This window comes from Caenorhabditis briggsae (genome assembly GCF_000004555.2).
Source record: "Caenorhabditis briggsae complete genome, chrX, whole genome shotgun sequence".
Classification (NCBI taxonomy): Eukaryota; Metazoa; Nematoda; class Chromadorea; order Rhabditida; family Rhabditidae; genus Caenorhabditis; species Caenorhabditis briggsae.
This window is the reverse complement of record NC_013491.2, coordinates 3,072,521-3,358,587: the sequence shown is the minus strand read 5'-3', so window position 1 is coordinate 3,358,587 and position 286,067 is coordinate 3,072,521. Positions and strand designations below refer to the sequence as shown.

The 286,067-nt window shown below is 37.7% G+C and overlaps 40 protein-coding genes across 40 annotated transcripts in view; 24 read left to right on the top strand and 16 right to left on the bottom strand.

The window, feature by feature from the left end:
• The window catches only part of Cbr-scav-5, a gene marked incomplete at both ends in the record, with an annotated part of 3,622 nt that extends 2,697 nt beyond the window's left edge, over positions 1–925 (bottom strand). The window contains 5 exons of the mRNA XM_045238974.1: positions 38–124; positions 205–237; positions 278–533; positions 586–761; positions 809–925. Coding sequence (XP_045091971.1) covers positions 38–124; positions 205–237; positions 278–533; positions 586–761; positions 809–925 — 669 coding nt within the window. The remainder of the gene's footprint in view (positions 1–37; positions 125–204; positions 238–277; positions 534–585; positions 762–808) is intronic.
• A 542-nt stretch (positions 926–1,467) lies between these two features.
• On the bottom strand, positions 1,468–2,324 carry CBG01906 (the record flags this gene model as incomplete). Its single annotated transcript, XM_002643670.1, has 3 exons — positions 1,468–1,555; positions 1,639–1,770; positions 2,182–2,324. 3 exons carry the CDS (start codon positions 2,322–2,324, stop codon positions 1,468–1,470), a joined length of 363 nt encoding a protein of 120 aa, XP_002643716.1.
• Positions 2,325–6,897: 4,573 nt separating this feature from the next.
• Cbr-lec-7 lies at positions 6,898–8,058 on the bottom strand (the record flags this gene model as incomplete). The annotated part of the gene is made up of 4 exons (XM_002643669.1): positions 6,898–7,134; positions 7,178–7,361; positions 7,406–7,482; positions 8,038–8,058. 4 exons carry the CDS (start codon positions 8,056–8,058, stop codon positions 6,898–6,900), a joined length of 519 nt encoding a protein of 172 aa, XP_002643715.1.
• Positions 8,059–9,396: 1,338 nt separating this feature from the next.
• Positions 9,397–10,051, bottom strand: Cbr-lec-8 (the record flags this gene model as incomplete). Its single annotated transcript, XM_002643668.1, has 3 exons — positions 9,397–9,636; positions 9,685–9,966; positions 10,031–10,051. The coding sequence occupies 3 exons, from the start codon at positions 10,049–10,051 to the stop codon at positions 9,397–9,399; spliced, it is 543 nt and encodes a 180-aa protein (XP_002643714.1).
• Positions 10,052–12,055: 2,004 nt separating this feature from the next.
• Positions 12,056–13,881, bottom strand: Cbr-vab-15 (the record flags this gene model as incomplete). Its single annotated transcript, XM_002643667.1, has 4 exons — positions 12,056–12,184; positions 13,154–13,365; positions 13,416–13,531; positions 13,658–13,881. The coding sequence occupies 4 exons, from the start codon at positions 13,879–13,881 to the stop codon at positions 12,056–12,058; spliced, it is 681 nt and encodes a 226-aa protein (XP_002643713.1).
• A 10,328-nt stretch (positions 13,882–24,209) lies between these two features.
• On the top strand, positions 24,210–30,634 carry CBG01902 (the record flags this gene model as incomplete). Its single annotated transcript, XM_045238972.1, has 10 exons — positions 24,210–24,279; positions 24,336–24,432; positions 24,483–24,718; positions 25,666–25,861; positions 25,905–26,498; positions 26,555–26,744; positions 28,142–28,663; positions 28,710–28,801; positions 28,845–29,904; positions 30,473–30,634. 10 exons carry the CDS (start codon positions 24,210–24,212, stop codon positions 30,632–30,634), a joined length of 3,219 nt encoding a protein of 1,072 aa, XP_045091970.1.
• Positions 30,635–34,215: 3,581 nt separating this feature from the next.
• On the top strand, positions 34,216–42,329 carry Cbr-rrc-1 (the record flags this gene model as incomplete). Its single annotated transcript, XM_045238971.1, has 15 exons — positions 34,216–34,289; positions 35,820–35,969; positions 36,176–36,305; positions 36,378–36,461; positions 37,185–37,307; positions 37,388–37,516; positions 38,280–38,572; positions 38,991–39,207; positions 39,241–39,326; positions 40,350–40,471; positions 40,563–40,770; positions 40,821–41,070; positions 41,739–41,916; positions 41,980–42,105; positions 42,241–42,329. 15 exons carry the CDS (start codon positions 34,216–34,218, stop codon positions 42,327–42,329), a joined length of 2,259 nt encoding a protein of 752 aa, XP_045091969.1.
• A 4,078-nt stretch (positions 42,330–46,407) lies between these two features.
• On the top strand, positions 46,408–60,172 carry Cbr-dpy-22 (the record flags this gene model as incomplete). The annotated part of the gene is made up of 17 exons (XM_002643664.2): positions 46,408–46,491; positions 46,774–46,881; positions 46,933–47,156; positions 47,209–47,455; positions 47,912–48,009; positions 48,059–48,241; positions 48,291–50,685; positions 50,739–50,838; positions 50,990–52,842; positions 52,893–54,400; positions 54,452–55,383; positions 55,431–55,739; positions 55,823–56,098; positions 56,146–57,537; positions 57,597–58,607; positions 58,659–59,532; positions 60,058–60,172. The coding sequence occupies 17 exons, from the start codon at positions 46,408–46,410 to the stop codon at positions 60,170–60,172; spliced, it is 11,709 nt and encodes a 3,902-aa protein (XP_002643710.2).
• Positions 60,173–61,102: 930 nt separating this feature from the next.
• CBG01899 lies at positions 61,103–63,066 on the top strand (the record flags this gene model as incomplete). Its single annotated transcript, XM_045238970.1, has 4 exons — positions 61,103–61,133; positions 61,890–62,027; positions 62,315–62,415; positions 63,010–63,066. 4 exons carry the CDS (start codon positions 61,103–61,105, stop codon positions 63,064–63,066), a joined length of 327 nt encoding a protein of 108 aa, XP_045091968.1.
• Positions 63,067–64,509: 1,443 nt separating this feature from the next.
• Cbr-lgc-47 lies at positions 64,510–70,227 on the bottom strand (the record flags this gene model as incomplete). Its single annotated transcript, XM_002643662.1, is given in 14 exon segments — positions 64,510–64,607; positions 64,630–64,739; positions 64,788–65,003; positions 65,022–65,115; positions 67,150–67,315; positions 67,773–67,877; positions 67,972–68,090; positions 68,519–68,648; positions 68,694–68,758; positions 68,820–68,977; positions 69,403–69,510; positions 70,082–70,089; positions 70,091–70,114; positions 70,117–70,227. Coding segments are annotated over 14 exon segments (1,512 nt in total), but the record flags the coding sequence as incomplete, so codon positions are not given.
• Positions 69,839–69,994, top strand: CBG27475 (the record flags this gene model as incomplete). Its single annotated transcript, XM_045238969.1, has 1 exon — positions 69,839–69,994. The coding sequence occupies one exon, from the start codon at positions 69,839–69,841 to the stop codon at positions 69,992–69,994; it is 156 nt and encodes a 51-aa protein (XP_045098044.1).
• Positions 70,228–73,003: 2,776 nt separating the features above from the next.
• CBG01897 lies at positions 73,004–76,716 on the top strand (the record flags this gene model as incomplete). The annotated part of the gene is made up of 6 exons (XM_045238968.1): positions 73,004–73,175; positions 73,614–73,730; positions 74,468–74,635; positions 74,685–74,803; positions 76,188–76,383; positions 76,430–76,716. 6 exons carry the CDS (start codon positions 73,004–73,006, stop codon positions 76,714–76,716), a joined length of 1,059 nt encoding a protein of 352 aa, XP_045091967.1.
• Positions 76,717–80,624: 3,908 nt separating this feature from the next.
• On the top strand, positions 80,625–89,804 carry CBG01895 (the record flags this gene model as incomplete). The annotated part of the gene is made up of 11 exons (XM_045238967.1): positions 80,625–80,657; positions 80,798–80,863; positions 81,337–83,135; positions 83,551–83,695; positions 88,043–88,159; positions 88,208–88,294; positions 88,427–88,611; positions 89,057–89,276; positions 89,321–89,453; positions 89,513–89,630; positions 89,687–89,804. The coding sequence occupies 11 exons, from the start codon at positions 80,625–80,627 to the stop codon at positions 89,802–89,804; spliced, it is 3,021 nt and encodes a 1,006-aa protein (XP_045091966.1).
• A 421-nt stretch (positions 89,805–90,225) lies between these two features.
• Positions 90,226–93,042, bottom strand: CBG01894 (the record flags this gene model as incomplete). The annotated part of the gene is made up of 7 exons (XM_002643659.2): positions 90,226–90,368; positions 90,419–90,531; positions 90,716–90,795; positions 91,744–91,879; positions 91,924–92,184; positions 92,242–92,444; positions 92,869–93,042. 7 exons carry the CDS (start codon positions 93,040–93,042, stop codon positions 90,226–90,228), a joined length of 1,110 nt encoding a protein of 369 aa, XP_002643705.2.
• Positions 93,043–93,352: 310 nt separating this feature from the next.
• Positions 93,353–93,499, top strand: CBG27474 (the record flags this gene model as incomplete). Its single annotated transcript, XM_045238966.1, has 1 exon — positions 93,353–93,499. One exon carries the CDS (start codon positions 93,353–93,355, stop codon positions 93,497–93,499), a length of 147 nt encoding a protein of 48 aa, XP_045098043.1.
• Positions 93,500–94,971: 1,472 nt separating this feature from the next.
• On the top strand, positions 94,972–97,049 carry CBG01893 (the record flags this gene model as incomplete). The annotated part of the gene is made up of 4 exons (XM_002643658.2): positions 94,972–95,073; positions 95,199–96,378; positions 96,429–96,690; positions 96,872–97,049. The coding sequence occupies 4 exons, from the start codon at positions 94,972–94,974 to the stop codon at positions 97,047–97,049; spliced, it is 1,722 nt and encodes a 573-aa protein (XP_002643704.2).
• A 6,188-nt stretch (positions 97,050–103,237) lies between these two features.
• CBG01892 lies at positions 103,238–104,122 on the top strand (the record flags this gene model as incomplete). The annotated part of the gene is made up of 3 exons (XM_002643657.2): positions 103,238–103,755; positions 103,808–103,971; positions 104,019–104,122. 3 exons carry the CDS (start codon positions 103,238–103,240, stop codon positions 104,120–104,122), a joined length of 786 nt encoding a protein of 261 aa, XP_002643703.2.
• A 2,572-nt stretch (positions 104,123–106,694) lies between these two features.
• On the bottom strand, positions 106,695–107,808 carry CBG01891 (the record flags this gene model as incomplete). The annotated part of the gene is made up of 2 exons (XM_002643656.1): positions 106,695–106,937; positions 107,773–107,808. 2 exons carry the CDS (start codon positions 107,806–107,808, stop codon positions 106,695–106,697), a joined length of 279 nt encoding a protein of 92 aa, XP_002643702.1.
• Positions 107,809–108,356: 548 nt separating this feature from the next.
• CBG01890 lies at positions 108,357–110,864 on the top strand (the record flags this gene model as incomplete). The annotated part of the gene is made up of 7 exons (XM_045238965.1): positions 108,357–108,420; positions 108,470–108,530; positions 108,575–108,908; positions 109,007–109,563; positions 109,615–109,796; positions 110,501–110,570; positions 110,621–110,864. The coding sequence occupies 7 exons, from the start codon at positions 108,357–108,359 to the stop codon at positions 110,862–110,864; spliced, it is 1,512 nt and encodes a 503-aa protein (XP_045091965.1).
• Positions 110,865–114,519: 3,655 nt separating this feature from the next.
• Positions 114,520–114,836, top strand: CBG01889 (the record flags this gene model as incomplete). Its single annotated transcript, XM_002643654.1, has 2 exons — positions 114,520–114,614; positions 114,722–114,836. 2 exons carry the CDS (start codon positions 114,520–114,522, stop codon positions 114,834–114,836), a joined length of 210 nt encoding a protein of 69 aa, XP_002643700.1.
• Positions 114,837–115,416: 580 nt separating this feature from the next.
• Positions 115,417–125,119, bottom strand: CBG01887 (the record flags this gene model as incomplete). Its single annotated transcript, XM_045238964.1, has 16 exons — positions 115,417–115,528; positions 116,018–116,131; positions 117,162–117,298; positions 117,396–117,452; positions 117,599–117,664; positions 118,893–118,919; positions 119,651–119,719; positions 119,822–120,107; positions 120,810–121,031; positions 121,077–121,538; positions 121,850–122,110; positions 122,245–122,548; positions 122,595–123,084; positions 123,136–123,327; positions 123,993–124,082; positions 124,868–125,119. 16 exons carry the CDS (start codon positions 125,117–125,119, stop codon positions 115,417–115,419), a joined length of 3,141 nt encoding a protein of 1,046 aa, XP_045091964.1.
• Positions 125,120–129,915: 4,796 nt separating this feature from the next.
• On the bottom strand, positions 129,916–130,758 carry Cbr-nlp-6 (the record flags this gene model as incomplete). The annotated part of the gene is made up of 3 exons (XM_045238963.1): positions 129,916–129,932; positions 130,062–130,204; positions 130,661–130,758. The coding sequence occupies 3 exons, from the start codon at positions 130,756–130,758 to the stop codon at positions 129,916–129,918; spliced, it is 258 nt and encodes an 85-aa protein (XP_045091963.1).
• A 6,546-nt stretch (positions 130,759–137,304) lies between these two features.
• On the bottom strand, positions 137,305–138,632 carry CBG01884 (the record flags this gene model as incomplete). The annotated part of the gene is made up of 2 exons (XM_002643650.1): positions 137,305–137,605; positions 138,532–138,632. 2 exons carry the CDS (start codon positions 138,630–138,632, stop codon positions 137,305–137,307), a joined length of 402 nt encoding a protein of 133 aa, XP_002643696.1.
• A 14,140-nt stretch (positions 138,633–152,772) lies between these two features.
• Positions 152,773–156,369, top strand: CBG01882 (the record flags this gene model as incomplete). The annotated part of the gene is made up of 7 exons (XM_045238962.1): positions 152,773–152,837; positions 153,044–153,200; positions 153,768–153,873; positions 154,492–154,832; positions 154,878–155,099; positions 156,064–156,212; positions 156,267–156,369. 7 exons carry the CDS (start codon positions 152,773–152,775, stop codon positions 156,367–156,369), a joined length of 1,143 nt encoding a protein of 380 aa, XP_045091962.1.
• A 1,048-nt stretch (positions 156,370–157,417) lies between these two features.
• Positions 157,418–159,884, bottom strand: CBG01881 (the record flags this gene model as incomplete). The annotated part of the gene is made up of 6 exons (XM_002643648.1): positions 157,418–157,546; positions 158,346–158,430; positions 158,490–158,617; positions 158,662–158,802; positions 159,573–159,697; positions 159,767–159,884. The coding sequence occupies 6 exons, from the start codon at positions 159,882–159,884 to the stop codon at positions 157,418–157,420; spliced, it is 726 nt and encodes a 241-aa protein (XP_002643694.1).
• Positions 159,885–165,079: 5,195 nt separating this feature from the next.
• CBG01880 lies at positions 165,080–169,481 on the top strand (the record flags this gene model as incomplete). Its single annotated transcript, XM_002643647.1, has 4 exons — positions 165,080–165,155; positions 165,252–165,523; positions 166,252–168,435; positions 169,413–169,481. The coding sequence occupies 4 exons, from the start codon at positions 165,080–165,082 to the stop codon at positions 169,479–169,481; spliced, it is 2,601 nt and encodes an 866-aa protein (XP_002643693.1).
• A 391-nt stretch (positions 169,482–169,872) lies between these two features.
• Cbr-lec-9 lies at positions 169,873–170,452 on the bottom strand (the record flags this gene model as incomplete). The annotated part of the gene is made up of 4 exons (XM_002643646.1): positions 169,873–170,070; positions 170,124–170,241; positions 170,298–170,383; positions 170,429–170,452. The coding sequence occupies 4 exons, from the start codon at positions 170,450–170,452 to the stop codon at positions 169,873–169,875; spliced, it is 426 nt and encodes a 141-aa protein (XP_002643692.1).
• A 20,416-nt stretch (positions 170,453–190,868) lies between these two features.
• On the top strand, positions 190,869–194,164 carry Cbr-frpr-7 (the record flags this gene model as incomplete). The annotated part of the gene is made up of 10 exons (XM_002643645.2): positions 190,869–190,998; positions 191,061–191,140; positions 191,682–191,920; positions 192,010–192,154; positions 193,017–193,119; positions 193,177–193,279; positions 193,331–193,424; positions 193,478–193,684; positions 193,736–193,848; positions 194,122–194,164. 10 exons carry the CDS (start codon positions 190,869–190,871, stop codon positions 194,162–194,164), a joined length of 1,257 nt encoding a protein of 418 aa, XP_002643691.2.
• A 4,969-nt stretch (positions 194,165–199,133) lies between these two features.
• CBG01874 lies at positions 199,134–203,139 on the top strand (the record flags this gene model as incomplete). The annotated part of the gene is made up of 10 exons (XM_045238960.1): positions 199,134–199,276; positions 199,599–199,752; positions 199,842–200,063; positions 200,114–200,440; positions 200,999–201,171; positions 201,286–201,388; positions 201,435–201,750; positions 201,810–201,936; positions 202,047–202,302; positions 202,915–203,139. 10 exons carry the CDS (start codon positions 199,134–199,136, stop codon positions 203,137–203,139), a joined length of 2,046 nt encoding a protein of 681 aa, XP_045091961.1.
• Positions 203,140–207,097: 3,958 nt separating this feature from the next.
• On the top strand, positions 207,098–208,706 carry CBG27473 (the record flags this gene model as incomplete). Its single annotated transcript, XM_045238959.1, has 5 exons — positions 207,098–207,295; positions 207,344–207,507; positions 207,555–207,679; positions 207,725–207,884; positions 207,932–208,706. 5 exons carry the CDS (start codon positions 207,098–207,100, stop codon positions 208,704–208,706), a joined length of 1,422 nt encoding a protein of 473 aa, XP_045098042.1.
• A 1,995-nt stretch (positions 208,707–210,701) lies between these two features.
• On the top strand, positions 210,702–212,415 carry CBG27472 (the record flags this gene model as incomplete). Its single annotated transcript, XM_045238958.1, has 6 exons — positions 210,702–210,866; positions 210,916–211,118; positions 211,166–211,299; positions 211,347–211,512; positions 211,560–211,879; positions 211,928–212,415. 6 exons carry the CDS (start codon positions 210,702–210,704, stop codon positions 212,413–212,415), a joined length of 1,476 nt encoding a protein of 491 aa, XP_045098041.1.
• A 1,280-nt stretch (positions 212,416–213,695) lies between these two features.
• Positions 213,696–214,610, top strand: CBG01872 (the record flags this gene model as incomplete). The annotated part of the gene is made up of 6 exons (XM_045238957.1): positions 213,696–213,751; positions 213,797–213,887; positions 213,931–214,057; positions 214,115–214,229; positions 214,276–214,414; positions 214,464–214,610. The coding sequence occupies 6 exons, from the start codon at positions 213,696–213,698 to the stop codon at positions 214,608–214,610; spliced, it is 675 nt and encodes a 224-aa protein (XP_045091960.1).
• A 6,202-nt stretch (positions 214,611–220,812) lies between these two features.
• Positions 220,813–222,082, top strand: CBG01871 (the record flags this gene model as incomplete). The annotated part of the gene is made up of 4 exons (XM_045238956.1): positions 220,813–220,875; positions 220,921–221,070; positions 221,124–221,207; positions 221,843–222,082. The coding sequence occupies 4 exons, from the start codon at positions 220,813–220,815 to the stop codon at positions 222,080–222,082; spliced, it is 537 nt and encodes a 178-aa protein (XP_045091959.1).
• Positions 222,083–223,319: 1,237 nt separating this feature from the next.
• Positions 223,320–225,761, bottom strand: Cbr-sup-10 (the record flags this gene model as incomplete). Its single annotated transcript, XM_002643641.2, has 7 exons — positions 223,320–223,396; positions 223,594–223,837; positions 223,885–224,059; positions 224,321–224,490; positions 225,083–225,271; positions 225,465–225,571; positions 225,656–225,761. The coding sequence occupies 7 exons, from the start codon at positions 225,759–225,761 to the stop codon at positions 223,320–223,322; spliced, it is 1,068 nt and encodes a 355-aa protein (XP_002643687.2).
• Positions 225,762–226,910: 1,149 nt separating this feature from the next.
• On the bottom strand, positions 226,911–230,406 carry CBG01867 (the record flags this gene model as incomplete). Its single annotated transcript, XM_002643639.2, has 8 exons — positions 226,911–227,017; positions 227,067–227,201; positions 227,308–227,463; positions 227,649–227,955; positions 228,004–228,128; positions 229,115–229,263; positions 229,326–229,629; positions 230,373–230,406. 8 exons carry the CDS (start codon positions 230,404–230,406, stop codon positions 226,911–226,913), a joined length of 1,317 nt encoding a protein of 438 aa, XP_002643685.2.
• A 1,965-nt stretch (positions 230,407–232,371) lies between these two features.
• Cbr-nhr-1 lies at positions 232,372–237,420 on the bottom strand (the record flags this gene model as incomplete). The annotated part of the gene is made up of 11 exons (XM_045238954.1): positions 232,372–232,473; positions 232,528–232,682; positions 232,734–232,860; positions 232,910–233,038; positions 234,173–234,307; positions 234,366–234,503; positions 234,872–234,975; positions 235,473–235,538; positions 235,681–235,760; positions 237,029–237,116; positions 237,225–237,420. 11 exons carry the CDS (start codon positions 237,418–237,420, stop codon positions 232,372–232,374), a joined length of 1,320 nt encoding a protein of 439 aa, XP_045091958.1.
• A 15,477-nt stretch (positions 237,421–252,897) lies between these two features.
• CBG27471 lies at positions 252,898–257,530 on the top strand (the record flags this gene model as incomplete). Its single annotated transcript, XM_045238953.1, has 16 exons — positions 252,898–252,989; positions 253,643–253,808; positions 253,855–254,094; positions 254,146–254,277; positions 254,342–254,507; positions 254,554–254,678; positions 254,861–254,933; positions 254,982–255,091; positions 255,146–255,202; positions 255,694–255,856; positions 256,394–256,505; positions 256,563–256,752; positions 256,802–256,948; positions 256,997–257,099; positions 257,147–257,346; positions 257,393–257,530. 16 exons carry the CDS (start codon positions 252,898–252,900, stop codon positions 257,528–257,530), a joined length of 2,214 nt encoding a protein of 737 aa, XP_045098040.1.
• Positions 257,531–267,565: 10,035 nt separating this feature from the next.
• CBG01863 lies at positions 267,566–270,343 on the top strand (the record flags this gene model as incomplete). The annotated part of the gene is made up of 8 exons (XM_045238952.1): positions 267,566–267,610; positions 268,204–268,295; positions 268,430–268,782; positions 269,190–269,316; positions 269,362–269,509; positions 269,563–269,660; positions 270,049–270,160; positions 270,209–270,343. 8 exons carry the CDS (start codon positions 267,566–267,568, stop codon positions 270,341–270,343), a joined length of 1,110 nt encoding a protein of 369 aa, XP_045091957.1.
• Positions 270,344–277,565: 7,222 nt separating this feature from the next.
• On the top strand, positions 277,566–284,759 carry Cbr-tps-1 (the record flags this gene model as incomplete). The annotated part of the gene is made up of 19 exons (XM_045238951.1): positions 277,566–277,709; positions 277,760–277,834; positions 278,790–279,137; positions 279,220–279,312; positions 279,398–279,619; positions 279,670–279,819; positions 279,869–280,048; positions 280,107–280,231; positions 280,279–280,357; positions 281,016–281,117; positions 281,161–281,586; positions 281,637–281,747; positions 281,794–282,474; positions 282,521–282,688; positions 282,833–283,134; positions 283,182–283,470; positions 283,533–283,766; positions 283,816–284,019; positions 284,568–284,759. The coding sequence occupies 19 exons, from the start codon at positions 277,566–277,568 to the stop codon at positions 284,757–284,759; spliced, it is 4,125 nt and encodes a 1,374-aa protein (XP_045091956.1).
• A 682-nt stretch (positions 284,760–285,441) lies between these two features.
• CBG01860 overlaps positions 285,442–286,067 on the top strand; it is a gene marked incomplete at both ends in the record, with an annotated part of 4,012 nt that continues 3,386 nt past the window's right edge. Inside the window, one exon of the mRNA XM_002643635.1 lies at positions 285,442–285,502. Within this exon, the coding sequence (XP_002643681.1) occupies positions 285,442–285,502 (61 nt within the window). The remainder of the gene's footprint in view (positions 285,503–286,067) is intronic.

Genomic DNA, 286,067 nt, shown 5'->3' with positions numbered 1-286,067 from the left:
ATTGGTAAAATGAAATAAAATGGGAATTGTCACAAACCCCAGAAAGATAAGCAAACGTTCTCATATCGGGAATGTAATTCAACTGTTCTCCATATCCCATAATTGTAACGATTGATCGAAAAAGCTGAAAATTTTGAATGCACAGGAAGTTTACGGTTTTGACCCACTGTAGAATGGGCAACGCTCAGAAGTGGGTCTTCATACCCGTCGAATAACACGTCTTTGACTTTTTTGGATCTTAAAATGATTCAATTTTTCATTCTTGATGCTCTACTACAGACATAAAAGGGTATTCTCCAACCATAACTAGACCAATAGACGCAATTAGTTGTGCAGTTTCACTGAATTCTGATTGTGGGCCAAATATTGTGGCTACCGCTCCTTCTCCTATAGAATTTGCGAACAAAACATTGTCATCGTAGCTGAACCCCTCATCCAAATCCTCTGGGCTATAATGGTATTGTTTGTAGTTCTGATAGAACATTTGTGTCTTATCACTACTGAAATCGTAGTACTTCTTTTGTTCGGATTCCCTGAAATCAGAAAAAAAACAGATTTATGGCCTCATAGGAAATGAAAGCTTACAAAAATCCATATCCACCAACTTCGATGAGTTCTGGCATGGCTCCAAAATATTTGACTTCGTCTGGATTTGTGACATTAAACAAATTGAACTTCATAACGTTTTTCATGGGTGGATTTGCATATAGAAAGGCTGCATATTTAAGAGATCCGTCTGCATTTGCTTGTAGTTTGTAGTTCTAGACACAAATAGTTGAAACTTAACAAATTCGATTGGGCAACTTACCGCTCGAAGCTCTGAATTGAAAATTGGCCAGAACGCAATCCACATTCCTAATCCCACAACGAAAAAAAGGGCGGCAACCAGAAAGGCGAAGATTTCATATTTCTTGATGGTCATCATGTTTCTTCGGAGTGTCAATATTGAAGAAAATGTTAACTATATGATTGTTCCCTTATCAAACACCTATTTGCAAAGCTGGCATAATTATATGTAATAGACATGTACCACATAACGAGTAGCTTATCAGTGGGCAAAGAAATCGAACCACACTTTTTAACACCTTTAACAGCAATGAATCGCCGATTCGGTTGGTTGGAAATTTGAGGGGAAGCACAAATCATGGCTAGGTGGAGTTGCACAATTTTCTAGAAAATAGTAAATAGCCATTTAGCAGAAGTATACGACGGAATTTTCATTTTTAGTTCCGTCCATAATTCTTTCGAAGTTATCAGAAACATGTCTACCGATGTGCCTTTATATTAGAGAGCCTCATCCACGGTTTTCTAGTGTTCTTGGCATTTTTTTTCTGAATAAAAATTCTCTATTTTTCGGTTTTTGATTATTCATTCTGGTGAATGCACACTTGTTGTGTTCAATAACATGCGCAATGATTAGTATAGGGACCAAAACATAAAGAAAGGAATATATAAATAATGTACACATTAATAAATGGTGGTTTGTTTTTGCTGCGGCACCGCTCCTCGCTCCAGTATTCGTGGCTGGTTTGGTGGCAAGTGACGTCTCGGGGCTCTGAAAGAGAAATTTTTAATTTCATTTTAGAGGAGATTATTTTGACGTTCAGTTCTTTCATATTTATCGGAATGGTCACTCACTTTACATTGGCCATATGGCGAACGGCTTCGTTGTAGGTTGGCGGGTGTTTGAAATCGACAAAGTGCTGATTTTCGTAAATCATTTGATAGCTGTTCACACCGCGGGCGTCGTAGACTGGCATTCGGATTCGTCTGAAAAAAATTTTTTGGAAAATAATGGCTGGTTGGTTACTGTAGAAAATATGGGCTTTGGAAATTTGTTGGAAAAAAACAGTTTAAAATTGGCTTTGTTCCATTCACCATATATTCTTCAATAGAAGCCCATCCATACCGTTAACTTTGAACTCAATTATCTCATTTTCTGTGAATGCATGAATGAATGCAGAAAATGTGAATGCTATCTGCTAACTGGGAAAACGTTTATCATAATATCACCAACATTTTATCAGTGGACAACTTTTTGACATATCTCATAAGAACCGAGATAATTGAGCTTAAAGGTAATGGTTTGGGTGAGCTTCTATTAGAAGAAATACGGTAGCTTATTTCAAACTAGTGATCTACCGTAATCTTTTCAAAGTAAGTCTATATTTTTCAACTTACACTTGATTTTCGTCGTTTGAATAGATTGATTGGTAATCCTTGTCATCGTATCTGGTATTCGAAGTTTTTTTGAGACAAGCAAACAGTCCAAGAATAAGAATCAGAATTGCTGGAGCAAGAAATCCAACAAAAAGATAATACATCGTGCGCGCTCTCCTTCGTTCAAATTCTTTTCAGATTGAGATCATGCTGAAAAACAATTACTGAGAAATTAGAGAAGGGGTCGGTTTGGAAAATAAGGAGAGAAGTTTTTTCAGAGGGACCACACCAAAAACGAACTGCTCCCTTTCGGCCGTCCTCTTTTAAACGCATAAAACTGGGGTGGAGAAGACTAAAAGATAGGGAGAAGAACAAGAAATAGCTGCTGGAAGCAAAAACAGAAGAGAAACTTGTTTTCGGATGCACATACATTACATCTGGAACGCTCTTTTTTCCAAAGAATAATTGAAGTAGAAACAATGCCAACGGGATATGAATAATAGCTTGACACGAGTGACACGACTTCTTTTCAAACTTTTTTCTCGATTCAAAGTTCAAAAGACTCCCGCTAGACTCAATTGCTCATTCAAAATGAGTAAAAAAACCACGACAACACAAAAAGATGGGGTTGGGGGGGAGCCTATGGGACATGAGTTGTGGTTGGTAAGTTGAAATAAACAAATGAGCCGAGAAGAAAATGGTTGGAGGAGAGTCTTCTGTTTTTTTTTCTGGCTCTGTCGCCGACCCAAATCCAACAAATCCCTCTAGCGAAAGGCTCCCAGGTTAGGAAATTGGAGAGTTGTGTGTATAAAGAAATCCTATATTCTGAATTTTGTTTCGTTTGAAGGAAGCGAAACAAATTATAAACAGAGCATTAGATGATGAAGAAGCCTTTGATGTCTGGTTCAAATATTTTGCATTGAGGACCTTCTTGGAGAAAACACTATGATATGCGTAGGGTGAAAATTGAAAAAAAGGGTCATCCGAGGAGCCTTTGCTTGCATTGGATTTCAATTGACACTTGAGAGGATGTCGAAGGAGACTCCTGACTATATTTGAAGGAAAAAAAACGAAAAAAATGATGCTTAAGGGAGCAGGGCCTGATCATTCGGAGTATAGTAGCAGCATAGCTTTATATAAACACATATTTGCCAGTATGGTTTCTGATCTCGAGTCGCAGACTAGTTGGTGTCTAAGTTTGCACAATCTTTTCACTTGAGACGCGGTTGACCTATCGTTTGCGGATCAACCCACCCCCCAAAATAGTTTTTTTTGCTGGTTTGTTGAGGTTAATTCGCAAGGTCAATTGGAGAACAAGAAAAAAGATTAGTTTACATAATATGTGTCATTGTGTAAAGGGAGGGGTACTGTAGATGCCTCTGGGAAAGAAACTAAATATTTACAACCAGTAACAGAAGGGCTCTAACATTGTCAAGTTGGAGGTCAATTATCTCACTTCCCATGCAAGATATAGAAAGTTTATAGAAAAATTGTTAAAATGTTTGTGGTAATATGATAAACAATTTGTCAGTTGACAACTTTTTGACGTCTGTTACAGTATCTGTGATAAATTTGCTTAAAGTTAGAAGTTAAGAAGCCCTAAAACAGTTTGTACGGTAGTTACGCGTGAGTCGGTCTACATAAGTTATGCAACGTCTTCGTGAATCAGAAAATCAATTTTTCTGTTTTCTAGAGGCAAATTGGTTCCAAGACTTCTAGAAAAATGCTGTTTTTTGGTCGAAATTTTTTTTGTATTTAGTGAACTTCAATTTCTGAAAGAATTCTAAAAAATTGGATTCAAACCTTCTTTACAAATTGGTTTTGAATCTACAAAAAATTGCCAAAAAAAATTCGAATTAAAAAATATCGAATCCCGAAACGATTGGCAACAGTCTAAAAATTAGCTATACACTCAATCATGAAACTTGAAAATCAAAACTTTCTGAAAAAAAGCTTTCTGAGTTTCGCTATCAAAGATTTATACGTGACCTTGAAGACAATTCAAATATTTGAAAAGCTATGGTAACCAATTTTTCTGTTTATACCCTAGAAAAGCCGAAAAACGTTTTCAGAAAAAGAAAATTAGTCTTTCTTGCTTTTTTTTAGATATAACCATTCTTTTGAATTCAAAAATTCAGTGTTCTTAAACCAATAACAAGAAAAAAAGACTACCACCTCAAAACAGAATAACCCAATCTCACCACTAAATCTTTATTACTCACTCAATCCCGTTTTAAGAAAATCGCATGAAAAATGTTTTCAAATCCATCAAACTACTTTTTGGCTTTTTTCGAATCCTACACACACCTCCTTGAAAAAATAGATTCTCATTAAATCATCCTACCATAAAACTTTGGAAGAACAAATGAAAAAAAAAACTTTCGTTCAAATAGGTCACATGGATGAAACGTATGGGCATTTATGGTCATTCTCCGCAAGCAAGACAAAACAAATAGAAAAAAAAAGTTGGTAGCAAACTCAGCAGAATAAGTTTTTGCCGGGGCTTCTGAAACCTAATTTTCCTTCTCCTCCCCGCCCTATGGGTGCAATTGAATGAACTATGCATGCGCATCTTCCTGTGACGAAGAGATTAAAAAGAGTATTAAGGTTTTTTTGTGCACTAGTAGATGAGTTCTTTTACAAAAGATTATGCATTTCTCATCTCATAGGAACACGGGTATTAAGGAATATTGAGGTTATAGGGAAAATGAGAAGAAGAAAAAGGAGAAGCAGAAGAATATGAAAATGAGAACATGCAAGAATATTGAACAAGAATAAGAAGAAAAAAAAAGAGAATAATATTCTCGAGGTCGGGATATGTATATTTCGGGAGGGCCAAAAAGAAAAGAGATCCATTTTGAGACATGATGATTTATGTGGTCGGAAATGAATTCATTCAAATCTTTTCTTCTCGTGGCACGCACTTGTTGAGTGATGTGGTCCCCGGCATTAAATGGCCCGCGCTCTCTTTTTTTTTTTGTCTTATTTTTTTGGTATCGAATGTTGCATGGATAGAGAATGAAGAACTGCACGCCATCAATTCTTCCGTTTCAGATAGAATACGCGAGAAGAAAGGGATGAAGTTTTTGGGTACTCGAAAACATGTAGTAAAGTTTGTAGTACATACACTAATGAATTTTCAACAGAATACTCTCTTTTTCTGGTAGTGGAGGTCTGAAGGATTGCACTTTTATGGTGTTGTGGGTAGTTTGAAAAGAATGGGTGGTTCAAAACAAGTACTAGAATGAAGGAACGTTGGAGGAAAGTATATAACGAGATAAATTGCGATAGAAAAGACCATCCTTGCTAAATCTCGGACCGGCCCGGGTCAGCCCTGGCCCGGACCGGGCTGGAGAAAAATTATCCCGGCCCGGGTTCCGAAAATTTCAAATTTTTCCTGTTAATTTTAAATACATTTTTGTCAAAATATTAATTTTAAAGCACGAAATTTATCCCATGACCCTTCTAAACCTGAAAAAAAAAGAAATTTTGATAAAATGTTCCCAAAAATCCAATTTTCTCTCAAAAAATGACTCCTAGAAATTTTTGCCTCAAACACAGTGAAAATTCCTCCACCGGCCCGGCCCGGCCCGCGACATGTTTGGAAAAGACGGAAAATCAGAATTTTGCCCTGTGTGACCTCCGTACCGGTCGATAAGACACACAAAGACGGATTTTTCAAGTACAAAAACGGATTTTTCAGTTTCATCATTTCGACCATTTCCAATAGTCTGAAATTTCTAAATCAAGTTTTCGATCATTTTGAAAATTTTGGAAGGTGCGAATATATTAAAAACTTTGCTTTTTTTTTGAAAATTCCTAGTTTATCAGATATTTGCCGAATCCCGAAAAACACCTATTGTTACACATTTTCTGCACAAACCCCGGCCAAAAAGGCGTTCTCTCAGAAATTAGTGAATATCTGAACAACTAGGAATTTTCAAAAAATGCAATGAAATCAAAGTTTCCATTCTATGTCGTTTTTAAATTATTCAAAAAATTTCAAAGTGATTGGAAACTGAAGAGTTGAGCAAAATGCCCAAAATCAAATGAAAAAATTTGTTTTTGTATATTTTCAAATACTGAAGCCTCTTAAAAATCGCTTGAAAATAACAATAGCTATCTGTTCGCATATGTTTCTGGGAACTTCTGATCGATTCCGTTTCAATTGGAAAGGTCTAATTTGTAATACCTCGCTAACTATGAATGGCAAAGAACTCTGCCAGATCGAAAAAAAAGCTTTAAAAATGATTGAAATTCTATTTTCTTCTTTCACTGTCCCCCTCCTTATATAGCGCTTCAGTGACGCTTGAAACATCCACCACAACCTATAATTTTGTGGGCACATGACGCTCCTACCTTTCATATCATTTTTTTACCAGCGAAATTTTTGTTCCTGGTACACACGACATGTTTTGAAAGGTCCACACAAAACACAGAACACACACCTTCAATTTTGAAGTCTTAGATATACAGTGACTGTTAAAATTTATTTTACAATTTACAAAGTAAATGCTCAAAAACTTATACGACACTACAATGAGAAAGCAAAATCAGCTGGTAACGAATCGAGAAAAAATAATAATAATAATGTCTGATTCACTATGACAACTGAATACATTAATTTCCGTTTTATTAGGCCGAAAAAACACATACACACAAAAATAAATCAACGAGATTTATTAGGAAAATTTTAAATTTTCAGATGATTAGACGAAACTGAAAAAGAAAAACAAGTTAGTAATACTGTGTTCCTTCGATCAGAGACAGCGACGGAGCATGGGGAACGGAATCATAAGCATTTGTGACGGCGCCGTTGATCAGCTGATGGCGTTTTTTCCATTCGGTTTTGAACTCGAATCCTTTGAAAATGATGGATTGGACATTTACGGCTCCTTTGATTCCGATCGCTTGCACAGCCATCACTGGGAAACGATGCTCGTACTCCACCAGCAGATCATTGTTTACAGTAATCTATAACCATTTTTTAAAGTTGTGATTTGAGACGTTGACCTACGTTATAGTATCCTTCATGAATAAAAATTCGCACATGAAATTGATCATGAGATGTTAAAGGATGATTATGGCGAATTCCGGGTCCCCAGTGGTCGTTGAGAAAACTGTTGAGGACCAATTCTTGATTACGGAAGTTCATATGAAGGACGATATTAGCCCCGCTGAGAAGTTCGATGGTGAATTCACTGAAAAACAAAAAATAGTATGATATTTTGACTATTGAGCTCACTCATGAGCAGTTCCATGGATTTCAATTTCAGTTCCGGCTTTTAACGGCTCCACAATCTCGAGAGCAGTTGGGATTGTCTGGAATTTTGAAAAGCATTAAAGTAGATATTTTAGATGCTCTAATCGAAGTAAAGATTATTTCAATTTCTGGGAAAATTCTAAAAAATCGGTTTTGCATAAATCAAACCGTTTGAAAACTAGCTATCGTCATATGAACCCGCTCTTTACGTGCACTTTGAAATCAATTATCTCGGTTCCTATGAAAGATGTCGATAAAATTTCAACTAATAAATTATTCACCATGATATCACCAACATTATATCAGTCGATTACTTTTTGATATATCTCATAAGAACCGAGATAATTGAGCTTGAATTTGATGATTTGAATGACATTCTTTGCGGTACTTCAATCACTCCAATGTAATCACCACTAACTGTTAACTTTGAGGCAATTTATCTCGGTTCCTGTGAAAGATATTGATAAAATCGTAACTATAAATTATTTATCATAATATCACCAATATTTTATTAATTGACAGATTTTTCATATCTAGCATAGAAAACAAAATAATTCGGCTCAAAGTTTACATAATTAGTAGTCATAGAGCATTTACGGTATTTTCCAACTCACCGGATTTTTGATGATGTACATGTTGATAACTTTACAAACCTTGGAAAATATTTAGTTCTTAACAATGCAGTTTTTTTTTCTTTTCGCCAAGTTTTTATACTTTTCATCTTGTTTTTGTGCTCCCGTTTTCGAGAACCATATTTACTTTATGTTGAGACACGACAAAGTGTCAATACGTGGAAATGTTTGATCTCCTTTTTTTCCTTAGTCATCATCATCATTCTCAAAGAGGAGGACTATTTCTGAAAAAGTGAACTTTGTTGAGAGGAGGGGAAAAAACTGATTTTTGGACATTTTTGAGATGTTTGCCAGGAGAGAGTCATAAGAGAATCGTATTTTGAGCTTTTGGACTGTATGATAAGAAGGGTTGGAAAACGGAAAAAGGAATGACAATCAGAGTGTGAGCAGGAGGGAAAAAAAACACGTAAAAACGCTTGCGAAATCACGCTTCCATTGAGAAACTTACTGTAGGTGTGAGTTAAAATTTGTATTCAGAAAAATTCAATTTCACCATTGAAATCTGTGTTTTTGGCTTCATGAAAAAAAAATAAATTTTAAGCCAAATTATTTTATTCAAAAAGTTCAGATTCACAAAAAGTAATTTGCCTTGCGGCTTTTCCATTTTTGAGGTTTCTCAAACTTGGCGTCTCGGCTCACAGGCCGATCTATACGCCGCCTACCCTGGCTATCCGCGACAGCCAGCCGGCCCATAAACGGGGGAAAACGACGACGATGATATAGGGTCCCCCTAGCGAGCGGCCGACATTTTCCGGGTTACGCCGCCCGCTATGTTTATAACGTGAGACGAGAGACAAGGCGACATTGGTCGAAAAAAAAGAAATCAGTTATTTGCCAGTTTAAAAAAAAGTGATACATTTAGATTTTTGAAAGTTTGAATACTGTAATATCAGTTAATGAAATATGCAACATCGCACTTTTCTTTTGATTTTGGCATTTTCAGGAGCCTGGAGCTTGGCTCTCAAGTTTCCGGTAACATTGATAATGTTGGAGGTCTATAACAGACATAGATTGAAAACGTTGCATTCACAAAATTTTTTGCCCTTAATTTTTAGCTAAAGTCCTTGGTTTTCAGCTTTTTGGTTTCTGAAAGGCTCCCCTTTTGGTCAGTTTTGTACTAAAAACGTGAAAAAAGGCGTTTTTCAGATATCGGCAACTGGCTGGAAAACTAGGAAATTTTTGAAATTTCTACGAATGCAGTTATCAATCAGGGCCTGTTTTACATCCTCCGAAATTTTTTTTTAAAAATTCCACAAAAAGAATTCAATTGAACAATTGCAAATTTTTATTCACAGTTAGCAGTTTACCAATCAAAAAAAATCAAAAAATCATTTCAAAAAATTAAAAGTAGGCGTTGTAGGAGTGAGTCTCTTGGAAGACTGGAGCCACATAAGTCTCAGTTCCATAGGCACCGTATCCGGTATGTCCGAAGTCGTGGCTGGAGTTCCAGTCGACTCCAAAATCAAATCCGGTGAAGGAGATCTGGTCAACGTGGACGGCCCCCTTGAGTCCGACGGCTTGAACCGATTGGTATGGAAGACGGTGTGGGAAATCAGCGAGGTGCTCTCCGTTAACCGAGATCTAGAACTTTCTAGATTCATAACTTGAAGATCAGAAGATCAGACTCACATGGTAGTATCCCTCATGAACATGGATCTTAAGATCAAAGTGGTCATGATGCTTCAATGGGTTATGGTGATCGATCTCGGATCCCCATTGTCCATTAACAGAGGTGTTCATGGCAACTCTGTGACCATGCTCGAAGCGGAAATTGACGTGAAGGACGATATGTGGTCCGGAGAGGAGCTCAACGGAGAAGTCCTTGTGGTGATGGTGAGTGACGTGTCCGGCAACATGGATCTCGGTTCCAGCGCGGAGCTGTTCGCGGATAGCGTGGGCGCTTGGGACGTCCTAGAAGAACCGATATCATATTTGAAAACCAAAAAAAAAAAACAGGGAAAACCCTAGAACTTACTGGGCTGGTGATCACGTGCATGCTTCGAAGTAGAGACTCGCTGTACTGCGTTCTTCTCCTGCCATCTCGCCTTCCTTATATGCGATTCCTTTTATTTGAACACACTACGTTGCATTAATCATCCGATAAGAGCGATGTTTGACAGATAGATTATGGGCGTTTGTGGAATCGGAGAGGTGACAGAGAGAGAGAAAATGCCATTTTTAGCGTTGATAAGAGTCTCGGAGAAAAAATGCCCATCATCAAAATGTTATTGCTAATCAGTTACTTGTTTATTTCAACAAAATGGTATTCATTCTTGGAAAAAGAGAAGGATGGTCTTTGGTTTTGTGTCGTAACAACTCTTTCACAAATATTCGTTCTTTCCCAATACGGATGGATGGCATCAGATGAGTCATGAGGGGCAATGGTGCGTCTCGATCCATTTTTATCTTTGCAGGCAGAATGATTCATTTTTCAAATAGTATTATAGAAAAGTTTAGGAAAAGGTTTCGAGATGATTCATGACATCTGGAAGATTCTAAGCGCAAATAGGTTAGAGTCAGTGCAGTTGTAATAGAAGTGTCTGTCTATTTGAGCCACATTTTCTCGTTTCTTGCGAAAGATATCGAAAAGTGTTCAACTGATAGAAAATTCATTATAATTCAAAAATTATTTTGTCAGTTGCAAAATTTTAAATACCTTTTACGGCAGCCAAAATAAGTGGGCCGAAGTTAGTATAGTGAAAGGCCCCCAATGGCATCTGGATCTTCTGGAACAAAGAAAAGTTTTGGAACACTTGTTTCACCGCAATTTTGATTTCAAAAAGTAAAAGAACGGTCAATGAAATGTACAAAAACATAATTTGCAGCTGATTTTCGGTCATTTTTCTATTTTCAGAACTCTGGAGCTTGGCTATCGAGTGTCCGATCACTATGGAAATGTTGGCGGGTGTAAGACAGACCTACAATGAAAACTTTTGCATTTACAGAATTTCTGAAAATTCCCAGTTTTTTAACTATTCACCGAATTCTAAAAGATCAAAAAAAATTCTGAAAGATATAAAAATTTCGGTGAGCAATATTTAAAAGCGATTTATTTTTGTAATTACTGTCAAGCCTACTTTTTTCAAATTGTCGTGGAATTTGGTCGATTTCGAACACATTTTCAACAGAAAACCGACAAGTTGCAAGAAACTGAATGAAAACAATAGAAATTGATAAAATACCGCTAAATTTTATTGAAAAATAGAAAAAAATAGATTAGAAAATAGCTACGAAATTACATGCGTCTTTAAAGATGGCGAAACCAGGCGTAAGACCATTTGCTCATCGTAAGATTTTAAGGAAACAACGCGGATTGAAATCAGACTAGACTAATAGCTGAAAAACTAGGCATTTTATAAAAATTTCTGTAGAAAGTTTTCAATCTGGGTCTGTTTAACACTTTCCAAAGTTTTCAAAGTGATCCGACACATGACAGCCGAGCTCCGGACTGCTGAAAATGGTCTGGTCGCCTCTCTGAACCTCTGAAATCCTTTGAAATTCTCTCAAACTCTAAACTTCATTAAAAGCAATCATTACAGTAGCAATGATTTATTACTTCTTCACAAAACTATGATCAAGCAAGCAAAAATGTCGCGGGCAAGCGATGAAAACAGGAGGGAGAATTCGGAAACAACTATCACTGTCAGTGGAGATCCATATAAATTTTGTAACTTTAGACAAAACGAAACAGCTCAATGCACAAAATTTAGGATAATAAGGAAAGAAAAAAGCGAATGCGTGGGATGGTCTACAGTAGTGGGAAGACCATGAAAGCCAGGGGAAAGCAAGTGAGGAATGTGAGTCGAAGATTTTTGTGAATTTTTGATTTTCGTAAGAAACCGGACTATCAATGGGGGGAAAATGAGCATAGGACTATTTTTGAGGGGGGGAAGTAAGTTTAGAGTACTTGGAAGTACGGGGGCTCAATTGGAAAACATGACTTATTAGGATGGACTAGTTTCAGGGGGAAAAAAGGAATTTATTAGGAAGAATTATTATTTCACCATTGTCCTGGATAGAAGGCCATGAGACTTGGATCATTCACGGCTGCTGCGTAAGCACTGACTTGAGCAAATTTCACTTTTTCAACTTCCGCTTCCTGTAGTCGTTTTGATTTTGCCCTTCGATTCTGTAAGTTTGTTTCATTTTTTTGTTCCATTTCCATTTTTCAATATCATCTTTCGTCAACCAGATGGACTCCAGCTGTGATATCGGAAATATTTTCATTGCCAAATTCCGCAATCTTCTAGATCATTTATCATATCATTAAGACCTCAATGAATGAGGGAAAGCAGAGTGTTTGACAGTTTTGACACCAACGCCGACCTTCAGATGTTTTTGGTATGTGAATGTATGTATAAGATATTGTAGCTAAGCGCGAAATAAATGACAGGTATGAATCTCTCTCAAAATAGTAAATCAAGGTTGTGCAGATGGTGATGCTGCCCCTAACGCAATTCCGTCCTAATTTTATGGCCCATCACACAAACGGGGTGACTGATTGGGGGAAGAAAAGAAAAGCCTGTATGAGCAGCTGAATATGTGACAATTAGCTTGCGTCATTAACACCATTGTGTGTGTTCCGCGGTCCGAAGAATTTTTGAAAGATTGGATTTCATCGAAAACCATCGGGCTATCATCCTTGGGCAATATTTACCAATTACGTGATGATGGGGAAGGTCAATTAACCGCGCGCGCGCCATCATCTGGACCCCTTTAAAATGTATCAAGTATGGAGTACTGTATTGCCTCCTCACGAGATAAAAGACAGCTGGCACAACAGTCGGTTGATGAGTGGAAAGTGTCAGTTATTGTTAGTCACTTTTAAGGTATCTATAGATCTCGCAAAAAAATGGATGAGCAAAAAAGTCGGCTCTTTCCTTTCATAGATACCATCTTATTAGGAACACCAGGTGCACAAAATCACGCCTTGGGATCTATAACGTTACAGAAAGGCGTGAAGGTCGTAATATGGCTGTTATCTATGCATCAAGGAACGGCAAACACTATAATTATATGAAATACGCGTGCCGATTGATTTGATTATGATCTATTTTATGATCTACGTTTGTGTGGGGATACTGTCAGATTGACTAACCTGGAACCATATCTTGACTTGCGTCTCCGTTAATTGCAACGACGCGCTGAACTCGGCACGCTCGGCAATCGACAAATACTGTTTGGATTGAAATTTTCGCTCCAGGGAAATAAGTTGCTGCGTGGAAAACGGGGTACGAGGCTTTCGATTGTTTTTATGCTTCCGCAACATGCACTTGGTGAGACCGATTTGGATTTTCGCATCGTCGCTGGCTGTAAATTAGAGTTTCTAGAATTTCCAATTAAGAATTGTTGGGGCGTACTCGGTGAATCCTCTCGTTGGGATGATAGCCATGGAAGGGTGTGATGTTGCATGGACAGTGGCGATGAGGCAGAGGATTCCGGTGAGCTGTCAGAACTCATGACAGGCAGACGGTTACTGAAAGGGGGCTTAGGATTAGATGGGAAAGACGGATGTTACTATACTAATCTTCTAATTGGGAACATGTATTTAACCTAGGTAAGCCTTGAAAAGACACATTAGAGGACAAGGAAAAGGACTAACCCAGTCTGTGAAAAATAAATCATAACCGGGTCAAGTTGCGCTCCAAAGTATGGAGCCATATGATGCAGTCCTGGTAGCATAAGTGGAGTTTTTGGCGTTATTGGAGCAGGAGGTTTCAACAGATTCTCATCTTTGACAGAACTTTTTTGTGGAGTCGTCGTCTCCAGAAGACTTTCCACACTGAACATTCCGGATTGCTTAGGTTTCTCTGCTTTAGACACCATTGTCTATCCTGCTAGAAGAGATAGATTTATAAAATACTAATCAAAAAAGAGATGAGGCAACAAGATTCATTACGCGGAGGATTAAAAGAAAATTGATCATAAAAAAATAATCTGCATTAGAGAAAGAGAACGTAGGAAAGCAACGAATCTAATGCGTAACAACATATGTTACCGTAATAATAATTGAGGCGAGGGGAGGATTTAGTAGGAAAAATAGGATACTCTTATGTAATTAATAGGCTCTTCGAGCTTCAAAAAGAAGCACACCACGACGACAGGAAGTATAAAAAGGGCGGGAAGTGGATGCGCATCGCTTAAGGATGGGATAAATTGCAAAGCAAACAGAAATCAGGCGGGTTTACGGTAGGCTGGAATATCTTCAAGGAGGAGGAGCTCAAGGCAGATGTGTTGACCAATGCGTTTTATTGCGGATTCCTTAATGACATTAGCACCTTGCCCATGTGACATCGATTCCATTTATAGGCGCCAATATCGTCGTCATTAGCTGATTCAGCTGATGGGGAGGTGAATGAAGAAATTCAGAAGGCAAAGACAAAAAGCAACAACAAAGAGAAAAGCAACGATGCCTGGAAAGGAAATTGGAACTAAATGAAGTTGGTATTGTTGAAATTTCCAGCCTTCGCCACTTCTAGACACACAAAACATAATTGTTTTGGGGGTATAAAGGGGTTGTTGCTCACTTTCTCTCTAACTTTCAAACCCTAAGAAAGTAATTATGTCATTATGTGATGAGAGCCAAAACGGGAAGTTTTACGACTTCGCCAATTATCGTCGGGGAATATTATTCTTGAAATGACATTTTTATTGGTGTGGTGCTCTCCGGAGGAAAGCTGCTTATTACTGCTTATTACTATTGGCCTGAGTTAAGATACAAAATTGACAGAATATTACTAAACTATACTCAAAAGTTTGAAAAAGTAGGAAATATTTAAAAATTATAGATCAGAAACCACATCAATTAGGACACGGAAATCAAAAAGTGTAGAGTCGAAGGGTCCTCAGTCTCCCTCTCACTTTTTACTGACTCCGCCTACCAGATTGTTGGCCCCCCGCTCGTCCGAAAACAATTAACTACCGTATGCCACCCTAGACCGCCCACTGGGGTGGTCGTAGAATAGAAGACAGAGGAGGGCGGTCCCTCAATTGTTGTCTTTTCATGCCATCTGATCAACACAACTGATTGCATGTCTATCAAAATTGATCACCATCAATCTCAATGAAGTCCAAGTGCAGTTGTTTCAAGCGGGCTTTGGCTTCTGGAGCATTGAGAGGGAAATGACTAAAAGGGCGTGTTTTAGAAATAATACTATTGTTGACATCATCTCTCGGAAACCCTAATTAAAACACTTTCACGTAACAATGATTTCAAATGATTCGTAAAAATGAAATGATTCGCGAAAAAATCTAAATTGGATGTTTTTATCCGCCGCCCTATCGTCTTTAATTAAAGCTCACTTTTGGAGGCAGAAAAACAAGGATTTTTGAAAACTATCAATCCTACGATTTGATGGAAGAGGGTCTTTTGAAGGTGTCACACGTGTCAGATGACAGAGACACAATGTTGATTTAGATGGCGCCAGTCCTGGGGTGGGTGCAAACGATTAGTTAGAACAACACAGTGCGGACCTCCAACTGTTGCGACAAATTAAAATTGTGGGGCGAAAATTGGGACACACAAGAGGTGTCGATATGTGACAAAGGAAGAAGGAACTCCTGTCTGGAGAAGAGTGTGAGTTTGGGGGAAAGTATAGAGCTTCCGGTTACTGTAGTTTGGCATTGAAAAAAAAACTAAAAATTAATATTTTTGACCCGTTGAAAGTAAAAAAAACAGGGAAAGCTGCTTAGCTACAGTACCGATCAATAAAATATACAAAAATGTATTTTTCAGTCAATTTCCGGCCATTTTGATCATTTTCAGGAGCCTGGAGCTTGGTTGTCAAACTTCCGATCACTTTGAAAATTTTGGAAAGTGCCAAACAGACCTAGATTGAAATTTTTGCGTTCACAGAAATTTCAGAAAATTCAATATTTCGAATCTAGGGTTGTTTTACACTATTTTGAATTTTCAAAATGATAAGACACTCGACTGCAGAGCTCCAAACTTAAGAAAATGGTCAAAATGACCGAAAATCAGCTGAAAATTTTGTTTTTGTAAATCTTATTGACCGGTACTGTACACGTCAAAATTAGGTCCAAAAAATGACAAAATACCAAAATGACTAAAAACGCAAAAATATTTACATCGATAAAATCAAAATCCACTTTTTTCTCATTCATAGCATTGACAAAATCTCAAAAATCCGGTAAGAACATTACCCCGTGTAACTATACTTATGTAATTAGAAACTTTTGATTACTGTAGTGCCATTTCAAAGCTTACCGTTTCATTGAAATGAGCAATCACGATACTCTTGTTGAATTTCAATTTCCTACTCAACCAAAAACATCCTGACTTACAGATTTTTCTGGGACCACAATTGATGACAATTATCCGGTCTCTCTCTTCTGATTAATTTGAAGAAACTAGACTTCCAATTTCCTAGAACTCGAGAGCACATCAACCCTTTTTCCTGCCGAAATCAACCAATCGGAAATTGCCACTTTCTCTTCATCACCTCCTTTTTCGATCTTATTTCGCACACTGCTTAATTTCACTTTTTCCCTCACCATCTTGACCGAAACCCCGTTTCCCCCATTTTTCTCATTTTTCACCATAATTAATGATCTATCGGCATAGAAGAAATGGCGTATAAACGGTCGGAGGGGTACTGATTTTGCATATTCATTGGTGAAGAGGGTGAGCATCCGACAAAAAACCGACGACAACCATTTTTCGCGCGATTAACGCAATCCCGGACGCCGCCTTTGAATTGTGTCGGTGGGCATTTGCATATTGTGCAATTGACAAACAGATTGACATACAGCCATAACTTATTGTTTCGGGAGGGGGGAGCTGTGGTGTAAAAAGTGGGACCGATAGGAGATGAATTGTAAGAAAAATGAGGTCAAAAAGTGAGATCATAAAAAAGAAGAAGGAGTGATGGTGACTCGTGGAAAGTAACAGTTGTTTACCGACAAAGAATGAGTTATGCAGTTTTTAGGGTAGCAAATTGTAATAGAGGGAGAAAGATATAGCTACTGGTATTGATAATCAAATGGTTGGAATTTTCTATTTTGTCTCAAATGGAGATTTTCAGAAATTTTCAGATCGCGAAAACACCATTTCTATGACAGCGTCTACTCTTTCAGACAATTACAGTACCGGTCAATAGTATGTACAAAAACTTATTTTTTTGGTTGATTTTCATTTAATTTTTGACCATTTTCAAGTCTGGAGCTCAGCTGTCAAGTTTTCGAACACTTTAAAACTTTGCAACGTGCCAAACAGACATATATTAAAAAGTTTGAGTTCACAGAACTTTCTGAATGTTCCTAGGTTTTCAGTTATTTACAGATTTCTGAAAGGCATTTGTTTTTCATGTTATTAGTAAAAAGGTAATAAAGAGGCGGTTTTAGTGAATCGGCAATTAGCTGAAAAAAATCCGTAAATGCAGAGTTTCCAATCTAGGTCTGTTTCGCAGTCAACAAAATTTTCAAACTGATAGGATACTTGACAGTCAAGCTTCAGACTATTGAAAATGGTCAGAATCGACTTAAAAGCACGTTTTTCTATACCATGACACCTGTAATAGAAGGACCACGTACCACTCAACTTTGAGCCGATTTATCTCGGTATGTCTTACAGATATGAAAAAGTTGTAAACTGATGAATTGTTTATCGTAATATTTAACACATTTCATCAGTTGAGGAATTGACGGTGTGAGGGCCCTTCAATTGCATAGTACACGATATTTTATTGATCGGTACTGTATATGATTCATCTTTTACAAGCAATTAAGCTAAATCTAAAAGTAGTTAAAGCAGTTCTTGAAAATACCTTATGATAAAAAGGTCAGAATCATATAAAATGTCGAACTACTTTTCAAGCGGAAATAATAAAAAATGTGATTTTTAAAAAATACTGAAAACAATATACGAGTACAACTTTGATTCTGACTTTGCATACGTATGAAGATGTTCCAGATACTCCAAGCGTAAAAGTTAGAGTTTGTGTTTTTTGAAAAAAAAAATGAAAAAATATGACAGGATCTCGGAATCTCTCATAAGAAAAAAGAGGTAGAGGGACCACAAGTACCTGCAAAACCAATTGTTTTGATAAGAAGACACACACCGCTAAGTGGCTGTGGGTATATGTTCTGACAAGAAAGCAATTGATCAAAACGTCAGTTTAAAGTTTGTTTAACGTGGAGAAGACACCATTTCTCTTCTCTTCCAACTACCTACCCGCTTCTTCGTGCCACACACATTGTCTTCGCCGTCCCACTCCGACACGGTGATTTAGTGATTTACAAGTCACCGTGGCTGAGCCTAACCTCGCCAAGTTTAATGGTCGTCTAATGGCTTTTGAATGAGCCCTCCGGAGATGGACCAAGTTTTATGCGCCGTTTCACACTGATTCAGAATGTTCGGGGTCGTGAGGATGGTGATGGTGATGATGATGATGATGATGGCATCTGGATGAGCGGATTTTCAAATTGTGAAGTCGCGAAGAGGACGGCGTATAAACTTAACGATACGTGCTGATGAATTTATGACTTAACTCGTAGCATATGTTGAATTTGATGTTCGATTGAGAAATTGGAAAACGCTTTAGTTGATTAATCAAGGAGAATGAGGATTTTTTGGGAATCTAGCAAAAAATACAGGGTTTGGAGAATAGTAAATCGAAAATTCTATAATACCGTAATCATTTCGATAGAGTTTCTAAAATACTTTTAAAAATTTAATTTATTGAAATTGTTAACTTCCGGTACGTTCATATGTATTATACTGTAAACACCATGATATAATGACCCCCTTGACCAACTTTCATCTTTCAGACAATTCATCTCGGTTCCTGGGAAAGATATCAAAAAGTGGTTAACTGACTGAATTTCAATTATTTAATAACAAATATTATGTCAGTTAACCATTTTTTGATATCTCTTACATAAAATGAGATATAGGGGCTCAAAGGTAAAAGACATCCACAGCGGTGCATTGTAACAGTGATTACAGTAATACAATTATGCACGGACAGGAATTTGGAGGATTTTTTGAATGAATCTTTTCAGATATTTTTTCCAAAAACCAGGATAAATAGGGCTAAATGTAATATTGTACGTGTTTTTTATTACAAACTATGACGTATAATGTATTTTATCTACGAGAATCTTAAAATAATGTCGGTATCACTTATAGAAATCAAAATAATTGAGCTCAAAATTAAAGGTTTGGGCGAACTCATATTAGAGGAACTACGGTATTTTAGACATTTCACTTTTTTCTCAAATTTTTGTTCCAAATCTAACAAGTCAATTTTCATAGAAACAAAAGTTTTGTGAATCTCCTTGACTTATTAATACATGATCCATCGTAATTTTTACATGATCTTGTACTCATCTCCCCCTTCTCTAATTTTCTACCCTACAGTACCCCACGCATCCTTCTTCATTTTCTTGTCACCCCTGCACCACATCCGTCGTTCCACCTATCTAGATTTCCCAGAGATACAGTCTCACAGAAATGATCCATGGTGTGTCACCAATTATATGCACCCCATGCTAATCATGTCCTCCTATTTTGAGTTTCCAACCCAATCCAACAACACGAGATGGTTATCCGAGTTCATGTGGTGACAGATTAGTTCTCAAAGCAAGCGACAGGTGCCTCAGCCTCCTCCTCTATCGCTAGCCTCTAATTGACACCCGCAGTCGAGAGTCACTAAAAGTTTATTCAAGTTGATCACACCGAATAGCACACCTGACTTCTTGGAGTTTTCTTTGCGCCGGCGGGCCAAAAGTGCCGCCGCCGATTAGAAGGTCATTTTGTACAACGTTTGACAAGGGAGAGAGAGAGAGAAGGAAGAGCCGGTGAGCCAATTAGCGGCTGGACGAGCCGCCAATGACAACTGACACTCTCGGGAGTGAAGAAGATCCGGTGAAAAGTGGTGGTGATAAGAGGAGGGAAAGCGACTCACTTGTTAAGAAAACAATCATGTTAATGCTTGTCACCTACACACACCCCGGTGCTAGTCATTTATCATCTGTGAAATGGGTTTTTAAATGTTCGGGATCTTAAAAGCATTCCAGGCTGTACTAAAGGATTGTCGAAAAGATTTGGGGGGGGACGTATTTATGGTTGCGGACTCTGAAAAATAGTATACATTGTCATTTCCTGTATTAGTCAAAAAAGAGAAGACAGGAATTTTTTTTCGAGTTACAGTAAGGAATCGGTCGGCAGCGCAACTTCCGCTACCGTAGCTCAGACGGTAACGTCGCGGAATTATAATTGCTGAACGCCACAAGTTCAGTTCATCGATAGGCTAGTGTCAAAGAAATTTCGAGAAAATATTTTTCTCATGTCACTCCCCTTCAAATAATTATTTTGATGCGATTTTTCAGAAGTCAAAATGAAGGTAAATCATTTCCCAGAGAAAGAACTTCTGAAATGAGTGATGACCATTTTCAAAGCTACTTCCAAAAAATCTAGGATTGCGTTTTTGATTTCTCGAAATTTCTTCCAGTTTCCAAGTCTATAATACTGATCATATGTTGAAAATTCAGGTACATGATGATTTTGTGATTCTTAATTTCTCAACTTCCTCTTATCGTCAGCAATAATCAGCAAAAAATCCATTTAGCACGAGACAACTGTGACTTTTCGCCTCGGAATTTCCATCGTCCTCCCTCCTCTTCTTTCCTGGATATTTGATTTATTTTCTATTTCATCTAATCGTTACACAGCCAATCAATCACGTTAAAACAACAATACAACAAATTTGCCAGTGACGCGTCAGGAGAGCAATCGACATATCTCTCATCAAAGCTCACTGATTGAAGAGGAGGAAGAGAGAGGGAATATTTGGCTGGAAATGATGGGACTTGAAATTAGAAAGGGAGAGAAAACTGGAGAATGACCCCACATATTTCTATTTTTGAAAATTGGGGTCTCGGAATATTCTAAATTTTCCTCAAATAGAGTTTTGGAGTATACTGGAGTTTTGAGACAAGCGTTGTCAAATCCTTTTCTCAAATCAATCATTTTGAATTGAAACATAATTTAGGCACCAGAGATTGTCGTATGCAGGTGAATATAATGAAAATGAGTGACCTGAAACTTTAAACAATTATCAATTCATATACAATACCGGTCAATAAGATATATGTTGGTGTCAATGAGTCCGCTTTTTTTCAAACTGATGACTTCCCTATTATGCGATAACGGTCAATAAAATATTGTTAAAAAACGTATTTTTCAGTAGATAACAATGTGTGCTATCGGTACGGTTTCGGTGAATTTACCGGTAATTTTACCGGTATCTTACCGGTAATTTACCGGTAAAATACCGGTAAATGTTTACCGGTAAAATCACCGGTAATTTACCGGTAAATTTACCAAAAACTACCGGTAATTTCTAGGAAATTTTTCTGTTTTTTTTTTCAAAATTTGGAACCGCGACGTTTCAGAACCGCGACATTTTAGAACTACGACATTTTAGAACTACGGCATTTTGGAACTGCGACATTTTAGAACTACGACGTTTTAGAACTGCGACATTTTAGAACTACGACGTTTTAGAACTGCGACGTTTTAGAACCGCGACATTTTAGAACTGCGGCATTTTTAAACCGCCACGTTTCAAAACCGCCACGTTTTAGAACTGACCATTTCAAAACTGTTGCAAACTGTCAAAAAACTAGTGAAACAGATAACTTACCGGTAATTTACCGGTAAAATACCGGTAAATTTTCGGTAGTTCTCAAATTTACCGGTAGGTTACCGGTAAATTTCGGTAAATGTTTACCGGTAAATTACCGGTAAAATTACCAAGAAAGCCGTTACCGGTAAGTGACAATCGGTAGTCACACACTGGTAGATAATCACCATTTTCAGGAGTCTGGAGCTCAAGTGTCGGACCACTTTGAAAATAGATTGTATTAGAACGGTATTTATGTTGGATGGGGACAGTAGCAATTCTCCTGCTCCGGCGACCGTAGTTTTGCTCATAATGTTTTTGTCCACTTGGCGAGAAGCTTGACGGACCTTGTGAACGTCTGAAACTGAAACTTACGTAGACCAAACGGCAGTCACCAGCAAAAAATACCTGAAAAAGAGAAAAAAGAGTTATCATTATAATTTTTATTGAAATGAGAAAAAAACACGAATTTTGGGAACATCACATCTAACATCAGTCAAACAGTGAAATCTGTAATAGAAAACGTTTTAACCTTCAGAGCAGGAACTTTCAAGTTTGAGCCAATTTATTTCGGTTCTTGTCAAAGATATGAAAAGGCTGTCAACTAATAAATTGGTAACAAAGTATCACAAAACTTTTGCATATTTTATATCTCTCGCAGGAATGGTTATAAATTGGCTAAACGTTGAAAGTTAGAGTGTCATTATATCAGCGTGTTTACCGTAACATAATTATCCAGCTTCTCTCAATGCGGTAAGATCTTTTTCCAATTCACAAACAATATAAAATTTTCTGTCAGTCCATTTTTATGGGAACTCCAGTTTTATGAATTTACTTAAGACATGAAAAACGTTGTGGTCTTAGTTGTCACACTTTTGATATCTTTAGAGCAAAGAAAAATTAGTTAAAACTTGACAGCGTAGACTTCTGTTACAGGTTTTCTATTTTCGACTTCATCTCTGCTCCAGACTGCAAATACTTGGAAATTCTCAAAGTGATTCACAAAATGTCTGATTCTATTTATCCAGTTTTCAAACTGATTTGATTTTACATCATCTCTAATTCATCGTTTGTCTGCAGTCTTTTCTTTTTCTATGAAAAGCTCAAGAAATGTATTTTTCATGGCATGTGCAACTTCTCGCATGTTCAACCCTCCAAATTCAAGTGTTCCTCATTTAGAACCTTAACTGTGAAAAATGAAGGAGAAAAGTTATGGCTTTATTCTCAATTTGTCCTTTTTTATGACCCAATTTTTCTCTGGACTTTATCCTCCATTTTATAACCTACCGTATGCGTTTTGACGCACTCAATTTTCCTTAAAAGCTATCATAAAGAAGAAGAACTCGTAACTTCATAAAAGTACCCCATAAACATAGTTCTCGAGAAAACCAATTCGTCATCTAACTCCTCCTATTTTTCTATATGACCTGTTCAGTGGATACCTGGAAAGAAATTCACGTGGAACTGATCGGGGTGGCTGTTTTGTGTTTTTTTTTCTCTTGTTATTATCAATGACCACATTTTGATCACTCTAAACTTGACCAATTTTTGTTGTCTCTTGCCATTTCATTCAGTTTTACATTCACTTGTTTTGAAGACCCCTATCCCTTAATTGGAGAATTCGTAGTCCTCCAGAAAAGCAATCCTCTGAAAAAACGAGCAACCGGAAGGCTTAATTGTCCTTGTTTTCTCTTTTTTTCCAATTCTTCCTCATGAAACATTTTCCAATTCGATGTTGTGTAATTGGGAAATTTCGAAAATCTAAGGAACAAAGTGTGATGCCCCATTTCAAACTATGCACTATGACTCAAAAAGGGAATATGATCACCTGACTGGCGGGGTTAAGTATTTGCGTATGCCCTTGAGTGGAGTGTACTCTACCAACCCCATACGAAATTTACACTTTTCGAAAGAAGAAACATGCATCTTTTTTACTAACAAGATTTTATCGATGAAGCATCAAAAGTATTTCGTAATATTCCTCGTTTCAATGTTACGTCGACTTTCACTCCCCATCTCTTTTCAAGTTTCTCGCTCATTCTTTCATTCCTAATGTTCCCTTTAGTCTCTATTTTTGGCTCTTTCCACAAAAAAGAATTTCAAACAGAAGGGAAAAATCGGATTTCAAGCTTTAAATTTATTCGTTTCCTCTTCCTTTTTCACAGCACTCCTCTCGTCTTTTCTTCCCCCCGCCACCGCCTGACCGGAGACCCCACGAGGGGAAACAGAGCAAACGCGCCCCACTGAGAACGAGTGTCCTTTCGTCGTTTTGTGTGTGGCTGCCACCCCATCAGATGGATGCCAGCGCATGTTAATCTAATCTCATCCCGTCTTATTCCAGACGTTTCTTTCTGTTTTTTTTTTGCTTTTTCAACATTTTTTCAACGCTGAGAAAGTTTTTTTTTTGGTCTTTCGCAATAAGCCAAAGCATTTTTTGAATTTTTTTCTACCGTTTCCCATCTAAGCGGCGATTGAAAACGTCTCTAACAATTTTTTTTTCAGGCAACCATGGGCTCTTCTAACAAGGACGGCCCCTCGTGTCTTCCAGAAGTACATAAAGAGCCGAATTTAGCCATTTGTGAGTCAAAAATTTTTTTTTTTGAAACTTTTTCCAAGTAAAAATCGATTTTTCAGCTGAATCTACACACTCGTCCGATTGGTATTCTGCAACATCATCTGAAGATTGTTGGCAAGGAGCTTCACAGTCATTTTCCGGCGGCAAATCCAACGGGTAGGCGAAAAATCAACAATTTGGGTCGAAAATAATATTTCTTTGTTTAGAAAACCAATCACACAGAAGGAAAACTCGGCGGCGGGAGAGAAGATGAGTTGTGAGATGAGCGACCCGAAATCTTGTTCATTTGTGCCGGAGAATAACGAAAAAGATAGCATTCATGTAGGAAATTTTGAGCTGAAAAAAGGAAGATCGTATTCTAACCCGGATTTGTTGGTATCAATGAGTCCGCTGGCATACAGAGGCGAACAAGGAAAGCAGGAGATGATCGCAAGCAGACAAGGTAAGATTTAGACAGATGATCATGCAATTTGTTAGCTAGAATAATATCTAAAACCAATTTTTTCGACAAGCTGACTTCACAAATTTATAGTACCGGTCAATAAGATACCGTAAAACCTGTATTAGAAGGGCCTTTCAAGAGGGAATTGAAAAATTGAAAGATCTCTTTCAAAATGTGTGAATTGAAAATGAAAACTTACGTACGTTTTCAGTAAAAAACATTCCGGAAATTCTAAAAATTTCTGTGAAAAAAATATGTTAAAACACTCTTTTTTTGGTCGAAAACAAGCTAAATTTGGGCAAAATTGATAGATTTTTATGGAAATGACTGGATTTTTCGATGACAATGTTTTAAAAATTATTGGAAAAATTAGAAGAGGGGCCCTTGAAATAGAAAGGGTATCCCAAGGTACCTCAGAACAATAGGAGGGCCGGCCCTTCTAATACAGGTTTCGCGAAATGCAACAGCATGATTTTCAGTTGATTTAATCTATTTTCAGGAGTCTGGAGCGAGTTTATCGAGTGTCCGATTACTTTGAAAACCTTATAGGTTGTAAAACTGACCTAGACTGAAAAATGCATTAATAAAACTTTTTAAAATAGCAGTTTTTTAGCTATTTGTCGATTTCTTAAAATCCCCGTTTTGACCCGTTTTTATTCTGTAAACGCGAAAAAATTTCGATGTCTTTCAGAAATCAGCAATTAGGTGAAAAGCTAGGAATCACTGAAAAATTCTGTGAATACGAATTTTTCAATCTGGGTCTGTTTTATACCTTACAACATTTTAAACGTGATTAGAAACGTGACAGCCGAGCTCCAGGTTCCAGATAATGGTCAGAATCAACTGAAAAATACGTTTTTTTACGTCTTATCAACCGAAACTGTAGCTGACTTCTTTATGCGCAAAATGAGCAATTTTCACCTTCAAAAATGCAATTTTCCTTGCAGATCTCAAAGAAGAGACTACAGAAATAGTGGCGGTTGTAGAGACTGTTCAAACTGATGACACTACCACTACAACAGCTGTGATCACAAGCACCACCATGTCCGGAACTGCATCGCAAGACGATTTCATTCTGGTAGAAGCGGAACAGGACGAGCACATTGGCCTGTGCGATGATACCATGCCACTGGTTGATAAGAAGTGAGTCTAGTCATTTTGATTTCTAAATGCTAGCAATATTCAGAGACCTTTCAACAACAAGTGCGACCAGCTCACCAGCTCGTCAAATCACACCACGTGTCGAAAGTGGATTGAGCTTTGAGAGAGTTGTCTCGCTGGTGAGCGTCTTCCCAGCGATGATCAACAAGTTGCTCAATAAACCGTGGTATCCATCGAGATGTGACGAAGTGATTCAGTTTCCAAAGGAAGAGCTTCATAACTATGAAATCGTTCCAACTGAGGTGGACGATGAGCATTTTGTAATCGTCACCGGGATCAGAAGCGCCGAGGGACGACTTCCAGATAGCATTTACCATTTGGTGTTTGCTTATGACGGATTCTTCGAGACGGATTCAACTCGCCCATTCAGCTTATTCCGGGCCACAGACAAGAAGGATCTTATGGATCTTCTCCACTTGTGTGATGAGAAATCTTTTCTATTCACTTCTCTAGACACCACCCGTACCGATATCCGGTCCAAGATTGAAGAGCTGGTGATTCAAATCCGACTGAAACCCCACTACCATATGATCCACGTGGCTATTGCAACCGATCGTTTGGATTTCTTCTCGGATGATATGATCGCTGCGATGAATGCTTCAATGGAGCCGTTTGCAAGGTACTAGCTTCTACTTTTGCTTCTTTTTTTCGAATCCCATACAATTAATGTTTCAGTCAACTGCGATGCTTGTGCCACACTGAAAATTGCTACCCTGTGCATTTGGCGCTGGCAATGGACCGGCAGAAAATTGTGGAGAGACTTCTGGAACTAGATCCAACTTTGTTCTGTGAGACGGACAAGGCTGGAAACAACGTGTGGCATCACGCGTCTAGCAGCTTTTGTGCTCAGGTGAGCTTTTTTAGAGTTTCTAAGAAGTTAAAGAATTAACAAGTTGAACTTTAACAAGGGAATGTCGTTAAGAAAGCTCTTCAGAATTTTCTCTAAATTTGCTCATTTATAGAATCGAGTATGGGCTTTTACGTAATAATAGTCTCTACCTGCAAAACTCGCTGAAACTCGATAAAAATCGATCTGAAATTATAGCGTTTCCACCAGTCTCGTCGCCTCCTTTCTCCTTCCCTTTCCTCACTGCGTTGCGTGCAAGAGTAAAACATGCCTCGGTAGCTTACTGGCTAGCAGGGAGGACCACAAAAGCACACATGCAGGTTCGGGTCCTCCTTCTTTTATTTTTATTTTTCTTATTTTTTCAATCTGAAAAAGTCGTTTTCGAGGGGTTTGGCAAATAAGAAACACTTTTTCGAAAATTTTCTATGATCTGCAATGATTTTCGAATAATAATAAAAAAACAAAATTTTTTTGAAAAAAATCACCATGCATCACTACACACTTTTTTTCATGAATTTTGAAAATTTTTTCAGAAGTGCAAAATTTGGTGNTATCTGTTCAGAAGGGTTTAAAACATGATTCTTACAAAATTTGGTAGCCTGATTTGGTCTGTGAGCCCTGATAATATGATTATTTCTCAAATTTTTAAAAGTCGTAAATATTGATTAAAATCGACTGAAAAATACAAAAAAAAATGAAAATTTCATCTGTGCGGGATTTAAATAAATTTCCACTTCAAAAAGAGCAAAACGGACCAATTTCTGGAGCCAAAAGTCTCTGTTTGTGTGCTATATGATACCAAATTTTATGAGAACGATGTTTTTATCCCTTCTGAACGGTTGAAAAACTTTTTTGCACTTCTGAAAAAATTTTCAAAATTCATGAAAAAAAGTGTGTAGGACTGCATGGTGATTTTTTTCAAAAAAAATTTTGTTTTTTTTCAATTATTCGAAAATCATTGCAGATCATAAAAAATTTTCGAAAAAGTGGTTCTTATTTGCCAAACCCCTCGAAAACGACTTTTTCAGATTGAAAAAATAAGAAAAATAAAAATAAAAGAAGGATGGCCCGAACCTGCATGTGTGCTTTTGTGGTCCTCCCTGCTAGCCACTAGGCTACCGAGGCATGTTTTACTCTTGCACGCAATGCAGAAAAGAAAGGGGAGGAGAAAGGAGGCGACGAGACTGGTGGAAACGCTATAATTTCAGATCGATTTTTATCGAGTTTCAGCGAGTTTTGCAGGTAGAGACTATTATTACGTAAAAGCCCATACTCGATTCTATGAATGAGCAAATTTGCAGAAAATTCTGAAGAGCTTTCTGAACGACATTCCCTTGTAAGATCAATTTAGATTTTTAGGATTAAAATCTTGATTCTTGCACCTTCAAACACTCAAAGCACACTCTTCGTTTCAGATCATTTGGGATAAATGCCCGGAATCAAAACACTTCATCGACGAGCGCAATATGGACGGCCAGAGCCCATTAAACGAGGCTGTAAGCGCCGCCAAACCTCTGGTCGCCACTTTTCTCATCTCGAAAGGCGCCAAATTCACCCGCGGAGATCGGAATGAATTGTTCGTCGCGATGACGTCAAAGAATGCGCAAAGTGTGGTGGAGGTGGTGTTGATGGACAAACCAGAACTTGCGCACGAGCGTGACGCACTCGGAAACAGTGCGATTCATGTTGCATTGTACAAGGAGTCGTTAAATGCGTTGCTCAATAAGAAAGTGGAGTTGGGATTGGATATTGATGTGACCAACAATGCTGGAGAGACGGCCTTGTTGTTGTTTATCACTACTAGGAAGCCCGATCTACTCCCACTTCTGGTCACACTCTATGCTCACGGAGCCAACATGAATGCCACGGATCGTCATGGAAACACTGCTCTTCACAAGTCAGCTGCTCTAGTAGACGCTAGAAGAATCAGTCTTGAGGTTAACGACCAAAACTTGCGAGTTGAACTTATTAGAATGTTTTCAGTGCGTCAAATTCCTCATCTCCGCCGGTGCGGACTCGAACAAAGTGAATCTCCGTGGAGAGTCTCCTAGACATTTGGCAGCGTCACTTCAGAAGTGAGCATATCAATATCAGCTAAACACCAATTATCATTTTCAGCCAAGAAATGCTGACGATCTTGAAAGCTGCTGGTGCTAAACGCTGTCCAAAAGGATACAAAGGCTGTAGAAGCAACTGCAGATTCAACGCAGCATCTTTTGATGAGGAGTACGAAGAGACGATTCAGAACATTCACATCGGAATTGAAACTGATTATGAGAAGACTGAGCTATCGGCTGCCGAGAGATTGAATATTGAGCAGAATCTGGAGAACTCTGGAAAGTGCAAAAAAAACAAAGTCAACTTGATCTCTATGGATGGAGGCGGTATCCGTGGATTGGTCATTATCCAAACTCTTATTGCTATCGAAGAACGTCTGGGAGATGATATCTTTAAGTATTTCGATTGGTCGGCTGGAACGTCAACTGGATCTCTGATTATGGCAGGATTGGCGACTGGAAAGAGTCTCCGGGAAATGCAGCAAACTTATTTGCTTCTCAAAGACAAGGTCTTCGATGGAATCATGCCACCCTATGATACAGTTCAGCTCGAGAAGTTCATTCAAGATCAATTCGGAACTGGAACTGTCTGGGACATCCCGTTCCCACGACTAATGATCAGTGCGGTTAACTCAGAAAAACTTCCAGTGCGATTGGAGATGGCTAGAAACTACAAACCAGCTGTGGACCTTGCTCCGGAGACACCAAGAGAGATGCCACTATGGATGGCGCTTCGTCGGTCAACAGCCGCACCAGTTTTGTTCAAACCTTCCGAGGATAGATACATCGATGGTGGTATAATTTCAAACAACCCAGCGCTGGATCTCATGAGTGAAGTTCACGCCTACAATCGCCAACTCCAGTTAAGCGGACGCAAACAGGAAGCGGTGCAGATGAATGTGGTGGTCTCGTTTGGAACCGGACAGATACCCAGCACAATTATTGAGACGCTGTCGATTGATAGTAACTCACCACTTCAATCCATCAAGACTATCAAAAACTTGGCAGCGATGTTCATTGACCAGGCGACGGCTTCTGAAGGAGCGCCAGTGGCAAGATCGAGACAGTGGGCAGATTCGTTGGAAGTTCCGTTTTTCAGATTTTCGGCTCCATTGTCTAAGGTGAGCTGGAAAATGTGTAGAATAGGAGTTTTACTGGCCCTTGCCGGGCCTTCGCTGGCCTGGCCATTGTTTCTTTTAGAATGAATATGTTTGGACAATCCGAGTTATAATAGATAGAAATGAACCTGAGAAGTACAACAAAATTAAATTGTTTCAAAAATTGTATCTCGTATACGAACTAAATTATAAGGCATAGAGTGGCCTTGCCGTGTTTGTTTTTACTTCCGGTTTGTATCGGCTGTAACTTTTTTCATAAACAAGATACAGGTTTTTAAAATGTATCATTTTAAAGCTTTCGTTAGGCTCTATTATGTCTTGTTTGATCTAAAAATATTAGTTCTCAAAGAAACTATAGCAAGGCCCGCGAAAGCCCGGTAAAGGTCTTACAAGTATTCTGACTGAAGGTTTCCACTGAAAAGAGAATCAATCGCGAATGCGGCGCGTCTCCTAGTATGTACACCTTCAATTTGCGTGTTACCTAGGTAACCAGCGCTCAGTAAAGAAGCGTGAAAATCGAAAATCGCTCGCCCGATAACTCATTTTTAAAAAATAAGAATATCAATTCCAGAACATATTCCTTTCCTCCACTAGCGACTTGGACGTCTGTACCATGATGTGGGACTCCTTCATCTATTGTCGTCAACACCGTGGATACATTGATGAGCTCGTGAGACTTCTCAAATTCGACGACGCCCATCCATACCAAAAATCTCCATTTGCAGAACTTTAATCTGGGAATCCCGGATGCTTTGTAAAAATTGTAATACTTAATTGTGCGATTTTTGTAAATAGTGCTTTTCGGTAGAAATGTATTTTATATTGATGATGATAATCTCGTTCACTTCCTTCCTGGCTGAAGAATCTTGTCCCCCGATGCATTCTCATTATCCATTTTATTTTGAATTTTTTAGCGTTTTCCCTCCTTTCGCTTTAAAATGCCCTCACACTGACCTGAAATCAAAAATCTCTTTTTTTCGAACAACTTCTGACAAAAATTGTATTGAATTTCACTTTGCTTCAAGAAACACTATTGCATTTATGTGTAGAAATTGAATAAAGGACGTTTTTGCGAAAAATCAGATGATGTTCGTTGTTCTCGAAAGAGAGAGAAAGTGTCGAATTTTTCGTTTTCGAAAAAAGACATGTAATACGATAACATCGAGAAATTGAAAGGTGTCTGTGTGTGTGTGGATGTTTCGAGAATAATCGCCTCCCGTGATGTTGAAATGAGGCCATTTGAATGGATCTCCAATTTAATCTGGAGAAATTGAATTTTTTTCCTTTCTTTGAATATTTTTAACACAATTTCTATTTCAAATCTCAGTTCCAATCGTTTATTAAATTTGAGAATTTTTAAATTTAGTGGTCTTCCTAATTTCATAGAGCTTTTTTTTTAAACAGAAAGACCCCAGTAACACAGTAGCAATGGAATATCGCCGTTGGACCTATAGAATCATTTTCTGTCGATTTTTGTGAATTATATGATTTTTGGTGAATTATACGTTTTTCTATTTAATGTGGTGTTGTGTCATTCCAACCAGAGCTATAGTACTGCTCAATAAAATGGCCCTAGAAGCAGAAGAACTAGGAATGTTCTAAATAGTCTATCAATGCAAAATTTGCAATCTATGTCTGTTTAGGCCTTCGAAATTTTCAAAAAGATCGGAAAATTGGCGGCCGAAGTCCAGACTCCTGATAATTGTCAAAATGACTGAAAATCAACTAAGAATACGTTTTTGCATATATTAGTGTACTGAACGCGGTTATAATTTCTACCTTTGATTTCCGGTTTTCATTAGCTTGATGCATAGCTGCAAAAGGTCGAGCCGGTAGACGAATTTTCACGGCCCGGCCCGGCCCGCCTAAAACTGTTAAAAAATTTCCAATGAAAACCTGGAGTTTTTTTTTTGAACTAAAAAAAAAATATTACATTTTGCAACAAAATTAAAAAAGTAAAATGTAGTCAAAAATAGGTAGTTTTGTCTAAATTTTTGAAAAAAAATACAAAAAAAATCAGCGTCTGTACGAACCCCGGGCCAGCCCGTGATTTTGCAACTATGGCTTGATGTGATTCGGGCTCCGACCCTCCCAATATTATATCTCAAATTGTTTGATGGTTCATCTCCTTTAATTTTAGGATTCATATTTTTTCGTGAATCGCGAATCCCCATTTTTTCTCCGAACAATTTTCTCAAGCGGCAAATGATTCGGAGGGTACAACATTCGGTGGTACCGCGCAATACAAAGAAATTTAAGGGTTGAAAACCCGCAATTCATGGGACCAAAACTCAATTTTTCAACTATTTTGAACTCCTGAATTGGGTATTTTGCAGTCCAAAATTTTTTTGGATCCCTCCAAACAATTTACCTCTTCAAATTTGTTTCAACCTTTTTATTTTCTCTGACTCCCAATTTTTCCTCCCATCCCACATGTTGCACTCGATTAATAACAAAAACCAAGAGAGCTCAAGAGCAAATGGCGGTCATTCCCGCGCTGCAAGGACCTTTGAGCGATCGTCCTCACCCAATGCGGGTGATAGGAGTATGTGGTGTCAGGTGGTAGATATGAATTGAGACGAGAAGAAGAAGAAGCTCCACGAAGGGGCAGCTAAGGAGCAGTTTGTGTGCCGGGTGAATTGTGATACGGGGCAACGAGACGGAGATTGGTTGATGAGTAGAGTGAGATGGAGAGAGAGAGAAGGACTTCTATATCTTCTTTATCTTTTTGACGGGAAAGATAGAAGAATCCGGAAACGTAACACACCAACCGTTTCGAAATGTGAAGAAGAAGCGTCTTATCATTTTCCCATGTCTCATTTGTATATATTCCGGTAGTCTTCTTTTTCTCTCATTACTTTCCATGAGAAACACCTGTTCCTTTTTTAATTTTTCCTGGTACCCATCTGTACTTTCACTCCTCCTTAACAATAGCAGCAGCTGTTCAATGCGTTAGAAAACCGGAAACTCTGTCGTTGTGGCCCACAAACCGCCTGGTTGTCCCGTCGACCCCTTCGAGCTTATCTACTGCAAGGTGTCACAAGTTTTGATGAAATTATTTTTGGAACCAACCTTTTTGTTTTTATTATTAATCACGTTGTCTCTAATTTCTTTAATGAGATGTACAGTGCCGGCCATAAACGCGTTTTTCAGTTGATTTTGGCCATTTTTAGGAGTCTAGACCTCGGTTGTCAAACTTCCGATCACTTTGAAAATTTCTGAGGTTATAAGAAAACAGACCTGAATTGAGAACATCACAAAAAATTGTTGAATTGCCCTAGTTTTTCAGGTATTCGCTAATTTCCAACTGACACCTGTTTTTCTCACGGTTCAGTAAAAAAGGAGCTTAAATAGGGTGTCCTTCAGAAATCAACTAATAGCTGAAAAACTAGGAACTTTCGAAAAATTCTGTAAAGGCAAATTTTTCAATCTAGATCTGTTTCACAACCTTCGAAATTTTTCCGAGTGATAGGAAATTTGACAGCCGAGCTCTGGAATCCTAAAGTGGTCAAAATCGACTGAAAAATGAATTGTTCATATTTATATGACCGGCACTGTATTATTCAAATAGCGAATACTGTTTTTGGAACTTAAACCTTTGAATTTTGGAAACTTTGTTTCGACGAAAACCTCAAGTAGGTTTTCTTCCTCATTTCATTTTTCGAAAAAAAAGGGAACCAAACCATCAGCAATACGCCCTCGTTGTTTTCATTTTGTTGTTTTGAGCCACTACATATTCTTCCAATATTTATGACACACTAACCATTTAAATAACCAAATTATCTCGTCACCCCTAAAACACTCAAACAAGATGTTTCTGACCAACCACATGATTTTTCAACACATGTCCTTCCTCTGCTAAAGATTCTTGGTTCTTGGTTCTAAACGGCACACACTCACTCATACACACACAACCGGCCCCTTTTTCTTTTCCCATTTTTTTCACCGCTCCTCAATTTTCAACAAGTTCCGAACACAGACTTCCCCCATATTTACTCATTGTGGTCCGTGAATTTTTCTACTGTCTTCGTCTTCTTTGCCCGCTGAGAATCTTCTTCCGAAACTAAAAGCCAACGGGGACGTCACTTCTGATTTGCGCCAACACAAATTGACATGTTGTTTGTATGTACATAATCGAACCGATTCTATAAGCAGAGCGTATGTTTATAACGTGTATTTTGGCGCCTTCAGCCTTCTGCCCCTGATATTTTCACCTTTTTCAAGACTGTTATTTTTTTCAGGAAAAGACATATAACTGGTAAAAAGGAGGGATAGAAATTTTGCTACATCTGTAGAATCAGAAAGTGATGTAAAATGATTGACGGCGTCGAGGAATCCGATGCACCATTATCTCCAAAAAGCCCGTTTGCCAGGAGGAACGGCAGGAGGTGAGCAATCTTATGATTAAAAAATTGGATTGCTAGAAAATTTTGGAAAATAATAATATCCGTTTTCGGAATTCCGAGTATCAGGTTACACTGAATAATTTAGCTTAATGTTAGCACAAACATTCGTCATTATTACGGGACAATCGATATATAAATTTGAACTACTGTAGGGACAAAAATGAGATTACTGTACTTAATGACATACGAAGAAATCTGTGCATGAATACGCCCCTCCGGTTTAAACGAAGATTCTTCAAGAAATATACAAAATCCATTCGAGAAAAAAAGGAATTTGATTGAAATATTTCCTAAAAAAGAGTTTTGGGTCAAAATTAAAGACTTATGCTGAAATGTCATGTTTTACTTCCAATGGAAGATTCCAAAAAATAGGGCCACATTCAAAATTTGATTCTCCTTTTTTTTTTCAAAAAGCCTTTTTCATTTTATATGGATTTTTTCTTTCCCATAGGACCTTTATTTGAACCGAACGACTTTTTTAGCAACGAACTTATTTTGACATAAGGATCTTTATTTTGAGAATCCCATTTTTCAAACCTTTCTTCGCAATTTATCTCTGCAAGTTTTTTTTTTCAAAAAATCAATCCACTTGCTGCAATCAGATCTTGCTCGTAAATCCCATAAATCTAATCTGCGGGACCCTGATCATTTCTCTCCTCCATTTTTTTTGCATCTATCCTTCTGCAATCAATCGTAATCTCTCTTTATCTTTATCAAATCAAATGTTTCATCACTTATCGCCTCTTGTCTATGGTCCCGGCGGTGGTGAAGGAGTGCAGATAGCGTAGGATGTCGTGAGCGTGGTATTACACACCATTCGCCGACCAAAAGAACTTGAGGCAACCGAGAGGTCTTTCCCCGTATCTATTCTACCTCAATATTTCATGTAATTGATTGAATGACTTTATTTTGGATGACGGGAGTCCCTGACTGACTTTGAGTTGGGACACTGGATGGGATGGATACCAAGCGGCAAGGGTGCGAAAAATTAATTATTTTTGATCTTGAGAGTTGATTTGAAAAATTCAGAATGCGTAGGCAAATTGCTTTGGTAAAAATTGAACTTTTAAGAAATCTTTTACACGCCTAACGCTTTTCATTCTTCTGTTAGCTATGGTTATAAAGCTTGATTACTGTAGATGCGCCTTATCATCAAAACTTTTAGAAAAAAGTAACTGATGCTATTTTTGGCTTTTAGCTATGGATATTAGAAAAATTCCATATCACAATTTGACAACTACCGTGTTTCCTTTGATAGAATCTCACCCTAACCATCAACTTTGAGCTCATTTATCTTGATTGCTGGGAAAGATATCAAAAGCGTGTCCTCTGATCAATTGTTTATCAAAATATCACCAATTTTTTAAAATGTGACAAATTTTTGATATCTTTTACAGTTTTCGAGATAATTGAGCCTAACGTTTTTTTACTGTTTGGGTGGGCTTTTATCGAAGGAACTAACTATATTAATTCCTCCAAAAAATTTTGAAAACTTCTAAAAATTATTTTCAGCCTTCGCATCCAACGTCTTGTTGATTGTCAGCACTTCCACTACACAACAGTCGAGCTGGGACCTGTCAAAGTTGTCATAATAGCAATAAACACCGATGAGAATGCAACGGAGCGGATAAAAATGCGTGTTGAGAGTGAATCAAATTCATGGTGAGTCTTTTGGTCGTCTTTCTGTTTTCAATTTGTTCATCCCCTGCTTTTTCTCATGTCTTTTCTCATGCCTTTTTTTCAAAAACAACCACGCGCTAAAAAACTACACAGAAGTTCTCCAGGGATTTGAAATGAAGTCAGGGCAGAGCTGAGCAAAAAAGAAACAAGACAGAACTTGAAAGGTTTTTCATCATTGATTCATTCAGGCTTGTCGAACGTTCTCGAGAGGATTGGGCGGTCTTCGACAGACAGCTGCATCGTTGTGTATTCGAACGAAGGCACTCGCGTCTTGACGAGCTGTTTCCTCTTATCCATCTGGAATCGGCGAAATTCGAGGTATGCAGCAGAAGGAGGGGCCTAAAATCATACGGCTTTTTTGAGTCTGATGACATTTGATGTATTTTTCAGGAAGTGCTTGTCAAGTATACGGAACGATTATCCGAGCTCACTGGCAGTATTATAACGTGCTACCCGGTTCTGAAATTTTTGGAGGTGAGATTTTTCATAGTTTATAAGCTAGAAGTATTTGGGCTGTTTTCAAGACACTCGTATCGTAAAACCTGTAATAGAAGAGCTCTAACATACCGTAAGCACTCTAATATAAGGCCACCATTCACTTGCCTTTTGAAATCAATTATCCTGGTTCCTATGAAAGATATCAAAAATGTGTCAACAGGTAAAATGGTGACAATAAGTTTGACAGAATTTATCAGTTGACAGATTTTTGTTATCTTTCAAAAAAGCTGAGAAAATTGAGTTCAATATGCAGGTATGTGATGGCCTTCTATTAGAGTGATTACGGTAATTAAATCATTTTTTCTTGACACCCTTGCAAGATATCAAAAATAAATCAACTGATAAAATGTTTATGATATTATGATAAACAGTTTATTAGTTGACAATTTATTTATATTTTTGACAGGAACCGAGATAAAATGTCCCAAAGTTGGTGGCTCTTCTGGGTTTTGTTTTCTGATTTAAAACCAACCTTTGGAACTTTCCTTTGTATTTCTTCCGCCACCCTTACATAACTGACTATTTTGAAATATTCTAAATACTGGAATATTCCATATTTCTTCCTGGATTCCCCAGAAACTTCCTCGTGTAACATTTGCGCTTGGCAGCTGCGCCAAATCTGTTCAATTTGTGCGCATCTGTTCCATTCAACACCATTTAAAAACAATTTTCCAAAAAACCGTTTTTTTCTTCGTCCAGATTGACAGTCGAGGCGGCCATTTCGAGCCAGCTGAGGAGACTTCCATCAACGTTCCAGCAATTGCGGCAGCTGTTGTGACCAAGGATTTCGAACCGACGGACAACTCACAGCTGCGATTGAGGGTATGCTGTTCTCTCCCTAAAATGGGAAGGGGATCATCTCAAGACAGACGACGGGGTAAACAAAAATAGGCGATTTGTAGGTCGGTGATATCGTTTCTATTACGGAAATGTCAACAGCGAGTCCAAACGAGCAAACATTTTGGAAAGCGAAACTGACGATATCCAACCAGAAGATTGTCGATCCACAGAATGGACATCTAGGATTTGAGGTGAGATTTTTGCTTTTTTTTAAATAAGAACCTAAAAACTTGATATTTGTATGGATAAGCTTCAGTTCCCAGTTTTCCAGTTATTTGCCGATTTCCAAAAGACACCTGATTTTTTCTCCTTCTCAGTACAAAAAGAGTCAAAGAAGGGTGTCTTAGAAATCTTTATATATGTAGCTGAAAAACTAGGAAGTTTCGAATAGTTCTGTAAATGCGAAGTTATTCATTTAAGTCTGTTTTACAACCTTTAGAATTTTCAAAATGGTCGGAAACGTAGATAGCCTAGTTCCAGAATCCTGAAAATGTTCAAAATAGCGGAAACTCAAGAAAAAATACGTTATTGGATAGTTTTTTGAACAGTGCTATCTCAGAAGGCTTGCTCTAAACTTTTTTGGTCGTATTTACCCCAAAATGTTTTTGTAGAATATTATTTTTCAAGTATTGAGAAAAATAAAATTTTAAAAAAATCTGACAACGACTTTTCGCTCAAACTTCCTTCGAAAACATCACATCTAGATGAGAACCCTATTTTTTGAACGTTGGTCTTTTATTTAAAAAATACTACCCATACCCCCAACAACTTTTTATCACAATTTCAATCTTTGTCATATTCGCTAAAAACTTTGGTCTTCAAATCTCTCATTTTTCTTAGTTTTTGTGATGCTTTCAAAAAGTTAGCCAAAATGTTGTCCAATTTCCCCTTTTTCTGAAAAAAAAAACCAATTACAAAGCAGTTCCGGTGTTGAGCAGCCCATCTTTTTTTCAGATTGGTTATTTCCCACGCGACTGCGTGATGCTAATCGATGACAAACGTTTGCCAAACCCTTTGAACACGGAACCAAAGCCAGCACCTCGAAATGCCAGAAGATACATGACGACAATGTTCCGAAATCGAAGACGGGAGCCGATTTTTGGGTTGGAGCTCACTGAGCTATTCATGAGGACAGGAAAAAGGGTTCCGGTGATTGTGGAACGGTGCTGTGCCGCTATTGAGGATCAAGGAATCGTTACGGGTATTTATAGACAATGCGGAATTCAGTCAAATATTCAGAGACTCAGGTAAGTCAATAAGATCTTCAAATACGTATTTTAGTGGTTTTTTGACCATTTTGTTCGTTTTCAGGAATCTGGGGCTCAAATGTCAAGTTTCCGATCACTTTGAAAACTTTTGAGAATGTGTAACAGAGCCAAATTGAAATTTTCGCGTTTATAATTTTTTAAAGAATCCCTAGTTATAAATTATTTGCCGATTTTTGAAAGATGCTGTTTTCACTACAAAAAAAACGGGCCAAAAAGGGTGTTTTTCAGAAATCGGAATAAAAATCTGTAAATGTAAAATTTTCAATCTAGGTCTTTTTTACCGTTTCTGGAATTTTCAAACTGATCCGAAACCTGACAGTCGAGCTCTGGACTCCTGAAAATTGTTAAAATCAACGGAACTGTATGTAGGCGGTTACACTGTAAATTTTTATTCCAGGGCAAAATTCGACAGTGGCGCCGAGCCAGATCTCCACGAGTTCGGACAACGAGATATCTATTCAGTGTCATCGCTATTAAAGCAATACTTCCGTCAACTTCCAAACCCATTGTTCACTTATCAAGCATATCCAGCACTAATCGAGACATTTGAAAAGGAGGAGAGTGTTGAGGAAAAGGTTGAATCCTTGAGATTCCTGTTGGAAGCAATGCCAGAAGCTCACTATAAAACTGCAAAATTCCTGATGGAGCATTTGTCGAGACTATGCAAATCGAAGTCTTTGACTGACATGACTTCGAAAAATTTGGCAATTGTATGGTCTCCTAATTTGTTTAGGTAAGTTTAACATACAACAAACAGTATTCTGAATATCAGGACTACTATCGTACATTCGAAAAATTAGGATTACTGTAGCATTCGTAATATCAAGATTACTGTAAAATCGAAATGCTAGGATTTTACTGTATTACTCTGGATATTAGGACTACTGTAGTATTCTTATAATAAGATTTATGTAGTATTCAAAATATTAGCATTAGTGTAGTATTCGAAATATTAGGATTACTGTAGTACTCTGGATATTAGGACTACTGTAGTATTCTTATAATTAGATTTATGTAGTATTCAGAATATTAGGATTACTGCAATATTCTGAGTATTATGATTACTGTAGTAGTTTAAATATGAGGGTAACTGTAGTATTTGAAATATTAGGATCACTGTAGTATTTTAAATTTTAGAATTACTGTAATATTCGAAATTTTAAGATTACTGTGGTATTCAAAACATTCAGATTACGGTAGTATTTGAAATATTAGGATTACTTTAGTATTTTAGATATCAGGATTACTTACTATTTGAAATATTAGGATTACTGTAGTATTCTGGATATTAGGACTATTGTAGTATTCTTATAATAAGATTTATGTAGTATTCAAAATATCAGGATTACTGCAATATTCTGAGTATTATGATTACTGCAGTAGTTTAAATATGAGGGTAACTGTAGTAATTGAAATATTAGGATCACTGTAGTATTTTAAGTTTTAGGATTACTGCAATATTCGAAATTTCAGGATTACTGTAATATTCGAAATGTTAGGATCACTATAGTATTTTAGATATCAGCATCACTGTAATGTTTTAGATTTCAGGAGTACTGTAGTATCTGAAATAACAGAATTACTGTGGTATTCAAAATATTTTGATTACTGTAGTAACCGAAATATTAGGATTACTGTAATATTTTAGATATCAGTATTACTTACTATTCGAAATTTTAGTATTGCTGTAACATTATGAATATTAGGATGACTCTGGCATTTGAATTATTAGGGTTACTGTAGCATGTCTTTTCAGACCGCCACCAACCCTCAATGGGGCTGATGCTCATCTTCTTAGTGGTCTCAATGTGCACACTGCGATTTGTGATTTCTGTATTGAGAACTCGGATTCTCTATTCATTTGTGATATTGATGAGGGTAAGCTATTCATACTATATACATTTTCATATGTATTGACCTAATCAACATGCATTATTCATCTATTCACACAAAAATCCTATTGTTGTAGAACAAAGCAAGTGCACTTCTATCGAAAATAGCTTCACCACAATCTCCAAATCAGCGACAATGTCTGACATGAGATCAGAGTCCGATTCGAGATGGCCACGATTCTTCAGAGGGAAATCTGTGGAAGGTTTCTGGAAATTCAACAGAAAGCAACAAACTTCTACTGGTGAGCTGTGCGGATCGCCACCTTCGGAGGTCAAGTGGAGGAGGTAGAGAAATGATGGCTGATCGGAAAATTTTTAAATTATGCATTTTTCAGCAGGAGCACAAGATCCCATTCGACAGATGCCACATTCCAATCGTCTCGGGCAGATTCGTTCATGCAGTTGATGCATACTGGCATGGATCAGATTCGCGAGGGAATGCGGATTTTTAGAGCTCGTGCCAGGAGCATGCGACCGACGTCACGGCCGCCACCATCGCCTAGAACTCGTAGAGCCAGATTTTCCAATGGAGGTGGAGCGAATAATGTGCAGAGAGTCAATGAGAGGGAGAGGGATATCCAAATTGTGCGTAATTATTTTCCGGGATTTGAAAAATCAGGATTACTCTAGTATTACAAATATTAGGATTAATGTATTATTTCAATTAGGATTACTGTTGTATTCTTGAACTAGGATCATTGTAGTAATAGAAATATCAGGGTTACTGTAGTATTCTGAATAATAGTTTTACTGTAACATTAGAAATACTATGATTACTGTAATGTTGTAAATAAGAAGATTGCAGTATGGTAAACATCTGGATTACTGTAGTTTTTTGAATATTAGGATTACTGTAGTATTCAATGTATTACAATTACTGTAGTATTCGAAATATTCGGTTTATATATTAGGAGTGTTAGGATCACGTATAACGAGTATTAGGGGTACTGTAGCAATCTGAATATCATGATTGCTGTAGTGTTCGAAGTATTAGGGTTACTATATTCATCTGAATTCTTAGATGATTTAGTTTTAAAGTTAGCTCCAATCCCGTTGTTTCTGATTTTCTTTAAATTAAAAGATAAATAGTGATTCCAAGAAGTTGAAAATGGCAATAACTAGCTTAAAATGCACTCCAGCATCCTTACTTTAGAATTTTTCTCAGAGAATCGTCTAGGTTGTTTACCGACTACTTGACCTGAACCGGTCATTACCTCTTCACACCCCATCTCGCTCTAACTCAAATTATTCAGGAACTTCCATTGGCCACTGCCGAATCTTCAATCACACCGGAACCACGTAGCACAATGGACTCGAACAACATCATGACCCGCACAGTCAGCGTGAACGATTCTGACGACGCGAGTTTTGAGGAGAACGGTCTCAAAGAGATTCGAGAGCGGAAAGTGATGTTTAAGGCGGCGACGCAAGGTTAATGGGTGGTCCAGAGAGCTTGTGATCTGAAAATTGTTTTTTTTTAATTTGTATTTCCAGAACACGTTGCCCCAATCCATGAAAGATCAAGCCCTGTCGAAGAGTGGTCTAGTGATTCCCGAGAGAGTCTTCACCTTGAGATGTCCCGTTATGATAATGTGTCCCCAAGCGGTACTATCACTAGAAGTGAGTTTAGATTTGAATTCTCAACTGACATTTATTCAAATTGTGAACTATTGAGTATTTCAATAACTCTCTTACCAACTCTTTGCTCTCTCCACCCCCACCTCGTCCATTAATCAAACAGAGCCAATTTTACAGGTCAACGCGAGCCCATTAGCAATCTATCGCCAGCCGCACAATTGCTCTTTTTCGAATCGTCTCGAGCCAGTCAACTCTTTTCTGCCTAACTAAATCAATTGTTGCCAGGATCTAAATTCAAATTAGGTCTCATTTTATGCCGTTTTTGACCCCTTCTCTGTCCAGTCCATCCATCCATTCACTCTTTACGATTGTCTCCCCATAATTTTCGACGACTTCCTTCCCTCGTCTCTGTCGTCGTCATCCCTTTCTTTCGTTTTCTTAGAAACCCGTGTTGCCCTCTCCCATCGGCTGTCTTCTTCTTCTTTCATCTCCCATATATTTGTCCTCGTTTTCTTATTTCTCTTCGTTTTTCTCCACAATTCCTTACAAAACTCATTCTATTTTGCTTCTTGGTCCTCCTTTTCTTTCTTTTTCTGTCTATCTATAAATTATTAATAAACTAAAATTCGAGTTTCGAAAAGACAGGAAACTTTCAAAATTCTTCAAATCATCTGAGGGTCAAACATTCCGCTCTAAACGCATTACCGTTGTTATTTAACTTGATTTACACGCTGAAACAGGTGTAATATTCCAGTAGAGGAGCTGTAAAGTTTAATCATGTGGTTCCTCTGTGCAGAAAACATTCATTGAGCTGAGAAAAAGTGTGCCAGTGACGCGTTTTTTCGTTTTTTTTTCTCTCTCTTTGCTCAAGATGAGGGAGCCAGAGCAAGTGTTTTCGATTTTTTTTCTTGAAGACTTGTGAGGATGAAAACTTTGGCGGCAAATTCATCTTGATAGATATATATCATCTTTGTGCTCGCGAGAAGGTTAAGCTGACTGAAATGTTATGCTTCGCTTTTCTCACATAGTTGGATAACAACATTTTCGTGCTACAAATCCGTTTAAGCAAAAACAAAAAGGCTTCTGATTCACTACCTAATTAGCTTAACTTTCAGAATTTTTGTTCTAGACTGAAAACTATTTCCCAAGTTTTTCCATTATCGATTTTGTTGAATTCCTTGTACCATATGTCACATTAATATGTGCAATGTAGGAATTGAATGGAAGCCCGGTGACTGCTAAAACTTTGTCTATTTTCGAGCACTTCCTTGTTTGAAGAAGCATGAACAACATTTCTTAGAAACCAGCTAACTTTAAGACGGGTTGACTTTATACGAATTTATCAAAAACGGATCAGAATATGATAATTATTTTCTTTTTGAATAACAAACACAACAGCTCTCTCTCTAACACAAATTGATATCAGGTGACCATATAAATGCCATATACGTTGATATTTCGTGAACAAAGCTTTAGGTTTGAGTTTTGAATAATAATAATAATACGATTTCAAAGTCAAGAAATCAAAATTCAGCCAGCCAATCGACTTTGATTCAGGCTGAAAACACTAGTTAGATTTCTACTATTCCCAAAATCATCCCTAAACTTTCTCGAAAAACTGAGAAGATTTGAAAATTCTAAAACTGTTCTCTGCAATCACTCAAACTAGAATTCAGGTTATCCTGTACTAGTTTTGTGTCAGGTGTTGTCATCTTTTTGTGCGAGGTACTACACCTACCTTCGCCTCGAGGACAAAAATGGTCGACGGATTTCTCAACGACCCAACAATTGTGACTACGATTGCCAAACAACGGTTTTTGTCCCCGATTTTGTTTATTTTAATCTACCGAATTTAGTTAGAAAATTCAAAACGGTTATTCTTGAAGAGTTCAAAAATATTTTCATTGTTTTTTTTTGTCTCAGAAGCTCAAATAAGCCGCAGAAAAATTTTCTAAGAATCTATACTACACTCTGATACTCTCAAAATTAAAAAAAAACGATATTGTCCTAAGTTGCCTTGAACTCGAACAATCAATTTTAAAATCCGGTTTTTCGTTTTACTTACTTTTTAAAACTTTGTATTTCTGGTTGTGATTATTTGAAAATTAGTCATTTTTCAATTTTTCGCCATAGTTCACAAGATAGCCTACATCTCTCGTGTCAGCGCCTTCACATTTTTGATTTCACGAATCTTTGAAAAACATGTCCTTTTGACCACTTAACCAGTGACATGTCTGCCGAATGCCTGTCAAAAACGATCGATTCCACTTTCCGGTTTTTCCTTCTCATTTTCGGTTTTTTTTTTTCAAACTTGAAATTGATTTTTGAGACTTTTCCTATCTCAAATCATTCTGTCAAAAACTGTAGTTCTAAGGTTAATAAAATTGAGATTTTTTTAACATAAAAATCAAAAGAGTTGAAATTCATGAAATGAAATTCATGAAATTAGGGTCATTAGAAATTTCTAGAAACTTAGAAGACCATAAACCTAATTTTCTTTAGAGAGACTTCGAATATTTTCTTTCAAATTTTCAAAATCGTTAAAAACTTTCTGACCGGTCCGGTCAATTAAAAAAAATTATTTTTGGGTCCCGGTTCAATAACTCTTCTATCTCCGGTGTTTTTTCCCACGACCTAGTATCGTGGTACATAAAATATAGGAACTTTTTCCATTTTTTCCCCCGTTCGCTCTCCAAAAAATTATCAAAATCCGTCTTTTCGGGTCCAGTTCATTTTCTCAACTTTTCTCAAAAAAGTGCCCAAATTCAGTTCCGGATTTTTTAATTCTTCCGATTTTTTTTTCTGTTCCAAAATTTCTATCTTTTCGCACTTCCCAATTCCCAACAATTCCATGTCCTTCCATCTTCTCTCCGTCGCTGTCAATCTCATTAATCTTAGGCCTCGGAGGCCCAGTTGAAAGGGGACATACGCTGTCCAGATGTTTCGTTTTCATTCTTAACCAAAGGGTCAACAATATTCGGGCATCGATGTTGTTTGGAGTGGAGTGGGGCCACGGAATAACTAAATATTTACCGATTTGGTGCGAAATTGCATTTCAGAGTCTCTTTCCCTTAAAAACCACTTTCTTTTCTTTCTTTTTCTATTATTTTCCAGCGAAAATCCCCAAATTTCTTGCCTGCTAAGACAAAGACAGTACTCTCCGGCAAGTGATGAGAAAGAGGGGACCTAGAAAAACATTACGCGCAATGACCCGACCTCCAATGTGCGCGCAGAAAAGAGGGGAAGAGGGAATGGTCCCGCATATTGTGTGTTCCCGATCAATAACTATCGGGACTCCCCCCCTTCACTCGAGACTACACAGTGATGACCTACCAATTACCCGCCACAGATATTATTGTTTTTCTTGTGTTCTCTATTCCTCTTGTTCTCTCGCAATCTATGTCATTCGGAGGGCGAGTTTTGTGTTCAGTACGGGGTTGATCCTCGTCTCTTCCTTCTACTTTTTTCTCTCTGTCGGAGTGTGTATGTGCTTCGGTTCGCTTTTTTTTCTGTCCCTCCATTTTCAATTTCTGTTTCTTTAAGCTTCTCTTTCTCTCTCTCTCTATCTCTACTTCTCTCTTTTCCCTCTCTCTTTGGCCAGCGCCCATATATGTCATCACAAAAAAAAGAGTAGGAGCGAGCGCCAGCCAAAAAAAAAAGTGTACGAGTTGGATTTTTTTGATTCTGTAGAACAATTTTTTCCAATTTTTCGAGGTAAAATTTGCCAAAAACGGGGAATTTTTTAAATGCCAAAATTTGGTACTAATCGAGCAAGGTCAAATATTACTGTTGAAAAATGTCTGAAAACTGTCATAGTCCTGCCGTTTTTAGCCTTATAATGAGTCGAATTGCAGCCACTATCTCAAAATTCTCTTCTCTCAGAATCAAATTATAGTGTTCAGAGAAAAAAGGCAAGTGCACAAAAATAACGAGTTCTCACATTTCATATCGTGTTATATTTCATAGGGGCTTCTCAGTTTCCTGTTCCCATGAAAATAAATTTCCAGAAAAAAAAAAGGAAAAAACTCACATTTCGAATCAAATCGATTTCCCATCCTTCACTTTTTCAATACACTTCCCATTCCGACTATTTGCTTTAACCTTATCTATAAAACGGCGGGCCGTTTCTCTCTCATTTTTACTCTTTTCCTTTATTCACTTGCCGTTTATGTTTTGAATTCAAAACTTCAAAACTAATTAAAAAAACGGATTTTAGGAATTACAGCAATGTCATTCCCAACGAGTTCAGCAGCAGAAGAAGAAGATGGTTTTCCGGAGCCCGGCGTCGCTTCATGGTACGACGCGCAGCCCGGTAAACGATTGCTCAGAAAGCCAAACTATCGGATGGGCACTGCTGATGTTTATGAACAACACAAGAATCAAGAAGAGGACATGTTGACAACAGAGCGACTGAAGAAAGGATATCAGGTGAGTAGCAATAGCAGGAGAGACCACAAAGGCGAGAAACTAGGAGAGAAATGTTGAATATGCAGAGTGCAGAGTAACTATGGAGGTTGGGGGTGGTGATTAGAGACCTCTCTGTGTGTTGGAGCACGCGGATATATATATATATATATATATATATATTCATTGGGGTGGGGGAGAAAAGAAAAGCACAAGAAGAAAAAAAAGAAGAAGAAGAAGAAGAAGAAGAAGAGAGTATACGAAATCACGTGTGAGATAAACAACCTGAGTTTCTGTTTCTTGCAGGTGCCCGTTACTCACTACGAACTCCAGTCGCTCATTTTCAACGCTTCTGAAAACAAACTTCTCCGCCTCGACCGGGCGCCACGGCGGACGTATTGTATGATTTCATCGGTAAGCTTTTGACTATTTCCAGTAGATATCAACGAAGACCTTTTTCTTCAGATTGTTCATAGAAGAGGGGAATACCATATGAACTTCGACAGTAATCGCAAGGTGGCCAAAGGGGAGATGCCGCGGTTCGCCAAAATACGCTTCAAGCGAATTCTGGAGGATCGTGTCAAATTCTTCTCAGCATTGTTTCGTGGGACACCTTTGCAATATCTGCAGAAGAAGGTGCCATACTATCGGCGGAAGGAGCTGCTGCTACTGGAGTTTTATGATTATCAGTGAGTTTTACACAAAAAATGCGGGCGCTTATCCTAGATTTCGATTTTTTAGAATCCGCTACGATCGTGCGATCTGGTGTGTCAAGCTGGTCAGCATCCTTGGCTTTAATTGCTCCGCCAAAGCACAGAAAAAGGCCCTTCTCGACTTGGCAACACTCGAATGGAGTCAAGCGTGCGGAAAAGTCACTTACTACCTGTTGCTAGCTCTAAGGAAAACCTACAAAAAAAGTCGGGCGGCGTTCAGAGAATCCGTGAAAATGTGGTACTATATGACTCGGTTCATGATGTACATGTTCCAGGTAAGTGATTGTTTTGTGGTCATAATATATGCTAAAGCGTATTTGTAGTTGATTTTTGGTCATTTTCAAGAATCTAGAGTTTGGCTGTCAAGTCACTCTCAAATCGTCAAAAAAGGTAAAACGGAGCTAAATTGATAACTTTGCAATAAGACAATTTTTGAAAATTCCTAGTTTTCGAACTATATGGCGATTCCAGAAAGACCCCCCCCCCTCTTTCGGCCCGTCTTTTCACTAAAAAAGAGGTTTCTTTCAGATCTCGGCCAATAGCAGGAAAAACTAGAAAATTTCTAAAAATTGTGTGAATGCAAAATTTTCAATCTAGATCTGTTTTACACCTTTCAAAATTTCCAAAGTGATTGGGAACTGTTCAGCTGAGCTCCAGAGTCCGGAACATTGTCGAAATAGCCAAAATCTACAGCTAAATAGGTTATTGACCGCTAAATACAATTCTTTCAGGATGGAGTCGTCGATAAACACGAGTTCTTAAACGACTTGACCGAAATGTTCAATGTATTTTTTATTCGAGGATCTCTTGCGAATGCGAAAATTTTGGAGTGAGAAATTTCCGAACCACATTTAATTTCAATCATGTAAACCTTGCAGACTATTCATGGAGTACTACATATTCTTCCTAGACGATCTCAGTTCCAGCTTGATATTGGCTCGCAGAGCATCAAGTTTGTTATGTAAGGCGCTTGGATTGCTCAGTGAAATCAACGAGGCTTACACGAAGACTCAAGTCTACAAAAACGAGAACAAACATGAGTTTATGGGACATCAGGATGTGTAAGTCATACTTGGAAACTTACACAGAACGTATTTCATTTAACTTCAGATGGACAATAGACGCTCAACCAAAGTTCGACTTTGAAGATTATAATAGGGACCATAAGGAGTTCATTGATCCTGATGATTTTTTCCGATTCGTTGACGAACTACCCGATGCTGCCTACTTTGAAGATTACGAAGATAAGACTGCTGAGCAGGTTGCTGAAGAAGAGCTACAAACAATGGAAGCACCGCGACGAGCTCGAAACTATATCTACAGTGCACTGAAAAGCGTTAAAACTCCAGTAAACGATCAGATACCTGTCGACTTGGGCGATGAACTTTACATTCCATCAGATGTGGAATCTCTAACGAGTCCGGAACCAGAAGAGGATCCAGAAGAGGGACCGGAAGAAGACCCACGATCACAATCGGTACCATCACCAACATTCCCTGCAGGTCCAGTATCTATGGAAGAGGCAATTCCAGCTTATTGGCGAGCACGTGGGCCAGTACTCCAGACAGTACCCCAACCAGCACCCCAACCAGTACCCAAGCCAGTACAACAAACAGTACCCAAGCCAGTACCACGACCACCTCCGAGGAACCTCAATATAAAGTCCGAGCAAGTCGATCCAGAGTACGAGAAGAATTTTGGAAATCCGGTCAAATCTAAGAACTTTAATATTAACATCAAAGCGGAACCAATGGACTATGATGAGTATTCCACGGAACCACCTCAACCACTCCAACCACCACAAACGTTCCAACAACGACCCAAATCACCAGAGAAGGAAAAAGCACCGGAACCAGCTGCTGAACCACCTCGATGGACGCTGGAAGAGCTCCCGAAAAATTTCCTCTCGAAAAATTTGGAAGTTCCTGCTCCGTGGACTCGACCGCGGGAGAACCCCATTGAGCGGAAGAGAGCCTACAATCTGTTGTGTGCCAAACGATTCCCAGTTAAGGAGGATGTCTTCGAACCATTTAAAGATCCAGACTCTCCAGATGGATCCAGGCCGGCGTCACCAATTGAGCCGATTCCCGTCAAGAAGCTTCATAAGACACCGCCCAAAAAGGTGATGACTGACGATGATGAGTTTGGTCATATACCGGCTCAAAAACGGAAGATCAATCCAAAACTGGCAAATGGAAAATATTCGGAAACACTGTTTGTGTACTACTTGATAAATGGTGGAGTTGCTTTTGATCCAAAACACGACGGCGATGAGATGGACTTCTCGAATCCAACGCCTCCAGAAGCACCACCACCACCGCCGCCAGTGGAGTTTGAGACCTCGCCAAGTGCATCACCAGCTCCAGACACTGACAAAGAGGATGAAGATGGTAAATCCAAGGAAGGAGGCGACAAAGCTGCTGAGAAATCGACTGATAAGCCTGCTGAAGAAAAGGAAGCTTCAGAAAAAGAGAAAACTGGCGAGAAGAAGGATGGTGATAAGCCAACAGAGGAGAAAAGTAAGAAGGGCGAGAAGGCGGATGGTAAAAAAGCTGTTGACGAGCATCTCAATGATCTAATCATACCGATGGATGTGGAGGCAGAGGCTGCAACAAAAAGAAATAGTGCAACTAATTCCAAAGATGATGAAGCTGAGGACGCCAATAAAGTCGCTGGTGATGCACCAGTAGTGGAAGCAACACATGCTGCTGGAACATCAGAAAAGAAACCAGAAGCTGAAGTCACTCCAATTGAAACCAACGACGTCGAAATGGAATCAGTTGATCCTGCAACCAACAAAGAATCGACGAGTGATTCAACAGCAGAAAAATCATCAGATAGTCAGGAACCAATGGAAGTGGACGATCCACAGAAAAAATTGCCAAGTCCTGCGGCTGATAAAGCCGGAGATGACGCTTCCAAGAAGACTAAAGAAGGCAAAAAGCCAGATACTCCAGCAATTGAATTGGTTGATTTGGAAGCCCTTGATGATATTCCACTCCCAACGGATGACTTAATGTTACCCGAAGAGGATGAAATTCAAGTAATCGAGAAGCCCAAACATCCAGACGCTGACTTCTGTGAAGTGGTTGAAGTTGTGGAGAAGGACAAAGACAAGACACCGGAGAAAGCAACAGAAGGAGAGAAGGAAGCGGAGAAAGATGCTGAGAAGTTGCCAGAACCTGCTCCAGTTGTCGAATCAGTTCCAGAGCCAGTGAAAACTCCCGAAAAGCCAAAGACTCCAGAACCGCCACGTCTCTACACAGCAGAAGAGATTGAACAATTGAAGAAAGATAAGCGGAGACAGAGAATGCTTGATCGATTGACCGACGCCTTCAAAATCCAAATGGAATCTGACAAAAAATACGAGGAAAACAACATACATCCATCGTTCAAAGTTTACGATCAAAGTCGAAGCTTCCGCAGGCCGCTGCACTTGTTATCGTCGATGGTTCAATATTTGGCATTCAGGACTCCAGAGAGTTTTGTCTGGAATAATCTTGAGGTTAGTTTGAAAAATTCTAAGCAAAAAAAAATCGATAAAAATTTCATTTTTAGGTCCCACGTCCCGACAAGTGCCACAAAATTCTCCCACAGCTTTGCGGTTCTCCACTTGACCACTTACCTTGTGAACTTCACGAACTGCCAGTTATGGAAGGTGAGTATTACATTCGAAAAATAAGGAAAATCAGATTAAGAAGGTAATTGAAAGCCATAACTCAAAGACAATGTTGCGTGCAAAGACGCAGACAAGAAAAAACATCATTCACGCTCTAATGCTAATATGCTAATTTCATAATTTTTTCCAGGCAATGACGGGCATGTCGAACATCTACGGCTTCGCCACCATGAAATCGTACGCAGAAGTCAAGCAGCTGACGAAAATTGGCTACCAGGTGGAGCGGATGTCTTACAATACGGAAGAATCATTGACGCTTGTGTTGATGTTATTGGACTGATGGACTGTATCAATGTCGAGAGGCCAAATTCCATTTTCAAGGTGTCCGAAAGGCTGTTCAATTTCCGTGAAAAGTTTGCCAAGGAGGAAGCTCTTTTGAGGATCAAGCTAATGTTTAAGTGGTGTATCAGTGAGGAGCGAGAAGGATCCTTCCGTCCGGTCTATTGTGCAAGAATGTTGGAATATGGATTGAACAGGAGTGATGATGGTTTGATTGGAGGATGGCAGATAATGGATCTCTTCTTCAATTTCATGGCAACCGAAGGACCGAAACCTGGAATGGCGAATTATCAAGCTAAATTCGATGCTTGTGCTGGAATTATGATTGAGATGATTCGCCATAAACTTTTCACTGTTGCCGACATCCTTAGGGAGCTCGAGAAAGATCTGGATATTGATTACACGCTACCATTGATGGCAAGACAGAGGAAACAAAAGATGCCGAAGATTTCGAAAAAAGAGAAGACTCCTGAAGAGCCAGACAACACCAAGCTCATCCACTTCACCACGGAACACACTCCAAAACGATTGTTCATGGGAAGAAAGATGGATTTGCTGGAGAGAATGATCATCATGTTGCCACAGTTTGGTAATAACAAGGATAGCGATGAATACAAGATCAGAAACCAACTACTGTTTGGATTGCGACCATCTGAGAATATCTACTTCAGAAGAGCAAAAACCATCTGTCAAGGCATTTGCAAGGAGTTTGATTCCAAGTCATACATTGAATTTAACGACTATGTGACGGCTCACAAAAAGCTCAATCAATCTCGGTTGGATGATATTCTCCGTCAGTTCCGTGCCCAAACCTACCACGATCAGCATGTGATTCTTGAGAAAATTGTGATTCATTTGACTGAAAACATTGGAAGCTTCTTGGAGAAGAAGAATGGACACTTGCCAGCTCCAGAAGTTGTCAACATCATCTGCGAAATGTACGAGTACAGTATGGACATCACATCTATCTTTGACTTCTTTGAAGTTTTGCATCCATACCTAAAGGCTGTTGACGAAAAGGTTGCCTCATTCGAAATGGATCTTGTCCCGGATATGTACCACACTGAGATTGCCTACATCTTTGTCTCGTTCTTCATGAAGCACTACCAACGTTTCTTGTTACACAAACGAAACAATCATATTGTAAATCAGCTGTACTATAGTGTCAGGAAGATGATGATGGACAAAACTCGTTTCATCACTTGCTGGGGTCGCGTAATTGCAATTTTCGTCAACCACATCCGTCCGGTTCTCATTGACGGATGTTTCCGGATTATTCATATAGAAGGAAACGAGCGGGAATTCGCAAGGGCTCACCCCAACAAGAGGCCATTCAACTTGGAGTGTAGCTATTTCAATGAGGAGTTTGCCGGTTCCAAATTGTCGCTGAGAGGTGCAACAATGAGATACGACTCGTTCGCCGATATGAAATGGATCGTGGACAATCTGAAGGTTACAGTGAAGAGGAAGAATTCGAAACCACGGACACCAAATCGATACTCATTTGTCATCAGAGCTTTCATGGAAGCACGAAAGCATGGCCAAAACTTTGATCGTATCAATGAGTTGGCCAATTACTGTGCAAATGTGACGGCTAACGATCCGCCTCTCTCTGAATACTGGATAGGAGCCATCAAAGGGCTCTGTTGCCTATGTATTGATGATTCGTCGCAACTATTCAAGGAAATGGCAAAGAAGATTGATGTAAGTTTCATTTCCATTATTTCATTTAAAACATCTGTTGTTCTTTTCAGATTTCCGACTGCTCTACTCACTACTCACTATCCACATTCATCACGTGTCTGGCTGGGAAAGCGGCATTCTACATTCCACGACTCCTTCACAAGCTCACCGAGGAAGTTTTCTCACAGATGCTCCATAACGATGGTCGTCTGACATCCCACAAGACTAAAGATGTGAAGCGAAAATCTGCTAACAAGACCACAGAAACCCGAACATTGAGTGAAGCTGAGCCGGGAGTCTGCCTCTCTCTTCTGATCATTGCTGGATTATGTTGTCCTGGAGATGAACCATTCGGACTTTCCGTTCACTATCGAGGAATTGAAAAAAAGAAGAAACGATTCCGTCAAACTGCTGATGAGCGGATAATGCACATGTTCCACTGGTTGGAAATGGATAAGTCGATGTTCCGAACTTTGGCGTCGATTTCTAAACTGCTGGAAGCTCTACAGTCCCGTTGTCGAGATGCAAATTTGGTTCTTCCACAATCCTTTCAATTGAAGCATCCAATTGTGGATCCAAATCATCCTCCACCCCACGAAAAGGCACCATATCGCCCTCAATTCTTGTTCAATATTGCTAAAGCTGTGTTCTTCACAATTTGCGAGCAAGACTGGGTTACTATTCGGATGTATCAATTTGTTCGAATCAATAAGATGGAGCCGTTCAATCAGGAGAAGTTGAAAACAAATTGCTTGGGACAACAGTTGCTCCGAATCTCATTGCGCCGCAAAACCGAACGATCCAATGTGCACAGCCTTTTTGAAGCTCACAAAATCTCCAAAAAAGCCACTGTAGACAAGGTTCTATCGTTCATGAATCTCTGGAACTTCCGTGCAACTTTATTCGACCTCATGCTCATGATCAAGGAGATTAGTCCAGATGGAAACACCAGGCACGCACAACAAGGTGCCATTGCTGCAGACGCATTGATGTCGGAAATTGGAAAATGCTGTCGTGATATGTTCCTGGCTGCTTACAAAGCTGACGCCAAAATGCCAAATGTGAAGAAGCTGATGGACTTCCGATTCGGAGATATTAGCAAGTACTGGCTCTTGGCTCCACTTGTCAGAATGTGTCCAAAACCAATCAACATCCCACCACAGTATGCTAACACTCAAGTTCAAACTGTTGCTGCCAAGTTCTTGAGAGAGGCTTCTGCTCTGATGGATACGCCACCAACAACGACTCCAAAGGAACGTCTTTTGCAATGCTCCTGGGCCATGTCCAAGCTTCCATTCATCAACATGATACTGACATGTCTGGCTTGTGAGAAGACTCAAAGTGGAAAAGACACTTTTCTCAACTCGGTCTACCAACAACTCCAACGAGAAGTATTCCGTGACCACAACAAGCGTTCCAACTGGACTAACCGTCCAGAACATCGGGATTGCACCGTCCTTCGTGTCAATTTGATCGCCTACATGTACAAGGAGATTTTGAAGCCAACGCATGTAGAGGTTTGGGGACTTCTTCTCTACCAGCTCATGTTCCACGGAATCATTAATCCATCCAGAGAACGGTAAGCTTTAAATTTCTCACTGCAAAATTTTATAACATTTTTTTTTCACAGATATGTCTTTGAAAATTGCTACGACATGCTTCAACATATGGTTTTATGGACGCTGGTCAACGGCGACAACATGAACAGTCACGATCGCTATGGATCCATCCGAGTTCGTTGGCCAAACTACGCAGGTTTGATGAAGAAGATTCGGAAAGAAATTCAAGATCGCCACGTACATCCATCTCGCACATGCCTCCTTCGATTCTTGCCGATTGGAAAGCTTCAAACTAGTACAATCTCTTACAAGAAGTACCATAAGAGAACTATCAGACCATCAGCAACAAAGTCTAAGAAGTTCATGTCTAATGAAGGAATCAGATCTGGAAAGTACGTTTATCTTCCGGAAGAAAAGGTCAAAACCAACGCCTACGATCATATGAAGAATATTCCTGATGGTATTCAGAAGGGAGGATGGAAGTTCCGAATGTTCCAGACAACTCGTCTTGACAAGGTTGCAAAAAGTGCTCTACACCAACTTCGAGCCAAGATTCCTCATACACATATTGGTGAATTCAAGAGGCCTTGTAACATTATGCTGGACAACATGTCGGAGGACTTTTATTTGAGACCACCAGAGGTTGAAATTACAAAGACTGTCGAACCAGTTGCAGACGACGAGGAGACAGCCGCTGTAAAGAAGCCAGAAGAAGAAACTGCCGAGAAGAAGAAGGACGAGGCGAAAAAGGCTGATGAAAAGACAACCAAAGCAGATGACGAGAAGAAAAAGGATGAAACGGCGGATGCCAAAAAAGATAATGAGAAGCAGAAGGAGGAAAAGGACAAGCCCGAAGATAGCGCCAAGGCAAAAACTGATGATGTCACAGCTAAGGACACCGAAAAGGACACTGCGGCACCAACCGATGCAGCTAAAGCGGCGGCTGCGCCAGTCGCTGCTGCTCCAGACGCCAATAAAGAAATGGATACATCTACTCCGAAGCGTAAGTGATTATTAATATTGAGAAAAAAATATTTTCAAATTTTTCAGCTGCTCCAGTAACCCGCGAAACATCAACGACACGTGGAAGAGGTGGTGGAAGGAAACGAAACTCTGGTGGACGTGCTGCAGGAGGTTCCCGAGCCAAACGCACCAACTCTCGTGCCAACGCCAACGCTGAAACTGCCGCTGCTGCCGAGACATCTTCAACAACCAAGGCTGGTCCATCTGGTGGTGGTTCAAGTAACTATCATGCTGCAATGCGTGCCAATCAGCCCCCAATGAGTAATGGATCCAGTGATGAGACCAAAGCCAACATTCGCAATTTGTTGAATCGCAAACAGGAGAAACGGAATAGTCGTGAGTTTATACTAAAATTGTTTAAGGCAAAAAACCAAAAAAAAAAGGGGAAAATGATATCTATAAACAAACCATTTTTTCAGTCGCCGACGCCAACGCAGCTGCCGCAGTAGCTGCTGCAGCCGCTGCCGCTGCCGCCGCCGCTGGGAATATTGCTCCGGCTCTTGCTCCAATTGTACAACCTGGAATTCCTTCCGCTGGTGCGTCATCAACGATGCCTGGGGTACCACCACAACAACAGCCACATCCTGGTATGCAGCACCAATCTGGCATGCAGCATCAAGGAATGGGTGCTGGAATGGGTGGAATGAATCCAACAATGCATGCTCCACCACCATACAGCTCGTCTTCAATGAATCGTGAGTTTTCTTTTCCAAAGGAACATTTTTAAAAATTGAATTTACAGCTTTTGCCAACCAGCCACACTTTGCTGCTCCAAACCAAGTGCCAATCACCAACATGGCTCATCGATCGACTGCCGCTGTCACTCCTGAAGAGCGTAAACGTATCATGGAAGAGCAAATGCATCAAAAGCTTGCTCAGCAACAGCTACTCATTGAAAACCAGAACCGCCAACGCGAGGCTCGTGAGCGTGAAGCTAGAGAGCACCAGGAACGTCTTCACAAGATTCGTGAGGAGCAGATGCAAAAAGAGGCTAAGATTCGTGAGGAGCAGATGCAACTTGAACGTCAACGTGCTATCGAGGAAAATAATAGGATAATGGAGGAACAACGAATTCTTCGAGAGAAGGAGGAGGCTCGTCGTCGAATGGAGGAAGAGCAAAGGCGGCGAGAAGAAGAAGCTCGTTTGGCTTACCATGTTGAGCAGGAACGAATTCGTAAGGAGCAGGAACGCCAAGCTATACTCGAAGCCGAACGTTTGAAACGGGAAGAGGAGCGTGAACGCGAACGTCAACGTCTGGAACAAGAACGACTCCAGCGTGAGATGGAGGAGAAAGCTCGTCGGGAAAAGGAGGAACAGGCTCGCATAGAACGAGAACGGCTTGAGCGTGAGCGTGTAGCTCGTGAAGCCCTCGCTGCTCAACAAGCTCAACAAGCTCAACAAGCTCAACAAGCTCAACAAGCTCAACAACAACGTCATCGTGCGATGCTGGAGCAGCAGCAAAGGCAGCAAATGATAAACCAGCAGCAACAGCAGCAAGCTCCATATGGCCAACAACCACCACAAGGACAGCCACCGAGCTATCAGCAGAGCTCCTATCAAAACCCATCTGGTTATCAACAAGGACAACAATCCGGTCAGAACCAACCACCCAACTACCAACAGACGAGCCATACGAATCCAGCTATCCAGCAAACCCAACAACCACCAGCGTACCAGCAAGATAATGCTCAGATGCACATGCAGAATCGACAACAGCAGCCTGGCCAACAGTATGGAAACCAACCTCAACAGCAACAGTCGCAACAAGCTCAACAGGGTCAATATCCTCAGCAATATCCTCAGCAGTTGAGTCAGAACCAGCAGATGAATCAGCAAAATCAGCAGAGGAATCCATTCGGTGCTCAACCTGAGATGCAAATCGGTGGACCCAAGGTGCTCATGCAAGCCAAGCCAGACGAGGCCCACGCTCAGCAGTATCAGCATACTCAAGCTCAGTTGGCATTGTCTCAGATGGAGAAAGAGAAGCAGTACTTAAAAGCGAAGAACCTTCAAGCTGGTCAAGCCGCCGGTCAACAACAACCACGTTTTGGTGAGAACCCTCAACAAAATGCACCTGGTTTCAATGGGAACCTACCATATCCCCAACAACAGCAGCAGCAGCCCCAGCAACCCGGTAAGTTGATTATTTTTGTCAGAATAGAGGCTTGCAACGCTTGATAGTAAAAATTCTAGGAACATCTCAAATTCCAAACACGACGCCAACAAGACCAGCTAATCCCATGCAAGGCCAACAGCAGCAGGCTGGTATGCAAAACTATCAAAACCAGCCAGTACTTGGACAACCTGGACCAATGCAACCTGGCGGACAAGCTGGGCAACAGCAACAGAATCAGTTCCAACGCCAGGGAATGCACACAACTCCTACCAAGAATGATATGGCAATGCGGCAAGGGCAAATGGGAGGCCAAATGGGTCAACAACAAGGACAAATGGGACAACAGATGCAAAATCGACCTGCTCAAGGATTGAACCAACAGAGCCAAGGCTTCCAACAGCAAGGTGGTCAGCAATCTGCTCAAGCATCCTTTAACCAGCCACAGAACCAATTTTCTGGTGGTCAACAACAACAACAAATGGGTCAGAACCAAGGTCAAAACCTTCAACAAGGACAGAATCAGTTTGGACGTCAAGCTGCGCCAAATCAAGAGAACTTCCAACAACAACCAGGATTCAATCAGAACGCTGCAGGACAAAACTATCAGCGTCCTGAGCAACAGCAGCAGAGCCAGAATCAGTGGAATCAACTGAACCAACAGATGCGTCCTCAACAACCTCAGCAGCCTTCTCAACAGCAGCAGAACCTTCCATTCGGACGTACTGAGCAAAGTCAACAGTTCCAGCAGCAGCAGCAGCAGCCACAACATCAGCAGCAAAATAAGCCAGCCATGGGACAACAGGGATTCAATTACCAAGGACAGCAGCAGGGACAAGGATTTGATCAATCCTCTCAGCAAACTCAACAGCATCCGAATCCCCACCAGCAACAAGGTCATATGCAGCAGACTCATCAGCAAAATGCTTCACAGCAGCAGCAGCAGTACAACCAAGCTCAGCAGCAATCTCAACAGCAGGGCAACCAGTTCCCTGGATTCTCTGGTAGTTCCAATCAAGCCCGAGCATCTAACATTTTGAATCAATCAATGGAAGATGCTGGTTTGAATCAAGGATTCTCATCTGGCAATAGTTAGTTTTTAAATTTCAGAATTATTATTAAAAATTGTAAATAATTTTTAGCTTCGAATCAACAAGCTAGCTCCACAAACCAACAAGGCAACTACGGTATGCAGCAGGGCCAACAAAACCCAATGCATGGCCAGATGCACCATCAGCAAGGCCAGCAAAACCAGAACCAGCAACAAAGGCCAGGAATGGGTCAGCAAGGTATGGGCCAGCAAGGTATGGGCCAGCAAGGAGGCATGGGACAGTCTGGAAGGGGACAACCTGGAATGGGTGGCCAATCCGCTATGGGTCAGCACCAACACGGCATGGGACGGCCGACAATGGGACAGCCAGGAATGCAGCAGTCTGGAATGCAACAGCAACACGGAATGCAGCAACAACAACCTGGAGCTCAACAATCCGGACTACAACAGGCTGGTATGCAACAGCAGCATGGTGGTATAGGAATGGGTGGCATGCAACAACAAGGTCGGAATAACTATGGCTCCATGGGTCAGCAGGGTCAGCAATCCGGGCAACAACAAGCTCAACAACATCAGCAGATGTCTCAGCAAGCCCAGCCACGACAAATGCCTGGAGGAGGAGTCCAACTTCCACCGTATTCCATGGGACAGCAACAGCAAACCCAACAGCAGCAGCCCAACCAACAGCAAATGGACCATCTCCGCCGACAGCAGCAGATGCAGCAAATGGCTCGGCAACAAGCTATGCAACAACAACAGCAAGGTGGAGTTCAGCAAGGTCAACCACAGATGCAGGGTTACGGTAACCAGGGCCAACAGCAGCAACAGCAGTTCCCACAAATGCAACAACATCGTGGACAAGGGCAACAGGGTCATGGAATGGGAGGAGCTGGCCAGCAACACCAACAAGTTCCGCAACAACAGCAAAACCAATACTTTCAACCTCAACAGCAGCAGGATCAGAGGTAGGATTTTTGTGAGATTACTGTAAGATTACTGTAGGAATGTAGCCAAAGTAAGACGATCCAAAATGTTGCTACAGGTCAATAAGATATACAAAACTGTGTTTTTGAAAACATTTTCAAGAGTCTGGAGCACCGCTGTCAAGCATCCGATCAGCTTGAAAATTTTGAAAAGTGTAAAACAGGTCTAGATCGAAAACATTGCGTTTACAGAATTTTTCGAAAGTACCTATCGTTTCAGTTATTTGCTGACTTCTGAAAAAGGCCGGCTTTTCATTTGGTCTTGTACTGAAAACGTCACAAAACAGGTTTATTTCAGAAATTGGCAAATGTCTGAAAAACTGAGAATTTCCGAAAAATTCTGTGAATGCAAAGTTTTCAATCTAGGTCTCTTTTAGATCCTTCAAAGTTTTCACAGTGATCGGAAACTTGAAAACGGAGCTCTAGATCTTTTCAGGTTCTGTACTTGCAATATTAGTCACCTTTTATATCATTAGAACCGATTTTCAACGCTCTCAAAGTTTCCAGAATGCAACAACAGCCTGGTGGTCAGCAGCAGCAGCAGCAGGGTCAATCTGGCCAACAACAAAATAACCAACACTACAACAACATGGGACAGTTCCCGAATCAGCAACAGTACTAACACACCCTGCAATATTACTTCATTTTGTCATTAACTAAAAATTCCCGATTGTAAATTTTCCCCTTATATTTTACAAATTGTCATATAACTTCGAACCTGTCAAATTTCTATCTTCTGTCACTTGAGCCCTCTTTTAACTTGATATTTCCCAAAACGGATATTGTTTAGTTTATTTTAACATTATTTTTGGCGTACAACTTGATTTGCAAAATGAAGTATATTTTTTGCAAAATTTCTCTTTTTTTTGTTATTTTCCAGGTACCAGAGATGAGCATCTTGTGGACCAGATACTGGTCACCTATTTTGTAAAAAAAACACAACAAGAACAGAAAAATTGGGATGTCTGTTTCGAAATCTTGTTTTTGATCACTAGAAAGAAGGGTGAGCAATATTCTGATTAGCATATAAATGGGGGAATGTGTTTTCTTGGTAGACACGTTTTTAATTTTTGGAGCAATTGCTCAGATTTTATTGTAGCTTTGGATAATGGCGGGGCTTGTAGAATTTGAATTCGCTAGAGACCGCGAATAACGAGCGTCTGTCTCTTTCTGTCCATTATTCTTCTCTTGTTGTGTCACCAAATTTTGGGACACGATTTTTTCGTGGGGAGACATTTTTTCTCGTTTTCCTATGCTTTGAAACATCATCTCAGCGTCCCCGCGCCGGAACTCATTCGCTCACGCTGCTCGCACTCGCTTCCATCACATGCCAAATATCCTTTTTTCTTCTCTCCTTTCTTTCCGTTTAAGAAAAAAACGCGGCGTAGCTCAGAAAAGAGCTCCGCCCACTCCTAGAGAGCTCCCAAAATTTTTATCTCTGGTGCTCACTGTCGCGCATCTACTCTGAAAAGGAGAAAGAGGAGAAGAGCCAGGGGCATTCATTCATTCGCATCTCATCAGGACGTTTTCATCCATCACTCGGGGCGCTCCAATGTCATTTCCAAATCCGCCGGCTTATGATCGTAAGTGAAAAATTTAATTAAAAAAGGAAGTTTTGGTGCAAAATTCAACAAGTACAACAATTCGGGAGCACTAGGAGGTACAAAGTGATTTAGCGGCACAAAATCCATTATTTGATGGTTGAAAATTAAAATTTTTCACGCATTTTGTACCCCCTTTTTTGATTAGGGATTTTGTACACCACTAACCCCAAAAATTGATATACCCTCAGAATTATTTTCCGGAAGTTTTGCATGTCGTATTTTAGGATCTCAAATGCTAACACACATCATAAGGGATTACCAAGAAAGTTATGAGATCTGGATGAGTCATAATAACATTTTTTTTAATTTCCAAATATCCAGCAGTTAGATTACTGTACCATTTCCTGAATGAACAAAACTGACGCTAAATGTAAGTTCTTGGGACTTAGACGTTGTAAATCGAATTCTGTGCCCGAATCAAAAAAAAAATGGAATAACAATGATTGGGTTTTCAAAATAACAACGTGGCAATTTTTAGAGGCTCTTGGGAAAGGAAGCATTAATAGACTCTAACATATTAGACAATAACATATTAGTGGACTATGATACAGTAATCTTTTAGTGGACTAGAGTACAGCATTCTCTTAATGATTTATGCATTGAGGAAATTAAACTTTTAGAGTTTGAGATTTCGAAATTACAAATCTAGAGTTCCAGGGAAAATTGAATTCTCTTGAAAAAAAACGAATTCAATTTCTTTTCTTTCCAAAAAAAAACAGAGAAATAAAATTGCAGAAGTGGTCCCACCGGCCTACAATCCGGATTACGCGCCCACCCAACCAGTCTACCACACCAACAACCATACAACCGCTCCACCTTACAACTTTCATGATAACGGAGGATTCGAGAACGTCGCAGATGTTCACTCTCCAGGTACTCTATAAAACCTGTAATAGAAGGGCTCCCTAACTTAGTTTTGAGCCATTTTATCTCAATTCTTGTCAAAGACATTAGAACGTTGTCAATAAACTAATTTATCATAATACCAGAAACATTTCATTAGTTGACACATTTTTGATATCTTGCACATCAGCCAAGAAAAATGAGCTCAAAGTTAACAGTATGAGGTTCTATTACAGGTTTTTATTTATTTATTTATTTCAACGAAGTTTTACTGTAACTTCTTTCAAACTTTCGTCGGTCCAAAAATTGTTTTTCAGTCTACACAACCATCGCATCTGGACCAATGCCATGCTCAACAATCATTATCCGGCTTGAGCCCCATGCAACCAAACTGCAGTGTCCATATTGTCGAACGGACGTGAGTTGTGAATATTCAACATATGAAATTAGGTTGCCCGAGGGTCCGCAGACATTTTTTCCTCTCATTATCTGGTTGAAAAATGAAAGATAGAGGAACAGAGTAAACAGAAAAACTCATCAAAAATTGGTCCGAGTTTTTATAATGAGCTTTCTGAAGAACGCATTCCGATGATGTTTGTTTTGGGTTCATAAGGATGATTCTAGAGAATTGAGTTTGGTGTTTTTCCTTTTGAGAATTGAGTTCAGTCTAAGCTTGGCTTCGGGGAACCTGACTAAAAAAATGTTTAATTTTTTTCTGTGAAGAGTACGTAATCAGAATTTCTCGAATTGTTTGATGGCTGGGATGATGTGTAATTGAGAAATATAGGAACTGAAATTCCAATTTATCTGAAATGTCGTATTTCCTTTAATAGAAGCCTACCTTTTTTAATTATAGAACACAACCCAAATCTTCAATTTTGAGCTCAATTATCTCGGTTGTTATGAAAGATATCAAAAATATATCAACATAGGAAATATTGGTGATATTAAGATAAATAATTTATCAGTTGACCAAATTTTGGTATTTGTTATAGGAACTCAGATAATTGAGCACGAAGTCAATGCTTGTTCAAAAAGAGGGAAAGTATCGTGTTCGTCTGTCAACTGATAAAATGTTCATCATAATATCATCAACATTTTAATAGTTGTCAAACTTTTGATATTTTTGATAGGAACAGAGATAACTGAGCTCAAAGTGCACGTACAAAGTAAATATTAACGCATTTACGGAATTTTCCAACTCAGAAAAAAGGCTCCGCGACGTTTCGAAAGACGGCGTTTCGAAAGTGTGACGTTTCGCAAGTGTGACGTTTCGCAAGTGTGACGTTTCGAAAGTGACAGCTTTGCACTTTTATGCATGGAAGAAAAAGCAAAAACTTGTATTTGAGTATTTAAATGGTTTTTGGAATATAGTTTTGTATATTTGAAGCTTTCAAAGCATTAATTGCCGTACTTTCGAAACGTCGTACTTTCGAAACGTCATACTTGCGAAACGTCACACTTTCGAAACGTCGTCTTTCGAATCGTCGCGGAGCCAAAAAAGGGAGTTGGAGAACAGACACTTTGTAACTCTTTGAAGAGCTTCTTGGCCAAATTAGGCAATTTTTTAGGGAACAACTGTCTACGGTCTTAAAAATTAAATTATGTTCAAAGGACTACATTTTTCTAAACCACGTATATCTGAAAATATAATTATTTTTAAATATGTTCCTTTATTGCTCATGCTTCTTCTAGGTTGTCACTCGCACAAAGTCAGTCTATGGTTTGTTGACCTGGATATTCTTCGCGGCTCTTTTCCTTTTTGGGTGAGTAACACTTTCGTTTTGAACACTAATTCTCCTCCACACGTCCAATTAAAAAAGTCTAGCCCCATTCATGTCTGTCCCATGTTTTTCGTGCTCAGCGAGCTGTGCAACTCCTGTCCGGCGGTTAACTACTTTTTCTCTATTTTTTTCTTTTTTTCAGATGTTGGTGCTGTTGTTTTGTGCCATTCTGTCTCCGCTCGTGCAAAGACATCATTCACACGTGTCCCAACTGCCGAGCCATGATTGGCATCCATCGACGGATCTAATTTGAAATGTTTTTGAATGAAAAAAAGTTCTCTTTTCTTGAAAAATGGTTCATTTATCATACACGTGACTTAATTGAATATGAACGAGTTGTTATTCAAGTCAGGAAGATAGGGAAGTTGACGAAAAATGAGAAAAAATAGAGAGATGTGAGATGGACGCGGGGATAGAAGACGTGAAAAATACGTGGGAAGAAGAGAAAAGAGATGTGAAGATATGATTGTCAATGAGCGGATGCATAATAGCTGCCTGCAAAAGTTGAGCATAAAAAGTTTTTCTTTTGACGAATGATGCGTGAGTCGCTCAACCGCATAAAAAACATTTACTTGCAAAACTAGGGCTCTAGATGCACCCGATCAGAGGGATATTCACGAAATCAACTTTTTTTTAGAATATTTAGAATATGGGAGAAGATATTGCAATTTGTTTTGATAAACGTTGTGTAGAGAATTGGTCGCTATTGAGTGGGTGTGTTTGGTTGATTATGGAGCTTGATCCCATGCTTGTTTCATGTATACGAACCAATAAATAAAATTGTAGAATGTGAAGACTACTGTAATTTTGAAAATAAGAGAATTTTCTAAAAACCTGGAGGGTCCTACCTGGAAACATCAGCCTAGATGTGTTATCCAGTCGTTCACAGTAGAGGATGTTTTTGGACTTTCGCTGGTTATCATTCTTGCAGATGCTGGGTTGTTGCCAACGTGCAGAGCTGAAATTTTAGAATAAAAATCTTTAAACCAAAAAATCAAGAACTTACTTTTTAGTTATCCTTGTTGTAGACTTGGTCGCCGGTTTTCCTTCATTTCGCATCAGGAAGCCTATAGTGGCAAGTTCAAAGAGAGAAGCGAAAACGAAGCATATGCCGCTGAAAGGAAAGCTGTGAAAATTTGGGGGGGGGGGGGGGGTGGAGGTTATGAATAATTGTAGAGGTGTGGAAAATGAGGTAGAAGAATAGAGGGGCGGGGAGAAAAAGGAAACAAACTAACCTCACATCCAGACGTCGATGGCTTTGATATACGACACTCTTGGTAAATTTCGGATTATGTTACCAAACTGGAAGGTAAGGGCCAGTAGGGCATTGACACCTGAAAATAACAGAAAAGGAGAATATATATATATATATATATATGTGAATATTTGAGAAAAAGAAGGTTAGGAGTAAAGGTCATAGTAAACACAGAATAAGAAGTGAGGTTTCGTGGATACTATATGCTTGCCACGGAGCTTAAAAATGTGATCTACTTGCAGAGCTCAATACATCGAAAAAAAGATCTTGAGTTTTCAAATATTAGGTTAGCAGTATGCACCGTTCTGATCCACGACATGTTGGCAATGTTCTGATAACTTGTGGATACAATACCTTCAAAAGCCAGCCAGCCGCGAATCAAAGTATTCATTTTTCCCTGTTTTTCACATAAATGGTGCAAATTTTCGTATTCTCTAGATGAGGTTGTATCTCTCCGAATATTTAATAATCTCATAGAGCTCAGTCGGGACTATAAGTAGGTGAGGGAGAACGGTCCCACTGAAGCTGCTCAGGTCTGACTTGACTGCAGGTAAAAAATGAAAAAAACCTCATGTTCACGGAAAGTCACGCCGTATCTGAGCCGCTTTGGCTGGACGGTTCTCCTTTACCCCCGTTAAAGCCCTGATTCAGCTCTATCAGATCATTGGTTATTCAAAAATATACGACGTTATCTGGAGCTTAAGGACTTTAACACACTTGATGCCTGAAAAAATGGAATGGAGGGAATTTTTTGACTTGCCACTAGCTGGCTTTTGGAGGGATGGTACCCTCAAGTTACCTGAACATTGCCAACATGTTGTGGATCACGACGGTGCATATTACTAATTCTGGATTATTCTTGTGTTTGTGTTATTTACTAATAGAAAAATGGACAGTTACTTTCCTGCCAACCTAATATTTCGAAAATAATTTCAAAAAATTTATTTTTGTATGTCAGGAACTGCTTGAAATTGTATGAAAACTTCACTCATGGATGAAAAAAGATATTTGGCGGTCAAACAGTTATAAGGATGTTTTTTATAAACAGTTTTTCAAATTTTAGAAACCCGGAGAGAAAACTGGCAGGTCTAGAATAGCATGATAAGTCTGAAAGTAAGCATATTGCATGTTATATGAACCTACAAACCTCTTAAAATCAGCAGACAACATTATATAATACATTATATAACATTGTATATTATATACATCATATGTAACTGCCCTGTACATTTACTTTGCGCTCAATTATCTTGGTTCCTCCAAATGCTATCAAAAATTTGCCAATTGATAAAATTTTTATCACAATATCACCAACATTTATTCAATTGACAAATTTTTGATATCTCTCATAGGAACCAAGATACCGTAAACATTCTAATAGAACGCCACCCGGACCGTCTTTTTTGAGCCTATTCATCACATTTCTTTTGAAAGATGTCAAAAAGTTGTCAATTGACAAAATGTTCATCATGATATCAGCAACATTTTATCAGTTAACTACTTTTTGATCTCTCTAACAGAAAATGAGAAACATAGGCTCAAATCTGACGAATCAGATGACGTTCTATTGAAGTCTTTACTTTTTGTAATTGAGCTCGAAGTTCACTTATAGACTTGGCTTTTATCAGAGCCCTTACGATACTTTAAAATTGTCCAATAAATTTCTGCGATCTTCGTCTAAAAATTCGCAACTGAAAAATTCTGATCCAACAAAAAGTAGTATATCTTTTTCGCTGGCTTATGCGGTCTTAACTGGGATTAATTTTAGAAACATCTGCTCGACTCCTTTTGCGTTCTTTTCCCTTTTTTGTTATAAACATTTCTTAGGAAAAATGAGAAACAGGAAACGGAAAAAAATCCAGAAAAAAAAAACAAATGGTAAGATTACTGGAGATTAGTGAAACGGCTCCTTTTCTTTCCCCCGCAAACCATTACTTTTACTATAACCGAATTCTAATTTTCCCTTCACTCCAAGTTTTTCAGTATCAAAGGATGCGGAGGGAGGAGGGGGATTGATGGTGACGCACAAAATCTGATCAGGCGTCTTTGAAATTGAATTACGGGATGGGAAGATTTGCAACGCGGGTTGGAAAACGTAGGATGCTACACTGACCTATCATTGTGCGAGCTGGTATTGCCTTGGGACCCAAATAAAACGGAATCCAGGAAATGAAGACTGTCATATACGTTGGAATGTATCCCTGGAGCAGGTACCATCCAGATCGCCGGCGGAACAAAAAGTTGACATTTAGCTCACTCCAATAACCAGCAGCGTAGAGCTGAAAAAGCTAGCTTTGATGTGTAAAAGATGAAGAACCGGTTCATAAGACATACAAAGTCGAGGTTTTTATTAAATTTTGTCATTTTTCAGGGGTCTAGAGCTCCGCTGTGTCCGATAACTATGAAAATTTTGGAGGTTATAAAACACATCAAGACTGGAATCTTTGCATATGAATTGTTTTTGGAAAAAACCTAGTTTTTCAGCTATTCGCCGATTCTTGAAGGACATCCTTCTGTAGATGTTAATGCACTAAAAACGGCGAGTCCTTCAGAAATCGGCGAATAGCTGAAAAACTGAATACTTGAAAAAATTCTGTAAATGCAACGTCTTGAATATAGGTCTGTTTTATAACCTTCAAAATTTTCAGATTGATCTAGCTCTAGACTCCTGAAAATTGTCTAAATCAACGGAAAAACACGTGTTTTCAAATATTTATGGCCAGCTCTGTACCATACCTGAAACTTATTGGAAGTGCTGAAATTGGTCATTGTGAAATCCGGCAACTCGATGGGTTTGAAGATGGTTAATGGTGGATCGCCCCATCGCATGAAAACTTCGTCCTGTAAAGATGGCAGATTCAAAATAAATACTTCGCTATGAGAATTAAAAAAACTAGTCACAAAAAAAGAAAAGTGGTTATAATTGGATGGCAACCTTGTTGTAGTTGAATGATTCGAAAGTCAAAGAACACTCGATACTGTCCATGGGGAATTTGGTGAGATCCATGACACACGGTCCGGTACTTTTGATGCGCCAATTCGACCAGACGGATCCTGGAAAAAGGTGAGTACACACATACACTCTACTACACAATTATTCACGCTCATTGTTTCTGTTCTCCCTGGTGATCAATTATTCATTGTGCTACCTTTTGTCTTGATCTTTTCGCTAGCTTGTAACAAAAACCCTACAGGAAGAAGCTAGAACGGAAACACTGTATCCTATATCATTCCCCATTTCCTTCCGACACAATTTTTTTCTTTTTTTTTGTTGGCTTTCCGATTCTCATCAAGTTTCAGGAAGCTTTGTGACGACTACAACGGCCAACTACCCAATCCTACAAATTCCAAAATTTCCAAGACTTTCAAATTTAATTTGTAGTCCTCCCCTCCCCCTCCTTCCCTCGCTTCACCCAAAAATTTTGCATAAGCGAATCAGCATAAGTCACTACACACTTAACGAGCAACGCTTCAAAACGTACCATTCGGGAAAACCATCAAGAAGACGTTGGTGAATGGAGAGCTGTGAAGCTGTGCCTTTTTGGAATTGATGAAGCATGTATTGGGCGTCCAGATGTTTTGCATGACAGCCCAATCAAAGGATAAATTGCCCTATACACGGAAACTGAGGAGGAGATCATTTGAGTGACAAATTACCTGACACGGATTGAGAATGTCGTATGCTAGGCCGGGGTCCGTCCAGTATTCGTTCATGTACAAGTCTGGAAAAAAAGCGTGAAGGTGTTGTTTGTTGCCAAAAGAAGACAAAAATTGTAAACACACCTATTTCGAAATCCTGTGTTAGCTCAGAAACCGATGATACTTCTTGAACCCACATCTCGATTCGAACGTCTACTTGAGGAGATGGTAGTTTGTGTTTGTTGTAGTATAGGGCACTTTCGAAAAGGAGATGGTCGATGATTTCAGTGTCATTTGCGCAGCTGGAAATATAATGTACAGAACCGAGCAAGGAGATATACAAAAAAAAAGTGTTGTTGAGTTGATTTTCGGGGCATTCTAATTACATTCAGAAGTCGGCTGTAACGTATCCAATCTTTTGAAAACTTTGGAGGGTGTAAAAGAGACCTAAGTTGAAGAACACCCCTTTTTTCCTGATTTTGGACTGAAAACAATAAAAAAGGGATGTCTGTCAGATATTGGCGAATAGCTGAAAAACTAGGAACTTTTTTAAACTTTTGTAAATGCAAAGTTTTTAATTTGGGTCTGTTTTACAACTTCCAAGATTTTCAAGATTATCGAAAACTTGACGGCGGACTCTAGTCTTTCAAAAATTGTCGTAATGCCAAATAGCAACTAAAAACACATTTCTGTGAATTTATTGATCGTTACTGTAGATGCAACTCACCCTTTATCCAACAAGTACGATACCGTAGGACTGATCTCCGCCGTGAGCGCATGTACCGTTTCCCGCGTAGCATACAGTAACAAAAACAGCGTGGAGAGCATGGCAATACTGAAAATTGTCCCCGGTCATACAAAAATCACGGAACATAATTCGAAGGGTACAAAGTGATTTATGGGTTAAAAATCCACAATTCCAGGGTACAAATCTCAGATTTTCAGGTTGTTGTACCTTTGAATTGGGGATTTTTAACCCTTAAATTGCTTGTAGCCAAATGACTCCAAAACTTTCGTACCCTTCGAATATTTTGCCATAAATCACCAAGAATCTGTTTAGTTTTCAATCAGAACGCCGTTTGTCATCCCGACTCCCCTTCTATCTTTGCAGGATCCGGACCACTATGTGCTCATTTCCCATGGGACCTTGGGTAAGATAAATGATGAGAAGAAGCGACAAGGAGACTGAATTTTCTACTGCGCGAGAGAAGAAGTCGTTTGGAAAAATTTCCTTTTTATGGACTTCAGCGAAAAAAAAATGGAAATTGAATGGGAAAAGAAAAGGAAAACGGCCGTTGCAAAGGAAGAAAAAGGAGTAGAAGCAAATTGAAAACGACAACGCTCTTTTTTCTAAGCCAGGAAAAGAATTGAAATTGACTTTAAAAAACACGAATAGGTTAACTCACGTGCGGGGTCGCCGTCGCTGTCAAGTCGTCACCTATGGATCCTGGCGATCTTGGTATTGTGTGCGACGAGTGATGGTGGCATCAATATTCGACGTAGACGACGTCGCCGCTGTCGTGCATGCCCTGAGGCGACCGACTCGAAGACGCCGAACTGAAGCACCGCCCCATTGTTGTTGGAAGGGGGTGTGTGCTTCTTGCGACTCCTCCGTCACCGCCGTCGCCGGCAACGAAGAAGACTCGCACCCCTCCCTATTGCCTCTACTTCTGAAGCATGAAAAAGGATGAAAAACTCAATTCTTATCTCTCTTTTTTTTTGAACTGAACATCTGACAAAGGAGTGAGGGTCCCTCTCTAGTAGCACATAAAAAGAAAAAACGGATTTGAACGAAGAAGAAAAAAATGTTGAAAAAAAATATGATGAAAAACGAAGGGAGTCCTCGGCTGATTGCTTTGTGTCCACGCGCTGTCTTCTATGGATTTTAGAATACTAGAGAAAAAATATGGGAAACAAACGAATAGAATCTGCTTACATTTAGTTGTCAAGGGACCAAGCCAACCAACCAAAACAGGAATACGGAGAAACAATTGGCAAGAAGGGAACTAGGAGCAACTGAAAGAGAAAAGACTGGGCCTGTGCCATTGCATAGCAATAAGGAGACTAAGTGAGAGCCAGTTTCGGCCATGGAGAACCAGAGAGTGAATTGGTGCAGGAGGCGAACCACACGAAGCGTACGCTCCATACACACGCATAGAAGACTGACAGAGGAGGAAAAAGAAGGAAAATGAAAGAAAAAGTTGCGAAAGTCTAAACAGAGAAAATTGGCAAATTGCCTCTAACTGAATGGACTTCTTGGCTAGATCCACGTGATGTCCAATTCTGGAGGAATTAAAAAATGTGACTAAAGAGAGAATTCCAAGAAAATGGGAAGTTTTGGACTCATGGGGGATAATTGAACCTATTCATCGAGATTGGCTAAAATTAAGAAAAAGAGCAGGAGGAAATGAGTCAACAGAATTATGAGCAATGCACCAGTCATAAGCCATAATTAGATGTGAAGTTGGGTCTGTGAAAAACGAGAAATTGAGAATACAACAATAATCTGCAATTTGAATTTTGAACCTTGGCGGAAAAAGATACCTTCAATAGAAGCCCACTCTATACAAACTCAATTATCTCGATTCCTGTGAGCGGAATCAAAATTTTGCAAACTGATAAAATATTGGTGATATTATGACAAACAATTTAAAAGTTGACAAGTTTTTGATACCTTTCACAGGAAACGAGATAATTGAGCTCGAAGTTGGAAGTTTTGGTGGGCTTCTTGGAAAGCTCAAATATCTCAATTCATATGATAGATATGAAAAATCTGTCAACTAATAAAATGTTGGTATTATTATGATAAACATTTTATCAGTTAACAAATTTTTGTAATCTTTCACAAGAATCGAGATATTGAAGTCAAAAGTAACAATTTGAGTGAACGTTTAAATTTTTAAATGAAATTAAAAAAAATAATAATTTTTCACATGAAAATTCAAAAAATTGGTGTTCCTAGTAAATTCTAAAGCAAAAAGTTCAAATTTTCAAAACAAAATTAAGATGCAAACAATATTTAGGTATATATGATTCCAAAAAAGACTGAACCATTCGATTCCAACAAAACACACTTTTTTAGAAATTTTATTGGTTTCTGAAAACATTTAATACAAAAAAGTAGCGCTTTCTGGCTTAAAAACTAGATCTGAGAAAAATTTCTCAGTGTGATTACTTCAAGAAAAATTATGTGTATTTCTTTGTGGAAAGTTCTGGAATTCCTAACGTTTTAGGTCCTTTGAGAAATTCCCATTTTCACAAAAGCATTAGCAAATCTGGAATTGCCTTATGATCATTTTTTCGATATTTTTCCTACCCTAGTCGTACAAATATGTCTAAACTGAACAGAGCAATTATGCAATAGGGCCTAATAAATCAGGTGACGATTATATACATTTGATTTTGTGGATTATATACATTTGATTTTTGAACAGTGTTCTGTAGACTGAAGACAAAAAGTGCATTGAAAATGCATTATTTTTTTTCTTGTCTCATTTTTTGTTCTTTTTCAATTTATGTTTTTTCAAATTTGGAAACAAAAAAGTGAGTAATTTGATCTATCTGGTTTGAAACAGATACCCATTGTTCTAGAGAAGTTGCACTTTATTCTTTTTTTTTCTTTTTTTTTTCAAATTCCTACTCATTAGTGCGGTCAATTTCTTAAACTTCATGTACTATGATGTATCATTTCCACGCGCTCTCAGTCTTCTTCTTATCAGATGTCTCTCTCCCTGCCTTTTCCCCGTTTATCAGTCTCATTTGTTCCTTCTCTCCCTTTTTGTCCCAGCCTAATACTCCATAGTTTTGCTCTCACATTCAGTTTTCCCTTTTTCCAGGAAAACGGCACCGTCGTTCCAACTAGTAATTTTAAAAGACATTTGACAAAAAAAGTGTGTGGTTGGTTGAGCAAAAAAAACGACTAGATGTGTTGTTGGCAGCACTTTTCGTTTTTTTTCCTCGTCTTTTTTCTGCCGAATAGCGCTTTGCACTTTTCACTGCGTCTCTCCAGTTATATTGCCCACTTTTTCTGATTAATCTTTTCGTTTTTTGTTCTGTCGTTTCGAGAGGAAGAAGACAGATGGTTTTGCCAAAGTTTTCAGAGATAGGAAAGGCCAAAAAATGTGTTTCTGGAGAAGATTGAACGATTTGTGCTTTGGGAGAAAAGCAGAAAAGAAGCCAAAAAGCTTTTTTGTCGTTTTTGTTTAAATGTCTGAGTGCTCAAAAAGTTATTTTGTCCCTTTTAGTGGTTCTTTGAGCAGTTCGAAACTTCAATTTCACCTTGTGACTCTAATATGTTTGTTGCTTGAAAAAAATTTCCAGAAAACCAAATGAGTTCCGTGGAATACGACATTCTTGAAAATCCAGAGCCCAGCAGCCATCTTTGGAAACAATGGAAGCATTTGGTGGATACGGAGGGCTGGACCTCAGATGATAACTCGGTAACAGCACTGACCCCATCATTGGATTCGACTCGTAGTGTTTGGGCGGTTTCCAAAACTCGTAAGTCTTCATAATTTCATAATTTTGCTAATTTTTATTTCATAATTTTGCAAACGTACAGATCAAAATAGCGTATGTGCTTTGATAGAAGCTTACCCAAACAGTCGGCTTTGAGCTTAACTATCTCGCTTTCTGTGAAAGATATTCGAAATTCGTCAACTGATAAAATATTAATGATGTTATGATAAATATTTTATCAGTTGACAAATTTTTCATATCTTGAACAGAAATCGAGATAATTGAACTCAAAGTTGACGCTTTGAGTATGCTTTTAGAGCAAATACGGTAATCCGTTGAATGCTTTAACTGTTCACTTGAAGCTCACAAGGGAAGGTTTTTCAGACAACGGTTGAGAATTTGCTCAAAACTTGTATACTTATAGTTTAAGACATGCTCTATACGATGACGAAAAAATTTTTAGCCCGTTCTCACTCGCAGGCCGAAAAACTTTGTCTGAAAATTTTGCCCGATTTCTCCACGCAGCCGATTTCGGCTTCTCCCTCCCTCCTCTACCAAATCCGCGTGAGAAGAAAATGTCGGTTGGGTGGTGTTGTGGTAAGAGATGGCTCATTAGGAGTAACTATGGTGGTTCGAACCCCACTGTGGTAAAACTTTTTTCTTTGTTTTTTTAGTCGGGCTGTCAAATTTTGTCAGAAGTTGGGCTGTCAAATTTTGTCAGAGTGATATTTTTATCGTTTCTGAGTAATTGGGACATTTTTTCGAACTTTTCAAAAAATTTTCAAAAAATAATTTTCAAAGTATGGGGGAGATTTTTTTCCCCATGGAGATTTTTTTCAAAAATTTTTTTAAAAAATGTTTTTTCTTGAAAATGTTCAAAAACTGTCCCAGAAGATAGGAAAATGTTTAAAAATTAGTTTCGCACTTAAAAAAACCCTATAAAACTAATTTTTAGCCTCGAAATATGCATGTTTTTGGTTAAAATTTAGTACTGAAAACACTTTCAGAGGCCATATTTTGACTCTTTCTGAGAACGGGCTAAAAATTCTTTTGAGTTCAAATTCAGCACGTTCGAAAGTACCTTTGTACAAATTTTGAGCAAATTCTCAACCGTTGTCTGAAAAGCCTTCCCTTGTCAATTAGCTCGATTCTTGTAAAAGATATCAAAATTTTGTCAACTGATAAATTATTTATCATAACATCACCAACAATTTATTTGTTGACAAATTTTCTATATCTTTCACGGGAAACGAGATAATTGAAATCAATGTTGACAGATTGGATGGGGCTTCTGTTAGCGGAATACGGTAGTTTCAGCTTCATAAACGTTTCAGCAGAGAAAGATTTTGTTGGATGCGTGATTTGGAATCAGTATGACAAAATTTGCTTCCTCGGATTTTTCCTATTGGCTCCGGAGCATCGTGGAAAAGGCGTGGGATCAGTGATTTGGGATCTTGCTATGGCTCTCATGCCAAGTGATCATGTTTTGGGGCTCAGAGGAGGTAATCATGCAAAATGTAAAAATTTTTTAGCCTATTCCGTTAATTTCAGTTCCAAGCATGGTGGATAAATACAGAAAGAAAGCGACGCCAGTCGTTGGAGCCACACTGGAGAACTACAAAATGAAAGTGGCAGAGTATCACGCTTCCATGGAGAAACTGACTGGAGATGTGAGTTGAAATTTGAAGGCAGCGTCAATCAGAAAAAATGTATATTCCCATTAGAATCTCCGTATTGATTTATCATAAAATTTAAAACCACAAAAAGTAATTTGCCTTGCGGCTTTTCCTTTGTTGGCATTTCTCAAACTTGGCGTCTCAGCTCACAGGCCGATCTATACGCCGCCTACCCTGGCTATCCGCGACAGCCAGCCGGCCCAAAAACGGTGGAAAACGACGACGATGATATAGGGTCCCCCTAGCGAGCGGCCGACATTTCCCGGGTTACACCGCCCGCTATTTTTATAACGTGAGACAAGAGAGAAGGCGATATAGGAGGAGACGCAGCGTAAAAGGGGACATTATAGCTGAAAAACGACGATAACGACCGTTTAAGACAAAGAAAAATTGTTCTCAAGGGTAAATTAGAGTGAACAACATGATATGATAATTATTTTAAAAAATCGAAGGATTTTCAAGAATAAGAGCAAAGAACATGTTAACTGTTGAAGAAGCAGCGTAAAGGAAAGATGAATAGCTAGAGAATGGCTGTCTGGATGGTTTGGGAAGCACGAAAACTGTTGTCGAAGGGTAATCGTAGCTGAAAAACGCGGTTTTATATTTGCTTTCACCTGGAAATGACCAGGAAATTGAGAAAAAGTAAAATTTTTTTGAGAATATTTTCAAAATTGTTGTTAAAAATGTGATAATCGATTAATTATTATGACAGTTTGAGAAAGAATAATATATTTCAATTTTTGAAAGTTCGAATACTATGCAGTACCGACCAATGAGTTATACACAAAATGTTTTCCAGTGGATTTCGGCCATTAAACAAAATATCCGATTTTTGTAAGACACCACTTTTTCATGTTTTCAGTACGATACAAGCCAAAAAAAGGTGTCTATCAGAATTCGGAAAATCGCTGAAAAGCTGGAAAATTTCGAAAAAATTCTGTGAATGCAAGATCTAGATGTAGATCCATTTAGATGTATTTTACACCCTCCAAAGGTTTCAAAGTGATCGGAAACTTGACCGCCGAGATTCAGACTTCTGAAAATGGTAAAAATCAACTAAAAATACGTATCTGCATATTTTATTGACCGTTACTGTTAAAGGAGCCCAAACATAAAGAAAAAACGTTTTCCTGATATTTAGCCTAGAGAACCACCATGAGGGGTTGAACTCGAAACAGGCAGCTCAGGGGTACAGCGCCGCTACCGGCTGAGCTACGAGGGCGCGAAGGCGGCTGCCGACATATGCGCGGCGCGATTTTGTCCTCCAAATGGTTCCCCAAAACTTATTCTGTCTCGCCTCCTTAAACAAAAATTTTTAGCTTTGCGGCACTTTACGCTCTGTCACAACCTTCGATTACTCATATCACCCTCCTTTTAGAATTTCAAACTCGTAAACCATTTGACACCTTCCGAATGGGAACAATTGGTTAAATACGATGTTGATGTGAACGGAAGACAACGTCGCGAATTTTTGGAGCTCTACTACAAACTCGACTGCGTTTTCGGAATCGTTTTGTTTGATGGCCATCATAAAATCATTGCTCACATTTCAGCAGTCAAGACATCTCATAAAGGTTCGCCTCTCAATGTCAATCACAAAAACTTCCGTTCGCTTTTCAGAAGAGAACGTCTTCAAAGTGGCGCCTCTGTACGCTGACTCACCCAGCATTGCCATGTCAGCGCTTCGAGTTTTCTCGGGAGTGATGTACGAATTGCATCCGGATGCGGACGTCATCTTCCATCTGCTTGACATTGGAAGCGGGCCGTTCCTTCAGTCCTTTTTCCAAAGCCTCGAAATCATACCGGCAGTGAGTGGAGTCACTCTGTTCAGCGGTGACTATCCGCATAAGGGTGATTTGTCAAAGGTGTTCATTGCTCATAACAACTCATGCCATTATGACTATTAATTAATTTTTGAAATTCCATTTTTTGGTAAGGCAATTTAAAACTTTTGCCTATGATTTTATTTCCGTGTTAGTGCAGCTAGACCAAAAAAGAATTAATCTAAACCACAGAGTTGTCTCATTTTTTCATTCTCAATAAATCATAAGAACAAACATTTCTCTGTCTTCTCCGCCAAATGCAATCATATGGTTTTGTTGAAGAAGCTTTTTTCATACAGTTATTTTCATGGGAAATGGGGGAATGAATAGAAAAAAGACTATTATAAATAATATGTGTTGTTAGTTCTGGGCGTTTTCTACAGTGACTACTGTCAAAAAATACATTAAACATGAATATATTTGATTTCTCATTTTTTATCTTTAAAAAAACCTCAAAAAGTGGCCAAAGCAAACAGAGAGCTACTTCAATTGTGCTATTTTTGTTTTCAAATCAAAATTGTTTGCATTAAAATTGAAAAGTTACTATTATTTATTTATAAGCAGTAGCTTTTGCAGCAAATTCTGTGTTTTTGTACCTACATTTTTTTTAATTCGTGGTGTTATAAGTTTGCAGTTTTTATGATCAAGACTTTAGAAAAAAAATTCTCTCCTGACCAATTTTTGGGGGATGTAGATATAATTTATGTTTTGTCTATAGATACCGGATACTGGTTAGGAAATCAAACAACTCGATATTTTAGCCGCCTAGAAGATAAAATGATATCATTTGTGATCAGCTAAATCTCTTGAATAATTTTTTCTCTATTTTTTTAGAACAATATTTCTTATAATTCTCTCAAGACAATATTCGTTAAGAAGTTAGGAGACTATTCCTAAAATCCAGCATTCTAGTTTCTAGACGTCATGACCTAGAAATACAATTTTGACGTTTTCCTCGGTTACACATTATCTACAGTACCGGTCAATAAAATACACAAAACTAAATTTATAAGTGGATTTTGGCTATTTTGACTATTTTCAAAGGTTTGGAGCTCAGGGGTCAAATTTCCGATCTCTTTGAAAACTTTGGAGGCTGTGAAAGAAATCTAGATGGAGAATTTTTTTCACCTATTTTTTTGAAAATTCCTATTCTTTTTCACATTTTTGACAAAAAACGGAAAAAAGGGGTTTTTTTTCAGAAATTGAGACATATCTGAAAAACTAGGAATTCTGGAAGAATTTTGTGAATGCGAAGTTTCTCATCTAGGTCTGTTTTACATCCTCCAAACCTTTGAAAGTGATCGAAAACTTGACAGCTGAGTCAGACTCCTGAAAATAGTCAGAATGATGGAAAATCAATTCAAAAATTTTCTTTTTGTAAAATGTATCGAAGTTTTGACTGGAAATCGGACCACGTGGAATGGCCTAAAAATCCAATTAGCAAGTCAAAACTTCGATATTTTGTAATATTTCAAAAAGGAACATAATCAGTATTTCACTAAAAACCGCACTGCTTCAAAAGCTAAATTAGCAAGCCTGTTCAAAAAAAGAATACCGCATTCGTTTCTATCATTCAAGGTTATTACTAACTTTCTTCCCTCTTCTCATTTCTCGATTTGTTTGATTTGCAATCATTCATGCATTTAAATTGGGATGTCACGGACGCATCAGTCGACGAAATAGAAGAAAACGAGTAGACTTAGTTACTGCTGCTGCCTTATCACTAATTCCTTTTTTGTACTACCTATTAGTTCCCGGAACCTTTTCATCTGAAGAAAAAATGTTTTCTTACCCCCCCCCCCCCTAATCATAACATTTCGCCTTTTTTTCCTATTCGCCAATCCAGTTCTCTCTCTCTCCCGCGCTCCCTCTCCGCCAACACCTCTGCTTTTTCTTTTTCACGTTTTCTCTTCAACCTCCCCTCGCTTATTCATGTGTCCGACTGTAAAACTAACGTTGTTTTATTCTTATTTTAATGTAACACCCACAATCAACCCATCACCGAAAAAAAAGAAGAGACCCTTCAATCATCATTGATAAGAATGAAGGACAGAAGAGTCCATCATCCTATCATGTACATATCCTTTTTCTTGTCCTCCTTCTCTACTCCACCCATCAAGACCCGTATATGTCCTGTAAGCCGTCATAATCATATCTCTCTTTTGTGCGGGATGGCGGCAAAAAGGCGTCCGATTCGTTTTGTGTTGTCAATCCACCACCATCCTTTCAATCACTGTTTTACGATTATTCTATCATTCATCTCGCTCGCCTCCCGCGAAAACACATATGATCCAAAAATTTCTTTTCTCTATAGATATCGCCGTTTTTAGTTTAGTTCTTGTTGTTAGTTCGTCAGCGAACATTTGTTGAAAATTACGTTTATAGGCTGAATTTGGATTTTTGATAGTTCAGATTTTTTTCATTTTCTACTCAAAATTGATATTCCTCATGCTGAATAACGCATTTAGCGCATTCAGCGTATTTTCCGTATTTTCTGTATCACGTGAATAATTTGAAGCTTTATGGTTTTTCAAAAATTCTTCCCCCGAATTTCAAAACACAGTAACGGTCAACGAGAGACGCAGAAACTTATTTTCAGTTGGTTTTTGGTTGTTTCACCATTTTTAGGAGTCTGGAGTTTGCATAATAAGTGTCCAAACGCTTTGAAAATTTTGGAGAATGTACAACATACTTAGACTAAAATTTTGCATTTGCAGATTTTTTTTTTAAATTTCTAGTTTTTCAGCTATTTGCGGATTTCTGAAACAACAGTTTTTTCACGTTTTTAGTATTTTTAGTTGATTTTCTCTTATTTCGACCATTTTGGTCCCGTCTTTTTTACTGAACACGTAAAAAACAGATGTCTTTCAGAAATCGGCAAATAGCTGAAAAACTAAGAATATTCAAAAATTTTGTGACTGCAAAATTTTCAATCTAGGTCTGTTTTACCTTTTCCAGAGTTTTGAACAATCGGAAACTTGACTGCCGAGCAGAAGACTTCAGAAAAAGGTTAAAATTTGATGAGAAACAAGTTTTTTGTATACCGTACAGTATTTTAGTTTAAAGGGTAAACTTAAATTTTTGATGATTACGATTTTTTGTATCTAGCAAAGTATGAAATTCAATCTACATTTTGACCAAAAATGACGAGATCAACATTAATTCGAAGCCCTCTGATTTCTCAGAATCATGATATTACTCATAAAATTTTCAATATTTTCTATCCGACCCATTGACTTTTATTTCAAAAATCCTAGAGGAAAATTTCTGAATCAACAATAATCCATTCTCCAATCGCCGCCCTTTGTTGTCTACATGCTCAGTTCCATGCCGTTTGTCCACAAAAAGCCTGTTTTTACTTGTAGTATACAATTCGATTGTTGGCGTTTTTGAGAAGGAGAAGGAGAAGACGAAATACAGATATATTATATTACTCATACGCGAAAGAAAACAACTATACAAATCATTTTTTTTTGGATAGGCGGTGGCCCATTTTCGGTTATTTTTTTGGTTAGCATAGTTCTATGGCGCCCCACTTTACACAAACAAAACTTGTGAACAAATTGGTTGGAGCTCTCTTAGAAGGCAAACACCGATTTTCTGTGTTCTGGTAGTTTATTTTTGCCTCCATCCATTATTTTTTTTTCCTTTTTTTAAGTCATAATTTCTAAATAAATTCGATTCGACAAGCCAAAGGTATACACATCCCCTACCTATTATACTATTCTCTTCGTCTCCCTTCCAAACCTTTTTTCCAGAGACAATCTGTACGAGTAGCTGGATTGGGACACTCCCGTTTCATTCTTCTTTCATATTCCTCCCCTTCCACCAAGGGCAACAACAGATTTCCCCCATAAACTTCGTATGCAATCACTCATTCTCTTTCTTCCTACGTTTTTCTTTGAAACATTAAGAAGACACCCATTCCCTTCCTTGTGTTTTTAGCAATGAAAAAAATTTTAAGACAAACATTTTGTCCTTATCTCTAAAAAATGTCTTGGTCGTTTTTCTTCAAGTCTCTTAAGGTAAACTTTGTGATAAATACATTTCTTGTCCCTCCTCTTAACGTCTTATCGTCTTTTAGTTCTTCTCGACACTCCATTTTTTGTGTTTAGAATTTTTTCTAGAACGTTTCAGGTACTTTTTCAGCAAACTTGGTAGAAAGAATATGGATTCTGAAACCGATACTGATACGATATCATTTTCGGAAGTTTCCAGGGAAAATTATAAGGTAATTTTTTTTATTAAGTCGAAGTACCTAGAAATATCTACAGTAAGATTTACAAAAACGTGTTTGTCAGTTGGTTTTGACTTTTTTCTAGTGTGTGGAGCTCGGCTGTCAAGTTTCGGATCCTTTTGAAAACTTTTGAGGATCTAAAACAGATCTAAAGTAAAACATTTGCATTCATAAAATGTTTTGAAATATCCTAGTTTTTCAGCTATCCGCCGATTTCTGAAACACACCCATTTTTCGCGCTGAAAACGTAAAAAAAGATCTCTCAGGAATCGGCGAATAGTTCAAAAACTAGGAACTTTCGATTAATTCTGTAAATCCAATGTTTGCAATCTAGATCTGCTTTATACCCTTAAAAGTTATCAAAGTGATCCGACACTTGATAGCCAAGCTTCAAGCTTTTGAAAATAACCAAAATCGACTGACTGGTACTGTATGTTCAAAAATTTAAACAACTAGCTGATTTCCAGAGCCCTGAAAGTTCGGATTGTGAAGGATATGCTACACCATTGGCTTCCAGTCTAACCGATATCCCGCAGAGCCTCACAATCGACGTGCCAGAAGATACAATGGATTCTGGAGAGCGAACACCTGTGAGCACCCAGGCGATTTCCCCACCGGTAGTCAAACAGATCATCTATCTGCAGAAACCCAAAATTCTTGTCATGACGCAACGGGAAATTGTGGACGAGAGCAGCGAGGAGGAGTTCTATGATGTTGATGATGTTCAGATTCGTGACGTGGCACAGCAGTTGTTGAATGGAGTGGATGACGTCATTGATGAACGACCAGATACACCAATTGTGGAAGAGGAGTCTGAAACACACATGGAAACTGAAGACATGCTTACTGAGGAGGAAGAGGAGAGACTGACACCAATTTTGGTCAAGGTGATTTCTGATTCTGAAGCTCTGAATGATACAGACCAAGGTCCAGAAAATCAAGCAGACGTACTCCAAGATTCAGAAAATCAAGAAGCAGATCAAGAAGAGCATGAAAAACCCCAAGGAAATCAGCAGAAAACACTAGAAGATCCGGAATTCCTTGATGAATTGGAAATTGAAATTGAGATGGAATCTGAAGAGGAACAAAATCAATTTTTGGAAGTGTTAACATCAGATGTCGATCAGGGAAACGTTATGGATGTTTTGGAGCCTATTGAAGCTTCAGCTATAGTTTTGGAAATGGAACCTGAGCTTCTTTCTGCTACTGAAGTCGAAGCCGATATTTCCGAAATTGTTGAAGCTGCAGCTGATCCAGCTTCAACTAAAGTTGACTCAGTGAGAAGCGCTTCAGAAGTCGAAGCTGTGCTACTACCCCCTGTAAAAATTGCAGCCGATATTCCTGAAAAAGTGAATCTTTCTTCTGATGTTCCGGAGCTTGTGACCGATCAGAAAGAATCCCCTGAGCTTCCTATCCATACCAAACTTCCCGAACACCACGAAGCGGAAATTCTCAAGACCGATAATGCACCAATTGTTCACACATCATTTGAGACTTGTGACAACAGCAATTCCGAAACTGCAAACAATGTTATCACCACCAGCGCCGAGTGTGTTCATAATAGCCAAACAGTGCCTGAGAAACAAGTTGGAGTTTTGGTGGAAAAGTTCGAGGAGCTAGCGAAAGGCGTCAGAGATTCACTGGGACAAGCTGAAAATGTTAAGAAGTGCTTCCAAGCTCTGGTTTTAACAGATTTGAAGTTGGAAGATAACTTGGAAGTCCAGCAGACTTTCCAAACTCCAGAAGTTGAAGACGTCGAGAATGTTGTCCAGGAAATTCAGGAGCCAAGCTCTCCAGTTTCATTAGTCCCTGATAGACCGGAACTTTGCCTTGAAGAAATGCCAGATTCGTTCTCTGAAATTGTAGTTGCTCAAACACCAACAGCCTCCGAACAGCCGCCTACTATCAACCAGGAAATAGAAGCAGTCGTTATTCTGAACGAGGTGAAAACGTCGTCTCCATCTGATGATGACGTTCTCTCAACACATAAACCAGTGAAAGTCGATTTTGATGGTTACTCATCTGGAAGAGAAGAAAGCCTGTCCTCATCGACGTCATCAGAAAGTTTCGAGTTTGCCGAGCCGGTTTTTACAGTTCTCGACGAACACAAGCAAGCATTACGGAACTCCATTATCGAGAGGTATCCATCTAACGAGACTGATGAAGATGATTCGGATAGCGTCGATGAATACGACGACGGACTGCTTGCAGTTCAACAGATATCTGCAGAAGTTGAACAGTTGGTCGCCGCTTGCAATTCGTTTGGGTGAGTGTAATGGAGAACAGGACCTTATTTTTTTTGACCATCAAGTTGTGTCTCTTATGAGATGGGATATATGGGTGTGGTTGATGACAACTGTGACTGATAGGGGATTTTTTCTGGCCAAAAACGGGGAAGGACAGGGGAATCTCATGAACGAAATGGCAAATATTGATAATGGGATAGGTTGATAGAATGATAAGGTCATACATTTTTCTCTGAAGGAGTACTGTATCAACCACTCCCTTGTTGGTATTTTCCCCCACGTTCAACTAAATGTACAGTAAACCCAACAAATTTTTAATTAAACTGTTCTTAATTCACTCCCGTTAAGAGGGACACAGAGGCCAGATAAATATAAAACGGGCAACGCCTTCCTTCTGAGTCATGGTCAGTCCTCAAAATAGTACTATTTCTTCAGACGAGACGAAGAACAACAGATGAGTGCCTATCTCGTTGGTAAAAAGATGGCCGCCGAGAAAAAGAGGAAAAGTGCGATGGACATGGCGGCGGTGACCTCCACCAACACTTGGTCGTCGTCGTGTCATCATGACCAAACCGTTCAGGTATGGTTATGATTTTTTTCGTTTACTTTTTGTTTTTGAACGTTTAGGTCTTGTCAGAATGACTGCCGCAGGTTTTTTCTTTAAAGAATCAATGTATTCGAAAAGCATCAATTACTGTGAACATTCTTATAAAATGCGCTTGAGACTGTCAATTTTGAGGTTAATTATCTCGATTCCTGGGAGAGATATGAAAACTTTGTCAACTGATAAATTGTTTTTTTTTTTCGAAATCGGCAACATTTTATCAGTTGACAAATGTTTCGTATCTTTCACAGGAATCGAGATAAATTGGCTTAAATTAGAAAATGAGGGGAGGCATTTAATTACAGTGTTTATGGTATAAGTTGATTCTTAATTGGAAGATTAGCCAATCAAAGAGTCGAAGCTCACATTTTGCTTACGATGTTGTTATTTCTACATAAATTCTGAGGGAAAGTAGATATTGTAATCATACCAGACGGATTTTAGGCAAAGATTACTTGAGAGAGTTGAGATAATAAAATTATGAAGTCACAATATTAAACTTCTGGATAGAATATCGTTGTTGCTCTAATAGTCCACCATGAAGTGCACTTTGAGCTTAATTACTTAGATCTAGCTTAATTGTTTAGATCCATTTTTTGACGTCATCTGTATTAATTGAGATAATTGAGCTTGAACGTACCAGTATGGCGAACCTTTTGATTACAGGTTTTACGGATTTCCAAACTTGAAAAATATTGATTGAACTCTAATTTGACGCAAACAAAAAACAAGGCAAAATAAAGCAAAATAGTGCTTGTCGAAAAAATTTAACAAAGTTTTTATAACAATAAATATTTGCATATTGCACTTGAAAGCAAAATTCAGAGAAAAACAAACATCAAGGGAATTTCTTCTTCTCTGATTTTTTTTTCTTCTCTGCCCATGATAGTGATACGGTCCCGCTTTCCCTGATAAATCACTTCCACTTAATTAAACCAACTTGCCTTCGCATCTTCCTTCTCATCAGTTTAGTAAACTTCTTAGTTTTGGTGGTTACGCCCTGATACTTCTTTTTCATTTGGATTTATTTTGATTTGCCTCTGTTTTTCATTTTTCAAGAAATTCAATATCTCGGCATTTTCAAGTGTTTCGCTTTTGAAATTAAAAAATCGCAAGCTGAGATTGTATATGCCACTGTTTCTTGTTTATTGCCATCCTCCCCCGCAAGGTTTATGATTGTCATAAACCGATAAAATACTGTTTCAAAAATCGTTTCGTTTGGTATGTGAAAAGCTATTCCTCCTTTGACACAGTAAGCAAGTTTTCTCTTCAGAACCATATGATTCTTTTTACAAATCAAACAAATAAGAAGAAGCAGTTCTGCTAATCCATGTCAATAATTATAGAAAAGAGAACAAAACTGTTCCCCTCGCGGAGTTTAGTTTTCTTTTAATCATTCAACATTATGTGTACATTTCTCGGGTAACCCTTTCCCATTTCCACCTAGTTTTTTCACTTTTTCTTGTCCTTTTCTTTTCAAAATTTTGCCTCTTTTCAACTTCAATTAGTTCTGAACTACTGAATTGAGAGAAGTGGTTTCGAAATGAGAAAAAAATCATTTTGATTTTTGAGACCTTACAGAAGAAAATGAAAGGTTTTATTTTCATTTTATTTTATTTTACGATCACCGGCCGGACGCGGCGACTTAATTTCGTTTCGAATTTCTCAATCCCCGGTGGTGACAACCCTAAATAGTCATGCTTCGGAATTCATCTCGTCGTCGCCCCAGGACACAACACCTTCGAAATTTTCCTCCACTAATAAACAGCGAAGGCCACTTGTTCACGAATATTTTGTTTTTCGCGCGCTTTTTTTTCTCACTATTTGAACTATTTTCTGCTGCATTTTCGTGTGTGACTCGAACTGAGCAAGTGGGTATACATATATGTAGGCTTATGAGTTTCTGAGCGCGTCTGTGTTCCCATAGCACATTTTCGATTGCGATTTTTTTTTCTTTCGGCGAAATTTGTTTTCCACTAGTCTTGGTAGTTTATTTGTCTGTTAGTGTTCGACAGTTTTATATAGTACGGTGACATTTGTGACTACTGTATTTTCAGATCTTTTAAGTTTCATACACATATTCCTATAATAGAAGACCACCCTATACGATAACTTTGAGCTCAATTATCTCTGTTGCTATGAGAGATATCAAAAAGCCGTCAATTGATAAAATATTGGTGATAATATGATAAATAATTGATCTGTCGAAATCGTTTTCTATCTTTCATAAGAACCGAGATAATTAAGCTCAAAGTGCAGAGGGGTTTATATTAAAGTGAATACGTTAGCATTTTTTAAATGTTTTGCATTCCGTAAGATTTTATTTTTTGTGAAGTTTGAAATTCAAGGCTAAAATTGAGAAGTTTGTTTCCTCCTACTGAAAAATTCGTCGAATTAAAGCTACAAAAACAACAATTTTTGATCTACCATTCAACCTGGTACAGTAAACCTGCAAGCATTTTAAACTTTAACATATTTATCTTGGTTCCTAACAGAGATATCAAGTAATTATCAATTAACAAAATATTTATCAAAATATCAATGACATTTTATTGTTAATTGAATTTCTAGACAGGAAGCGAGATAATTTGAGAATAGGTGCCCTTTCAATATTCACCGAAAACACCCTGATACATTCAACTCCAAACCTCCAGCTTTGAACTTTTATATCTCAGTTCCTATTGAAAATATCAAAAAGTCTTCAACTGATAAAAGATTTATCATAATTTAACCAGTATCTTATCAGTTTACCACTTTTTTGATAACTCTCACAGAAACCTAGATAAATCGGCTCAAAGTTAACAGTTAGTGATGTCGATCTATTATAGTGTCTACCTTTGTTTTACGGTATCTACTTTCTGATATTATATCTATTTTCAAGAACAAAACGATTTTGTTTGAAGTGACAGCTTAGAAACTAACAAGAACTTTCTGTACTGATTTGTATGTAGGAGTATTTTTTTCCTTTACAAAAAAGTTTTTATTCACATTTTTTCCTAGTTGCCTCACACAAAACGTTTTATTCCTTCAGTTGTGTCCAGTAGTTTGTAACAAACTGTACAGTCACATTCTTCAAGCCTCTACGCTTCATACTTCTCGCTTCTTGTAATAACTAGCCATCGGAATCACTATACACTTCTTCTCCGAACAGTAGTATGATCAGAAAAACAGTTTTCCGGACGCATTTCTCACTTTTCACCCCTTTTTCTTTCTGCCAACCAGCCGGTGTGTCATTATCCGCCACCCACGGGTTTCGTTCACCTTTAAATGAAACTAATTCCTATTATCTACACACATTTCTTTCTTTTTTCTTTTTCCAATCAATGTTCCGCGACAAGCGAGTAGTTTCTGTCTTCCTTTTCCCCCTTGAACACCCAACACAACGATTATGCAAATTTTTGAGTCTTTGGTTTTCAAACCTCCCGCCATTCTCTCCAACATCTAAAAAAGTTCTTGTTTTTGTCACATCTATCCTCTCTTTTTTTTTGACTTTTTTCCTAAAGTGAAAAGAATAAAAAAATCGCATAAAAACGTCAAGTTGAATAAGTTTGATGAATGGGTTTTCTTTCCTTTCTGACATAGCGGAAAACTGTAACAAGCCAAAAAAAACCTGGGGAGAAGGAAGCAGAAGCTATTGTTTGATTTTCTCATCATGACTTTTTTTTGCCTGCTACCTCATGTTGAGACCCCGCCACCGCGCAACAGTAGCAATGTACATTTTTGTAGGTTATAATATTCGAATTAGTTGTTTGGTGTAGATACCCCGCCCTATTGCCAGTGTCGTTATGTAACCATGTTGATATCTGTATGGTGTCAGTGGTAGTTCAAAAACTTTTGACCTTCTATTCTCAGTGAACTATCTTTTTTACCCTCTGGTCTCCCCCAAATGATCCGTGACGCATATTTTTTTTTCTAAGACGGATCATGGTGTGTTCTCCGTTCTCCTTATCCTTATTCGCATTTTCTTGTTTTTCCTCCACTCATCATTATCATGTCATCCTCCAGGTCTAATTGACAGTTTTCTGAAGCATTCCTTTTTTCGTGGTCGGCTAACGCTGGTGAAATTATTTCAAGGAATTTTCCAGCTGATAAGAAACTCACCCACTGTTGACTGATAAATTTTTTATTAGTTTATTAGTTTCGCCACCTCCTCCGACACTTTTTTTTTCAAAATTTCAAAGCGTTATTGAACATATGTTTCTTTCCGTTTGACCTGTTTTTGAGCACCTGCCCTTGTCAATCGGGGGGCGGGGCGCCAGATGGTTTATGTTAAATTTGAAAATTGACATCGGGTAAATATTAAAATTTTGAATTCTTTTCTAGACGGACAACGATTCGCTCATTCTGGTCGACCGACACCTTCCGGAAGTGATGGAGAGTCTTCAAGTGGAAATTGATAAACTTCAGGCCGACCTGGATAAGGTTAAGAATGGCGAGAAGGTGAGTAATAGGATGATTCATTGATTTAATAAATTTTTTAATTTTCAGGAACTCCTGAAAATCAATGCCAAGCTGAAGGAGGACCTTGAAGAGTCTCAACAAACTATTGATGGAATCGAAGTTGAAGCTGAGCAGGTAGACTTTAATTTTTTATAATTTTTTGAAAATCTTTAATGATAAGGAAATGGTAGCCAGGCGCCAGCGCCGGAAGCTGTTCTAAAACTTATGGTCTAAAACCAATTATTTACCTAATGATATCACTTTCAGCAATACACTGAACTCACTGGTGAAATTGATGAGCTTTGCGAAATTGTGCAAAAGAAAGATCAGGAGCTGGCAATGCTCAAGGAGAGGATTGCCAATTTGTCAATGAACGAGGCTAATTTGAGGGATGATGTGGACACTCAAAGAATGATTGGACAACGGCAAAAGGAGATTATTGAGAGCTTGAGGTACAGTAGCTGTCATTTTTTGACCATTTTCAAGGGTCTGGAGCTCGGGTGTCAAATTTCCAATCACTTTGAAAATTTCGGAGGGTGTGGAATAGACCTGGATTGAAAACTTTGCGTTTACATAATTTTTTAAAAATTCCTAGTTTTTCTGCTATCTGCCGATTTCCAAAAGATACCTGTTTTTTTGACGATTTTAGCACAAAAACAGGCCGAAAAAGCGTCTGCCAAAAATCGGCAAATAACTGAAAAACTAGAAACTTTAAAAAATTCCGTTTATGCAATTCCTCAAATCTAGGTCTGTTTTAAACCCTCTAATGTTTTTAAGAAGGTCCGACACTTGACAGCCGAGCTTCAGCCTCCTGAAAATGATCGAAATCAAATGAAAAATACGCTTTTGTATATCTTAGCTCTTCTCTTGCTCATAGGTTATATCGTTTTTTCTCAGAGAGGAGTTGGATACCATCACTAAGAAACTGAGTGATGTGACTAAACTCCGAGATAAGGCGATTGAAGAAGTCACAGTGCTCAAGATGAAAAACATGGAACGTGACCGATTCCTATCCAGAGAGGCTCAGATGTCCATGGAGATTGAGGATTTGCAGCGCGAGTTGAACAAACAAAAACTGATCTTGAATCAGACGAGTATGGCAAAACTGGCAGATACCGTAAGACATGAAAAGTCCTATACAAACTAAAAAAAGACTTTCAGTTCGATAGAAAAGTTCTCCACCTTGAGAACGAGCTGCGGGAGAGAGATATGCTTATTTGTAAGCAAAATCAGATCATCAACAGTCATCGAAAGTCGCCGACCGGATCCGTTATGACCAGTCGCAAAATGCAACGTAAGCGGATTTGTATTTATACGTATTTTTATTACCCATAACGACCTTTTTTTTTCCAGCACGTGCCTCGGTTCTTGCCGCTTCAGGGAATTCTCCAAGCGCCGGAAGTAGTTCAGAATCCTTCCAACAGGGATTGGACGCTGAATCCAAAGAAGCTCTATTCAACTTTATCATGAGGTAAGAGTGTTTTGTTTAGAATTTCGAAACCAAAAATGAACCTTAAGAGGTTTCAGCAATGATCGTCACAACCAGTTGGCCAATATCTATAATATCGGAAGGATTTTGGATTTGACACCACAGGAGGAGCGTACGCTAGAGAGGCATCTGACAAAGGATCGATATGTTGTCTGATTTTTTTTCTAATTTATAAGAATCCCCGAATTGTATATATTTTCTTTTCTTTTTCGAAATCTCCCAAACCTCAATAACGCCATATTGGTGTTATTCCCCACTCGATATTTTCTGTAGATTAGAGCTTTAGGTCTTGAGAAAAGTCCTACCAATCTTTTCTGTCTTTTTTTGTACCCGGTATAATTAAGTTCTATTTTTCACTCCCAAATTATACCCCAAAGTTACCGAACCTTTCCTAAAAGAAACTTCACATTCCTTTTCCCCTTAAAAGCATACACTTGAACTACTTTAGTTTATTATTTGTTGTCTCAATGAAAAAAATGCTACGGAAAAGCACTATAAGAAAAAGGACGGACTGGCTAAGAAACAATGAATAAAAAGAAAAGAATAGAGAAAGACAATTTTACAGCGTTTGACGGTTTTACAACGGATCATTCGACCACTCGGCAGCGTCTTCCTCCTCTATCACTACCTTTGGTGACAATGAGGACAGCTTTTTTTTGAATTCGCTAGATAGTGTATCATTTGGTGTCAGTTCGGTACGCGGACTTTGGAGAGGGAATGCTGAAAAAATTGTTTTTCGGGTCATAAAGTTTTGTTTTAACGACACTTACTAGCTGATGTGCTCGCTGTTGGCACTTGAGGTGGCACCAAAGAGTATTCAGGGAGCGCTGATAACATACAGGGAAAGGTCCGGGTTGCGGCGTCCCGCATGGGTAGAACGTACCTGGAATCAAAAGTTAGAGTACGGTATTTTGTGGCAGGTCACAAGCTTGTTATCTTTTTCATTGTTCGGCTTGATAGTAATAAAAAAAAAGTATCAAGAAGAGTATGATTGGATTAAATGTCTACTATACGATTTTGAGAAAAAATAGTACTTATTTTTTTCAACTTATAACAATAATACTCACCAGACTAGGTATAGTGGATGGGCGAAAGATATCATCAATGGTAAAATCACGAAGGCAAGTTCCAGAATGAGCACAGCGCACTGAAAAACTTTTTTGAACTTTTTGGAGATTAATTAGTTGGATTTGGAATCAAAAATATTACAGTGGGGCATTTGAAGTTTGAAAATCTGCCGATATGCTTTAAAATAATAACTTGAAGATATCTACAAAAAATTGTATTTTTCAGTTAACTTTTGGCGATTTTTACCGTTTTCAGAAGTCCGGCGGGCGGCAATCAAGCTTCTGATTAATTTGAAAATTATGGAGGGCGTTAACCAGACCTAGATAAAAAATTCTCATTTACAGGATTTTTCGAAAATTCCTTGTTTTTTATCTAATTGCCAATTTCTGAAAGACATTGTTTTTTTTCATTTTTTAAGTAGAAAACAAGCCAAAAAGATGTCCTTTCAAAATCGGCAACTAGCTGAAAAATTAGGAATTTTCAAAAAATTCTGTAAATCCATAGTTTTGAATCTAGGTTTGTTTGAAAGCCTCCTAAATTGTCGAAGTGGTCGGAAATTTGATAGCCGAGCTCCAGACTTCTGATAGCGGTCAAATGGGCAAAAATTAACTGAAAAAATATGTTGTTGTATACTACTCTTGTCCGAAACCGCATCACGTGGAAAGGATATCTCCTTGAATTTTTTCAAAAAGCGCGAGAGCGAATGCTACCGTACTTTGATTCTATTTTGACTAGCATTCCCTTATTTTCCAAGTTTTTCAATGACTTAAACAATGAAAATTGTCAAAAAAAACTTCGAAATTTGTCAACCATTTTCAAAAATAGGAAAACAAAATGAACTTTAAAAACGGTGGTTTGCTCTTGCGGGTTTAAATGCTCCAATAATGGGACCCTCGCTTTCAGCAATTATTTATTGCTGATAAAAGTATATTTTTGTGATTACTATACAGATATAAAAAAATAAAAATTTTGAAACTTTTTCACTCAAAATTTTTCTAGCAGTTCACCATCTTTAATTTCCACTCACCTCATCACAAGTTTCTCTCAAAACGTGTCTATACAAAACAACACATCCCGACACGAACAATGAAGTTTGCCAAACCAACGTCTCGTACTGTATGATCTCTTTTAGAGAGAAAATTGTGAACGCTATCCAGCTTTTTCTGAAATCTCAATTTTCAATGCTTGAGGTTTTCTTTCATCTCACTTGTTTCTCTGCAACAGCGATGCAAGGACGATGAACACTAAGCCAAAAGCATGGAGAAGAATGAGGATGGTCAGTAGAGTGAAAGTTAAGAATGACTGAGAAACGGCAAGCAGAATAGAGCATTTGTTCATGGGCTCATTTTCAAGATCCTGGTCAAAAGCGGTGAAGAGCAAGGACAAGGCTACGCTGGCTGCGGCGATCAATGTTTGCCACACTGAACAAGTCAGATACCATTTCATCGGTGACTTGTCTACTGGTTTTCTGGAATTTCTTCTTATTTTTTAGTAATAATGAATCTAGAAAATATGAAAAACTTACAACTTCAAAAAATTGGATTGAATGCCAAGTAAGAAATATGTGGCAGCACAGTGAATGTAGCAGAATATTAATGGAAACTCCTGGAGCTTGCATGACACTGTGGTCACTTGGCTAAGACATGGTTGTTGCATCACTAGGAAAAGGAAGAAATTCCGAGCAAGTTGAAATCCGGATAGGATGGCAAAGTTGATAGATATGGAAGCCTAGAAGGGGTATTCGCCTTAGGCTTAATTTGATTAGATATGCAAAATCGTATATTTCTGTTGATTTCCGGCCATTTCGGTCATTTTTCCGGATACTAAAACCCGACTGTCAAGTTTCTGGTAACTTTCAAAAATTTGGAGCGTGTAAAACAAACTCAGATCAAAAACTTTGAATTTGCAGAATTCTACGGAAATCCCCAGTTCTTCGGCTTTTTTCCGATTTCAGACAGTCACCCCTTTTTGGCCTATTGTTTTACTGAAAATGTGAAAAAAACACGTGTTTTTTTCGAAATTGAAAATTATGTCGGTTTTATAACCTCCGAAATTCCCAAAGCTATCGGAAGCTAGACAGCCATGCTCTAGACTCCTGGAAATGGCCAAAAATCGACTAAAATTGACCGGTACTGTAAGTTGAAATACTCACCAACAGCCTTCTTTGGGGATGAGGCATTGGGGACGCTTTATGACATATTACAGTAATAACTGTGTTCATTACTAAGCCGCCAACTGATAAAATAATCTCCACGAGTGTGAAAAACCATTGTGATGGTTCTATAAACGGTTCGACACATGTATCCGGATTTTGTGTTGTTATCATTAGACCTGAATTAGTAAAAATCTAAAGTGAAAACAACGCAATGAAAATTTTCTGGGACAAGAATCTGCTGCAAAAACGAAAAGCTAAAATAAGGCATTGTTGTGTCTGGAGGACGAGAAGGAGGAGCAGTATGTCGTATCTTTGTTTCCGGAGAATCTATTAAGAAATGCAGACACGCTATCTCTGTTTCTTTCCCGAAGAAAATCCGGAGAACTCTTCCTTTTCCTCTTCGTGCACACATAAGCCACAACAACAACAGAACAGAAAAATAAATTGGTGAAAACTTCAATATATGAAGACTAGTGGGAAAATGTTTTTTTTTTTGAAAAAAAAACACACACACTATCTGGAAAAAACTAGTAAGAGATGCATATTTTGGAGAAAATTGGATTGTCGGTTTTTGGAAAAAAAAAACTCTCAGCTCCTCGAAAAAGATGTTGTTGTATGTGAGAGTTAAAAAGGAGGGAAGAGGATATTCAGTAACAATTGAAAGAAAATTCGATTCATTCTTTGAATTTGTGGAATAATATAACGGTTTCATGAACTAAATAAACTTTGAATCAACAATGAGAAGACAGTGAACAACTAGAAATTGGTTTTTCAGGTGATATTGATCGTGAGGTTCAATTTTTTAAAATTTCAGTTTGAATATTAAACAACTTTTAGCAAAGAAAAATACGATTGAAATGACTTACAAGGGAACCTCACTATTTTGTAATCCCAAAATTTGATGAAAATAATTGCATGTTCTGAAACGCCCTATATGTTGAGAAATTATTTTAAAATTGCTGTTTTGGGCTGAAAATGCGATTTCCGGTACTGAAACCGAGCGGCTTCTTTTTATAAGTGTCTATATATGCTATTCTCAACCTATCCTTAAAAACCTTATAAAAATCTGGATATACGCGGTGCCGAAATTCTCTTGTTACGTACATAAACTTGAAAACATTATCACTAAAAAGTTTATGTCAAAAATCTCTTATTACATCTCATTTGAAGTTACATTCTTCAATTTTTCTTCATTTTACTGTTTTCAATGCATTTTGAATTGACTTATTTGTCACCAAAATGCTTATAATGACTCAGTGGATCTATTTTCCGTCTTATTTTCGGCGTCGTATCTTTTTCTGGAGTTTGCATAAAAAAGTGTTTTCAGACTCGCGTTTTATTTTTGCCCCACCTCTCGCGCGCACAATCGTCATTCTCTGCGTCTCACACTCTCTCGTTCTCCACCGTCCCTCTCCTCCCCGTTCATTAGTACCCCTCACAGTGGCCCGCTTGGTTTGCATGGTCCGTTTGCTCTGCTCTCACTGTTCATTCTCCTCCTTTCGCACGCTCTCTCATCTCATCCCTCTTTTAGTAACGGTCCGCTTGCCAGTTTTCATTTTTAATGCGATTTCTGTTGGATTTTCGATATTTTTCCAAGAACGCAATCGATTTCGACTATTTTCGTTCGCTCCTTGCTTTATAGAAATTTTTTACCAGGCCTCACATTTTTAAAACCAGCTGATTTGGAGTAAAAATGGCCTGTCGTTTTCTGAAGAATCATTTTATTGGAGCTGTTGTGAAAAAGCTATTTTTAAGTGTCTCAATTTTTTAATAGCTAGAAAAACTTTTACAAGCAGAAAAGCTATCTCGAGTTTTCGCAAAATTCAAAAAGATCTCCTTTCTTATTTTTTGTCCAAACATTGCGATCCGCCGAGAACATTTTTTCCAGGAAAATAGTTGATTTCATTTTTTCTCGACTTTTCTTTCTTTCAGCTATCTCAACCTCTCTTTTCACTTTTGGTCTGTTCAAAAATTTCTCGCTTATTAAGATCCAATGTTTCCTTTTTTCAGAAAATGAAGACTTTCTAAACCTAATTTTTTAGGTAATTCGAATATAATAAGCGCAGCAGCTAAAACAACTACATAAGCGGAGATCTCAAAATGACTAAGGCAATAGAGAATCCGAGTGATACGGAATCAATCGATGAGAGCGATCAGTTGTCACAAGATGGGAGTGAACGTCAAAAAGAAGCTAATCAGCAGGTATTTATTTTTGCTTTAAAATGATGCGAAGCTCATCCAGAGAGTTGAGGTAAGGAAAGTGTTGGAAAATAGTTTTCACAATTTTTGAAATCTATATTTTGATGATCATACTTGTTCTTTTTCAGAAAACTCAAGTCCCGGAACAAGTGAGCGAAGAGGAATACTGGAATCGTTGGATCAATTGGGGACGCGAGGAAAATGAAACTACGACTCCAGAGAAACAACAAGTTCCAAATGATCTGACCCCAGAGCTTCATTCCTCAACATCCTCTGTCGTCCAGGCTCCTTCGGCACACCAGCAACCAGTTCAAATCCCTTGTCAGATCTCAAAACCTGGATCTAATCTCTCAGGAAAATCAACCTCCAATCTCCTGAACATACCGGAGAAAACTTTGGTGGATGAGTCGATAAAAAATTCGATTCAAGGACAGATGAGTGGTGGGAACGCGCCTCTTGCAATTTCATTAACAACACAAAAGGGAGCAGAGATGCAGTTGAGTCAGCCAGCCTTTCATCCACAGAAAGTACAGCAACCAGTAGTGTCGCAGCAGCCGGTTGTTCAGAAGCCAATCCAGCAGCAACATGAAAAGCCGCGACCAGTGTCAATTGAATTACAAAAGGTAGACTTTCCGCCTCCAAGTACGACTACTGCTCTTGGAACGGCGACAACTACTTCTGAAGTCACACGTCCACGAGCATCTCCGGCTCCTGAGAATCTGAAAGTTTCTGCGCCAGCTCCAATCGCTCCAACAACCACCACTGCTAATACCTCAGCTTCATCAGTTGTGACAAGACGATCCACCGAGACCATCACCATGTCTGAAGAAAATCGTCGATCTAGAATAATGCAAGACGTTGCATCAACACTTCCATCTCCCGGTGCTTCACTTTGTGGATCGAATTCTACTTCGGCTTCGCCAACCACTACAGCACAAACTTATGTGAAAGATCTATCAGTGGTCGCTCGTGTGAAGCTGTCTCAGGCTCAGCCGACAATGCCTCCAAAGAATACGTCGGAGCCGATCCTCTCACCGGAAGTTCTTCAGCCAACCCCATTGCCAAGTGCTGCATCTGCACCGAAGCCAGTGTCGCAGCCAATTCCAGCTCACAGACCACTGGAAAATCCATCTCCACCAGTTTTTCAAACCCGGCTGGCCGAGAAGAAACAAGCTAACCCACTTGTTCAGAGCTTCAAAGTCCCTCCCTTAAACATCACCAAGTCAGGCATGTACACATATCTGAACAGCTATCCAAATTACGGGAATGGTTACCAACCGTATGGTTATGGAATGAATTTTAATCCATGTAAATTCGCATTTAATTTTTTTGAAAATTCTAAAGCAATTTGTTTTCAGGTCACTCAGGAATACAAGGATACAATACATACGCCAGTGGGATGGGACCACTGGCTCTGACGAACCAAACAGTCAATTCATCGCCAGAAATAGTTCTTTCGGAGAATCGCTTCTCAGGGTCAGCTCAACCACAGGACGAGTCCGCTATCAACCAATTTCTTGAATCACAACATTGCCAAGCAGCGTTTTGCATGAATCCAGCACAAACTGCTTCAGTGCTCTTTCCATATGCTCCCTCCTCTGCCTACAATAATCTGTCTGGGTGAGTTTTTTTTGTTTATTGCAACAACCTCGATATCTTTGAAAGGCCTCAAAGAAGTAAAAAAAAAGTGTCAAAAATTATTTGGGTTTCTGGTTATAATTTTGACAGGTGACAACTGTTTGATGCCAATTGAGGTTTTTCAAAAAAATTTCGATGAAAAATAAATTGAAATCTGTTTCAGATCTGAAAAATGCGACGCCCTGATTGCTGAATGCAAGAAGAACACAAAACTGGCGAACAAGATCATTGATCTTGTGAAAACGTATTTTCTGTTACTGGACGTGAAAGGCGATTACCAACAAGAGATCCAAAGCCGTCAAAAAGATCTGGAATCTATCATCCAATTTTTAAGACAATGATTTGAATTCGTAAACGGTCTTCTATACTGGTATATATTTTGATTACTTTCCCCAATTTTGTTCTCAACACAGTAATAAAATTAATCTCGTAGTTTACACCTTTTAAACAGCCCTGTGAAAATGAGTGCAAAAACTTTTCAGGTGAAAGTTTGTAGTTTGAGGCTTTCAATTTGCCTCTATTCCTGTGGGGCTTTTGCTCCACATTCAGAAAGTGAAATGTTCTCCTGGCCAGCTCTCCCTTCTAGATTTTCCACTTTATCGATATGTGTATTTAGAAAAATTTAATTATTTAGTCATCCGCTTCCACACAGCCTCCCATTTCTCTCAGAAGACTTTTGTTCCAGTGACATTCTTCTTGTTACTGGTTTTTTGTCATTTACTTTCCCGCCTCCCGTCACTTCACATTGAGCTCAAATTGTGAATATGCTAAAGACCATCCCAGTCCTCCTTCTTGTTCAAAAAATTTCCCACCGACCTTCCAGTGAGGCATGATACGTTTTATAATGATACTGTTTTTTATTTTTAATTAATACAATAATATGAATGAAATGTTGAGAATGAAAACGTGGCAGTTTGTTATTAACACCAGAGGTTTGCCAACTATGCTATGTTGGAGATTCTTTCTGCTAGAATCGATGATTTGGAGCATTGGTACGTTGGAACACTGGTGCTTTTGCATTTCGCAGACATTTTAGATCATTCTGCTGTTTGTTTAGTCGTATTTTTACGCAGTACTGGATTTGCCATAGAAGCAAGACTTGTTATTTGGGTTGACTTGAAAATATTATTCAAGAAAATCGTCTCTCAATTGGCTCGACTCTTTTTCGCTGAAGCGTTGCTTCAAAGTAAGGAAATGTTACAGTGGAAATTTCTTGAGGAGAGAATCTATTGGAATCTGTGGGAATTTCAGTATTACTTTTGGCTTTCTCGTTTTTTGAAATCTAATTAAATTTATTTTCCCTAACCTGTTCATAGACACTTGCAATTCGAATTTACATTGTTGAATAAGACCAATTTTGCGAATGTTATCGATACTCAGAAAGCAACGTCGCAGCTTGTATGATGTAGCTTTTTCTCGTCGTTTTAAAATTTTATTTTGGTCTATACAATACAAAATATTCTGCATTGTATAGAAAAAGCTCCGACGCCACAAACTACAGTCACCGTGCCATTTCCGAAACTGCTCACCAGTTTTTCAATCCGCGGAATCTCGTTGAAGGGAAATTTAAATTTGGTTGGAAGATCGTTAATACAGGAGTTTTAAAGATTTTGCAGGTATAGGAGAATTGACTTTGATACAGTTTGTTCCACATCTAACATTAATCATAAAAAATCTAACTTAATAGCGGTTCAGCGGCAGAAATCGACAGCAACTTACCGTAACCACTCTTATATAATGCCACCCGGACTGTCCACTTTGAACCTATACAGTGCGTTCAATAAGGATAGGACCCCCCCCCCTCGATTCCGAGGGTTCCAGCAAAAGTAGATGATATCAAAAATCTGTGAAAAATTTTCATGTCTCTAGCACTTTTGGTACTAGAGTTATACCAAATGTCATTTTTGCAACCGTTCAATAAGGATAGGACCACCCCGGAAAATGAAAAATCTCCAGTTTTTCATTGCACTTAGTAAATTGTACGACAAAGTGGTTTTGACTTATAAAACCAAGTTGTTTTTACGAAAACCAGATACTCCGAACTTCGAGTCCAGTTTTGAAAATTTCAGGTTTGTCTAAATTACAAACAATCGCTCAAAACGTTATTACAACAAAACGTAGATAATTCAGATTACTACAAGAGTATTTCCTGAAAATTTGAGCTCAAAATGTTACCCAGAACTAGAGTTATTCACGATTGTTCTCAAAAACCCTAAAAATGTCAAAAATTTCTGAATATAAAATTTTCTAAAACTTGAAGAGAGGAAGCAATTTTTGAGTAAACTGCCGAAACATTCTGTGTTGAGACCATTTTAACAGTTTCCAACGGGACAAAGTTCAATTTTGTACCCTAAAAAACTGGAGATTTTCCATTTTCCGGGGTGGTCCTATCCTTATTGAACGGTTGCAAAAGTGACATTTCGGTATAACTCAAGTACCAAAAGCGCTAGAGACATGAAAATTTGTAGGTTATTTTGTATTCTGCATCTAATGACAGTCACAGATTTTTGATATCATTTCTACTTTTCCTGGAACCCTCGGAATCGAGGGGGGTCCTATCCTTATTGAAATGTATATCTCACTTCTTTTGAAAGATATCAAACAATTGTCAACTCATAAAATATTAATCATGATATCAGCAACAGTTTTTTTAGTGAACCACTTTTTGATATCTTTCACAGAAGATGAGGTACATGGGCTCAAATTTGACGTTTCGGGAGGCGCTCTATTAGAGTGGTTAGGTAGGTTTGGACGGCATAAGTGGGCGTTTCAAATTTGGTTTGAAGACTGTGAAGCTGGTGTAGAACGTTTTTCTTTCTTTCACACATTGGCAGTGAGGAGCAACAACCTAAAAACCAATTTTTAGCGTATAATCTCTGGACCGTCCCGGACCCCTTCCCCCTTCCCCTTACCCGCGTCTCGTACTCTCTCGTCCTTCGCGTTTGTTCTACCTGTGCGCGCTCAAAATGGTCCGTTTTCTGCTTGGGTTCTCTGCGTCTCATGCTCTCTCATGCCCCCCCCCCCTCTCTCTTATCCTCATTGTCCTCAATTGGCCCAGTTCAGTCTGACGACCGCTCCTTTTTTTCTCTTTCTTCTCTTTTTTAGTAGACCATTTTGTTCATCTGTTTAGAAATTCAACACTTTGAATACCTTCCCTAGATTAATAATAATAATTCGAAATTAGATCTGAGAGGTAAAATGTGAGTGATCTGATAAAGTTTCAACTAATGTGATCTATGTAAAGTACGTTAAGTTTTTTGCTTCTAAAGAGATTCTTGTTGTTTGTGCAATATCGAGAGGATGAAGTGAAATCGATGCGAATATCGAAAAGATTCAAGCTACACACTAATACGACAAACACATCTCGCAGCGAGGTATGAACATTTCAGATTTGTGTCTTATAGCTATATTAGAGAATTTCAGGTACCTCGCCATGGACCGTCGTCTCACGTCTGTCTCCATTTCATTATTATGCCCCGACCAGACCGATTACAAACTTCTGAATTAAGCTCAATTATGAAAAGAGATGATACAACTTGATTTATCCACAATCTGCATGGTTTTTTTGGGATTAAGATCGATAGAGAAATTGCTAATCAGAATTTAAGTCCGTTGTGAGGTGAGTGATTTTGCAATTTGAAGGTTCAATTTTATGGAATTTCAGTTTCCCAGAACAAACAGGAACTGAAAACCGTTGCATTCAAGATCCGAGAAACATTAAAACTAATAGGAGACGTTTCAAGCCAACTACCAAATGCACTTCAAAACCAATACTTTCATCTATAGATTGCTCGGCAATAGCGATTTTTTTTCTCTTTGAAACTGATGGTGAATTTGAGATTTCAGACTCGCACAGTCAGGATAAAAACGATTCGCATCGGAAACATCTAGATTTCCACCAAAAATGAAAAGTTAGAAAAATCGATTTGAAAGTAAATAAGAATGAGTTCCTGAAAAGTCGCTAAGGAAAAGTTGCGGAGAGTCCGGATTTTCCTGCAGAAGAAACTGCGGAAAAGCTGATGGCTGCCATGCGGACCAATCAATCGGATTTGGACTCAAAACAGTCATTGACACCTCAAATGTTTTGACCAAAGCGATTTCTGCTATTGGTGGTTCTACCACCTATAGAAAGTGAGTTTTAGTACTTTTTCCAAAGATTTATCAACGATCTGTTGGTTTTCAGTCAAGCCGCCGCTCCAATCGTATTTTGTCCGCCACCTAAATCTAGATAAACCATCACTTGCTGATGCTTTTCCTTGCCTGAAAAATTGACCATGGGAGTGCTCTGGAGCAGGAGTAAAGATTATCATAAACGCAACTGGAAAACGGATATCCCAAGCAAGGAAAATTGCAACTTCAGCAGATTTTCCTTGACACCGCTGACATCAACGGACTCGTCGATCGCGATAACAACTTTTTAGACAATAAGAGTTCCTTAGGAGCAACCACGGATAATCGAACACTCCCGCTAGACGCCCTTCTTGCTTTTCGTGTTTAGAGCACACCAGAGTTGTGAGTTCTTGTGACCTTAGAATTATGGAGAATTTTACTGATTTCCAGCTATTTCATCGCCGGTGATTGCTCGGAACAGTGTGGTTACGCTCTATGTCATCACTAGATCAATTTATGACGAACGACAAGTTGGAGTTTTTGAAGATTAGAAACAAGATGATACGTCCGCCACTGATCTGTTTCACTGGTATTATCAAGAATAAAGAAATGGCCGTCAGAGAATCAATTGAAATTGTGGGAAGTCCTCGAAAAGTCTCTTAAGGCCAACATTGTGAAAATTTGCGGACGATCATAAATTTGAAATGCTCCAAAAAATCTTTGAGCTAACATCCTGACTTGAGATATTTAACGGATTATTTATTATGTGACTGACACGATTCCTTTGTCGGGGAACCATCGAAAGTTGCGTGGAGTACACCTACAAAATGCTGGATTTAATGTTTCCTTTTCCTAAAAGGTGAGTTGTTTTCTCTAAAGATACCGACACCTGCCGGAATCTAGCACTGGAAATTATGCAGAAAAATAAACAACTACTTGTTTAACGGTTCTATCTAGCAGTATTTCAGCACGTCAACGTGAACTGTCTATATATTTACTGAACACAGCGCGACGAAATTCAAAAAGTTCAAGAAAATAACGTTTTCCAAATTTTGGAATATGAAGCCAAGATGTTCGGAAATATCAGAAATCAGAAAACCTTGAGAATTTGATCAGCTTCGGATCGTTTGCGGCCATTCTGATTATAGTTATCAAGAATATTTTGAAGAATCAGACTAGATGAAAAGAATTAGAAGAAGCCCTCGACGAAGACCTTCAAAGATATCGAGCTCGTTTGTGATTTGGGACACGCGAAGGATGTACTGAAAAGAAGAATTGATCGAAAAAACAATCATGGAAATCCTCTGGAGAAGAAACAGGAATTCACCTTTTGCATACTTAAAAAGTAAAAGATAGGAGAAGCCCAAACAGCAACAGACTCTCTAGGCAGCTGATATCAACGTATTAGTTAATATTGATACGAACAGGATGACTGCTATCGCTATTTCTATCACAACAAAATTGTTAGTGCTTGCGATTCCCGGATTTTTTTTAAATCAATCGCTAATTTTCAGGCAGTCCGTCGTCGTTGCTACAGCTGTCGTTCATCGTTTATTAGTCACACAAGAGTCTATTTACAATTCGGAAAAAAACCTTTGGCACCAATAGATAAACATGAACACCCGAAAATTCAAATTCCCATTTCTCGTCCGTTAGAGGAACCTTCTAAAGTTTTCAGTAGATAATTGAGTAAGGTCCGTGGGTTCCTTGAAGTTGTGATTTACTTCCACATATTCACACGTGCATGACTTATACGACACATCTATAGTTCTTCTTGCTGTTTTTTTTCAATCTCTATCCAACTCTTTCACATAACGATTTTCTTGTTTTCTGTGGCTCCAGAAACGCTGCTCAGCCATTTAAAGCTATTTTGCTATTGTAAGCTCTAGCACTTTCAAATTTAAAACTGGGGCTTACTGTAAGTTAGGTTGTTGCGAATCACTTCCGATTTTTGATATTTCCGAACTTCTTATATTAGCCTCAGATTCCAAAATTTGGAAAACATTATTTTCTATGTGTCCGCAACACTTCTAACAATGCTAGTTTTCAACAGTCAGACTGAGTAGGTTTTTTTGATAAATCAATCGAACACTTTTGAAACGTCTTACTTTACTCCGCATTCTGTGTCTTACAATTTCATGACAAGATCTCGTTAGTAACCCGTAGAGTATTCTGTCTTTCTGTAAAATTTCCATTCGTTGCCTTCTTGTTACTTGGTTGGTCCTCACTGGTTCACATATTAATCTTCATCTCTCTAGTAATATGCTATTCATGAATCCGCTGCAATTATTTTTCATATTTTTAACGCAATAATTATCTTTTTTCGTTACTATTTTCAGAATTTTCGAGAGAGTCGTTTCTCTCTTTTATCTAGTTTTTCAATTTTTGTTTTTTTCAGAAACTATCGTCGTCGTGTGCAATGGGATCGATGCCTACAAATTCGAACAACCCACCAGTGCGTACTGTGACGCTGAATGCGACCGTAGCCAGAATGCTCGGTAATAATGTGATTTACTCGAGATATCCAGAGTTTTATCAATTCCTTGCCACTGATCAGCCGACTTGGTTTGTCCCACAACCATTGAAAGGAACCGTATTCCATGTGAATGATTCCAACATTACCAAGATTCCGGAATTTCACGCCGTAGATAGAATGATGAGAGAAAATCAGGCGAGAATCAAAGAACTCCAATCGTACTGTATTCGTGTAAAGAAGAGCTACAAAGAACAGTTGAGGCGTATTCGTTCCGAGAAAGTGGATCATGAGAGTGTTATTGAGAAAGCGCAAGAGTTGCTTATCAATAGGCTGATTAATCGCGTCTCTCAGATGACCGAAGCAAAACGATATTTCAAGGAAAGCATTGAGTGCATTTACAACAACGAATTTCATGACACGAACTTGAAAGAAGCTCTTCGTGCTGTCTTCTCACCAAACACGTAAGTTTTTAAAAATTTCGAGTTTTAATCGAAATCAATACATTGTTTGCAGTGATCCAACCGATACATCGACGCAACTTGACTCTCCAAATCCGATGGTCAGACCAGATCGCTCTGCTCTTCAATCTTCTAACCGAACGCCACACGCACAGTCTTCTGAAATCACCTTGCCGACTTTCAGCCAGCCAAACCGGCAAGAAAGCAGCCATCATTCCTGTAATATACAAATAATAATGCGATTTTCTAGATTTTATGTTTTACAGCTCACCGCAACTCCCTTCAATCTCCCGCTGATTTGGAAGGCCGCATTTATGTGCGGGTTCGTTCCGCCCGATCCGGTGAATTGGCTGAGTCCAACGAGAACTGATTTATTAAATGCTGAATAGGACGTTTCTTCATATTTTGTTCCCCGATTTCACCCCTTTCCAATCATTCAAATATTTCAAAGTTCTGCCAATTGTTAATGTTTCAAATTTCTACGGTTTTGATACCCTCGTTTTTAAGAAAAAAAAGGAATCTCCTGAATTTTCCATCAATCATCCCCCAGTATTAGGCGCATTTGTTAAATGTGAATCTAACACTTCCACAAGTTTTACCCACAAGTTTTATCGTCGAAAAAATGAGTATTGTGACAAGTATTATTCGAATAGATCCAGTAATATCTTTTATTCAATGAATTTTTCTCGGCTTTGATTATCAAAAATTTTTTCCTCAATACTCTGGAAGTTTACAGAACAAACACCGACAACAAGAACTAATTCCAGGGTTGCAACCGGCCGGGCCGGGCCGAGATTATTTTTTCTCCGGCCCGGCCCGGCCCGGCCGGTTCGGCCGGTTCGGCCCGTTCGAATTTAAGAAAAAACAGAAATTATTGAAGAATTATTTGAATTTATTTCTTAAAGGTGGGGGGACATGAAAAAAATAATGTTCTCGAAATTCCGTTCAAAGATGCCCCTCGAGGAGTTGAACTTGTGAGGGCGATGATTGAGGGTGCGGCGCCGCTACCGACTGAGCCACGCGGGCAAAGAGAAAGCGCACACCCGTTTGCATACATAAAGGCGAGGACGATAGCTGTACGCAGAGGGACATTAAGCGTTGTACACCGTGACGGTAGAATGCATACTCTAGCTACAAAAAATCTACGAAAAATCTCCTGTCCCCCCACCTTTAACAGGTAGCATAACAATGTAAAAACCGTATAAATGAACAAGGGGAGCCTCTCATCGATAATTTACTCGCATTCTGAACTGCTTGCAGACAGCTATCGATGTCCCATAAACATTTGATATTTGTCATCCATCTAGTCTCACACGAGAGGGTGATACCTCGTCATATCGGAGCATCGTTGCAAATAAAAATGGCGCGCGTTCAAATATTAATTAATTGCCGGCCGGCCGGGCCGGGCCGGGCCCTGGTTTTTTTCCCTCGGGCCGGCCCGCCGGCCAGCCCGTCAGATTGCAACCCTGACTAATTCCCTCCGCTCTCGTGTACATTATCTCAACCTTAAACCCACTTTTCCATCTCCCGGCCTCACTTCCAATCTTTTATTTAGCTGAACATTTGTTGCTCTTATCCCTCCTATTCAAACCTCACAATCCTATTCATTCATTCGCCCAATAAATTTATTTTTTCTCATCTCTCTTCCTTCTCCATTCGTTTGAAAAAAAAAAGGATGAAGACGACTACGTCATGTGTTTGGCGCTGGCACTGAAACGCAGAAGACGCGAAAAAACGTTCGCAAGAGAAAGAAACCCTCCTCTCTCGGACGAACCTTTTTTGTTCCCGCCAGACGCATGGGAAACTTTTTTTGCAGAAAGAAAGTGCTGCTCTGTGAGAAACCGAAGCTCTTTTTTAGAATTTTCTCCGCAGTTACCAAATCATTTCTCTTCTATTTTTTATCATTTTTATTATCTAATGTGCTAGATTTCGTTTGATAAGATAACAAAAAAACCAAAAAAAGGATAGTGACATTCTCAGTTTTTGTTATGTTTCTTGAGATGAACGGTCATTGAAATTCAAGTGATACTCTTCAAATTCCTCTAAGTATTAAAATTGCCTGAGATTTCCTCACAAATAAGGTCAATTTTGTCTGAGCTAGAGCACTTTTTTGCTCAAAATAGTATGAGTCCTTGACTGCGTCTATAAACTCTTATAATTCCCAAAAAAGGCAGAACATCTGCTATTTCCATATCCCTTCCCTTCTTCCTGTGCTCCATGCTCAACCATATAATCTGCCCTTTCCTACCATTGATTCTTCTTTTTCTTCTCCATTCTCTTTTTTTTTCGCAAATGTCAATTGTTGTATCTCTCGCGTGCAGAAAACCCCGTGAAGCGTTCAATTTCCATGGCGTTTCTGATGAGGGGCGGCCGGACGGACGCCATCTCGCCGAGCCCGTCAATGGGCTCCAATTCTGGTAAAAATGGATGTCCTTTTTCTCGTCTTCTTTTTTGTCTCGTCTCTGGTGGCGAGTGACACATTTCCGTTGTGCCATTCGTCTTCTTTTCTTTTTTGTGCCCTTGGGACGGACCCACCTCACACTGTTCGTTTTTTTCAGCTGACTCTGCTTTTGCAAATTGGGAGCGAGATGATCAACAACAATGTGCGGACTGCAAACCACGCCGTAAGTTTTTTTTCAAGGGTCGGCTTAATTATTGTATCAACAAATTTACTTGAAAAATCAATTTGAATAGCTGAAATTCCAATTTTCGCTCCATTCTTTAAAATGATTCGGAAACTCAAAGGTTCTAAGATTCCGAATTTTTGAAAATCCAAAACTCGCAGAATTTGAAATCTTGATTATTACCTTTTTTCTGAATAATCGGATATTCACAAATTTTTAAAATATGAATGTTGAGATTTTGAGGATCATAAACTCTGAAAATTCGAAACTCTAAGGTTCTGAATCTACAAGAATACGCGATTCTCAGGTTTTGAAGTATCAATTTTCTCCTTCTTTTAGGATAATGCGATATTTGAAGATTCTGAGATTCTGAGATTCTGAGATTCTGAGATTCTGAGATTCTGAGATTCTGAGATTCTGAGATTCTGAGATTCTGAGATTCTGAGATTCTGAGATTCTGAGATTCTGAGATTCTGAGATTCTGAGATTCTGAGATTCTGAGATTCTGAGATTCTGAGATTCTGAGATTCTGAGATTACAAGATTCCGAGGTTCTAAGTTTCTGAAATTTTGAGATTATGAGATTCTGAAATTCTGAGTTTCTGAGAAATTGAGAATCTGACATTCTGAGATTCTGACTATTTCTTTTAAAAGAGTGATTTTTTGTTTCTAAAAACTTGCTGATTCTGAAACAGCTACTTTCTGACAAATTGCGCCATTTCTATATTTTTCAAAAAATTGCATTTTAGCTGTCTTTTTTTTTTCGAAACAGCCACTTTTTCTCTTGGTAAGAAATTCATTCAAAAATTCAAATATCTGTGACTCTAATTTTATCGTATTTGGAGATTCTAAAATATACTGAAACTGGCTTATTACGAGGGTAAGAAGAAAGTCAGAAATGCGGAGATTCTGAGATTCTGGGATTTTGAGGTTCTGAAACCCAAAAAGTTTTTGGAATTACGAGATTCTGAAATTTCACAATTCTGTCATGCGATAATCTTGAAATTTCTAGATGCACATGTTTGAAAATCTGAGATGCCTTTGTTTCTAGAAAATCTCTCATTTTTGAAAAAAGTTTTCTTTTGAAAAACTGTCTATTTTTAATTTTTAGACACTGCCCTTCTGGTTTTTTCTAAAAATTCCCAGTTATGATTTCAGATTTTCAAACTATGGCAGTTTCCTCCTAATGACATCATAATAACCAGTTGATCACTTCTAAAACAAGCCTATACAAACACCTTAAGCCACTTTTGATTACTCATCAGTCATTCAACCCAGCCGTCTCCTCTCCGCATCACAATAGAACACTCTGTCCGCATTCGAGTGAGTGCAGTGTTTTTTTTCTTGTGTGTTTGTGTGTGTGTGTGTGTGTGCATACTCATCACACATACACTCACAATACACCGCACAAACAACGTGGCCAATCTCATCATCTCATTGCCCTCATTTGCGTTTTTTTGTGCCCTTCATCTATTTTTTTTCATCAGAAGAAACGTCTTTTTGCGAAAACTCTTTTTCCAGCGAAATGAGATTTTTTTCTCTTTTTTTTGCTACAAAAATTCTTAAAAGAAAATGTTTTGAAACGATTTTCTGATAAGCGAAATTGTTTCGTTGATGTTCACCATTTTTTGTTGCTTTTCACCGAATTCTCTTCTATCTTTCAGTTCTTTTCAATTGATTCTAACGTTTCTCTTTTTCCAATTTTTCATTTTGATCTCATGAAACAAAAAAATCCACCCAACAGCCGCGAGAAAAGAACAGCACCCCCCCCCCCTTCCTCCCCTCCCTCTTATTGTGTCCCACAACGAAAACAGCAAACGCGCCCCACCGCATACACCGATCACCCCCCCCCCCTCTTTCCGTTTTGAACGCAAACACATGCCAATGAACGGCCGTCCCGACGGCAATTTCCACTCATTTTCCCCCGTTTCTTCTTATTTTTCCCACCAATTTCTTAAATTTTCAGTATAAATATCGCATTATGGATCACTCAAGACGCTCAACTGGGAAAAATGAGGCGTTGCACATCGATCCGGCGAGCAGAGGTGATTTTGTGCGATGAATCGCGAAAAATCGATAATTTTTGGTTTTTAGGTGAATCATCGTTCTCCGTTCATCGCAGCCATTCCAGCGGACATGAACCGTTTGCGCCAAGGTGAGGAAATGAAAAACAATAAAACATGAACAGAAAATTTGCAGCCCGGGCTCTTCAATCGGCGCGAGTGTTTCGATGTTCTCGTCGCGCAACTCGGAGGCTGAGATTGTGGATCCAGAGGACTTTGAAGGTCCACGTACGATCATGATCAACATCGGGATTGGTGACATGCTGGCGGATCGGGATATCCACTCGCGCTACCCGGAGTTCTACCAATTCCTGCTCAACGAGCAGCCTTCATGGTTCGAGCCGGCTCCATACAATGGCACAGTCTATCGTGTGCACCAAACGACTCCACCGCCTGAGAACCATCGGAAGCTGCGCAAGGACCTGACCTACGAGATGCTAGATCTCATGTTCCGATTTTATCGGCAAAAGGTGAGTTTTTGTTTAATCTAGGGATAACAATACTATCCTTGGTGGGAAGGAAGCAGCAGAATACCCAGTCTACAATCTAAACAATTCATACATTTCAGCACGTCAACGCTCAGCGCAAGCGCGAGAACAAGGAGCTCCTCGAAGCCAATAAGCAACTCCGCATTGCCGCGGTCCAGATGTTCACCAAGGCCGAACAAGAAGAGGAATACATATCCAACTCTCTTCTCAAGAAAATCCAGCAGCTTAACCAGGACAAGGACTATCTTGTTAAGAAGTATCAGAAAGATGAGGAGTCGCTGACCAAATCTCTGATGGCCAACGTCGCCAAGATTCCAGACGTTCATGCTGATGAGGCAGCGGAGAAGCTCATGGCTGATAAGCAAGCGGAAATCGAACGTCTCCGGACATACTGCAGCCGTGCTGAGAAGAGCTACCAAGAAGAGCTGATGCGCCTCCGCGCCGAGAAAGTAGACCACGAGAGTGCCCTGGAGCAGGAACAGGAGTTGCTCATCAACACGCTTGGAAAGCGCATGTCGCAGATGAACGAGGAGAAGCGCAAGCTCCAACAGACTCTTGAGACCGCCTACATCAATGGATTTGTCGACTATGATGACAACGTCGAGACTGCTCTCCGTGTGTCCACCACTCAGAAGCCGTGAGTTTTCGTTCTTCCTCTGAATTCCATCAGAAATTCATTGATTTTCAGACAAGCGCCAGCCGTCGTCGCTCATCAACCAGTCGCAAGAGTCGTTGAGCAGCAACCATCCAGCTCTCGCCAGCCGGTGATCAATGAAGCCACGCACTTGCAAATCGAGAATAAGAAGCTCGTAGGGCTGTGCAATCAGGAGAAGCGTCGTGCATTGGCCACGGAGGCTGAAGTCAAGAAATGTGCGTTTATATTATATGTATAAACATTCCAACTGTATAGATTTGGTGGTCCTCTTGCAATGCTAAAATGTGGCTTCAAATTGCTCTGTTGTCATAAGTGAATCAGATTTTGAGGACTTTGGCTGAAACAAGATATTAGACGAGTCTAAGGAGCATTGGGAGATTGATTAGGGCTGATCCTCGTGCACTTTTAGTCCAAGATTGACGTCAAAGTATAATACTGATCGTCTTTAAGAGCAGATATAAAAATTAGCTCAAATCATCTTTATCGGATTTTCTTTGAAGAGCACCATACCTATTCATGAGTGCCTGGGCTGAATCCCGCCAGATAATTTTCAGGGTACGAAAATTTTGAAGCCATTGGAGTACGAAGCAGTTTAGTTGTACAAAAGCCTCCATTCGGGGGTGCAAAATACTTGGAAAATTCGACTTTCGTAATTCCGAAATGTGGACTTTGTACCTATTAATCAGTTCGTACCCCCTTGTCCCCCAGAATTGTTGTACCCTTTGCGCCTTGTGCTTTGAATACCCTGCAATCCCAATAACCCGAACATGACCTTCAACGTGTCTACTCGAAGAAACCCCGGCTTAGATTTAGTGTAGTTATCAGGATGTTAACATCATCAGGAGATATCAGAATGAGAAGAAAATTCGGGACCTCACAAACATAGGTCTCACTTTTCACTAACTTGTTCTTCTTTCAGTGAACCAGCGAATGTCCAAAATGGAGGCCATGTTTGAGGCCATCCGTGTTGAGGCTGTCCGCACTGACGGGTAAGCACCTTCTTCTTCCAAACATAACATATCTCAAATACCTATTCCAGATCACTTGCCTTGCGTCTCGCTGCATTGAGCCATGACAACGAAGAACATCCAACGCGTGCTCCAGCCGACCGTCGTGCTCACGGAGGATCCCCACCAACGGTTGTCGTTCAGCCAACCACCAGCCGCGCCGGAACCAGCAACTCTACCAACAACGATCATCCACACGTGCCAGTCGCTCCGATCCTTGCCACTGTTCATCCAACCCAGAGAACTGCTCCTGGAAGAAACGATAATCACCACTAGATATGACATCATTCTTCGTGTTTTTCTTTTGTCACAATCATTGCCTTCAAGTATTCCCATTTTGCCCCATTGCTCACTGTTTTATAAGTAATCCCGATGCTTAACTGGACACTGACCCCATTTCATTTTATTTTCACAGGTACCTTAGCCTGTTTTTCTTCTCTGAAATTAAGAAAAGTCCCATTGCTTCTCCTTATTTTTGCTGCTTTAAGCATAATGCAATTCTTCCCCCCCCCCCCTACGATTATTTGGCTTGAAGTTAAAATTTTTGTCTTCTTACTTACCCCGATTCCCATATTTGTGTGTCTTATGAAAAAGTTTGAAAAATTTTTCTCATTATTATTTTTAATAAGGGAAGTGGCACAGGTGTCACTTATAAGTTTGATCTTAATCATTGACTGGATTTCAGAAAGTTGTAAATTGGCACGCTTACCCTTCCCCGACTGATGTCAGAGATCCATTCATGGGAATCATCAACTGTAGTTCAAAAAGAAGAATCAAAAATAGAATATCTCATGGTTGCATCTCTTTGCAAAATACAACAAATTGATTGGCCACGGCGCGGGGATAACTGGTACTAATGGAACCGTGTCAAGATGGATTGACGAGATCTTGTGATGGCGTCGAGGTCAGAAAACTTGTACTCTGTAGGAAGGTACGGATTGCACTTTTCGGATTAGGAGTGCATTTGGATTGAGGTTAAATGGGGTGTTAGAGAAGTAGCGTGCCAGCAATGGGAAGTCGAAAGAGTAGAAGAATCAGAATGTGAAATTTCGGATTGTAATAAAACTTTTATGATAAAAGTCAGTTTTGCTTTAATTTGTCCTTTCAACTAGTTTAAAACAATTTTCCAAATTGAAAAAAAAAACAGAATTTCAATAATTTCATGATAACTTGTACAAATTCGATACTGAGTTTAAACTAAATTTGACATTTATGTTTTTTTGGAATTTTTTAACTTGAAATTATATTTTTGATGGCTAACATATTTTTAGATAAACTATCATCGCAAACCTCCTTTTTCCATTTATAGAAGCTTACCCATGCCGCCGACTTTGAGCCCATATATCTCATTTGCTGTTATAATTATAACAAAGTAACTAACTAACAAAATATTCATCCTAATTTCAGAAATATTTTATCAGTCAACCTCTTTTTCACATCCTTCAAAGAAATCAAGATAATTAAGCTCAAAGTTGACAGTTTGGTTTAGCTTCTATCAAAGGAAATATGATAATTAGAATTTAGGCACGTCATGATCTCATAATTTTATTTTCAGAATTTTTCAAAAACTGAGAGCCACAACTTTTGAAAATTTTTTTGAAATATACAAAAAATATAAATAATATAAACATGGTTGGTTTTATCGAAAATTGATTTTAAGAATTATTTGGAACCTTAAAATTTCAAAATCTCATAATTTAGCAAATTGTCGAATCTTAAAATCTTCAAAATTATTTAAATTTCATTCCCCCTAATTCTTTATTTCGCCACCTCAAACCATCGGATATCAATTCCTTAGCACACGTTGCATAGGCATTGATAAATGACGCGATCGAAACCTGAAATAAATCTTATCAAATTCAGGGAAAGTGTTTTTTTCCCATATCTCTCGTTGTTTGTTCAATGACTGATCATCGAATTCTGACATCACCTATTTTCCTCATTTTCCAGAACTTTTCTTTTGCTTCTAGCTCATTCTGAATGCATGGGATAACCCAATGAATTCTCTATTAGCCGCTAAAGTTTGATCTTCCAGACTAGCAAATAAGAAACCCCTTGATGAACAAACATATAAACAAAACTGTTGACCCAGCGAATGAATCTATCCTTTTTTTTTTGTTTTCACTATGACCGCTATATTCCGAAAGTTATATCCCGAAAAGATCGGGGAAAAAGGAAGACTGATTGCTTATCTTGGTAGTTGTGTCCTTTTTTTTTCATCCGAATTTTCACTTGCTTTCTCCCTTTCTTCTCTCTTATCTTCCCGCGATTTCTCTCTCCAAATACCTGGGGCTAGTAAAAGTGATATTGTCTGTTATCGTTTGGGCGAAAACTGAGTCAAGGTCGGTCCCGTATCCCTCACAAATCGCCCCAGTAACACAGTTTTTGTAGCCGGCAGTTTTCTCCTGGACGCAGTTTTCCACCGAAAACCCATTTAGTTTTAAATTCTTGACGACCGTTTCGTTTTTCTTTTTTTTTTCCTATTTTTTCTAATTTCAAAATTTTACTTTCCTCCCGAAACAAAACCAAAGGTTATCATCGCGTCTTAGTCTTAATGTGCCGACACTTTTTCTCTCAAATTGATGACTTGGTGGTAAGAATCGAAAGTCACATTTTTCTCCTTCTTATCTAACGGAACAATTGTTCGCCATATATCGAACATCGTCATTGTTTTTGAGTTCCAAGACTTTGACCCTTCTCAGAATTCTGTATAGTCAAACATCACCGATCCTCAAGGCACATGATCGTGGTATCTCAATTCGATACGTCTCAAAAATGGATAATCTTCAATCTTGCAAGAAAAGGATACATACACCACCTGGTACAGTGCCCAGATACATCCCAAACAGTATGTCAAGGACGCACACGCCCCAAAACAGCTGATCGGTATAAGGATCGGTTTCGCAACATCATATGATCCCTCCAAAAATGAAAAAGAAAACTGGTTTTGAAATAAGACGCCGCTCTAGTTTGAGGATAGATATCTTTGCTTTGGATCGGATGAGTATAAAAGAGGTGACCGGTAGAGTCAGATGGTACCTAGATGCCATCTGACCTTCTTTCTTTGTGACTAATCGTCCCCAGTAATCGCCTTGACAACACAAAAAAGTAAGCCTATCAAAAACTGAAACTTCCCTAATACTTCTATTTCTTTGTTATGGTCATCAGAGATTTTTTTTTTTGGAAAGTTTGTTACAACTGTCGCGCAGAAGAAGTCAATCGTCTCCAAGTGAACTTTTCTTTTTTCGACTTTTCCACCTCCCCCTTTCCCGTCCATCCGTAGTTTATTTGTTCCCTTTGTCGGGTTGTCGTTCTTGTCATTTTCTCTCTCTCTTCCCCTTTCACTTCTGAAAGTTTTTTGGCGCCTCCCAATAGACAGATCCATCTTCAATCTTTGCCTGGTCACATCCTTTGTTTTTGAATTTCAGTCTTTATACTTTCTACAGTTCCGTTCAATAAGATATATAAAAATATACTTTTCAGTCGAATTTCGGCCATATTCAGAAGTCTAGAGCTCGGCTGTCAAGCTTTCTATCACAGATTGAAACTTTGCATTCTCAAAACTTTCTGAAAACCCCTAGTTTTTCAGCTATTTGCCGATTTCTGAATGACACCTTTTTAGCCCGTTTCTGTACTGAAAACATGAACATCTGTTTTTCACGTTTTCATTACAAAAATGGACCGAGAATAGGATTGTTACAAAATAGCTGGAAAACTAAGAATTTTCCATTCTGTGAATGATTAGTTTTCAAGCCAGGTCTGTAGCAGGCTCTCCCCAAAAATGAAAAGTGATAAAAAACTTGACAGCGGAGCCCTAATTTCTGAGAAAAGGTCAAAATAGCCAAAATATTTCTTTTTGTATATTTTATAAATTTCCGTGTTTTTTCTCTTAATCTCAAACTATTTTTCTCCTTACCTAGAATTTTTCTAGATGAGCCAATCAAATGTGAGCCTTCAATTGGAAAGAGTCTACAATGAGCAACGTAAAGCCGCCACCCTTGCCTCCACAGCCACTGGATTCATAATGTGAGTGAGAATCCGGTTTTTCTCAGAAAAAAATTAACTTTCGAAAGTTTTCGTTCCTCCTAATTTGATAAGAAAAGTTCAAGACCAAATCTATGTTTTCGTTCCAGGTCAATTTGCTTCTTTGGCCTTCCCCTCATGTGGTCTGGATTCTTCAAAGTGATGCAAGTCCCAGCCGCCATTGTTTGCTCAAATGATCCATGGAGCGGAATTACTGATCTTTGAAATCTCTTATCTCTCCTTATCATGACTGCTTTCCTACGGTGCCTATCATCTGGTTATTCACCTTCCCATTCAGTTTCTTATGTTGTATAGCGGGTTTCAACTTTTTTACAAGTCATTTTACTTCTTTATTCATTACAAAAATTGAAAAATTAATCATGAATCATGATAAAATCTACAAAAGAATTTAATTTTTTTGTTGGTGTGGGCTGAAAAGGTTATGAAAAAGATAGGAATCAGGAAGTTGGTAGGTAAGGAAAAAATACAAAAAGGTGTTGATTTGTTTTGTTTTACAAAAAAAAGAAAAAAAAAAGAAAAGGCAGTTTGATTTGTTGGAAAGAAATATTTTGAAAAAAAAAGAGGTTAATTATATTTCTAAAATTTAAGGCAATCGTAGAAAAAAAGTATATAGGTTCAGACAGAAAACATCTACATATCTAATTGTAATTTTCGTTTCGTTTTTGTTAAATGGAAGGATAATTTTCAATGACTTGGCATCACGGACTCAAAGAAAAAACGTCTTTAGGAGGAACAGGTGAAATTTAAGAATGGAGAGGAGATACAGATAAAATGGGGTGGCTGTTTAGGATCTTCTTCTTTTAGCACAGGAACTATAATATTGAACGGCTTTTTCAAGCTCTGGATCGATTTTCTTGCGATACAAACCACCATATACAACATTTCCCAGGCGCCATCTGAAAATTCGGAATTTCGTGATACGTTTTTAGACATACAGTGTTGGCTGTAGCTCTATGACTGAAAATGTTTTTCAGTTGATTTTAAGCATCTTCAGGAGTCCTGAGCTCTGCTGACAGGTGTCGGATCACTTTGAAAATGTTGGAGGTTCTAGAACAGACCTAGATTGAATACAATCTCTCGAAAGTGCTTAGTTTTTCAGATATTTGTCGCTTTCTGGAGGACACCCCTTTTTTCTAATTTTGTACTGAAAACGTGAAAAACGCAGGTGTCTTATAGAAATCGGCCAGTAACTGAAAAACTAGGAATTTTTCGAAAATTCTGTTTATGCAAAGTTTTCAATCTAGGGTTTTTTACACCCTCCAACAATTTGAAAGCAATCCTACACTTGACAACCGAGCTCCAGACTCCTGAAAATGGTCACAGTTCACTGTAAAACACGTTTTTTTATTTATTTAGGGCCAGCACTGCCGGATTACTGTACTCACCGCTCAGTTGTAGGTAGCCCAGTCGCGCGCAAATCCAGAGTATAAGCTATGGAGCGCCGAATGTCCGACCGATTTGTCAGTCGATGATCTTCCATACTGGGAGGTGTATACGGGCTGAAAAGTGGAATCGGTTAGAAATCGAAAAAAAAAGTTTATTACACACACTAGGTAGTGTCGTTAATGCTACACTAAGAAGTGTTATAAACTTACAGCACCTGTAAGATGTACAAAAACCTATTTTTAGTTGGGTTTTGGCCATTTTGTCCATTTTCAGAAGTCTAAAGATCGGCTGTCAAAGTTTCGATCCCTTGGAAACTCTTGGAGAATTTGAAACAAATCTGGATGGACAAGTTTGCATTCACAGAGTTTTTCGAAAGTTCCTAGTTATTCAGGTATTTGCCGATTTTTGAATGACTTCAAACTTTGAGCTCACTTATCTCCACTCCTTTAGAAAATATCAAAAGTAGGTCAGTCGATAAAATGTTAAACAAATTCAAAAACTGACCATAAAAGGATTTTTTTCAGAAATCGGCAAACAGTTGAAAAACTAGGATTTTTCAAAAATTCTAAAAATGCAAAATTTTCAATCTAGGTCAATTTTACACTTTCCGAAGTTTTCAATTTGATCCGAATCTTTAAAGCCGAGCTCCAGGCTTCTGAATGGGAGTAGAATGATCAAAATGACCAAACATTCATTGAAAAATGGACTCTTGTATAACTTATTCACTGGTACTGTATAAGGTAAATATTAAATTTTAGATAATGGGGTGTGGTCTCTAGAAGTTTAAATTTGAAACATATAAGTGGAACAGAAAAACATGAAGGTTTCACATGCACACACACAGAACACACAACTTACATTCTCTTACCTTATTGATTGATAGAAAGGATAAGGAGAAGAAAAATAGGGATGCGGATAGGAAAATAGAGAAGAGTTGTACTTTGAGGGCCAAAACTCCTGGGGAATCAGGAGTGAAGAATCAAGAGCGATTCGAACTTTTGCGAAAAGTTACAAAATGTGTTTTTTGGGAAGAAAAATAGTAGAAGAAAAACATGACAGTTTGATTTTTGGGAGTATGGATGCAGTAGTGGCTAATGAGTCTAAATTAGGGGATATTATAATTGAGAAGACATTTAATAGTGCGGATAGAAGTGGGAGTAGACGCTAGTGCGGGGAAGTGATTGTCCACGATAGCTGCTGTATGAGTTAGACCTGAGCAATTCCATTTGACGGACAGCCTGGTCAAGTTTCGATGACAACTGTTGGTACTCGGAGCGCAACTGAATGATTTTTACATATAGATAGACATATATAGGGACTTTACTTTACTTTACGATAGAAAAAATATAGAAAAGGACAAGAAAAACAAAAACATACTCTGTCTTTCTGGATCACCTCACGAGACAGCGATCTTTCGAGTTGTCCGATGCGTCCCTGAAATCAGACGGTAACACATTTTGGCTTTCCCCGGAAGAAGCATGCATTCCGGTTAGTTTTTGGTTCACTAAAACGGGACTGGTTAGACGAGGACGTTATAGTTTTGGGACATGGTGAAAAAAGTAGGGTCTTGATTCTCTGACCTCATACATGCTGCGGACCATTGCCGGGCTGGTTTCTCTCTGGTATCTTGTGGATGGGGTATAGGCCTGGAATCGGTGGGTGGTGAGGAAATGAACGGGAGGGAGAGAGGTTATTGTGGAGAACACTGGTATCCAATTTTTTTCGATTTTTGAATTTTGAAAACTATGTTATTTTCGGCGTTGGTTAAGAAAATCAAAATATTGATTCTTACGGAATTTTCCCACAGAAAATGTTTTTCGCGTCAGTACACTTACAGTACCGGTCAATAAGTCATACAACAATCTATTTTTCAGTTAATTTTCGGCATTTCTAGGTTTTTAGCTCAGCTCTCAAGTTTCCTATCATTTTTAAAAGATTTCGGAGAATGTAATACAGACATAAATTGAAAATAATTAACAGAATGTTTAAAAAATCCTTATTTTTCATCTACCATAAAATTTATAATAGAATGACCTACTAACTTCAAACTTTGAGCTCACTTATCTTCACTCCTTTAGAAAATATCAAAAGTAGGTCAGTCGATAAAATGTTAAACAAAATATCAGCAACTTTTTATCAGTTGACAACTTTTTCTTATCTTTTACAGTAAACGAGATATATAGGCTCAAAGTTACAGGGGGCCCTTCTAATACAAGTTTTCACAGTATTTGCCAATTTCTAAAAAATACCCTTTTTGCCCCGTTTTCGTATTTACATATAACTTAGAAAAAAATAGTGTTTTTCAGAAATCGGCAAATAACTGAAAATCTAGAAAACTTTTAAAAAATCTGTAAATGCAAATTTTTTAAAGGTGGGGGGACAGGAGATTTTTCGTAGTTTTTTTTGTAGCTAGAGTATGCATTCTACCGTCACAGTGTACAACGCTTAATGTCACTCTGCATACAACTGTCATCCTCGCCTTAATGTATGTAATCGGGGGTGCGCTTTCTCTTTGCCCGCGTGGCTCAGCTGGTAGCGGCGCCGCACCCTCAATCATCGCCCTCACAAGTTCAACTCCTCGAGGGGCACTTTGGAACGGAATTTCGAGAACATTATTTTTTTCAGGTCCCCCCACCTTTAATCTATATCTGTTTTACATCCTCCTAGATTTTGAAAGTGATCAGAATTCCAGGAAATGGTCAAAATGATCAAAACGCTACTGAAAAATAAACTTTTGTGTATCTTATTAACCGGTAATGTTCTTAATTTTGAAATTTTGATCTTATGATTTCCGATAAGTTAAGGGTAAGAGGTTATGTTCAAGCTCATATGCTCTGCATTCTCATTGCTCATCGCGTCAAAAAAAAAACTCACAAGGTCGAATTTCTGTCTGAATATACGCTTTTTCGAGAAGAGATACATGGTTAAATTTGGGAGAAAAAATGACCAAATGAGATCTGACAACGGGAAGCTGCTGGGCCTAGACCAAGTCAATAGAAAACTATCTGACAAGACTAGCGGAAAAGTGGCTGGATTGTGGGAGGATAAGGATGTGTTTTAGGTGAAGTGTCCCTGGGCAAGCCGGGGAGAATGAAAAATATGTGGGAACGCTCTGGCGAAACCCAACGCGGAGATGAAACGCAACAATTGGTTGGTTGGGGAATGGTTTGAGATGCTTGTGGGCTCTGATGAGCAGCGCAAAAAACGACTTGACTATTTTTTCTACGGGCTCATGAGTGGTGGTGTGCTCTATTCCGCTTGACTCGCAAAGTACGTGTATTTTTCGCCTCGAGTTACTGTTAGTTACCCCTTCTTCTGTTTGTGTGTTTGCCACTTCAGCCATTATATCTTTTTCGCCTTGTTTCTCAAGGAAGAAAAGAAAGAGGCAAAAAAGTATATCACTCAAAAAACTAAACTGATGCATCAAACATCTCAAACATCTCAAATAAGCCATTAAGCATTTGCGAGCCATTTAAAATAAAAAATTGGATGCAAAAGAAACTCAAAAAAAAAACGAAAAAATTATAAGCGAGCGATCATTCTGCACCACTTGAGACAATTCATTTTTTGACAAATAGACCCTATGGAGGACACCAGTGTTTCACACAAAAAAATCGGAAATATTGACTCACAGTATATCCAGTAGAATAAGAAGATGGTCCACGGGAAGATGAGCGGTATCTCTCGTAAGTTGATGGAACCTAGAAGTTGATATGAAAACCCAAAAATATTAAAAGGGCGGATAAAAGGTTTTGATGTCGCAATTCAATATTATTTACTTTGCACTTCTCCCCAACTCTCACCTCGTACTCGTATGGAGTGTGGATATCACGAACGTAGCTATCAACACGAGAAAGTCTTCCACCACCCAAATAGGCATCAACGTTGGCGCGAGATGTGCTTCTGGACAGGGAGTCTCCGTAGATGGAGGTGCGAGAGGCGGCACGGGAGAGCTCTCCTTGCTTGGAATCCGAGTAGTCGAGGAAGGAGATGAAGCTGGAGTTGCGGCTTGGTGGACGGCTGATAGCGCGGGTTGGTGGGGTGGAGTACTCACGAGCACGGGTTGGTGCTGGGTATTGGGAAACGTATCTGTAAGGGAATATTGATTTTAAAGGATCTTAAGTTATGCCGCGTCCAATATGCCTAAGTCTGCGATTTCTGGGCAAGTCCAAAGTGTTTAAAAAAAAGTCAATTTTTGTAAAAAATCCTAGCAGGTAGAAACGTTTGGTCTCGATGTGCCAGGGGTGTGCGGTCGCACTGATTTCAACTTTAAAAATCTTGGGAGTTGGGAATCTTGGGAATCTGTGCGTGACTTTTGACCGCTTTCTGGGCCCAGAAATCCCAGATTTGGGAACTTTGGACGCGCCCTCACGGTACCGGCTCATGAAATATAAAACAAAATATTTTTCACTTGATTTTCGTTCCATTTTCAGGAATCTCAGGATCGAATGTCAATTTTCCGATCAATTTAGAAATTTGAGAGGGTTTATAAAAAACCTAGATTGAAAACTTTGCATTCACAGAGTTTTCTGAGAACTCTCAGTTTTTCAGCTATCTGTCAGTTTCTGAAAGACACCGTTTCTTAGTCAGTTTTTGTACCGATTATTATAAAAATCGATTGTTTCCAAAATTTCAAAATTTTCAAAGTTTTCGAAAACTGAACAGCCGAGCTACATACTCTTTATAAGAATAAAAATGACCAAAAATCAACCTATAAATTTTTTAAATGTTTTTTTTAATCCTCAAAAAAATTAAAATAAGTCGAGATAATAATAATGGCTAACTTTTTACCTGTAATAGTTGGAAGCAGATCTCTGTGATCTCATAGCTTGTTTGCGTTCACGAGTACGACTACGCGATCTCTCAATCAAACGGGTTGTGGAATAAAGTGCCGATGAGAAAGCTCCAGTAGCCACAATATCGTCGAAATGAGAAGTGTAGATGTTGCTTGGGCGGTAGCTGGTACCCGAGGTATACTCGTTGCGGTATTTGTTGGCAGTGCTGACGAATGGGCTAAAAAAAGAAACTATGTGTTCAGTGTTCATTGAAATTCAATACCTGATTGGGGTGTAGGTCTGCTTGTCTGGTGGACTCCACGAGGAGAACGAAGTGGCCGCTGGGATTCTTAATGGTGGAACGGTTCTGTACGAGTCCTCATCATAGCTGGTGATGTCACGGTCGGCATGACGAGACTGGCGTTTTCGTTCCGGAGATGGTGATTGGGCGCGACGGCGAGCTGGTGGTGGAGATGGAGACGACTGACGAGCGGCTGCTGGTGGAGCAGATTCTTCTTCAGTGACCTCGGTCTTTTCGATTGGCTCCTCGACAGCTTCTGGCTCTGGAGCGGCCTCCTCGGCGACTGGCTCTGGCTCTTGTCGTTCCTCAGCGGCTTCTGGCTCGGCTTCCTCAGCAACTGGTTCTGGTTCTGGAGCGGCTTCTTCAGCTGCTGGCTCTGGCTCTGGCTCTGGCTCTGCGGCTGGCTCCTCCTCGACTGCTTCTGGTTCTGGCTCTGGCTCAGCACTGAATGATTTCAATTATATTCTTGCAGTTTAATTTCGCCCAAATTGATTAAACAAGGATCTAAGAATTTCAAAACATAAGGTTTTTTTTCCAATAGAAACTTACACAAACCGTCAACTCTATTACCGTAAACGCTCTAATAGAAGGCCACCCAACCCGGCAAAATTTAGTCCGAATATCTCGGTTATTCTTCTTTTGGGAAGTCACGGTATTTCTATTTTTGAAAGTGTAGAAGTTGAACACAAAAATAGAGAAGTGGTGCAAAAATAAGCGATAGAAGAAGTGTAACTGAAAGTTTCCAAAAAACCTACACTGCCGGAGTTTTTGGTGTTTTTGGAGTGCGTGGCGTGCGTGGGGTACGTGGGGTTTTGGGTGTCTTTGGTGTCTTTGGTGCAGCTGGAGTGGTCAAGTTGGAATCAATTGGTGTCGCTGGTACGCTAGACTTTGGAGTGGCTGGAGTCTCCTCAAAGTTGAAAGCAGTGTTAGCTTTTGGAGTTCCAGTAGCTGCTGGGGTAGCCGTGGCGGCTGGAGTGGCCGTAGCAGCTGGTGTGGCTGCTGGAGTAGCCTTGGCGCTGAAATGGTGCTGTTATAGTGAAAAGAGGAAAGGTTAGTGGGAGATAATGCTGTGGAGGATAGAAGAACAATAGTGATGACGTGCATAGAAGACATTCTAGGAAACAAAATATTTAAAAAAACAGAAAAATACCTTTCTTGAGCAACCGATGGTGTTCCTGGGATGCTTCCATTAGCGATATGTCCATTGCTCTTCGGAGTTGGTGGCACATCTGATGGAGCAGCAGACTTTGGAGTTGGTGGGACCTCCGATGGCGCAGCTGATTTTGGGGTTGGTGGAACCTCTGATGGAGCTGCCGATTTCGGAGTTGGTGGCACTTCCGATGGTGCCGCAGACTTTGGAGTTGGTGGAACCTCCGATGGAGCAGCTGATTTTGGTGTAGCTGGAACCTCGGATGGCACAGCCGATCTTGGTGTGGCTGGGACTGATTGCTTCTCTGAAAACGAATTTTTAATTTAAAATCAAAGTAAACAAAAACATACCAGAAGCAGCAGTCTTTGGAGTTGGTGGCACCTCGGAAGCGGCATCAGCCTCTTCGGCAACTGGCTCCTCATCAGCAGCTGGAGTGTCCAAGTCATTTGGAGTGCGTGGACGCTTTCCCTCTGGTGGAGCTTGAAGCTCGAACTCTTGCTTCTCAGCTTCTGGCTCAGTCTCCTCAGCTGGAGCTGGCTCATCAGCCGGAGCTTCCTCAACAGCGACCTCCACAACTGGCTCCTCAGCCGGAGCAGCTTCCTCAGCTGGAGCATCTTCGGCTGGAGCAGCTTCCTCAGCAACTGGCTCCTCGGCTGGAGCAGCTTCCTCAGCTGGAGCTGCTTCTTCGGCAACTGGCTCCTCAGCTGGGGCCTCCTCAGCTGGAGCAGCTTCTTCAGCTGGAGCAGCCTCCTCTGGTGCAGCTTCCTCAGCTGAAGCATCCTCGGCTGGAGCAGCTTCCTCCGCGGCTGGCTCGTCAGCAGCTGGAGCTGATTCTTCGACCTGAGTAGGTAGACTTGTTTAGGAAGATTTTTAATATGGCAAACTTAAAACGGATTGATTAGCAAAGTGTTGATAAGTAAATGTTGATTGTTTTAAACTTACTGGTTCGCTTTCCTCAATCTCTTCCTCCTCAATTATTTCCTCTTCGATAACGGAGGAAATAACCTCTGAGCGCGGCTCCTGATGTTCCGCTGACTCTAGCTGATCGGGGAGTTCGTCTTCCTCGATGATTGTGTCTTCGAACTGATTAGTAGGAGATTAGATAATGGATAAACCGAGAAATATTAGGGGTTTTTTTTTTCATTATTGGAATCTGCTTGTTAGATCTACAATACCGGTCAAGAAGATACGAAAATGTGTTTTTCTAGGTGATTTTTGGCCAATTTGATCATTTTCCAAAGTCTGGAGCTTGGCTGTCAAGTGTCGGATCACTTTCAAAATAATGGAGAATGCAAAACAGACCAAGGCTAAAAAATTGTATTTACAGAATTTCGTGAACATTTCTAGTTTTTCAGATATTCGCTGATTTCTGAAAGAGCCCTTCTTTTTCACGTTTTCAGCTCAAAATCAGGCTCAAATGAGGTGTCTTTCGGAAATCGGCAATAACAGGAATTTTCAAATAGTTCTGTACATGCGAAATTCTCGATCTAGGTGTATTTGGCCCAGTCCAGAACTTTCAAAGTTACTGGATACTTCAGCACCAAGCTCCAGACTTTTGAAAATGGGCAGAATTCACTGAAAACACGTTTTTGTATATTTTACTGACCGGTACTGTATGTTTTTGTCAAACTTTCTACAGCTAAAAAAGAAAATCACAAAAAATTTAGGTTGGCATAATGGAAAGTCTAAAATTAGATTCTCTATTAGAACTTGTTATTCAAAATGCATTTTCATTAAAATATGCCAACCTGAGTCTCCTCGTTGGCTGGAAGATCTTCAATTCCGTCCATGCTTGTTGTCATTGGGTCCACGTACTCCGTTCCAGTGATATCGGGGACCTGGAACATCACAAATCATTCTGAGGAGTAAAAAAGCGTGGCACAAGTTGCACTTAAGAGAGAACACCTCTGAACAAGTGGGTGGTGAGATGTATACCCACTCACACAAGTCAGATGGTGATTTGTTTGCTGCTACTAGCTAGAAGAGACATATCTAGGGGAGGGTGGCGATGAAATAAGCTTTGGCATCTGGTTCAAGAACATTACATATACTACACGTGGTTGAATGAATATTATAGATGCAATGAATCCGGACGCAAAATTTTGAGCGATAGAAAAATCAGTGGAAGATAAAAAATCGAATTGCAGATTTCAAAACTAAATGACTCAATATAAAGTGTTCAAAATCTCTGAATCTGTCTTAGACTGATTGGGTCGGGTGTGTTGTTTGCGTATTGCAACCGGGGGGAGCCGAGGAGGATGGGGATCCTAGGCGGCAGAAAAAATAAGGTTTGGTCGAGGCAGCTCTCGCGAAAAAAGGACTCCTACGCATTGAGCAATCTCTTGTCTTATATCACGATATCAGTCTTTGACGGGTGATGGTTGCCAGAGGGAACTTGTTTACGGGCACATAGGTTTAGAAGCAGAAGAACAAAAAATAGAAGAAGAGTTGGTACATGATAATAAGAGATGATACAGAAGTCTCTATCTTGTTTGTTCTCAAGAGGTGTCAATATCATTGGATAGAGGAGAAAGTCACAAATCAGATTTTTGTTCTATTTCACTATTTTTGCTTTGATTTGTTTCATTTTAAAAACTTTTCAAATATACAAAAAAATGTATACCTGATCTTCAGTACGGTCCTCATCAACTTGCTGAGCACTCTTCTCATCGTCGGCTTCAGCGGTCACAAGTTGCTCGTCTCCTTCCTCTGAATTATTCAAACTTGAAAATTTTACACTACCGCACCCTGGCTTACCGGCTGGTTGAGCATTGCTATTATCCTGCTCGATCTCGGCGACGAACTCTTTCTGAATTTCAATGACTGCCTCTTCCGGGGCGTCGTGAAACTCTTCTTGAGCATCCACCTCAGACATTTCGACGACGACGCTAGAATCAAGGAGATGAATGAATGATTTTTGTTTTGTACCTTTTGAAAAAGATTAAAAAAAAATCTCAGAAATATGACACGTGTCAGTCAAGCATTGTTGTTTGTAATCAGATACTATGAGTAGATAAAAGATTATTGATGAAAAAAAGAAAAATCACTATTTTAGGAGTTTCATACAGGAAAAAAAATGCACTCTATGTGTTCAAAAGTGACCGACTTGTCGTGTCGGACCTTCTCATGTTTTGTTTTGTTTTCCTGTGGAGGCGGGACCCGGTTTTTGATGATTTTGGAGCCCCCGTCGGAAAATGGCTCTCACTCTCGTAGAACAGATCCATCAGTCAATGTGACCTCAGAAGATAAAGACGAAGAAGAAGAAGAGGATAAGAGAGGAGGCGGAAAAAGATAGAAAATGAGTGGGAGGATTGGAGGATCCCCATACACACTCTCATTGCCACCGATCTTCATCAGTGTGAGGTTGGCATCGAGAGACTCAGGAAGAGCTTTAGAACAAGAAGATGAAGATGAGCACGAAGAAAAATTTTGCCACTTGTTTTCGACGAAGAAACGCGAAACAAAGGCATACTTGTTGATTGGAAGAGGGGGGACCGAACGAATGAGGCTAAAAATTGAAGAATGGGCAAAGTTCAGTGAACACATCATAACAACAATCAAGGTTGAGTTGGGGATATAGTTTGGAAAATGGGGAACGACACCTCGAGTGTGAAGAAGGTCGACAATTGTCATGGCTAATAAAATTATGATGGTTACAACACAGAGATGCTTAGAAATGTGTGAAGCTATGGGTGATGTCTTAATGAGATAAACTAGCTCTGGGAGATCAGGGATAGACTCTGGAATTCCAATCAAACTAAATTTGATCTTTGAGAACAAACCTTTGAAAATGGAGAAAAATTTTTGCCTTCTTTTTTCTCAAAAAAAAACTTGTCCTAAAATGCTAAATGCTAAAAAATGTGAGTAAATTGGTTTGGTGCAAGTTACTGTAATCACGTCAGTAGAATGACATTATTAACTTTCAGCTTTAAGCTCATAAACCTCATTTTCTGAAAAACATATCGAAAAATGGTTAACTGGCAAAATGTTTCTCATATTATGATGAACAACTTATCAGTTGACCATCTATTGATATCTTTGCCAAAAAGAGATATATGGGCTCAAAGTTGACGGTTTGGGGTCGTTCTATCAGAATTTCAACGGGCACTTGTAGCAAGTTTTCTCGAACTTTCCAGAGCATCAGTCTCCTTTTTCAAAAAATAGGTAAACTTTTATATTGACTTGTTATTCATGAATTTGGGGAAAGTTCTGTAGGAGGGATTACGGTAATTATAAAAAATTTTTGATGAAAGGAAAACAAACCCAAATATACGGTATTGGGTATCAGAGAAAATGTAGCAACGATCAAAACTACCCTATTTATTATTATTATAAGAGCAAATGCCGGCTCGAAGAATCAACAAATTGTTTTAAACTGATTTTTTTTTTCAAATTTCAACAACATTTTTAAAAACAGGTGTATATCAAAGAATAATCTGCACTGATATAAAATTACTGACACCGTAAATGCCTGAAATAGAAGCCCACTCTTTATGTGCACTTTGAGCTCAATTATCTCGGTTCCCATAGAAGATAGGAAAAGTTAAAAAACTGATAAATTTTTTATAATATTATGATTTACATTTTATCAGTTGACAACTTTTTGATATTTTTCACAGGAACTGCGATATATTGGCTCGAAGTTGAAAGCTAGGATGGCACTCTAATAGAGAATTTAAAAAATTCGTATCGGTGAAAGTAATTTTTTTTTTGTGATTCAAGAGTTTAAAACGTAGTGAGGTAATTTTTCGGGCTTCATAATCTAAATCTTAGTAATAACATGACTCCTACAAAACACAAAATCTGAAAACTTGGAAGATACACCGATAAAATTTTTTCCCAGAGCCCTACAAACATATGACACTGGGACTAGAGAAAGAAATCAACGTTTTTTTTCCAGGGTCTTATTTCAGTAAAAAGATTTATATACATTTTACACTAGGCCCAACACTGAAATGTCATCCAATGTGGTATCGATTTGAATCGATGGGAGGAGGGGGAGAATATTTGAAATGATGATAGAGAAGCGAGGGTGGTCCGGGGACTGTGTTCAGAAAAGTGTCAGAGGAGAATATGTGTGAAGAATTGAATCACAACATTGAACCAAATGCAACTTTTTGAAGAAAGCCAAAAAGCTGTGGAGGATTTTCTGAAATGAAGTTTTTGAATTTGTATTTGTGTTCTAGGGGCGGCCCCGAACATGTGTTATTTGTATGTAGTATAGTTGTTAACTAAAATTGATGAGGGGTACAAGTTGTCTTTAAGATCATTCCGCTGTGATGTTTTTGTTCCGATGTTAACACGCGTTATCCTTTTTTCTTTATCACTTCCCACCTCTTCTTCTTCAACCTGCTCACTTATTTTGAGGTCTCCGAAAGTGTTTCACGTCTTAACACACACACACACTGCCTCCCAGTGTGTAAGAGTGAAACGAGGAATAATGAAGACACACGGAAGATGGCTGATCGGTTCGATGCCTGAAGCATGGGCACCGAGGCAGGTGTCTAACCAATTGCCTCTTCATTTGTGCCAACGCACGACATGGAGGGAGAAACCGATAAGTGAGACAAGGCTTTTTCTTTGTGCCAAGAAAGACGATGAAGCAAGCCAACAGGCGCCCTATCAGCCGGCAATGTTATAGATAGAGAGATAGAGATGGCGGAAAAATGCCGAAAAAATCCGGACGATTTCTGATCGGCATGTGCGGAGGCAACTGATCTGATCTGTGGGGAAGAAGAGCTTCACTTAGTTTTTTTTTTCTTTCTCAAGGTAAAAGGGGTACAATGTCTCTAGTAAAGTTCAAAAATCTAAAGTGTCGAAAAAACACAAAAATTATTTTGGGATTTCAAAAAAGTAAAGTAGGGGATCTATTGCATTTTCCAGACCAACAGCCTTGGTATACTGTAAACATTTCAATAAGATAACTCCTAAAATTTGAGCCAATATATCTCACTTCCTGTGAAAGATGTCTAAAAGTGGTCAAGTGATAAACAACTTTTTGATATCTTTGACAGGATTCGAGATATATTAGCCCAAAGTTGATAGTTGAGAAGTTATACCATTAAAGGTATTCTGATAGATAGGATCTCTAGACTGAGTAATTGTAAAGACGTCAACCAATTTTTCAAATGATTTTTTGAGATTACAGATTATAACTGAAATCGTCATTACTTGAGAATTTGAGATTAATGAAATTACGGTATATGTAGTCTGAAAATTGCGTCATTTGGAACTAGAAATATGTCCAAACTAGAGAACTTTCAGTTTGATAAGTCTTGTATCATTCTCAATATAGAAACATTTTCCGGTCTGAAATTCAGCAGCTTTTAGTATCATTTTTCTGTTTTTCTAAAATTTACTTTTTTAGGATTTGTTTATTATCTCACCTTTTCTTCAAACCAGTCAACAAGCTCTCAATAAAAACTTTCAATTCTTGAGAATCTTTAACTACTAGGTACTTTAGAAGTTTTGAGGTTCGTAGCGTCTACTCGGATATTGACATTTTCTCAGGATTTGTAGTTTATTGCATTTTTCAGACTAACTTAATTTTTTTCAGAACTTTTTTGAGATTCCCAGATTTTTGGATTTTTCTGATTGAAACCATTTTCACTTTTAGGATTTAGTTGGATTCTCGTTTTTTAGAGATTACTCTAATTTTTCAAATAATACACTTTTCTATTTAACTTAACATTGTATTCATTCACCAAAAAATGAGATACAACAAAAGGCAGAGGGGAAAAGAAATTGAATCATGAATCGGTTTGTAACTGTAAAAATGAAAATTTTGTCAATAAATTTTTTTTTGTGTCAACACATCAACAGTGCGATATAGGGGGAAACGGAGATTTGGAAATAGAGACGATGTCTGTGGATGTAACCAAGGATCCTAGAACGGCGCCACTGAAATGTATACATTGAAGTCCCTTGAATGCTTTTGTGGATTTCAATTCTTCGTTTCTTTTCTTGTTTTAACAAAAAGTTATAAATTATTCATCTGCTAAACTCGTCAGTAATCCAAAAAAGGCCCATAAAAAGTTTCCGAGAAGAATTGAATGTTTGATGAACTTGGGATACACACTAAAGTTTCGAAGCAACCTACATTTTAGCGCTTTCCGAGTCCCATGATCAAACGACGTTTCGGGACAAAAAGTGGAGCGTAGTCCTCCTCTGCGATGTCCTCGTTGTCTGGAAATGCACTATTCACTGCCCAGAACCAACTCCCATAAGCATCAAATGTAGGATATAAAACACGCACACGTCTAGATACACATTCCTTGGCTATATAGATCTCTATAGATACTATGACATACCTATTTGGATACGAATCTGAATAGACACTGCAACCACAAATCAATATATTCACGAAGGCCAGTTGTTTTTAACTAGAAACATTTTTATTTCAAAATCCAAAAAACCTTGAAATTGAAATGACAAAAACGTTCAGCTGGTGCGATTCTGGGGTCTGGGTATGACATCGAGACAAAGAGTATATTTGTGGGAGAGGGAAATAAATATTGAGTGCTGAAATCTTCGAAATCGGAATAAAATATAAAATTGGGGAGAGAGAACGAGAGAGAAGAGATATATAGAGAGAGAGAGACTGTATTTGGTATCGTGCTGGCGACCATTTCACCCTTTTTCGGTGACATTTGGTGGTGGTGGACTTGGGGATTAGAAGGAATCGACGTCTAAATGAGAATCATATTGCATACATTAGGAGACTCACGATCACGAGTAAGCAGTTAGGGGATAAGGGGGTTAGAATCTATATAGGGGGAATGACAAGCACAAAAGCTACAAAACAAAAACACACTCACCATATTCAGCTCCAGCGGATCGTTTTCCGAAGCCCATGTTGAAGCTGCGCATTGAAGCGCGCTTTCCGAATCCCATCGCGAAGCTTCTTGGCTTGTATCGCTTCATTGGAACGTCCTCTGGCATTTCGCTCATGTCCATTGCGCTGGAAACGTTCATTTTGTTTTTGAGCCTAGCTACCGTAATAGAAGCTCGCCCAAACCGTCAACTTTGACTTCAATTATTTCCATTCTTGTGAGAGATATCAAAAATTTGTCAACTAAAGAAATTTTGGTGATATCATGATAACTAATTTATCAGTTGATAAATTTTTGATATCTTTCACGGGAAGCGAGATAATTCAGCTCGAAGTTTTTGGTTTGGGTGGGCTTCTATTGAAAGGAATACGGCAGTCGCTATAGCCTTTCAAATAGCACACTGCTAATATGGTACCTCATCCTACTAAGTACCTTCACTGTTACTATGGTACCTTCCCTACTATGCTACCTCAACCTAGCAATATATATTTTTTTAATTCAGAGCAATGATTGTCTACAGTAGGTCTGCCGAGGGTTATGGTACAATAAGTATATCGTATCTATGGTCCACCCCAAGAACTCACCGCTTTCCAAAACCGAACACCATTTGTTTTGGCGCCGCCATAGCCATGACACACGCAGAGACGAGAAGAACGAAGGCGAGTCGCGAGAAGCTGAGCATTGTACCTAGAACCTCATAAATTTTTAGGTTTTTTTAAATTTTTACTAGTCAACCCCAAAGGAGACCAGAAAGGTATAAAAGAGAGAAGAGAAAACTGGGATCCGAGATGTAAAACTGAAAACAAAATGGATGTTGTGAGGCGAGCCTCTCTCTTTTTGACAATGACTCCTCCTCTCCTCCTTTCGGCTCCATCCCAAAAAAAGGGGGAGGAGTTCGGAAGGACGTCTTCTGGCCACACCCACTTTTGACGTTTCTACTCTTTTTCTCTCGTCACCCCAAGTTGCTCTCTTCCTCTCTTCGCCTGGATGAATCCTTCAAAATGGCAATAATCGTGTGGGAGGACGATTTTGGGAATCAATCAGAAAGGATGAGCTGAGGAGAAGAAAAGCGAAAAGGGATCAAAACGAATGTCAAAAATAATGAAATCCGGAGAAAGAAGGAGAAATAGAAATTGTCTATACGAAATGCGTGGGAAATGGGAATTAATTGAAAATTTTCAAATAAGGATTTTCCAAAGGTTATTGAAATATGTATACTGTAATTTGGATATACTGTAGGGAACACATGGATGGTCTAAACTAAAGGCTGAAAAGGAAAAAATCTCCAAACTCAAAACGAAAAATAAAAAACAAATAGAGACACGTTTCAAGCGGGGTTCCTTGGAAACCGCCATTAGCTTGTCAAAATTTTTGCGAATTGTCTGTCGGATGATTTCATACGGAGTCTAATGTGTTTTGTTGGGGTCCGGCCGGCGCATTCGGGAGGTTACGGTAGTTTGTGCAAAACTATGAGAAAGCTGAAAAGTCGGGGAAACCTACAGTTCTGGCCAATATATACAAAAATAAATGTTTATTTGATTTGTAATCATTTTCAGAAGTCTGGAGCTCGACTGTACAGTTTCTGATCACTTTGAAAATTTTGCAGGCAATAAAATAGACCTAGATTGAGAACTTTGCATTCCCAAAATTATTTGAAACACCTAGTCTTTCAGCTACTTGCCGATATCTGAAGGACACCTACTATCCGTAAAAAATCCGGTAAAAAAGTAGTGTCTTTCAGAAATCTGGAAATAGTTGAAAAACTGGGAATTTTTGAGAAATAATGCATATTTTTCAATCCAGTTCTGTTTTACAACTTTCAAAACTTTCCAGAATAATTGCACAGGTAAAATGCGAGCGAGTTCGTAACGGATTGTTCGCGAATCACCTGTGTGGAAGCTTGACAGCATCTGGATAATGTCAGAATTGCTGAAAATAAACTAAAAATACGTTTTTGTATATCTTTTTGTCCAATACTGTATATATGTATTCTACTGGATGAGCTTGAAAAATAAGTTTTCAGTGAACTTATCATTTTCAATATTATGTTAAGGTTGTAGATGTGCTTAAAACATTTCAGTTAAAATTTCTTAGATTCGTCCATATAAACCCTTTGTCTCACCAGGAATTCGCGCAAAGCTACACCTCAATATTGGGCAAAAGTTGAGTTACAGGAAAATCTAGTCAACTCATTTTGAATCCTTTTTCTGGTTTTTTGAATTCACGATTTTCGATGATTAAAATAATCTTTTAAAGTCTATTTGTCTAATAATGTATTACATTTTTCAAACGAATTGAAGATTCAACAAAAAGCTTGTGACTTTCAGCGATGCAAAAAATTAGTCCCAAAAGACTTCCCTTCAAGTTAAAAATTTTCGCGCTTTAGTTCTTTTTTTTTAAAACAATAACCGCGGTATTGAAAATTTTCCGGGACTTTTTTAACCACCTCTCGACTCCTTCTTACCTGTTGAACTTGACATAACGTGATGTTTTACACATCTTCAGATCAAGTCAACCTAATTGGCTACTGGATTATGCAAAAAGTATGTCACATTGATGTTTAGTGCTGTGCATATGAAATGAAACATTTTTGGACTCCATAAAGAAAAAGTATAATCGAAATTCAAGGTTCTGTGGGGTCTGCCCTTTTCGATTTCTAAGAAACATCTCAATATTGTTTTCCCAGAACATTGGTAGTGAGGTAGACACAAAAATGGAAGCAAAAATAGGTAGAATTGGAAAGCAGTTACCTTCTATTGTGAATTTTTTACTAAAAACACATCATATGGTTTTTTGCCAGAATTGTTTTTCTGGTACCGAGGTTAGTAGGTCCATATTATTAAAATAAGCCAATAAAGCAATAAAAAGGTTCTTTTTCAAGTTATGAATTCCGAATTTCGAATTCATAACACTTTTTTCAACATCTGATCGTCACATTCTGAAGTCAGATTCTGGAGTTGTCAATCAAATGAGTTTCAATTCTCAAGGAACTACTGAATTTTGAGGAATTAAGAATGAAAAAAAATAAACTGAAGCTTTACTTTAAGGGACCTCAGGTACACAATGGTCGACGAGCGTGGGATGAGGAGCAACTAATAAAAATAAAAATGGGTTTAAAATTCACCACCAGCTGGGAGGGAATCAAGACTAAATGAATTCATCCCAAAGAATAAAGGCTAAGAGGTGAAATCTGAGATTTTCTCCTTATTCTCGGCCGTTTTTGTTGTCGCTTCGCCGTTTGACATTCAAATGAGGGATGTGACGTGGCTTGGAAAAAGACACTTCTATTTTTTTTGGAATTTTTTTTTTGCAAAATTGATATAAATCGGGAAGGAATTTCCTTTAAGGAACAGGAAAAAAGTGTTTGAAAAAAGAAAAGATAAAAAAGGAAGACGAAATTTTCGTCTGAAGTGTTTGGACACGGAAATCAGTTGAACACTTTGTGAGTCAAGAACATTCAGGTGAGAGGGGACGTCTTGAGGAGACTGCTTGTTGAGCTAAGCAGTTACCCTATCTAAAACTCGGATAAAATTGTAAAAAAAAAAGAGGCAGAAACACGGGAAAATCTATTAGAAAGATTGTACAGAGAGATATGGTTTTTGCACTTAAATCTTTGGATTGTTTGAGTCGGCATTTTTTTGAAAGTAAATGAAATATAACATGGTGACGTAAGGACTTGTTTTTCGGAACAACCAGATGGGAACTGGTGAATTCGCAGTTTTGAGAGGCGGCTTGAATTCTCAGAAGCAAGAAATTTGTCAGAAAAAGTTTTACAAGGATGTTTGGAATAGACTTTTCGGAATTTATGAAAATTCCGATTTTCGAAATTTTCGAAATTTCGGAATATTCCAGTTTTAAAAATTTCGGTATCTTGGAATATTCCAATTTAAAAAGTTACAAAATTTCGGAATTCTGGAAATTCCGATTTTGAAATTATCGAATTTCGGCAGTTTGGAATATCGGAATACTTCATTTCCAAATGTTTGGAATTTCGGGGAATTTCGATTTTTAACTTTTCGGACTTCCGGAATACTCCGATTTTGAAAATTTCCGAAAATTTGGATTCTCGGAATATTCCAATTTTGAAATTCTCGGAATTTCGGAATTCCGGGATATTCTAATTTTGAAAATCGTGGAGTTTCAAAAACTCGGAATATTCTGATTCAAAAAAATTTACAATTTCGAAATATTCCAATTTTGAAAAATTCGGTTTTTCGAAATTTCGGAATATTCTGATTTCGAAAATTTCGAAATTTCAGAAAAATCAAAATTTGTTAATATTTTGGAATTTCCGAAATATTCCAATTTCGAAGATTTCGGTGTCTCTGAATATTCCAATTTTGAAATTATCGGAATTATCGGAATTTTGGAATATTCCAGTTTTCCAATTTTCTGAAATTCGGAATATTCCATTTTTTAAAAATCCAAAATCTCAGAATATTCCGATTTTGAAAATATAGAAATTTGAAAATCTCGAAATATCCCGGTTTTAGAAATTCTTTTCTTGTAATTTTCGGAATTCCCGCTCTGAACATCCCTGAGGTTAGATCAAGATTTCTAAGTTTCAGAAAGCTCATTCAAAAACTCGTAATATCAAATTGAACTTTGAATCCTAGTACCCAAATCTTCTTTTTCTTCTTCTCCATTATTTTCTCAGACCAGTTTATATCTTCTCCGAGTATTTTTTTTTCTCTTTTTCTTTCAAAAACATCACGTAACCTGACAAAGATAATTGTATCTGGGTTGTAGTGTCACGCGATGTCGCGTATAATTGTCGTACAGCTCATCCAAAACTACTGTAGCTCATGATTTCATTTTTATGGGTCACACGACAATTTTACGTTACTCAAGGTACGAATCATCTGAATCATTCGAATCATTTTTTGTGGTTCGATGAAAAGGGGAAAAATTGGAAAACATTTTATCGTGGTTTTTGTTCTCCACTCATCCGTATCCATTTCTGGCAAAACCAGAAAAAAGAACAAAATTCGATTTCCAACTAGATTACTGCTGTTCGAATTTTCTAGAAACTCATTAACTTGAATTCAAATTTTCCAACTTTCCGGAAATTTTTCCTGGTACAGAGTGTCTCGAAAAAAAAACCAATCTTAGTGGGAAGTAGAAAAAGAGAAAACAAATTTCATCCGGAACTCAAATTAAATAGTCAAGTGTTTGCACAGGGAGAGCGATGACGACAACAGGCTCCTCTGGAAATTTGTAATATCTCTTCAAAAGCCAATTTTGGGGATTTTTGGAGAGAGAAAAGTCAACAAAAATGGTACGCGTAGTCCTACGCATTCCGCATCATCATTTTTTTCATTTCTTGGTGGTTTACAAGGACATCTTAAGCGATTTTTGGAAGGATTGAAATGAGTTGAGGCAAATAGAAAAAGGATTGAATGAATGAAATTGAAATTGGAACGAAGAGAAAAATCTACGGAGCCGACGGTTGCCAAGGCTGCTTGATGGGGGACCAATTGTGACTTTCGTATTCTTATTTATTATGCATTTCATGATGCATGACGAAAAGTATTTAGGGTTTGACCCCAAACGTTTTTGTGGAAAACGTGAAGATTTTGAAAATGAGGTATTTGATCTAATTCTAGATTTTTCAAAAACAGAGACACCAGTGGTTTCATTTGACTGTCTGTGGTGTCATCAACTTCTTGAAATTAGTAGAACTTGGCCGAATGGCTCATTTGGCAATCTGATATACATAGAACTTGACTCGAGACAGAGGATTTTTTCAAAGTTGAAAAACTTGCGGAAGTAGTTAGGTCCAGGTTTTGCGGGCCTATTGTTTTGGTTTTACTTTGTTTTGAAACGTGAAAAACGTGAAAAATGTTTCAATAGATGTCTAGGGCAAAATAATTGGTGGCGAGGCTTGAAAAATGTTGTGTAGAGCCTAGAAAAATGGGGTTAAAGGTACTAGAATTGAGTCAAATTTAATATTTACGATCCAAAGCCCTGCATTACATGACTACATACACTTCCAGGTGTTGAAAATTCTAAAAATTGGAAATTTTGAATTTTCAGAGAAATCCTAATTTAGAGTTACACCGAAAAAAGCTTGCCTGTCACGTTTTAGATTATTTTGAACACTTTGGAGAGCGTAGAAAAGACCTAGCATGAAAGATTTGGATTTACATAATTTTTAGCTAATTCTCATTTTCTCGACTACTCGCCGGTCTTCAGAAAATTGGAAATTCTGAGACCCTGAATTCCGGAAATTCAGAGACATTGATTGCCGGATTCTAAAACATATGAAATAATTTAATTTTGTCAATTTGGATCATAGGAAAAAATTTTGCTTTGGGGACGGTAACTTATATTCCAATTTTTCAATTCAGCTTCCAAGAAACCACTATTTTTTAAATTCAAACATCTGATCCTAGATACTTCATAGTTTTACGTCAATTGCTTACTGTTTATCTATACTTTGACCATCACAAAATGATGCAATTCTCTTCTGAAACTTATGACCACTGTGCATTGGTCAATATTCTGCCCAAAAACTCTGGTCACTCAACTTCAACGAACCATCCAAACTCAATTCATGTCAATATTCTAAACCCCAAAACGTCATAAGATTAATTGTGCTATTGAAATTGTCGTTTCGTACCGCTGTCTGTCATTCTATTCGTCAAAATGGAAAGTCATAAAAACTGAACAGAAAGGATATAAGGTGGAAGGGACTCGTGCGAATTTAGAGGGAAAAAGAGGGATGAGTTTGTAAAGATGGAACATATGTCTTTGTTCTTTGAAAATTCGTCTTTCGCGACATGTTAGTTAGAACAAGGTTGTTTTAAAATTACAAATTCTAGGAAGCAGCAAGATTGAAACGAAAAAGTAGTATAGCTTTGACTTTGGACTAAAAACAAACTGCCAAATTTGACAGATTTATGCATGTAGTAGTTGGTTTTGTGGTTCTACTACAAGGGGACTAGTAGTATGATTCACATTTGTCTGCCACCTGAAAGCAAAAACTGACACAATTTTCCTAAATATGATCAGTAGAAGAAGGCGACAAATATTTTCAGATGAAAATTAATTCAATCTTATTTAAGTTAACTCTTGACCCGTAGGAGTGACGTAAATTGTTTTGGGTCCTGCTAATGATTCATGTTTACCGGATTTTTTTGCTCTGGGATTGAAACCAGGGATGTGTTCAGCGAGAACTCCCTAGCTCAACCCCAAAAATAGATCGACAGACACATAAATAATCAATTTATTTCGATTTTCCGCCGTCACGTCTACTTCTAATCTTTGCTTCAATCAGCCAAGGTTTGGCATGTCTACTCGCCGTCGATTGTGCTCTAACAATGTTGAATAGGTTGTGGCGGACATACAAATTGATGAGATATATGAGAAAGAATGGGAGAAAAATAAAGAATACAATTCGGGGAATGAGGATGATGTCGGTTTTGATCTGCTCGTCAATTAGCGGCTCATTCACTTTTTTCACTGGCCACCAGTACAATAAGAGGAGGAGAAGAGTAGCGATGAAGACGTAGTTCAGAATGGATGATCTAAAAAATTAGTTGGAGTGGAAAATAAAATTTTTGAAATTTGAAGAAACATTTTTTGTTGAAATTACCATCATTAGGTTTTCTCCGAATTTTACAAATATTCAATGGTGTTTTGAATATTTTTAAAATTTTAAATTTAAGATAATTTTAAAATTAAAAAAAAAACGCCGGAGCACAAATTTCATGTGGCCTCTAAATATAAAATTCAAAACTTCGACCGAAATAGACTTTTCATTGAAAAAATCATTATTTAATTTAACTGTAAGAATGTTGTTTTTGACTACTAATAACGAAATATTTCGATTTAGGTTTTAGGAAAGTTTTATGAATAATTTTCCTTTTTTTACGTGGTCCAGATATTTCGAAAATTGTCTATTTTTTGAAAAAAAAAACTTTGAATTTCTTGCACCCTTAAAGTTCCCAGAATTTCGGAAAACAATTATTTTAGCCAATTTACTCGGTTTTCAAAAATTTCGATAGTTTTTGGGTGGTTTTCTGTGTTTCGTTAAATTTTTGCTTGTAACATCAAGAAAAATAATCTAAAAATAACAATTAACAGCAAATTTGAGAACTTCAAAGTCGGAACTTTTAGGCTAAAGACATTTTTGCTTCTGGACAAATTATGCTCCTTTAAATAATATTTTCGCACTTTGACAATATTAATAAACTCTTTCAAGATCAATTTCTAAACAAATTCCGCAATTATTCACAAAAAGAACCTGAACAAAAATGTGCGCTTCAAATTTGTTGTCAACCGTCGAAGGAGATTCATAGCAATAAAAATTCCTAATTTCAGAAGAATATTTTCTCCACTAAATCACAAAATCCATCCAAATATCTATTCCTAACACCACACCCATTTGTATTCTCTTGAGATCCGCTTACACACCTCTATCTGACTTGACACAAAAAGTAATTATACTCACAATTCTTTCGATCGTCTGTTCACAATACACAGCGACACTGCCACCAGGATAATCCCCAAAGCAATCAGAATACCATCACCGAGTCCAAATAAGTAAGCCATTTTGTAGTAAGGCTAGTAGGAAAAAGAGGAAAAATTCAATACGAGTTGCACGCGCGCCTTACGTTGCCCTGGTAACGTAAAAGGGGGACGAGCTTTTTATGAGGGGGGTCTTCACTCGAAGAGCGTTCGCCGCAAAGAACATCTTGCAAAACTGCACTCTAGGGGGAGAAAAGTGCAAATTGACAAGTAAACAAGAATATTCAAAATGCACTTTTATTGGAAAACATATGGTGGATTAGGGCAATTTGAAAAAAGCCATAATTTGCAGACTGAGATTTTTTTCCAATTTTTTCCCAACAGAACTCATTTTCCTTATAAAAGGATGGTGACAATAGGGAAATAGTAATAAAAACTGTTTTAATACAAGTCGTAAATCTTTTTTCTTCATATTCATCCCTCCTTGACATCATTATCATCCTAAAATGATCGCGAAGAAAATAAAGTGAGTTTTTAACGTGTGTCGGCCTTGGGAAGTGAATTATTGCTTTGCATGTTTGGATTTTCGGCGGTGTTTATTTGGGAAAAAGGGTATTTCAAGGTTGTAGCAGGGTAATCAGTGAAGATCAACAGGTTTAGTTTATGGGTTTGTTGTTTTTTTTTCCAATCGAATCGTCACGTGACATCAGATATATGGTTTGATATGGAATTCGCCGGAAATGAAAACTTTCAAATGAGATTCGGAACAAATATAGGGGGAGAAAATCTATACAGTCAATACCTATACGACCCCCCTCAATTTTGGGCTCACAGAATAAAACTAGAAGAGATATCAAAAAACGGTTAACGCCATTCGATTCACAATCAAGAATAACTTCTAGAAACAAAGTTTCATAGTTTTAGCACTTTCCCTGAACATGTACCATCCAAAAAACCTATTTGCAAGCGGTCAATATCTATACGACCACCTGGAAAATGAAAAATCTCAAGGTTTTTAGAGAGCAAAATTGAACTATTTTTTGTTGGAAACTGTTAAAATAGTCTTAAAACAACATATTTTCACAGTTTATACAAAAATTGATTCCTCTATTCAAGTTTTAGAAAAAATTATTTTCAGTCATTTCCGGCATTTTTTGGGTTTTTGGAATAAATCTTGAATAGCTTGGCTCCTGGGTGAGATCTCGAGCTGAAAATTATAGGAACAATTTTTGCAGTGGTCTGAATTAGTAAATAACTGTTGTTAAGCTATTCTGAGCCATTGTTTGTGATTGAAGCTGAACTGAAATTTGAAAAATTGACCTTGAAATTCGGTGATTCTGATGTTTGAAAAAAACCTGATTTAACTATTTAAATTTATTTTTAGTACAAAATAATAATTTTGATGGCTATTCGAACCACTTGGAACATCTTTCAAACATTTTAGACAGCTTTTAATAATTTTCGATTGTGTATATTTTTTCAGCTCAAAACTCGTGCTCAATTTCAAGTCCAAAGCTCAAAAATGTTTTGAACACTCAGCACGGTCATGATCACTCCTAACTTATTTCTTATCAATTTCAGCTCAAAATCTTACCCAGGAGTCAAGTTATTCAAGATTTATTCCAAAAACCCAAAAAATGCCGAAAATGACTGAAAATATTTTTTTTCTAAAACAAAAAAGAATAGAGGAATCAATTTTTGTATGAACTGTGAAAATATGTTGTTTTAGGACTATTTTAACAGTTTCCAACAGAAGATGGTTCGATTTTGCTCTCTAAAAACCTTGAGATTTTTCATTTTCCATGTGGTCGTATAGATATTGACCGCTTGCAAATGGGTTTTTTGGATGGTACATGTTCAGGGAAAGTGCTAAAGTTATGAAACTCTGTCTCTAGAGGTTATTTTTGATTGTGAATCGAATGGCGTTAACCGTTTTCAATATCTATTCTAGTTTTTCTGTGCTCCCCAAATTGAGGGGGGTCGTATAGATATTGACCGCGCTGTATTTTTAGAAAAATTACCTCAAATTTTCACAAAAAATCATTAAAAATGTATCAGAAGGGCTTACCAACTTCAATCCTATTCAGCTTCTTTTATGTGGAAGGCATCAAGAAGTGGACAACCGACGAAATATTCAGCATAATTTCAGAAACATATTTTTCACGAGGTTTCGTTTGGCTATGATTCACAAAAACTAACATAGATTAAGTTGGAGTATCTTTTACTACAGTATGAAGATTTGAAGAAACCTGACAATTTTAAGATTCAGCGTAACCAGCTGTTCAGTTGATTAGGTTTCTGGGGATGTCACTGTAAATCTAGAACATATTTTATTTGATACATAAACCGTCATTCCTAGTCTAAAGAAGCTCACCCAAGCCGTCAACGTTGAGCTCAGTCATCTGAATTTCTGTAGAAGATATCAAAATTTTGTCAAAACCAATATTTTATCAGTTGATACAATTTTGAAATCTTGCACAGAAATTTATATATTTCACCTTAACGTTGACGGTTGGGCCTATATCAGAGGAAATACGATAATCGCCAGCAACATGAGAATTAAGCTCTGAAATGCTCAAAAAATGCGCTAAACTTTTGTATTCAATCATGCTGTCAAGTTTGTGAAAACTTCAACAACGTGAGGATCAACATCATCTGAATTATATCATAAGACCCAATGAATTGTCACGTGTGTTTTCTTTCTCCCAATTAAGACATACAAGGTAATCAGAACGATACTTTTCCAATTTTATTTTTTCAATGTTTTCTACCTGTCCCACGTGCTTCCTAAAACTCGTAAAAAATTTTGAATGCTTTTACTTCCAGTCAAGTAGAACAAAGAATGAGCTGATTCAGCGTTCCCATTTTATGTCCCATGTGCTTTCCCATGCCTTCTTTGGCCGAACAACAATTTTACTGATTCTTTGGAATGTAAGCCACTTATAAGCCACTGGAAAAACTACTACTACTTGCGAATTAGTATGTGAACAGTGAACTTGCTTGCATCAGCTCATGTCGCACCACCCGGTACCTGTCGGTATCTAGAGGGGGGTTTTTCGAAAAAAAATTGAGACGCGAAAAAGATAGAAGGTTCTTTTATTTTTGATCATATATCCCTCTCCTCTCAACCTCATCCGGATTTGCCTGCAAATAGTCGCTTCTTGCGTTTTGTGTGTAAAAAGTCTCATAAGTGAAACACGTGGCGCTACACGTGAAGGTAGTTTTGCACAACGCTCATTTTTGACAAACAACACAGTAGATTGGAAAAGACTTGGAGACAGAGAGAGAAAGAGGAGGAACGAGAAGTGATAGCAAATTGTGACGATCCATCGCCACCCACGAAAGAAGAAATCGGAGAAAGATCCATTCGCGAACAAAATTATGAATGAACAGCAAAACTGACTAGTCTGGTTTTATCATTTATCCCTCTTCTATTGTCTGTGATTTTTCTTGCAAAGATCTGTTAGATTACCAAAAATGAGCTGGGACATCAAACTGACGTAAGTGTCCACTTCTGTCTATCTCGAATCATAACTCTGTTTACCCAATATTATTATCAATATGCACGGCTTGCATTACTGAACTCACTGATAACCCCCACTAATAGTCTTTAAACCCACTAAAATTTTTATTCCTGTTCCAATACTCTTTTCCGAGACAAGTAATTATAAAACTTTTGTTGTGATTATCAGAAAATAACGCCACTTTACCTAAACTTTCTATCTTAGAATCTCTGAGAAACACTAGAGAACCATCAGGTAAAATTAGAAAAGTAATAATTTATTCATCTCCTTCCTTCTCTCTTTCTCTTAGATTTTTTCTTATTTTCCTTAAAACCTGTTACTCGCTCAAACTGTTGTTAGTGATAATAGATATCTTCTTATTCCTTTTTTTATTCATTTGGGCTATAAATCAAATCTAGGGGTAGAATACGAATCTTTGATCATTGCGATCACAAAAACCCCGACTTGTTTTTATGAAAAGTGACATTGGAGTATAGAAAAAAAATACAAAATGTTCCTTGATATTCGGTGAGATGATACGATACTTGATTCTAGTAGTAGTACTGTACTATTATTACTATCTGCACGTGGTTCATTTGCACGAAGTGGAACACGTAGATTGATGATGTAGCTGCCTGTGAGTGACAATTGATAGTAGAGACGATCAAAACGTGTTAATGGATTTGTTTGTGTAGGAAAAAGAAGAAGACATCAAGTGTCAAAAACCAAAACCATCGTGTTTGGAAGTTTGGAGAAGCAGGGAAAAAATTGGCGGTCAGATAGTGATTGGACGGTTTTTTGGAGTTCAAATTTTATATGTCTTTCAAAATGTATCTATTTTATTGTTTCTCGTGACCAGAAAATAAGCACTACGCCAGATTTATAATTATTGCATATCTGATTGTGGACCGTTCTGGCTGTGGCGAGCTTCGATTGAAAACAGACAATTACTTACTGAAATTAGTCAATTAACTTATACATCGAAATTTGTTTTATTGAAATTCCTTAAAAATCAATTCCAAACTTTTCGGTGACCCTTCTATCAACCTAATCATTGTAAGAATTGAGACTGACCGTACAGCTTATCAGGTTGTCATGTTTACAATGTTTTCCATACTTTGAAATTATTATCAATTTTTCGAAGCATTTACATTTTTCTGAATTTCTGTGGTTTTGATTAATTATGCTAATCAATTTGTACATTGCAGAAAATTTGACTCTATTACAAAATGAAGTCCCTCGTTGAAAAAAGATCTTAAACCGCTTTAAAAAAATCCCTTCGCAGTATCAAGTTTTTTGAGAGAATAAAAAATCCATTTGTTTTCTGTAAAAACGTCCCAATTAGCACTTATTGATTTTTTTCCAGAATTAAGGATTTATGTTCAAATTTATATGTTTATATTATTATAGTTGTCTAAAAAAATAAAGGTTAGAGAGCGAGGTGTATACGGTAGATATCTCGAAGCGGCGACACAAAACAACATGCATTCGATGGAGACGCAGACAGTTTTGTAGAATATCTGTTTCCGTCACAACCTTCATTTTTTGGAAAACGATAATAACAAGTCATTTTAATGGAAAAATTCGGCATAGCCGAACATTCTAGAATAAAAAACAATGAGTCATGAATATTGAGAAATATTCGCGTTCTCATATTTTTCCTCTCCTTCCATTCCCTTTCAATTCCCTCTAACCACCAGTGTTTTCTGGAAATTTCGCTTACTTGACCTAAACATTTTTCTACCCCAAAACCCTTTTTGCCGACATGATGGCGCTTCCGAAAATAACAGCAAACGTGTTTGGGGGGTGCTCCTTGCTCCTGATAACTTTTGTAAATATTTACCAGTGCGAGAATGTCAGTAGTACACCATAATAAAGGTTAGCGATGCTGCTGCTGGCCAGGAGACCCCATATTTTTGCTATTTTTGTTTTTTTTTTTTGGAGAGAGCATACCTTTTTTTTATACTGTAGCAATATTATGAATTTATATACAGTACTGGTCAGTAAGATTTACAAAAAAGGATATTTCAATTGATTCTTACTAACTTTCAGGAGCCTGGAGCTCGACCGTCAAGTTTCCAATCAATTTGAAAATTTTGTCGGGTGTGAAACAGACCTAGATAAAAATTTTGCATACACAGAATTTTAAAGAATCCCTAGTTTTTCAGGTATTTACCGATTTGGAAGACATACATGTTTTATGTTTTCAGCACCAAAACAGGTCAGAAAGGGGTTCTTCCAGAAATCGGCTATGAGCTGAAAAAACTATGCTTTCTAATAAATTCGTTAATGCGAAATTTATAATCTAGGTCTGTTTTGAACTCTCCGAAATTTCCGAACTGACTTGACAGCTGAGCTTCAGACTTCTGAAAATAGTTAAAATAGCCTAAAATCAACTGGAAAATATTTTTTTTTCAAAATCTAACGGACTGTTTCTTATGGACCGGCACTAATTAATTATTTAGGTACTAGCTATTGGGTAATTTCTAAGCATTGATCTGCAAAACGTTCTCTGACAGGAGGATCAACTAAAAAGCTAGTGATTAATTTGTTTGTTATCACCACATCCGAATCTTCCAATTGTGTATCAAGAGATGCCAACAACATCCTTTTCCTTGATAAATTACACTTAACCATCAGTCTTCTTCGTAGAGCACCGTAGAGCTTGTAGGTTTTGTCTTCCATCGGTTTTGCAAAACAACTCTTTTTTTTCTGCCTTATCTTGCAAACACAAATGATCAGTAAGAGTTGAAACTTCTCTCTATCTCTTTCTCTCTCACTGTCCAAAAACCAATCGAGACGGGAAAGAACTCAAACTGGGTGTCCCCAATAGAAAAGAGACAGAAGTGATAAACAACTTCTTGCTTCTTCTTTTTAACATCACGTGATCCCACTATCCCCATCCCTATCGTACCAAACTCAAAGAACTCACTTCACTGGTTGCAATCATCTTTTTCAACCATGTGAAATTCATTCTCGGTGCAAGAAGAAGACGGAGGGGCTACCCCCGATTGCAAGACACTTTTTTTTTTGAAAAGACATTCCTTTCTTAACGTACAAACGGTAGTAAAAACATCCCACATCATCGGCGACACCGCCGCCATCTATCTCATTGAACTAAAAAGATCGAAAACAAGAGAAACGCCATCAGGCTGATGCAAGTTTTTGATGCTTCTCAAAGGAGGAGTAGGTGCATCAAGTGCACTCACACGTGAAACACGTGAAATTGCTCGCACTATGCTTCTTATGCTTCTGGGGGGAAAGCAAACTGTGTGTGATCCGTGATGCAATCTCGTGAGATTATAAAATTACGAGAACAAACAACTCTTGTTCTTTCGCGAAAGTTTAATCTATTAAAATTAGACACAGTCTTAACTTTTTTTTGATAAAATTATTTTCTTCTGCTTCTTTTCGTTGCATTTGAGTGCAATGATAGCAAGCTAGAGAGAATTTTGGGAGTACGGTAGTTGTGATGTTGAAACACTTCTGCATTCATGAATAAATACTAATTCTCGGACTTCCTATATACAGTACCGGATAAACAAAAGCGTTTTTCAGATTTCCGTCCGTTTTGATCATTTTCAGGAATCTGGAGACTCGGCTGTCAAGTTTCCGATCCCTTTGAAATTTCTGGAGAACGTAAAATAGACCTAGATTGAAAGCTTTGCATTCCCAGAATTTTTGGAAGATTACCAGTTTTTCAGCTATTAGCCGATTTCTGAAATTCACCTGTTTTTAACCGACATAGTACAAAAAAAGGTTAAAAAAAGTGTTCAGGAATTGGCAAATAGCTTAAAAAACAAGAAATTTGCAAAGATTCTGTGAATGCAAAGTTCTTAGTCTAGGTCCCACTTACAGCCTTCAAAATTTTCAAAGTGATCGTAAACTTGACAGCCGAGCTCCAAAAATCTGAAAACAGCCAAAATCAGTTGAATTGACCGGTACTGAAAGTATGAAAAATTACTGATTTTGATCTCAAATTTCAAACTATGGGTTACTGCGGATTTCGTCAAACTCCACTTAAGGTTTTGCCAACCCCACTTAATCTAAGAATCCCAAACCGAAAAATATCCATTCAATTTTTCATTTTCTATTTTCGGTCTCTTTTTTTGCAACACGTTTTTTCTTACAAATGGTTTGGTCTACATGATACCGTAGTTATCTGGCAAGAGGCGGGGCAGGATAGGGAGATTCGCATTAATTGGTGTGAATTCTTATTGGAATACAGTACCTCAGATTTTCGAACAGCTTGTGCTCTGTCCAGGATTCCCCAAAGCAAACGAGACAAGAAGTTCAAAGTTTCAAGTGGTCTGTGGAGATAACCATAACAAGTGTCTCTCGGTCTAATCTTTTTTAGGACCTCCCACAAACAACAATTCCCAATTTCTCTCTCGGCGAAACGAAAAAAAAACTGTCAACTACTTGCCAGTCACCTCATTTTCTCTGTTTATCTGTTGAGAACACCGTGTGAGTGGTCTGTAGCGCGTCGCTGATTTCTAATTTTGCATGTAACCAGACACTTGTCACCTCTGAACATAACTTTATAAAAACATTATTTTCTTCTGTCTATCGCTATTTTTATTTTCGCCACACTGTCATGCAGTTGTCGATTCAAATAATGTAAGTTTGGGATTTCAAGTTGTGGAAAGATTTAGGATGCTTGATTATTCGATGGTAATGCTTTGTACTAATGACAAGGTTTGATTTCATCAGCAAGATAACATTTCAGAAAAACGGAAAAATCGTTTAGCTTCATACGGTAACCTAATCCTAGCTATTTTGAAAATTGGGAAATTGAGTCAACCGGTTAAAGAGGTCTCTAGACTTACTGACTTCTAACTTTCTCTGTTTCATCCAACACCTTACTTCCGCTAATAGAAGCCCATCCAAGCCGTCAATTTTGAGATCAATATCAGGGTTCTCATGAGAGATATCACAAATCTGTCAACTGATAAAAAATTAGTAATATTATGGTAGTTGAGAGTTTTTTTTTTCTCTAGAAAGAATCAAGATATTTTGGTTTTAATTGCACACGGGGTGGATTTCCCCGGTTTTTAGTTTGTTTTTGATTCCAAAAATTAGATTTTCAATTTTTTAATAGGACTGCTTTTTTAAATTACCTTCTGGAGGTCTTCTAGAATTAATAGACTTGAATAACGCTTTCCTAACTGTTTCGAAGTTCCACACTTTTCAATTTCTATGAAATCTCTTTTTCTTCTATTTCAAAAAAATTATCTTCAAAATTATGAAAGTCATCATTTCAGCTGGACATATTCGCTGGAAAAATCTGTGTTCAAAATTTTCTGCTCAAAGTTGGAGTTTGATGTTCAACTCATACGTTGAGAGCAAATTCAAACCCATCCGATCACAAGAGCCTATTAATTTACCGTATTTTATCTAACAGAAGCTCACATTTAATTGTCACTTCTCAGCTCAATTATATTGGTTCTTTTACGACAAATATCTAAAATTTGTCAACTTATAAAATATTGGAGATATTATACCGAATAATTTATCAGTTGACAAATTTTTGATATCTTTTACAGGAATCGAGATATTCGAGCTCTTATAGAGAGTTATTAGAGGAAGTACAGTAACATTGTTAATGCCAATATCTGTAGCTCCAGGAGCTCCTCGAACTGAATTTTCAAAATCCCTAATTCTTTTTCTTTTGAATTTACGAAAATTCGATACCAATGAACACTTAAGATTACTGTAACCCGCTTCCCCAAATAGTCACGTAATTCTGCTCCCAACACTTTTCCAGTCACTGCTTATCACGACACCCCGAAGAAGTCCAATAATAATTTTATTATTCAATGTTCATTTTATTACCGTAGTTATGACTGTGTCGAAACTCCTAAAAATCGAATGATTTTTTATAATCAGTCCATCAAAGTGATCCTACTGTCATAACAACCCTCTCAACTTTGCCTTTATTTTTTTACCTTCTAACCTTTAGAAGACGCGCATTGAATATAGTTTTCTTTATCAACCATATGATTGGGGGGACACCAACATCTTTCAAAAAGACGTATCTTGCCACTTGTCACCCATCATATTCTCTGAGTACTTGTCTCATTCCCGCCTAATCAATCCACAACACAACTTCTCTTGAACTCTGTTCCAAAATAATAGAATGTGAGAAGAAAGAAATCCGAGAGCCTCGTTTGAAAAGAAAAAGAAACGAAACGCGACAAAAAACAAGAGGAGGCAAGATACTTTACACAAGTTCTTTCAAGATTCCATCCCTCTCTTCTTCTCCAAACTTCTAACCTTCACGAAACGATCAAAGACTCCGAAGAGGCATTCCCTTGCTATCAGTTACGGTCAATGGGGGTTTCTTTTATTGCAAATGTGAAATTTGGTCTGAGACGACGGTTTCGGAAAGAAAAGATTAACGAGAACGAATATGGGGAATACCTCACCGACCACTGCTTCTAGTGGCAATGACATCTGCAACATTCTCCCCAGGTATCAATGAATGATCCATCGGCGGGATTGATTTATTCAACCTGACACTCGAAATGCAAAACCCTAATCGGTTTTTGATTCTCCCTCTCCTCTTCTTTTTTAAACTAATGATGTAGTGGCCGTCTACAGTAATCTCCTTTATGCTTTTCTTGTCTCAAAACAATGCGATAGTCTATTTACACTTTTGATTCTCCATACTTCTCGATAAAGACGGCATTGGCCCCGATAAACTCTACGTATGTATATTGTATCTCCGCCACACAGTGTTGCATATCAAAAACCCGCGATTGTTGGCGGGTACTGGTGTTGGTGGGGGCCTTGTCGGAGGGTGTGATTCACGTGCAAGACGGTTGTTAATTGTCCGGGGCATACCCTTGCAAAAAGTTCACGTGTATAGGCTGGTCTCGACACGAGGAGGTGGGGTCGTTCGATGATAGCAGGGAAGATTAGTGGGTGGAGCTCCCCACACACACTTCTACTTGTCACCCCGAACCTGCCACACATACCTACTCTCGACCCCGATGAATCTGTTCTTATCGTTAGCTACTCTTTCTTAACAATTTCATGAATCATAGTGCTCTGAAAATTTTGTTGAAAAATAACTTTGAAAAAGTCAATTCTAAATTGATAGCAGATAATACAAAACTTGTTTCTCAACATTAATATTGTAGACATAAACTATTAAAATATTTATCGCATTTTTAAAAATCTGATTCTCAGAAATTGAAGTTTTAACTGATAATAAATACCGTATTTCCTATGATAGAAGCCAAACTATACCGCCAACTTTTAGCTCAATTATCTCGATTCTTCCGAGAGCTAGCAAAAAATTGTCAATTAATAAAATATTGCTGATTTCACGAAAAGTATTTTATCAGTTGACAAGTTTTGGATATCTCTCAGAGGAATCAAGATAATAGAGTTCGAATTCGACGAACTGGGTTAGCTTCTATCAGAAAAAATGAGTTAATTGATATTTGAAGTCGTGAGCCAAAACTAGTTAAAATCGTCTTTAAAAAATGGGAGCTTAAACTCAGCAAAAACCTATTAAAACCTAGTAAAAAATTGGTAAAGCATAATAAAAATGTCTTCTTTGAAATAAGTGTTTTGGACAACAAGTAATACCGTATTTCTTCAGACTTTAAATAGCAATTCACCGTATTTCCTCTATTGGAAGCCTATCCGAACAGTCAGCTTTGAGCTCAATTATCTCGAATCCTGTAAGCGATATCAAAATTTTGTAAACTAATAAAATAAAGTTAATGGTTTGATGAATATTTTATTAATTGACAAAATTTTGACATCTTTTACAGAAATCGAGATAACTAAGTCCAAAGTTTACGGTTAAGGTGAGTTTCTATTAGAGGAAATAAAGCAAATAGATTTTTGATGTCTACTAGTCGAAATCGTCACATTAAGAATTGGTCAAAAAACTAATTAAAAGGCTTACACATTTCAAAAACTGTAGCCTAATCCACAAATGAAAGCTATTTTTAGCGAAAATCCGTCCCAATTAATCCATACCAGCGAATTTAACAAAAATAGAGCATCACTCTCAATTCCTTTCTATTCTATTATTTCTAAAACGTTCACTTGTTTCCTGATTCTTTAACTTTCAACTCCACAAAATAAGCGCGACTCTCTCTTATTTATTTTTAATCTTCTTATTATTATTAACCAATTTCCCGTTCTTTTTTTTCCATCAACAACAATTGATATCACTTTTCCTCCTCACCTCTCTACTTGAAAACCCTAGCAGCTTGTCAAAAAAACTACAAAATTAGATTTTATCTATCTCATAGCTTATCTTCAATTAGAAAAATTGACAGCTGCTAAGCATAGAGAACTCCCGTAAGTTAAAAAAAGTTGACCATTCTTCCCCCCCATCCTTTTTTGTTTGTATGTGCATTGTGGCGTGAAGTGTTCGGAGTTAGTGGTTTTGCAAGATTGCTCATTTTTCCTATCCGCCTAAATTCTTTCCTTTTGACAAGTGGGATAACTGCCTTGTCCTCCCACGCCCATTGCTCAGCTGGGAAATTCCTAAAATTTGCATTTTATCCTTTCGTTTGAAGCTCTGTAGATCCCATTTATTAGATAACTTCTCCTTGCAAAAAACCTTTTTCCAGAAATGATATCATTTTAAAAACAGGTTAAAAAATAATATGACCACGTGGTGATGAGTCTCGTGAGCTCATGTATCATTTTTTGAGAAAAAAACAAAACAAATGAAAGTAGCAACAGTTTTTTCCAACAGAAATTTTCCTTTTTCTTTAGAACGAAGGTATTTGACCTAGACAATATGCGCGGGTCTTTTCTCGGATCACTTGCAATGAGTGATGGTTGTAACTAGAGAGAAGAGACGCAGACACAGCGGGTAGGTAGTTTTTGAGGTCCTTGCGCACTATACGCGTTCTCTTCTCTTCTTTCTCGCCCTTGTTTCACGTTATATGTATCATTTCTATTTGTTCTACGACGATTTTTTTCGTCTTTCGGCCATCTCTGTTCATTCTTAGAAGTTTTATCAATTTTGTTTGTATTGGAAAATAGACTTCTGCCACGTGAGAAAGTTTTATTAGTAGACAATTCGTTCGCCTTTCACCTTTTTTCGGCTGGTCACGTACACCCATTGGGGGGGGGGGGTCTCCTTTTTTCCCAGTGTCTGTTGCGCCGTGATGGTGTACACACCGAGATTGATAATTTTCTATCTCTTTAGTCTTTTAGATATTGCGCTTTTCTGTGATCTGATCGTAGTTTTTATTTTTGTCTATTTTAGATTTCAATGTATTTTTATTGTTGTAAGCTTTTAGAGCTTTCAAAATCTTAGTTTTATTTCAATCTTCCATTAAAAAAATGTTATGTTTTGTTTGAAAAAATACAGTAAATACTCTAATAGATTTTCAACTTTAAACCCATACATCTCATTTCCTGTGAGAATTTCCAAGAAGTGATCAACTGACTAAATATTTATCATAACATTGGCAACATTTTATCAGTTAATCACTGTTTGATATCTCTTACAGGGAATGAGATATATAAGCTCAAAGTTGACGGTTGGAGTGGCGTTCTGTTAGAGTGTTTACGGTAATTATGATTTGAAATTCCTCGATTGATCTGAAACTGCTAAATACATCTAAAAAACACAATTTTTGTAAAATAAGACATATTGATCTGAAATATACAGTATAGGTCAATAAGATATACAAACAATTATGTTTTCAGTTGATTTTCGGTCATTTTGAACATTTTCAAGAGCTCCAGAGCTTTGCTGTCAAATTTCAGATCACTTTGAAATTTCAGGAGGACCTAAAACAGGCCTAGATTGGAAACTTTGCATTCATAGAATTATTTGATATGTCCTAGGATTTCAGCATTCTGCAGATTTCTGAAAGACACTCGTTTTTTCCTGTTTTTGTGAACTTCCAAGTTTTCAGAGCGGTAGAAAACTTGACAACCAAGCTCCAGACTCTCGAAGATGTTGAAAATGGTTAAATTGAACCAAAAACACGTTTTGTATATTTTATTGAGCGGTACTGTAAGTGCAAAAACCCGAATTGTTTTCTATTTTGTGCAAATAGATGTATTCTTCTGAAAATGCATATTTTAGTATTTTTCTATTTGAGCTACGCTAGACTAAACTATTTCTTTGATCCTCTGAATTTCCGAATAACGTACTTTCCCTTGATTTTATCTCTAGAATGCTAGATTCTTGACCTCAAAAAGCTCCGAGTACATAGTTCCTCTTGGAACAGTTGTTTTGTGCGATATGCACGTCTTCCAGACGTCCATGTCAAACCTAACTGACTGACAAGAGAAAAATATAAACCCATACTCTCCTTGTTTTCCATCATCTAAGAAGAAAAAAAAAGAACTAGAAGCCCAGAAGATTGTCAGGCCACACAGTGGTAGGAAAAGCGAGAGAGATATAGAGAGAATGAGTGAGAATGCGAGTGTGTGTGTACGTGAGCTTGTTCAAGGAAAAAAGAAGAGAGAGAGAGAGAAGCGGGGCCCGATGGCCCCCGCAAGAAGCAGCAGCAGCTCCCCGCTGCTTGTGTGTCCCTGGCGCCCCAACAGATTGATTCAGAACTCTGTGTTGCATGCATGCCTCTTCTTCTCTTGATAAGTCCTTCTAGGCCTTTTCTAACTCCTGAAGCTACTAGACAAAACTTTTTTACGAGGGTCCCCGAGTTAGTTGAGACTCTTTCGGTGGTTGAGACCCCCGCGCGGCGAGCATGGGCTTTTCGATTTCCATGCTTGTCGACAGTTTTGGCGATTTAGAAGAAGCGTACCGGGAGCTCAGATTTCGATTGACTAGGTTGGTTTGCAGTGTAGGCTCTCTTCCACGATTGTTGATGTTGTTATTGTTGTGCATCTTGCTCCCAATAGTTGATTTTTGCTCACCTAAATATCTATATACAATATATACAGCTGTTTACCAATATATATCCAACGCTTCTAGAGCTTATACTACACTCTATCTTATGTGTTACATCTAACTAACACCATTTGTTAAAGTTCCAGGGCGCCGATGGAAATGGGGCGCGAACGAGAATGGGAGACATGCGCAGCTCACTCGGCCCCAGCCTCGTTCTCAGTTCTGTCCTCATCGCCAGGATGTCGTCGGGCGGCTAGTTTCCCGTTCTTCGGTGACACCTCCATACAGGCATCCAGTTTGAAGGTAAGTTCTTTCAAAAAGTGCATATCTGGCTGACGACGTGCAAAAACAGAATACGCTAGGAGCGGCGGCTCGTGACAATGTAAATGGTGGTGGCGCATCAAAAAAAGAAATAAACGAGACGCGAATTTAAGAGACGCAGAACTTCTTAGGCCCCCAGCCTCAGGGCTTCTCAAAAAGAGTAGAGGGAGGAAAAAAATGAAAAAAAGAGAGAAGAAGTTGTTTCCTTTGCAATCATCTCCAAATCAAAGTTCAAAAGATCACGATTTGCTTCGAACCCTTCTTTCACCAAAGGGTCTTTTGAGAAAGTATGTATTTTCTAGATATAGAAGAAGAAGACACACGTGTACACACTCTTCATCACAATTGTCCTCTTCTGTCTGATTGGAAACGGGTATACTGTAGCTTTTTTTTATCGAACTATGCACTTCTTGTCGCCAGAAAACGACACAAATAAGTGTTTTTTTTCCATTTGCAACAAACAACCTCTCCCATTATTTTCTTTTCCTCTCTCTTGTTGATAACTGGATCTACCCTTTTCCCATCACCAAAAAACAATTTTCGTTGCAGGTCCGCTCGCAGAGCGAGTCCGAGGGACTTAACAAGATGCGGCTGACACAAATCAACTTGGATACAGTTCGCAAACGTCTCTCCGAAACGACGATCAAAGAAAAAGGTATGTGATTCTTAAATGATTAAGGTGATTGTCGATTGTCTTTGTAATGTTCTCATTGAACTTGAGGCTATTTTGGGAGGTTTGATTTGCTAATTAGGCTGGTAATTAAGTTGATTAGTAATGTGTCTGCAGAACGAGGAAGCTAGAAAACATTTGATAAGAATTAAGGAGATTCAGAGAACAATGAAATTACTGTAAACGTACTTTTCAGTTGATTTTGTGATTTTTTGTTCATTTTCAAAAATCTAGAGCTCAGCTGTAAATTTTTCAATCACTTTGAAAATGTTAGTACAGAGTTATGAAAATGGTCAAAAATCTACTGAAAAATACTCTCTTGTATTTTAGGAAAAGAAGGAAAAATTACTGAATTCGATAATGTATTTCAAAAATTGGGTTACTGTAGATTCCGTTGTCTAGTTGGCTTAAGGTGGAACATTAATCACTTACTTTTATCCTGTATTTCCCCAATTTTGGGTTACTGTAGATTTCATCAATTTCCCTTAAAGTTTTGTCAAACATGTTTGGTTTAACCTGTCTGATACGGTAGTTGACTTATGTTTTACAGACCGGTACTGTAGTTTCATGATAACCGAGCCATTAAATATTTACAATTTCCAGATGAAGGAAGCGACTACCAATCGCACAGCTCATCTAGCAGTGAGTGCGGTAACGATGACTTGGACCTTTTCTGTGCCGGCCCACTCGAGCTTCAAGAAGAGGAAAAAATCCGTAAATCTGTGCGTTTCGCAGACGATTGTGGACAAGACCTGACCATGATCCGTGTGGCTACTGAGCCCAGCGACTGTCCTCCAAAATTGAGCCCATCGGTGCTCCGTCGCTACCGTGGTGACTCGTTCGAAGAGGAGGAAGCTGTGGTTCGTGAGCCAGCGCCAGTCTGGAACTTGACGTTCAAGCAGCCAGCTGCTGATTATGTTCGCTTCAGAGAAAACCTGGAAGGCGTAAGTAACTCGGAAAGCTTCTAATTTTAAAAGAAAACCTTTCAGAATAAAGTTTCTTTGGAGAATGTGATTCTCAACAATGAAGCTTACAAAGTGTTCGGTACCGTCAAAGTGGGAAACATTGCATTTGAGAAGAGCGTGTTTGTGAGATACACTATGAACGGGTGGATTTCGTATATGGATAAAGCGGCCATCTATCAGCCGTCTACAAGCAAAGTCTACGATTGCTTCAAATTTGATATTGACCTTCCTTCTTCGGTGGAGAAGGTGAGAGTTGGGTGAATGGAGAAATTTCGAGTAGTTAGTGTGGGAGTAGAGGTAGATGGGAATGGTGGGCTACTGTAGTCCAGCTAGGTGAGTAAAAATTCTGCATGCTATTTTTTCTTGTTTGGGAGTCACTCAAAAATAACACAGTTCTAAATTTAGTCAAATCTGACGTAAAAATCTGGGAATCTCATCATCAAAAAATAGTGAAAATTCAGCATCTTAAAACTTCAAAACATAGGGTTTTAGAGTTTTGGAACCTAGGAAACTTGGTATCTGGAAATCTTGGGATCTAAAAATTTCAGAATCTCAGAATCTGATAATAGGATAATTTTGGAATTTCGAAGATTCAGAATCCCAAATTTGCTAAGATTTTGAGATAATGAATTTCTGGAATTCTGAAATTCCGATTTTACAAGATCACGAATTTCTGAGATTTTGATATTTTGAGGTTCTGAGTCTCAAAAATTTGGAATCATAGAATTTCAAGATTTCAGAACCACAGAAATTTTTGAATCAGAAAATCTGAGAGTCTGAAATTCAGAGATCCCGAGATCCCGAGAACCTGACAATCTGCAAACTTCAGAGTTTCAGAATCTAAGAATTTCAGAACCTAAGACTTCCGGAAATTCAAAATCGCAATATCTCACAATTTCCCCATCCATGTTTCTCAGAGTTTCAGAATCTAAGAATTTCAGAATCTGAGAATTCGAAAAACTAAAAATCTGAAAATCGAAAAATCGAAAATTTCAGTATCTCAAAAATTCTGATTACTAAAAACTCAAAAACTCGTAATATTCATTTATCGAAAAAATTGAAAAATTTGAATTTCCGAATTCAAGAAAACCAGAGACTCGAAAACTCAGAATCTCAGAAATTCAGACGCTTAGAGTTCGGACGATTTCTAAAAATTCTTATAGCTTGTCTGTTTGAAAAACTATTGAATGAATTACCCATATCTCATCAGATCCACCAAATCGAATTCTGCATCTGCTTCAAAGCGAACGGCACCGAATACTGGGACTCCAATTCGGGTACCAATTACGTGCTCCATTGCGAGCAAAACCATCCAGTTCTTCCGCCACCACAGCAACGTCGTGCTTCCTTGTTCGGCGGGTAGGTGATCCGTATTCAACATATCATAAAACCATGTTTTCTTTTTCTTTCCAGACACAAATACCTCGACAGAGACGATGCCTACAAACTCGACTATAACGATTGGGGGAAATTTGCGTCGTGGAAGGCGCTTAGTACCGATGGTCCGTACTGGTAGATTCAAAACACCACCTGCATCCTAAACATATTGCACATACCCATTTTTTGGTTTCGACTACGTACTGGTACGATATTAAAAAGTGCCCGGGTATAGGAGATGTTATTTTTTGTTTTCCTTTTCGTTTAGTCAGTTTTTTTCTTTCTATAATTTTGAATTAGTATTGCCCCCAGATTATATCGTCTCCTCCCCCTCCCCAACAAAAAAACTTCCCTGATTTTCATCCACTAATCGTTTTATTTGATTTTTTTTCCTTTTTTTTTGACTTTCTTGTTCACCCAACGTGTGCTGCTCGTGTGTGCTCATTGCCATAGACTATCTTCTTTGCCAACTCATCCCCTTCCAAAAAATCCTGGATAACAACGACAACGACCCCCCAGCCCCCAAATAACTTCCTTGCCATCAAAATTGTTTTCCCTTTTTCTTTTTTTTTCTTTTTTTGTCCTTTAATTGGACATGGTGTGCTTGTGTATTTTCTTTGTCTAGGGTACAAAATAATCCGGTATAGATTTTTTCCCCTCCTTCCCCCCCCACCCCCATCCTGAGATTAGAAATTCCCTCCCCACACGTCTTAATCATATTTAAGCAGCACCCAGAAACATCCAAATGGTGCTAAAACTTCGCCCCTTCAATTTTCCCCCGCCCCTTGGTCCCTTTTTTGTATGCAATTTGGTTCTAAAAATCGGTATAGAGTGTTAAAATTGTGATGAATGTGTTTTTTCTTGAAAACATAATTTTGGTTAGAGTTAATGGTATCCAAACATATATCCTATTATCCTATAATATTGATTTTCTTTCACATTCTTATGCTCGGCTCAAACTTGGTGTATCTGTAAGAACCATCGACAAAAAACCCTTTTCTTCGTCTCTTAATTTTTATCATCACCTCTCTCGTTCTTGTAGAATGTTAAATAAATTGTTTAAAAGTTTGATTTCTTTGTTTTTCAGGAATACAAATCAATTGAATAGTTCCATTTAGCACAACTTGAGATTCACAACACAATAATAAAAAAGAGATCAACAAGGGAAAAAATTGGGATATTAAAAACTAGATACGCAGTAGACTGGTGGAAAATGAACCGAAGAGCTCCAACGATTGCACAATTTCAGGGTCCGAACGGCAACGCTGCATGAACTCTTCCCTATTGATTTTTCCGCCGATGGAGATGTTGAGATTCTGAAAAACAATTGAAACTTCGAGAAAAAAAACGGTTCTTGATCAATTGCATGCTATCAGTTTCGAATCATCCAGTGCAAGTCACAAAATTGGGGCGTAAACAACATTTTGTGACTTACAGAAACTAAACACTTTTAATTGCCCCGTTTCATTGTTTTATCAAAAGTCTTGTACGTGCAGATTTGAAGGGAAAATTTTGGTTATTATATTTGGCTAGACTATTGGAGAATGGGCAATTAGACTTTATCAAGTCATTGATAATGTTGAAATATCTGGAACATAAAAAATAATTATCTCGAAATTCGAAAATTCGTACAATCTTATCGACTAATTGAACTGGAGGGCGTGCCAATGGCTGAGCTACAGTAACGCCAGCTGGCACGATTGCCACACGCTGTTTCAACACTATACACTATACCCCATCACGTCGTAATGCATACCGTAACACAAAAGAAATTCCAAAAAATCAATTTTAAAGCAACTGTTTTTAGCTTTGATGAAACTACCGTATTACCTCAAATATAAGCTCATCAACCCATCAACTTTGAGCTTCATTATCTTGATTTCTATGAAAGATATCAAAATTGTGTCAATTGATAAAATATTTCTTATTTTATGATGAATAATTCATCAGTTGACAGATTTTTCATACCTTTTACAGGAATCGAGATAATCGAGATGAAAGTTGACGGTTTGGGTCGACTTCTATCAGAGGAAACAAGGTATGAATTGTTTCTACGGAGTCTCACTTCAATTTGCTCAAATGTCACTACAATTTCTCAAATAAAAGTTTCCGTACCTTGAACACAACTTTCGTATGTTGTCGGCATATGGTGGCAAGCACAGCTGGTTTCAAAGACGCGTCAACCATCTGATACATCGATCTGAAGCAGCAGCAATGAAATGATTTTTGCGGTTTTTTCTAGAATCGCAAAAAACCCACTTCACAACATTAAATATCTCATTGTAGCCAATAGATCCTATGCGATTTGTGTCATATAGAGTGTAGATCCAATCCAGACGCTCATCAAGCGAACCTTTTGAAATTTTTGAGTAGTTCGTAATGAAATCCTAGAATTTTATGGATTGGGAGGAATATAAAATATATGTAATACCAAGAAAGTGACAGATCCGTTTCGAGCTTGGTCTATGTTCCGAAAGACGAGTTCGGCGTAGGCCTTGGAGTCACCCTCTGGGAAGACTGTTGCATACAAAGCGTGGAATTGTTCTAGCGCCACTGTTCCGTTGGGCCAAAGCTGGAATTGGTTTCGGGAGTGAGCGATAAATTCGTTAATTACTATGAATATATGCTCTTCAAACTCAATTATCTTTTTTTGTAAGACAGATGAACATTTTGCCTATTAATATATTGTTGCTAATTTGATGATCAACATTTTATCAGTTGATTAATTTTTGACATCTCTCATAAAGACCAAAATACCGTATTTTTTAACTAGAAGCCCTCCAACCCTTCAATTTTGAGCTCAATTATCTCCATTTCTGTGGAAGAAATTGAAAATTTTTCAACTGATAAAATATTGGTAATATGATAAACAATTTATTACTTGACATATTTCTGATATCAGTCACAGAAATCTTGATAATTGAGCTCACAGTTGAAGGTATATGTAGGTGGACTTCTATATATTAGAGAAAATACGGTATCTAGATATCCATGAGATATAGAAAACTTGCCAATTAATAAATTGTAGTTGATATGATGACTAACATTCTATCAATTGACAAGTTTTCAATTGCTTCTAAAAGAAATGAGCAATTTGAGCAATCACAAATTACCTAAATTTTTCAAAAATTACTATTCCCCTTTTTAGGTTACCCTTCGTTTATTTTAGATTAAATTTTGCTTTCTCCTAGATCACATGACGTATTTTTCCAGCTCAAGTACCCCCATTAGGTCATCCCTAGTATCTTACTGACGACAGCAAAGCTTATAAACTGTGTCCGCAACCACATGAATTTTTAACAAAATATTTTTTCTATATGACCCAAAGAAAAACTAACAAACCTCTTTGAATGACCGATAGAGTTGTTGAATTTCGCGTCTGGAGAAGTTGGTGATTTCAAACAAAGTCTCAATGGATGGTGGACGTGTTCGTTCCAGGGCTGGTTGGGTGTCGAGCTCTTCTTCCACTGAAAAAGTACTTGGAGAGTTTAAAAAATTGAAAAAAAAAGATTGTGACCCCTTTCAAAGCAACCTACTCTCAGATCGTCCACCAGTCTTTCCACTTATGAACAAAGCCGCCGGTGGGACACTAACCGCCAACGGGATCAACGCTTGATGGAGTGGTCTCGTACATGAGGCGGAGCCGCCAATCATAATCGCGTCTCTTAGTTAACTCGATCTAATAAACGAAGTGAGTTGGAGAAGAATGTGGAACGAAAAATGGGGTGGAGAGTAAAGATGTAAGACTAACTGAATGCTGTTGGGGGGGGGGGGAGATGAAAGCTTATGGGTTTCGTCGAGGCAACGTCGCGAAAAAGCAAGAAAGAGAGAAGAAAGAACAATAAAAAAATAGGGAGAGAAGGAAAAATGGTGTGGGGGGGGGGGTCCCCAAAAGTCGTCTTCTGCCTAAGTTAGCACAAAATGGGAGCGCATGGAAGGAAGGAAGCTGTTGGGGTGCGACTGGAGAAGTCTAAATGGTAGAGCTCACTGACTCTTCACATTTCATCTCGGACATTGGGAATTCAGATGAAGACAAGGGGGTTTTCTGGGTTCGTGTCGTTTTTCGAGTGTTGTCTCTCAAAGACGCTGTCATCGTTTGGCGTCCAGCATCAATATGGATTCTTTGTCTCTCATCTTTTGTTCTATGGGTCAACACGAGTTGTCCCAAAACACCAATATCCCTTGAAATCCTGGTTGCTTTTTCTTCCAATTTTAACATCTGGTTTCCGGCAGGAAGTGGTTTTCGGAGAAGGAGAAGGAAGTAGGGTGAGTTTAGGAACAATGAAGAGGATTCAAAAAAGGCAGAAAAAGAATTTAACAAGTAAGGAGGCACAAAAAAAGATAAAATCTTGAGAACAGGCAGTTTAGATTACCGTAGAATAAAAAAGAAACAAGTTCTGGTAGTTACCGTAAACAGAATTCTCGGTTCTTGTCAAAGATATTGAAAACTTGTATACTGATAAATTGTTGATCATAATATTATCAGTACTTTATTAGTTGACAGATTATTGATAACGTTAAGAGAAATGGAGACAATTGAGCTCAAAAGAAACAAATGCTAGTAGATGTAAACGCTTTTCTCAAGTTTGATCCAATTTGTCTGGGTTACTGTAGAAGATATGAAAAAGTGGTCAACTGATAAATTGTTTAACATACTTTCATCAATACTTTATCAGCTGAGCACTTGTTGATATATTTTTAAGGAAGTGAGATGTGTGGACTCAAAGTTGAGGTTTTGAGGGAAAGTTAAAGTGTTTATGGAATCCACGTTGAAACGTAAGTAACGGTTTTGGAGCATAAGTAACAATTCATTGAATTACGCAATCTTGAAAAAATTCAAAATATTGTGGTGACGTTATTTCAAACCTGAAGCGCCTTTAATCCATTTTCAAACTTTTAAATCATCGTTATCTGTTAAAATTCAGAAAATTCACTAGTGATGGAGCGAACAACTCTCAAAACTTGAATGAGACTTTTTAGAGAAAAAAAATGGATAAAGAAAAGAGAAAGCGCGCCACGAAAAAATTTCCACCTGACCAAAACGAAATTATAATAATTCCGAAGCGTCACCATGACGATTTCCCCTAGCCTATTTTTTTACTTTTTCTATTTTTTCTCACCCCTGACTCACCCAGATGATAGTAGACAAATGGGTCCTCTGGAGTTTTGAATACCATTTTCGAATCTGAAAACTGAGAAACATGAATATGAGATTTGTTATATGAACTTGTAAGGGTCAAAAGAATAAAAGAAATGTCCGGAAAATAGGACACATCGGAAACCAATGTGATGCCTGACAAGGTTCGTTAGCTAGCCAAAGAACAAGGTCCTGGATAATGTCCATGTCACATATTCGACTAGATCATCTCTCTCGTATTCTTACAAATGTTTTGATGGTTTTTCGAGGATGACCCTAGTACGTGTTGCAGCCATGCATATCAAAATAGTATGTCTTGTTTCGAGAAAAAAAAATTGCGAACGTTCATCCTTGTAAATATGATGAATAGGAAGCTAGATAGGAGTTGAGGGGAGTTGATCAAGTGGAAAAGGTTTCTTTGAATTAAAAACAATACTCCTAAATTGGGGCAAACGGAAACAAGCAGATGAAGAGGTATGTGACAGGAAATGAGATTCTCTAGATCAAAAAAATTATATTTTTTCTTTTTCTTTGGGAATTTAGAAATCAAAATTTTTGGAAATTACCACTTTCTAAAATTAGCTGACCATGAAACTCGCTTAGAGATTTTGTGGCGTTCGTTGTAACCAAAAAGGATTATGTCTTATCTATTTAAGAGCACCAGAAAACTCCAAGTCGGATAAAAAATGACGACACATTTCGAGAAACATCCTCGTCGTCTCTAATTTTAAATCTTCGGACTCGTGGTTTTTGCATTTTCTGCTCTCTAAAAAAGAACACAAAACGCGCCAGACCATCACGGAAACCGGGTGGAAAAACAGAGAATTTGATACCAGCAAACTTTGCTTGTCTATTTATAACTAAAAGCATTCTTTTTTGCTTTGGGAGGAAGACAAAAAGGGGATAAAGTAGCTCTCTCTTTGAATTCCCTTTGCATGAGGATCGTCTAGCGCATTTGGTTAATGAAAGTTTCTGTGGTTTCTGCTGTCCTCTCAAAAGTGGCAACAATTGAAAAATGAAAAAAAAAGCCATGGATTGAGGGCAGACCCCAAATGTTGCATTTTATATTTCAATTTATTTTCCAATTTCCTTTTGTCCTGACAGTTGGTGATGATGGGTGATGGATTAAAGGATAAAAGAGTGACCAACATTTCGACAATTTTTGTTGCTTTTTGTGGAAATGGAATTTATAAACATGAGGAAGTGGATTAGGCAGACTAGAGTATGTTTTTCTGAGAGAAAAGGTCGAAAATGGGAATGGAAAAAGTTTTCAGCTGTGATAAATCTATTTGTGATGATTGTAATGAAAAATTTTAAGATATACATAGAAACAGGGATTCGTGTCATGTAGGAAATTCAGAAAAAATGCTATGGACAAAAAGAAAATTGAGTTATTTTCTCGGAATTCTAATTGAAATGTTTCTACAGTGCAGCCGATAAATATTTAAAAAAGTGTTTTCAATTGAGTTTTACCATTTTCAAAAGTGGAGATCGGTGGTCAAATGTCAATTTTTTGGAATGTCTTAGTTTTTTCAGCTATTTGCCGATTCTGAAAGTCTTTCTTTTTGACCCGGTATGGTACTGAAAACGCGAAAAACGGTGTTTTACAGAATTGGGCGGAAAGCTGACAAACTAGGAACTTTCAAAATCTTTGTGAATGCAATGTTTTCAATATAGGTTTGTTTCAAAACCTCTGGAATTTTCAAAGTGATTCGACACTTGAAAGCCGAGCTCCAGACTCTTGAACATTGTCAAAATGAACTTAAAACGCGTTTTATCTCATATTCATGGTCAGCACTGTACACGATCCCAATTCTTACCACAGTCAGATGAGCAAATTTTTTGTTTCAAAAATTATTCATGAATTTTTTATAACCATCTAAAAAATTTCACTTATCTTCAGAAATTTGATAAATTCAGTGTATATTTGAGTTGGTAAAACTTTTAAATTAAGATTTTTGAAAATTTTTATAAAGGAAGTCACTTGAAAAGTTCGAAAAATATTTGATGTTCCACATCACTTCCGGCTGAGGAACGCGGTTAGGAATTTAGTTGACAAGTTATGGAGGTACGACTTTTACAACAAAATTATGCCTTAATTTTTTCAAACTTTATCAACCAAAAAAAAATTGAAAAAAAGCGAATTGTTATTTTTATTTTGAGACAAAGCATTCTATATTTTACAGGTTTCTCAAACCCGAATTTTTATTTCCAACAGAAAACTACAAAATACTTTCTAGCTCTAATGACAGATTCAGCTGTACCCACTAATTATCCATCAACCTAAACGTGATCATACATATACTCTTCAGCATACTTGCAACAATTTTCTGTCACGTAAAAAATTTTGCAAAATAAGAGTGTCCGTAAAAAATGATTTTTTCACAAAAAAATTTTGAAAAAAATGTCTGAAATTTCAAAAAAATTTTAAATTTGGAGAACCCGGGCCCGCCGAGCGGGCCGGGCCGAGGGGTCACGGGCCCTGGAAATCTTCGGCCCGGCCGGGCCCTGATTTTGCAAGTATGCTTTTCAGGGAGCAAAACTCTTCTTTACGCATAGAAATTCGTAAAAATCCAAAATCTGAAGAGCTGAGTTTGGTATAATCGAAAAGACAAATTATTGCTTACTGATAGATGCTATGGGAACGAGTGCTCATGCATGAAAATTATCAAGGAGGTTGGCAAACATTAGGAGAGCTTGGACTTAGTCCTAAGGATTGGTGGAGGATTTGTAAAACTAGGAATTCGAAACTCTCCTTGTTCACAGCTCTACTGAGTTTTATAGCAGAGTTTAGCGCTCCCAACCCAGACGAGCAAGGCACTAAAAAAAATTACTTGGGAACAAATGACGAGAGAAGAATTTGTTAAGTGAAGATTGGTGTCTAGGCAAATGAGAAAAGAAAAAAAACGAAGGTATTGTGTTGGTATTGCCAAGGAATCTATATTTTTTGCTTCTATATCTGTCGATGTGTGTCGTGTCTGTGAGAGAGAAAGAGCGGATTAAACCGGATAAGACGAGGCGGGCGGTGAGAGCTCTTATCATATTTTGATTATATTTTCACTAATAGACTCTCCCTTTCACACTTCCAAAATTTCTGTGACTTTTTTCCTCACCTCAATTTTTTTATTTCCTATTTTTACATTATCTCTTCAGTTCCTTATCAAATTTGATATTGTATTTGTTTTTTGCAAAATCGCAAAACCACTTTCCTCCTCCTTCTTCTTCTTCTTCTTCTGCTTAAAAGTCTTCCCTCCTAGGCGAAAAAGGGAGAAGACGTCCTTGGGCCATTTCCTCGGACAAACTGCGCCCGTGGCAGCTGCTGGCCCGCCCATCAAACGCGCAAACAACATATGACACCTCACTCGATTGATTCTCCGTACGCTATTCCGCACGTTTTATGTGGTTTACTTTTGTCCTTTATCAAACTTTGTGTAGTGGTACTAATAGAAAAGACCGTTAATGTACTTTTAAGAGGCTGTTAGAGAAGATAATCTTATTTTGTTTTAGATTGAAACTATTTCTTTAGGTTTTTTTGTCTTTCAGAGCTAGACTTTTTAATTTTTCAATTTTTTTCAAAACTGTTAATGACACTTCTTCGATAATCATTGTAATTTTGTTCTTCTTATTTTTGTGTCTATTCATCTCACACTTCTTTTTATCATTGTTCCTTTCTTTCCTTCAAAAATCAGAGTTTTTTTCCAGTTGGGTAAATATGACTTCCACACGTCCGAAACGAAACGTTCGAAACACAATACAAGCAGCTCCAGTTGAAGATGATGCCACTATCGGTAAGTTTTCTCTTTGAACATTGCTAATCCCAATGTCTGGCAATCTCTTCTGCTCTCCTTTCCTTTGGACTATTGACCTCGCTCTTTTTTTTGCAGTGCGCAACACACTGGACAGACTTGTGTATACAGTGGACGTGATGGCAAGATTCGACCAGACGCGCCGCGATATCGCAGCCGTGCATCGGGGAGAGACCACGAAGACAATGGCACAGGTCATGACCGAGGCGAGATGGCATGAGCACGCGACAAAGGCCAAGAAAGACTGTCCGTTGGGGAGTACGAGGAAGAAACGGTATTACACTATTGAGGAGGAGTCGGATAGTGAGGAAGAGGAGGATGATCCGAATGTTCCGAGTACATCAGCCAAAGTATGAGAGATTTGGAGGGTTAGGAAAAGAAAAAATAACTAGAAATTGCTCAGATTTTTAAAACACACATTGTCTCTCAGAAATCGGCAAGCAGCTGAAAAATAAGGAATTTTCGAAAAATTCTGTGAATGCGAAATTTTTGACCTGGGCCTGACTCACATTATTCAAAATTTTCAAAGTGGGCGGACTTTTGATAGTCGAGCTCCAGTCTCCTGAAAAAAGTCAAAAGTGGCGAAAAATCAACTGCAAATTAGCTTTTGTATTTTTTATTGACTAGTGCTGTATATTGAGATACAAAAAAATATATAGGAAAAAAATATAACCCCAAGAAAATTACAATGAGCAGAACGAACAGCTATTTTTAGAGCAATTTTTAAAACCATCTTTTCGGAAGTTTGAATGCTTTTGCTTTTTTTTTTTTTGAGAGAGAGAATGAAGTTTCAAAAATGGCCCGAGTAAATTTCCCGATTCAACGCTTTGCGTTTTTGATTTCAGAAGTTAACTCCACACGTTGTGTGAGATTACGCCCTTTTGTGCTAGAAAATCGAGTTTTGATGCTAAACCACCTGCGAAATCTATGAGATTACGTTTACTTCCATAGTTTTTATTTTCTTCATGTTTAAAATCATATGTACTAGATGAAATTCTAGTTCCGATTTTCTACCAAAGCGGAAATGTTTCCAATTTCAGACTTATCACCATTTCTCTCAATTCTCATGTATTTTCAGAAAACTCCCAAGCCAACACCGGAAAAGAAAGTGCCAACTCCATCAAAAGCAAAACTAGCAGCGATGAAGAAAAAAGAACAGGCTGCGAAGCGGAAGGCAGACCGAGAAGCCAAGAAATTGGAAGCACTTAACGAGAAAGATGAAGATGAGGAGAAGGAAGAGGAGAGTTTTGTTGGGATGCCCGTGTTGGAAAGTGTTGGTGATCTACCAACAACATCTTATACTCCGAATTGTGCCACACCGGAATTGGTACCGCCAAAGTTTAGTCCAATTATACCGGAGATTACTGTAGAGGAGTACAAAGAGAAAGAACCGGAGCAGGGAGATGTCCCTGAGAGAGATGCTGAGCCTGCAGTAGAAGAAATGATGGAGGTTGATGAACCAATGGAGCAGGAACCGACGGTTCAGGTGCCAGAAACTCAGTTGCCAGAAGTCAGTATTCCAGAGCCTGAGCAAATGGAAGTGGATGATCCTGTAGCGCCAGAAGAGAGCATACAGGAACCGGCTCCAATTGATTTTGCTGCTCAACAGGAGACTTCTAAGGCCGATGATAAGCAATCCATTGCCCAAGAAGTTGCTGACCAATCCACTACCCAAGAAGCACCAGAGAAAGCTCTCGAAGAGACCCATGAAGCTCCGAAAAATGTTCCTGTTGAGCCGGAAGCGACAAATCCACCACCGGAGGAATTGCTGGCCAACTCGCCACCCCCTGAAAATGTCAATCAGGACGAACCAGCTCAAGATCAGTCGGAAATTGCTCCAGACCAAATTTCTGGACCACCTGCTCCCGAACCATTAGAACTACCGCCTCAAGAACCTTCACCAGTGGAAACTGCTGCTTCCGAAAACAGTGTGGAGCCAACTCCAGAGACTTCAAGTGTTCCAGTTCAACTGGACATTCCAACAACTCCAGCCGAGGCTGTTCAGGAAGTTCTTGATGTTCCAGAAGATGATTCGCTCGCCCAGGAAGAACCAGAGACCCAACCAGCTGAATCTGGCTCTAAACCCACAGAAGATATCAAACCTACCGCATTCGAGGATCTTGACATTCAACTCCCAGAAGCCCCTCGACGTCCATGGACTCGACCAGGAACCACAGTTGACATCATAGACTACAAGAATCCTGAAGACGCCAACTACTCACCGGAAGAGCGAGACATGAAGCCGTGGCTTGGGAACGATGTCCCCTTATACCCATTGGACCTTCTTCCTCCAATCGACAACACTCCCGGACGTGTTTGGTATCCAGAGAGACGCTTCTGTGAGACTACAATGCAAGAAATGCCTGCTATCGGACCAATCAACGAGTTGGAGACCCTTGAACTGTCTTTCATCCCTGAAACGATATATTTGATGGATTCAGAAAAGTATGATTTGATTGTGAAGCGAATGTTGGAAATTGAAATGGACACTTTGAAGAAGAAGATTCAACAACCCAGACTACAAACCAGCACTAGAGTTGAAATAAACACAAAACTACATGCTCTCGAAGCTCAGTACAAGGATTTGACAGAGAAATCGGCGCGACTTCGGCTTCAAATTCTATGTTTGCCAGAATACCAACAAATAATTCCCGATCGATCGTTTCTGGTGAAGTATGCATTTTTCGATCACACCTGGTGGACTAGCAATCGGAAATGGTTTGACAAGTCACTCCGAAAAATTGGGCATGTCACTCAACAGGATTTTCTGGATCAGTTCGAAGCCACCGAAGACCCTACAATTCTTGAATTCCAGAGAGAAATGCTAGCGAATGCAAAGCAGTTAGAGGAAGAAGCTGCCGAAGAAAAGATCCGAAACTTCCAGTTACCATTGGTCAGTGATTTAACTAACCATCCATCACACGCTCGAGACCGAATGATGATTTTCCGAGAGAAGATAGCACGATACTTCCAATATGAAGATTTTGAACGATGCTATATGACGGACCCAGCACTACGGGAACTCTACAAAAAGCTCCGACCAATACCATTCTATAACGGTGTGATCCTGCAGGAAGCTCATGAGGAGCTGTTCGCTTTGATTTCGCAATACAAGAAGAGATTTGCAGTGGAGAACCCAGTCAATCTGCTACCGAAAGCTGGAAATGAAAAGCTGCCGATTGAGCGAGACATTGTGAAGATTGTTGAGCGATGTGCACAAGATCTTGTGGATACTGTGGTTCTAAGAGAGTTGACGGATTTGGTGAGTATATTTTTAGAAGAATTTCTGGGATTTCTTTTCTTTGGTAATCTAAAATTAATATATCAAAAAAGGCCTTTGTATAGACTGACCCCTTCGTGATCTGTTTGTACTGTATATCGAAGCTGGCTTGGCAAAACGAATATCCAGTTATGCCTGAATTGTGCCCGGATCATGCTCACCGCTTGAAAGTACAGTTTTGAGCGTTACTGACGCCCAACTAATGATTCAAATGGCGAAAATATGAAAGCCATATGCTTATAATTACGGCAAAAAAAATTATATGCTACCAGATTCAGTACCGGTCAGTAAGTTGTATCAAAACGTATTTTCCGTTGATTTTTAGCTATTTTGACCATTTTCGAGAGTCTAGAGCTCGGCTGTCAAGTTTCAGATAGCTTTGAAAATTTTGCATTCACAGAATTTTTTCGAAAATTCCTTTTTTTCTGCTATTTACCCTTTTCTGAAAGACCCCCCTTTTGGTCCGTTTTGTACTAAAACTTAGAAAAAACTGGTGTTTTGCAGAAATCGACAAATAGCTGAAAATCTAGGATTTTTTCAAAAACTCTTTGAATGCAAAGTTTTCAATTTTGGTATGTATAACACCTTTTAAAATTTTCAAAGTGATCGAACATTTAATAGCCAAGCTCCAGACTTCTGAAAATGGTAAAAATGGCGGAAAATGAACTGAAAAAGCACATTTTATCGACCAGTACTGTAGGTCAAAGCTAGGCCGAATGAATATGTCCTAGATATCCCCAAAATGTGCCTAGAGCATACCTAGTGTTATTTTTCCGCTTACAAAACAAGCTACAAGCGTTAAGAAGGTTTTTGCCCGACTCTTGCTTCATTGGTGCCTGATGATTTCCTCAAATCACAAAAAAGATAGATATGAGTTCTAAGGAGTATACCTGTGAAAGGTTCTGAATGTTAATTTTTTGAAAAATCGATATTCAACATTCGAAAACAATATCTTACAGTCCACCTTCCCTCATCGAGTTCCAGCACACAACAACTCTGTTCAAAGACTTTCTCAGACCGATTTATAATTTATTTGCTAAAATCCAACATTTTGTTCATATTGAACATACTACCTATTATTTAAATTCTTGTATTTTTTCCTGAATAATTTTTAATTTGTAAAACGCACCTCAGTCATTTACCCCCCCCCCCCCCCACATCTTGCTTTACCCACTCGATTCACTAATCTCGTACTTGTAGTCTCAGTCAGTTTCTCAGCGATTTGTATAATTTTTTAAGCTCTTTATGCTTGAATTCATTGTTTTAGAGTTGTTGTCAAACTAATAAAATTTCCTACATTTTGCATTTCCGTGTATGCCTCTCTCTCTTTCTTCAAAAATGTGATAAGGAGACATGATCACAAGACTGTGCATGTGTTTATTTGAATTGAGAAAAAAAAATAAAGCGGAATTGAAAAGTTTAGTGGAATTGCGAAAATTGAATGTTGTTGATATGGACATTTCCCTCCAACGCAATAGCTTGGATGCTCTCGAATGGAAGACGATGTGGGAAGTCACCGAGGAGAACTCCGTTAGTGGTCACGTGGAAGTATCCTGGGTAGACGCGGATTTGAAGGTCAAAGGCCTGGTCGTGGTGGAGTGGGTTGGAGTGGCTGATCTGAAATAGAATTTAATGCCTTTTTGATTCCATAATTCCCAAAATTAAAGTACCTCGCTTCCCCAAGCGTTGTCAATCTTGGCGTTCAATACGATCGACTTGGTCTTCTCCCATCTGAAGCTCATGTGAAGAGCAATGTTTCCTCCAGAGAGCAAGTTGATGACGAAGTCCCTAAAATGTGTTGTCTTATTTTTTGGTTCCTTTTAGATGACAAGATCTCAACTCACTTGTTCTTATGCTTCACCAATCCGTTGACAGCGATTTGAAGTCCAGAGCGAACTCCGTATTGAAGAGCATAGGATCCCGGGACGGACTGAAATGGATTTATGAGGACTTAAAAATAGGAAAAAAAACTAACTGGGTTGAAAATTGGTTGCGCCATTATTTTTTGATAAGACTGGAAATTGAAGAATCTCGAGTTTTCCACCCTTCGCTGTCTTATATTTGTACTTTTTTCCTTATCAAGTCTTCCCTTCTTCTAGCCCAGCTGCCATCCCGCTGAAGTTTGGCAGTGTAAACTTTCAGTATCACTAAAATGACGTGTCATGGTGCCAACTGTTGCGCTGGTGTTGACGAAACGGCTTGGAAACATTTTATGAGTTTCTTCGATAGTCATCGTTATGTATAGCGAGTATTTCACGTCTCGGTGAGTTTGTGATATGTGACATTTACAGCGTTGCTTGCTAAAACTGGGAAAGATGATTATAAGAGAAAATATAACTTTAAAAAAGTTGGGTGTGAAATTTTCAGAAATTAAATCATCAAGTCGGAGCTTGGAGATTACATAGAAATGATGAGAAGGCTAGACTTGGGAATTATGTTCATGTTTTTTGAACGTTCAAAGAGATTAGTTGCTAATGAGATTCTGATTTTTTGCTCAAGCATCGTTTGAAATAGTGAAAATGCTTCGAAATCAGAAATCATTGTCAAACGAACGGCTGGAAATGGAACTGGATACATATATTAAGTGAATTCATTAATTTTCCAAATTTTTTGAGCTCTGAAGACTTTTTGATTTCCCAGCATCGAATAATCCCTCCCAAAACTGTTTAGAGCGGACTGTTTTCCAAATTAGAGCATGTTGGAACACAGTATGACAAAGGCGCATGCGAAAATTCCGTATCGAGTTTCGAGCAGCACTACACTTGATTTTTTTCCTCCGACTTGTCGCGTTTCTGTGAGGCGAAATTCAGAAATCATGAAAACCCAAAAATTCCAAAAATTCCAAAATACCGAAATTTTGCAAGTGGGAATGTTCCGAAATTCCGAAATCCCAAAACTATAAACATCGATATTTTCCAAAATTCTGAAATCGCAAACTATGAAAGTCGAAATATCCCAAAACTCCAAAATCCCGAAATCATGAAAATCCAAAAATTCTGAAGATTCCAAATTATCGAAATATTGCGAATCGGATTATTCAGAAATTTCGAATTCCCGAAATTATGAAAACTGAAGTGTTCCGATATTCGAAAATCCCAAAATTATGATCATTGAAACTTTCTTTAAAATTTCCGAGATTATGAAAATTCAAAAATTCTGTAGATTCAAAATATTCCGAAATTCCAAAATTCCGAAATCAGAAAATTATGAACATCGAAAAATTTTGGAATTCCAAAACCCCGAAATTATGAAAATTGAAATATTCCAAAAATCCGAAAAAACAAAACATTGAAAATCTGTGTTTTCGACGTTCCCTGAATTTTTTAAATTTTGAAAGAAACGTTTTTCTAGTTTTCCAGAACTTTTTACAAGAAATGGCTTAAATTTCTCCTTCCGCTTTTGAACAATTTTTTGACCGATTTGAATGTGTATGTTTTTGCTTTCTCCCAAATTATTTTCTTGAACCAATTTTGCCATTTTCGAAGTGAAAAATTTTTCCAGGAAAATTCAAAATCCGATTTATTGAATTGCCCGGAAATATTTACCAAGAAAAATTCAATTTTCTGATTTCTATGAATCAATTATGCTTTCAGGTATGATTTTTCACGTTTCACCTAATCAAATAATCTTTTTTGCAGGAAAATCAAATAGAATATTTTTAGAAAGCAAGTTTCAAGCACAATCATGTTCTATGAAACTTAAATTTTAGATGTTTGCGTTATAGTTCGTTTTCTTTTAAAGTTTCAGACTTCAAAAACAAAGAAATCCCTTCCTTTTCCAGCGATTGAAGTTCTTTTTGTATAGCTTCGATACTCTTAAAACATCAATGTTCTCTTCAAATACCCCAACAAACTTTAAGGTCATTTTCTTTGACTGGCCCAGAAATTCCACTTTTTTCAATTGCTTTTTTACAATGTTGACACATTCCAGAGGTCCCTTTTTACCTCTATGACGTCAAGCATTTTGGGTCAACGACATGAAATGCTCTCACAATGTTACAACCATCAATTCGCACACTTCTCTTATCATTCTACCAGTGCTTCAATATTTTAAATGTCAGGATACTCTGGAAGAGAAGAAAAGAAAATTCTTACACTGCAATAACAAAATAAATCATGTCGCAAGATAACATTGGAAGCTCCTCGCATTGTTTCAAATAACAGATCTATGACATTTGGACCAAAAAAGTGGAGCCGGAAGAAGTTTGTCATATACATTCCAAAAATTGTCGAGTTGGGATTTTGAACGCGGAAGTTGTGCAAAAACACATATCAAAAATAAAAGCGTTCTCGTGGGAATTAGGTGACAGACACTGTTGTTGTCATACATCTAACATAACAATTTCGGTATTTTCAATTTGTTAGATTGGTTCTGGAAAATGCGAAAAAATTATATGAAACAAACACACAAATTGTGTTTTTACCCTTTTCCAGAGAACGTAACGGATTCAGAATACAAATATTAGTTTTTTTTCTTCTTCATTTCTCATTTCCATGTTTTCCCATTTGAGTTCATGTGTTCAAGAAAAAGAAAATTTTCTCTTTAGAAATTCTCACGATTCATAGAACTCTGAAGAGAGCTAAAAAGAGAATAAAAAAACAACAAAGCGAGAAAAGAAAAAGGAAAAAAAAGGAAAACGACTAGAAGAGTGTAATTATGTACGTTTAGACTCGGGGCCTCTGATAACTTTGTATGTAAACCCTCTTCCTTTTTGGTCCCAGTAGACAACAAAGAAACCCAAAAGCGATTATCTCAAATCCCCCACCAAGACCACTTTTTCAAAGCGCACCTTTGTTTTTACGTACTTTTTTTGTTTTAGGTCCTAGTACGTGTGCTTTAAGACTTCCTGTTGTTTTTTTTATTCTGAGAAGTTCACTTATTTATTTCTGTCATTGTTCAATTTTTTGGGTGACCTTCGAAGTATTTTTCTTAAATTTTTTTGTGTTCGTTTTTTTGCATTTTTCTAAGGCTATGAGATCCAATTTGATTTTGTTATTTCAACTTTTTCGAACCTGCGTGTCTACTGTACCGATCAATAAGATGAATAGAAACGTAACTCTCAGTTGATATTAGACCATTATTACCATTTTCAAGAATCTGAAGCTCGGTTGTCAAGCTTCCGATCGGTAACAAAATTTTGGAGAGTGTAAAACAGACTTAGATGGAGAAATTTGCATTCACAGATACTTGTAATCCGGGCCTTCGCGGGCATTGCCATTATTTCTTTCAGAATCAAAATTTTTAGACCAACTAAATCAAATATAATAGAGCTCGACGAGTACTACAAAATGATACTATTTGGAGAACTGTACCTTGCTTGCGAACAAAGTTAAAAGTCATAAAGTGGCTGGCCCTTGCCGCGTGGGCCCGGGCCGGGACACGATTTTTTGTCTGTAATTTATTCACTGACAAGACACAGTTCTCCAAATAATATCATTTTATAGCATTCGTTGAGTTATATCATATTTGATTTAGTTGGTCTAAAGTTTTTGATTCTAAAAGAAACAATGGCAAGGCCCGCGGAGGCCCGGGAAACTCCCGCATTACAAGTATGCATTTACAGCATTTTTTTGAAAATTTTTAAATTTTTAGCTAGTTGCCGATTTCTGAACGACACATGTTTTTATTCCAATTTTTCAATTTTTTTTCTGGAAAAACCTAGTTTTAACGTTTCGGTACAAAAACTGGTCAATAATTGTGTGTTTTAGTAATCGGCAAATAACTGAAACCCAGGAATGTTTGAATAATTCAGTGAATGCAAAGTTTTCAATCAAGGTCTGTGTAAGGTTTTCCAAAATTTACAAAATGATCGGAAAGTTGACAGCCGAGCTCCAGACCCGAAAATGAGCAAAATCAATTAAAACGTTCAAAAAATGTTTTTCACTGTATGCGCAGTTCTTTCAAAGCGCACTTTGATTTTTTTTTTTTCATTGCTCATTCTTTTCTCATTTTTAAGTCCAATTACGTGTGGTTTAAGATTTCTTCTGTATTTTTATTGAGAGGTTTCATTTTTATTTTTGTCATTTATCAACTTTCCTGTTGACCGTAACTTCTCGGTGGAATATTTGCAGTATTTTATTTGTGTGAAATTTTTTTTTGTTGCATTTTTCTCAAAATTCACTCTTGAAAAAAAATTAATCTGACTTTCGGACCTATTTTTTCTCCATTGGACCTGCTCGTCTGCTGTACCAACAATAAGATACACAAAAACGAATTTTTCTGTTGATTTTCAAACATTTTGACCATTTTCAGGGGACTGAAGTTCGGCTTTCAAGCTTCCGATCACAATAAAATCTTGGCGGATGTAAAAAAGAACTAGATTGTAAATTTTGAACTCATAAAACTTTTTAAAAATTCCTAGTTTTGCAGCTATTTGCCGATTTCTGACAGACGCCTTCTTCCACGTTTTCAGTACAAAAACGGGCAAAAAAGCAGTATACCAGATACCTTTAAAACCAGGAAATTTCGACAAATTCCGTGAATGCACACTTTTCAATTTAGGTCTGTTTCACGCCCTCTAAATTTTTCAAAGAGGTCTGCAACTGGACAGTCGATCCCTGAAAATTATTAAAATCAACTGAACATTAAGTTTTTGAATATCTTATTGACCGGTACTGTATGAGCAGTTCTACAGAAGCAAATTTTTGTTTTTTCGTAATTTTTTAGATTGTATACCTTATCGATTTAAAAAATCATCCGCAATAATTTACATTATATTTGCGCAGTTTTATTTCCGCATTTTTCTAAACGTTCACATTTGAAAATAACTTTTTTTTCTTCGGACCTGTTCACCTATGAGCAGTTTTTCCAAATCCCTCCTTTGTTTTTTTTCATCACATTGAACTTCTTGTTTGTTCACTTCCAAGTATGAGTGTTTTAAGACTTCCTGTTTACATCGAGACCGCATTTTTATCTTGACCATTTATCAACTGTTCGGCTGACCTTAGCATTCGCAGTAGCATTCCCAATTTTTTTCTGCTGAATTCGTTCGACTTAAAAAGATTCAATTTGATTTTCTGACCTGCTTATCTATGAATTCATTCTGCTAATGATATGGTTCCTTGTTTTTTTTGTATATTCGAGTCTACCATCTAGCCCCTATTTTCCTTCCGTTCTGGGTTCAAATGACGTGAAGTATTCTCTAACTCCACTGTCATTTTTCACCAAAGTCCTGCGAATCAATCAAAGAGATGCCTAGATCAATCACGTCTTCTTTTTTTTTCTAGGAAAGGAAAAGAGAAAAAAAATAGCTAGAGAAAAATTGACCCACGTTTTTTCACGTTTTCGAATTTTCACGAGGAGCGAAAATTCCAAAAAACTCCTCTCGTCAGAATATGAAAAAAGTGTCAAAAAGCGATCTTGGTAATAAAAAATTCCAGAGTTGTATTTCCTGTTTCTATTTGATTCGAATTTATTTGAAGAACTATTAATCCCCGTTTACGATGACTCGGATTCCATTGTTTATAATGTTGTCTCATTCCAGATGTCTCGCTTCTATTTTTCACGTCTTTGACTTCTCTGAACTTTTTTTATTTCCTCGTAATCAGTTAATCCTACTGGGATCACAGAAATACACAGGCAAAACATTGTATTTCTTCTGTGAATCTTTGCAGAATATTGAAAATCTGTGTTGTGGTATTTTGAACTGATAGTCATCTCTTTATACTTATTAATTTTGCTTTCTGCTATTTTTTTGTTGTTTCTTCAAAAAATTACGCATCATGACATACATATCTTTCTGTCTTAGAGATGTTTAATCACATATATGTATGTGTTCGCGCTGTTTTTGAAGTGTCAAATGTCCCCATCCCTGAGCTTGCGCCTTTCTCTTCATATTTCCCTTTCAATCTAGAATCCTCAGCGTGATCCTCAAGGGGACCATTGCTTCCGAATACTTACTCAAAAAAGTCACTTCCACTACATCAGCATTCGGTTTTTCTACATCAGCATTGTGGCTGAATGACATAATTTATTAGTGCCTCTCTCTCTCTCCCAAAGACGGCAAAACTTCAAAGATGATACGCCAACTTTTTAGAGAGAGAGAGAGCTTCTTTTTAAAGAACAATTTAGGGATTGACCAATCATCGGATCTTTGAGCATTGACAGACTGAAACAAGATGCAAAAGAAGAAAATGTCCTTATCAAAAGAAGCCAGTGTCTCTTTCATTTCAATTGGCTCTCTTTTCTTTCCCATTGTGCTCAGGTTGTCCTACCAGTAAGCCTCGTTCTCCATTTCCTTACATTTTCCGTTTGTTTCACCCAAAGATCTTTGAGCGGTAGGAATTCGAAAATCTGATGAAGGAATGTTTTCTTTACCAAACCACGAAACTCATTTAAAAATCTTAGAATGACGGATTCTCAGAAATTCAAAAAATTGTTCAAATAAATATAAAAAGGTGTCTAGTTTTAGAAGAAAATGATGATGAATGTCTGGAAATTATTTCCACCCAATTTTTTTTCTATTTTTGAGGTCTTCGCGACTTCCAACAATCATAAATTTCACATTTCACATTTCAATTTTTCAACTTCCCTCTTCTTCTTTTTGCTCTTTGCTCTAGCCTGTTTCAGGATCTCTAACCTTAGAGTCTTGGGGCAAGAGTCTAGGGCCAAGAGTCTTGAACCAAGAGTCCTAAGCTAAGACTCAGAACTCTTGTCTGTCTAGATGTTCTTCTGATATAATATGTCGCTGCTTTTTGCGGTAAGCACAACATTTGTGACAAGTCGATTCAGAACATTGACATTTTTGATTGAAGTCAAGAGCCAACTGGCTTGTCTCGATGCCGCACACAGCCTTCTTCTTCCCCTTCAGACATATCAACCAGTTTGTCTCCAAGTTTCTTTCTTTTTCCCTAGAAAATTTCCTGATTTTTTTCCTCTTCCGCCATCCAATAATAGCTTTGGTGGGCAATTTGACTGACAGACGCCATCAATAACTATTCAGGTGACCCGGAGGGTAGTTTGGTAGTAACCTGGGCGCCCCGCGTTGACATAAAGAACCATGGAAAGGCAGGATGTTGGAAAAACGACTGACTAACGTTCTAGAACAATTGAGGTCGGTCCCGCCAAAAAAGAAACAAAAGATGTATTGACTTTTTGGGTTCCAAGAAAAGAACAGAGAATAGATGAGAGGGTATAACCTTTGTCAAATGGGTTTCTAAGCTTGTTTTCTGTTCTATTCGTGCCCATGTGATTCATGAAAAACTGATAAATCATTCATTTCGGTTTTCCTTGGCCGTCGAGGTAAGTGTTTGGTGGGAAAATTCCGATAAAACACTTCCTGGGAGCAGGGGAAAATTTGGCTTTTTGATTATTCAGAAAGTTCCTGATAAGTTTAGAGTCTTGTTAGCGCCTAATATCTTTTTAATCAAGCGAGTTTCAAATACTATGAATCTAAGGAAAACAATTTTATTTTATTAAAAGCCAGTTTAGATTAGTTTCAGTAACTAAGATAGCTGGAAAATTGTATGTGATAACTAGATAGATAGAAACTATACTTTATTTGGGAAAAAAAACCAATACTTGATCTGAGTATCTGAAGATTGATTTAAAATTTTTTCGGTATTCTCGATATTACAAAGTGAGATTTTTATCTACAGACTCGGTCCATAAGATAGGTAAAAACTTATTTTTCAGTTGATTTTAGGTCATTTTGACCATTTTCAAGACACTGGACCTTGCTGTCAGGTTTTCGATCACTTTGAAATGTGTGAAATTTGTAAAACAGACCTGAATTGAACATTTTGTATTGACAGAATATGCTGAAAATTCCTAGTTTTTCATTTATTTGATGATTTCTGAAAGACACCTTTTCGACCTTTTTCGTTTAAAAAAGTTTAAAAAGGGTATCTTTCAAAAACTGGCGCTAAATCTAGGAATTTCAAAAAATTCTGGTAATGCAAAATTTTCAATCTAGGTCTGTCCTAAATCCTCTAAAATCAGGGGTGTCCTTTTCGGAATTTTTCAGAATGTCGAAAATTCCGATTTTCAAATTTTCGGAATTTCGGAATCTTGGAATAAGATTCCGATTCTGAAAAATTCGGTATTTTGGAATTTTTTGGAATCAAAATTTTCTAGTAATAGAAATACCATTTCCCCCATCAAAAAATGCCAAAAATGGCGCGAATAGAAAAAAAAATTCAATATCAAAAGTTATTCCGTTCGAGACAGACAAGCAAATTTTTTCCGAAATACTGTAGTCCAAAAATCTCTAATTCCGAAAAAAAAATCCTCCGGGAATTTTTCGATCGGAATTTCATTCCGGTACTACATTTCAGTTTCTTAACTTTCCCAGTCTTCTGCAACCCGAATGAAAACTTTGAGACCTGCTATAAGAATTTTCTGGAACTTCATTTGAGCTGATCTTCCATTGAGTAATTGAGCAGAAAGAATTTTTTCGAGTCAACAGTTTGCGTGTCGATTCGAACTCATTAAAAAATTTCCCACCATTTTCCCGCCGCTCCTCCACTTTTTTTAATTTTGCTCGTCACCACTTCCACGCATTTTTGAGTACATCAAGTACTCGGAATCCCATTATTTGCGTTCTGAAACTTGAGATACACGGTTCAGTGGAGAGCAAAAAGTTATTTCAAAATATAAATGTGTTTCTAAAAACGAGAGGTCGGGGTTCTAGGGTGTCTCGGTCCACGAAAGTGAGTGTTGTGAGGAGTGTGTGGCCGGCGTCTTCTTCTTCTAAATCACTTTTGCATGCTCGACTTCCGCTCCTCCCCGGGATTCCTTGTGTTTTTTTTTCCAAAAATGTCACATATGAAGTTTTTTTTGCTTCTTATAAGCCCATTTTCTCCGTTCCAAACCTTTTCAAGCGTCCCCAGAGCGTGTTTTCATGACCCAGTGTCTTTTCAAAAAGTCTTTCAAAAAGTCAAATCTTTCTTCTGAATAGATGTTCAAGCCAAACAAAACACGTTTTTTTCGACTTAATAATTCTCCGAAAAAACCACCACCTCGTTTTTTCTGTTATTCTGTTCTCTGACGGCGGGGCGCACAATGCAAATTTTCTTCCTTTTTCAATTTTACTCGGACCTGAATTGAATCGAAACGTCTAGGCGTACGTACTCTAGTTTCTTTTCTTTTTTTCTTCTCGAGTTCGGAATGAAGTATCCACCTCATCTCTGAAGTGCTCGGAACAATGGGTCCATCAAGAAGATGAGGTTTAATTTGTCAAGCCATGCGAAAAGGATATATTTCTCCGCCGGGAAAGGTTGAAAGATGACACTTGAGGTTCCCTGTCATTTCTTCTCTGAAAAAATGGGACGACGCCTTCGAGTCAAGAAGACGAATGCTCTTTTATATTTCATTCATACTTCTTATGCTTTCTCATCTTTCTTCTTTCATGAAAATTGACGACGTTCTTCTATCTTTCTCACATATTACTCCTCCTCCCGATGACTTCCCGGTTCTAATTTGGATCCTTATTTGGAATATCTCATTCCAAAATGTACCTAGTACATTGATATCACTTATTCACCATATTGTATTGTCTTCAAATCAGAGGAGAGAAGATTAGGGAGCCCATTTTCAGAATATTGAATAATATCTTTTGAATTCTGACTCTAGAATCCGATTGGTGGGTCTAACAAAGTTAGATTTTGTTTTGTAAAGATGTTCTTGTTATTATTTTCTGTAACTCTGCTCTTTCTATTATTTAGTTCTATCATTTTCATATTTTATTGAATAACATTTTCTCAATTCTGACGCTAGAATCAAAACTGGTGGGTCCATAGAAGTTGGATATAGTTTTGAATTCGTGTTTTTTCACCACTCTGATTCTAGCATCAGAATTCAAAAGATGTTAATCAATATATCCTTTCTTCCTCTGTGTTATCAACTAATAGAACTGATCAGGGATTTACAGAACATCACCAGGACTTTCTAACACGAAATTTCCAATATATTTTCGGTAATTTTAACCATCTTTAGAAGCCTGGAGCTCAGCTGTCAAATTTCCGATCATTTTCAGAAACTTTGCAGGGTAGATTGATAACTTTGCATTTGCTGAATTTCTTAAAAACTCCAACTTTTATCTATTTACCGATTTTTGAGAGACAGCTCTCTTTTTCACGTTTTCAGTACAAACGAGCCGAAAAACCGTGTCTTTCAGAATCACGCAAATAACTGGAAAACAAGGAGTTCAGAAATTCTGTGAACGTAAACTTTTCAATTTAAATTTGATTTTCACCCTCCAACATTTTCAAAATGATCGGAAAAGTGACAATTGAGCTCCAGTTTTTCGAAAATAGTAAAACTGACCGAAAGTCAACTGAAAATATCGTTTTTGTATATCTTATTGCCCGGTACAGTAGATTTTTCCACCTCCTCTCATTTTTTTATATCTGAATCCACTGATGAGTGAATTCTATGTGTCTTTCCCGCATAACTCTCCCTTCTTGAAAACAAGTCCATGGTCTGTCCATTTATGTTTTTTCATCAAATCCGATTATACTTTTAAAGGAGGCTTTAAAAGATTATCAACAGCTTTCCAACGACGATTGCCCCCCCCCCCCCACATCCAAAAGCTACAGATTTATTTTTAACTAGACGCCTTATACGCCAGAATTTTCGATGAACTCAGAGTTTCTTTTCTATTGATGACCTAACCTTATTCATTTCTTTGAAAGTTTTCTCTTTCACGGCTTCTTCCTGGTTGATATATTTCTCAAAAAATACGTTTTTTTTTGCTTTTTCTTGAAACACCAAAAAGAAGCCGAAAAGTTTATGAACAAAAAATAACATTTTTAAAAATCAAATTTCGGAACCTTCCACCGGTTGTGCGTTGCTCAACTGATAACTTTGGAAAAATATCAATAGAGACAATAAAACAAAAAAGTAAATCCAGAACAAACAAGTGATGCGTCAATTTGGATTTTTAATCTCTCTAGAACTCGGGTTATCTCTTTTCGCCTGAAAATCAAATTATCAAATTATCAGTGGACGGCCAGATATTTTTTCTGATTTTTTCATTTATTTGAATGTCCTTCTGGCTTTTCTGGCTCCTACATACTCCAACGAACGCATCAGACGAATTCAAAGTATTTTGTGCAGGTTTCTTTCCTTAATCCTCCCATATTATTCTTTATTTAGGAAATTCCTCTTATGTGTCAAAGTGACGAGCTAATAGGGAAGGGCTTAGTTTTGAAATCTTCCCACATTATCCATCTTTTGGTTTGTTAAACCTCCGTCTGCATGAAGTACATGTTGGAGACATTTTTTATAGCAAATTCATCCGCAATTTCCGATCTATAAATGTCGAAATGTTGAGATGCAATTTTTTATATTTCATGTCATTTTTTTCCTGCAAAAAATCTCCGATAAGTTTTTTTTTCTCTGAATTTTTCTTCCGCGAATTTTCCAAATTTTTGTCCCAGATTTTTTTATTTGTGTTATCCATCAACTACAAAAATTCTGTTTTCTTCTTTCCTCCCTTTAACCACAATTCATAACAATCAAAAATTCCGAACAATTCTTTTTTTTTTCACTCAAAAACTGATTTTAGTTGTTTTATAGAGCCAAAGTTTAGAAAAAAAGAGAAGAAGGAAGAAGATTGGCCGACGAGATATCTGAAAATGGAATCAAATAGTTTCTCCTTTCTCTCATTCTTGAATTTTCTCGTTTCCGGCTTTCTTCCTGGCGCCGAAATTGGGTAAACACACTCTTCAAAATTTCTCAGTGATGTATGTCTTTAGAGTTTTTTTGGGAATTTGAGTTTTCATCCGAATTTATGAACTTTTTCCGGTAACTGCTCCAGGCTTTTTTCCCCCCGAGAGAATCTCACGTTTCTTGTGTGTTTGCCGAGTTCTAGATAGTATGATCTCATAGATTTTTTTATTCTTATTCCAGTTCTCTCACGATTTCCCTTCTAAACACCTACGACTAACTAAGCTTTGTACTTCCTTGAAAAGCAAAAAATAAAGGGAAAACAAATAATTGAACTCATATTAAACATCCCTTTACTTCTTCCCATAATTCCAAACTTCCGTTCAAATCAAAAGATCAATTTAGTGGGAGAGACGAGAGTCTAAAATACAAAGATCGAAACTAATTTGTTTCTTTTTAAAAATAAAGCGTCGAGCTACTTGACGCCATCGACGACTCCCACTCGATTAGATCCTGTCAAACACTCCCCCGATGGGACAGAAATTGAGAGAGGAAGAAATTTATGAACCGAACTATAATTTAGTTGTGTCACGTAGCATAGGAGAAGTCGAAAAACTAATCGGATGACACTTTACAAAGGTGTAGACATCCGGTATGAAAGAGCAATTTGATCCTGAAAGTCGTATGAAACAAGTTTCCACAAATCGTCAGATCATGTCTGGGAAAAATGAAGAAAAATATTTTTTTTCCGATTTTAAATCACTACTTCCAAATTTTAGTCACTAAGTATTGTCAAACCGTGATTGAAGGCTATGTAAATTAAAATAATCCAAAACATGTTATCTGCCAAAAAATTGTATGTTCATAGTAATGGGAAATTTTGTTGAATAGAATAAGGAACTTGAAATTCTTATTTAAGCCAATTTAGAAAAAACATTTCGGTTTTTTGTGATAAAAAACAAATATCTACTCTACTAATCTAAATCTCACATTTTCTACAGTAACCCAATATCGTGAAATCTGTAATAGAAGGGCCCCCAACTTTTAACTTTGAGCCAATTTATCTCGGTTTCTGTGAAATATATAGGAAAGTTGTCAACTAATGAATTATTTTTTATAATATCACCAATATTTTATCAGTTGACCGGTTTCCGATATCTTTTACAAAAAATCGAGATAATCGAACTCACATATGACGAGTTAGGTGGGTTGCTGCTAGAAAAAATACAGCAAGTGTAAATTTTGGAAAAAAATGTACACTAACTCTCTTTCAATAACCTAAACTGCACATTTTGTACAGTAACCTAACATATAATTTATTGAAGTTTATTCAATTTATCGTGACTACAACAACCCAAACTAATGCCAACGTTTTTCCGTTTATAATCCTCATCCTATTAGGTTGGCAGGAAAGTAACTGTCCATTTTTTTATTAGTAAATAACACAAACACAAGAATAGTCCAGAATTTGCAATATGCACCGTCGTGATCCACAACATGTTGGCAATGTTCAGGTAACTTGTGGGTACCATCCCTCCGAAAGCCAGCTAGTGGCAAGTCAAAGTATCCCTCCAGTCCATTTTTTCAGGCATCAATTGTGTTGAAGTCCTTAAGCTCCAGATGACGTCGTATACTTTTGAATAACCAATGATCTGATAGGGCTGAATCAAGTCTTTAACGGGGTAAAGGAGAACCGTCCAGCCAATGCGGCTCAGGTACGGCGTGACTTTCCGTGAACATGAGGTTTTTTTCATTTTTTACTTTCAGTCAAGTCAGACCTGAGCAGCTTCAGCGGGACCGTTCTCCCTCACCTACTTATAGTCCCGACTGAGCTCTATCAGATTATTGGATATTCGGAGAGATGCAACCTCATCTAGAGAATACGAAAATTTGCACCATTTATGTGAAAAACAGGAAAAAATGAATACTTTGATTCGTGCCTAGCTGGCTTTTGAAGGTATTGTATCCACAAGTTATCAGAACATTGCCAACATGTCGTGGACCACGACGGTGCATACTGCTAATCTTGGATTAATCATGCTTTTGTATTATTCACAAATAAAACAAGGGACAGTTACTTTCCTGCCAACCTAATAAGTTTTCCCATAACCTTTTTTTTCTACTTGCCCTAAAAAAGGCCCCAAAAGGACCTAAGGGCCCCAAACAGTTAAACGGATTTGTACTAAAAACTTAAGGAATTGAACTTGTGGGCTCACAGTTGAAAGTTCTGCGTTGCTACCGAAAAATCCATGAAACTTTCCTGCCTCTCCTCATTTAACTTACCATACTGTTCTGAAAATTGTCTTTCAGATACCATCTTTTGTTTATGTTCCCTTGTTAAATTCTCCCTTTTTTAAAAATCGTACGATCAAAAATCTTGACGAAAAACATGAAAACCTGAAATTCCGGTTTAGAGTTCCTTCTCATTCAGTACTCTCAGACAACCCACATCCTTTTTCAAAAGTACCGTAATTGAGTTTTTCGAACTCGTGTTTTGAACCAAGGAACTTGCGTTTTTCATGATTGTTGTTTTCCGGTTTCAAGAAAGTTTTTCAAAGGTTAATTGTCGCTTATTAAAATTCTTCATTTTATGAAAATTATTTTAGATCTCTATCAGATTTTTCGTCATTTTATAATTATGTAGACTCAAACTAGAAAATTTTTAAAGAGTGCAAATTCTTTTGTCTGACTTTTCCAATGATAATTGTGACTCAAATCCTGGAATTTCTCGCTTTTCCGTCATCTTATTCGTGTTCTTGATATTCTTGAAAAACTAAAAGATGACTTTACAGATCACTCAAACTCCCAGCAGAGCAACTGTAGTACACTCCGCCCTTCGAGGCGTCTTCACACGTGCCAAAATGGAGGTGAGTCAAAAAAGCAACAACGTCTTCAGATTTCTTATTTTACTCATTTTACGTTTCTCATTTTACTTGTATATCTATTTATTGTGAAGTAGACTTTGCTTCTTTTTCTGTCAACGCGCTTGTGTGGGTAATCGAGTTTTTCATCGAGATGATGAAGTCATTTGGGTACCTTCCTCGTCTGGGCAAACAACGCTTAAAAGCAACAAAGAAGGGAAAAAGACAAGTGGGAAAAAATACAACCACCGCAAAAACGAAATAGTTCGGGTCAGGTTTTCTTTGTTCCAGGAAGATAGTAATAGATGAAGTGAAATTAGGAACTGGCTATAATGCAAGTAAGACAAAGTGCAGTGGAGTCGTCAACATGTCTTTTTCAGTGTCCCATTATTCATTAGTTCTATTTTTCTATTTTTCTCACTCCCCAGAACTGAAAACATCCCTGGCATCCAAAAAAGGTGTCTTGACAAATTGTCTTGATCATCCAGAGACCTATTAGTTTTATTTTCTGGTTCAACACCCGATCATTGGTCCGTTTGAACGAGTGTGAACAATTTAGGTAGTTGGGCAAATATATAGCGACTCTCTCTCTTCTCGAAGCCGTCATTTTAATTTTCTAGGGTCCCGGAAGGCGTCGTCGCCGCACATCCCGGATATAGTTTAGCAGCTCAAGTTTAAATTTTAATGACATCCGAAGAAACTACACATGTCATTAGACCTTTCTCGAAATTCTTTTTTTTTCGCTTCCGGCCTTTTTGTGTATGTTTTATGTTTATGTGGAAAAAAATAGATATGAGGTCCTCTCTGAGTAGCTGAATAATTTCCGCTCACTGATTCTTGCTTTCTGGATATATAGAATAGATTCCACGGGCGTTCTATTTTCTCTCTCTCTCACTCCTGTTTTCCCCAGAAGGAAGTCAAGTTGTAAGGAGCTGTTATAATTTTGGCGCTGACATATCTCATATCAAATTCAGCGACACCCACATTTCTCATAAATCATCAGTATATTTTGGAAAGAAAAATACACAAAAGCAAGCAAATTTCGTATAGCCCCCCCCCCCCCCTTCGCTGTCTGAGGTAATGTCCCATCGGAATGCTTTTTCAGGGAAATTTTTGAAAAATTGAGATCTTAGATTTTCCTAATGATAACAGTTAGAAACATTATTCTTCATTATTCTCCTAATTTTTTTGCTGTAACGGTTCGAAGTTAATCGAGTTAGAGAAAAAAAATTCTTTGAAAAATTGGTTTGGTTCAGAATTCTGAACTAAATGTCAGAAAATTTCCCACAAATTGTTTTTGAAAAGAAGTTTGGAATCAAGAATTCGAGAAGCTAAACTAATAACAGGCTAGTGGGATTTGAATTGTTTAGTTTTTTGAAGAATAGTCAAAACAATTTTTATCACGTTTCATTGGAAACTCTTTGTTCTCTGAGTTTCTTCTTTGGTTTTCTGGAAGTGAATTACGGTTAGCAATCTAATAAAATGTCACCCGAACTGTCAAATTCAAGTCCATGTATCTCATTTTCTGTGAAAGATATCAAAAAGTGATCAACTAATATAATCTTGCTGATATCATGACCAACATTTTATTAGTTGACAACTTTTTGATATCTTTCAAAAAAAGTGAGATATATTTGCTCAAAGTGGACGGTCCGGGTGGCGTTCTATTAGAGTGTTTAGGGTATATATACAGTACCGGTCAATGATGTACTAAAACGTTTTCAGTTGATTTTTTTACCGTTTTGATCCCTTTCTGGAGTCTGTAGCTCGGCTGTCCAGTACCCGATCACTTTGAAAATATTGGAGGTTATAGAACAGACTGAATACTTTGCATTTATAGAATTTTTCGAAATTTCTAATTTTACAGCTATTTGCCAATTTTTGAAAGACACACTTTTTAGTCTATTTTGTACTAAAAATGTGAAAAAAAATGTCTTTCAGAAAATGGAAAATAGCTGAAAAACTAACATAAGAGTTTTTGAAAATTTTTGCAAAGTTTTCAATCTAGGTTTGTTTTAAATCCTCCAAAAGTTTCAAATGATCGGAAACTTGACAGGCGAGATCCAGACTCCCGAAAATTATCAAAATGGTCAAGAATCAATTGAAAAACAGGTTGTAAATTTTATTGATCGCTACTGTATTTTGTCAAGTACCCTAACTCTATTTATCAATTTTAAACCAGTTTACTAGAGCTTTATTAGTTCATAGAAGAGTATAAATTGAATTTTCAGTTTTTTTCAAAACTAGTTGTTTAATATTGGCTTTTCACAGTTCCAAATTTTATTAACCGGTTCTAGGAAATCCCCCTAAAATCATTACACATCACGAAATAAAAATAAATTCCCTTAAAAAAAGAATAATTGGATGAGAATAGTGAATCATTAAATCTCGAGAAATTAGCTTTGTTGGAACCTTCTTCTCCTACAAAGCATATGAATAATGCTCAAAAATCTTCTGGGACGGTCGGCACTTTTCTATTTTTTTGACGTAATTTTTATTTTTGTTTTCATTTTTCTTACTCAAATCATTCAATGTGTTCAGTTCGTTTTCCAGCTATCCCAATTGTTTTCCTAGAATAGACTGTTCTCTAAATTGCCTCACATTTCATTACTGGGGCACCCAGGACAGAATGTGTACAATAGTATAACAATATACTAAATATAAATATACAAATTGTGTTCTTTGGCTTGCTTTGAAAACTTTCAAGGTCCAAATCGCTGCTCACGCCAGAATATCGAATTTGAGAGAAGAGATTATTTTTCTTTTTCTGCAAACCACCGTCGATGCTCCACTCCCCACGCAAAATCCAGCAAACTAATTGCCCTATATGAGTAGATAGACAAGGAATTTGATTCTAGCTTCATCTAGAAATCTCGCAGATGTATTTTTTCCTCATTTCTCAGATAGACTTTAAAGGCTAAGGCTGAGCTTGTGCAACAGTTGGGACATACATATCCCTTATGCATATCCCATTAATATTTCACCGTAATGCACTGACCCACACACTACACAACACAATCTGTCTTCTTTCCTTATTCCCCGCCTTTTTTGCGCCTTTGACTCAAATTTCAATTTTCGGATTTTTTTGGTTCTTATTTAATGGACTTATTGAGTGTGTATTAATCGAGTCACTTGACTTCAAAAAAAAATTAATTTGAAAAAAATCCTAATGTTGTTCTCGCTAGTTCCGTGTATAGTGCTGGCCATAAATATATGAAAAAACTTCCTTTTCAATTGATTTTGACAATTTTCAAGAGCCTGGAGCTCGGCTATTAAGTGTCCGATCATTTTCAAAACTTTGAAGGGTTTAAAACATACCTAGATTGAAAACTTTGCATTCACAGACATTTTTTTTAAATTCCTAGATTTTCAGCTATTTGTCGACTTTTAAAAGGCCCCAGTTTTTTCACGTTTTCAGTACGAAAACAGAAAAAAGGGTAATCTTCCGAAAACGGCAGATAACTGAAAAATTTTCAAAAAATTCTGTAAATGCAAAGTTTTCAATCTGGGTCTGTTTCATAAACTTTTAAGTTTTCAAAGTAATTGAACACTTGACAACCGCGCTCCAGACTTCTGAAAATGGTCAAAGTGACTGAATATCAACTGAAAATCACGATTTTTCATATATTTATGGCCAGTCTCTTACTTTAAAAACTAAAAATTCTTAGTAATTAATTTTTTGGAAGTATTTACGAAAGTTTATGCGATTTTTGAAACTTTAAACTTTAATTCCAAGTTTTGAGTGTTTGTGTACCGAGAACGAAGAACATAAGGAAAAACAATCCATCCCCGTTTTGCAGGGAAACTCAAAAATTCTATGGGGGCGTTTAAGTTTTTTCTTCTTGTTTGAGTGGGCTCAAGTCTTGATTGGCACCTTTCCAAACTTTATTGACACCATATTTTCTTAGGTTATGTGAAAATTCCCGCTCAAAAAAACGCATAACTATTTTTTTTTGAAATCCGAGAGCATTTAAAATTCAAATTTCGCATTCCACTCACATTCTCTTTTCTTCTGACTTCGTTCTTTTTTGTTCCTGTCGGATTCTGTTTTTTTTCTATCTATTCGGGAAGAGCCATCATTGCAAATTAATATTTCCAGAAATGTTAATCCATCAAGGATCAGAAAAAAACTTCCTTCCAGATCTTTTTCTTTGGTTTGTTAATCTTTGAGTTTTCAACTAGCAGTGCTTATTAATTTGATCGCAATTAGTAGAAAAAAGTCCACGCACTTCCGCACACCAAATCATTGTCTCCAATTTCGCGTCACGTACCCGGTAATTTTCCACCGCCACAGAGACAGGAAGGGACGTAATTAGTGATGGCTCAAAAGCACAACCCAGACTCATTCTTCCATTTTTTCCTTCTTTTTTTTTGAATCAACTCTTGTTTTTTTTCTAGAATCTTACGACGCAAATTGTCTCTTTTTGATCTATAAGAGAGTTTCCAGGAAAACTTCATAGACCACCACCTCTCGTTTCTGCAAAATAAGATTTTCATTCAATAGCATCTAAATTAGTTTTGCTTCAAATTCATAAACTCGCTTTTCACTAGAGACGTCTTCTTGAAATTTCTTGATCAGTGAACAATTCAAAAATTCAGAACAAAACGAAATGTCTTCCTTTTTACAAAATCCAGACGAGCAACAAAACATCAATACCAATTGAGTCCCGTTTAGCACAAAGAGAATGAAGTATGTGGGTCCAATCCTGCGGAAAAAAATGTGTGTGCTCTGATTTTGACAGGTTCGATGGAATGCTCCTAACCTCCCTATTGTATTTTTTTTTCTTCATGTCACCGTCATTTGTCTCCTTTCCTTTGAGAATCTAATTCTGAGAGTGTGTGCCAGGGCTTCTTTTGATTATTAGAAGGGGGTTAGTTAATGGAACACTGGCATGTGTACTAATCTTTGGCAGCTCGACTTTTTTTGAAGATCTTGAATTTTCCATTCTAAAACTTTTTGTTCGATTTTTGCTCTTTGAAGTTTCTGATTTTTACATAATTCCCAAAATGAAGAATGAAAAATCCCTAATTTCCTTTCTCTTCCTTCAATCACGTAACTACGAAACACGTTATAAGTTCATTAAGTTCGTTTTCAAGCCTAAGAAAACCCGAAATTAACCAAAATTGATCTGGTCTTTCAAAGTCTTTTCTTCTGAATTTATCCCTTCCGGAAAATAGCCTGATTTTGAATTTCCGGGTTTTTGAAAACATTCCCAAATTTCAAAAACTCGATTTTAGTTTTCTGAAGCATCTATCGTAAAACCAGTGACCTCTAAGGCATCTACCGTAAGACCTGTAATATATAAGGACCTTTAATTTTCAACTTTCAGCCAATTTATCTCGATTCATGTCAATGAAAAGGAAAAGTGGTCAACTTATAGATTGTTCATCGTAATATCAGACGTGTTTTGTCAGTTGACCATTTTTAGATATCTCCCACAGAAATTGTGATAATTGAGCTCAAACCTCACAGAATTGGACAATTCTGTTAAAGGTCTGACGGTAATTTCTAGTCTCTGAAAAATGTGGAACTTTTTTTAGTTTCTGAAACTTTTCAGAATTCTCAAGAGATACCGGTAACAGAATATTATCACTGGTTTTTTGCGACAGATTTTAATCAAGAATTCTGATGAATTCAAAAAACAAAATCATCTTTATAATTCTACAACTAGGTTCAAAACACACCGGAATCCCTGAGCTCTACCTGTCTCCACCTCCTGAAATACCCATCGAAAATAAATAAATTCCCTCCTCTTGAGCATCACATCCGGTTCTTGTCTTAGGACATTCCCAACATCTTCTTCCTTATGCACTCATCAAATACGGAGCATGGACTGTTCTTCATGCTCCTTTTGTTTTTTTTTCCTAGAAACATGATACGTCTTCTTTGTGCATATACACACATTGAATTGTTTCAGTTCGTCGCGTCGTCTTCTCATGCCAGTAATGGTGCCATCGGATGCCGCCCCCTCGCCGACCACCTTCATTGACGTCCTTTTTGGTTGGGCAGTTTCTTTCATCACAATGTTGTCGCATTTGTTGAATGGATATTTGACTGCATTCTTTGTATTTACTGGTGAGTTTCTTGAATTTAGCACCTAGTAGCAGATGCAAAAAAACGAAATGATCACTTTCCAGGAATTATTCTGAATCTACTCTCTGTCTCCATATTTCTACGAAAAGAGCGCGCTGGAACACCCGCTATTCAGTATTACTTGGTATGTTGATATCCTTGTAATCCGTCCCCCCCCCCCTTGATGGGATTAATTGTATTTTAGTCCTTGTTTATATTTTTTTTTTCGTTCACAAATAGGATTTTTGTGCTCCTACAAAAGAAAGGCGTCACATGGGTCGTCACAAAGATCTGAAAAAAGGGTCTCAATTTTCCTGATCTAACCGCTTACTCATTTGAAAAACGAAGCTGAAAAATACATATGACTTATCCTGTCAGGAGAAAAAACTGAGCTCTTATTTCTAATTGGATGTTTTAACATATTCAGAGCAAAAAAAAAATTTCCCAGACAAATCTAGCATAGCAGTTCTGAGGAATGCTAATGTCAGAAGGAACATTCTTTTTTTTTGAACAAGGTGTAATTGGTCATTCATGTCTCATGATCATGTTGAAAATTGATCTAACAAGAAGACCAAAGACCTGAAAATGATGCCTTCCTGGGAATATGCTCTCTTCGAGGGGTTACTGTAGCTCAAAACTACTGAAAAGCAAAGGAAATATCAATCAAGTTCTTGTTTTTCTTTCAGGTGACACTGACACTATGGCAAACGGCACTACTTGCCAACGCCTTCCTGCTGTATTCGTTCCCCAATCTCTGGTGGGGCCACTTAGTCTCCCAAGGCACGTACGTGTACCTCTATCCGTATGTGTACACGTTCGCAAACACCACTCACACCGGATCCGTCTGGATTGTTCTGACACTGACGATAGACCGCTATTTGGCTCTGTGTCAGCCACTCAAACATCGTGCAATCGGAAAGAAACGGTGCGTGAAACGAAATTACTGGGCTTCTTTCTGGCATATATCAAAGAGATCTCAGCCAGAAGGGAAAAAGAACCAAATTTCATTTTCAGAAGAGTGCGACGTCTCATGGTCGCCGTCTCCATTATGGCAATCGTGTTTTCGATCCCAAGATTCTTCGAAGTGCATGTGGTCTTGCTGTGCGAGCGTTCCGAACACAATTGTGTTGCCGCAATAGATAGGACTGAACTTTTCGATGTACGTGTGGGATGGGAAAATAAAAAAAAGGGAAAAATAATGAAGATGAAGAATGGAAAAAAGATCTTTGTTCAGAAAATATACCTAACTTATTTAAAATTCTTTAGAGATGGCGTTGTTTGCCAAAAGGTCCTGAGAACTTACCGAATCTGGGATTTTTAAATGAATGGAAAATATAATATAACATTGTGATGTTAGAAAACAGACTAGAATGTTAGAGAAAACATTTAGAATGTTTTGAAAACGCATTTCATAAATACATTAAGTTGTAAAAAAATCGAATACCATAAAACCTGTAATGAAAGGGTAAATTTTTTGTAGGCACTTTCCACTTTGAGCCAATCTATCTCGGTTCCTGTCAATAATATGAAAAAGTTGTGAACAGACAAATTGTTTATCATCATATCACAAACATTTTATCAGTTGATATGTTTTTGTTGTTTTCCGCAGGAACCATGAAAAATCAGCTTAAACTTCACAGTGACTTTTCAATTACAGGTCATACGGTCTCTCAACAGATTTCGATAAAATGCACAGTCTTTTTGAATCGGGCAGTCATAAACTTTGAAACACAAACTTTGTTTTAGAATTCTTGGAAAATTCGAAAATCTAAAATTCTATTTCTGACTCAAACTTCCAAAAAGTGGTACTTAAACTTCCAAAATTGGAAAACAGTTTCCTAAATATTCCAGAATTTACTAAGTGTCAACATTCAGGTAGATTTGAAAAAAAACAATGAGTATTGGGATTTTTCAATTTTTGTCCATGTAGTGATCTTGCATCTTGAGAAAAAAAGAATTTCACCGAACACCAATAATTTCAACAATGTAAGATTTACAAAACGAATCCCTACATTTTCCAGAACCGTCTCTATTGGACAATCTATCATGTCATTCTAGCAATGGTATTTGTAACATTGCTCCCCTGTCTTATCCTATTTGCTCTCACTTTGCGAATCTCAATTGGTACGGTTACAGTCCTTATCTCCTTACAAGAAATATTACGCAACTTATTCATTTCAGCACTGCGATCCGCTATCGCAAAACGCAAATCTTTATGTGCCCCTAACTCAGACATAGATACACGATGTAAATCGATGAAATCGTCACGATACAACTCATCAAGGTCGGTTTCCTTTGACGGTCTCATGACGTAACAAACATCTTATCATTCCAGGAAGGACCATAAATCGAATATTATGTTGGTTTTGGTGATCGCAAAATTCTTGGTCTCCGACATCTTGCCGACGGTTATTGATGTTTTGGAGCATGTAAGAGATATACTAGTTTTTGTTCAAAATGGGAAGGAAAAATTTATTTTCAGCTCGTCGGCCAATCTGCATTCATGAGATCACCACTTGCTTCCCTATTCGTCGATATTTCAAATTTCCTCATCGTGCTCAACTGCTCGTCCAACTTTTGGGTGTTCTTCGTTTGGGGCAAACGCTTTAGGCGATCATGTCGGAAATGTATCAAGTCGACTCATATTGGTGCATGTATTTATGACATGGCTCAATGGAATACGGATTCGGTAGGGAGACTGAAAACAGAGATTCTGGAAAATGTGATTTTTGATTTTCAGGAAGTGTCTCTATGTGCGCCATCGTCGTTTACTACAGTTAACGTCACAAAGGCATACGGTAGTACCGAACGGTCATTCAGATATAAGAGAAATATGGAGTTGATTGTATCTAGGTAAGGCTTTGTCGACCGTAAAAAGTAATATAAGACGCCCCATGCTATTTTTTTTGCGCTAACTTTTTCGGCTCCTATGCTAGGTACCAATGTTTTGTCAACAAATAAAGTTTTTGTAATGTTATGATAAACAATTTATCAGTTGGCAACATTTTCATATCTTTGATAGGAAACGAGTTGATTGGATTCAAACTTAAAGTTAGAGGGCCCTTCTATTACAGGTTTTTTTCTAATGCAAGAATTTCTATTAAACTTTTATTTTTCAAATTCCAGAACCGATGACACGTCTTCAACCACGAATCCCAGTAGGACATGATACCATTGCCGATCTCTCCAAATTAATTGTACAATTTCATTTGCTTCCTGTCAATCCTGATTCATCCGCTTTCTAGATTTCATTTTTTTTTGTATACAAAATATAACACGTGTTTGTTCTTGTCCCACCCAAACTTTTTCGACTTTGCCACAATTTTTTATGAACCCAGAATTCTTCTCCCGCCAACGATTTTGATTTGCTTTACTTGTTTTATTTTGCCGCGTTGTCTTCTTTTTTGGAATTTTCGAATTCAAATTTTCTCCCAAAAAAGAAAAAGAAAGAAGAGAAGACGAAGTGGATTTCACTATGGAAATGTCGAGTGTACGTCCTCAAAAAGGCCCTCGGAATCGGGGGAAATAAATAAAAAAGCGTTTCGAATAGCAACCGTAAGCTCCGCCGGCTTGGCTGGCTCCCTTCAACTTTCTTCTATTTGCCCTCACGGCACACAACAACAACATATACAGAGCATTTTGTTTTTCCGTATTTAGTTTTCATATTCTGTAGTCCTATGGGTTCACTGAAGCCAATCCTTCGAGCCCTGGTGCTCATTGTCGCTATAACTGGTAGGGACTAAGAAACAGGTTTGGGTAATTAAAACACTATAGGCACTCACCAACAAGTCAAAATCAAATGCTACAACTGTGTGACGCCACTCGGCGTGAATGATGCAATGGAGTACTGTAACGCGAGCATCTACTGCAAGGGAGTCTATTGCACAAAAGGGCCAAATGCTCAGTCGAATGGAATCTACCATGGATGCATTAATAGTCCACCAGTGGACAAGGCTGGAGCGTGTAAGTTGATAGATAGATAAGATTTTCTCAGTTTTATAGGTGAAAAGGATATTGTGAAATGTTAGAAAACATTTAGAATTAACAAAATAACTTCTAAAAACCTAAAACTTCAATTTTTCAGCATGCAAAAACACCGACAATCAATTTGGATTACACAAGAACTGCTACTGCAAAAACATCGACTACTGTAACGAGACAGCTCCTCTGGCAGCAAACATTGTGCTCATCGCCTTGCTCATTCTCGTTACTTGGTTGACCACGTTTTTCTAATTCCAAATAAATGTTGACCTCTGTTATTTTTTGTGTTTCGTTGTTATTCAAATGATGCTCATAAAAGAGGGCCGCGGTCGGCCGTGGTCCGTGCCGTTGGTTGGTTGCCATGTACCAAACCATCTGTTCTTTTGGAAATAAGCTCAGCAACCGGGAAACTTCTGAGGCCGCTTGACGAAATGAATAACTTTGAAATCAACAAAAAAAAAGAAAATGTGTCTTGAACATGAACAATCAGCCTATAAAATTGAAAAAAAAACTCTTCTCTGGGACAGGAAATGAAAAAAAAAAAAAACAATCGAATTTTTTATAGATTCCATTTTCATATTCAATCTGACGGATTCTGAAACATGAAATTTAAGTCTGCAGTCAGTTATACAGCGCTGGTCTGTAAAATATACAAAACCTATTTTTTTTCAGTAGATTCAGTTTTTCAGTTTTCAGTTTTTCAGTAGTTTTTTTAGTAGCTGTTTTGACTTTTTCAAGAGTCTGGAGCTTGGTTGTGAAGTTTCCAACCATTTTGAAAATTTTGGAGGATGTAAAATTTGAAAATTCCTAGTTATTGGCTGAAAAACGTCCCATTTTGTTTCGTTTTGTAGTAGAAGCGTGAAAAGGCAACGTCCTTCAGAAATCTGTCAGTGGATAGAAAACTGGGAATTTTCGAAAAAATCTGTAAATGCAAAGTTTTCGATTTAGGTATGTTTTACACCCTTCAAAATTTTTTAAAAAATCGGGAAATTGATTGCCAAGCTCCAGACCTTTGAAAATGGTTGAACGCAACTGAAAAAATACGTTTCCCCATTGACCGGTACTGTATATGCTCAAAACCGTTTATTTTCTTAATCTAGTTTAGTTCAAAATTGTTTTCAATGATTTTTTTTGTTCCGCCGAATTCCCTCTTTCACATTTTCAGGTCCTCAATGCTTTTTTCTGGCTCCGGTATTTGAAGGTTCCCGTGAACTTTTCTGGTCCCATCGCCCTTTTGATTGTTGCTCCTTGTCAAGTTTTTGATAGATGAATCACAAAGTTAAGAGCCGCGTCTCCCATCTCTTTCAAACCAAAAACATCCGAAAATACCAAAAAAAAAACATTCGAAAGAGCGGTCATATTCATCCTCACCTATATCGGAGCACATAACCGCCGGGAGCGAGCTCGCCTCTCCCTCGCAAAAATGACAGTTGGTTTCATTTTTGCTGTGTTTGCGCCGGTGTGTGTCGGGAAGGGAAACAACCCCTTTTTCGCGGAGAGCGAGACGATACTTCTTCCTCTCTGTCTCTCTATTCTTCTCAGATCGGCGATTTTTCCTTTTCCTCAACCCGTCTATGGAAGAGCACTGTGACTTTATTAGCGAGATGTTTACACGTCACTCAAAAAACAAACTGTCAATCTCGAATCTCAACCAATAACTTTGATTTTGTACCTTTCTTTTTCCTTCTTTTTCATCTCTCCCCGTTCCGCTGCGTTCCACTTCCGTTACCTTCCTTATCGGGAGGAAAAAAATGAGCCACCATTCATCGCTAACTCTTCATTTTCGTACATATCTAGGGTGTTTCAAAAAAGTGAAAGCTGACATGCAAAACGACCAATAACCTTTCGTGTCCTTTTTTCCAAAACGTTTTGAACCTCTCTCTTTCTCTCCTTTTAATTGTCGAGTACTTCCATTGTTGTACTCTCTGTCAGGCCGTCTTGTACATTTCCTTTTCATGACGTACCACTTTTCGAAATTGCTTTTTCAAACGACTTTCGGTGCATGTTGAACGTAGTAAGTGGCAGAGGTTGATATTTGCCAAACGATTAGCTGTAAACTTTGGCTCTGAAAACCAGACGGAACGCCCGGAGAGAGAGTTTCGTGTTCCGCCAAAGAATGTGCATATGTCAACGAGGTAAGTACGACTCAATTTTACAGAAATTCAAGTGTGAAGTTTTCGTATGTTGGCTCTCGCATGTGTTGCGAAGGATCTAGGATTTTTTTTCTATTTAGTTATTCACATTTTCTTCACTGTTCGCATAATGACAACGATAACAATTGTTGCCCTTTTTTGTACTAAAAAAGTGAGAAAAACTGGTTATTTTAGAAATAAGTGGATAGCTGGAAAACTAGGTATTTTCAAAAAAAAATCAGTGCATGCAAAGTTTTTAATATAGCTCTGTTTGAGACCTCCGAAAATTTCAAAATGATCGGAAACTTGACAGCCAAGCCGCAGACTCTTGAAAATGGTGAAAATGGCTAAAATTCAAAAAAAACTCGTTTTGTATATCTTATTGACTGGTACTGTAGCCATGTCTGTTTCGAGGATTAGACGGTTTTTAGTTCGCATCATTAATTTCTTTAATTAATTAATTTCTTCAAAAAATCATTTTTGTAAAGCAATATCTCAAAGAAAAAATTTCTTGAAAACTTTCAGAAGATATAGACTTCTGGGACCGAAAATTTTTCACTTGTCTCAAGTTCATTATAATACAAAAATTAGATCAGAAATATCAAAGTTTTCGTGGGTTACTGTAGTGAAAATTATAGTTGTGACAAAATCAGAATTTTCTTTACAAAAATCTCTGGAATACTCCAACAGATGCATTTACGATAATTCCAAACGTCTTGTGTTTTTTTCTAAATATTTTTACCAAATTTACTGTTACATGTCATTATTATATTCCGAATAGCTTGAATAACCAAATCATTCGAGTTTCACAAAAAAGTTTTTGAACATTTCGAGCACATTTTGTACGAACATTTTGTACGAAGAAAATTCTGAAATTTGTATTAGAAAGGTCAAGAACTTTTGACTTTGAGCTCATTTCTCTCGGTTCCTGTGAGAGGTATGAAAAAGTTGTCAACTGATTAATTGTTTTTCATAATTTCAAAACTTTTTTATCAGTTGACATATTTTTGATATCTGGCATAGGAATTGAGATAATTGAGCTCAAACTTGACATGTCTTTGTGGAAGCTCCTCTATTACAGGTCTCACAGATTGTTTCGGTAGAAAACATGTTTTCTAGGTTCTGCTTCTTCCGGTAAAGATTTGTCACTCGACATTAAAGTTCTTCTACAAAACTTTTTCGTTCCATTTCCATTTATCTTCATCACCCCGCCTTCCCCGACAAAAGTGCTCTCCTTTTTAATTCAATTTCACTTTCTGCCATATAATTGCCCCAATCCATTGTATATCGTCTATCAATTACAAGTGACATGACAAGACTAGGAAACACACGTATATATGTAAGGATGTGTGCGCGGACGTATCGAGAGAGAGGCCCGAAGTGCTCATCGATGTACAAAAGAACAGAAGGCCGTATTACCCCTTGCCTAGGCAATGGATAAGAGGGAGAAAAGGTCAATCCAAAACGTCACATTATGCTGTTAGGCCCACCCCGGGTTGGGAAGGGATGGTCATCCACTTGGCAAATAGCCAACCCGTCCCTCTCAAAGTGTGTTGGGTCTCTGTCTCTATCTCTCTGTGAAAACGGCCCTGACGCGCATCTCTCGTTCTTCCTCCCCCCTCTGTCGTTGTTTTGTGTCTGCGTCTCTTCATCTAATCTGATCTCTCGTCCTTCTGACCCTCTCCTCTACTTGCGTTCACACTCATTAAGGTTCCCCTTTTGAGGTACTTTCCCACGATTTTGCAACTTTTCAAGTTTCAAAATTCCTGTTGTTTTTCTGAATATTGTTTTAAAATTTAATACAAATTGAAATAATACAATACAAAGTTTGTTTTGACAGCCAGCATTTCTTATCTTGACTGATGAACCCCCAACAACTTTCTTTATGATGTTACACTTTTCTCACCTTTATCTTATCTTTCACTTTCTCGGATCGCGGTTTTTTGTCCCTATCTCAATCCACCTTTTTTTTTTCAGAACCAAAAATTCTGGAGCGGAGGAGCTGCCAACTTCAAACAGGCAGTAATGCCTTTAGCTGACATTAACTCATCACTGCCGGTCATTTCTGGAATCGATCCAATTGAATTTTTGCTCACCGTCGCTGTATTTGTCGTCATGATATCCGTATTCACCTTGTGCAGTTGTTGCGGAAATGATAAATCTAACAGGTAAGCCGATTTCTAGAATTTTGTTTAAAAATCAAAAACAATTATATAACATTTGTAGTAAAATTCACTAATTTCCTAAATTAGAAGTTGTTTTGACAACTAAAATTCCTAATTTTTGATCCTTATTGTTCGCGAAAAAACTACTTTTTGATGTGAAAAAATAAGAACGAAGGAAAAACAATGAAAAGGAAGTGTTAGTATTAAAAACATATGTGTGCCCGGTGGGGCGCGCTTGCAATTTTTGAACATACTCGGCAAAATGAAGAGTAGTGGCTTCAAGAATACGGTAACGATCAAACTACTTAAAGTTTTGAATTTTCAGAGAAAAACAAGATGAAACGGACTATGGAGTGGTCACTGTCAGTGGCAACCCTCCAACTACCAACTCCAAAACTGCAGCCGTCCACAACATCAATTTCCGACCCAACCCTGTTAAAGCTCCTCATGATAGACATTCGCAGCCGGTTACAAACATGGTAAGTGTCTAAATCTAATCATGAACATAGAATTAGTCATTTAAAAATGCCTCTTAAAATAGTATAATCGTATAATATCCCAATTCTAGTTACAGAATATGCTGACCTTCAATCGTCAATCGGCGCCAGGTCGAGCGCTTCCTAAATTGCCGGCCGATTTGTATACGGCAATCGACAAAAAAGCTAAACGATCCGGCGGGGTCACCGTAGCCGAAATGGATGATATCCGATTTGTTGATGAAACTGTGAATCCCATGTATGAATGTATCGACGCGGAAACCGATTCGTTTGTAGATCCGCTCTACTCAAAGGTGGGTAGAAAAGTCATGAAGATTAGGGGTCCAGAAATACAAAATTCCAGGTTGGCGAAGTCACCGGACCATCCACCAGCCGTGATCGCAAATACGACTACCCAATCTTCTCTGGCCGACCTCAGAATCGTACTCGTCCTGATGAAACTGTCTATCAAAGCGCTTCGCAGATCTATGCGCCAAATTCTGAAGATCCGTACAGCTCTATCACATCGGAGCGTGGCAGAAATGCAGATGCAAATGATGGGGATAACAGTAGCGCCTACGATCCGGGCTACGCAAAAGTGAACCTGAACAATCAGCCAAAAGCTGGAGCGGATAAGAAAAAGGCGAAGATTGAGAAGACCGAGCGGGAACTTGATCTTTTGTACTCGAAGGTGAGATTTTTAAAGAAAATTCGAGATGTTTCGATAACGGTGTCTCGAAAATTATGAAACTGGCAGTAGTAGGTAAAAAAACAACATAACTGTAATTGTTTATGCCGTATTTCATCAAATAGAAACCTACCCAAACTATCAAATTTAAGCTTGATTATCTCGATTCCTGTGAGATATATGAAACATTTTCCAACTGATGAAGAACAAAATATCAAAAAAAAATAGACTAATTGACAAAATTGTTATGTCTTTCACAGCAACCGAGATAATTGAGTTCAAACTTGACGATTTCAGCAAACTTCTATTTGCGACAGTATGGTAGATTTTTTTGTTCAATTTCGTCTGATAACTAGTTTCTTTGATAACATAAAAACGCAAACAAAAAACCTGCTTCGAAATCTATGAGAGCAATATGCAACTGGGTGTCTTTGATTAATATAAATTAAGAACTCATGGACTGACATTTACGAATTTTACAGCGAGCATTAGAGAATTTTCAGATTTTACGTTGATTCCTATCACTTCCATATCTTATAATAAGCTGTTTCATTATTCCAGATCCGCCGCAACGTATCCCACTATGGAGATGACTCCCAACCCGGTCCCTCCAACCGCCCGGAACCCATCCTTCCAACATATCCCATTGCGGACCCCATACCTCCCAATGTCCCATTTGATGAACAATCAGTTGTTTCCAGCAGAGAACCGTCCTATCGGTACATTACAATGAGGTTAGCATTCATCTTTTGCACTCAAACAACGGAATAGGGCAAAAACTTGTTTCTGCAATTTTGTTGCCATGTCCGCTTCATTAGCAACACATAGTAAGATTAACAACATTATAGAGAAAACGCTGCTGTGGTTCGAGAACGACTTCGGCAACAAGGACAGCTGGATCAGCCAAGGAGGGAACATTACTATTCGACGATTGGCAATGAGTATGAAACAGTGAGTATAATGGGACCAACAAAAAATATCATAGAAAATGTTTCAGATCGCCAATGGAAACATCTCTACACAGAATCCACTCTCCATTGAAACCCAGCGAGCTCCTTTGGCTAATATCTCCACAAGCTCCATAATCGATGCTCCACCTCCACCAACATCACCGATTCCTGGGAGAAGTCGACCTGTATCCTACATTGACACCTATGGAAGTGGAGGACCCGCAATCCCACCACCACCAGACCTTAGATGCTCCCCAGTTCCACCTCGCCCACCAGGGGACGAACATCAGTCTCATGTCTTCTCCATCTCACACGCCGCATCTTCATCAGCGGCGCCACAGCGAGTGACCTATTCGATTGATTGTTAGTTTGAATTGGCAAACAAGAAAAAGGAAAAAAAACTAATGCGAGACCGATTTCAGGCAATGATGCGTATACAATGCCAACAACCAATCGACCGACATCGTCTTTCAGAAGTATGGAGACATTATTGGGGAAGCGGACGGTGGAGGAGAAGGAGACTATTGTAGAGCAGAGATCCACGTTTGCGTGAGTTGATTTTTATTATTATGAGACTTCAGTAATCTGGATTTTGCGCTGAAAATTGGAAATGTCTTCAAATCTTTGACCCCATTTCCTTAATCGCTCAACATTTCCAGAACTGGAGTTCCAATCCCGGCAAATACCAACATCAGTGACTCTATGAGCAGGAGCATGGACTCCTGGGCTGGTCGATCCGTTCATGAAGTTCCTATTCGGCGAGTGGACAGGAATTACGAAGGAGGGGGTCCTGGCGTCGATGTGATTATCTCTGGAAGACGCTATCGGAGTGGTCAGGGTGTGTTGGAAGAACCAACAAGTTCCAGTGCTGCGCAAGAAGTCAAACCAGAGGAGACACGGGAAAGTAGCGCCGAGGTAAGTATTGGTTATGCTATTCTGGGTGGTACTGGTCTAGAACATCAGACGATGTGCAATGAGTAGTCTATATAAATATGTAAAAATCTGGCAGAAATCTGGCAGAAACATGCCTACCGTAACTTCTTTCACAGAACTCCACCCGAACCTTCAGCTTTGAGCTCAATTATCTCAATTTCTGCGAGAGATATCAAAAACTTGTCAACTGATAAAATGTTGATGATATATAATTTATCAGTTTACAATGTTATGATATCTCTCACATGAATCGACATAATTGAGCTCAAAGTTGTCGAATTGGGTGGGCAAATACGGCAAACAGGAATCGTGTTCATTTACTTTCTAAATCAAACTGATTGAAGACTGGATCTTAGAAAATGGTTTTATTACCTACAACCTGTAACATAGTTCTATGGGGTGCTTTAAATAAAAAATGTGTTCTAGAAACTGACCAAGATCTGGCTTCTTTATCCGATTCGGAAACCACTTTGTTCATTTTAAAATCGAAAAAGTTTTTTTCAGTGTCAATAATGATTTAATGTCAATGAGTACCTTTTTACCACTGCAATCAGTCACAAGCTTTCGCAATTTTTAACTTTATCCTGTTTTCAGAAACGCAAAGACCGTACGAAGAGCTCCAGTGAGGATGAAGCAGAGACAGGCCGATCTAGCAGACTGTCAAAAAACAAAAAAGGCTGGAAAGAAGAGACTGAAGAAGAACGGATAAAGCGTCTTGGTACGATCTACACCGCCAACGACTACGTCTGCCAGATGGATATGACCGACCAGAAGCCGTGGCCAATGAGCGGAAATTCCACTAGTTCCAAGAATAACTGATTCATCTTTATTCCTTATAAATTGAACATTCGGGTAACCCTCATGAGCTTTTTCTCTTTCCCGCTTTACGTTGTGTTGTGTTCCAGATCATTTTCTGAGATTTATAGTGTCAAATTGCTTACTTTAATCACACCTAGTCATATGTAATTTTATTTTCTCCCCAGAACTTTCCAAAGTGTTTCTTTTCAAACTTACCCCATTATTTTTCAAAATTTTTATTGTAATCGGTGACAAATCTTCCATCTTGTTATTATTCTTAAAGAATTATCCACATCCATCCCTTGTAAAAAATCTTTAAATTTAATTTTCCCATTTTTTCATTATAAAAGTTATAGTTATGACCAAAATTGGTTGAATAGAGAAGAGATTTGTGTACCCATGGAAAGCTATATTTTGCAGATTTTAGGCGTCAGACCTCCACTTCAACTCCTTCAACCAAATATTGTTATCAGTGAAGTCAGAGGGATCATTTATCTATCTATCAGTCTATCTATCAGTGATGGGATCGCCATTCAAATTGCATACGTTTTGACCTTGAAAGAGTCTTATTGCAAGAACATTGATTACGAATGCATTCAATATGCGCACTTGTTATGAATACAATTTTGGATTTTTTAATACATATTGTATTCAATTTTTAATATCTGGAAACAGATGTCAAAATTACTCGTTTCACGAATGTGAAGAATTACAAGTGCGTTTCGAATTTTAGTTTTCATAGTCTTATCAGTTTAGCCGGGTTGTTCACTCATAAATTTTCAAACATTCTGTGATTATAACGTATTTCTTTTCTCGAAATCTCTCTAGAACTTGAATAAGAAATTGATCGTCTATGATTTTTTCAGTTTTGAAGGAACGACCCATTTTTGAACTTGAAAAATGATTGTAGTTAGTATGAAAACTCGGGGAATAAGAACTGCTATACTGGAGAACTGGTCAAATGAACTTCTGCAAATAGCTTCTACAAATGCGAACTCTCTAAATTAGTTCTCAAAAAAAGACTGAGAAGAATGATTGGATTTAGAAAGTATTCATCTCGTTTTGGAATATTTATATTTTATCAGTTTTTGGCAGATTCTTTTATGTAGTAGGCTTCATTCTGCGAGATCTTATTCTTGGTCAAGCCCTTTTCAGGCTCAAAAATATGTCGTTTTTTCAAAATATTTTCAAAAAGGACAGCTCGTACTCCCATGGAAAATTAAAATTATGTTCTAAACATTCCATATTTCATCAAAAAAATTTTTTGGAAAATCTCATCCAGGACAAAATATTCAAGTTATCCCAACTTTTTAAAAATTGAACTTATTCATTCCATTCTGTATGGCTTATGTTTTTTGTAGCCAGGTTGTATATTTTTATATTTTATTAGGTTGGAAAGTAACTGTTCATTTTTTAATTCGTGAATAACACAAAAACAAGATTAATCCGAGATTGACAGTGTGCACCGTCGTGGTCCACGACATGTTGACAACATTCAGGTAACTTGTGGATACTATCCCTCCAAAAGCCAGCTGGCCGCTAATCAAAGTATTCCTAAAGTGCCGTTTTTATCTCATCGACAGTGTAAAAAATTATTTTCCCTCCAAATGACGTTGCATATCTCCGAATAACCAATAATGAAAGGACCACGTCTGCAGTTTAAGGAAATTGGTCAGCCGTTCATCCAAAGCAGCTTAGGACTGAATTGCATATCCTTTAATAAAACGAGATATTATGTTCCGCGGGAAGTCAAGTAAGACCTGGACCGCTTCAACTGGACGGTTTTTCTTTACGCCTCCTTTTCAAACTCCTGATTTGCTCCTTTCATAATTGGTTATTTAGAAATATGTAATGTCATCCGGAGGGAAAATGTTTAACACTGTAAATGAGATAACATCTGGACTGAAAAAATTCTTTGAGTCGTAGCCTGGTATCCACAAGTTACCTGAACGTTGTCAGCATGTCGTGGACCACGACGGTGCATATTTTGAATATTGGATAATTCTTGTTTTCGGGTTATTCACAAATTAAAAAGTGGACAGTTACTTTTCTTCCAACCTAATAAATGTACTTTTATAAATTCTATATTTTCATTAGGGTTCTGACGGAATGAAAGCCGTACAAGAAAGTCATTTGGTTTTTGATTTTTAATAATCAAGCAAACTTTCAATGACCAATTATGGAAAAGTTAAAAGCTCAAATGGTTTCTATAATATTTGAAGTTGATCCCTTTTAAGAAACTGAAAACCCACATAGAGAAAATTCTTGGCATCCCGTTGAACCAGATTTTCTCTGCTTTTGTTCTGCAATTTTGATGTAAATCTGATTTTTGATATGCTTGCCTATATAACCTTTTCGTAGAGTTAGTTGGTTTTTCTCTAAAATAATTGTCCTCCGTCAATGTCTATTTTTCTTTTTCAAAGAAATATTTTTCACTTCTTTGGGCGTTGAGAAAATCCGCACGAGAAAGGATCAAAAATGGAAATGGAGATTTAGAGAAACGAGACGTGAAAACGCTTTCATATGCTTTCTTCGTAAAGTTGAAAGATGTAACTCTGAGTAAATGAAGTTTTTAAACGCGCGAAAATATTTTCAAGTCTAGTTCAAAATTTGGGCGGTTCTTTCGAAAAACTACTTTATTTTCCTGGTTCTCCAGGAATTTATTCATTTTTCCAGTATGTCATTGGATAAAAGAAAATAGCGAAAAAAATTTGAATTTGAAGCATTTCGACTGATTTTCAAAGTGTTTAATGTTCCAAGTTATCTTTTTTTTATACATTGTGTTGGGCATTTGCCAATAACACAATACAATTAAAACTAGCAATAGAGATGAAAGTTCAGAAAATCTTCTAAACGTAAAATCTTTTTTCAGAATACATTAAAACTGTTTTGAAATTATAACTAATTATATTGCATGCGGACCTTTAAAAACGGGTCATTTTGCAATTAACAATTTCACATATTGACGTTCTAGTGCCTCAAGTTACAAACCGCTGGATCAGTATTTCGAACGTGCGATACGGTAAGATGCAAGGTGTCCGGTTGTGAGGATCCCAAAATCTAGACATCCATAATTCCCTTTTTCAAACCTCTCAAGGTCTTGAGCATCTTATTTCTCTGACCTAGTTAGTCAGCGTTTGAATACGGATCTTGTGGAGGAAACGCACTAACCATTCATTTATGGCGTCAGTCACCCATTCAAACCCTATTCAAACAATTGAGCTTGGGTCATCCTTGTATTACATAATGTGGATTTATTTAGAATGTCTCGTTGTGTGTTCTCCCTGTGATCTCTTTTGGACCACAAAGGGGGAAGCCAGGTGGAAGAGGCCAGTCTAGTCAATGATTACTTAAGCCATCTCACGTTTTCTTTGCTGTCTATGCTTTCTTAGTCTGCCCTCCCGGGTTTTATTCTTTGAGGAGTTTTTGCTTCACTTTCAGCTCCTTTATCTCATAAACTTGCAACAAAAAAAAACTGTAAAACTCAAATATATAGCATCTCCTAATTAAACGCCTTCCTTTAAAAGAACAATTACTGAACAGTGCTGCAAAAATTAGAACGCCGCAATCAAATTGAATGGAGTTGCTAATAAGTATCCTCAAAAAATAATTTACCATCAACCAGATCATTAATTTGCAGCACTTTAGCGAGGGTTGAGACATATTGCAGTATGCAAGTAGCGAGATTAATTTTTGACTATTGTTTCTATTGCCCATTTAGCTCTTTTCTATGTATTTCTGCAGCTGTTTGTTTCGGTAGGACCTCCAAAGAATCTCTATTTGCATAACCGATTCTCATACCTTTTATCAAGAATGTGTGGGGACATAACCGCATATATGTTTGTTCTTACAAATAGTATGAAACGTTTGGATAGCAAAAACAACCATAGCTTTTTTTGAATACCGCGTTTTGTCAAAACGTGGTATAGTAGAGAAAATTTTGTTTCAAATTCGTAATGCTTCTTTCAGATTCACATCAATGACTTCTAATCAACCCTTCCTCAATCAATTGTCTATTTTTGAGACAAATTCTGATGAAGAGAATGACACCGCGGTTAAAGACATCCCAGTTGGACCATTTTTCGCAAACGTTGACATTATCCGTGACAAAATTCTCCAGATTGATGATTCTTCTGATTATAAAGCCGACTTCATATGTTGGGCAATGATGATGAAAGTGAGTTATATTGATGCCGCTTGAATTCAACAGAAATTTTTTTAATAGAATGTGGATGTAAGAGCCGAATACGCATTATTCAAGATGGGAAGCGGTTATAAAAAGGATGTGCTGAAAATTTATTTATCTCCTGGAAATGTATATTATTGGTATCCAACTATATGCGTAAACGGAACTTCTGTTGATATGCGTAAAGCTTCACTTTTTCTACAGTAAGTTCGACACGCCAAAATTGAGATACACTGCTCTGAAAATCCAGATACCTCCACGATTACGTTGACGGCAATGTCACTGAGGTTCAAATTATCAATCAGTACAGGAAACGTCTGCGGATCTCAAGACTGCTTCATCGAAAAATAATTCAAACCCTGATTGGCTCGGAAAGTAGGCTTTTAATTATACTATTATTCAAATTGTCCATTATTCCAGAGAAACATTTGAAAAAGGTGTTCGGGATGGATCAACTCTGCGGGGGATGCAAACTTTGTTTCGATTTGGTGGATAATCTGGAAGAGCATAGTTTAGTCACATGGAAAATGTTGAGCCGTGGATCTAATACTGTGTTCAATCACATCTCAGTCCCTGAGTTGTAAGTTTTCTTATTATTACTCTAAATTTGAATCGAAGAAATTTCAGGCTAATGTTTCAAATAGCTCAACGATGCATGAATAGCACCAGTGACAAGGAAAGCTGCATGAAGCTCCTTTCAAGTTTTATTGAAGACAATATTTCCGTAAAAAAGCTGACGATTCCATCCCCCAGATATGACGGGCCTCCGGTGGAAGTTTTGGTAGCAATTTTGAAGCAGTGGAAAGTGAGAAGCGCTGTTCTGGACGTGCATGATTTCCAGGAATATTGCGAACTTGGCAACAAAAAACAGTTTTTCACAAAATTCTGTTTTGGAAGAAAAGACGAAGAATTGTCTTGGGAGTCAACGCATTTCATTGAGTCACTTACCATTAAGTTTACCTTCTCTGGACGCGTGTTTCGGCAGTTGCAAGAATTATTGAGGAACTATACGAAGCTATATCGCATCACTAGCAAAATCCGAAAAGTAGTGTCTTCAACTCAACACTGTGCCATTGTCTTCTCAGGGAAATTTAACGATCACCGAATTCGAAGCAACGTGATCATCATCCCATGTATCGTCAATACGGGGAACATGGAGAAGCAGTCCAACTTTACAATGGAATTCTTCCTTCCGCTCAATGTGGCAATCGACGCGGAATCTTTCCTCAAAAGATTGAATGCTTCCAAGCTTAATTCCTGGATACTTTCAACAATTGCTTCCGACCAAGAGCGTGAGCTGCCATTAAATGAGCAACACGAGAACTGCAAGTGGGAAAAGATGAGATTCTACAACAAGATTCGGAGCAACTGGATTATTTTGCATGTTTGTACCAAAGCTTGATTTTCAAAAAGCATTTGAGCTTTTGTGTTATCAATTGAAAACTTTACATTATCCCCAATTCCGAATATTTGAAAAACCTGTGAAAACATGTGTTATCGATTCAAAACTTTTGATTGTTGCTATTCCCTTTATGAGTATTTTTATGCATCGGATAAAAATACTCATAAAGGGAGTTCCTTCTTTCTTCATGTCATCAAATATTTATTCACACCCTCCAAATCAATCAAAAATGTATGACAGTGTTTTTCTCATGTATGGTTTTATAAGAAATATGATATCTAATAAATAATTGTAGCTAACAATTCAATTTCCCATGAATCTCCAAAGTTTCCTCACTTCCACACAATTCTGCTATCAACGCCGAATCCTCCCTCCAAAAATTGGATGTTGCCAATACAAACGACGTGATTTCCACAATTGTTTCCGACCAAAAGCGTGTGAGCTGTAATTAAAAAAGCAAGACCAGGGATAGAAACAGAAAAAGATGAGATTATTCAACAAGGAATAATGAAAATTGGAGTATTTTGCATGCTTCTCCCAATTCTGAAATTTCCAAGAATTTTTAGGAACATATGTTATTGATCAAAACGCTTCATTGTTGTTATTTTCTTTATGAGTATTTTTATGTATTGAATGATATTCGACACACTCCAAATCACTCAAAAATGCATGATGCTGTCTTATATATGATTCTGCAAAAATTTGATTTCTAATGAACATTTCTCGGAAACAATTAATATTCTCATCGATCCTGAGCTTCCTGAAAATGTTGCGAAGATTCCCGATAATACGATATCTTTCTCGGGCCCAAGGTGTCAACATCCTGGTTAAATTTTAATTGCGGCGTTTACATGGAGAGTATCATTTCCGAATTAATGATGATATGAGTGCACGGGGAGCTGAACGTTGGTTAAAAGTAGGTTCAAAATGTAGTCTTCTTGCTTTTTTCTTCAAAAACGCTCACAAACAACCACTGCCTGCCGAGACACTAAGAAAGATACGAATCTGAGAAGTGACCCCAAAGAATGATGTGTTCTCGACTGCTAGATCGGCAGGGAAACAAACGGCTGTCTCCTTTCAAACTTGATTTTCACCAGTTGTTCTTTCCTGCACTTTTCTCGTGGTTCGATTTTTTGTATTCTTTCTTTCAAAGTTCCTACTTTCCTTCTCTTACTTTCCTAACGTTTTTATGCATTGTTCTTTTTTAATGGTGCATATTTTTCAGATTCTTCGACAAGAATCGTGAAAACTGGATTATTTTGCTTTTTCAAATCCTGAAACTTCCAACAATTTTTCCAAATCACTTAAAAATGCATAATGGTGTCTCATATCTCATATGTGATTCTCCAAGAATTGTCTCATATGTGATTCTTAGATCAGTATTGTCTCAGAATAAACGATTAACTGAATGCGCGGGAGCTCAAAATTAATTGAAAATAGGCTCCAAATAATGTAGTCTTCTCAGATTCGCAAACGATCAAGGAAAGCGGAGAAACGGAGAAAGATACAAAATGAAGGGAGTACAACACAGAATTTATCATTAATGAATAATCCTGACTCTGGGTGGTTATAAATTCCTAGCCTACGTTAAGACTCTGCTTTGTGCTGATGGCTGCTAGATCGATGGAGAAACAAACATCTGGCTCTTTTTAATTTCCGTTTTGTGCCAGCTGTTCTGCTGGGAACAAAACCAAAAAAATTTGCATTTGTTCACATTTGATATTTGGGAACACACATTTCTTTCAGTTCGATTTTTCTTCGAAAGAAAAAAAAACTCTTCCACCTCATATTTTTTCTGGCATATAAAATACACAGTGCCTTTCTTTTTACCTTTTTTTCCTTCATGTTCGTCTTTCTCCTATATATTTCTGATGTTCTTTTCTGTGAAATTCGGATGATTCCTTTTTGATCCTATGAAATTTGGATGTTCCTTCTTCACGGCTTTCAAAACATATAAATTTAAGTTAACGAAAAATCTGATGCTTTTTCAGAGCCATGAATGCTGAAAAAGATCCAATGATTTCGGAAGAGCTACCAAAGTCGCAGACAAACATTCAGTTTTGTTTTGGAAATGATGTCATCAGAGCTCGCATTATGGATTTCACACTCAAACATAATCCACTGACAAATCAAGGTGCTAAGGAGATTCTCGCGTTGAGAGTGAGTAATTTATTTGCAATTGATTTTCAAAAAAATCACATACTTCCAGACTGTTAACAAAAGCATGAACGTCTTCATGCTCTCCGAATACCGGCACCGTTCGCTTTCAAATAAGATTTCATTCAATAGCTCATCCAGGGATAACGCCCCTTGGGATTTCGACTTATTAGCCGAAGAACAGCAACTGCAATTCTTTAAAATTAACGTTAATAAGTATCGAGTGAAGCTATCAGAGCTCTCAAATTTCTGCAGGTATAACGATGTGTATATCTCAGAGCAACTTAATGTTGAAGTTTCAGGTTTTTCAACTACCATCGAATTCATCCAATGAATGATGGAGCTGAGATCCATGTTTCGGACATATGCACGCGCTATCCTCACTTGAATAAATTTATCCACAAGGAAATTATTGAAACTTTATATGGATCAAAAAGTGAGTTTTTATGATTTATCTAGCAGTCTAGAAATGGGTTTTTTCAGAGTCCCATTTGAAAAAAATTTTCGGAATGAATTTATTTTGTAAAGGATGTGAGACTTGCTTGAATTTTTGTGATGGATGCGACGAGCACAACTTCGTAACTATGAAAAAATTGGAATATGGATTTCCAGATGGTAAAGTTTACCAAACCATTGAATTGTCTATAAGGTGTGTTCAAACCGATTGTTTTCAATTTTTCAATTTTTAATTTACAGAATTCAAAATGAAATTATTGAAAGATTTATTGACACCACCACTCAAGACGAGAATATGAAAACTTTGGCAGAGTTCATTCGGAGCAATTTCATTGCCAAGAATATTATCTTTGGAATGGATACCCATGCGACTACAATTATCCCAGTTGATTTTTTCTCGCTTTTTATCAATCAATGGAGTGCAAAATCGGCGGAAATTAAATTGTGCTGGGACAACGAAGACGCTAGCAAAGGGACCCATTTTGGACGTTTTTCGGATTTAATTAAACGGCAACCAGATGGCCATGAGTCTGCTATAAAATGGAGTGTAAACAGCATAGGTGATTTGAAACACTACAATTCATCTTATTGAGATTTTTGCTTTTCAGAATTGCTCACGCGAAATGAAGGATTAGACAATATGATTTCGAATTTCCGGAAAATTATGCCGTCGAAAAAAATTGTTCTAGACAATGTATGGATGTTCATGCACGTACCAAATGAATGGGCATACCCCAGGAAAGGACTGGCTCAGGATTTTGTTATGAATCAAATCACAAACTATGCCACCGATGAAAACTTCTCCAATTTCGAACTGGAGATAGCCGTTCCTGCAGACGCGACATTTGCTGTAGACAAGCTTTGCGGAATGTTAAGGCAGCTTGGCCGTAGTTGGGAAGTCCGAGAAACCATCTATGGAAAAGAAATCTGGTGCAGATGTGGTCGCAGATGGACAACGTACGCAATGGCGAACAACAGAATCCAAGGCCGGCTCAATATATCTATGATAGAGTACATCCCAAACTCCCGTTTTCGATGTCACAGTGGATTTCCATATTCAACCGAACCTAGCTGGTCTGATGACGAGGATGAATAATTCTTGAGTATTCGGAATTAGGAATTTTGAGAAAATATTCTCAAATAGTTTAATTCTTTAATTTTTTTTTCAAAAATGATTCCAAGGATGAGCGAAATAAACGTTTTCATTATTATTGAGGAATTTTTCTAATTTCAGGTTTGAATGAGGTGGAAGGCATGAAAAATCGGCTCTTTCCGGGAAGAGTGGTCCCAAAGCAGGACCGCCGGTTACAACGAAGTTCGACACCGGTCCCATTTGTCCGATAATGGTTTCATTGATCCAAAAACGGTCCCAATGTTCCGATAACGGTCGTAACTTGCCGTAAACGGTCCCAACCAGGCTTGAAAAATGTGCTCTGGAATTTTTTTCAGAATGCTCCGATTTTTGGTTTCGCGTTATAGGCTCACATTTAAGCAAAAATATTTTTTTTCTGACAATAATGTAAAATAGGTGTTCCAGCCTAAGCCTATAATTTCAGATTTAAAAAAAACACGCTGGCAAATATCCCAATTTTCCCAGTAAGCATGGTTGGGACCGTTGTCGTACCGTTGGGACCGTGTCGGACTAATGGGACCGTTGTCGAAATTTGGGACCGGCTGTCCGAAGATGGGACCGTTTTTCCCGAAAAGAACCGAAAACCCCTTTATTAATTTCCTATTCCTTGGATTCCGTAAACACTCTAATAGAAGACCACAGAAACCGGCAACTTGGAGCTCAAATATCTCGGTTTCTGTAAAATGTATCAAAAAGTGGTCAACGAACAAAATGTTGGTCACCATATAAACATTTTGCTAGTTGACCTCTTTTGGATATATTTTTACAGAGACCGCGATAAGTGATATGTCAAAATATTCGAAGAATTTCGATCATCTGAACTTTGTTTCGTTCCCTCAAAAAATTCAAATTTTGATCATTAACCACTCAAGTGGAATACAAATGATTTCTGAGAACAAAATGGTGATAAAATGATTTTGATCTCTTCTTTGATCCTTATTCTTCACACACAGACTTTCACAATATTACCTGAAGCATATTCTAATCTCTTCAATGAAACGCCTATTTTCTAAAAGATTGGCACCAAAAACCTCATATTTGTATGAGTATCATCTTTTATTAATCTTTGAGACCAGTTATCTGGTACAAACTTCAAGAAGTAGTCCTCATAAAATCTCATTATACGGAATACAAAAAACCTATCCCCTACAATTTCAAAGATCAAAGTCGACTTTTCGACTTCCGGTCAGAAAAAAGTTTGTATATAAAACTACCGAAAAATAATGATTTTACTCAAAGAAGGTATGAACCAAATTATTTACTATGGATCTATTGAGAACATGCCGCTGTATAATTGCAGGTTGGATTATGAAAAGTTATGTTTTCTAATAGTTTGAATTTACAGCGCTCATTCTTCTGAGGAATGGTCTCGACTTTATGGAGAACGTCATCCGTATCTAGGACACTTTGATATCGTTTTTGGAACTGTCGTAAATGTAAGAAAAAGGATTTCAAAACTTTTTGAACAATTAATTATAGATTCTTTATATCCCAATTATATCCGTGATGTTCCAAAAGGAGTTTTATAAAATGTCATGTTTCAAAATAATGATATGTTTGGGGATCAATGATATGCTGGCTCTATGCGTCAATTCTATTATCACTGGTGTTCTGGCTGTACAGGGAGCTGTTTAATGCACTTAACCTAATTTCAACTACATAGTTGGATCAATCATCCTAGGATTGTGGTGCTGCTCATGTATCATTGTGATGGGACTAGTTGCTAATAGGCTTCTGGAGATGGGAAAATCTTCAAGGGCACAGGCACTCTTCCAAGGGTACTAATAAAAAACAAATCCTTCAAATTAAGTTTAATTTTTTCAGAAATCGCACCTATATCTTTATGCTCATCCCTGTGATGTATGGATTGTATTTTATGATTTTTACAAACCCAGTGGGGTTTAATTCAAAGTATTACACCTGGCTTTTCGATCCCATGATCAACGAAAATCATTCTGAACAGGTAATCAGAAACATTAGTTCAAACGTTAGTCCACATTAAGAAATTTCAGCACCGCAACATTCCTCATAGCATCAATAATGTTTTAATTGTTGCCATAACTTGTATCTTGTATGTTTGGCTCTATTTCTTGATTAAGAATCAGATGAGTATGATCAGTTGGAAAAGTTTCATTTATGAAAGGTCACTAGCTTTTTGATTTCGGACCTGTTGATTAATTGAGGTCACTTTGCAGAACACCTTCCAAATTTTGATTTTAAGCTGGCAGCAAAAGTTTTCAATGCTGGCATATAGGTACCATCTGGAGGATTGTTTTTGGAAAGCAAAGTGTCCTCACAATTTCAAATCCTAGTTTCATATTACCGTATTTGCTCTAACGGAACTTCACATAAACAGCAAACTTTGAGTTTAATTATCTCGATTTCTGCGAGTGATATCAAATTGTTGTCACCTGATTTTTTGAGAAATAGTTTACCAGTCAACACATCTTTGATATCTTTTACAGAAATCGAGAATTGAGCTTAAAGATGACGGGGTGGGCTCCTAAAAGAGGGAATATGGTATGAAAAAGTTGAAAAAAAAGAGAAGATTGAACTTTTCGAATAATTAGAATTACTTCAAATATGAAATGCATATTTTAAGATTTCACAAGTTCCATGAGACGGTGTTGGTCAGACTTACTCATCATGTAATTTTTTGTGAATAAGAATATACGAGCACTGTAGCTTGAATTATCACGCCTCCTGATGAACAGATCAAACTTGTTCGAAATGAATTTAAAAAACGTATATTGTATTTTCTCGAAAAGCCCACTCTATACATTCCCTTTGAACTGAAAGATAACAAATCTTTGTTAACTGTTTAAAAATGTATCACTTAATGATAAATAATTGATCAGTGGACTTTTTTTTTATATCTGTTGAAGGAGCCGAGATAATTGAGCTCACAACGCACGCGTTGGGTTTGCTGGTCCTGTCAGATATTTCAGACATATAAAATCAATTTTTGCATTTTCATATTTTTACTATCAAAATTTCCCAGTTTACAACTCTTTTTTTTTCCTCAGAATCGAGATACCATAAAATCTGTATTAATATTGCGCCTCTATTTGAATTACCCTTCTAATAGAATTGCACCCCTTGAGGGTACTTGAAAAATAGACTTGCAGCCTTTAATTGAATTGCCCCCGTAATACAATTGCATCTGCAGCAGTATTGCGGCTCCGCCGGGAGTACTGTACAATTTTTAGTCTGTGACACCGTGACGAACAGTTATTTTTCGAATTTCTTTTTTTTAAACTACCTACCTAATTTCTGGTTTATGTTTATTTTTCTTTGTTTTTTAACAATATTTTCCATTTATTGAAGCGAGCAAAACGAGCAACGAGTTCTGATGAAGACCTAGAAGACGTGGAAAACGTGTTCGACGTGGAAAAATTGGATGACGTGGAACACGTGGAAGACGTGGATAACGTGGATTACAAGCTTACGGTGGTGAAATGGGCAGAACCGCGAAGATGATGAGGCAATTCGTTGTTTCAAGAAAGATGGAGAAATTCCAAAAGGCGTACAGTTAGTGAAGACAAGACGAGCAGAACAAGAAATGGAAGAAATTCAGGAGATTTTGGGAGATATTGAAATTGAGGAAGACGATGGAGAAGTGAACCATGCCGAAGAAGAAGACAATAACTATGACAGTGACGCCTCGATGTTTTGATTTTTTAAAATATGCGATAATTTTCTTTTTGTTTTGTTCAATTTGTTACTTTTTTTGTTGATTTTTTAATAAAACTGTTTTTTTTCAAAATTTTAACCTCAAATTGTAGTTTGAAAAATAGAATTGCAGCCTCTATTTGAATTGCCCCTCTAATATAGTTGCACCCCTTGAGGTGACTTGAACAATAGACTTGCATGCAATATTAATACAGATTTTACGGTAATCAGAAATTCCGTGGAAGAGATTATGTGATTGTTTTTTTTTAAGTTTTGAAACACTGAAACAAACATGATGATCAGAATGAAACTTTTTGCAATATTCTAAAACAATACACATTTTACAATATAAACGAAATATCGAAAAATGTTTTAGCCCTTATCGCACTTTTCAACAAGATTTATGACTTTCTTAGTTTTTATATCATCCTTTGTTCACCAACTGACTAATACGGGTATCTCAAAACCTTGTAAACCCAGGTTTTGATGAAATTTTCAGGATAGAAAAATCAGGGAAACCTCTTGCCCCCCCCCCCTCCGCCAAATTTTGAAACTCTGAAACTAACAGGATGATCTGAATATATATTTTCAGAACATTCAAAACCAAAATAACAAAGCCTCTGACTTTCATAGTTTTTATATCATTCTCTTTTCACCAATTGACTCACAGGATATGTTCTACATACACCAAAGGATTAAAGCAAGCACAAATTGTACACTCTCCAGAGGACTTATTCTCCGATTCGTATTTTGCATCAAAACGGCTTTCAAAACACATTTCAAAACGAAGAAAAACACAATTATGAATACATCTTTGCTATTGTTTTCTCTGAAAGCTTCTCCCTGTTTTTTCCATTATATAGAACATTGACCACCCAATGCTAGCTGATCATATTCTTGTTTACTGCTTTAATTATTAGGTGCTCCCACAAATTGTGTTCTGAACACTAATTAGTATTCAGTACCTCCAACAGTTCTCCGAATTTGCAAAACTGCAGAAAAAAGGGCGCACAGTCACGCGGGTGTTGGCGAACGCCACCTCTCTCACTTTTTATTTTCCGATGGGAATCGTTGTACGAGGTACTATTTCCCTCTCTTTCTGTTTTTTATTCTCTTCTCATTCAAACAACCTTCGTGTTCTATCACCAAACACCCATTTTCCTCTCTTCCTCTCTCTCCGTGCGTCTGTATTCTGCAAAACTTTGAAAGATAAAAAATGGGGAACAAAGTCATAAATACCGGCAATAACGGTGTGGAAGACGGTGGTGGAGGAGAGTGCGCGGGATAGCGATACGTTTGAATTAGACCAATTAGTCATCATTATAAGTATTTTTTGTTATCTTGCTAAAATTAATCCCTTTTATCTTTTTCTTCTTTTCGTAGTACCGTTTTTTCCCGACCACCCGGTTAGTTTTCTAATCAAGTTGCGTCCTTGCACTTTATATAAGGCCAAAACCTACAGTGTTAGCCATAAATATACAAAAAAACACGTTTTTTCAGTTTGTTTTGACCATTTCCAGGACCCTGAAGCTCGGCTGTCAAGAGTCCGATCACTTTGAAAATTTTGACCGGTATGAAATAGACTTAGAATAATTACTTTGCATATACAGAATTTTTTGAAAATTCCTAGTTTTCAAGTTATTTGCTGATTTCTAAAGGACACCTCCGTTTTTTTCTGTTTTTGTCGTAGAAACGGGAGAAAACAGGTGTCCGTCCTCCGGAATTCACAAGGGAACCTTTTTATTAGATATACAGGATGAAAGGGCGTATTCAAAAACCATTAAATCCGTTTTCCGAGTCTTCTTGAAAGACCTCCAAAGTGCTGAAATTCCACCACCAAAAATCACTTTTTCAGTGTCAAATCGGCACTTTTCAAATGTTATTTTCTCCACTCCTATAAGGTTTAAAACTTTGAAATGTCTTGTGTTATACCTAAAATTATGTGTAATTACATATTTTTACATTTTCAACACAAAACTCATTTTTCGACAAATTTTGGAAAGTGTCAAAATTTGCCTACACTTTGAGTGAGCGCAAGTGTCCACGTTCGGTAAGTTTTTTGATGAAAATGTCTGAAATATAAAATTTCTCATAGTTTTAAGTATAAGACAAAAAGTTTCAAATTCTTAAACCTTTTAGGAGTGGAGAAAATCGTATTTGAAAATTGCCGATTTGACACTGAAAAAGTGATTTTTGGTACTGAAAAAGGAATTTCAGAACTTTGGAGGTTTTTAAGCAAATTTTGAAAACGGATTTATAACTTTTGAGAGACGCTCATTCATTCTAAATAGTTAGTATTTGCAAGTTAAAGGATAAACTTAAAAGGTTTCTTTGTCAGCAAATAACTGGAAAACTAGAAAATTTCCAAAAAATCTGTAAATGCAAATTTTTCATTCTAGGGATGTTTTTTAAACCTCCAATAATTTCAGGGTTATCGAACATTTGACAACCGAGCTCCAGACTCCTAAACGCGGTCAAAATCAACTGAAAAACAGGTTTTTTCATAAATTAACCAAAGTAGGACGAAACCTATTCCGCTTCTTACACGCTTCTTAGAAAATAGTTTCAAGCGACACTCAAATCTTCCAGTTCTTCTTTTTTTCAGAAGAGTCTTTTTTAGGACAAATGTACCAGGAAGGAAAAATATGTTATTGTTATACGATTCATTCTGTATAGAATACTGTTCCTTTTCCCTGTCCGTCTCCCCCCAGTTTTCTTTTGCAGTGATACAACAATCGTTTCGGTTCTCCCCCCGTTTTCTACATTTTGTGATTATAATTTTATTTCAGTTTGCACGCCCGCTCCACCGTTTGCACGCGCTTTGTGTTCACCACATTGGCCGCTCAACTTTTCTTTTTCTTTGATAAATGAGAAAAGAGACCAGGCTGATAAAAAGTGCTATAACTCTTCTTGAAACTGTCAAGGGCGACACGATTCTAGTGGAATACCCCCATCTCTTATCAGCCAATGCAATCAACTCAGCGAGAGATGGGCATCTTATTAGGAAAGGTCGTTTTTTGTTCTCTCTTTGAAGAACAGGAAACCACTCCGAACGATTCTAATGTATGTGCTTTTCTATCTGCATTTGAATCAAAAGGTTCACTTCGAAATGAGGTTTATTGGCGTTTTCCGCAACACCTGCTGTTTTGGGTACATGTTGCATTTTTTTCTATTTTCCTGCAAAAAGAAAAAGCAAAGCTTTCATGACAAATAGACTTTACTTAACTCCCCGGAGCCCGTTTAGTCTTTTTCTCAAGTTCCATTTTTGGAGAGAAGGGAGAAACCAATGTATCATTTGAGCTTTGCGGTCCCATTTTTCCTAAAAGACTCCAAAAGGGAACCAAGAAGTGCAAGCTAGATGATCATAAACCGGAACTCATAAGGTCTAGAAAATTTTGGAAAACATCTAGAAAATTCTCATTTTGCTCTCCTTACAGCCTTTGGACTTCCATTTCTGGAGAACGCTTGAAATCTGAAACTTTTTCAGCAGCTTCTTCCTGCTCCTAGCCCTCCGAGAGTGGCACTGGGCTCATTTCCTACTAATCTGCTAGTAGGCGCCTAGATAACACACTTGCATATACATATCCTTGAGCATTACAAACGCCTATTTCCGTTTCCTGTCTGCATGTTTTTGACTTTTCGGAAGCCCGTAGCAGTAGTATCAAAAGTTCATGATTTTCCGGGATTTTTTGGGAGAAACTTCTGATTTTGCTGGACTAGGGGCCACTTTTGATCTTATTAATCTTTCCTTTTTTTTGAATAGTTCCCGTACGTACTTTCAGATATACCAAACGTACAAGTGATCTATAGTACCGGTCAATAAGATATACAAAAATGTATTTTTTTTTCAATGGATTTTTAACGATTTCAGCTATTTTCAGGCCTCGGCTGTCCAGTTTCCGAGCATTTTGAAATTTTTAGAGGGTATTGAACAGACCTAGATATAAAAATTTTCATTCACAGAGTTTTTTAAAAATTCCTAGTTTTCGGCTATTTTTTGATTTCTGAAATACCCCATTTTTCACGTTTTCAGTATTAAAGAAAGACTTCTTTCAGAAATCGGCAAATAACCGAAAAACTAGGAACTTTCAAAAATTCTGTAAATTCAAAGTTGCCAATCTAGGTCTGTTTTATACTCTCTGAAATTTTTAAAATTATCGGCAACCGGACAGCCGAGCTCCAGACTCCTGAAAATAGTCGAAATGGCTAAAAATCAACTGAAAAATACAAATTTTGTACATCTTATGGACTGTTACTGTACGTTCATCGATGCTGTCTCCAGAACGAGAAAAAAGTTTGTGATAAAAAATTCGTCATACGGAAGGCCAGATGTTGCAATACAGATTTCGAATTTGCAAAAAAAACCCATTGAACTTTATCTAAGAACACGTGTCCCTGGTGTCCCTCCTGCTGGCAGCTGTCGCTCGTCCCCGATAAAGTTCTGCTCCAGCTGCCCTAACACATTGTGTTTCGAGGAACTTTTTTCCTGCAGAAAAAGGGGCGGAGCTTTTACATTTCCTTATCTCTCGCACACATTCTGTCGTTTAGCGCCGCCCCGTCTGCCTGCACCCTTTCCAGATATAAACCGAACAAAGAGCATTATTATTTGATACGTTTTCTCTTATTTGATACTTTGCGACTTCTCGAACTGATTTTTGAATTATCCTAAAATTGTTCAATTCCAGAAAAATGGACATAATGTTCGCGATTATCAAGCGAAAGCTGAGCAGAAGTATAAATAGTGTTGATGAGGTTTCGATGCACCGGATGAGTTCCCAAGTAATTTATAATTTTCAGAACATGAATGAAACAAAATCCAGCACATCATCGTATCTCAAAAGAAAGACATCGGTGGCGAAGGACACGGTTCCGGTGAAAAAAGGCAAAGAATTAGTGCTTGCAATGCCATCCACATCCAAGGCATTTCCACCGGAGTTCAACAGGATGGTATGTAACTATAGAATGCGTGGGTATTCGGAGGGTTACTGTAGAAATTGCAGGGGATCAAGGAGCCGATAGAAATCGATTATTCCCGAATTCCAAAAGGTTTCAAACTTGGAGAGCTTGCTGGGTACAAATTTGCGGTAAGTCGAATAAAGTGGAAAATGGAAAATTTTCAATAGTGCCAAAAAGTATATTTTTCTCAAGATTACTGTAACATATATTATTTCTATTAGCGATCATACCAGATTACAGTACCACTATTTGAATTTAGATAGTTCTCAAACATGCCCGCCGACTAATAATGAGGTGGAAACACTAGAAAGAAGAAGAATTAAAATTAAAAAATTTTTTTTTCTCAAATAACTTCAGATCTGCAATAATCTTGAAAAGAATGAAGGGTGTAACCGGCCTATATAAAAAACGTTTCATTCACAGAATTCTTCGAAAATTCTTTTTTCAGCTATTTTTGTTTTCATTCCTGAAACTGTCTGTTTTTTTCAAGTTTTCAATACAAAAACGTTTAAAAAGTTTTCAGAAATAGGCGAATAGCTGAAAACTAGGAATTTTCGGAAAATTATGTGAATGCAAATTTTACAATCTGGGTCTGTTTTACACCTTCTGTAATTTTCGAAGTGGCCGAAAACTCGACAGTCGAGCTCCGAACTTTTGAAAGATGTCAAAATTATAAAAAATTGTCTGAAAAATAGGGTTTTCTAGATCTTATTAACTGGCACTGTGATATCCAGTCCTCTCAATCAGACTTTTATTTTTTCAGGGAATTGTCCAAGCCAACCTCTACGATAAGTATGAAATCCAAATCTACTGTCGGCTCTTCGAACACTTTGCCTGGTACCCATTCTACATATTTCCTGAAGAATGCTACGTTTCTGCTCATGATCTTGCTGTCTCACAAATCGAATATTACCGGCTATCCCCATACGAAAAGCTTCGAATGTCTCTTTCACGACCTAATAGTACTCCTGACGAAGACGAAGAATGCTTAAAATACTCTTAAAAATTGAAATACGGACTTATGATGATCCCTGTATTTGTACAAACCCGCCCACTTCTCTGAATGTATAATTTTTTGTCTAATTCCTGTATTGCAACTTTTTCCAATGACATTCCCGTTTTGGAACTGTTCCAAATGTCCCCAACTTCCCATAAGTTACTTTTACGCTGCCTAATTTTTTTTGAGCTTTGGCAAACTATCGCAGAATCAATTTTTTTTTAAGCCCTTCGCATGACTACCGGATTATTTTTTTTTGCCGCTGAAATAAAAATTTTGGAAGTATTTGGAAATTGGGCATAGAGGGAAAGACAAGTAACCCAGATTAAACGAAAATACAGTAATCCCGATCTTTGAAAAAAACGGAAAAAGACACAAAAGTTTAAATGACGCTTTGGGTTCAAAAACCTATTCAAACGGTAATGCAGAGTGTCTGGGAGAAATAGATAAAAGAGAATAACGTTAAAGAACGTTCAAAAATCAGATTACGGTAGAAATGTGGAAAAGACAGAGTATTGAGCACAAAGTTCTAATTAAAAACTGATGTGGGACCCTTTTTTTCAATTTGAAACATTGTTTGGAGACCTTTTGGATCTATACACTTCCGTATTCAATTTTAAGAGAAAATACCAAAGTACAGTTCAAAATTTGTTGCAAAAATCATCTTGACTACCCTGATAAAACTTATCAGATGCATTTAGCGGTGTCACTACTCCTCCACTACCGTAATATGATGGATAACGTTTAAATTGCAAAAAAAAACTACCATTCTACTGTCGGTTTTTTTGTGTCACCTTGCACTGATGACAACCCGTCATTTTCCCGGTCACATCCATCAAACATAAAAATGCTGGTCGCCCCAGTCACCCCTTTGCAAACCTCTCTCCTCCAATGGATTAGACGTTGTAATGGGCCTCACATACTCGTTTCGTCCGCCTCGCTGTCTCCGAAACGTCTTCCATCTGGCCGTCTGCCCTTTTTAACAGCGTCTATTCAAGGCACGTGCGCGGGTCCTTGCACCCTGTTCGTATCTTATATCCATCAGCGTCTTACATGCGAAAGGAGGTGTTCAGAAGACTACAATTAGCGGAGAATGTCGTAGACATACTATTTTTGGAATGGAGTGCTCTATTTTTTGGCAGAAGAAAATCGAGTGATGAGAAAACACATTTATACAAAAAATGTCATGAAATATTATGTACAATTGAGATCAAGGTGAAAGCTCAAATTTGCAATTTAGGTTTTAGGTTTCATTGATCTTAATCCTTCGAAAAGAGTTCATTCTTGAATTTCTGAATTTCAAAAACTCAAAAACTTGGTCTGCAAAAATCACAAGACTGGTTTTTAATTTTGATTACCGTCTTCTTACAAAACTAATTGACTAGTTGAAATTTTGACTAATTTAGATTAATGGTTTCACTAATTGTCTTGAATGGATAGTTTTGCCAAAAGAAGGGACCGATTTCTATTGAAAAAAAGACCGATGAAACTCAAAAACTAGAAAAAAGACTACTCACTGAAACCAGAACCATTCAATCCCCAGAATATACTAAACGCTAGAATAATCACTGCAATCCCACCGGTCAAACCAACCAAAATGAACGTTGGCCGCTTATTTCGTTCAGAAATTTCCAGTTCTGCCGAGAAGAAAATTTGCTGCAACTCAGTTAGCTCGTCTTCAATCGGATGCCAATACGTTTCAAAAAGAGCTGGACAACTTCCTTCTTCTTCGGGCAATAATGTTTTGATCCAATCGGAAACCTGAATGAAACGAGGCGATTGGGTGCTTCACCAATCACATCACTCACGATTAATGGGTTGATGTCATCTCCAAAATCCGAATAGCTGTTCTCATAGAGGAGAACTGAAAGATGACAAGAAGTTTCGGCTAGGAATGGCATTCGTTTGTAGAGGAGAACATGGGTGAGACCATCCAGAGGAAGTTTGATTCGGACTGGCTGGATGCCAAGGTCCTGGGCAATTCTGGAAAAAAGTTACAGGTTAATTGAAGGAATGGAGACAAGAAGTTTCTCGATGTTTTAAATTACGATATGCATTTTGACGAAACCGTTTACAATGATTTATGATATTAGTCAGCTTTTGCTACCGTAGCTTAGCCGCGCGGCATCCCCACCCGCCGACCCAATAGTTCAATTCCTGAAGGAGTTTGTATGAAAGAATTTCGAAAAAAATAATTTCTTTATGCTTTCCCACTTTCAAAACCAATAAAATTGAAACACAAACCTTGCCACTGTTGACCAAGAATGTTGCGTGCATTTTGGTCGATCTACCAGCAAAAGGTACTTCATGGAACAGTTAGATGTGTCCGATAAAATTGTGTTCAAGTCACCATAGACTTTTGGTTCTATCAGGTTCAAATGGTCCACTGAAGACATCCAATCTGTGACAGCCTCCTGAAAAAAGTTGAAAAAACTGAAAATAAACTGAAAAAAACTGACTGTCGAATTTTTCTCTGTAAATCATAAGTAAATCATAATCGAATGAGAACATTTTCTTTCAATTAATTACCTAAGCACTTAAATACCACTTTAGCTTTTTACTTTGAGCTAATTTATCTCAATTACTGCAAAATATATTTAAAAATGAGAAAATATGTAAAGTGGTAGCTGGCAAAATAGTTATGATATAAATACAAACATTTAGTGGGTCACTTTGTGATATCTTTTACAAGAAATGTGATATATGGTCTTTAATTTGGCGGATTAGAGGCATCCTGTATAGTCTACAGTACTTTTCCTATTCAAAACATTTCGAAAAATGTGATTATGTCAGAATTCTTGAAAAATGAGGAGAAACTTGGAAAAACGCATTCTATTGGCCAAAAAAACAATCATTTTTTGTATTTTAAGGTTTTTACGGCTTTCACAGAATTTAACGAATTTTCAATTTATATGTTGTACTATTTGAGGGGCATATATAAACAAAATTTTCACGGATTCATTTTGTTTGATGTTCAACTATTTTCAAACGTAAAAAAATACTCACCTTACTATTAACATCTCCATTAAAGACGACCTTCTTTAATCCAATGAAATAAATCAAATTCGGGAATGATATCGTGTCATTAGCATCGATAAATGATACTGGTTGTCTGTAGGTGTGGTAGTAGTAGGTTATCGTTTCTGGATCCTGATAACCTTTCTTCTGGTTGAACTCCTTTAGCCAGAGTGGGATCTAAAAATAGAGATTTTGATTTTTAAAAAATATCAAAGTTGTACTTTGTGGCTAAAAAATTTTGGTCCATGAGAACCAGAATTTCCAGAAGGATCACAATTTTTTGAGTATAATAATTTAAGCTTTTTTAAACATCAAAATTTTAATGTAAAACCTATTTTTGTTCAATAACCAGTTTTTATTCTTAACTCACATCTGCTCGATGTTTTGCGCATGTTTTGTTACACACCAGAAGAATCATCCGACCATACTCCATCCTTTCTTCAATGACTGACTCTGTTTTTGATTTTGGTGTGCCATCTGAAATTTGAAGTTTTGACACCGAAATGAAAAAAGAGTTCAAAAGTTCGATTCACCAAACTCAACTCTAAATTTGAAACTCACCTCCACTTCCTAAAAAATCAGGAATAAAAAATGAGCGTTTACTACTTAAGCAACAGACGTAATTAGTTAGTAATAACACGAATAGTGTTACATCTCGAAATTGCATTTTTCATCAATTTCTACAAGAGTCTGGCGATTTGCGGGGGTGAGTTGTCTCAGGATTTTTGCACAGCATGTGTTTCGGTTTCTGTTTCCTCCTTCCGCTAGTCATTTATTACACAGTTTGGAAAAACGAAAAACGACGAGACCCTTGTGCCCGGGGATTGTGAGAGACGCGATAACCGAGATGGTGAAACTGGGAGAAAAAATATAATGGCCGGAAAAATGAGGTGCTAGGTGTGAAAGGGTAAAAAAGAAATGAAGATTTATGAGGATGAATGGGAAGAGAGAACACTTCTGAGTCTGAGAAGATAGGAAAATGATAAAGTGGAAGCCAGGTAAGAAGTCAGAATGAGCAGAGAACCACTTAATGTGAGAAGCCCTTGATTTTTTCCCTGAAAATTTGTTTGAAATTTATTTTAACGAAAATTTCAGAAATCGTGTTATGAATTGCTAAACGAAATATAGTTTTGAACAATTCAAAATTCGGGAATTGCTGGATCATTTATTCGTTTCTTTTGAATAAATATCTGATTAAAATATATATGTGAAAACGAGGATCTGTTTCAATCTGAGAAACGGTATTGGTTTATAATTTGAAAACGGGGACAATATAGATGAGGATCGGGAGCATATATCGTTATTTTGAAACAATAATTAACCATTTTGATTGAAATAATTGGGACCAGGGAGAATTTAATAAATGGGAAATTCACCATAAATACCTAATAACACTTCAAACTATTCATAATTTAATAGCTCAAAAGCGGCCACTGAGCGCCACGATCTACTAAAATCGTTGGCAGAATAGGCAGAGGTAAAAATTTGAAATTTCGTGAGAAAATAAAAAACCTCTATTTTAATATGGCAGGGGCAATTTGACAAACGGGGATGATATGCGAGGTTGCAGAGATGCAACTGGGATAATAAACTAAGGTGATCACGTCGAAGAGATCGGGTCAAAATAGGAACGCAATCGGGGATGGGAAAATTACTGAACAACTTACCATAAATACTAATAAATTAAATAATCAGAAAGTGCATTAATATTATAGAATATTATGGGACTGTAAAAAATCTGAAGGAATACTTTCAGAATGGGTAAGGAGAAAGAGCGGATTGAGAGAAGACAGACTTTCAGGAAGAGTCACAGAAGTCACTTTGGAATGGCGTGCTTGTTGCAAGCTCTTTTTGGACTGAAAGTGTTGGACGAAGACGGCACAACATCCAACTGGAGACGACGACGACGTGGCGTTTGTGCTTCTGGAAATTGTTTTTTTTTAATTTTGACGACAAAAATCGTATAACCAACCTTGCATTCCAGAATGTGACGAATCCGTCTTTGGGGTCGATTGAGAGTTTTCACTGACTCTGCTGAACGGGCGATGCTTCATAGATTGAGTAGCTGGAATCGAGTGAGAGTTGTCGGAGAGAGACGCCGAGTCGCCTGAAAAAATATGTGATTTCGAACAAAAGTCAAAGATATATTTTTGTCTCATTGCCAAAGATCAGTTTGCAGTTATGAAAAACGTTTCAAATTTTTTAAAACTAACCCTTAGCACTTTTGGGAGAAGCCACGGACTTCGCAGTAGACACTTTGACATGCTTTTCAGTTTGACGTTGAGTCGATGCTCGTGAAGCTGAAGTGTTGAGAGTTGTGTGAGCAAACTGTGCCATCGACAACGTTTGATGAGTTCGAATCCGCACTTCTGAAAATTTGAATATAAAAGAAGTAAATAAACATCTTCGACATATTGCTATTAATTTCTATTGCGCGAAGGTTTTGTTTTCAAAATGGAGCTATTGCTAAAATCGAAACATGACGCATTCTTCTGTTTAGAAAACACTTATTTCAAAGCTTCAACATAAATTGATTATTTGCTAACAAACTAACCAGTGTTCCCTTCTCTTTCTTTATCGTCATCCGATAAGCCCTCGTCGTCTTCCGATGAGTCCTCACTTCGATCAAGTTCCTCGGAAGTGTTCTTATTCTCCTCAATCTCGTCGTCGTCAGAATCTTCTCCAGTTTCACCATCCTCGTCGGTGTCGTAGTTTCGAGCGACCTCAATGCGGTCTCTCCAGCTGATATCCGGCTTGATATACTCATCTTCATCAGAGTCTTCCGAATCCGAATTTGGTTGTATCGTGTTTGGGCGTCCTTTTTTGTTATTCTGATACTCCTCAATCAGATTTTTGCACTGCTAAAAATTTATTGATTTTACATTACTTCTCACTATTGAACGCCTTACGTAAAGCTCCGCCTCGCTTCGCCAGTAATTATAGTGTGGATCGGAGTATCCATTAAAGGATACCAAAAAGTGCTTAGTGCCAGAGGAGCTTGTGTAGTCGTTTAGCACTTTTTGAACAAAGTAGTCTAAAAAAAAAATATCGACTCGAAAATATTTTAATAATAACATTACCTGGGTTTTTGAAATAATCTTCGTAACTGACCATCCTCCAGTATTCCAAGCTTTCACGTTCTTTGCTCTGAAATAAATTGTATGTACAATTACCGTAAACACTCTAATAGTACGCCACCCGGACCGTCCACTTTGAGCCTATATAACTCACTTCTTTTAAAAGATATCATAAAGTTGTCAACTAATGAAATGTTTATCATGTTATCAACAACATTTTTCAATTGAATTAATTAGAAATTATTAGCAGGGAAGCATATGCGCTCTCTCGGACTCAGGAGGAGAAAAAGGCGGGAGATTCAAATCTGGGAGAAGAAAGGGACATTTCGACGGCTACATCGGGGAACTGGACAGTAGATGGATGATGTGGAGGGGAATTCTGAAAGAAAGATTAGGAGGAGGCCTGGAAGCTCAGTATTGAGATAATAAGACTCGTGGAACGCAGGAGTTCCACGACAATAACGTGTACATACATACCGTTGGCAAAAAGTGAGTGGATTTTTCTGCTCAAAACTAACAAACTAAATAGTTAAAAAAGAGATAATACCGGAAAAATCAAGAATCCTTCACTGAACTAGGGGATCTGAATCTTCTGGTAGATCCATTACTGAAGAACTAGAAGCTGTGTGAGTCGTATTAGGAGCATCCAGATTGACCAGTGGCTCCTCTGCTGGAGAAACGGAAGCCAAGGATGCCGCGGAAGGCATAGCTGGTTCCAAATCCTCGGATTCCTTGGCTACTCGGTCGGACATCGACAGTTTTGGATGATCCATGGATTCTTCTAGCATTTTTCTTTGGTCCGATTGGAGTTGAGTGGTGCATAGCTTTTCTCCAGACGTTCTAGCTTCAATATCTTGAAGACTTCCTCCAGCCTTTGGTCCAAAATCCATTGTCATCAACTTTTCAGCCTCAGTCTGCAAAATTAAAGAAAACACTTATCAACCTAAGCTGATGAATCCATACCATTGATTTCTTCTTCCTTTGAGAAGATCCGGATGTGCCAGCTTATCTTCTGTTTCCTTGTCATATCCACGAGCTTTTCTCATTTCTTCGATGTATTGATCCATGAGTTTGAATCGCGGATCTGGTGCCCTGAAATAAGGAAAATTATAGATTTCCATCTCAAAATTCGATTTTTCTAGCTAAAGACTTACTTAGGACCTTCTGGTCGATAATGGTCCAGTGGGAAGAGCCAAGGTCTGCCATGTTTGGGAAGATCCTCTTCGAACACCTCGTACTTCCTGATCCACTCTGGAATTTCTTTGATTACGGCGTGCGGTCCGTATGCTGGTTTTGGAGCTGGTTTAGCTGGAGCTGGCTCCGCCGGAGCTTTTGAAACTTCTGAGGGGTCCAGAGGTTCTATGAAGTCCGATTCATTCCTCTCGTTTCTTGGTCTTTTGCCCATCAATGCCGATTCTGCATCTGGCAATGCAGAAATCCTTTTATGTTTATTCAGACCTGAAATTTTGAATTTTAGAAAAAACAGTAAAAATTCCGGAAAATATTTTTTTTCGAACATTATAACCTATGTTTTTGAATTTCCCGCCTCTGAAAACCTCAAAACGCTATAAAGCAAATTGCCACCGAACTTGGGACTTTGAACTTGGGACCTCTAAATTGAAACTGTCGGTTGGAAATTCCACTAGGCCATCTGAGCACTTTTTCGAATAAAACGAAAAATTGACTTTTCGGATGGAAATGTGGGGGTTTTTCAGTGTTTTGGAAGTGTTTTTGATCCTAAAAATTGAGATTTCTGGCAGTTCATGTCAATTTTGAACTAAAAATGTCTTGAAAATTTAAAAGTTAGAGGCTAAAATGTTCAGAAAAATGTTTTTCTATTTATTTTAGAAATATTGGGCAGTTTTGGAGCTGAAAACCTTATTTTCGCACTAAACGCACTTTCTGTGACCTTCAAAATCCATTAATTGACCTCGAAAGCAGTTTTTCCTAAATTTTTCGAAAAATTGCTCGGATGGCCTAGTGGGATTTTCCGCCAAAATTTTCGATCTAGGGGTCCCAGGTTCAAACCTCTCCGGTGGCAATTTGTTTTTTAAAACTGTTTTACGGTTTTCTGGGACGGGAAATTCAAAAATAGAGGTTAAAATGTTCGAACAATGTTTTTTTTTTGATTTTAAGGCTTGAAAACTTTGAAAATCAAGATTTTTGAACTCAATTTTTTCAAATTTGAAACAAATACTTACCTTCGGAAGGGGTGCTGGGTTCAGAATTCATCATTGATTTTTCAAAGATTTTTTGAATTTTTCCTGTGCTCTGAAATTTTGATAGTTATATAATTCAGTAAGATCTGATCAATAAAAATTACGACAGAAAAAAAAAACAATCGAAAAATGTTTTGTGCAATAGAGCGCGTTTTTATAACTAAACGATAATACTTAAAGCTAAAAATACAAGGTTAAAAAGGGTAAAAAAGATAAGCAAAAAGGATAAAATTTGAAAAAAACCTATGCAAAATAAATTGGCACACAAAATCAATACAAGCAAATTTTGCAGTTGTACTCGTTGTGTATCCGTTTTTTGGTCCTTCGGAGGGGGGAAGGCATAGTGGTGACCCAACAACGGAGGGTGTTATACACATGTAATGAAAAAAAGGAGAGGAGGACAGATGGCAAGGAGGAGAAAATAATACGAAATTGGACGTTAGAGGAGAGAGAGGGAGTGAAAGAGAGAACGCGCTATGATGAGGACCTCATTAGTCGCCCCTGTTGTCATATTTAAACGAGGGCAACGCATTGTCCCCTCCACACACACACACACACACACACACACAGACACACCAATAGTGCGTCAATCAAAGTTTGAAGGCGCGTTTGGTGGGCGATGTAGATTTTTGACATCAACGGAGGTGAACGAGATATCGTTGTATTGAGAGTTGGAAAAATTGCTCCTAACGCTTGGAAAACAAATAACAATTTTTATGAAATTAAAAAAATAATGAGAAAAATAAAGTTCTCAAACTTGCAGAATGATGAATTTTAACAAAAAATATGGGAAAAACGGAATATTCCTAAATTCCGAAATTCCAGTCGCTTCAAAATCGGATTATTCTGAAATACCGAAATTCTGAAAAATCGGAATATTCTAAAATTCTAAAAACTTCAAAATCGGAATATTCCGGAATTCCAAAAAACTCCGAAAAGGCCATTCCGAACATCTCTGTCCTCATATTAAAGGTATTAAAATACGTACATTTTCAGTAATCCCGACTTGCTGCCAATCGGATGGTGTGAGCTTCATGGGTATGATCTACGTTCTCCAGTTGTAGAGATTGATGACTAATCGACAAATGACGACTTCAGCACACTTCTGGTCATTTTAATAGGATTTTGAAATAGCTATTTCCTGTATTCTCAATTTTTTGACTTTCGTGAAAATTTATACAAAGGAATTAAAATTTTTATTGATAGGAAAATTATGATTTTTGAAAAGAAAAAATGTGTAAAAAAGCAAAAAAGAAGGCGAACAGGGACAGAAGACAAAAAAAGAAAACCATGACGTTACGGAAAAGGGGAAAATAAAAAATAAAATTCTTTATACTGATAACTGATAATTTTTTTAGAAGGCTGTTCTGAGAGTTTCAGGGGGGATGAGGGCATTATAACGTGCAGAATTCTTTTTTATACCAGTACATAATGGGGGTTGTTGCAGGATAGAGAATAGAATAAAATGGGAGACTTGAAACATGGATAGTATGAGAATTGGGCTTGTTGTGATCAATGACAATGCTTTTGAAAAGGGTGGGCTTGAAAATCAACTGGGTGGGAAAAAATGGGAAAGATTGTAATATATTTTTGTTTTGGTTAGCTTAGAACCATTTTTTAGAACCGAAAAGGAAGTGAAAAGAGTATTTTTTGGAGAGGAAGTATTAGAAATATCAGAAAACTACCGAAATCCAATGATTCCAATATTAATAGGGTCTTCAGGAGTATATAAATGGAACGAATAGCATAAACTGGAGTGCTGATTAAAAAATCGAATCGAGGGTTGGTATCACAAGATAGAGTTGTTGGAAGCAAATATATATACAGCACTACTATACAGTCTAGGGTGTTTTTTCACAGAAAAAATTATGGGGCCAGTGTCAAAAGAAATAACATTTTGCAATGAAATGAGAGATCTTGACAAACAATTTTTTGAAAAAAAGGAACTACTAACAGACACTACAGGTATAAAAAAAGTTGCTTAGGCTCTCTTCATGCAAAGCTCCTTGACAAATGGATCCACTTCCCAGTTCTTAAACAGTTCCATCACTTGCATGTTCTCCTCGTTTTGGGCGAGAATGTTCTGGAAAATAATTCAGGTTGAAGATTAGCTCTCTGATGATAAGAATAGACTCACCTGGATGCTGGCAGTCATCATCAAGAGGCTTCCATACTTCTGAACGCCGGATGGGATTCCAATTTTCTGAGTAATACAGGTGAAGAGTCCTCCCAAGTACTTGTTTCTCTCCTCGAACACTTCAGTCTTAGCTGGTGCAGACAGGTCAAGAGCGTCTGAAAGTATTTTTCCATTAGAAAGAACAAGCTACAGTAATCAGTAATTACCTGGATTGAAAAAAAGAGCAGCCTTGAAGGTGGCGAATTCGGAGACGCTCAATTGCAACTTGCGGAATGGAATCATAATCTCGTCCATTTGTCTGGTGTAGATTGGACGGCATCCGGAGAGTTGGACCTGGAAAATTATTTCTTAGTTTTCAGATACTTTGAGTTTTAGAATATACCTGTTGTTGTGGTTGTCTCATTATGAATGCTCCATTTTGGAAGACAATCTTGTCCGGTCCGTGGTCTGGCGAGTAGAACACACGGTTGAGCAAGTTGAAGGCGAACGCGAAGTTTCGGACAAGGGCAAACTGGAAATTTTGGAGGGTAATTAGGTTGAAGATAATCTATTTTTGGAAGAAAAAAACAAAAAATGCCATCTGTTGGCATTTCGATATCTAGCAATTCGATTTTTGGATGAAGTTCCAGAAAAGACTATACCGTTAACTTTAAGCTTAATTACTTAAATTCCTATGAAAGATATCAAAAAACTGTTAACTATCAAAACATTGATGACGTCATAGTAAACAAATTACTAGTTGAGGAAACTTTGATATCTTTCACGGGAACTGAGATACAGTACCGGCAAATAAAATGTACAAAAACTAATTTTTCAGTTGATTTTGGCTCATTTTGGATATTTTCGGGAATCTGTTCCTCAGCTTTCAAGTTTCCAATGATTTTGAAAATTTTGGAGGGTGTGAAACAGACCTTGATTGAAAACTTTGAATACACTGAGTTTTCTGAAATATCCTAGTTTCCAGCTGTTTGTTGAATTCTGAAAAACGCCTTTTTTGGCCCATTTATTACTGAAAACTGGAAAGGAATAGACGTTCTACAGTAATCGGCAGATAGCTGAAAAACTAGGAAATTTCAAAATTCTGCGAATTCGTAGTTTTTAATCTAGGTATGTTTTAAACCCTTCAAAAATTTCAAAGTCATCGGAAACTTGACAACCGAGCTCTAGACGCCCGAAAATGTTCAAAATCAACTGAAAATACGTTTTTTTCTGTATGGTTTTTAATTCTAGTAAGGATTCCCTTTAAAACGATCACTGTACCACATTTTTTATTATTACGTTTTCGTGTTCTGTGTGATCACGCTTAACGATCTTATTTTCCTGTTTTATTTTTCATTCCTAGGATTTTCAGATTTATGAAAAGCTACTTTTGTCACATTTCCCGGCCAATCCTTAAATTTTGAGTAATAAGAATTCTGATGATTGGTTTCTTAGTTTTCTAGCATTCCTTGTCTTCCCCATTCTAATAACTACATGATAACACAAAAACCACCCCAAAGCGGATTCTCTAATTTTTGGTGTTTTGGGGAAATCCCTTCCTCGTTTCGAGGCTCAGCTTGTTCAGGCAGTTCAGGCAACACATATGTTTCTAGCTGTGCAAATATCTCATTATATCCATCTGCACTTTTTTCCGGCTTCTACACACCTGATCAAAAAGGTTCAATCGTTGATAGATGTCGAATGTCTTTGCCCACTCGATACAGATGCGCATTTCGCGAATGTTCCACATGCGGATGTCGTTCATTGACGCCGGGTAGAGCTCTTTGAACATGATATTGGTCTGGAAGTTAGGTTCTATGGGTTACAAGAAGCTTGATTTAGTTGTTCACCAGACTCACGTCTACTTTAAGGTCAGTGGTCTCAAAAAGTAGGCAAGGGGACGTCAATGCATGTGTCACTCCGGTCACTTCAGGAATTATGCATCGGCGCAACTCTTGGCATAGTCCTTCCACTTGTGTGAGCTGGTCGATGATTTCCTGAAAAAAACCACATTGTGTATTCTAGTGTGTTGCATCTTCAACATCTTCTTCTTCTTTCTGTTTTTTCTTCTGGTCCACCACACACAAATATACACCCTTTGGCTAAAAAAATCTCGTTTCAGGAAGCCTTCCCCATATTCAGTTACACTAGCTCCAATGTTTCTCTAAACGACCAAAAAACATTTGAAACTGAAAGAGAAATTCAAGAAGGCAGGCATATACACAAATTGGTTCAGCGACACGCACGGGCAAAGAGACATTAAATGAATTTTCAGTGTCAGGAGCTCCCTCCAACCAAAAAAACTGCTACTAGATAAATAAATATATCAAGATAGCGAGACTATTGCAAAGATCCCTAGACTTACTTGATCTTGAAGTCGATGAGGTGTCGTTGCTTGCTCGTCATCGGATCCGCTGCTCATTTTGACCTTTTTCGTTGGCCCAATCCTATCTCGATCATTTTGTATGGCTGGAAGTTGCAAGGCTAAATCTTTTTTGTCGAGTGATCAAGTGGTGGAAGGTCACTGCTAATCTCCTAAGATCGATCCAGGAAATACGAAATTAATACAAAGATCATCTGTCATTTTGAAGGAAACCCCATTTTATTTTTTTTTTTTTTTGGAATAACTCATTCTTTTTGTCTAGTGATGAATCCAATTTCAATAAAATACTACACCAAAGATCTGTGTGTGTGTGTGTGTGTGTTTTGCTGAGGTGTCAAGTAAGAAGATAGAAATGCGCATCCTTTTCCGGGATAAATAACCAAGGGTCGAAGTTCTTCTAATTGTCAAGCGCCCCTCTTGTTTTGGTCCTTTTCTTGCTGGGGTCTCTTATAATCAACAGTTCAAAAATCTATTTTATTTCCATTTCTTAGCGTCACTGACTAATGAGACGCCTTCATTATGAAAGGAATGCTCGGTGTTCTAATTTCAGATCTTGTGCCAACGCCTTCTCTTAGATACTTACCTTTTGCATCCATCCCCACCAGTAAGCATTTGTTAAACCGGCAATGACGACAAGCACATCGTATATCTGTAAGAAGTCAGGATTCGAGAAGAAGGACATGATCAAAAACCAGAAGGGTGCAATTATTGAAACTCGAATTCTAAGAAGGATTCTAAGAACTCGGGGTGTTTCCTGTGGTTTTTGAAAAGAGAAAAATTTCAAAACTCACTTTTATTAACATCGCAATTCCCATTATACTGACATATAAAAGTTTGTTCGCTCACTATTGTTCGTCGGAAGAAGGTTTTACTGAAAAAACACAACAATTTAAGAAGCAAATTCAATTTTATATACAGTGCAGACATACAAAAACGCGTTTTAGTAGATTTTGGCCAATTTTCAGTAGTCCAGAACTCGGGCGTCAAGTTTCCGATCACTATGAAAGTTTTGGAGGTTATAGAAGTGACCTAGCTTGAAAATGTTGCATTCACAGAATTTTTTGAAAATTCCTAGTTTTTTAGCTAATTGCTTATATCTTTTTTCACGGTTTCAGTGGAAAAACGAGCAAAAAATGGTCTCTTTCCGTTTTGACTGCAAAAGTGAAAAATCAAGATGTCCTTCAGGATACTGCAATAAACAGAAAAACTAAGAATTTTCAAAAAATTCTGTAAATGCATATTTTTCAGTCTAGGTCTGTTTCACACTCTGCAAAATTTTCAATTCGATCCGACACTCGCCAGCTGAGCTCTAGAATCTTATAAATGGTCCGAATCGCCGAAATCAACCGAAAATCGAGTTTTTGCGTGTATCTGGTACTATATGATTCATATTAATTAAAACTAAGATCCCAAAGACCAGTGGACCCTTGTGCTTGAAAGTTTTCAGAGTACACAGACCATAATTAATTTCCTCTCCAGAGCTCCCTCACAAAAAAAATAATTACGTTTGGCGAGAAAACCCCTCGTTTTTTTTTGCTTGCTTCTTTTTCTCCACACTCTTCCTAAATTGTCTTGCTCTTGAGCATAAAAAAGAGGAAAAAGAAAAGCGTGACGCGATTTTCTACTTGATCGCATTTTTCTTTTTCTTCTTCACCCGCAAGGTCCATTCCCAATTTCCCTCACTCTTCAAGGTGAATTTGACAGCACAATGTATGTGCTTGGATTTGACGTGCTCGTAAAATTGAAGGGAGCTAGAGAAAACCAAAGAACCATAAAAAGAATGGAAAAATTGGTTTTATGTTCATTGGTCATTGGGGGCAATCGAAAGACTAAAAAGACTAAAAAATAAAAAGAAAAATAGACCGAATTTCTATTCGTCAACATTATCACATTTCATCCGGGTTGGGTACCCAACCCATCTCAATTTTTTTTCTACATCTTCCTTCTCATTTTTTGTGCCCCTCACAAGTTGTGTGAAACGGATAGGAGAGTGAAGCAAAGAACGAGATGGTCTTCTATCTTTTTCCTCTTTCCATGGTCCCCAGAGAAAAGAGCAGCAGCAGGGGAAGAGGAAGCTTCCTAGTGCAGGAAAAAAGAGTAAAAGTCCAAACAACGCCTACACAACACTTTGTCACTTACCACCCATTACAACTTGCTACACCATAATGATATCCGGTCGCTAAATCGGAGCATACTGCGCATAGTTCGCCTTCGGGCACTTTCCTTCCTGTAATTGGATATTTTGTTGTACAAAAAGGTTTATTTTAAGCTGGTTGCTTTAAAGATTCAATAAGACTCCAAAAACATTGTCATTGGTAATCGCCTTTTCACTTACGTTGAGCCATTCGCTTATATGATGGAAATTTCTGATCATTGCCCATCGAAGATGAGCCGTTGGATGTGGAGACGGAGGCCGATGAGCCGTTCATATACATTCGAGGATCTTCGCCACCGTCCCGCTGCGAATTCATCATCGGCGGTCCGTAGTTGGCTAGATGATTTTGTAGTTGATCAGCCAGTGTCCCGTTCATACTATAAAACATGTGCATTGAGTGGCCTGGATGGCCGTTATTCGAAGAGCTTGAGGAATCGTGATGGTGATGGTAGGGTGAAGACGACTGTGCCGATGCCGCAGCAAAGCACACGTCGTCTTCGGTCGCCAATCGTTGATGTTGCGCGAGAATAGTTGTGAATGCTTGCGGGTGACGCTGTCAATGTCACCCCACACCCGGGACTTCTAGACGGGAGGGTCAGGACGGGGAGAAGCAAAAAAAAATATAGAAAGAAGAAGAGAAACCGTTGGGAGGGAAAGGAGATGGATGGGAGAAAACGGGGAGGGAGTTAGAAGAAGCTCTAATGGGCGGAGCTTATGGGCGAAAACGCGCGCGGGGCGCCACACGGGCCCCTAAGAAAAAAAACGAGCGAAAAGAAAACATGCCGAAGGGACCAACGAAGAAAATAAAGGAGATGCGCAAAAATAGAAGAAAACGACTTGAAAAAAAACAAGAAAACGTTTCTCATTTTTTGGGTTTTTTCTTTTTGAAACTTTCAAGAATCCAAGTTTCCTCTTCTTAACAATCTGGAATGTCCCTAAAAGTGAAAATTTGATTACAGTGAACACTAAAGTAATTGGAGGCTGTCCATTTTGCCAACTTTGAACCCATATATCTCGGTTCCTGTCAAAGATATGGAAAAATAGCAAACTGATAAAATATTTGTTACACTATAATGAATAATTTGACAGTTGATCACTTATTCGTAACTTTGACAGTAAACGAGATACCTGACGTTGACTATTGGAGTGGTAACTGGGAAAAACTGGCTAAAAAAAATCATTTCAGACCTTTTGAGAAACCAATGGGTTGTTATAGATGGGAAGATCAAGTATGGCTTGTATTCTTTTCAAAATTTTAGATTTTTTTTCAGATCTGGAATTCTCTAAAATTTTACTGAAGTGAAAAAAAATTGATTAACTGGGAAAATTGGCCAAAAAATTAATTCAATTGAGACCCTATAAAAACCCGCTGGGTCGTTAGAATGAATAGATCAAACAGAAATTGTGTTTTTTTTTCAAAAAAATTTCTGGAATATTCTAAAATGCGCCTAACGTGAAAAACTTGATGAACTGGGAAAACTGGCCAGCAAAGACCCTCTAAAAACCCTTTGGGTCGTTAGAGATGGGAAAATCAAGTAGAAATCGTGCCATATTTTTTTGAAAGGCATGACCATGAGTACTTTGAACTATTGGGAAACCCCTTTTGTGGTATCAAAGTTCCCAAACGACTTTGAAAAATTTTTTGTCAGCATCTACCGATTTTTTCTTCAAAAATAAAAACCTATCGATGGGGGAACACCTGACCCCCGCCCCGAGTTGATGATTGATCAATAACAAAAAAAAGTTGAATCGTGTTATCGATGATGACGATTTCTGCATCAACCAACACTATATTGCCAACCAATTGAAATATTATACCGTGGCCGCAAAAAAAAAAGAAGCGATGGTGAAAACATTGACAACTGTTGATTTTTGTTCTCTTCCCTGTGTGTCGCTTTATGGATTCGCTGGGATTCGAACATGAGTTGAAAAAAAAGTTATTGGGGGTTTGAAAAGGAAGTTAAATCTATTTGTTGGTTTCCTAGAAATGCAAAAAAAAAACCGCTAACGTCTGGAATAATCAAGATATGGGTGTTTGGAAAGAGGATTCCGGCAGTTTTCGTTTGCAAAAATCTTCTTTTTCAAAATCGTCCAAGATTGGAATCTTTGGTGTTGGTAGGAGATTTTCTGGATAGGTCTCTGGCAGGTGTTATAAAGCTGCTGTACGATTTTAAAACTATTTTTGAAGTCTTTTCCCCGGGTTTTCCTTTTCGCTTATCTCCAAGAAAACAAGGCTCATATATTTTATAGGTTTTTCAAAGCGCCCTATCCATCACCAAGCGCATAAAAAAGAATGGGGGATTTTTTTTTCAAAAAAGCTCAAACTTACATTGGGCAAGCGAGTCAGCTTGCTCGCTTATTTGGAATTCGTTTGACGTTGATGCTGAGAGGATGTATGACGAGTGATACTCTCTGAAAGAAGATAGATATATACGATGTTGAGTCGAGTTTCAGGAGTGTCATCACGAAGATCACGGGAGAAACGAATTGAGAAGATAGAGGAGGAGAGAAGAGATAGTAGAAAAGAGCAAAAGTGTTCAAAATGATGTTTTGGGAATGATTAATTAAGAGGGGGGCTCAGGTTTCTTTGAAAAGCTCTTTCTTGAGCCGAAAAAAAAACCGCTAATCTTGAAACTAGAACACATTTTTCAAAAAGTGCAATTTTCTTTAATGCAAGTGAGAAATGAGATCAGACTAAATCTGATCTCAAAAAGTGCAAGCACGGCCGCAGCAGGTGGATATGCTGAAATGTATATAAATTTCCAAAATAAATGCCAAGTGTGTGCTTCTTAGTTCTCACGAAAAATGTGAAATATGAAAGTTTTTAGGGATCAAAAAAGGCGCGTGAGCAAAAATATGTGTTTTTGGTGTTCGCTTCTCTGTTTGAAGAGGTATCTTGCCAAAATAGAATTTTCATCTAGAATTACGACACCTTTTTCCTATTTTTTCCAGACAACTCGCCAAGAGAACCAAATTGATTTTACTTTGCCGACTCTTGGTCTTACTTGTTTTCGCTCTACACCACATAGTTTAGTTTTCTCACACTCAAAGATCGAAAACGATATGAAATTACACTTTTCGGGGGGCCAGAAGGTGGAGGTGGCTGCTGGCTGGGAGATGGAATTGCTAGGCGAAATTGGGTCCTCCCCGGGTTTCATCTCTATCTCTTCTGATCTCGACGCAAAGATTAGTCGAAAAGAAGGACGAGTTTTGAGGGAGAGGACAAGGTGGAATAAGAGGGAAAACACACTATTGATTATTGACCTGCGCCGTTGTCATTCTTCTATCACTAAAAGACGTTTTCGGCGACGTCTTCTGATTCCTTTTAATTGTCATCAACTACACAGAGAACAAGAATTACGTTGTCTTCTTCTTGTTCTACGACACCATCTACATCTTTTACATTTTTAGTTTTCCTCGTTTTTCTTCTTTTTTGTTATTCTTCTAGTGATGAGTGAAACAAAAGCTGAATGCAACTTGAGAAGTAGTAGATGAGAAAAGAAAGAGCCACAAAAAACGAGAGCATGCTACATTCTGATCTTTGTCAACCTTGGATGAGTGAATTCTGGAAGAAGGATTAGAGATCAAGAAGCTGGTGCCAAAAGTACGAGAATCGAATGAGAAGGGGAGTCTTGAAGGAGAGAAGAAATAATGGATGCAAGCGGATGGAGAGATCGGGGGAATCCTCATGAATTAGGGATTCCTCTCTCTATCTCTCTCTCTCTCTCTTTTTATATATATCTCTCTCGTCCGTGATGAATAAGAAAAAGTTGCGATGGACCACGGATGCATACACAAGACACACATTGAATTTTGAAACGTGGGACTTACGCGAGAGTAGCTCAAAAGTGAGCATCCAGATCCAGAAATTGAGCAGAGATGAGGTGAAGGGTTGATTTCTGACATCATTATTTATACGAATTTTTGACGAATTTGACAAGTAGTAGCAGAAAATACTGAGGATGAACAAGATTGGGAGCAAAAATCAAACTTAATTCTAATTCTGACCTACAGTACCGGCACATAAGGTTCACAAAAATGTTTTAGTTGATTTTTATCATTTTCAGAAGCCTAGGACTCGGATGTCCAGCGTCCAACTACTTTAAAAAATTTTGGAGGTTATAAAAAAACCTGGATTGATAACTTTGAATTCGCAGAACTTTTTGAAAATTCCTAGTTTTCAGTTTTTTACCGATTTCTGAAGGACGCCTCATATTTTAGTAAAAAACAGGAAACATAGGGGTGTCCTAGAACAGCCCAGATAGCTTAAAAACTAGGAATTTTCGAAAAATTCTGTGGATGCAAAGTTTTCAATCTAGGTCTATTTTATAATCTTCATAAATTTCAAAGTGATCCGACACTTGACAACCGAGCTCTAGACTTTTGAAAATTGTCAAAATCAACCGAAAAGTTGATCAGTATGACCCTCAAAAATGACTTTCTCTTCTACCTACACCCATTTTGATCTCAAGGGTACAATTTCTTGCGCATGAGTGCATCAGAACAAATTCCAAGTTACGTTACCTTTCGACTTGAAAAACTGGATAATCAAAAAGGGCACCAGTGAGAAAAAAATCTCGTGATTAAAAAAAAACGACGAAAAACAGAATGACTGTCTTATCCATACTTCTACTATATCTGCTACCACCTACACTATGATCTGTGATACTACAAAATGTATTTGAAATTTATGATGATGGGCAAGGGGATTTCTGTTTTTGCTAACTAAGAAAAAACTGGTCGAGATAAGCGAGACATAATTATTGGTTTTATTAGTCTGAAGATAAGGAATCTAGATTATTCTAGACAAAAATCGATTCATGGAAAAATTGAAACTAACTGTACCCTACCAACCAAGAGAAGCACAAACATCTAGGTCTTAGCGAAAAAGAGCAAACGGTTAGAAAGAAAAAACGTGAAAAAAAGAAAAGTAAAGATCAAACAGAGAAAACCCCCGACTGAGTACAGAGCACGTTTGGTTTAGAGTGACATGACCGGGTCTAAAAGAAACAAAAAAAAGGGTTTCACCTGGAACTGACATAGAGATCGGAAATCACAAGGAAGAGAGCAGAGAGAAAAGGGAAAGTATTGCGAGAATAAAAAACAGGCAGAAAAAGTGATTTTGCAAATGTTCTAGGTTTTCGGTGTTTTGCGAGAGGTAAACAATTTATTGTCGATGGGTCAGAGCGACCCCAAAACCCCAGAAAATGGATTCATTCTTATCTGGGCCTCTTTTTGCAGGACTCTGTTCCTCTGGGAAGTCAAATAGCAATAAAACTGTCAATGACTCCTTTATTAGATAATAAGGTGAGATTCATTAGTTCTAGGTTACTGTATTACCCATTTTTTCGAATAAATACGAATATTGTATCTTCTCAAATAGAAATCCACCCCTAACGTCAACTAAGTTATCTCTATTCCTGTTAGAGATATTGAAAATTTGTCAACTAAAAATTATTTATCATAATAACACTAACATTTTACTAGTTGACACAATTTTGACATCATTAACAGAAATACACATATTCAAGCTCAAAGTTGGTAGTTTAGAGAAAATACAGTATTATAGTACATATTCAAAACTGAAGTTGAACTAAAACCGTTTAACCACTCAAAACACAACCATCAAAAAACACAGAAAAGTACCTACAGCGAATTTAATAAAGGAAAACCGGTAAGAGCCAGCACTTTTCAAGTTGGTCTCAAGGGGTTTTCAATCTGCCCATTCAAAGTTCAGTGAAACAGCAATATAAATTTTTCGAGACACAAAAGTGGTCGAAAGACCGCGAGAAAATTTTGGAAATCAAGTAATAATTAAAAGGAGAAGAAGAACTGTCAAAGTTGCTGCGTCTATTCGACATTTCCACTTTTGCCAGTTTTCGCGAATAAAACGACGGAAAATGCATGATGCATGTAAAAAGAAAAACTTAATGAGAGAGTATGGGCAACGAAGAGAGTCAGAGGCACATAGAACATGTAAAGAAAATAATAGATATGCGAGGGGTGGTGGTGGACTGAAGTAGTTCGCAAGCAGACCTCCGCAGCTATTCAATTCATATTGATTCGTCTTGGCCAATAGGCCTGTCGATGGGGGCCTACAAGACCGATTGCGCATCCCAAAGTGCAGAGGCAGGTAGGAAATAAGAATCTCATCCTCTCCTGCAACAGTTGTTCTCGGATAAGATTTCTTGGAGGGCACCAGACTTTTCCACAAAATCTCATTGAGCTCCGAAGAGAAAAATCCAAAACAAAAATGATGAGAAAGAGGGAAAAAACTCCTCTCAAAGGTTTTTGATCACCGGAGAGAAGAGTGGTCCCAAGGAATTTTCCGGTGTGTGCAGAAAACACAAAAAAACAATTTACGCTGGATGCGAAGAAGACAAAATTGATGGGGAACCTTTTAGTGAGAACATATGTTACTACCTTAGGTTTAAGGTTAGAGGATGAGGTCTATGAGAAAATAATCCTTAGAAGTCATTTGCAAAACTGATCTTCTCATCTCTGTCTCCGTTCGAAAATTGTCTTGAAGAGAATAAAAGAAGACTCTCAAAAGCGGATGTGTGTATGTTTCGGTTTGTATTTGCATTGTTTCCCCGTCTTCCCGGCTGTTGCAATACATATTCAATGCTCTAGGAAAGAAAAAAGATGAAGCCAGAAAGCGAAAAAAGGTTGTCTATGATGTTTGTTCACAGTAGAGCAAAAGAAAAAGCGGAGCAAAAATGAGCTTATTGTGTCTAGAACCTCGAATTTTCTTCATTTTCTGGTATCACAGAAGTTACTATACAAATCAAAATTTTTGATTAGTTGGAATAATACATATACAACACTGGTCGATATGTATACAAAACATGTTTTCAGTCGATTTTCGGCCACTTTGACCATTTCCGAAAACCTGGAGCTCTTTTGTCAAGTTTCCGATCACTTTGAAAACTCCGGAGGTGAAACAGATTTAGATGAAAAATTTGCATTCCCAGAATTTTTTGAGCATTCCCAGTTTTTTCAGCTACTTGTCGATTTCTAAATGACACCATTTGGGCCCGTTTTTGTATTGAAAACATGACAAAAAAGGTGTCTTTCAGAATCAGCAAATATCTAATAAACTAAATTTTTTTTGGAAACTTCTATAAATGCGAAAATTTCAATCTAGTTCTATTTTACACTCTCCAGAGTTTTCAAAGTCATTGGAATCTTGACAACAGAGCTCCAGATTCCTGAAAAGGGTCAAAATGGTCAAAAATCATGTGTTAGACAGGAGCAAATCAGAATGATACAAAACGAAAGACGTCATATTTTTGAAATTTGATTTTTTGTATTTCTAGCTTTTGAGAATTTTTTTGACTGCTAAAAGCATTGAAATTTTCAATTTTTGATTTCCAAAAATGAACACAACATTTTCGAAACATTCTATCCCTCCCACTAGACTAATCCTAATCCATACTGGCTATTTAATATAATGTAATACATTTCGAATAAGCGGATTGCAGAATTTTAAGCGACCAAACATCTAAAATCATCTGGAAAAAGTTATTTCAGGTCATAACTCAATTTTCAACTTGCTACTCATACAAAAATTCTTATTTTCGTCACATCTACATACCAAAACATGCCTGTCGACCTAATCAAAATGCTATAAAACAAAAATCGCTGAAATTCTATAACTCAGACCATACCTGCCTAAACCGGTGTACTTTGAACGTAAACAAAACGCCATTTGATCTTTGTCTCTGCTGAATCGAAAGAATAATAGAGAAGTGGAAATGTTTGCGTGACCAATGTGTGAGCCAGTGAGCCCTCACTTAGACGGTTTGTTTCTTTTTTTTCTGTGCTCTTGCAGCTACTGCAAAGAGTCTCAAACATTTCTCACCAGTGTCAGATTCGTTTACATTTGTCCGAAGGGGGGGGGGGGGGAGTTGTCATCAAATTTCAATTGATCTTTGAAAATTAGAAAGCAAGCTCTCTCATTTTCTCTCTGAGAAAAAATAGATATGGGTAGGATGGTGTGAAAACCGAAAATAATGAAACATCTAACCTTGTTCGCTTCGCGCGCCCCGAAACTTTCTTATCAATTTGATCGGCAGATCGTTATCAAGAAGAGGTTTCTTCTCGAAAAATCCCACGGAAACCCCACGAAAAAAACGAAAACAACAATGATTTCTGTTTCTAAAGTTTTTTTGTCAAAAGTGCTCTCTCTCTCATAAACACCTTCTTGATAAGACAAGAGAGGAAACTAAGACATCAAAAATTTGTGGTATTATTATCATGTAAAAAAGTTGTTTACAATTAAGAGCAAAAAGTACAAAATTGAAACAATAAAATTGAACAAGAAGATCACTTCCAATTACCTAGAGGGGTAGTTCTCACTGTCTGGCAAAAAGGACCGATCGATGATGTTGGAAGAGACAGAGAGACAGAATGAGCTCTGTACAAATATAACAACTGTTCAGATTTGTTCAATATATCCGACCACCCGCCCTCTCTCTCTACGACCAATTTCAGTTCAATTTGTTGAAATAGGCAATTTTTTCGTAGTGGAACCTAGTTCGGGGGCATGTGACAAGATAGGTTTTTTCAAAAATTGAAGCGAATGGCTACCGGTTCATGGTTGGTTGTATAATCAATTTGAAAAACCGAGTATAATTTCATGCTTTTTTAGCTCAAATTTCAAACAATGTTGAGCTCAAAAAGCAAGCCTTATTTGGAAGCTAATTTTAGCTAATTTTTAGCTTGAAAACGGAACGTAATTTTGAGCTTGTTCGCGTCTAATTTTTAACCAGTTTTGAGCCTATAAATCGAGTTTAATTTTAAGCTTTTTAGCTTAATTTTTAGCGAAATTCGAGTTTATATGCCAAGCTCAATTTTGATCCTTTTGCACCTAAAAGCCTATTTTGAGCCTGAAAACCTATCTTGATTTTAAGCTTTTTTGAGATTCGTTTTTAGTCAATTCTCAGCTTTTAAAGCAAGCGTGATTTTCAGCTATTTTGCCTAATTTTAAGCCTAAAAACGAGCCTAACTTTGAGTATTAAAACCGAGCCTAAATTATACTTAGAAATGCTCAAATCGATGGATTTTCTTGTCCAACAGCACACAGATGTTGACAGCTGCCAAAAATAAAATCTCCTCCTGAATTCGGAGCTTGTAGGTGTTAGACACCAAACACCATCTTACTAGAAAATCTGTGTAGCAAAAACAATGTTATGGTGTTCCCCCTCCCTTCCAGTTGATAACACAGATATCGATATCAGACTCCAAAACAAACACCTGCTTCTCAAAGTCACATTCACACGCACACACACGCACAAAAAAGAGAAAAATAGAAGCGATTGTCTTCAAAAAAAACGAAAACACTCATTGGTGATCTATGATGAGAGTTAGGACAGGTATCAAATAGACACAGAATTCAAACTACGATGATTTTGTACTTGCAGATTCTTATCATGTAGACCGGGCATTATTGCAAAGCAGGTCTTTTTAGGGTAAACAACTTTTTTTTCACGTTTTCGGTTATCACTAGAAAAATCGTATTAGAAGTATCAAAAATTAATAGAATACAAAGTTCATGATAGGTTTTGGAGCAGAATAAAACTTTTAAAAGACACAAAAATGAGCATTTTGCACTTTAAAGATTGTCCGTGTTGCCCCAAGACACAAATTTTCCCGATTCAGCACTTATAAAAGTCTATCCTCCCACCTGTATTCTCATGTTAGCCCCTTATATTTCTGCTGTGCTGACTAAACATCGAATGTCCCTTCCCGCTAGTACTCAAATACATTGTGAATACATAGAAACGGTGAAAGATGTTGGGGTGGTGGCGGTGCGGCTGGTGGATAGGATGGTATAGCGAAAAAGAGAACCGAGAAGAGGACGGACGGGTCGAGAAAAGGGCAACCTAATGAAACAAACGGTTTTGGAAGAAATGGATCAACCTGCTGGCCCCCTGCGCCGCGAAAATGGTGGTAGTGGAATGAGAATAGAGAAGAAGAAAATCGGAATACGAAAACGAGCCATTGTTTGAAATGAATGGGCCTTTCCCCACGGAAGGTCAAGAATGGGGGGAAGACATAAATCTCGCAGAAACTACAGAGTAGTACGTACGGCACAGATGGAGACAGAGATCAGATAAGGATGGTCATGGACGGCGGTGTGAGAAAGGAAAAATTGGAAAAAACAAGGCAACACGCAGCATTTGTGGAAGAAAAAAATCCGATGATGATGGCAAAAAGTCTTGAAAAAAATCTTGAAAAAGAATTGGAATTTTTGGAGGGGAAAGGTTTTAGAAATCTAGAGAAGTTATACAAAAAAAATAGAAAAGTATCATATAATGGAAGACAAGCATTTGAAAAAGTTTAGATTTGAAAGTTTGGAATTGAAGCTTTGAATTTTACCTAAAAGACAAAAATTGGAGCTTTCGAGTTTTAGAATTTGCATAAAATCCAAATCATGAGCTTTTGAATGTTTGGATCTCTATAAGCTGGGATTTGAATTTTAGAAATCTAAAACGGAAATTTGGAACTGTGGGAGCTTCATCTTCCCATAAGTTGAGATTGAGAGCCTTCCAATTTGGAAATTTTGACAAAATTCTGAGCTTCAGAACTTTGGATTTTCTGAAAGCTAAAATATGTTGTTGTTGATTTTTTAAATTTTTAAAATGAAAATTCGGATTTCTTCAAAGCTGAAGCTTAAATGTTTTGAGTTTCAAAACTTCTGAAAATTGGAATTTTGAGCTTTGGAATTTCGAAATTTTGATAAGTTAAAGTTTGCAGCTTTAGAATTTCGGATTTTTCGAAAAGCTGGCACTCCATGCTTCTGAAATTTGGATCATACAAAACTTGAAATTCGGAGCTTCGGAATTTTAAAACATTGCAATTTTCTAAACATCTTGATCTCAATAATGATAAAAAGCAGAAAAATTGAGAAAAATGGCTTGAACATTTCATGGCAAATAGAGAAACAAATGTTTAGTAAACAAATAAAGTGTTTAAATTCTATATAATTTCAAGCATATTTGAAAAATAAGGAAGTAACGGGGAGAAAACCTTGAAAATTACTCAAATTGGCGGTTTCAGCTAACCTTTACTTTACTAGAACCCTATTATCAAGATCAATCAAACTAGAAAACAAAGTTCAAAATCCCTTCTGAATAAATTTTGAAAAACAAAAAAAAAATAGTATTCTTCTTCATTCAAAAACATTAAAAACCTGTCAAAACATTTCCACCTCTGGAATCTGACCTCAATTCAAAAAGAACGGCATGCTGTGAATAGGAATAACCGCCACCAACTGTGATTTCTGACATTCAACGTGGACTGGGTGGAGAATAAAAAACTAAAAATAAAAAAAAGCGCAAAACACAAAAATCGCTATAAGGGACTGACTGGCCAACAGTAAACATCTGCAAACAACGATGGCACATGGATGGCTCAAAAAAGAGAAAGAAAGAAAGAAAGACAAAAAGAAATAGGAAAGAAAACAAAAACATGTTGGCATTGAACTTTTTTTGGTGGACTAAATTTACTGAGGGACTTCTGACCGGGAAATCATTTATTCATCCAGTAGCGGGGAGTGCCAATCTTTGTAGTCGTTTTTATTTTCGTCTTCAAAAAAAGTTTTTTTGCCCCGGTGTGTTGCAAACACATACTTCTACACACACTCTCTTGATTTTTCTCACTCTTCTCTTTCAACGTTTTCATCCTATACTCTCTCTTTTGGCCCGCCACAGAGGCCTCCAACAATTTACGTCACCTGGTGTTTGGTCTCTTAGCCCCAATGCCAAAAACACAACATTAGGTGAAGAGAGTAAGAGAAAGAGAATGGGAAACGAAGAGACGCAGGGTTCTCCCTCGTCTCTTGTGCCACGCTCACTCTTTCGTCATGTCTATTTTGCCGCGTTTCGACCAAATTCTATAACAAACTAACTTTCCTAGAGAGAGAGAGAGGCCATGTTTCGGTTTCTGTCACTCCCCCGCATGGCCCATGACAGGGAAAATAAGGTAGGAAGGGGAAGTTGGATTTTTTCATTTGAAATAAAATGAAATTCGTTCTTGAACAAAGTTTTTGATGTACAGGAAACGTCTAAAAGAACAAGAATCATGCGGGAAATGACCGAAAGAGGGAAAGAAGAAAAAATTGAAAAAAGTCCAAGAAGGGGAATGAACGTTCTGTCTAGAACGGCTAAAATCGACAAGATAGGTGCACCAGATGAGGGTAACCTAGCAACAAGGACGTATGTCTGGGAAAACATGCGTATAAAGGAGTTCAAGGCTAAAGGAAATCGGAGAACATACAAACATCCAGAGACAGCTGTTTTTAATAACACTCCGGTTTTTCCAAATTCAGTGAAATCTAAATGTGCAGATTTTGAAGTATTCTCCAAGAATGCCATTAAAGAGAAAATGTCAGAAAAATAAAAAATTATTTTGTTTGTATGGTCTTCAGCTTTTTCGAGTCACTATTTTTCCAGTATTTTAAAGAAAATGAAGATTCAGACAAATTTCTTTTTTTGATTAATATTAACTCTTACTATGTCAATCAGGCGCAATCCGGAACTATTAGTGCATTTGCTGAAATTTCAAATTTGACCTGATTTGAATTTGAATTTTTTTGAATTTGATGGATACAAAATAGGAATAAAAAACACTCAAATAGAATGATCCCTATCTTTGAGCCAATATATCTTCGTTCCTGTAAAAGATACTGAAAAGTGGTCAATTGACAAAATTTTATTATTATGTTTGATTTATTTTGTCAGTTGACAAGTTTTCGATATCTGTTACAAAAAATGAGATAAATACGCTCAAACTTAGCGGTTCGGCTGTATTCTGATTCTGATGGTAAGCTTCGAAAGAGTCTACCGTTAACAATCTTTCATATATCTCAATTTGTATAACAGATTTAAAATAATAATCAACTGAAAAAATGTTGAATGTTATAATGAACATTTTATCAATTGTCTACTTTTTTTATCTTTTATGAGAACGAAGGTATATGGGCTCGAAGTTAACTGTAATGTTAAGATCTTTCAATGGTTCTAACTTCCTCCAACGACCTGATAATTTCTACAATTTCCCGCTATCTGTGATTATTTTATTTTTAGTGCCTACATGCATCTTACTATTACAAAATATGAAAATTTTCCAATCACATCACAATATCAAATAAATCAACTTCTGCAAAAATCTTGACAATTTTGCCGTCGAATCCTTCCAAGAAATCAAAGATTCTTCGAGAAACTAGGAGTGATAAACGGATGTGTCTTCTCGGTCTTATCTTATCTTTCTCGAAAACATTGAGATAAAAACAACATTTTTAAATCGCCACTACGAAGAACTTCAGCAGAGCGAGAGAAAGAAAAAAACATGTGTTTCAGGCATCAAACACCAAACACTCTAGTCTTTGCACAATTTTTTTCAGCGACCTTCGAACATTGCCTTACACTGAAACATTTTTTTGCTATGCTTAATACTCGAATAATTTTGGTTCTCGGAAAAAGGGAAAAGAAGTGTTTACAACTTTCCGAGCAAGGGAGCAGTGACCAACTGAATGTGACAGGCACAGAAGTGTTACATTCCGGAAACATTCTAATATAAACAAAGTTTTAGCAAGTTTGGGGACTTTGGAAATATGAATTTTCAGGAATTTCAAATTTTGCTGAAAATGTGAATTGGAGAGATTACAACATTTCAGGGCTTTTGAACAGGCTTTTTAAAAAAGCAACAACAAGAGCGATTCAAAACTTGTAAAAACAAAATTTGATAGGTCGAAGTCAGTGAAATGGGATTGAGCTCAAAAACATGAGAACAAAACATGAAAAATTGATTCTACAGACTCAATGATTGAAAGAAGTGCCGATATTCATTCTACTTGATTTCAACTGAAATGAATTATTTAAATTTTAAAATTAACTAAAAATGCCATAATTTGATATAATCCCGATTTTGGACAATATAATGGGTTTAGAGAGATTTAGAGACAAAAAAACTATACAAAGGAGACAACATCACACAGTTCAATAGTTTTGAAACCAAACAAACTAACATACATGCCTTTTTTATTTTAGATAGGCATTACCATGCACTTACTACGACTCTATTCTGATAGCAAAAAAAGTCATAAGACAAAGTTTGTGAGGCAATTTCGAGAATTTGCAAGAGATTTTCAATTAAATCAAAATTTGAGCCTTGAAAACCATATTTAGAAAATCGGATATCCGATTTTGATTTTAATTTTTTCCGATTTTTTCTCTAATTTTATTTTTGATTTTTTTTTTGAACTTCGTTCAATTGTTGTAATTGACAATTAAACTTTTTGAAAACAGAGAAAACTAATGAAAACATTGCCAATGTGCCTTTAAAGTTCCATGATTTTCGAAAAACGTTTTAAGCACAGAATTTCGGAAAATTCCCGACAGGATTTTCCGATTTTTTTCCCTTTTTTTAAGTTTCCTAAATTCCTCCTGATAAGTCGTAAAAATCGGAATATCCGATTGTCCTTTTTTCCTACTCGGAGCAATCATGCTGTGTAATCAGCTTCAGATTAAAACTTTCATTTGAAACAGATACCACAAATTTTTGTCAATACAGAACTTTCTATTTGGCAAAAAAACCTGATCTTGAAAATTTATGTTTTTGAAACGAAATTTTTTTTGATTCATTTCAATTACGTTTATGGGGTCCTTTAACAATCATCATCAATTTTATTGGGCCCTGTCTACTTTTTATAAACGATCGATTAACTTTTATAACCTGTGAATCGGACTAGAGCCCTATACCCGTCCTCACACATATGTGCTAGTCTATTCAATCACATCAAAAAATCTTATCGTTCTATCCAATCTGTTTTTGAGTGAATTCTTAATCTCAGCCATAAATCTCGTCTGTGTGACTCTCTTATTGTTCGAACTAAGTAATAAATATTCGGGTCATATGCTGTGAACTCTTAGGTGAAAGTTTTGGCGTTGTTAGTTGCCTGGGGAAGTTGCTTCTAAAGGTTCCATCCTCCCACGCAACGACACTCCGCTATCCCGCTCGGCGCGCGCGAACAGTTTGAATTTAGTGTTTGAGTTTGTGACTGAGAGCTCAACTCAAGCTCGTGGAGACTCTTTTAAGGATTTAAGTTAGTTTGCTTTAAAAAGAAGCTTTTAAAAAATACATGTATAGATTAGTCAAAAACATTTGTGATTCATTTAGGCTAGAATGGTTTGAATTTATACTTTTGTTTTAAAGTTTTGAAATTCACTGTGATATAATTGTTTTCTCTGATTATGTTTAGTGTTCTTGGTTTGCCGGGAACAAGAACTCACCGCATTTAAAAGTTCCTTTTAATTGAATTACGACATTCCGATATCCCGACTCGGATTTTTGTTTTTCTGTATTTTTTTATTGAAATTCCAAACATGGTCTCAAACTTTTATCTTTAGAGATCTCCAGCTTGGCAGTCTGATATCTCAGTTACTTGAAAAAAGTATACTCATTGTTTCTCTTTCCTGCATCTTCTATTGATGCAGCTCATCCCTCTTTTCTACCCGTACTCATCCATTCCATCATTCCCTACGTCTCTCATTTTCAAATAATGCCTTTTTTCTCTCTGTCCGAGCATCAAGTACATAGCGTTTCTCAACTCGTCTTCTATCTCTTTTGACCCGCATCCCATTGTTTGGTACTGCATATTCACAACCATTCCAATTTTTTTTTCTCTAAATCTCTTGCTTACGACTGTATTGAGGAGTGTAAAATTTATTGATTTTACTACCACTTTCTCAGCGCGGTAGAAGCACAGATGTGTTTTCTTTCTTTCTTTTTTGTTTCAACATCACTATCGTAAACTTTACAAAAAATTGAATGTTTGCAGACGGAGAAAATGGACATTCCGTTGGATTCACCCAAATGGAGGAAGGATCTGCACAAAGTTAGGGAGGAGTTATTTGTTCAGCGGTTTCGTAAACTTGACCCGTGAGTACAGTCTTACAGGGCTTAAAAATTGATATTATAAAACATGATGAAATATTCCCTATTCAAAGTACTGTAGATTTCATTATTTTGACAACAGTCAGAATTTCTAATTCATATCTAATTAACCACAGCTTGATGGATTGTTTAGAATGTGTTTTCATATTTTCACTCAATTTTGATAAAAGTTGTAATAATACAGTACCGGACGAGAAAGTGTTAACATCTGAGATCTGAAAAATAGTGTAGAATATTTTCAATTTGTCTGAAAATTTCAGATTATACTAAACAAAGTAATTGTCCGTTTTATAATTGACAAGATGCGTCTTTTGAAACCGCTTATAGATTTGTTGGTTTAGAAGACTGATAATATGTGAATTCAGAATTTAAAGCATTAATTCTGTCTAGTATGCTCGAAAAGTTTTAGACAAATTGAGAAATTTGGGAATGCTTCTTTAGAACTTGGATTTTTTTGCTCACTGATACAGTCAAGAAATGATATGTACATATTAGTTTAGTGCTGAATTTCTGTAGGTCAAACAAATATTAAGCTTGAGAACAACTATGAGCAATCGCGCATAATTTTATTTGTAGTTATATCAGCTTCAAAAATCAAACCCACATTTTGAAAAATTTCGAAAACATTTTGTTTACAGACATGACACTTGGACACTTGAAGAGGTGGCCAACTTTGCCAACATTATCCTTGAAATCTTCAAGCATTCCGAAGATCTTGAGGACAAAGACATCACAGCGGCAATTTATATTGTGGATAACCCCTTTATCCATTTCAGAAACCCCGAGAAGCCCTATGAACTTCTGGTTGGTAAATTTGAAAAAATTGAATTGTAATATGTTTTCATTTCAGTTTAACTGGACTTCTCGAGAATGGTGGAGAAATTTGGAAAATGCTCCAGAATCGAGTAACAAGCTGCTCGAAAAATCTATGGATCTCATTACTCTAAATGTGCTTCTCGCCATCACAAGAGATATATTTTCGGCGATTCCGAGACTAGAATTGGATGAAATTGTCAAGTTTGCCAACGAATTCATAAGGCTCACATTTCAAAAAGTCTCGGCGGTTATTCCAAAAGAAGAAATAAAGGAGGTGAGTGTTAGAAATTTCTCAGTGAATGTTCAACTAAAAAAAAACTTTTAGATGATGAAAAAATTGAAAGACCGTACAGAATGGTATATTCCATGTTCGGAGATGTACATGGATCTCTGGAGAATGTGTTGGCACAAAATGCATGATAACTATCGGACACCAGATGTTCTTATCAGTGGTGTTGTAAGTAAAAAATCTTTTCAAATTTGACACTAAAAATTTCCTCAATAATTCCTCTTTTTTTCAGTCTGTTCCGATACCAGACTCAATGGGTGTTGATGCATACTTTTTGGAGTTCCTCAACCAAACCTTTTTTGTAAAATATCACTATATCGAACTGACAATTGAAGAAAAAGTTTCACTCTTGAAATTTTTAACAAGTTTGAATTTCCATGAAATCAACTATTATTTTGGTATGAGAATGTCACAAAGTGTTCTGCAACACAAAAGTTATTACAGTAGCAAGAGGAGGAAAACAAGTTATGGAAAACTTGTATAAGCATCTATTGCAAGTGGATTCACAATCCAACAACGATGATTTTCTCCGAGAGCTGCGCAATTTCGTCGTCAAAGCAAGCGCTTATGTAATTGAAATCCAGGGTAATATCTTAAAAGTTTGTTTATACTCATAGTTGAATTATTATAGGTGAAAATCTTCGGAATTCCTGGAAAACGTTGCTGACTCATTATATGATGGAATTGAACAATCGCCAAACTACAGGGTTAGTTCGCGAGAGAAATTCAAATATCAAACTTCATTTTTTAGAAGATTCTGCTCCAGATGCATTTGGCAAGCAGGGGAGCAATATCTCTCGGGGACAGGAAGCGATCACTCAAGGGTGAAAAAGGGATTTGCTTTGCTGAGTTTGACGAAAACAATATTACAGGCAATGTCAGACAAATCGGATCAAAACGTGGATTCGACATCTTGACAACGATTGCCGAGATTCAAGATCAAGATCCACATACCGGACACAACGAGATCGATCTGGAATCGGTAAACTAATTCTATATTTTTATGAAAATAATTGAGGAAAATTTTTGATTTCAGCTGATGAGTTACGACAAAAGTCCCGCCGTGTTTGACCCGAGGCAGCAAGGGTCCATTGTAAGCTTCTATAAAAAAAAACAATGAGTTACAGTACAAATCAATAAGATATACGAAAAATACTATATTTTCAGTTGTTTTGACCATACTCAAAAGTCTGGAGCTCGGCAGTCAAGTGTCGGATCATTTTGAAAACTTTGAAGCGTGTCGAACAGACGTAGATTGAAATCTTTGCATTCATAAAATTTGCTGGAAGTTCCTAGTTTTTCAGTTATTCACAGATTTTTGATATGCACCTGCTCCTCACGTTTTCAGTGCAAAAACAGGTAAAAAAGATGTTTCTGAAAAACTAGGAATTTTCAGAAAATCCAATGAAAGCAAATTTTTCAAGCTAGGTCTGCTCTACAGTCTTCCAAAATTTCCAAAGTGATCAGACAATCGACAGTGAAGCACTAGACTCCTGAAAATGGTCAAAATCAACAGAAAACCCTGTTTTTACTTATTTTATTGAGCTTTCCATTTTATGTTATTGGATGGTATTTCAATTTCAGCGAAAATGGCTGGCCATGGCAGAAGATTACGGGTTGAACACAGGGAACCCGGAAGTGGAACAACATTTGTACTTGGATTATCAAGATCTCGCATTCGCCGGAACTAAGTGGACACACGACACATTTCCATTATTTTTTCACTTACTAGCTGCTACAGCCCGATGTAAGTTTTTGGGAGTATTGAAGGTTTTTTTGGAGCCAGGGTATGCATTCTACCGTAACGGTGTACAACGCTTAATGTCACTCTGCGTACAGCTGTCGTCCTCATTCTTATGTTTACCACCTAGTCGATTTTCGAATGCCGCTGCATTCCCGGATTTTTTTTCAACTTTCCGATTTATGCCGATTTCTTTATGCCGATGACACCTGTTTTTTACACGCTTACAGTACGAAAACGGGGCAAGAAGTAGTGTATTTCAGAAATCGGTTATAGCCGAAAAACTAGAAATTTAAAAAAAAATTCTGTGAAGGCAAAGTTGTTCGTCTAGATCTGTTTTACACACTTCAAAGTTTTGAAAGTGATCGGACATTCAACAGTCGAAGTCTAGGCTTTCGAAAATGGTCAAAATCAACAGATGTTTCTTATTGACCGGCACTGTGAGTCAGAAAAAGCTATATCAGGTCAAAATGCATTATTTCGCCCCGGAAAGTTCAAATAATTTTCCTGCACCCCCAAAAAACCAAAAAAATGTCATTTCAGCTTTAATTGGAAAGCATTATGGAAGATTATGCCTCAAAGATCCTCAGCAGAGTCTTTTCGATCCGGAACATGGGCTCCTGATCTTCGATTACATTTTCGAATACTCGTTACAGTAATTTGCACTTTCAATTTTTAAAAAAAGTTTCGTTTTCAATCATTCTCAATTCAGATTCATTTTGGCAATCCTCCACGACAAGTCCACGGTTTTGCAAACCCTACTTGGATCTGAAAATGCGGAAAAGTTATGTGCAATCCACGATGATTGGAAGGAGTGGACATTCAGTCCGATAACGAAATTGACAAAATTGGAAATCAAGATCATTGAGGAATCTAAAGGAACGATCGTGGAAGATTATATTGTGAGCTTGGAATGTTTTTTTTTTAAATTCTAATCCAGAAAATTTTCAGTCCGGCAAAAATACGAAACTGGAAGATTTTGTGGACCCGTTAGTAGACATGTTTACTACAGCAATAGAGATGTACGATTTCCCTAAAAGCTACATCGAATTTAGATACCGTAGTTTTCAGAAAGATTGTTACACAATAGCTATCAGGGTAAGTATTCTATTTCAGAACGATTTTAATAGATTACAACGTTTTCAGCCACTTCTTCTGATCATGCCGCTCAAGGGCTTGAAGATTATTGTTGCAAATTCACGGGGCGCTCTCAGGATGACTCTCGGTGATTCTGGGGAAGCTGCGAAACGTGAGTTATTCTCTATCTTTCTGAAATTATCCAATTAATACTTTTAGAGGATTATCAGAAAGATTGGCAGCGAGTTCAAGATTCATTTTCTGGAGACTTTTCCAGAGAATATTTCTCGAAATTTCCGCAAACTATTGTGGAGTTCTATTCGATTATTCCGAAGACTTGGTTGACAAGAACTTGGATTGAAGATGAGAAAAATGTTGCGGCGGTCGTCAACTTTCATAAGCTATATGACTACCCAGAGGTATCAGAATATATACCATTTTCAATTGAATTTTCTAAATTCACAGGTTCTGGATTATCTGGTTATTCGCCACTATTTCAAACAATTCGATGCGGGAAATTGGACGATTGACGATTGGGCGCGTGCAAAAAGAACGGAAATTAAAAGTGTTCTTATTGGAAAACCTGTTGATTTTCATCTTTAGATTTTATTAGTCAGGTTTCTGTTTTTAGGGGCAGAATATCATTTTGTTGATTTTTTTTTATTTTAGAGATCTTCATAACCTTTTCTAGAGCCAAAAAAACCATTGGGTAGATTTTACATGTGTTCTAAATATTAAAGCATTCGAAAACTTGGGTAATAGTACTTAAAAATTTTTTCTGTACTTTTTTATGTTCATTCATTTAATAAATAAAAGAATCTGTGTCTAATCAACTACCAATTCCAACTCCACAAAGTTACAAACACTCTCATGGTATTCCCACTTTTGAAAATCACCAAAAAAAGGTACTTGTGTATTTTAAAGTGCTTCAACTACATCCGTGCTTTCTTTCGCTCTTTTTCTAGTTTTTTTCTCTCCGGAAATCCCAAAAAAACGCTTAACTGGTCCCACGCAACTTTTTTAATCCCATTCAACTGACAAGAAGTTTTAACTTGGTAGTTGTAAAATTTTATAGTAGTTAAAATATCCTAAAAAACGACTTCAGTCGAATTCCTTTCTTCCTAATTCAAAAAATGATTATCGGGCTTCATTTTTTCGTCTGCAAGTGACAATTTTAAGCAAAAAAACGACTCACAGTTCATATTTTGAAACCAGACTTCGGAAAAACAAAAGTCTGAATATGGAAACAAAAATGCATCAATCGTTCTCGTTTTTTTTCGTCCAGAATAGAATCATCCGCACTTTCTTACCCATTTTCTTATGATCTATGGGCATTTCATAATATTAATGATTTGTTTGTTTTTCTTTTCATCATCATCTTCTTCTTCTTCTCCTCTGTTTCAAATTCAAAATTTGCATTATTTTCGGTTAGTATAGCGCACTTATCAAATTTCGCCTCTTATCACTTGAGGGAGGAAGAGAGAAAAACGAAAGTGTGAACGGATTATTTTGTGATTCCACGCAGTGTGTTGAATAAATTATACAAAACACACTCCTCGGAAAAAATGATCGGCGTTTTTCATTTTTGTGAACAGTGTTTCTTATTTTTCGTAAAGTGAAACATAACGTCATTGCTCTTCAAACGTTTTGTAGTGGCAGTTTTTTGCTCCGACCACTCAGATTATTCTGATATGATACGACTATAAAATCTGTCTATCTGTTCTTGTTATTTCGATTTGAACATGGGTGTTTTGTGAGAGATTATAGAACGGTGTTCCAGAAGATATTTTGTCTGCATGTGTCATTTTTCTCGGTATTTCTTACCCCCCGATTATGAAAATGGAGGAGATTTAAGCCGATTTTGCAATTACAGACTCCGTATTGTTTTGACTTTAAATTTTGTTATTTATCTTTTTTACTTTGAGCTCAAGTTTTGAAGAATGCTAGCAAATGAATTTTCGTTCCTAATTTTGACATTTCAGTGGAAATTAGTAAACTGTGGAGTTCTGAAAAAGAACTCTAGACATTTAAAATTATAATTTCTAGTTATTTTTTTTTCTGAAAATTGAGATTTTAGCGATCATGAAAGTTTTGTAACTTCATAATCGACACTATAGTTTCAGTGAATTTTGATTCTGATGAGTTTGAATTTTGCGTTCAAACTTAAAAAAAACAAAAATGTCAGATCAGATACAGTACCGCTCGATGAAGACAAACAAAAACGTGTTTTCGGTTGATTCTTGGTAATTTCTAACCATTTTCAAGGGTCTGGAGCTTGGCTGTCAAGATTCACCTTAAAAATTTCGGAGATGGTAAAACAGACATAGATTGAAAACTTTGCATTCACAGAATTTTTTCATAAATTCTAGTTTTTCAGTTTTGCTGATTTCTGAAAAACCCTAGTTTTTCCACGTTTTCAGAACAAAAAGGTCTTCAAGAAACCGGAAAATAGCTGAATAACTAGGAATTTTCAAAAAATTCTGTGAATGCGAAGTTTTCAATCTAGGTCTGTTTTACACTCTCCAAAATTTTCAAAGTGATCGGAAACTTGACAATCGATCTTCAGACTTTGGAAAATGGTCAAAATGACCAAAATGACAAAAAACTCAACTGTAAAATAAGTTTTTCTTTATATCTCATTGAACGGTACAGTAGTTGTTAACCGCTTTTTTAGATTTATGCAATAAACTGTTTGTTACAAAAATAAAGCCCTAAATATGAAGTTTGTTTTGTAGTTTTCAGACAATCCTGGAACTCTTTTTCAGGATTTTGAAACTGAATAATTTCAGTCAAAAATGTATTTTGTCTGATTGCTGTAGTTCATAAACTCGGAAAATTTCGGAAAGTTTTGAATTCATTCGGTCCTTCCTAGCAAAATTCAGAATCTGAATCATTAACATGTTTTTTTCTTATGCAATCGTTCGTCTCAAACATTGTTCCGCATTCTTTTTCTTTTTGAAGACGAACACTGCAATTAATGACGAGTTGTTTTCCAGTAAGCTATTTTGTTCTCTTTTTTTTTTCAAATATTCACATTTTTTCTCACTACTCACCTTTTTTGTGTGACTAATGATGTTATTTCGAAGCTGAAGAAGAAAACCGTAGACGCTTTTACAGCTCTAGCAAGACCAAACACGTTTTTCAATATAAATCTTCTCGCTTCTCGAATTTTCTAATCAGAAGCACTCTCGACGGCGGTTTTCATCATCATGATCCTGCCCTCTATGTTGCTCTTTTTCTTTGTTGTTTCTTTCAGATCCTTCTAGAATTCAATCTGAGTGCTGGGAGGCTCTGGTAGGTTTCTGTTAGCTGTTTCATTCTTCATTCATTTACACAAACCCTTGTGGGTTTCTCTTGTCCACTATCCTCTTTTTCTCTATTTACTTACTTCGTTGATGGTCCATATCCGGTGAGTAGTCAATTTAGGTCTTAGTTTCTTTTTTTGTTGAACGATTATTTTTTAAACTAGTACTGTTTGTGTTTGTTTCTTTTCGGGAAAACATGATGGTCGAAAATTGGCTATATTTGACATATTGTATTTTTCCTCCTTTTTTTAGTCCCATTCTGTCTCTTTTTCGTCTCGAGGGTTCACTAAAACATATTTTCTGGACCCTAGACTACTCTTCATAGCTTTCCAACTCTTGCAAAATGTTCAGAAAAAAAAGCTAAATTGCTTGTATAGTTCCATAATTTTAATTGCAGTAATTAAAGTGGTATAAGTAAAGCTGGAAAAAGTTATATAGTCCCATTATTTTCTCGTTGATCCTATTATTTTCTTATTTCTGAATTCTGAGTTTGTAACCTCGTTCTAATAAAGATGACCAAGAAAAAGGTTACAATTGTGCTCTCAACCGACGCATTGTTGACCTCTGCTCCTGGTCAAACTACTCGAATTGAAAACCTGGGCCGCCGTAAGTAAATGGTTTCTTTTTTTCCGTGTTATTCTTTTTTTTGTGACCCTCCCCCTTTTTACACCATCACATGATTTATAGATCCTCTAAACACCCACATCCTGCCCTCTATCTGTTTTTTTTTACTGAAAATTGAAAAGTGCCTCCACGAAAGAAAGAGATAGAGTAGAACGTGTTGATGAGTTCAATGTCAGTTCCCGTCTGTCGAAACTCATTTCCTTAAACGAAAAAAGTCAATTTCTGCGTAGATCGGTTAACTTTTCTCTAGTTTTTGCAAGGAATATATCTTTTTTTCAGACTCCCAGACTTGTGAAATTGAAATAAAACTCGATTACAAAAAATTTCCGTTCCCGCGCTCATCTTCCTCCGAGCTTCATTGTTTTTTCTTTGTTTTGATTGAGTTAGTGAAAAACACAACTATTGGATGCACGAAATTCTCCGTTCTTGGTTTCTGGAACTTTTTTTGTTTTTGCGTTCTAGGTCTAAACGTTGGTCGTAAAAAAAAATTTCCAGAATAGGAACTTTCAACATAATTTCACATTGAGAAATGCGTTTTATGATATATTCTTTCCGCTATTTTTTCCTTCTATAGAAAACGAAAAACAACGGTGTTCTATTCTTTTTGTTTTTTTTTTGTTTTTGAAGTATTACTGAAGACATAGTTTTGAAGGTGTTTCTTTCAGACACTGACCTAATCTAGCTGGATTTTTTCAAATGAAGTTTTGTAGTTTCTCTGAAAAATGTTTTTCTTCTTTTCTCTATGCTTGTTGTTTTGTCTTTGTTCTTCTGGAGTTTTAGAAGGAAATTTGATTTCTTTTTCTCCTGATCAGTCAATTCGCGGAAACTTGTTTCACTTGTTTTCACTACCAAAGTGCCTGTAAATTGGTTAAAAAAAACAGCAATGATTTTTCGAGAATTTCTCAAAATTTCTGGAGCGAGATTGTGTATTTTGACGTGACTGTGTACATTTTATCATACTTGCGATGGGGCCTTTGCCGGGCCCTTCGCGGGCCTTGGCATAGTTTTTTTCAGAAACAATATTTTTTGACCAACTACATTAGATATGATAAGACTCAGCGAGTTTTGCAAAATGATACTTTTCAATAAATTGTGTCTTGTCTATGAACAAAGTTACAAGTCATAAAATATCCGAGCCGAGCTTCTGTTTTTGTCTGTAACTTTGTTCATAGACAAGACACAGTTTTCCGAAAGGTATCATTTTGTAGCACTTGTCGAGGTCTGTCAAACTTTAGGCACGTTAATTTGTTTATTGATCTGGTGTAATAAAACATTAGAGGGCAGGACATGAAAGACTCAGAAAAAATGCCCCTCACGAGGCCGATCTGAGTAGGGGAGGGGAAACGGGATAATTTAGAATTTTAAATATGAAAGATGTAACCGGTAGAAAAAGAAAAATAGGGAGCAAATATATCAATAACGGGTAATACTGGAAGAAATTAAGGATTCAAACTCGGAAGGTAGGAGAAATCGGGTAACTTGAGAAGTGATGGCGTTCCACAGGGGAACAATTGAAGAAAAATAGTCAGAGGAGTAGGGCTGAACAATAATTAAGTTCATAGGGCGACGAGGGGAGGAGGAGTATTTGACATGTGCATTTAGGTTAGGAAAGTAGGCGGAGCCATTTAAAAATTTATAGAGAAGAATTAGTTGAGCTTTTAGCCTACGATGTCGAATGGAGAACATATTGAGGATAGAGAGACGATCAGAATAGGAACTGTACTGGATATTACAACGCTGGAAAATACACTTAGAGAAAAATCTTAAGGGAGATTCTAGTTTTAGAGCAAGGCGAGAAGAAGGCGGAGGGGAATAAACTACAGAACAATATTCCAGAATCGGGAGAAGATAACATTTGAAAAGATGAATGTAGAATTCTGGAGACGTAGATCTAAATGACTTTAAGAGTTGTTTGGAACGGAGAAGAGCTAAAGATGTGATTTTGTTGATGTGAGCAGAGAATTTGAGAGAGGAATCAGTAATGAGTCCCAAGTCCCGGACGGAGGAGGAGGAGGGAGTAAGTATGACAGAGGGAGTAAGTGTGACAACGAATTGGTCTGAATATATTGTATCTGGAAGAAACTATGACAAGGCCCGCGAATGGCCCGGCAAAAGCCCAGTCGCAAATATGCTCTTATGGCATTAACATTTTCTTATTTTGTGGTGTCGCTGAAATCACAGCCGTGTAGCTCAATTGGTAGCTGCTTGGAACCTCCAATATTTGGCTCACAAGTGCAACCCTTTCAAGCAATTATTGGAATTTCGAGAGTTTTCAAAAAACTCCCTTTTTTAAAGACCTAGGGAACTTTTGTTTATCCCGGACAACGGTTCCGTCGAAAAGTGCCTGGAAGGCATCTCGTGTCAAACACCTTTACCATCACACAAATGTACCGAAAAAAACTTAATCTTTTTTTGCGTTTTTTTTCAGACGACTTCCGAAACGCATGAAAAAATCATTTCACTCTGAAATATTTCTCTACACTCTTGTTTTTTACCAAAAGTCCAAATTTTCCCGAGGTTCTCTGGTCCAAAAAAGACGCGAAAGTTTCAAGCAGACACTTACAAAACCTCTAAATCAAGTTTTGAAGTATCCATAGCAATTTGCTGGTTTCCCGGCTACGATGCCAAATCCAAAATCCACTCAACTTGTACTCCAATTTTTTCCAGTCTCTGCTCTTGGGATGTGCCTATTTTTCAATCCTGGCGTCTTATCCTAGCGTGTGACAAGTGATAGTTATCCTTGACATGTTGAGCCGTTTTTTCACAAAAAATTCAACAACAAAAAAATTTCAGCGGGCTTCTATAGTCAAAAGACTCCTTTTAATCTCTTCCCATTAATTCAAGAGGTGCTGATCTTTTCACATATTCTTTAACTTGTTAGAGCTATACGTTAAAGATCGTTCAGTTTAAGCTAATATTACTTTTTTTTGAAGCTGGCCACTCTTTTTTCAAAATCCAATCAAAACGGCTACTCTAAATCTAATCAAAAACGGCCACTATGTATGTTTTTTTTGCAATCTAATCAAATTCAAATCCAATCAAAGTGACCTACCTATCCCAGTAGCTGGCTATAGGCATTCTGCTGTTATTATTATTATTATTATTATTTGACCACTCCCCCCCCCCTCCTCTTTTCTTTCTCGTTGACCCATTTTCCATACCACAAAAGAGTTCATTATTCATGGATGTGCTCAGTACGTACTTTTGCTCCTCTTGTTGTTTGTTATACACATACACAATTTAGATTATTACATGTAAACTATATATGAAACATATGTTGCTTTCTTGTTACTTGCTCTCTCCTCTGCTTGCTCAAGCTCCGCCCACTTTCCTTTGCAGTTCTTTTTTTTCTTCTTATTGAAAAATTGACACTTATTATTAAAAAAAACGTAAAAAGATATGCATCAGTTATCGGGGTCTCTGAGAGAAAGAATAACAAAGAATTTTTAAAGAAACATTCTTTCCTCCGACCAAGACAAACTGAAAGTCACGCATTCATATTCGATTTGTGCCCCACACAGACAAAACATCGTTATCGTTTTCGTTTTTTTGGATCCTTGCTTCGGTTTTTATGAGAATTCAATGTGTTTGTGTTTTTGTCTGTGCTGTTTGGAACAATGATCTTTAAATTCTTCTTTTCTTCTCCTGGGAGGCTGAAAATGACAGGAAGCCGTTCGATCCGTCTTTTACTGTCTGTGTTTTTTTTCTGTTTTCATGTCGCATATGGCTCCTATCCAGACAGTAAAGAATTGAACGTTGTCATAAAAATATCATAACCCCAAAAATAATTTTCAATGAGCTCTCGTTTTTGTTATTGGCCGTTTTTTTTCTATTTTTTATTACTGGCTGTTTGAAATTGGGCTCATTTAGTGAGCAATCCTTCTTTGTGCGTCATATGGGACGGTTTTTAGTCTAGAAATGAGGAAAACAAGTTTGAAACAGAACATTCTGACAAATTTCAACAGAACTCGCAAGATTCGAATTTTTTAATACCGTAAAACCTGTATTAGAAGGGCCGGCCCTTCTATTGTTCCCAGGTGTCTTTGGAGGGTTCTTCTATTTTTCCGAAATTTTGCATCAAAAAATTCGACGAAGTTTCGTACAAAATTCATGAAAATCTGTCAATTTCACCGAAATTTAGCAAGATTTTACCGAAAAAAGGATTTCAATAAATTCCTATTAAATTGTGGAGTTCCCGGAACATTTTCCACTGGAATAGTACTAAAATTTTCTGTTTTTAAAAACACATTTTGCAGGGGGTCTATTACGGGGGCTCTTCTATTACCGGGGGCCCTTCTATTTTTCCAAGCCCCTCTTGGAGGGACCTTCTATTAGAGGGACCCTTCTCTTAAAGGGGCTCTTCTAATACATGTTTTACGGTATTATGAATATTTTTCTTAAATACAAAATTTTTTAAATTTTGGTCAAGTTTGGCGTATTTTAATGAAATTGATAAAATATACAAAACGTATTTTTTAGTTGATTTTAAACCATTTTCACCATTTTTCAGTGTCTGGACTCGGCTGTCAAGTTTACGATCCTTTTGAAAACTTTTGATGGATGTAAAACCAACCTAGGTTTAAAATTTCGGATTCACAGAATTTTTTGAAAATTCATATTAGGTTGGAAGGAAAGTAACTGTCTATTTTTTAAATTCACGAATAACACAAAAGTCAGAATTATCCAAGATTGACAGTATGCACCGTCGTGGTCGACGACATGCTAACAACATTCAGATAACTTGTGGATACCATCCCCCCAAAAGCCAGCTGGCCGCGTATCAAAGTATTCTTAAAGTGCCGTTTTTATCTCATCGACAGTGTAAAATTATTTTCCCTACAGATGATGTTGCACATCTCCGAATAACCAATAATGAAAGGGTCAAGTCTGGAGTTTAAGGAAAGTGGAGAGCCGTTCATCCAAAGCGGCTTAGGACTGAATTGCATATCCTTTAATAAAACGAGATACTATGCTCCACGGGAAGTCAAGTAAGACCTAGACCGCTTTAGCTCGACGGTTTTTCTTTACGCCTCCTCAAACTACTGATTTGGCCCTTTAATTATTGGTTAAAGGAAAATATGTAACGTCATCCGTCATTAAGGGAAATATGTAACGTCATCCGGAGGGAAAATATTTAACACTGTAAATCAGATCAAATCTGGACCGAAAAAATTCTTTCAGTCGCAGCCAATTGGCTTTTGGAGGGATGGTATCCACAAGTTACCTAGTCACTTACCTTCCAACCTAATAGTTTTTTAGCTGCAAAGTTTTCAATCTAGGTCTGTCTTACACGCTTTAAAATGTTCAAAGTAATCAAAAATTTGATAGCTTTTCGTTCTATGCTAAAATTGGCTCTTTAAAAATTTACCAATTAACATAAGAAAATTTGAAAATTCGCAAAATTAAAAACATAATTGGCATAATTAGAATTTCGATACTATCAGGAAACATATGTCTTTGTTAAATTTTTCCCTTTTTCACTTTTCACAGAAATTTCTGATTTTGGTCCCTCAATTTCAACGTTTTTCTAGTTTTTTTTTTTCTTGAAGTAAGCTTCAACTTGAAGTTCATTTCGATAAGTAGCTCCTTCTCTTTCGTCACAGACTTTGATTAGCAAAGCACTTTTGCCAAAAACTCAACTTCCTTTTCTCTCCAACCCGAAACCTTCCAGAAGCCGAAAAAAAAATTAATCTAGTCAATGAATGTTTGACCTCGTGTCTCCAAAAACTCGGACCTCAAGGCACTTTTGAATCGCTCTCGCGCGCGCGCCACCGGAAATTGGTAATCTGACTGGGCTGTTGGGGCATGCGATATTTCTTCATTGTGTTGAAAAATATTTTTGATGTGACACGAGCTATTGCTTCCAAATACTTTGTGATCAGAGGAACAGTTGTAGTGGGAGAAAAACAAAAAGTTCCAGAGACCTTTAAAGAAGAGAAGGGAGTTCGTAAAAATATGTTTCTCGGAAATTTGTTTATATAAGCTTCCGGAAGTTGTGGGCCAAGGAGAGCTACGGTAAGTATTTTTCAATGTTTCCGGTCTCCCCCCTGTATGGTCCCTCTAGGTAGAGATGGCTCTATTTTCAAATTGCCTCCTTCTATGCTCATATGTTGTGTTCCTATCTCTTCTCCCCATATCGTATTTCGTTATCGGTCATGTCCTTCTCTAACAACATCATGCCGAGGACAATATTTGTCCCATGTTCCCATGTTTCAGTACTTTCTCATCTCTTAAAAGTCGACGTATCCATTTTCAACAGCGTTTCAAGAAAAGGAGAAGAAGTTTTCTTTTATTCCGTTTTTTTATTTAGTTGCTGCCCTTTTCCTAGAGAAGATGTTCTTTTTTTGTGCTGCTGCATTTCGAGAGTGTCTTCTAGAGTTTCTGATGTGACATTTTCTTCTTCTTCTTCTTCTTTTCAAACATCTTTCAAAACTTTCAATCCTTAGAGAATTGTCTGCGTCATCATGTTCCTTCGTTCTAGTTACGGTTAATTAGAAAAATCTTGAGCTTTGGCTTTGACTCCTTCAGCACAAAAAATAAGAAAACGCCCCTTACATCTTCTTCTCATTTATCCGAGAATGTTGATTCGTCCCATCCTTTCCGTGCTCTCACAAACATTTGTACTTTTTTTTGTATGACTAATTTAATAAAACAAAAATATGAAAGCTTTCAGGCAGAATACATCATGTCGCGTTTGATGTAAAAAAATATGAACCAGACCTACGAGCAAAACTTCACGGAGGTCATCGATCCGGTAGGTGGGGATGACATTTTGATGGAATTTGATCATGCTTGAAAATTTTTAAAATCGTATTTCAAATTCCTCTGTAGCCGTTTTCGTTATTTTCAGACGTCTGGGGCTCGGATGTCAAGTTTCCGATAACTTTGAAAATTTCAGAAGTCATAATCCGACTCAGATTAAAAGACTGCTGTCACAGAATTTCTGGAAAATTTCTAGTTTTTCAGCTTTTTGCGGATTTTTGAATAACACCTATTTTTTCATGTTTTCATTTCAAAAACCGGACCAAAAGGAGTATCTTTCAGAAAACGGCAAAAAGCTGAAAAACTAGGAATTTTCGAAAAATTCTGTAAATGCAAACTTTTCAATCTAGGTATGTTTTACATGCTCCAAAATTTTCAAAGTGATCAGACACTTAACAGCCAAGCTCCAGACTCCTGAAAATATTCAAAAAGTTTCTCTGAAGAATTCTATTACTTTATAATTGGAATTTTCAAAAAAAAACCCCTTAAAACATGTTTTAAAACCCTGTGATCCACCCACATTTCCATAAACATCAACCAACAATACAATTTGTTTTTTTCCCCAAAAATCACTTCCCTTTACAGATCGCCACCGCCGCTCATGTGACATGGAGCTTAACGGCACTCATCGGTATCCCGGCCAACCTTTTTGTGCTCGCCGCCATTGTGTACTTCCGGTGAGTCTCAGTGAAAAAAAATGGACATCACGAGAACAGGAAGCTTGTGGGGGATAATCGAATAGGAAATGTGAAGTGGAACTCTTCATGACTTGAAAAATGTTAGATCTTTTGAATGCTTCTATATTTCTCAGGGACATGCGAACCATCTCAAACATCTACATCTTTAATCTGGCTCTAGCGGATTTACTCTTCTTATGTGCAATCCCTGTCACGTTTTTCGGAAGATCAATGCGCGAGGGATGGCGATGGGGACCAATCATGTGTAAATTGTATATATCTGGAAATGCGGTCTCTCAATTTGCCTCTGCGGTGTTCATTGCTATTCTGTCTTTTGATAGATATCTCGCTGTTTGCCGTCCAATTCAATCAAAATCTTTTCGGACCACCCAGGCGGCAGTAATACTCTCCATAGCTGCATGGGCGATGGTTATCATAGAGATGACACCATTGTTCCTTTTTGTCAAGTTAATCAAGACAACCACAGGTTAGCAAAGTATACAGTATGGCCAATAAGAAGAGTGTTTTTCGAAAAAAAGGGGTTTTCAGTTGATTCTTGGTCATTTTGACCATTTTCAGAAGTCTGAACCTCGGTTGTCAAGTTTTCAATTACTTTCAAAATTTAGGATGGTATAAAAGAGAACTAGATTGAAATTTTTCATTCGCAGAACTCTTAGAAAACCACTAGTTTTTCAGCTATATTCCATTTCTGAAATAAACATCTGCTTCTGTTTTTGTACTGAAAACGTGACCTCCAGAAATCGGCAATTAGCTGAATAACTATCGAAAACTTGACAACCGAGCTCTTGAGTCCTGAAAATGAACTAAAAATCACATTATTGTATTCTTACCGACCGGGGCAGGATATCTACAGTAACCAATAATATTTTGCAGGAGGACACACCACTAGAAGCTGCATGTTGTTCGTAGGAAACGTCACTGCTTTGGAGACCCTGGATGAGTCAATACACGATGTCGCAGTGCTCAATGAGGTTGAGCAGAACATGCTAACATCTAGACGGTGATCTTTCCCGCTTATCTTATCAAAAACCAAAAGTGTTCTTAGATTTTTCATCAGCTACACGTTCGCACTCTCGTATCTAATCCCACTCGTTGCTGTCTGGTTCTTTTATTTCAAAATCATTCTAAAAATGTGTCAGCAGAAACAACAAATGCAGACAAAACGAACGGGCACAAAGCGAAGGACAGCAAAGGTGAATAAATTCTGGAAAGTCTTTAGTTCCATTGTTTTTTATAACTATTGCAGGTCACTATAATGGGGTTGGCCATTGTTATTTCTTATACGCACTGCTGGCTTCCGTTTTGGATTGTGCAATGGTCAATTGAGGCGAACCTTTTCCAAAAGTGAGTTCTAGAAATTGGCGGCGAGGGGTTTTGCAAATTCTAAAAAATGAGTAAGGAACTCCAGAAACCACATCATTGGTAATCCAATTTTCATCTAAAATTTTCTGTTATTATCTCAAAAATCAAAGCTAATAAAATGTAAATGAGGATTTACGACGAATGCTTCATGACTGTAGGGTCTTTGGTTTTTTCGGGCAATAATAAACGTTCCTTCCTTCTAAATCAACTAATTTTATGAACCATGGGTCAACAGAAAAAAAAACCAACAGAAAAAAACAAAGTTCAAAAATTCTCGTGACATCCTAATGGAGTTCTGCTTCCTGGAAGTTCAAATATCCTTTGAAACTCTGTCCCCATTCTAGACCAAACAACAATACATTTTCTCCAGTAGCAAATATCTACTCTTCGTCTTCACACACTTTGCTTTTGCTCTCCAGTACATCAACTCTGCCGCCAATCCGTTCCTCTACGTCTTCCTATCGGATTCGTTCCAGAAAAACGTAATTTATAAATTCAAACTGCAATCTTTAATTGGATAGTGCTTACAGATGCAAAAACTATTGCGAACTGCCAAACCGGACAAGCAAATCTCGCTGAAAAGTACTACCGAGCCATTGGACACTACCAGGATGATTACTGTAACTGCGAATCCAACGTGCTCGACGGCTTCTGACAGTTGTTAATTGCTCCCATCTTATTTTATGTTCCGATCCAACCCCACCAAACGTAGTACAATTTTTTTCGAAAACAAGAAACAACGCTGATACAAATTTCATGTATATAAAAAACAAATTTGAATTCCACTGGTCCATTTATTTTTTATTTTGTCCAACTCTGTATTTGCTTTTTCACCGTCTCATCCATTCATTCCACGCATTCACACACTCACACATATTGTGTTTTTTTTTTGAGAAAAATAAATTATTTGAAACTGGGAGTACTGTAAAAAAGATTTGAAGAGATTTTCAGAAGAGATTACCTCCAACACTCTGTGATCTTTTATCTTTTGACTTTGAAACGATTTATCTCGGTCCCTGTAAAAGATATCTATAAATTGTTAACTGATGAAATATTTTTTATAAAACCTACAATTTTTATTAGTTGACAAGTTTTCGATATATTTTACAAAAAATGAGATATATGCGCTCAAAGTTGACTGAAAATTTTGGTGACCCTTAACTATAAAAAACTGTGCTTAATTATTCCGATTCCTGAGGAAGATATCAAAGATGTATCAACTGATAAAAGATGTGTAACATTATGATGAACAATTTATTATTTGGCATGTTCTATCTTTCATACAAATCGAGATAAACTCAGTTAAGGTCGACTTTAGCCAATCGAACCAATAACTTTGAACTCATGTATCTCGTTTTCCGTAGGCCCCTAACTGTCAACTTTGAGACAATTTTATCTCGGTTTCTGTGAAAGTTACTAAAAAGTAACCAACCAACAAAATGTTCATAACTATGTCAAAAATCTACCCTTTTTAGTAATTCCAAACAGTTTTTGCTAATGGTATACCGTACAAATTTTTGGTATCTTTCCCAGGAATCAAAATAATTTTGTTCAAAGTTGACTGACGGCTTTGGGTACCTCTAGCTGTCAACTTTGAGCTCAATTATTTTGCTTCTTGTGAAAGATATCAGGAACCGAGATAACTTGGCTTGGCGGTTTTAGGTGGGCTTGTATTATGGGAATTATGGTCAATAAAAACCCCATTGTAAACCTGAAATCCTGTTTTTCTCCCCTTCATCGTTAGTTTCTTACATTTAGCCATAAAGCAATTAAAGTTTTTCTCCAACGCATAAACTTCTTAATTTCTATCAATTTCAGACTTTGGAATATGCTTATCAACTAGCGAACGCCCTAAAAATGATTTCTGCCCTTCAACCACTTTCAAGTTTCCCAAAATTAGTCATGTGGAAAAAAAACAACTCATGTTTGTACTAATTTTGTACATTCTGACTCACCCATCATGTTCGTATTATTTCGAAACATCTACATTCCTGTCCCAAAACAAATGACTCATTTTTCGAATAATGCATATTTATTAAAGTTGAAAATCAGACATCTTCATAGTGTTCCATACCCGGGAAGCTTCCACTCATCCCAAGAAAATCTCACTGGGTACAAAAAACGTTTAGGTGAACCTAAGTAATTTGCTTCGAGACAGACTTGGGTGAGACATGCAAAATAGACAATTTCAAAGGTCGTTGGAATTTAAACGATTTCCGTTTCCAATGATTCTAGAAATGATCTAACGAAGAATGCCGAAAAATGAATGACTACTGGAAATGAGGTTTTTTTTTCGAAATTCTCGAAACCAGTAGTCTTTCAATTACAATAAAAGTCGATAAGAAAAAAAAGAGACAATTGAGATTACATTGAGACAGAATAGAAAGTCCGCGGAAGGGGGAAAAGAGAGAGATGGTTTCAATCCGTAAGGTGTTAGTGGTTTCTTCCGTAACATAGACCCATAACTATAGTTTCGGACTATATCAGTGTGGGATCCAGAAGGGAGTTCCGAAATGGTTTAAATATCGGTCTATAAAGTCTAATGTCGGTTTTTACTAGGAGAGTAGAAGGGAAATTTGGGATAGAGGATAGAAAAGATTATATGAATGAATTTAGTCGATTCAAGTGAAGTCTTAGGCGTTGGATGATGGTACTGCTTCAACTGGTGGATGATGGTACTGCTTCAAATGCCGTAGTGAATGACAACGAAGAAACCAGCATCTGAAAAAATCAAAATAATTCTTCCAGCAAAGCTTGAAAAGAAAAACCATACATGAGCCTTTGCCGGGCCTTCGCGGGCCTTGCCATAGTGTAGAATTAATTTTTTGAAACTACATTAGTTATGATATATCTCGATGAGTACTGCAAAATGATACTATTTGGAGAATTGTGTGTTGTCCATGAACAAAGTTACGGACGAAAAAAAGAAGCCCGGCCACTTTATAGCTTGTAACTTTGTTCATAGGCAAGACACAAGTTTTCGAACAATATCATTTTGTAGTACCCATCAAGTTCTATCATATCTAATTTAGCTAATTTGAAAATATTGATTCTAGAAGAAACTATGAAGGGTCCGCGAAGGCCAGGCAAAAGTATAGTTCGCAAGTATTGAAAAAACTACTCACCAAGGTGTAATCCTTAACAAGCACATGTTGAATGACAGTCAGATGATGGAGTGACTGCTGACAGGTGGTCACGTCGACATGATTGCGCAAGTTTTTTGCTTGGATTACTATTGGCCAATATACCCTGAAAGTTTAGATAAATTAGGAGGAACAAGGAGCAAAAAAAATAGGGAGCCTAAAGACAGTAAGAACACACCGGATAGTACAAAAAAAGTTGGGGAGAAAGCGATGAGAGAAAAAAGTCATGGAACGGAGAGTGCGGAGAAAGGAAAACGGGGCGCGCCTTGGGGAGGGATGATGTATGGGCGAAACATGAAGAACGAACGCGAGAGAGACAAGAAGGGTGAACGTGGTCACATTTCCTTCGGCCTCACGCGTCTCTCCATTTCCCAAACTATTTAAACAACCGGCCAACGTCCTGCTCTCTCTCTCCGGGCGACCCGAGTAGAAGAATAAGAATAAGAAGAAGTGGAGGAGAAGAAGAAGCGAGAGATGAGTTGTTAGTACTGTGAACTGCAAGAGGGAATGAGGCGGAGGAGGAGGAGGTTGCATTCAGCCTCCCGGAGGCAGACCACCATAACAACAGTCACACACACATATACATTCATTGATCGGGGAGTTTTTGCCTCTCTCTCTCTCTCGCACGGAAAATGAGGGAATGAGAAAGAGAAAGTGTGTGTGTGTGTGTGTGGATGGAGTGTGTTGTGTCGTCTCTTGTTCGTGATGGTGAAATGAAATGAGTGAGAGTGGGCGGTTGGCGAGAGAGGGATTCCCGAGAAGCTTCGCTCTCGGAGGAGGAGGAGAAGATTCTCATCCATACGTTTTCAATGAGAGGAGGAAAAGGAAATGAGAAACGAACGCGTATTCGAAACTGATGAGAATGTGGAGAGGAAGCTTTGGAGAGGAGGATTAATAATTAATACGAAGCTTAGAATGGAAACCTGATGAGATTTAGATCCCAGGTAGATCCCAGGTACATATAAGCTTATGAGAGGTCAGGTCAAGGGGGAAAAGGACGACTCGGAAAACAGGGTACTATTTAGAAGCATCTGGATACTGTAGGAAAAAGAAGTTGAAAATAGCGAAAACAGAAGGCATATAATTCGGAGGGTACAAAAATTTTGGATAATTGGAATACAAGACAGTTTAGGAGTACAAAATACCATCGAAAATCCGGATTTAGTATCCCTAGATAATTTTGTACCCCCTTGTACACTCCAATTGTATCACCCATCCCAATATGTGCCAAAACAGAATTATGAGATCACAAAGAATCAATTCGGTTGAAAATTTGAGCACTCAAGTCGGCTTCAACATTCTTTTCCAGTCCAGTCACAGGAATACTTTTCTGATTAAAATTTTAATGAAGGTTTGGAAGTCAATTTCAGCATTCTCTATCTCTTAGCTTTATTTCAAGTAAATAAAGAAATGAATTTCAGCTGTTTCGAGTCAGTGAAACGCTCGAAAGTTATATGTAACAGATTTACAAAAAATAAAAGTATTCCGAAAGAGATCAGTTGATTTCAAAGCTTTCAAAATTTATAACTTCGGAATTACAAGTTTTTCAACCATTCACAAAATCCTATTTCGAGCGTATAAATCGATCGTTAGACATAATTTGTTCGATTCAATTTCAAAATTTCTAGTTCTCTCTAGACAATGGAATCCACTCTTTTTTCCAAAGACAGATAAATTCCTAGAATGTCAACATCGTCTTTTTTGCACTCTCCGCGCCGCATCGCATCAGGATGCATTGTTCCAAAACAGATGAACCGATAAAGCTAATGAAACGGAACTGAATCCAACTTTGAAACTTTTCATGGATCCGATTTTTCTCAAGAAAAATGGAAATAAGAGAAAAAAAATAAAATGAGGAAAATTTTTGTCAGAAAGAAAGCAAAACAACAGGTTAGCAAATACTGAAAATGAAGAAAATGAAGCAGACTCAATGATCACAATTCAGGTTCTTTAATGTGGAATTTTAGGTCATGAATGAAGCATTATATAGTAAAGTTGAATGAAGGGAAATGACGTCAGAAGAGTTATCAGCGCATTTTTATCTTTTTGCAATAAATTCCAAATAGTACACTGTTAGAAAAAAATGAACAAAGAAGTAATTTGAATTTTAGTACAATAGCATGAATTTTAGTACAATAGCATGAATTTTAGTACAATAGCATGTGATAGAATTCTGAGGTCGAAGTATGAACTCGAAGAATAAAAATACTGTCTTGAAAATCCCATTATCTCAGTTCCTATGCAAGATATTCGAAAATTGTTCACTAACAAAATTTGTTTGATATTATGATAAGCAAGTTATCAGTTGAGCACTTTTTCATATTTCTGACAAAAACCGAGAAAAGTTGGTTCGAAGTTAACAGTTAGTGGGCACTCCTATTAAAAGTTTTTCGGTTATTCGGCATTTGTACGAAATACACCAAAAAAAATGGTAAGTTGAGAAATATTCGGCATGAAGTTAGTTATATATTATAATTTGATTGCATTTCCAAATAATTTATAGCAATATAAATAATCTGTATGAAAGTTATGGCTGTCCGACAGCAGTTTTACAAGAAACCGAACCGCGAAATTAGAGATAACATACTCAATAAAATTTGGGAAACACGTTATACCGTAAAGACTTCATTAGAAGGTTCTGCTCCTCAATCATCTCAAGGTACACTTTGAGAGTCCTGCCTTTTCAGAGGCTCTTCAATTAGAGGGAGTTCTTCCATTGCTCCGGTATTTTTTCTGATTTGTTTAGAAAAAGATTTTCTAGAATTCTTGTTCAAAATTTAAGGAATAATGCCTTTTTAATAGAAGGACCCGATGGACACAAAATATTTTAATTTTCGAAAAAACTTCATTGAATATGAGTTGACGAGTTTTCAGTCTATACACAATTAAAAATAAGACCTGCAAAAATTTTCAGGCTACATGTCCCTTGAACTGTGTTTAGACTTTCATCATGGGTTCTTGATCTTTATTATCAAATAAACAGGATGTGCACGAGACCCCTCATGACAACATGTTCCATTCTTACCGCCGTTCCATACCAACATCCATAATCTTTGATGATTGAGAACCACTCCAGTTCAGATGAACTCAAAACGATTGCATGATGTCGTATTTGTTACATTTGCAATAATAAGAAAACAAAAAAAATTTAGGTACAAAAACCTGGAGAAATATTATTTGCGTCCGTGCGTCCCTTAACGATTCTGATTATCTTTATATGATCAAACTTCAGAAATCAGCGGGAAACTTTCTGAACGGGAAATAACAGGAAAACGTCACTTTTCACTTTTAGCTTTTCTCCTTCTCTCTTTTCTTATTTCTTAGACGCAAAAATTTTTAAACTTTCAGGCACTATCGCTCTTTATGGGGTTATTTAGAGAATCAGCAATTCAGAAAAATTGCTGATTTTTCTGCCCTCTGCATAAGGAAAAACCAGCAATTTTGCTGAAATTCTTCACACTGAATAACCCCATTAGAAAATTCAAAAGATGAGGAATGGAGGATATCCTCCACCATATGTTCCCACTGAAAACAATTCCAGCTGTGTCGCTTCGCCAAAAGTTCACGTGAAAAACCAGCGGCAGGCACCAATCACCTCCTTTGTTTTGTGCATTTGTTCTTTGAACGCTTAGATTGGTTTTCTCTCTCTCCCCCCGTCCACCAGGGGCCGTAACAACACTAAGAAAAAACTGAAGAAGAAGGTGTGTATGTATTTATTTCGGCAACTAGTTCAATTTCCTTCAAATTGATAAAAATCAGTTTTTCCCTCGCACTAGGTCTTTTTTTGCTTGCTTGCGTGTGTTGTGTGACTTTCAAAAATTTTGTGTGTGTACTCTCATTGCAACACTCGCGTCTTTTTGTATCTTTGGCCTCGAAAGAAACTTTTTTTCTATTTTTTTTCTGAATTCCCAAGACCTAACATCACTAATTTTAATGTTCTGGTTACCATCACAGTTAATAAGATGTCACCCAATTGATATTGATAATTTTTGCGGTCAAAACAGGTCTTAGTTCGTCGAAAAAGATGGGAAATGACTCTTTTATTATCACATGACTTTCGTAGATTCCCGCATTTCGGATGTTCGAGAAATTTTTCCAAAGCTTTTTAATGTTTAACACTTTCTGTTTTTTTTTTTTTGAATAAGTATGGAATATGCTATCCAAGCGGGGCTAGCAGTGATCTAGTGTTGTTTGTGTGTGCGTGTATTTGCCAAGCCCCTCTGCTCATTGGTGCTCGGGGAAGTCAGTGGTGCGGTGGGGCGAGCTTGCTCGCCGGCCCATTAAACTGCAGAGCGGTTCTCGAAAGTTCTTCGCGTTGAACCGGTTTCCCTTCTTTTTTCTTCGTTTTTTCTTCATTTTTTCGCGGTCTCTTATCGCAAAAGAAGATGTTTATCACAAGTTTATTACTTTGTTTGTGAAGAATTTTTTAATAAAGACCTTAGATATCGAAACAAAAAAAGAAAAAAAAAAGAAAAAATTGTTTCATTTATTCCTTATCATTTTTCTATTTTTCTTGCTTCCCTTCCTTGCAAAGAATCTTCTTTGAAAAACACATCACTTTTAAAGAAGAGCCGATGCAAAGAACAAGAAATGCTCTTTTTCCTATATTACACAATCTCTCTCCCTCTGCCCTCCTCCCTGTTTTTTCGTCTTTTTTCCCTTGTTGATATCGGAGGATGCTCCATGATTCTTTCGTTTTTCAACCACTTGTTCTTCTTTTTCTTATTTTTCCCCCACCCTGTTTATGGTTCAACAATTGCAGAAATCGATGAGCGACGGGATGGCGACAACAGCCGCAGCAGTCCCAATGAATGCAAATGGAGTAGACACGGGTAAGGTGCCAACAGCACCACCTGATGTGTTTTTCAGCACTGAAAATGAGCCGGAGGTAGTTTCATTGTGCATAGATAGTTGGAAATTGAGAAATGTGTTTTTTAGGATTGCACACCAGTCAAAATGGACCCCTTCGACAGACCCAAAAGCGACAAAGACCCAGTTGAAGACGCAATAGAGGTTAGTTGATCTCCAAATTCAGTAATTCAAACATCAGGACAGCAACTACAGTTTTGGGTTTGTCTAAAGTGCACGTGTTCTTCATGAACTACAGTACCGGCCAAAGAGATATACAGAAACGGATTTTTCATCTGATGTCCGCCCATTTTGACTATTTTCAAAAGTCTGAAGCTCGGCGGCCAAGTTTCCGATCATTTTGAAAATTTTAGAGAATGTAAAACACTCACAGCATTTTTTGAAAATTTCAAGTTTTTCAGATTTTTACCGATTTCCGAAAGACACATGTTTTTCACGTTTTCAGTACAAAAACCGGTCAAAATGGGTGTTTCTCAGAAATCAACTAATAACTGAAAAACTTGGAATTTTCCAAAAATTCTGTGAATGCAAAGTTTTGGATCTAGGTATAGTTTTGGATCTAGGTATTTTCAAAATTATCGGGAACTTGGCCTCCGAGCTCCAGACTCTTAAAAATGCCGGAAATCGACTGAAAAATATGTTTTTGTATATTTTATTGAGTGGTATTGTAGTTCATGAAAAACAAGTGAACTTAACACACTCAAAATTAAAAAAAAAATCCTAATTTTTTTTTGTGAATTGCCAGTTCAAAACCCGACCAAACCTTGCCAACTAACCGATATAATCGCATTTTCCAAAAAAAAAAACCGACTCTTTTTCCTTTTAATCAAGATTTTTTTATTTGATAAACCGGTTAAGTTTTTTTTCTCTTTTTTCGGGTTTTGTGCCTTTGAACTGTACTGCCATGGCAATTAGTATAAAAACCCCGCTGCCACTGAGAGGTTCCAGTCACAACTTGAGCCGATAAGGTTCTCCTTTTTTCGTGTGACCCGAAAAAATGGATCCTGTTTTGTAAGAAACAACTAGCGCCGAGAAATGAGGTGAACTCTTTTGGATTATTCAATAATTCGCTCTTAATAACCAATTTTCCTATTTTCAGAGACTTCTGAAAGTGATGGAGAAGATTGACTGCCCATATACACCGGGAAAGGAGAAAGGAGTAGATCAGGATGAAAGTGACGATATGACGGAGAGCGAGGACCATGATGAAATGGCAAAGGATGATGAGGGCATACCAGCCAACGAGGTTCGTGTGGAAACCAGAAAAATGGATTGTACAACTGGTCAACTGGTTGCTCCGAGGATCTACGAGAAGGTTGACACCCTATCTTCGACTTCTGAATCATCTGCTGAAGAGGATGAGTCCATGATGATCATCAAGGAAGGGATACGAGTGTGTTATGGAGTCTGGAAGAAGAGACAGAAGAATTCTGAAATGGCATTGAAGGTTTGTTCAGAGCTGTCAATTTGATTCTATCAAAAAATTCTATATCAACTTTCAAAAACATTCAATCTTCTGAACTTTCCAGGGTTTGGCGATTGTTTTGGAACTGTGCTTGACCCAACCATCAGCGCGTGACGAAATATTCTCTGTGCTCTTGGAGACGCTGGGATTCAACACGGTGAGTCAGCTGTTGGCAATGCAACAACAACATATAAAATTTGCAAGAAAAAGAAATTTGATGTTCAACTTTGATGTTTCTGCAGGTCACTTACTGGAAAGCAGTGGTCCCACAAGTGGTGGACTCAGATTTGACATATGCTACACAGTACCGAGAGGCGTTGTTGTTCTCCATGTGCTTGTATGATGTGAATCATAGCAAGAATCGGCTCCGTGAGCTCTATGCAGCAATTCCTGGATTCAGACAGAGTATGCTTGGCATCAGAGCCAAACAGTTCACGGAGAGATATCGTCATCTTCAGATGAAGGTACAAAACGGGTCAAAATATACCGAAGATCTAGAAAAGTACCATTTTAGATTGCTCGTTCTCGTCAAAGCTCCAGAATGTCATCCAAATACGGCTCTGAAGACAATATTCAAGCTATGGTCACTCTGGCCAATGATGTCATCATGGACGAAGAGACAGCGCCAACTCAAATGCCACTGGTCGACATGTCGCACGATAAGGTACACGATAATTTAAAAGCTCTAATTTTGCATCACTTTGTTTTTTTAGCAACGTGTCATCAACGTCTCAAATGCACCGCCAGTGTCAATCAGCAGAAAAACAAGCGGGTCTTGGGAGATCAAACAAGGTTCGGGTGGACTGGTGGCGTGTGTGGATCCAGTAATGTCGGCTGATAAGAAGAACATATGGCTGTCGAATCTGGGGGTCAACATGCAAGAGGAGCTCAAAGTAGGGATATTTTTAGGGTCTTGGGATGAAACAAAAACAACAAAAGTACAATCTTCAGGAGCACTCGACTACAACGAACTCCATTGGACTCCCACTCATCAAGCAAGCGTGCGCTGGAGAAGTTTTCTGCGTATTAGAGCGGAATGAGAAAAAAGAGCTGACTCCGAAACAGCAAGCTGTGGAGTGAGTGATCATTTTGAGGGGAAAATGATGGCAAAATGAATTTTCAGAAGCGATATGTCTCTTCTCTCCGTATTGAACACTTACAACAAGCACAGTTATCAACTGAACCCAGTAGTGGTCAACCAGGTACGCTCTATTGGACAAGTTACGGTTTTTGAATATCAGGAAACCAAAAACATGTTCAGCAATGTGACTCTGAGGGTTTAGGACTGTTTTGAGCCAATTTTGAACCTTTTCGGTCAATTATGATGCATTTAAACTTTTTTTGCATCATTTTCAATTACTTAACGTCATTTCTATCCATTTTTCAATATTTTCTAGCCAATTTTAGGGCATTGAAATCACTTAAGGACCATCTCTAGTTCTTCTTGGACCTTTCCCTCAAACCTGACAGCCAGTATTGTTCAATAGAACACAGGGACGCGCATTATCGATTTTCTCGGTCCGCTGCGCAGTGCGACGCGTACAAACTGCCGACCACTACCATTTCGTTCTTCGCACATCTAAACAACGTGTTTTTCTCGCGAATCTTGTAGTTTTTCCAACTTTTTTTCACAAATCTGTCTGATAACTCTTGACCGAATTTCTCTGGCGATTTTCCCCGTTAAAATCGCACGAAATACCGACTGTATAGGCGAAAATTCATGAAAATGCCCATTTTGAACGATAAACTCTCATTTTTCCGCTTATAAACTAAATTTTGCAGGTAAACCTATTTAAAAACTCTCAAATTTACTTGCTTGCCAATTTTTAAATGAAAATATACAATATTTTCCAATTCCAGGACGATTATGACACCTACTACGGAGGAATTAGCAACGGACTTCTTTGGCCAGCGCTTCACAACTTGCCACAGTTCATTTCACCATGCTACAATGATCCAGAGGTACATACTAAATTCAGAAGATCGGTTTGATGCTATTTTTCAGGCACTTCGTGAGCAATGGTGCGCCTATGTCCGCGTCAACTACCTCTTCTCGATCAACGCCGCTAGGAATAGTCGCGCTCAGGACTTTATTTGGATCCACGACTACCATCTGATGCTCTGTGGACAGATTATGAGATCCTTGGAAGGAAGTCTTGATGTGAGCAGTATAGAGGAGAGAGAAGGAAAACAAAAAGAGTCACTTCAGATCGGATTCTTTTTGCATATCCCATTCCAACCGCCAGCAAACTTCATGACCAAGTATAGAACAGTTGGAGAGCCAATCGTTCGTGCTCTGTTGAGATTCACAAAAGTTGGATTCCAAACCAGTCGTGACAGAGAAACATTTGTAAAATTGGTGGCTGATCATATTAAAAGAACCAAGATTGACTATGATTCTCGTCTAGATCGCTACACCATAGAGCATGATGTAAGATTTTTTTGTGCACGTTTGCTGTGAACCTAACAACATGTTTTCAGGGATTTGCGTGCTCTCTTGGTGTGTTCCCAGTGTCTATTAAGATCGCTGACTTTGTCAACATCGCCAAAAACCCTCAAACCGTCATCGAAGCAGAAGAGATCAGAAAACAAGTAAACGAAAATGAAAAGTGTGTTATCATTAAACTCCTTTTTATAGATAATGGGAAAATGCGCCGATGGTGGTCAATTGTTCTTCTCTGTCGAGAGATTTGATTACACCAAGGGAATCGCTGAGAAACTCCGCGCATGGCAGAGATACTTTGAAAAGTACCCAGACCGTATTGGAAAAGATGTCCTGTTCCAAGTCGCCGTGACTAATAGAAGATCCGTTGAGTCATATCGCCAGTACCAAGATGATGTGATGGCTTTGGCAGAATTGATCAATCAGAAATTCCACAGCGAACAATACCCTGAATGGAAACCGGTGATTTTTGAGACAGATGGACTACCAAGATCTCGACTTATTGCTCACTACCTCGCCATGGATATTGGAGTAGTAACCCCATCGAAGGACGGAATGAATTTGGTGGCTAAAGAGATGCTCGTGTGCAATCCTACAGCTTCCCTCGTCCTATCCACTGGTGCTGGAACTGAAGTCCAGCTGAGCAACGCCCAATTCTACTCTGAACAAGAGGGCAAGTGCTACCACAGAGTTGAAGATATTGCCAACACTGAAGCGTTTGCGGATAACTTCTTCGCTGCAGCCACAGAGAGCAAGGAGACCAGAAACAAACATGGAGAGAAAATAAACCAGTTCCTTTGTGTTCATGACATTGATGAGTGGAGTGACCAATTCTTGGATCCAAAATGGACTCACGAGGTTATAAGTGAATGCGAGGTAGGCACAATGCCTTTTTTTCAAGGCTTGAAACAGAAAATTTCAGGTAAAACAACTCGGACAATTCTATGGACTCATGAATCGCACCGCGCAAGTTCGTCGTCAAATAGTTGAATGTGTGTTGAAGGGACTTCCTATCAGACCACACTTCAAGTTCTCTCTTGAGAATGCTAAGGTAACTAGACAGGCGAATGATTCGGAGTGTACAACACTTGTGGGCTTATTAGGGCACAAAGCAATTCAGGGCTGCAAAATACTTTAAAAATCCGAATTGTACCCACGAATTGTGGCTTGTGCACTCCCGAATTATGCGCCAACTAGACAAAATTGACCTTAAACTAAATTCGAAATTATTCAGACTTCTTTGGAAACATCATGCCCCGAGGGAACAAGCAAACTGACACTAGAAGCTGATGAGGAGTCTGGAGAGGAGAAGGGATTCAAGATTACATATGACATCCATGATGAGCTCAGTGAGATGGAGAAAGATCTCGCCTTCTTGTCTTTCATCCAATCTGATGAGTATGAGAATGCCGAGGAGTTCATCAAGACCATTGGGTCGTTCTACGAAGGTGGACCGATCCTTTTCAGCGAGGAGGTCAAACAGGCCGCTGAGATGTTGCAGCGAGGAATTCACTACAACACATTCTTTACTGATCGGTGAGAAGTATACTCTAATTTCTATTTTTCATTTCTTGATTTTTTAGTGATGGTACTTTGAAAAGCTACGCTTGCTCATACCCAACTAGTGTCCAACCAGCTTACTCTGCAGTCATCCAAGCACAGTTTGCTCGTCGTTGCGCCACATTCTGTGCCATTGTCACCACCGCTCCACTGATCCATACCGGAATTCTTGAGGTTGCCACTATTCCAGAAGGATACTACGCATATGGAGCATCTGCTGGAAGAGAATGGTATCTGAATCCAGCCCAGCAGTTCAAGGATCGCTCTTTCTCGGCTGTGGATTTGACTTTGATGAATAAGGTGTTTGAATTGGTAAGTTAAGATATCAGGGAAACAATAAATTCAAATTAAAATATTAATAATTTGCATTTCAGATTGAGGAGCTTCTCGAGAAACCAGAATTCCGGACATTCAAATGGATCGGAAGCGGAATTCAGAAGCATTGTGGCCACATCACTATTGCCAAGCAAGATGTGAATGGAACAATCCCAGCAAGAAAAGTCACCCGGCTCCATGAGCAGTTGGTGAAGATTGTCAATGATTTTGACCCAACTGGCACCACGTTGACGATGAGAGAATCAGACTTGGACTTTAAGATTTATGTGAAGGTGAGCATTCGATTGTAAAAATTATCACATTCAAAAAAAATGATTGCAGGCAAAACTGAAGGGACGTATTTTCAACAAAGGCCATGGAATCCGTTTGGTGAAGGAGCGACTGAAGCCAAACATGTCCAAAGGTAGCTGTCTGGTTTGTGGAGACAGTGAGTCGGATATTCCAATGCTCGAGGAGTGTTTGAAGTTGGCTGGATCGAAAGTGTACACGATTTGGGTAACCAGGGATCAGGCGTTGCAGGAGAAGGTTAGTGAGATTTTTAAATCATGAAAGCTTGCTCTAAAGCTACAGTGCTGGCCAGAAATATACGCAAAAATATGTTTTTAGTCGATTGTTACTATTTCCTGGTTCTCAGCTGTCAAGTCGAGAGCTCAGGTGGCAAGTTTCCAAACACTTTGAAATTTTTGAAGGTTATAAAACAGATCTAGATTGAAAACTCTGCATTAACAGAATTTTTCGAAAAATCCTAGTTTTTCAGTTATTTGCCGATTTTTGAAGGACATCCTTTTTTCCGTTTTTTTACTGAAAACGAGCCAAAAAAACATATCGTTTAGAAATCAGCAAATAACTGAAAAACAAGGAATTCGAAAAATTCTATAAACGCCAAGTTTGTAACCTAGGTCTGTTATATAACCTTTAAAATTTTCAAAGTGATCGGACTCTTGACAGCCGAGCTCCAGACTCCTGAAAAATGATCAAAAATTAACTGAAATTCAAGTGTTTTTGTATATGTATCATATTGACCGACACTGTATGTATTTTTTCTTTCTATCATCAATTTCGCTTGCTTTCAGGTCTCCCAACTTTGCGAACGCTACAGTTGCACCAATATCCACTACGTCACCTGCCCACAAGTCCTTCTTGGAGCCATGGCTTACGCCACAGCTCATACTCTCACAAATGAGAAGAACAGAAAGGCCGACTCGTACTATGATGACTCGGACACCCCAATGGACCAAGAGGACACTCCATCCAAGCAACAATGATGATTTGTGATGCAATTTTTCTCCCTTTTTATTATTTTTTTACTTGTATTAACCTCCCCGGCAGCTACAGTATTTTCCCTGATTAATTATTCCTTTTTCTTTTTTTTTTCTTTTTTTAAACTTTGTTTAATATCCCGGCAATCTTTTTTTCCGGTCGTAACTTTGCCCATCCCTCCCCTTGACCATCATCCATAATACTTGTAATTACAGTTCTCTTTTCATATTAGATCACTCTGTTTCCCCCAACCAGTTGATAGAAGATTCTCCGTGAGAACCCAGATCCCATTACCTGTCACTTTAGAGTGAATTTCATTTTTTACGAATAAAATGATTGCATATGTATATTTCGTTTTCGTATTTTGACGAGACTAAAACGACCCGAAATTTATATTCAACGCGCCACACAGACTGCATGACTAATGAGAGCTCTCGAAAAAACGGGGGGGGGGGGGGGGCTCATGACTCCAAGCACAACACAAAATTTTCGGCTCTCCTCTCGTCTTCTCTTTCCATTTTCAGTCTATGAGATTGCAGACGGCGTGAGGGGCGGGCTCCACGCACACACACAGCCGTTTCATTCGAAAATCGATAGAAAGGCGCCTAGAAGAGGGGAAAAAAGAAGACGTGCGTTTTGGAGCAGTAGGAAGGCTCCGACCGGCGGAATTTAGTCCGCAGAAAGAGAATGGAGGCTGAAACGCCACCAGCAAGAACACTGGCGTACGGTACTTCGGAAACTATAGATGGTGAGTCAAAGGTTTTAAAAAATTTGAGCTAATTTGAGTGCCTAATAAGGTTAGTTACAGTTCCGCCCAATAAGATATACAAAAACGTATTTTTTTGGAAGTTTTTTTTTTGCCATCCTGCCCATTACAATCGAGCTCCAGACTCATGAAAGTGGTCAAAATGGCCGAAAATCCAATGGAAAATATATTTTTATATCTTATAGACCGGTACTGTGGGTGTACGATCAAATTAACAATACATGAGACACGTTGTTTAGAATAATTTTTTTCATCGATAAAAATTTCATAAACAAAGTTTAGAGTAGCATAATTGTTTAGAAAACGTATCAAATTTTATTCAATCAATCCCAAATAAACATCCACACTCACTCTCTTTGCGAACAAACGACACAAAAGGTGTTGTGTGTCCTTTGCCCCGTGGTTTTGTTCCTTTTGCTGTCTCTATCTCTCCAAATCGTTCACTCTATCTCTCTCGGCACTGTCCGTCGAACTGTCTTTGAGAAAACGTTAATGATCGTTTCTTTCTAACCTATATTTTTATGAAAAACACTGCGTATGTATCGGA